Source organism: Euleptes europaea, chromosome 2, assembly GCF_029931775.1.
Source record: "Euleptes europaea isolate rEulEur1 chromosome 2, rEulEur1.hap1, whole genome shotgun sequence".
NCBI lineage: Eukaryota > Metazoa > Chordata > Lepidosauria > Squamata > Sphaerodactylidae > Euleptes > Euleptes europaea.
In genome coordinates this window covers 102,245,021-102,452,041 of record NC_079313.1, presented here as the reverse complement: position 1 = coordinate 102,452,041, position 207,021 = coordinate 102,245,021, and the positions used below count along the sequence as shown (strand labels likewise).

General features: G+C 43.8%; 5 protein-coding genes across 7 annotated transcripts; 2 read left to right on the top strand and 3 right to left on the bottom strand.

Moving 5' to 3' along the window:
- Positions 1-9,686: 9,686 nt before the first annotated feature.
- Positions 9,687-42,276, bottom strand: MYBPH (myosin binding protein H). Its single transcript, XM_056844603.1, has 11 exons — positions 42,156-42,276; positions 38,812-38,946; positions 29,627-29,794; positions 22,599-22,687; positions 20,054-20,252; positions 18,909-19,048; positions 17,681-17,840; positions 16,763-16,899; positions 15,984-16,170; positions 10,777-10,828; positions 9,687-9,706 (listed from the first exon to the last, which is right to left on the bottom strand). Exons 1-10 carry the CDS (start codon positions 42,274-42,276, stop codon positions 10,818-10,820), a joined length of 1,347 nt encoding a protein of 448 aa, XP_056700581.1. The 3' UTR covers positions 9,687-9,706; positions 10,777-10,817.
- A 37,794-nt stretch (positions 42,277-80,070) lies between these two features.
- On the top strand, positions 80,071-125,306 carry DENND2D (DENN domain containing 2D). Its single transcript, XM_056844857.1, has 12 exons — positions 80,071-80,134; positions 91,580-91,758; positions 96,897-97,009; positions 99,996-100,065; positions 108,670-108,747; positions 109,753-109,893; positions 114,041-114,189; positions 115,878-116,055; positions 117,354-117,395; positions 119,280-119,364; positions 121,270-121,509; positions 125,136-125,306. Exons 1-12 carry the CDS (start codon positions 80,071-80,073, stop codon positions 125,195-125,197), a joined length of 1,401 nt encoding a protein of 466 aa, XP_056700835.1. The 3' UTR covers positions 125,198-125,306.
- A 5,220-nt stretch (positions 125,307-130,526) lies between these two features.
- Positions 130,527-162,265, bottom strand: CEPT1 (choline/ethanolamine phosphotransferase 1). 3 transcript variants are annotated; one of them, XM_056844976.1, is made up of 9 exons: positions 162,168-162,265; positions 159,013-159,419; positions 153,580-153,727; positions 151,467-151,608; positions 141,764-141,848; positions 138,555-138,686; positions 137,490-137,648; positions 136,476-136,601; positions 130,527-130,975 (listed from the first exon to the last, which is right to left on the bottom strand). In XM_056844976.1, exons 2-9 carry the CDS (start codon positions 159,349-159,351, stop codon positions 130,856-130,858), a joined length of 1,251 nt encoding a protein of 416 aa, XP_056700954.1. In that variant the 5' UTR covers positions 159,352-159,419; positions 162,168-162,265; the 3' UTR covers positions 130,527-130,855. The 3 variants fall into 3 exon arrangements, with proteins under 3 accessions (XP_056700954.1, XP_056700953.1, XP_056700952.1); XM_056844975.1 differs by lacking the exon at positions 141,764-141,848 and adding an exon at positions 149,369-149,453 and having other exon boundaries at positions 159,013-159,423; positions 162,168-162,262; XM_056844974.1 differs by having other exon boundaries at positions 159,013-159,423; positions 162,168-162,262.
- Positions 162,266-174,906: 12,641 nt separating this feature from the next.
- DRAM2 (DNA damage regulated autophagy modulator 2) lies at positions 174,907-190,320 on the top strand. Its single transcript, XM_056845043.1, has 7 exons — positions 174,907-175,072; positions 181,257-181,324; positions 181,982-182,121; positions 184,599-184,770; positions 185,478-185,560; positions 186,984-187,076; positions 190,212-190,320. Exons 1-7 carry the CDS (start codon positions 174,942-174,944, stop codon positions 190,317-190,319), a joined length of 795 nt encoding a protein of 264 aa, XP_056701021.1. The 5' UTR covers positions 174,907-174,941; the 3' UTR covers position 190,320.
- A 7,392-nt stretch (positions 190,321-197,712) lies between these two features.
- On the bottom strand, positions 197,713-206,482 carry LRIF1 (ligand dependent nuclear receptor interacting factor 1). Its single transcript, XM_056845437.1, has 4 exons — positions 206,394-206,482; positions 202,411-203,809; positions 199,150-199,404; positions 197,713-198,162 (listed from the first exon to the last, which is right to left on the bottom strand). Exons 1-4 carry the CDS (start codon positions 206,480-206,482, stop codon positions 197,713-197,715), a joined length of 2,193 nt encoding a protein of 730 aa, XP_056701415.1.
- Positions 206,483-207,021: the final 539 nt, after the last annotated feature.

Below are 207,021 nucleotides of genomic sequence, written 5' to 3'. Positions count from 1 at the left end.
GGGTATCCTCAGCTCCCACCTGGAGGCTGGCATCCCTAGGGTACAAGTTGTTCCCCCCATCCCACTACTGTATATGTGTGGGTGTAGCCTGCAACAGGGAATAACCATGAAGCTGATGAAATGGTCTCTAGTGTAAGAGCTCCTTCCTCCTATACTGAATCAGCCCCCCCCCAATAAAAACTCCCCTCTGTGCCAAGGGATTTTATTATCACTGTTTGCCCACCCCTGTGGGTCAAAGAAGCCTTTCATGAAATCTCCAGGAAGATACCTCCTACCTTAAACCTCTCAAACCTCTCTTCCCTGCTTAGTATCAGCTTCCAGCCAGAGCATTGTCTTCAGTCCAGAAGGTAGACTTACCAGCTCCAGGTTGGGAAATACATGGAGATTTTGGGTATGGAGCCTGAGGAGGGAGAGGTTTGGAGAGGGGAGGGACTTAAATGCCATAGAGTCCAATTGCCAAAGCGGCCATTTTCTCCAGGGGAACTGATCTTTGTCGCCTGGAGATCAATTGTAATAGTGGGAGATCTCCAGCAACTACCTGGAGGTTGCCAACTCTACCAGGAGTCCATTAGCATTTCTAAAGCCTGGATAGGTGAGGCTTGACTCTACCCCCCACCCCCGGTTCTCTGCTGAGAGAAATAAACTTTTTTAGACTCAAGGTGAAGGTTTTGTACAGTCCAAACCTCCAAAGTAAAACACATTTCTTCACATCATATATAGTCTGGCCCTCACTAGCTGGAAATGTGTCTTTTTGTGATAATGCAGGCAAACCGAATGGTTTAACCACCTCAGGAGAAAATGAAAACAGGAGTGTTGTGGTTCACTGCGATGCTGAGTGTGTTCAACAGAACAGACCTAACAACTTGGAAAGATGCAGAATTTAATTCTATGTTAGTCCATCATCAAGCTCACAAGGGGACAGAAACCTGGAACACTTGGGACAATTGCAGGAATTCAGGCATAGGTGCCACCAGTCAGAAGAAGGCCAGCCACCAGAAGCTCCTGAACACCAATAGGCCACACTTGGTCATGTTACAATAGCTACCCCATCCCATAAGAGGTTCCAGGACAGGCCTGCTTCTTTGGTTTGAATAATTAGGAGAAACTGTCAGAGACACTGTCCTTCAGTGTTACTCCTCTGAAGATGCCTGCCACAGCTGCGGGAGAAAAGTCAGGAAAGAAAATACCAAGACCATGGTTACACAGCCCGGATAACCTACAAGAACCAATTAGGAGAAAGCTTGTTGATGCTCCTTGCCCCAGGCATAGCCTTTATGCACTTTGCTCTGCATGCGGGCTGGACCATTTAGGGTTGCCAACCCCCAGGTGGTAGATCAAACAAAAAGGCACCACTGTGCCTGTGCCGTGTGGGTTTGGAAATCAGCACAGGAAAAAGGGGGGTACAAAATAGCAAAGATCTTATTGGTGACTATAACAGAGTAGACAATTGCAAATACAAAATTGTGCATAACAAACATATGCTGAATGTACTATCCTACTAAATATATACATATATACAAAGCATGTATGATGCAGACTCTATGCAAAGCACATAATAGGTGTTCTTCTGGGTGATAGAAGAGTACAGTTCATGTAGAATATCCAATGAATGGTATAGTCCAAAAGAATGAGATGGGGGACGGCCGTTTCACAGTCTTTTCTTCTGCCCCATATTCAGTCACAATTCAGTTGTAAATCAATTACATGATAAGGTCATCATATATTATTCAATGTAGCATTGCATTAGGATAGTTCATCAGTTCCTCAAGGGATACTAACATGAAACAGCCGTCCCCCATCTCATTCTTTTGGACTATACCATTCATTGGATATTCTACATGAACTGTACTCTTCTATCACCCAGAAGAACACCTATCATGTGCTTTGCATAGAGTCTGCATCATACATGCTTTGTATATATGTATATATTTAGTAGGATAGTACATTCAGCATATGTTTGTTGTTATGCACAATTTTGTATTTGCAATTGTCTACTCTGTTATAGTCACCAATAAGATTTTTGCTATTTTATACCCCCTTTTTCCTGTGCTGATTTCCATCCCCCAGGTGGTGGCTGGAGATCTCCTGCTATTACAACTGATCTCCAGCTGATAGAGATCACTTCGCCTGGAGAAAATGGCTGCTTTGGCAATTGGACTCTATGGCATAGTCCCTCTCAAAACCCTGCCCCCTTAGGCTCCATCCCCAAAATCTCCAGGTATTTCCCAATCCGGACCTGGCAACCCTACATTCCATCTAAATGCGGTCAACTCGGCAAGGGCTAGATCCTTGAATGCTTGGATATAATTTTAAAAGTATCTATTTAAAAAAAAAAAAAAAACATTGGCCTTTCTCGTAACTTAATCCAGCCCAGAACTTTCCTTGTACATTATTCCTTCCAAGTTATTTGTGGCATTAACTTTACCTTAGAAACAATGACAATCAAAGGAGATTAAATTTGAAAGTCAGGTCAGTGTTATATACACCATTAAGACCCATGACATAGTGGGCAAAGCCACTGATACCAGACAGAAATCCTTGTGGCTTGGCACTTGCATTCTTTTCAATGGAGATACTTTGCAGCTGGCTAAACAGACAAACGGAAGAGTTATCTTCATGCAGGGCTTCCTATTTAGAAGTCTGTAAGTCTAGTTCTTTAATAAGATTATGCATGAATGCTGCCTCTTTCTCACTGCTGTGGGAGCGAAGGAAACCTTCTGAATCCAAAATGAGTTCATCCAGTTCACAGGTGTCTGACTTCATTTGCGGAAAGGCAGCTCTGACCTGTGAAGTACCTGAGGCGCTTCAGCAGGGGCTCCCCCTCATGCTGCTGTCCTTGTTTGCAGTGCCAACATTGTTTAAGCGTTTCCCTGTTCATCAAACCAAATAAGGTTTGCACTCTCGCCACAACTGATGGCAGGCCTGTGGTTGCTAGTGAGTTGTGTGATTGAAAGCCATGTGTCCCCCCCACTTCCATGAAATGAAATCAAACAGTTGGGAAAAATTGATGTTGTAATTCAACTCATATACTGAATCAAATCATATGCTAATACCCTTGATAGGGATATTAATCAGCCAGGAACAGCTTCATTTCTGGAGGAAAAAAAAAACCTTTAAACATATTTTCCAATCTTGTGCAACATTTCCCCTGTGCTGTAAAAAGAATGATGAGGTCCAGGGACAATATTATTCCTTTCTTCCAAGCCTGTGTTGACTGGAATAGGTAACTGTTTGTTTCCAGCCTTTTCCTATCAGAAACTGGATTCTCTACTGCCTTTCCACATGTGTAAAACCATTCCTCTGTCTGTCTTTGCAGTCATATTGATATGCTCTCAATTGCACAGGAACAGAGGGTTACCAACCTCCAGGTGGGGCCTGGAGTTCTTCTAGAATCACAAACTGATCTCAAGGGAACGGCAGCTTTTGAGGGTAGACTTTACAGAATCAAATCCCCATTCCCTTCCCTCCCCAAACCCTGCCCTATGCAAGCTCCACTCCCAAATCTCCAGGAATTTCCCAACCCTAATGCACACTGAATATTACACACACCTTGTCTACGTGCACACACCTTCCATTGGTAACACAAAGCTAAAGCTACACTGCAAGGGTTCCTGTTTGCTTTCAAAATTACTGTTCAGCCCTTTGTACAGTGGTTGAATGGAGTCTTGATTACTCCTAGAAGCTATAAGCGGGGATCCGTGAGAAACTCATGGGGAAATTCCCTCACTGGTCTCTGCTTTCCCCTCTGGCTTCTGACACACATCCCTGCCACTTTCCCCTACCCGTTCTTCCCACTGTCACCGCTTCCTCCCACCTTGTTCCTTCCACACCATACTCCTTCTCCCCCTTACCCCAATACTGGTCCCCACCTCCCCTCCTCTTCCCATTCCACTGCCCCCTCTTTCCTCTTCACCCCCATCTCACCACTCGGCCTATGCACTCACTCCTCTCCTCACTGCTCTGCCTGCCCACCCTCCCCATTGCCACTGGCCTAGCCACCCACCCCTCTCTTTGCCACTCTGCCCACTAGGGTTGCCAGGTCCTTCTTTGCCACCGGTGGAAGGTTTTTTTGGGCGGAGCCTGAGGAGGACAGAGTTTGGGGAGGGGAGGGACTGCCATTTTCTCCAGGTGAACTGATCTCTATTGGCTGGAGATCAGTTGCAATAGCAGGAGATCTCCAGCTAGTACTTGGAGTTCGGCAACTCTTCTGCCTACCCACCCTCCGCTTCACTGCTCTTAGCCTGTCATCCACCCCTCTCCTCGCCACAAGCTCCACACAAGGCTTGCCCACTCCACATCATCCTATCCTTTGCCCCATGCCAACCATGGCAGCACGGCCCCCAGACTCTGCGGAGGTGCTCAGCTTTTTAGCTCAATCTGCAGGTTGCTCAGGCACGGGTCCACCAGGGGAGGAGGAGGGACTAGAAGCTGCAAAGCTGCCTCTTCCGTGCCGAACCTAGCAGATGCTTGGCTCTTGGCCTTGTGGTGAGAACCTTTTTTCATCCTCCTCAGAAAACAGAAAGAGGGAAGGCAGTGGCTGTGACTCCAAGGTCCCACAGAGGTGTGTTGTGTGCACACATGCAAATGATCCTGTTTTGGGTGATTTCACACACACACACACACACACAAACACTGTTCCCCTTCTCGCAGCTTTCCAATTTTTCTGCAAACCTGGGGGGAGGGTCCCCCAAGTTTGCAGGAAAATGTCTGTAGTCTGTACATGGCACTGATCTACAGATGTAAGTATTTGCACATTTGGCTATGTTGAGAATTAGATATATTAATGATGATACTATCTGTGTAGCACAAATCCCCCCCAATTTGGACTCACCCCTGGAAGGAAGAAATGTGAAGAGACAGCGTAAAAATATTCTAAATAAATAAATAAATCTGCTGCTGGGAAGAGAGATGAGAGCCTGACCATAGCTGATTTGTTTTTGCTGGGTGGGGCTAACATATTTACAAATGGACCTTGAGAGAAATGAGTTAAAATCAGTGCTTTTCCCGTAACCCACAGAAACATCTACATTCCTTCCTCCAAGCCTATAAGTCTATGTGTATGTTAGAGTTTATGAGCTGTTCTGGCAGGAATAAGTTGAATAAAAACAGTTCTTTATGGAAGCATAATGAATGATTCTGACTTAAGTCAAGTTACCCTTTCCTCCTCCCAAGCCCATATTCGAAGTACCTAAAGGGGAATTTTCCAGGATTGCTTGATGGGGATGAAAGTGATCTTGAAACATCCTCCAGTGGGAATTCAGGGTGGATGGGGAAGGAGCTATCACAGATTTTTTTAATCAGTTATTTTCCCTTTCTAAAAACAACCTCTCCGCCTTGAACAGAAGCTTTCCTATCACACACTGAAAAGTCTTTTTTTTTAAAAGATCATATGTTAGGTGATAACAGTGCCTCAAGTGGGGTGATGGATCTGCCGGCCGTACCTGAGTTAATGCTCTTGAACATTAGTCTTTTATGCAAGGCTGTTTCACTCGCCTTCACCCCTCCAACAACTTCAGGTCTTTGTGTTGATTATGCATGCTGTTTCCAACCGTCATAGGTCACCTCGCTCTCCCCTGCCTTTCCCCATGTTTTGCCCGAGTTTTCAAATTTGAGATAAAACAGGTCCCTGAAAATGCAGGCAAAACGCGGGAAAAGGCAGGGAAGAGCGAGGCGACCTCTGGCGATCGGAAATGGCATGCATAAGCAACAAAAAGACCTGACGTCATCGGAAGGGTGACAGCAAGTGAAACAGCCATGCATAAAAGACCATAGCATGCATCTAGTAGGAGGAAGCAAATATGGCTTTCTTGCCAAAAAGAAGTGCAAGGACATCTGTAGACATGTACCAGCTATGGTCCAGCGGTTTACCAAGCATGAAAAACCCATCCAGTTACCAACACAAACCTTGCTAAAACCCAGCCATTGCTTTCAAGCTTCTGCTACGTCTCACAAAAGCAAATCTCCATTGATCTGACATTTTCTTCTATAATTGGCTGCTGAGGGCCAAACTGCACATTATGTACAAACACATGTCACAGGAGCCTGTTGCCCCCCACTCTATTTTTTCAGGAAAAGCCTGTGTGGTATAGTGGTTAAGAGCAGTGAACTCTAATCTGGAGAACTGGGTTTGATTCCCCACTCCTCCACATGAGCAGCGGACTCTAATCTGGTGATCCGGGTTGGTTTCCCCATTCCTATACATGAAGCCAGCTAGGTGACCTTGGGCTAGTCACAGTTCTCTGAACTCTCTTAGTCCCACCTACCTCACAAGGTGTTTGTTGTGGAAAGAGGGACGGAGATTGTAAACCAGTTTGATTCTCCTTAAAGAGGTAGAGAAAGTCAGCATATACAACCAACTCTTCTTCTTCTGGGGCAACTGGGAGTGGAGAAACAGTGAGAGGCAAAATGATGAAATATTCGTCCCCACACACCCCAGACTCTTCACTCCCATTTGCCCCTGTTAAAAAAACAAGTATTGTTACCAATATGGACAGTACAAGTAGCCCTGAGAAACCTTCCTTTTTCCAGCCTTGCCTTGGAACTACAAGATCTTCCACTAATACTAGTTAGTTGCCTGAAAAACTGTTCTCTTGCAGTTATCAGGCGCAAATGGGAGGAAGGAAATATTGCATTATTATTTTACAATAAATCCCCTTTAATGTAACAAAGTCCAAGTAAATTCACTGATAGGTGCCATCATTGACTCTGCCTTTTAGAGTTGACTTGGAATGGAGACACAGTAAAAGACTCTGTGTGCTTTCTTTTTGTAACTGTACTGATCTAACAATGCCATTTCTGTACAGCCAACATAGATGTAACTGTAGCACTGCATCACCCACTATGTTTGCCTGGGAAAAGCAAAGGGGCAGCCCCTCCCCATCTAGGAGCTACCCTAGAGAATTCGTTTCCTTCCTGGTATTCCAGAAGCTCTTGAGTTTCACTATGAACGAGATTTGTGGAATGCATAGGACTGGCCCATTGGCTGAAAATAAAATACCAGCTGAGATTTGCAAAGGTGTTCACAGACCTCAGGGCTGGGTTGCCCATAAATTAAAGGTTGTTCTCAGCAAAGCTCTTCCAGATTTTCCTGGGCTTTGCCCTCTGAAGGTGACTCTTGAGGGAACGCCACTCTATTTGGGGAAGGAGGTCAGGGCCTTCACCTATGGCTTTAGCCTGCTGCTCGTTTATGTGAAATGAAAGAACGAGTGGTGACCTCACAAGGGTAGGAAAACAAAAAAGACACACAAGATAAATAGCATTAATTTTTAAGCCAGAACCTTTTCCCCCTCATAATTTCTGAACGTTGGCATATTGTACCTAAGGAACATATTTCTCTGTGTGGAGTGGTGACAGCCAGGCGGAACCCTGGCCCCAGATGGAACTTGGTGCTATGGTGCCACCTGCTGACCAAAATGATGCAGAAGCCACACTCTTGTGGAGGTGGTTCCTTTGAGGATGCGATAGGCTGTAGACTCAAAGAAGAGTTGGTTTTTATATGCTGACGTTCTCTACCACTCAAGACTCAAACCGGCTTACAATCACCTTCCCTTCCCCACAACAGACACCCTGTTAGGTGGGGGTGAGAGAGTGTGACTAGCCCAAGGTCACCCAGCTGGCTTCGTGTGTAGGAGGGGGGAAACAAATCTAGTTTACCAGATTAGCCTCCGCCACTCATGTGGATGAGTGGGGAATCAAACCCGGTCCTCCAGATCAGAGTCCACTGTTCCAAACCACCACTCTTAACCACTACACCACGCACCTTCCATACGGAAGCGGCAGACCAGCCTTTTCTCATCACTGTCAGACTCAATGCTGTCCTGCTACTGTCGTGACGCATGTTTGGAAACATTTCATCTCCCCACTCACAAGAAGCCTCATTTGGGCTTCCCAAGAAGGGGTTCAGAAGCCTCTCAAAGACCCCAGAGAAGCTCCTTGGGTGGAAATCAACACAGCACGATGTGACAACATACAGCTGTTTGGGCCAGGAAGCAAAAGCTGGCAACGTATCCAAAGGCCATTTTCACTAATCACTCAAACTATTTTTTTGAATTTTTCCACTGTCTTCAAACACAATGAAAAAGCGATATGAATCAAGTGTATTCCATTTCAAAAAGGCTCCCTCCTGCTTTCTATCTCCCATTGTTCACAAGAGGCACATTCCAGACTGAATAGCATCCATAATGTCACCTGTAAAGAGGCCCAGAAGGCAGCTGAGCCAAAAAATATATTTTTTGTTGAACTGATGGGGCTGCTTTTCTGAACACTGCTTAATATCAAAGCCTCTGCAAGACAAAAAGAACACTTGTGGTGAGGAGCCACAAGCCCTCTTCAGATGTTTGAAGGGGCGGGGATGAATGCACATGCGGGACAGGTGGCAAATGCGACACACACACAGAAAGAGAGCCTTGGATTCACAATTACATAGATAGTTAATGCGCAAGTTTAAATGAACGTGTGTAGGTTGAAGACACAGCTTGCACACTGAGTTTCCCACCTTATCTGGAGAGGGCTACAGTGAAAACTGTTGTGATCATGAGAGAGAGGGCAGGAAGGTTTGCATCAGTGATTGGCTCTCATGGCCCGTTCTTGCATGCCCAGGGTAATGCCAATCACACTTTGGGGCAGGGAAGCAATTTTCCTCCAGGCCAGATTGGCTAGGGATCCTGGAGGTTTTTTTTGCCATCTTCTGGGCATGGAGTAGGGGTCACTGGGATGTGGGGGGGAGGTAGTTGTGAATTTCCTGCATTGTGCAGGGGGTTGGACTAGATGATACTGGTGGTCCCTTCCAACTCTATGATACACATTTAACTCACAACACCCAAGAATTCTTAGACTGCTGAGACCAAGGACAAGAAACACCAGGCACTTCACATTGTCCCAGTTCACACCTCTTCTGTCCCAGATGACAGGCACGAAATCTGATTTCAACCTCATTTTTCAAGCTGAACCTTATTACTTGCTTATTAAAGGCTTATCCACTGGATTTTTTTCTGTGTGTAATTCTCCACCAAACATCCATAACTCTAAATCTCTTTATTTACCTTAGCTGACAACCTGCATCTAGAGACTGATGGGGGAACATGGTCTTGTTTGATAGACCTCTCTGTGGCCTTTGCAAGCATTGGTCCTTAAATATTTCTCACAGTTTGCACTGTTAGTGATGGTCGCTCTCCCTTCCCCACCCCAACCAGAGGGTAATTCTGTGTGACCTGCTCTATCCCTCTGGAGTTAACTTGTGGGGTTGAGTATCTACATGCAGCCGCTCAAGCCCTGGAGGAGTCATTTGTCATCAACAACCAGATGATACTGTGTAGGGAAATGCTCAAACATAGAGTATATCACTGAGAAGCAATAACTTAAAAGGGCCTTCCAAGTTCTCCACATAAAGTATTTTATTGCCATGGCTAATTGCACATCTATTCAGGACTGGTAATGGTTGTACTGCCAGGCCAAAGACCAAAGAGGAGTAAATGACAAACACCATGTCACAGGGGGACATGGTCAGCTCTCTTTGTATTGCCAACCCAAGAGCAGGTTCTGCCCTCTGCAAAGCTTCTGTTTTGAAGACACGTGGCGGCAGCATCCCTTCCAAGCTGCAGACTCCATCTAGGAACCACAAAGTTGAGTGTGCCTATAAGGCAGCAGTTCTCCGTAGTAGGGAGACCAAAAAGGAGTTTTAAGTCTGTCTGGCCTTGAACAGGAAGCACTGGAAGAGAAAGGCAAATGCTGAGTCGGTGGAAGGGATTGATTCTAGCCAGCCAGAACAGATCCCCACCTCACTCGGTTCAGGGTTTGCTCTTATCAGACTGTGACTCACCAACTATGAAGCATTAGGCTTTAACCTTTTTTCTCCCAAGCACCCACTCATTCCCATGTAATAGGATCATTCACATTCGTGCACAGTTCAAAATCTGTGGGGCTCCTTCTTTCTTTCTAGACCTTGACCATGCCTATTCAGGCTGGAACCTGCTACATGGTCTGACTTTTCTCCAGCCCAATCAGCCTTTATGAGGCCCTTTGACATTTCCTGGGACTGCGGAACTGTGAGCCTGTTTCTCAGATCTGCAAGGCTAACCCTCCAGTCCTGGTTTGGGGCTTTCTTAGTCCAGCTACTTTGCTTTTTAATTATGCTTTACAGTTTAGGTTCAGGCAGAGACATTGGGACAAACAGAAGAACATTTGTTCTTGTAGGTTATCCGGGCTGTGTAACCGTGGTCTTGGAATTTTCTTTCCTGACGTTTCGCCAGCAACTGTGGCAGGCATCTTCAGAGTAGTAACACTGAAGGACAGTGTCTCTCAGTGTCAATGGTGTAGAAGAACATTTGGTGGTAGATTAGCCTTCCTCCCTCATCTTCCCAATCTGGAAGGGGATACATCTACCCTGCATCTTGTGCGTATGTGTAAACTGCTGTCAAATTGCAGGCAATTTATGGTGACCCCATAGGGCTTTCAAAGCAAGAGACTAACAGAAGCAGTTTGCCATTGCCTTCCTCTGCGTAGCAACCTTGGACTTCCCTGGTAGTCTCCCATCCACGTACTAACCAGGGCCGACCCTGTTTAGCTTCTGAAACTAGCTTCTGAAACCTGCCTCACACACCCAAATGCACAGGTAGAAACACCACATGTCTCTCATCTTGTAGTAATGTTAAGGTGACTAAGTCTGATATGGACCCTCTGAGCCAAGGTGACTAAGTCTGATATGGACCCTCTGAGCCAAACTCATTCTAAGGGATACTGGAAGCCTGATGTGCTCTGATTGGCTGAGCTGAATCTTACCTCAAGGTCACTTGTTCTTCATAAGCTACTTGGTACCATCTTCATTCCGGGACTGTAAAAGACACAAGAAAGGTTATAGCCAGTATACAAGAGCAGAACTCGTGTATCCCTTCATATGACATGGGGGAAGGGCCGTGTCTTGGGAAGATGCTGTGGCCCAGTGGCAGAACCTCCTTTGCATTCAGAAGGTCCCAGGTCCATTCCCTGGCATCTCAAGCTATAAAAAGACTAGGTAATAGGTGATGTGAAAGACGTTTACCTGAGACCCTGGCAAGACATTGCCATTCTCGGTAGACAGTACTGACCAGTACTGATAGACCAATGGTCTGATTCAATATAAGGAAGTTTCATGTATGTTCATATGTGCACTGAACACTTGGCAACATTAATGGAAGCACAAGTTCTCCCTCTCAGAAAGAGAAAAAAGCTATAATAGCAGCCAATCAGCCGAGACTTCAGCTGGCTCCTTTGCAAAGAGCTTCATGCTTGTAAAACTGTTCCTTTAAATCCTCCACAAGCGTAAAATGTACCAGATAGCTGCTTTCAGGGAGGTGTTTAGAGATGGTGTGCTATATTTAAACCACAGTACACTTTAAAAGCTGTTGTTTCTTAGACACTTTCTACTGGCTATACTCTGTTTCATCTTTTCAGAGTTGAGATTGTTTTACGCACTGGAGATTTCCTCTCCTGGTGCATTTGGTGCTTGAGCAAATATTGAAGAACTTTTGCCAGTTCTAGAATTCCCTTCTGGCTTGCCTCTGTTACTAATGGTCATTCAGAGGCATTTGCAATGGCAAGAAAACATCCACACAAGTCTTCCCAATACTTCCTTTGCTTTAACACTTTCCTTCCTCACTCTACCCCAGTGGGCTTTTTTCAGGCTTTCAGGAAAATGGTAATTGACAGATCATTATAGTGCAACAATCTTATAACAACCTATTGCAACTATTTTAAATTTTAAAATGTTTTGTTGCAGAGTTATTTGGGGAAATTTGCAACCCTCAAGTTTTACCTTATACCTCTCCAAAGAAAAGGGCTAGAGGCTTTTTTTATGATAGCTGGGCAGTTTCACACTGATGCAAAAGACTGTTACAGACTGAGCTACAGCAGTCTGTCTCTTACCATTTTTTTAAAAAAGCCTAATAAAATCTCTCGGGGGAGAGGCAGGGAATAGCAGCTGTGGGACTGAGAGATGGAAAATGGTGCTGATGTGGGTGGGGCTTGCCAATCTGCACACCTTTCCATCCAGATGGTGTGCAAAGGCACTTTGACTGATCTTTCAAAAAATACGGTAACAAACTAGGTTTGGGAAAGATCACAGCAAAGGGGGCAGTGGGGATGATGACACTGAAACAGAACGATCAGAGGATGTCACCATGTAGATACTCCTGAAAACAGCAGTGCTGGAAGAAAGCCAAGATGGGGCAAAACATCCATGTAGAAAAGGCCCATGCTAAATCTAACCACAGACAGAGAAGATCCCTAGCTGATTCTCATGTTGACTGCCATTAGAGTATGACCTAGTTCTCACAAACACAAGAGGAGGGGGAAATACCTATTCCCCATTTCAGGCTGCAGGTAAGAACTCACCTGACTGAATGCTTCTCCATCCAAGAAAATCCCAGCACAGTAAGAAGCTAGATGTCAGGAAGAAGGATTTCAGCCTAGCCTTCTCCTTGACCCACCTGTTCTCTCTGTGAAGGAAGAATTTCTAGGGAAGGCTATTCAATCAGCTGAATCCCTCCACATGAAACTTGAAGTAGTAGAGGAGAAATAGGGTTACTACCTCACCAATGTTTGTAAGAATTAGATATCTGCCTAGTGAAGGAAGCTTTCAGGATACACCAAATTCTGTTGGGGCAGGAAAAGAGTGGCATGTGATTTAAAAGCTTGCTACACTATCTCGTTTATTGAGCTGACTCAATTGACAAGACGTTTTTGAACTATTTGGGTTCTTGCCTTTAAAGCGTAACACAGTTAATCGAATAAAGTTGTGCAAATCTAAAACTGTCCAGGTTCCCCTTCCACCATGCCTTTTCTGGGAATGCTGGCAATCTTACTGGGTGTACACCAAATGTGTTTGATACACAACATGACTCACTCCCCAACAAGATCAGAGTGTTCCCTGTCACAGGGCAGTTTGGAACAAACAGGCTATGGCTGTTTGTATGGGACTAGGAAGCCCCTAATGCCAGCTGCTAATAGCAAAGTGTGAAATACCAGTTGCTCTCTAATCTCATGAACTTTGCCATGCAGGAATCTTACAAGCTTGGGCTCTGCATGGACTCTAGTTTGGGTTAGGTTTTTGCAGCAAGAGCAGCAAAACTTTCTGTGTGTTTCAGTGTTTCGCTTTGCTTAGAAAGCCATGCCTTCACCAGTCTTGGGGAAGCTGCACACCTCTTTGCTGAAGCAAGGAAATGTGAGCAGGAAAGCCCTGTACAACCAATAAATTACGGCCATTCAGCTGAGATCTGACTGCTGCAGAGGCAGAGGGCCAGTCAACCCGCCTTGCAGGAGGCTCTCTGCCATTAATAGAGTTGTGGAGAAATTAATATCTCAGCAGTATCGTTCAGCTAAAGAGGATCCTATTAGTGAAATGCTACAAGGCTGCAGGATTCCAGAGGCTGGAAACATGATCAGGGAGTAACATATGGTGCTTTATCATTTCAATTGCCAGGTCTGCCAGTGGAAAGACATGCTCGCTAGCTCTCTTTCTCAGCTAGTTTCATCTTCTCTCTGTTTTAGCCGCATTGTTGATTTGGGACCTATAGCTAAAGGGAGTCTTGGCACAGAGGCAAATAGAAACTTAAAGCACCATCAACGAATGCTTTGCTTTACAAAGTCCTCTTGAAGCTTCCGAGGAAGAAATTTCACAATCTCTTTTGTAGCTAGCTGCTTACACTGCTGCTACTGCCTATAGGCTGTTTTTTCTAATGTTTAAGCAAAAGCCATTATCCTCTAGTTTCAGACCCCAAGGTCATGCTGGTGTGTAGCACAGAAAGCCATGGATATCTGGATAGCTGACTTGAATCTTGCCTCTGCTAAGTAGTCACCAGGCAGCCTCAGGCAATGCACAAGTTTTCTGTCTTTGTAAAAGAGACAAAATAATAGGGACAAACTTTATAAATCATTACAAAAAAAATAAGATGTGTAAAGTGCTTTGAGCATCCTAAAGCCCTGCTGTAAAGGATTATCATTATTGTGAATTATTTACAAGCTGGAGGCCTCAGAAGTGAGCTGGTTCCTTATCTTTCTTTGTTTCTTTGTTCAACGTCTTTAGCTGTCTCTCAGCTCAAGATTCTGAGGGCAATGATCATGCTCGAACTGAGGTTATCAGTAGGCCAACCTCCAGGTAATCGCTGGAGATCTCTCGCTATTACAACTGATCTCCAGCAGATAGAGATCAATTCACCTGGAGAAAATGGCCGCTTTGGCAATTGGACTTTATGGCATTGAAGTCCCTCCCCTCCCCAAACCAAAGAAGGAGAGTTGGTTTTTATATTGGTTTTTATTCTCCCTCTGTGTTTTCCCCTTTGACTCAATGGCTCCCAACATTCTGTGCTTCCTAGAGCATGCTCAGTCTTCATCAGGCCATTTTACATAGTTCCCTCCTCCTTTTTTTTTTATTGATTTACAAAGTCATTCCACCCCCACAAATACCTGGGGATAGGGCTGCCAGCTGTTGGCTGGCAATCAGCAAAGGATGGGGGGACGACGACAGAGGCAAGCAGCAGTGGCATTGCACATCATTTCCAGCTTTAAAAAAAATGAAAGTGACATCAACACATTGCACAACGCTCTAAGAATCCTCCTGATCTCTATGGTTTTACCATAGGATTCCTACAGTACTGTGTAAAGGGGTGACTTCCATTTCTTTGCCTGGAAATGATGTTGTGGTTGCCAACCTCCAGGTGGAGCCTGGAGATCTCCCAGAGTTACAACTGATCTCCAGACTACAGATATCAGTTCCCCTGGAGGAAGCAGCTGCTTTGGACAGTGGACTCTATGGCACTGTACCCCACTGAGGTCCATCTCCTTTCCAAATCACACCCTCACCTTGCTTCTCCCCCAAAAAATCTCCAGGAATTTCCCAACCTGGAGTTGACAATCCTATACCATGACACTGCACAGTGCCATCCCCATTTCCCCCCCCCCCCCCCCCGCTGCTCCACTGAGTGATGGCAGGGACAGCAGGCAAATGGTAACTCTACCCGGGAGACTCATCAGCATACAGAAACACCCATCTTATCTGCAAAAGGCCTGATTTTTCTGCTTTTGTAATTGGCACAGGCCACGCACATTACTATTTGATACAATAATACAATAATGGTGATTCGCTAGCTTTGGTAAAGGGTTGTTTCTGATCTACACAGCAGTTGACATCCTTGAATAATCTAATCACCATTCTGGATCAAGGAACTTTCTAAACAGATCAAAGTAGAACATGCAGCATATGGCAAGCTCCTGCAGTCATGACTTTCTACCATAAAGGGTTTTCTTGGGGAACAAAAGAGGATGGTTTGCATGAAATGGTTTCACTCCTGGGAAGAAATATTAAACAGATAACGAAAAAGGAATTGAGGGAATTTCTCGGATGGAAAAGACTCTTAGCAATCCAAGTGAATGGAAGACAGAATTACAGATCTGAGCTGCATGGCAAACACACCCCACCTGTCAATCACTGCTCTCCAAGGGACTGAAACTCAAAGTGATTTCATTTCATGATTACGGCTTGGCTACTCAGAGGTAAAAAGCAGCAATTGGTGCAAGGGGAAAAATATTTAATAATTAAGTGGCCCCTATGTGTTTCGCATACGCTTCCTCATGGGGACCTTAACTTAAACATACCAAGCAAGCAATGAAACAGTAGTTTCATGATGGTTTCATTGCTTGCTTGGGACTTTTGAGTTAAGAAAGATCCCCCTGAGGAAGCATATGTGAAACCATAGGGGCAATGTAATTGTTAAATATTTTTCCCTTGCACCAATTGCTGCTTTTTGTCTCCATTTGGTTTGGTGAGGCCCTCTTTTCTTTTGTTTGGCTACTCACAGAGGTACAAGGCACAAAAGATTCCAAATCTGAGTGAAATTCACACAGAACCACCACTTCATTACCGTTGAAAATCTTAGCCATTGCTTTAGAACAGGGCAGTCCACGGTGATCACCTTCTGGACAGACAGGGCAGAGTCCAGATGTTGGCTACGTACCTTTGACATTCAGCCTGCAGTCCACAGAGGCTTCTCCAAAAGGGTTCACAGCTTTGCAGGTGTAGACACCACCATCAAAAGGGCTGGGCTTGCGGATTTCCAGGGAGCAGACACCTTGGTTCATGAGGGCTACGTACTTAGGGTCTTCTCGAATCTCCATTTGATTTTTCATCCAGATCACTTTGGGCTGAAGCACAGTTAAAAGTAGTGGATTAGTGGGACTAAATAGACACCTCCAAAAAACATGGAAGCAGCTAATGGCGCATGGCTACTTTGATTTCTGGACCTCTTGCCTCTCATTGCTTTTCTGGCCTCTTGTCTGTACAACAAAGGCCAAAACTAGATGTTGCTCTGTAACTTCCATCCACGATCAGCATTCCCAAGTGTGTGCATTTATTTTTAAATGGCAGACATACAGAGTTTCATTTCAGATTGGAACTGGGAACGGTGGTGAAATTAACCCGTTCTCCATGAGCCATTTTCCTGACCTGAAGTGGCCCTGTGGATCTATCTACCCCTTTAGGGCAAACGTACTGTATATTGTCTTATGTGTCCAGTGTACATTATGTCTCTGTGAGCAAACACAAACATAAAAGTTCACAGGAGGAAGTGTTTTGGATGACAACCCAGAAGCCTCTCCCTGCAGCAAAACCCAATCTGCACTGCTGGGATAAGGTGCCACACTCACCCACCCCTTCATGATGAGGTCACCAGACCTCTCAGCCTATACCCACTCTGGGTAATGTTGCAGTGACCTTCCAGCCCCCGACAATACTCACTTTAGGGAAGCCCCGGACAGAGCAGACAAGCTGGGTGCTGTAGCCCCGGGTGGTAGTTCTGTCTGACAGAGGCTGGGTGAATTGTGGAGGTTCAGAGAAATCCCGGGTATTGTACTTCTCAGGCATGTATACAATTGCTAAGGAAAAAAAAGGCAGATGTCAGTGTAAATTAAGAGATAAACAAGGACTAAACCTCCTCCATCTTGGCTAAGACACTTATTCTGATCACTCTGGCATTTGGACTTTCTGCAATTATTCAAAAGTGTAACGGCCCCAAACAGCATGAAGGTGAGTGGGCAAGCGCACAGAGTTCCCAAAGACTGATAAGGGCCCCAGACAGAGGTAGCACAACCTTTTTCTCAGACTCCTGGCACTTCATTAACTTCCCCTAAGCTGAAGCCAGAGATGGTGATGGAGGAAGAAGCAAACAAGGACAGCCAAGGCTGATGGGTGTCAATCAGTGTTTGAGTTATTGGTTTGTATAGCTTGCCAATTTAGTTGTGAAGGCAGGCTCACTGCTGAAGGCAGAAATATGAGCTCTTTGGGGGTTTTAGAGCATCCTGCAGCTCAGGAGAACTAAAAATGCTTTGAGAGGGAATTGCCTTAACAGTGCACACTTATTACGTTTGTTTGAAACAATGCCAAAAAAAGAGAGACTTGCATAAAATCCTGAAGTCGAGTTCATGCACCATAAGCACTGGTTACTCTTTCATGCCACATTCTACTCTCTGAAAAAAACCTCTCTATACTTTTAATTGATTCCTTTATGAGAATAAATGTTCCTACACTTCCTTCACCTGTCTCCCTATCCCTTACTCTGTTGGCCCTCATAGTCTCTGCCCAAACTTGTCTGGTTTTAGTTGAGCTGGCTGGAACAGTTTGGAACTCTGATCAGTAGTCTTCCTACTGCGTTTGCACCTGTTTTTTTGATGTGTGCTATATCCTTGGTGACAGCAGCTTTCTCACTGAGGCCACAGGGGTTCTCTGAGAAGACCTGGAAGGAGTAGCTGTTGCCCATGATGAGATCGGACACAGTGCAGCTGGTACGGTTATAGTGTTCCAGGACCGTGAACCATTGCTGAAAAGCAGGAAAGAACAACCATTAATCACGAAAGTGTCCAAGGCAGGAAACTGGGCTGCCTGTAATACTAGCACACTTGTTTGCTAAATATACTGACAGCATAGCCAAAACCTTCACAAGCCAAGAATTATCATGAACAGACAACCAATCTAGTAGCGAGGATGTAATTGGGCGGTGAAAGTCAAGGCCAAACTACATAAGGGGTAGCCATGGTGGTTTTGTAGGGTTATACAGTTGGGGAGGATCTAATTTTTAAACATAGGACACCCAGAATCCTGCAGTCATTTTCCATGGAAGTGTTACTCCCAGCCTACCTCATTTCCAGCAGTGAAGCTAGACTGGGAGAAAAATGCCTGACGTGACTGACTGCAGGAGGAAAATGTAGGGTAGGAGAAGGGAATTTTCAATTCCTCTCACCCATGCACTTTTTTAAAGTTAAAATTAATCACTTGACTTCTCACTTAATACAAGAATCATAGAGATATGTGAATAGCAAACATGCCTGCTCCCATCACATCTAGTTGGACCCCAGACTGCATGGAAACCATACTTCTGTTCAGAGGTTCACCTGCTTTGTTAAAATATGCAGTCTCAGAAGGCTTTGTTTAAAACTTGAACATTAAATGACATATGCAATCATTCCATATCTGTTCAGAAAAGGTCTTACAATGTTTCAAAACTTGAATTTCATAATCTCAGAGCTCCCAAATTGTCAAAAAATTCAGCACTCTAGGGACACCATACACATGCTACATTTTTTTAAAACTACCATGTGAAATGGTCATGAGCATCCAGACACATGCATGCACAATTGTCGCAATTCCCAGTCTCCACCATTTTCTGGGCTGTGTCCCTCTCAGTCCCCAACTGCCTTACATTGAGTCAAAATATTGGTCTATCGAGGTCAGTGTGGTCTAGTCTGACTGGCAGCAGCTCTCCAGAGCCCAAGGCAGAGGCCTTTCACAACAGGAACTACCTGTTCTTTTTAAACAGGAGGTGCAAGAGATAGAATCAGGGACCTTCTGCATGCCATGCAGATGCTCTACCACTGAGCCATAGCCCCACCTTAGTCTTCATATCGGCTTTTTGGATTGTGTAACCTTTGAGATCGGCATTGCCATTATCTTTGGGTGGGCTCCATTCCAGTGCCACATTAAAGCCCCACACATCCACCAGCTTCAGGTTCTCAGGAGGGCCGGGTCTCTCTGAAAAGGAGACCCACAAGGTAGACACATAATTGTCAATTCAGCATAGAAAAGCTATTAGTATACAGGGTAGAGCAATGTAGCAGAAGGCACCAGACACATGTACAGCAGCCACTTAGCCGTGCAGCAGAAGGGGGAAAGCTATACATTGGAATATATTTAGGGTTGCCAACCTCTAAGTACTAGCTGGAGATCTCCTGCTAGTACAACTGATCTCCAGCCGATAGAGATCGGTTCACCTGGAGAAAATGACCGCTTTGGTAATCGGACTCTATGGCATTGAAGTCCCTCCCCTCTTCAAACCCCGCCCTCCTCAGGCTCTGCCTCAAAAACCTCCCGCTAGTGGCGAAGAGGGACCTGGCAACTCTTAATATATTCTTAGCTTGTGATGAGCTGACCCCTCAATCCCATTTGCTGCCACTTTTCTTTGCTGTAGCCTTCACACTGAAAACAAGCCCTTTAATGTCGTTTGCACAAGACCTTCCTCCCACCTAATTATATAATCCCCTAAAAGAGGAGTCATCACTGTTAATAACTTCCTGACATCCTAAGAGTCATGTGATCCAATGCCAAGTCATACCAGATCCAGCTAACTACCAAACGTGAAAGAGTATTCTGGAGACTTTTGCTACTGAGCTCGTCCATCCTTTAGATCGGGGTCCCCAACCTTTTTTGAGCCTGTGGAATTTCGAGAGAGGGTGGTGAGCGCCACCCCAAAATGGCTGCTTCAGGAGACAAGAGTCAAATGGAAAACCTCCCTCCTCACACCTCCTGGGAAGAAGGAAATGCTGAATGGGAAATGAAATCACACAATGGCTAAGGAATCCCAGGTACTTGCCAGTCCTCTTGATCCTCCAGTGAAAAACCCTAACAAACCCGGTCTTACAATGCCCCTTCTACTTTCTGAAAAACTTGGCGGGAAGAACTAGCAGGCACCTTGGCGTCCATATGGGCACCATGCTGGGGAATCATGCTTTAGACAGTTAACACAGCTGCAGTCCTTACCAATCACAAGGAGATCAATGGTGACCTTGTCTTCTAACTCATCTAAGATCCTAACGGTTATTTCATATTTCCCAGAATCACTACGCTGTGCTTGGCGGATGAAGAAGACGGAATCCTTTTCAGAGTTGCGCACGTTCACTCGCTTGGGATCCAGGGGCTGGCCTGCTTTGGTCCAGGTCACCTGTGGCTTTGGCTTTCCCTGAGGAAGGTACATGGGGAGATGATTGGAAAAGTTCAGTACTGTTCTGTTCATTTAGCTACTATTGCTTCGATTGGGTATCTGCTGGTCTTTCATTATGGCCCGGAATAAAACACCAGTGACCAAGATGTCTGGAGCAAGATTTTAGAGGCTGTCTTATATTGTGAGTCTCAAGGCAGAACTACACATTACTTTTAATTGCTTGATCTTTTTTTTAAAAAAAACTTTGGCTTGGATCCAGACTAAATTTTTTCTTTTAATGGAAAACATTCCTATCGGAGGAATGGAATTTTCCTGCTTCTGCCACTCCTGTTGCCACTGATCGCCCCAAAATGCTTCTCCAGGGGGCAAGGGACCATTTTGGAAGAGCTGGTAGGGCAGCAGCACGAGGGGAGAGACAGAAACATCCCATTCCAGCAACAGAAACTGAACTTTGCATCTAACCTTACATGTACTTTTCCAAATGCCCATACTTGGGCTGCTTTCTGGAAGGGGAGAATGTGGGGGGGGGGGAGGGAGGCAAATTATTTTTCCTGTAGTTTTGCTAGAAGTCCCCCCCCTCCAAGTTTAAGTGGCTCAGTGGTGAGTTTTTCCCAGTGGGAAATGGGAGTGGAGGGAAGAGTTTAAAACCTTCCCATCAACCCCTCCCCTCACAGTTATTCTCTCCTCCCAAAAACCAGCTCCAGAGGTTGTCTCTGAAAAATAAAGTCATCTAAAATAACAATAGAACTACATGTAGCATGCAGTTCCACCTTAAACCAGATTGATAAGTGCATAAATACTTTATCCTGTGTGTGTAGTGGTTGAAGTGTTGGACGAGGATCTTGGAAACTCAGGTTTCCCCGTTCTGCCATGGAAGCTAGCTGGGTGACCTTGGGCAAGTCATACTCAGCCTAACCTACCTCACAGGGTTGTTGTGAAGAGAAGAGAATGATACATGCTGCTTTGGGTCGCCATTAGGGAGAAAAGTGAAGTATAAATGAAGTAAACAAATAAAGATAAGACTCCAATTGCCACAATTGTCTGGCAGTGAAAACTTTACCCACTATTGCTCTGAATTTCCCTATATTTTCGGATTCTTGTTCACTAAGGGAGAAAGAACAGTGGCAGATGCTTATTTATTTAAACACTGCCCATATTCTAGATGCCTTGAACTGCAGGCATATTTCCATCTCAGCAACGGGAACTGCATTTTATCAACACCCTTTATTGGACCCTTGTGGATTACCAGCATCAAATGTTCTTCTGGCGGCTGCCTCTTTAAGGAAGGGGGGGGGAATTCATAGGCGCCTCTGGCTACTAATGCAGCTGCCCAAGAACCAAGGAAAGGCATGGGCTGATACCAGTTCCATACCATACTGCAAGCCATATGGCTTGCTATTTTTGACAGGGAGTTATTTTAGGCTCTGGGCCCCAGTCCCAGAGAGCTGGGCTGAAGCATATTGCCTCTGCCTTCCTGACATGCACAACAGGCTTGATTCCACTGTTGAAGCATTTTATTCTGCAAGGGCTGTTTAAATCAGAAGAAGTTGAAAAAAATGTGTCAGAACACAGTGCTGAGGTAATTCAAATATGACTTTTTTTTTTAACAATGTTCTGGGATTAGAACATTTAGAATGTAAAATCTGGTGACAGATTTTACATTACTTGCAGTATAATAATGAAACGCCTTTCTGAAATGTTTGGGTTAGCCACACGCTGCTTGTGATTGGTCACATCGCACACTCCCAGACTCAGTAGCTTTTGTAGAACTATTTACAGCCCTAGGTTTACCAGATATTAATCTCTTCTCAAGCTGCAAAATTTCCTTTTGCGCCTCCCCTGCATGCCTTCTCTCTCTCACTTGACATTTGGGGCCATATTCAAGCCCAGCTGAGTTCTTTCTAGAACTTCAATAAATCCCCATTTTAAGTTCGTCAAACTGATCAGTCATCATGCCTTGGCAGCTGAAATCTTCTACCTGAAGAAACCCATCTAGGACTTTGCTGAGAGAATGCATCTTTTCTGTTGTTGTCCTTTCTCTCTCCCCCCTTCATTAGTTTCTTAACTCATATTGAAAAGCTTTTCTCAAACTGGGTCCAAATTACAACCAGCCATTAACAGGACCTGGATGGCCCAGGCTAGCCTGATCTCGTCAGATCTCAGAAGCTAAGCAGGGTCAGCCCCGGTTAGTATTTGGATGGGAGACCACCAAGGAATACCAGGGTTGCTGTGCAGAGGAAGGCACTGGCAAACCACCTCTGTTAGTCTCTTGCCATGAAAACCCCAAAAAGGCGTCTCCATAAGTCAGCTGTGACTTGACGGCACTTTACACACACACATTAACAGGAAACATTATCCACTTACCCGGAAAGGAATCAGCAGGTTCACTGGCTCTCCCACAGTCCTCATATATAGCTCCCTCAAGTAGCGTGGCAATCGGATCTTGGGATGCTCTGGACAAAGCAGAATTATACCAGGCTGGTCAATGGTATTGTAGACCTCTTACCTTGGAATCAAAGAAGAATCCCCTCAGCCTGGGATCCTCAGGGAAGTGTTAAGAGGGGGCTCCCAAATATACATATTGCCATTTTTCAGCTGGATTCCACAACATTATGAGGGAACAAGAATCCTTTTTTTTTCCTTTTCTTATTTTACAGCAGGGGCCAGCAAACTTTCATTCTTAAAGAGACAGACCATGTCAAGATTCAGAGCGAGACAAAGAGACAGTATCAGAAAGTCCATCTGCATACCTGAAAATATACAACTTTAACATTACTGAAAATTGACATGTTGATTAATAATCCGTAAAGCTTCTACAGCCCAAACACTGTTTGTTTTGAGTACTTTATTTGGAAGGGGCATACTCAAGGTCTCATAAATAAATAGTAAATATACACAGGAGCACTCTAAGCAATTGTTTTAGTGCACTGCTATAGTGTGCTGTTTATTGAAAGGGCATAGTGTGCCCTTGGATTTCTGGCAACCGTTCACTTCTATCATTTCCCTTTCTCTAGAGCATCTCTTAAGAAGCTCTTCAGTCTCATGAAAATCCCTGCCTGCCATCCCCCTCACATACTGGTTATTCTAGCATCCCTCCTACCCCTCCAATATACCTTAAGTTTAATATTTAATTTTCTTTTCTTAAGGAGACATCTTCGGTTCCATACTGAGCCACCTTTGGCTCTAGAGGTTGCAGACTACTATTTTATAGTAAGGCTAACCCATTAGGGTTAAGAGGATTTTTTGGTAGTACTTTTTCCTGTTTGTTAAATGACCATTCCAGTAATTGGAATCAGTAGGCGTAGACTGGAGTAAGTCTGCATCAGATTGCACTGTAACCCTCCCAACTTCACTATACAATCACAGTTCAAGAAGCCTTGGGCTTGGATCCTATGACACCACCTCCTTGGCATAGAACTAGCTCCTCCGACTAAATGGGGTTTTTTTGTTTGCTGAACAAAATACCCCTACTGCTGCAGACTTTTAAACCCACCCCCATTTCTGCTCATCAATTTCCCTCCTTCCACTTTCAAACATCACTGTTCGTGTGCTGTTGCTGAGGATTTGCTGACCCAGAAATATTCCTGGGAGCTCAGTTTGCTGGAGCAGGAGATGGAAAAGTCCCACTCCGCAAGCTGTGCTCCAACTGCATACCTTATAGGATTCAAGCACCATTTCTCAGATACATCACCTTGGAATTCAGTGAGCAAGTACAAACAAGGCTATGAGAAATATTTGGGTGATAACAGGTAGATTTTCAGCATGACACTATGAACTTTATTAAGGCTGCAACAAATGTTTTCTACAATCTTTTGCTGGGAGACATGAGGAAATCGTTTTTGTCTTTGTATATGTGAAGAGGGAGTCTCCGAAAATGTACACATTACTTGCTTAGTTGCCCTCTTTAAAAGTGCAATGAAAATTTATTTATTTCTTGTTTATTATAGGAGCAGTTCCGTTAGGTCTAATTTGCAGAAAAATTGTGTTTGTTTTTAGTGTCAAATGAAAATATGGAGGTGACCCACATGTTACCATTTCAGCTATGGCTAGAACAAAACAACCTTACATGTATTTTGTTTATCTTGCAATCGATTCCCATGCAATCTGGATAAGTGAGTCACCTTTTGTATAATGTAACTTATGCAAATATTGTTGATTTTCAGGTTTTTATTCTGTACCGATACTTTAGTATACTTTTTTATTTTTATAGCTTATGGTATCACTAACTAGCATATTAAATGGAAAGCACCCTACAGCTGTCTCACTCTCAGGGCAAGCCTAAACAGAATTATACCCTGCTAAATCCATTGAAGTGAATGGGCTGAGAAGGGCGTAACTTTGTTTAAGATTGCACTGAATATCTACTAATGATGGGACTACAGCAGCACTAAGTCTGAATACAGACTATTATTTTCCAAGGAAGACAGTACAAATCCCTGAGATTTTATGCCTACTATGGTGAGTTACGACTTGTTAAATGGTTGGTTGTATTCACCTTAAACATAGAGGTGCAAATGTGCTTACATGAACTGCTGTAGCAAAGTGTTTCTAGCAACATTCTTGGGGAATTAATTCAGTACCTAAACATCAAGGACAGCCTGTCCTTCACCCTACAGCACATTCCTGCAATGTCTGAATCCCTAGGCTTAACTCAAAGGCAAGACATTGTGTGTATATGAGCCAAAAGCACATGGTAGAGCTATACATTTATACGTTCCCTTGAGATGCAGAAAATGGTAATGTCTTTTTAATAGCTTGTCATCACCTTCCCTAGAATCCAAATAACAGGGATGCAACTCTAGCTTGTTTCATTTGCAAGCAGTCCCTTGAGTATGAAAGGAATTATATTGGGGTTTAATAAAAGATCCATGTGTGCCTCAAAGGCGTAAACATTCCAAAGCAATCATGTGCAGAAAGGTCCAGGATTAAAAGGAAGGGGAATAATATTTCAGCAACTGTGTACGTAACGCATAGGCAATACAAGAAGGGAGCCTGAAAAACTCAAACGGTGCAGCCAACAACTAAACCAGCATTTTCACTCACCCATGTAACTAGCTCTGGATTCTTTTCCTGACACTTCTCCATATCAGTCTTGAGAAATCCAATATCCCAATTTAAAAGAGCTGATTTATATATAACTTTGCAGACCCCTGCATAGACCACATGCACAATTAAGCCATAGTTAAAGGTGACACACTAGTTCTTTATCTGTGCACCCACCGCCCAAGGATTCTTTCTATGCTAACGTCACTGCATCATGTAGCAGCTAATAGAGGGGACTTGGACCAATAAGATCTGCCTTCCAATCCCAGCTCGGCCATAGGTGGCCTTGGTCCAATCACTTTTGCTCTCAGATTAAACCACGACGCAGAGTTGTTGTGAGAAGGGAATACAATAGGACAACCACTATGCCTATTGCATACCAGGAGTGCCATATTCAATGGCCATTTGAAACTTTCTCTCACACCCCCAGATTCTCCAATCCAATTGCCTAGCTTTATTAAATCTGCATCATATTTTTTAAATTAGTGTGTCTTTTTGTTACCATGGTCATTAGATAGTCAAGATAACAGATGAGAAAGAGCTCCTTTAGAATACTGGTGTGAGGTCACCATGGTGGGCAGAGACTTTATGACAGGGATGTTAAGGCACTTTCATTAGTCTGATCCCAAAGGCAAAACTATATAGTCCAATTTAGTGACACATAAAAGCATTTGCGCTTGCATGTACAATGCATTTATTTATTTATATCCTGCTTGTCTTCCCAGTTGGGACTCAAAATGGCTTTTTTTGTTCTCCCCTTCACCACTTTCTCACAACAGCTCTGTGAGACAGGCCAGGGTGAGAGTTTGTGATGAGCCCAAGGTCAACCAGCAAGCTTCTATGTTAGTGGTGGGGATTCAAACCGGGGTTGCCCAAAGTCCTAGTCCACCACTCTCCCCACTACACCACACTGGCATTAAGCATGTTCTACAAGAAGATGGGTTGCCTGACACCAATGAGTGGGTACAGAGCTGATCTGACATCTGAAGTGGGGACTTCCCAGCTTACATCCTTAGCCAATAGTGGGTACTATATCAACTGGGTAAATAGTCCCGCAGTCTCTGAGGTGCCATAGCACTCTCTGTGGGTACTTGCTCCTACAGAACAACACAGGTGTTCAACCAGAATTTTCTTCCTGGAAGTGAACCTAAAGCAGCCTCATGAACTAAGCACAAGAAGAATGTTTTAAATACCACAATTTTATCTTGATTTTCTAGTTGCAAATCAAGTACATAAAAACTCCTACACCAATCGCAATCGGCTGTATAAGTCAGCCAAACCATGCTTTTCTCAAGCTCAATTTTTACTTTAAATCACTGAAGCGGGGGAGAGAAAGAAACGACTTTTCCAACACATTTACATACTTCAAACACAGGCATTTTGTGAAAAGATACTTCTGCCAACCACATTAGTAGTAGTAGTTACTGGATGTTTTCATGGCTAGTAGATAACCTCAGAGATATCTTCTGATGCCCAAATCTTTGAACCTCCACCACAGAGCAACAGTTTTTTGCAAGTGAACTGAGATCAGTGGGCAAAAACGGGTTGCCCGTATTCTGAGTAAATTCACTAAGATCTGGGCTCCCAACTAATTTAATTTTAAGGAAAACATAGGTAGAACCAACGTCAAAATGCTTCTTGTATTTTATTATGTGGGACAATGCCACAGTTATGATTATTGCAAGAATAGTGTGCAAATATGAGCTCCCCAAGTAAAGTGCTCTATGTTTCTAAAGGATGTACTTAGAACTATATCTACATACAATTGTAAGTCAAATATAGCTATGGCACATGATTTGCTCACATCAAGACATTTTGCTAAAATGGTCCATCTGCTCAGCTTTGCCAGTGACAATGTGACTGACAGGAGAAGTCTAGCCAATATCTTAAAAGTAACCCTGCATTAGACTCAGCCAGGCCAGATTTAAAAAAACTGCCTTTGAATTTCACAAAGAAATGTCTTGGTGCACTTTCTTTGCCTACGGTTAGGGGTGCATAAGTAGTGAAGGCAGTCCGTCTGTAAACCCAGTTTGTGCGTGGTGACATGCTACATTTCAGCCGAATACCCAGCTACACACTGGCTGACAGATAAGGATGTCCATCACCAGCATCCATCGTTTTCCATTAGCAGGTTTGTCTAAAAATAAATTCCTCTCCACAGTGGAAACTGAAATTAGGTTAGTCAGAAGTGCGATCCTGCTATCCAGGTTATACAGGGTCACATGCCACACAAGATACTTTCTCGCCCCATAGCACAGGGACACCAATACCTGGAAAAAGCTGAAGGTGCGTTTAAACATAAAATGTAATAAAGGTCATACAAAGCCTTGGCATAATTCAAATCCAAGGAACCAGGGAGACCAGATGCAGAGGAAGACAGGGCTCTTGTACCCCTGAATCGCTGTGTAAAAAGTGGCAGGTGCAGCTTCCCATGCAGGGGAAGGAAAAACTGTAATTTCCACAATGTCCTGTACTCAGCTCCTTGGTATTTGGTTCCTAGCTGGGGAAGATATGTAAACACAGCTTCCAAAGTACATTACAGCATTCAGAGGAGTTGTTGCTACTGCTCTATTAAGTATGATTTTAAAAATGCAGTACATTTATTCTCATGTTATTGTGCTGACCTCAGCAATGTTGTCACCATTGCTCTGGTGAGAGAGGTAATGTACCAAGACTTTCAGGCCAGGCTGTTCTTGCAATTTTTGTTTGACAGGTTCGAGGACATAACTGCCCAGAATTTATTTTCAGAACTGGATCATGTTTATGAGCACAAATAATCTCTTCTGTTACCAGCACTACTGGTGGTAGATGAAGGAGCCAGGAAGGTTGATTTGAAAGCCTTTTGGGTGGCAAAGGAATTGACTTTTTTCCAGGGATGTGCCCAGCACTTCCAACTGTATGCTAGAAATGCCAAGCTGAGAGTACAGGAATCTACCATAACCCTCGGATAAAACTATCAACTTTCCCTCTTAACATTTTGCTGCTGGAGGTGAGAGTCATAAAAATTGTTTTAAGCTTTAAAAAAAATTCATATGTGCTTTGTGAAGCAAGTAATTCAGACATACAGCTTATTCTCAAAGTCAGTGTTACTAACAGGTCATTTTACTTACGTATTCTGAAGAACAGGTTTATGTTCACTGTAGAGTATAATTCCCAAAGATGCACTTAATTTAGACATGAAAACATGACTAAGACCATGACCAGTAATGCATGTTTTCCATAGTTTGGTGCTCATTCCAATGATATCATATTTATTTATTATTTTATTAAGCTTATACCCTGCCCTCCCCAGAAAAAGCAGGGCTCATATACATGGCTCTGACCATACCACATTAGGCATAAACAGTAGGAAAAATGAACTGAACCTTGGGTGGAGGGGATGGTGGAAGAGGTTGTTTATTTATTAAAGAGGATTCCACACATAACATGTACAGTGAAATCCTAAATAGAGTTACACTCTTCTAAACCCATTAGCCCATGGCGCAGAGTGGTAAGCTGCAGTACTGCAGTCCAAGCTCTGCTCATGACCTGAGTTCGATCCCGACGGAAGTCGATTTCAGGTAGCGGGCTCAAGGTTGACTCAGCCTTCCATCCTTCCGAGGTCGGTAAAATGAGTACCCAGCTTGCCGGGGGTAAAGGGAAGATGACTGGGGAAGGCACTGGCAAACCACCCCGTAAACAAAGTCTGCCTAGAAAACTTCGGGATGTGACGTCACCCCATGGGTCAGGAATGACCCGGTGCTTGCACGGGGGACCTTTATCTTTTTTTTAAGACCATTAATGTCAATGAGTTAGGAATGGACTGTCAGTCTCCCTTTTATCCTACTGCAACTGTTTAAAAATGGGCACATTTTGGAAGGAAAAAAGAAAATGTCAGGTAGGCAAGGGAGAATCTGCTACACAACCACCATTGTATACAACAGTACAATCATCCTACTACAACAGTCCATAAAGCAAGTTCTAGCTGTAGTGACGACATAGACCAAGGATGCCAGGATCACCATTATGTAGGTTCCTGAAGCTTAAGAAAGCCATAAAGGCAATCAGACTGGCCTTGGAGACTCTATTTGGGTGGAAAGGTGGCATATAAATGTTTCTTAAAAACAAATTTAAAAAAAAGGCTGAAATTGAGTAGCATAGTTAACTGGAAGACAGTTGAAATAGCTTGCAATTCATCCTTTCATCGATTCAGAAATCGATGCAAATTTAAAACTGAGCCACTGCTGACCGAAACAAACGTCTCATACAGTCAATGTTAATGAATACGATTAACCAAAGTGTAAATCAAATAGTGACGTTTTCTAATACACTACATGTGTATTACAAATGTCTGCATTGAAGATACATACCAAGAATCTCTCTGATGAGCAGAGGCTGGTCCAGCACAGTGGGTTCACTAATTCCATTATCTTTCACGGCTTTTACACGAATGTGAAGCTTATCACCAGACGTTAGGTTGCGGATTACATAGCGGGTAGAAAGGAAAGGCTTGTCATTGGCAGCCACCCAGTCTGTGGCTACAGCAAAAAAACAAAGACAGGTGAGACAAGTAATTAGAAGCAAGCGGTTCCTTAGCAAAGAACATGTATTAAAGAATGATGAGGAATCTGTTCTAAAACATCATAATGACAGTCAGGAATGTGTAGTGATTAGAGTGTCAAGACTAGGACCAGGAACTAGTACGACAGGTCAAGGCATGTCAAATTAAGTGGATGGAGAATTTCAATGAAAATTTATCTATAGAGGAACGGGAACATCTTTTCAGAAAGGCCTTAAATTCACCCTTTGTCAACATATTCACGAAAACTGGATTAAAATGTTCCACAGATGGTACATAACGCCTAGTGACATCCTTCCAAAATATGAATAAATTATCATCAGAGTTATGTTGGAAATGTCAGAAATCCAGAGGCACCTTTTACCACTGCTGGTGGTCATGTGAAAAGGATCAAAACTTTTGGGGGAAAATTCATAAAAACATCGAACAAATTTTGTTCAACAAATCAAACATATAGATTAAGATCCCAAAAAAAATATTCTAAATAAAGTCCCAGACAATGTGAATAAATATCAACAAGATATGATAAAGTATCTGATAACAACAGCAAGGATGACATTGGCAGCTACCCGTATTTTTCGCTCCATAAGATGCACCTGACCATAAGACGCACCAAGTTTTTAGAGGAGGAAAACAAGAAAAAATATATTCTGAATCAAATGGTGTACTGCCCCTGGAAGCCCGGCGGGGGTCTTTAAACTCCTCCGCGCTGCCATCCCAGGGAGCACAGAGCACTTTCAGGACCCCTCCCCCCACCTGGCTTCTAGGGACTCCCTGGAAGCCCGGCGGGGGGTCTTTAAACTCCTCCGCGCTGCCATCCCAGGTAGCACAGATCACTTTCAAGACACCCCCCCCGCCCGGCTTATAGGGACTCCCTGGAAGCCCGGCGGGGGTCTTTAAACTCCTCCGCGCTGCCATCCCAGCTGAGCCTCGGGACCGGGAAGTGTGGGGGCAGGTTAAATTGCTCCGCGCTGCCTGGGCAGGCAGCGCGGAGCAGTTTAAAGACCCACCGCCCCCATTCCCGGAAGTCCCAGGAAGGGGGGCGGTGGGGGTTTAAACTGCTCCGCACTGCCTGCCCAGACAGCACGGAGCAGTTTAAAGACCGCCCCGCCCAGTTTCCTGGGATTCCAAGGGAACCGGGCGGGGCAGCCTTTAAAGGCGGGAAAAGGCAGGCGGGGGGGTCTTGAAAGTGCTCTGCGCTGCCTGGGATGGCAGCGCGGAGGAGTTTAAAGACCCCCCACCGGGCTTCCAGGGAGTCCCTAGAAGCTGGGTGGGGCGGTCTTGAAAGTGCTCTGCGCTGCCTGGGATGGCAGCGCGGAGGAGTTTAACCTCCCCCCAGAGCTTCCTAGTCCCGAGGCTGCGCTGGGAGGCTGAGAGGGGCCTCCCGCCCCCCAGCTGGCTGGCGGCGTCCCAGGCGGCTCCCAGGGCGGCCCGGCTCCGCGCCCCGCTGCCACTGCGCTGGGCAGCTGGGAGAGGTCTCCCGCCCCCCAGCTGGCTGGTGGCTTTAAAGTCGGCTCCTGGGGCGCGTGGGCTCCGCGCTGGGCTCCCGCTGCGCTGGGTGGCTGCTGGGAGGGGCCTCCCGCCCCCCAGCTGGCTGGCGGCTTCCTAGCCAGCTCCCGGGGCACGCCGGCTCTGCCCTGGGCTGTTGCGGCCGGGGGTTGGCCATGGCTCCCAGGGCCTCTCGCAGCTTTGCCTTTCTCCCCGGGGGCCGGATTCACACATATTTGCTCCATAAGACGCACAGACATTTCCCCTCACTTTTGAGGAGGAAAAAAGTGCGTCTTATGGAGCAAAAAATACGGTATATGGAAAACGAAAAACGTTCCAGATAGCCAAATATGGATTGGAAAATCTTTGCAATATATAACAATGGCCCAACTAACAGAATATTTGAAGGACAAAACATTAGAATACCACCAAGAGAAATGGAAACCCTTCTACAAGTTTATTAACAGAAGTTAAATAATGAGACAGGTTGTGTTACATATATATAGTTACAAACACAAAACAAATAGAATAATTTGGAATATGGTATTAATGTATTAAAAACATACAGATTTAGACATAAACAAACAAATACTTTATTTTAGGAATAATGCAAGTTCAGTTAAGATCAAAAAATGATATTTCATAACTGCTAGAGGGGATAAAAATGTATCAGAATGATATTGTTATATATAACCTTTTTTCCCATTCCCCTTCCCTTTTTCTTTCTGTATCCTAATGTATGAAATACAATAAAAATTATCTTTTTTTAAAAAAAAGACTAGGACCAGGAAAAGCCAGGTTCAAATCTCCTCTAGACCCTGAAAGCTTGCTGGGTGCCCTTGTGCTAGTCACATACTCTTAGCCTAACCTACCTCAGAGGGTTGTTGTGAGGATAAAGTGGAAGAGGGGAGATGTAAGCCCCTATTTGGGAGGAGATGTAAGCCCCTTTGGGTCCCCACTGGGTAGAAAGGTAGGGTATAATGAAGTAAATAAATGAAGTAAATAAAATAATAAAACCTTAAAACATATCCACCTACAGAATTCTTTCCTGGCAATGAGAAGTGAAATCTACAGTCCTATGCCAGTTATACAAGAATAACCCCCACTGCATTCACTGAGATTTGGATCCAAATAAACATGCAAATGATCAGGATTAAAAACAAAAACTCTAACTACATGTCACTAAACAGATCTGTCTTCTTCCCACCAAATCTGATGCAGCAAGATGTCCCAAGAAGCATATGTGGCCGCCTTCTTACCTTCCATCTATCCCTATTGGAGATGGAACATTCTCTTGGCAACATCTGGACATGTTTCTTCCAAGATTATGCCCAGTCCATCTGTTGGGTGAGGGTCTCTGTGTCTCTGCTTTCCATCACCTGCTTTGTTATCTGTGAACTCTTAAAAGCAGTTCACACTTGCTGGTCTCAGGCGCCTGACCTGATTGCCCCAGGTTTCTCCCCCCCGCTGTTCTTCCTGTCAGTACTCCCTCAGGCCGGTGCGGCCTTGGAAGTGTGATAGCTCCAGCAGACTTCCTGGGACTCGTTTGATGTTTTGTATTATGCCAAGCTTGTAACTTCCCATAACAATAAGTGTGAACCCCAGTGCCCCAGTGCCCTGGAGTCAATATATTCTGTAACCCCGATAAGCGCCTCACTTGCAACTTTCTACCTGTGCCTGTCTCATCTCCTGATGTCTTCAATAAATCCTTTGTTTCTGTATCAACGTCTGAACATTTGATTTGGAGAAGTAAACTCAGAGAGAGGGGATCTCTCACATTAAGTTGCAAGTCTTTGCCTCTCGGACTGCAGCTGTACCTTTTGGGACAGAATGTCAGCCGACGAGGACACCACCCCTAACCCCGATGCGCCAGAGAAACCTGAGGTGCCGGAGAAACCGGACCCCAAGGAAGAGGGCGCCAAGCCGAAGGCACCTAGGGCTCCTGTCCCCGACCAAGGCCGGGACGGACGTCCCCGGGACTTCCTCAACAATTGGCTGGACTCTCCCAAGGGTTGGTCTCTCTCCCGGACTGCGGCAAAGGGACGCCGGTTGGCCTTCCCCAGTTTAGGACTCGAGGGGGACCCTGCACGCAGGGAAGTCGTGATGGACGAAGAACGGAGGCAGTGGCAGGAGGACCGCCAAGCTATGCAGGACCAGATTGCGATACTGGGGAAGTCGTCAACCGAGTCAACCAAATCGTTGCGATACTGGGGAAGTCGTGACAGAGCGTCGGCTAGGGCATTTTCTTTGCCAGGAACATGCTTGAGAGTGAACCGGAATTTGGCGAAAAATTGGGCCCACCTAATTTGTTTGGCGTTGAGCTTTCTAGCTCCCTTGAGAGCCTCAAGATTTTTGTGATCGGTACACACCTCAAATGGCAGTTCGGCCCCTTCTAAGAAGTGTCTCCAAATGGTGAGTGCGTGTTTGACTGCTGCCGCCTCCTTCTCCCAAATTGCCCAGTTGATTTCGGACTGGGAAAACTTTTTGGAGAAGTAGGCGCACGGCCGCAACCGCCCCCCCTCATCCCTTTGCAATAGAGCCCCGCCCATCGCCACATCGGAGGCATCCACTTGCACCACAAAAGGCCTAGTGCAATCCGGGTGAGCTAAAACTGGTTCGGACGAAAAAAGTAGCTTTAATCGTTCAAAAGCCTGCTGGCAGTGGGGGGACCATTGCAAGCGGGCCGAGGGAAGAGCGGCGCTAGCCCCCTTGTCTTTGGTACGCAACAGGGCAGTGAGGGGGAGCGCTACCTGGGCAAAGTTGGGAATGAAGTTGCGGTAAAAGTTGGCAAACCCCAAAAACTGCTGAAGTTGGCGGCGAGTAGTGGGGGTTTCCCAATCCCGCACCGCCTGGACCTTTTCGGGGTCCATTTCCAAACCCTGGTGGGAGATCACGTACCCCAGGAACGTAATAGAAGGTTTGTGGAATTCACACTTAGACACCTTAGCATATAATTTGTGCTCCCGCAGCCGCTGGAGCACGTCTCGAACCAAACGCACATGTTCTTCCATAGTTTCAGAGTAAATGAGGATGTCATCGAGAAATACCACTACCCCTCGGAACAGCAAATCATGCAAAACCTCATTAATTAATTGCATAAACACACTCGGAGCCCCCGAAAGTCCGAACGACATGACTAGGTATTAAAACATTCCAAAACAGCTGGAAAAGGCCGTTTTGGGTTCGTCTCCTTCTTTAATGCGAATGCGGTGGTAGGCTTCTACCAAGTCCAGTTTGGTGAAGATTCGGCCCTCCTTTAATTGTGCTAGAAGGTCGGGAATAAGAGGGAGAGGGTAAGCGTTAGACTGGGTGACCGCGTTCAGCCTGCGAAAGTCAATACACAGTCTCAGATCTCCCGTCTTTTTCTTCACAAAGAAGGCTGGGGCCGAATAAGGGGCCTTGGAGGGGCGTATAAAACCTCTAGCCAAGTTGACATCCAGATAGTCCCGTAATACTGCCTTTTCACTGGGGCTCATGGGATAGACCTTCCCTTTAGATAATTTGCCTTCCCCCACAATTTCGATAGCACAGTCCGTCTCTCTGTGGGGAGGTAGTTCGTCACATTCTCTAACATCAAACACATCCGCAAACTGCGAGTATTCGGTAGGCAATTGGGGAGAAACCGAGACTGGGGCGGGGGACCCTACCAGAGCGGCGGCCGGAGTACTGAGCACCCGTTCCTCATCATGTAACCTACAGGGGTTTTCGGGAAACGTGAGCAGCCGCTTAACCCAGTCGATGGAGGGGTTGTGCCCCCGTAGCCAGTTCATCCCTAACACCACCGGGGTTACAATAGGGGCAATAGTAAAATACAAGCGTTCCCAATGCTCCCCCACAGACATAACCACAGCCGCGGTTCTGTGGGTCACCGGGCCCCGTTTAAAATCACTGCTGTCCATTTGGGAAAAGCGGAGGGGTCCCGGAAGCCGCTTGCGCCGGACGCCCAGCTTCTTGGCTGCCTCCTCACTAATCATGGTGCGGGCACATCCCGAGTCAACCAAAGCGGGGAATTCTAAATGGGGACCCCCTTTGGGTAGGGATAGGTGAACCTTTACATACACATTGTCCTCTTGGTCGCTTACCATCGGTGGAGCTCCTTGCACAACGACAGGGACGGTCTGCTGCGGAGCCCCCTCTACAGCAGACCGACGGCGTTTTTTGCCGGTTGTTCCCACTCCTCCTCCTCGCTGGAAGAGGGGGACGGGGTGGTGGCGATCGGAGACTCGTCAGAATCAAAAGTGGTACTTATAATCCGGGACCCCGTTGGGCCCATAGAGGTGGAAGCTCCATCCTGGGGGCGCGCCTGGAGAGCGGAAGGTGCGCCGGCGCGTCGGCTCGGTGGTCCGCTCCTGCGGCGGGACTGGTCTTCGGCGGGAGTCTTCTCCGGTTCGGTCTGAACCTGGCGAGGAGGGGTGGGACGGCCCGAGCGAGAGGGGCATTGCGACGCGAAGTGCCCTTTTCCCCCGCAGGTCAGGCAGACACCGGTCTCGAAGCGTTTGCGGCGTTCAGCGGCCGAGGGGCCCCCGCTCCCTCCCGGTCGGAAGTCCCGGCCACGGTCACTCCGGGGTCTCGGGTCCCGTCCGATGCGCTGCTTGGACAACGTTAGGAGTTGCTTACGGTTCTCAATGTCCGCAGCGTGGCGGACCCAGCCTTCCACGTCTGGGGGGTTCCCTTGCATGAAGGCCCAATGTTGGAGGTCCGGGTTGAGTCCCTCCCTGAAGCACTGTACCAGAGTGGCCTCACTCCAGTCCAGGATACGGCTGGCCAGGGACTGGAACTCGCTTGCATACTGCGCCACCGACTTGGTCCCTTGGCGCAGTTGCATCAGGGAGGCCTTAGCCCGCTCACCCAGAGTCGGGTCCTCGAAACGGTTTCGGAGTGCAACCATAAACTCGTCTAGGCTCCGCAGCACGGGCGAGCGGAGCTCGTACTGCAACACCATCCAAGCGGCCGCCTCCCCTTGCAGTAAAGAAGCCACGTACTGCACCCGGGACTCCTCGGAGGTAAAGGTCCGGCCTTGTTCCCGCATAAAAATGTCCACTTGGACCAAGAAAAAGGTTAATTGGTCTCCTGAACCGTCATACGTGACTTTCAGGTCCCGACGGGTCGGGAGGCTAGGAGGTGCGGGAGGAGCTGCCGGTACCCCTGCCGGGGGATTACCGGTGGGTGGTTGCACTTTAAGCGCATCCAGGGCCGCGGCCATCTCACCCATCACGCGCTGCATGGTCTCAATCTGGTCCTGCATAGCTTGGCGGTCCTCCTGCCACTGCCTCCGTTCTTCGTCCATCACGACTTCCCTGCGTGCAGGGTCCCCCTCGAGTCCTAAACTGGGGGCCAACCGGCGTCCCTTTGCCGCAGTCCGGGAGAGAGACTAACCCTTGGGAGAGTCCAGCCAATTGTTGAGGAAGTCCCGGGGACGTCCGTCCCGGCCTTGGTCGGGGACAGGAGCCCTAGGTGCCTTCGGCTTGGCGCCCTCTTCCTTGGGGTCCGGTTTCTCCGGCACCTCAGGTTTCTCTGGCGCATCGGGGTTAGGGGTGGTGTCCTCGTCGGCTGACATTCTGTCCCAAAAGGTACAGCTGCAGTCCGAGAGGCAAAGACTTGCAACTTAATGTGAGAGATCCCCTCTCTCTGAGTTTACTTCTCCAAATCAAATGTTCAGACGTTGATACAGAAACAAAGGATTTATTGAAGACATCAGGAGATGAGACAGGCACAGGTAGAAAGTTGCAAGTGAGGCGCTTATCGGGGTTACAGAATATATTGACTCCAGGGCACTGGGGCACTGGGGTTCACACTTATTGTTATGGGAAGTTACAAGCTTGGCATAATACAAAACATCAACCGAGTCCCAGGAAGTCTGCTGGAGCTATCACACTTCCAAGGCCGCACCGGCCTGAGGGAGTACTGACAGGAAGAACAGCGGGGGGGAGAAACCTGGGGCAATCAGGTCAGGCGCCTGAGACCAGCAAGTGTGAACTGCTTTTAAGAGTTCACAGATAACAAAGCAGGTGATGGAAAGCAGAGACACAGAGACCCTCACACCATCTTTGTAAACATTTGTGCTCTACTGACAGCAAATATTTTCAGGCTCAAGTTCAACAGATTCTAACCCAACAAAGGTAAGTTTTACAATGGTCTCAATCAAGCAAATGGTTACCAAGACCACGGCTATGGCAAAAGACTATGACAAAGGCCTCTAAGTATGATGCATTTACACAGGTTGAATCTGGTTCAACTACAATATTCAACAAATGCTCTGGAATACAGAAAGCAATCTGCAAGCATGAAAGAATAAAACAAAAAATATTTTATTCATGAGAACTTATTCATTCAGCTGTAGCTCATCAGATACCCCCATCTAGGCAACCTGCTCAAGTCCATCAGATTTTTGGAATGAAAATTTGTTTTCAGAATAAATTGTCCAATTCAAAGAGCAGGGATGATTATTTAAAAATAATGGCACATTCCTTGTGTAAGTCTAAACCTGGGGATGGGGGGGAGCCAGCCATGATAATCCATCATTGGTCTGTAAACCAAACTGCTCACAAATGTAACATCTGAGCTCTTAGTATTATTCAGCTTTTAAACTGTCACAGTTTATATGGAGTCTACACCTTTCACAATATAAAATATAGCTGCATTGTATTTTCTGTGCTTCAGGGAAGAAACACTGATTGGGGGCAAATTCTTGCATTGTACCCTACCACCACTACACAAAGGTTTCTGCCTTCAAAAAAGCTGGAGACAAGGGAGATTGGCCACACTTCTTCCCTCCATTTTGAAAGTCCCTTCCACTGGTATGCCTTGCAAGAGGCAGCACGCTATCACAGCTGTGATGCATATACAGTAGATTCCTGAGCGACAGGCAGCTTTTCTTTTTTTGAATAATTCCACAGTAAGCAGATGTACTAAGTGTGCAACTTTTCCTGCCCCAGCATGCCAGTTCTGATTATCAGCCATTGGAGAGAAGCACTGCAACACTTAAGCAGCAGTCTACTCAGTAATACGTAAGTCCCATTTCATTCAACAGAGCTTACTCCCAGGAAGATGTTTTTAAGATTGGAGCCTTAAAGTGCAGTCCTGAACAGAACTGCACCTGTCTGAACCCCACTGACTTCAATGGACTTGCCCGGGTATATTTCTGCTTAGGATTGTATTGTCAAGAGGAAAAGCTGCCCTGTGTAGTATCTCCTTACCTCAGAAATTTCAGTTCTATGGTTTGCTTCATTTGGCATTCTAAGCTTTCCTCATCTTAAACTCTCAGTATGTCAATTATGCACCAACAATATTATAATCTTTTGCACTCCTCATCAAACAGTTTTCAAGGTTACAGCAAACATCACTCAAAAACTATAATGCGTTTCCCCCCCCCCCCCAGTTATGGTCTCTGGATACATCAACACAGAGTAAAGCAATTACACTCAACATGCAGCGCTGTTACCCACATTAATACATGCAGCTCCATGCTTACAAGGGAGTAAAGCCTACTTCCATCTTTGCAGTATTCCACTACGTATCCATCCAGCCCCTTGGGGCCCACTAGTTCTGGTGCATCCCACGTCAGAGTCACAGAGTTGTCGTTCACATCGTCCACTGTCAGATTCACTGGTTGACCAGGAGATGCTGCCACCACAGACGTAAAGACATTAGACAATTGCCCTCCCCTCCCCTCCAGTCCATCCTTTATAATCCACAGCACTCTCTTCATAGAAATCCCCCTTATGAAAGGGTGCCAGCTCTGGGTTGGGAAATACCTGGAGATTTTGGGGGTGGAGCCTGAGGAGGGTGGGGTTTGGGGAGAGGAGGGACTTCAATGGGGTATAATGCCAAAAGGTCCACCTTCCAAAGCAGTCATTTTCTCCAGCTGAAATTATCTCTGTTGCCTTGAGATCAGTTGTAATAGCAGGAGATCTCCAGCCACCACCTGGAGGTTGACAACCCTGCCTTTATGGCTAATGACTTAGGTCCAGCAACATGTTACACTGGATTCTGAGAGTAGTACTCCAGATGGGGTTGCATGCCCCACTCCAGTTTCCCTGATCATAAATGCCTTTCTCCTTGGATTGCTTTAAGCCTCATTAGAGGAAAAAGACAGGCAACAACATTGCATTTTTTTTTTCCTTTCCAGGGGAATTTCTGATCAGGGAAATGGGGCAGTGAGAAGAGTTGAAGTTTTATTACACCATCATCATGCCCCCCTTCATATTGTGCTCCTACAGTGGCTGCTTGCTGTCAAAAAAACTCCAGGTTCATGCTTCAGACTATGGCTGTTTGTGCATGGGAGGTTTTGCCTTGGATTTGCTGCTCTCTAGACCCACGTTTTCCCCATCCCAATTCTCAAAACTCTGCATGGGGGCTTACTGTTGAGTTTTGAGAATTTGGATGGTGAAAATGTGCATCTAAAGAGCGGCAAACCCAAGGCAAAACCTCCCATGCATAAATGGCCTATCAGTAAGTGGCTGCCCCAACCATTTTTTAGATTTTTCATGATAGTCATGTAAACTTCCCATTTCCCTGTGTACCCAATGATCTCTATAAACATAATCTCAATAATCCTCACAACTCATAAAGTCTTAGAGATAGTGGCTTGCCCTCAGTTCACTGTGATTTGTTCGGCAGACCTCTTAACTTCTTGTGCTCTTAACCATCATGCTATTATGCAAGCCCAGATCCCTCTTCAGAGTCAAGAGCACACAAGCCAGTTCAAACATAATGGATTTGGGAGGGGGCAGGATAAGAAAAACCTTGCTGCTGGCAAGAAAGAAGGAAAACTGTTTGTGATTCTCACAGAAGAGGCAGTTTACCAGTTGCGGCTTCCCTATCTGACAATGCGACAATAGCAGAAGAAACCAGATTAATAAAGTTCTCCCTTCTACGCATTTCTGAGGATATTGTCACAGAGTTGATATGAAGCCTTTTAGGTGGAAATGGATCACTTACCCCCACCCCCACCCCGGAAAAGCTATTTTTAAATCAGGCAGCCCTCTAAAACACATTCTCATCCGTCTCCAGCCCCGTTTGCTTTCCACCCTATTTTGTTAATAAACTGTTTCAGGCATGTGCATAAATATTCCGAGGGCCAACTCTGCCAGATACCACATGAGAAGAAAAATCTGCAACATGGTGACAAGTCCTTTTTCTGAAGAACCATGAGGAATTGTAGGCTTTCTTGTTCAAATGCCTGTCAGTCATTTGTTGGAGAAGATGTGTGCTTGCCAGATTCACAGATTGGTCCAAATATCTAAAGATGTTCTGTATTCGATATCTAAAGATGTTCTGTATTCTGTAACGCTAAAATAGTTTTCCCACCATCAATTGCAAAGTATTGTTTAGTAATCCAAGCAGATTGTTTATCCTTGTTGTGAGCCTCCCTGAGCCTGACTGTAGCCAGGAAAGGGTGGGATATAAAACTGATTTTAAAATGTTGGGAAGGATTTTATGTGCCCCATTCATTAATGATAGCTTTGTACTTTCTGCTGCCTTAAAATAGTTTTGTTGCTATTTATTCTGCCGATTTTGCTGTTGTCTGTTTTGAAAGTTCTCCTGCTCCAGTACAGCTGTTTATCGTTATATATAGCTGCAGCTTTTAAGTGTTTTGAATGAAGGATTTATTTTAATGTTTGATTTTAATGTGCCTTAACATTGCGTTATTGGTGCGTGTGCGTTTCATTCTGTGAAAAGCCCTGAGAACCTTGTGCTTGAGGGGAAGACGCCACATGCGGAGCTGTGACGCTTCTCCAATGAAATGTGGGGAAAGGGCTTTCCTGGCTTGCTTTATTGGGCACCTACAGAACGTGAACACATGAAGCTGCCTTATCAGGCCCTCGGTCCATCCAAGTCAGTCTTGTCTACTCAGACCGGCAGCGGCTCTCCAGGGTCTCAGGCAAGAGGTCTTTCCCATCACCTACTCGCCTAGTCCCTTTAACTGCAGACGCTGGGGATTGAACCCAGGACCTTCTGCATGCCAAGCAGATGCTCTACCACTGAGCCACAGCCCCTCCCAAAGGATTATATATATGTAAGTGAACACGTGAAGCTGCCTTATACTGAATTAGTATTGGTCCATCCAAGTCAGTCTTGTCTACTCAGACCGGCAGCGGCTCTCCAGGGTCTCAGGCAAGAGGTCTTTCCCATCACCTACTCGCCTAGTCCCTTTAACTGGAGACGCCGGGGATTGGACCCGGGACCTTCTGCATGCCAAGGGGATGCTCTACAAATGGAGCCACTGAGCTACAGCAACACCAAATAATATTGCTCCCCTCTCATTCAAGAGCTTAGAGCAGGCGGGAGTCAGTTTTGGCAGGGGCGAAAACGCACGGTCGCTTTATCCTCCTTTAATCCCTGTTTCAGCCAGGATTCAGCCTGGCTCGAGTGCATGCGTTTCGCTTAATGTGCGCTCGACCCTGGCTGAAACAGGGATTCAAGGAGGCTAAAGCGACCCTGCGTGGAAAACAAGGCCGCCCAGAGAAAGAAGGAGCGCCTTCGAGGCCGCCGCCCGAGCGCTCCCGCCTCCCGCGGCTGCTCTTCCCGGGCGAACCGCACGTCGGGGGCTGCCGCCTGGACCCTGGCGCGTCTCAGACCATCGTCTTCCGAAAGCGGGGGAGCGGGTTCCCGAGCCAGGGTCCGCTTGTCACGTGGGAATGAGCATCCCGAACGCGCGCTTGGGAGCCTTTGGGCGGTTCCCACGCGGGTGTCTCGTCGGAAACCCCGGCGGCACGAAAGAGCCCCGCGCCTGCCCCGCTCGTGCGCTCGCCCAGCCGGGCGCGGGGGCGAGAGAGGCGCCCCGGGCCCTTCTCCCCCGCCGGCCCCACCTCCGTTCCCGCTCCACTCACGTCCTTTGGGCTTCTTCGGCTCGGGGGCGGCCGCCGCTTCGGGCGCCGCGACCGGTCCTGCTGGCGGGGCCGGCGGGGCTTGGGACGGGGCGGCCGCCGAGGCCGCCTCTCGGTCGGCCATGGGTGGGAACGGGGCTGGCGCGCTCTGCCGCGGAGTGGCGGGGCTCTGTGGGGCGGGGGGGGGATCGGGGGTGGCGCTGGATTGCGAGGGCCGAGCTGCGCGGCGGCGGGAGCTTAGCCGTCCAGCTCCAGTCGCCGGGGGGTCCCTTTGCGCTCAGCAGGGGCCTGTGGGGGGCTTTTATATCGCGCCCCCCACCCACCCTCCCTCCCTCCCTCCAGTCCTGCCCCTTCTCTCCTCTTCCCACCTGTCTAGGCTAGAGGGGGAGCCAGGAATAGACGCCCAGCAGCTGCGAGCTGCAAATTCAGCACCTCCTCGGGAGGAGCTGCGGCCTGCGGGGCAGGAGCAGCGGGACCAGCCCGCGGGGAATTTCCTCGCCTGGCACCAGACGCGAGGCTGGACCTGAGCTGGGGCTTAGCGCGGATTAAGCGGCGCTTCCACTCGCCACGACTTCGCCCGGCGACCTGCTTTTCTGGTTCCGTGCCCGAGCTTAGCCCCGGAGCAGATAACGGAGAGAAGGTCGCCTCCAAGAATACGCAGAATATCTCTTCTGATTATGTGTCAAATATGAGATCAGGGTTGAACACCCAGGATGACTTCTGTTTGTTTGTTTTTATAAATATTTTTTTATTAATTTTTAATAATAAATGGGATACAGAAGGAAAGAAGGGCAAGGGAATAGATGGATGGATGGATAGATAGATGGATAGATGGATGGATAGATGGATAGATAGATGGATAGATAGATAGATATTATACAGCATTAATATATCTAGTAGCGCCCCCTATAGGGTGTCATAATACATTAACTTATTAATTGGTTGTGTTCGATCTCAAATATGGATCTGCTGAGTCTTATAAGGTTTCGTTGCCATTTTTTGGTTTTAATCTATTCGTAGAAGGATTTCCATTTGTCTCTATTTTGTTTTTGAGTTTCTTTCTGTAATGTTTCAGTTAATTGTGCCATTGTTATGTATTCGTATGCTTTGTCAATCCAGGTCTCGATTTATCAGGATGACTACTTGACTCTTAAAGAGAATAAATCAAGCTGTCCGTTCAAGCATGGGGAGTGGTCAGCAGGAGATCCCCGCAGACTGACGCACCTGGCGGCTCACAGGGACCTTCACAGTCTCTCAGTTCAGCATTTTTGCATAAAGGAGGATTTGTTGGGAGCATTTTCCTCATCCTCTTCAAAGGACTCTTGGGTAGGAGTTTGAGCATCCTTTTCCGCTGTGTACTGAGCCACCTAAGGCAACGCCACAATTACATGGGCTTCCGTGCAAACTCAGTAGTTTGTCAAAGGAGCCAGATTGCAAGCTACTGTACCACTTGTGCCTTGGCCTTCTGTCCATCCTGGTGACTGAAATTTTATAAGTGTCACATCAGTGAGGCCCTGATGTTAATCACAAAGGCTGAAGGGAAGCTTCTTGAGCCTTTGGACTAATTTGAGGTGGGGAAAAGGAATTGTTAGAGCACCTTTTCCCAGTCAATAAAACAGGCAGTAGAAAAGAGCAAGAGTCCAGTAGCACCTTAAAGACTAACAAAATTTCTGGCCGGGTATAAGCTTTCGTGAGCCACAGCTCACTTCTTCAGAAGTGGCTCACAAAAGCTTATACCCTGCCAGAAATTTTTGTTATTCTTTAAGGTGCTACTGGACTCTTGCTCTTTTCTACTGCTGTTGACAGACTAACACGGCTACCCATCATGATCAATAAGGCCTTACAAAACCCTTGCTAGAGGGTAATGATGTGAGCAAGTGTCTCCCAGTCTCTATTTTGCCCTTCCTTGGCAAGACAATAGAAAGAGTGGTGGCAGAACAACTCCAGATCCTCCTGGATTACTCATCTTTTCCAGACCTTTTGTCTGGCTTTGGGCTGGGTTGTGGGACAGAGACAGTACTGGTAGCTTTAGCTGACAGTCCCTTTTGAATGTGGACAAGGGTTATGCCTCTCTTACTGGATATATCAGCAGTCATCTCATTGAGACACGTAGAGACAGAAGCAGGGATTGGGGTTCTGCCTTAGGTTGGTTTAAATAGTTTCTCATGAGCAGGCTTCAGAGGGTTGCTGTTGGAAACCAGCAGTCATCAGTGTGTGTCTTATCTTGGGGGGTTCCTCAGTGCTCATTCTTATCCCCCGTGCTATTCAATTGCCATGTACTGCTGATGACATTCAGCTTTATATTTGTTTATCCAAATTGCCTGATGTTGCTGTAGAGGTCCTAAACCTGTACCTTAATGCTGTGGTTAAATAGGTAAGGGTGAACAAGTTGAAACTCCAAGACGAAAGTAATGAAGTTGAAACTCCAAGACGAAAGTAATGGTAAAGGCTGAGGTCTTGAAGGAAAATGTGTTCCCCAGTTTTCATGGGGTCCAGCTGATGCTTGCTGACTCATGGGGTTCAACTAGACCCAGTACTATAGTGGAAAAGCAACTTAATGCAGCATCAGAAAAGAAATTCTTCCAATTTCATTTACCCTTGACTCAGCTGATCTGGCCACATAGATCCATGCTATGGGTACCTCGAGTCTAGACTGTTTTAATGTACTCTATATGGGCCTGCCCTTAAAGAAAACTTGGAAATTCCAGTTGATGCAGAATGCTGCAGTCCAGTTTCTGTTGAGCACTAGGCAGAACACACATGTCATACCCATTCAGCAGACACTGCACTAAGTTACTGGGCGGTTAATTAGTTCAATTCAAGGTTCTGATTATCACTTTTTTGTGTGCCATCAAGTCACAGCTGACTTATGGTGACCCCGTAGGGCAAGGGTGGGGAATGTCAGGCCCGGGGGCCGTTTAAGGCCCGTGAAATCATTTGGTGGGTCCTGGCAGATCTCTAGCTCAGAAGGATCTAAGACTGGTGATCTGCACCCTCCCGCGGACAGGAATAACCTCTATTCAAGGCAGATGTGAGTTTGTTTTGCTGAGAAAAGGAACCTTTCCCCCCCTTGTAGAAGAGTCATTAGCTATGGAGCTGCTAGGACCGCCCAAGAAACTGTGTTAACCCTTTCCCACCCGGGCCATGGAGAAACATATTAGTCAGCTATTTTTTAAGTTGATAATTTTGTATGGCCTGCGAATGATGTTATAAATATCCAAATGGCCCTTGGCAGAAAAAAGGCTCCCCACCCCTGCCATAGGGTTTTCAAGGCAAGAGACATTCAGAGGCGGTTTGCCACTGCCTGCCTCCACATCACAACCCTGGTGTTCCTTGGAGGCTGCCCATCCAATTACTAACCAGGGTCAACCTGCTGAGCTTCTGAGATGTGATGAGATCTGATGGCATGGGACTATCCAGGTCACCTACAAAGCACTTAATGGCCTTGGACAGTTGGGTTAGATCAGCAACTGCATGTGCGCATTCTCAGTGGTGGTTTCCACCTTGTGGAACAGCCAATCTGGGGAGGTCAGGAAGACTCCCACGCTTCTGTCATTCCACAGAATGTACAAAATGGAAATGTTCAGGAGGGCATTTTTAAAAAGAGATTAGAACTGTAGTAGAATGGAACAGTCCAGAAGGGCACCTTTATGATGTAATAAGAATGTAATCCACTGCAATTATTATTGTAGGTATTACCTGCTTTTACTGTACTGCCCTTTCAAGCCACATTGACCCACAAGGAAAGGTGGGGTATTAATAAATAAATACAAATTGTTTATAGTATACCTTGCCTTAGATAGTTTGTTGTTTGCATTGTTCCCTAGTTCTGCAATCCTAATCCTATTGCATTGTTCACTGGTTGTCTGATGCTATCTCATCACACTGTTTATATCCTATACCCCACCTTGAGACCAAGTGAGAAAAGGCAGACTGTAAATAATCTCTATCGAATGAGCTACTATAGGCAACAGGCAATGAAAATTAAGGGTGACCGAGATATAAACCTTAAAAGAAGGACCTGAAAAACCCTATAAACAATCAAATCATGGAATCCAAAAAGGTACCTGTGTTACAGTACAATCCTTAACAGTGTTACATCCTTCTAATATCACTGATTTCAATGGATTTAGTAACTCTGTTTAGGAGTCCACCACTCATCTGCTACAACAAAAAACAAAAACATAGAAAACTTTAATGACTTAAATTAAAGGCTGAGAGCTCACGGTATATAAATCTTTCAAGCAGATAAATAATTGTAGCATTATCTTCCATGGACTAAAAGTATCACGAAAATGGTTCTCTTTAATCCATAAATAGCAAATAAGAAATAGATGAAAGTGTAATGATGTTACAGTGCATAGAGAGTGATTAGTCTTTGTGCCAATTGGGGGGGGGAGTGCAGAGCAGTCAATGCATAGACTGGATGTCTTTATAGAGCCTGGAATGTTGGAGAGAGCAGAAAGGATCTTAAGCTACATCTTCTAATTGACAGGATATTTGGTGTGTGTAAAGGTTTTAAAGTTTGTGTGAGAGGTAGAGGATCCTTTTGACATACAGTGACACTGGAGTAAGAGGAGGCTAGTTACATCATTAACAAGGTCCTTCTCTTTGAGCTGCTTCTTGCCTGTGATAATGTGGAATAGGGTGTAGCAAAAAGCTCACCATTGTGGCATATCTACATCATTATTTAGTTTTGCCCTGTTATATTTGCACCTCGCTGGTCTCTAGGATCCCATAAAAAGGATCTGTTGTGGTAGACATTCTACAGACTGAATGCCTTGGTAAGTACTTAGCGCTGAGTAGCCTCACATCCTTGGGCTGAACTAGATAGTTCTGATCCAAATACCAAGTATTGTTTTTAAAATAATGATTCTCGAGTTGATTATTAAAGAGAGAAACAAAAGACCACTTCAGCTAAATTTGCTTCTGATTTTCCAACTGCAATCCTAAGCAGTGGGGCTTACTCCCAGGAAAGTATTCTTAGGACGGCACTACAAGCTACAGTGTATAGAAGCCTTCCACCCTCTGATTTCCTGGGCCTCCTGTCTAACTCTGCATTAGCACTTTAACAGGTGTTTGATTTGATATATGTCTGTGTCCAGTGGCTCAGTTAAGAAACAGGCAGCAGTTTTTATGAAGCTTCAGAAAGCACTTGAAGAATGAGCTCTTAAAAGTCAAAAGGTCAAAAACAGCTCTGACAGTTCATACTTTCCCCAAAAAACACTTATTTCAGATCACACTGGGTGTTTACTAATTGACTAAAGTTAATTTGTTTCTTAATATATAATCCCGCTAGCCAAGGTGGCTGTGTTTTGGTACATCATACAGGGGTAAGCATTAAATGTCTGCAGGACTCAGGGCCAAATATCTCATTATGACCAAACCTGAGATCTCACTGAGATCTCAGTGCTTCTGCCTGGGGAGGGGAGGGGGGCGATCCAAAATAGGACAAGATAATTGTGATATGCTGCCAAAATACAGTGGCCAAGACTTCTAGTGCAATATTCTGATCCCCAACACCTAAAATAAATGGGGGGAGGTTGTTATACTTATGGGATTAATCTCTGAAGTTCATTCTATCACAGTGGTTGTCAAACGTTTTATGGTCAGAGAACCTTTTCCACTAAACTAGAGCTTTGTCACCATCAACAGGACTCCATAGTAAAAAGACAGTTTGGGGTAGAACCAGCAGCAAAATAACAGCTCAGGGACTGAAGCCGGTCATCTGCTGAAGCTGGAGGGTGAGAGATTCAAAACAGACTAAGTATTTCTTCACACAACACATAGTTAAATTGTGGAACTCCCTGCCCCAGGATGCGGTGATGGGTGCCAACTTGGAAGGCTTTAAGAGGGGAGTGAACATGTTCATGGAGGATAGGGCTATACATGGCTACTAGTCAAAATGGATACTAGTCATGATGAATACTTGTTTTCTCCAGGATCAGAGGAGCATGCCTATTGTATTAGGTACTGTGGAAACAGGCAAGATAATGCTGCTGCAGTCATCTTGTTTGTGGGCTTCCTCGAAGCACCTGGTTGGCCACTGTGTGAACAGACTGCTGGACTTGATGGGTCTTGGTCTGATTCAGCATGGCTTTTCTTATGTTCATATGACTCTCATTCTCTCTGACACAAACATCCCACTAACCACTGCACTAATTAATTCTCCTGCTACTGATAAGAGATAAACATGGTCAGGCCTATGGGGATCAAGAAAGCAGGCTGACAATTTGGTTTGCTGGCTAGTAGATAGGATGCATGGGAGGGAAAGTGGTATGGTATAGCCCGATCTTGTTGAATCTCAAAAACTAAACAGGGTCAGTACTTGGGAAAACTCTGCAGAGGAAGGCAATGGCAAACCGCCTCTGCTTGCCTTGAAAGCTCCTTGCTGGGGTCGCCATAAGATGGCTGTGTCTTGACAGCACTATGCATACACAGATAGGATGCCTGACCTTATTTAAATATTTATATCCTGCCTTTATGCTTGAAGTGACTTACACATCACAATTAAAACATTAAAATTTAAGACAACTAGAATAAAAATCCTAGATTCCCCCCCTTCAAATGATACCTGCAGTTTATACTGCATTAGAAGCCCTAGCAAATAAAAAGGCCTTGCAGCATCTCCTGCAGATTTCTAATGATGGTGCTTCCCTTACTTTCTCTGGGAGCCTGTTGCTTCTCCTGAGGGAACTTGGACCCAACTCTTTAAAAAAACAAACCATGTCTTATTTTGCCCTAACAAAGGAGAGAGTTGGTGAACCAGATGCAGGTGATAGAAGGCACTCTTGGCCACTATGCAGCCTACTTTTCAAACAACAAGACTGTACTATGATCACCCCAAGATGTTAACCTGCTCTGCAAATGTCAACTATATGACATCCAAGACAAGTGGAGCCAATCCTAAAAAATCAGCCTTCTAGACCAGCATCGCCCCTATCTTGTCTGGACTCAGGTTCAGTTTGTTCTGCCTTAGCCACCTGACCACAGCCTCAAAGCACTGCTTCAGAGCCAAGATGGACACAACTGGAGGTTTGGATAATAACATATAGAGTTTGGTGTCATCCATATTTTGATATCCAACTCTGAAGCTCTAGTTGGTCTCATTCAATAGCCTCATATAGATAGAGAAGAGCACCTATTATCTTAGGTGCTGTGGAACACAGGCAGGATGGTGCTGCTGCAGTCGTCTTGTTTGGGGGCTTCCTAAGGGTACCTGGTTGGCCACTGTGTGAACAGACTGCTGGACTTGATGGGCCTTGGTCTGATCCAGCAGGGCTTTTCTTATGTTCTTACAGGTGAGATCTATATAACTCTCTGGCCCTCCACAGGACAAATCCCACCCAGCTGATTCTGCTTTCTAGTGGAAACACTTTCGGTCTAATGAGACAAAAAGACTGAAACCACCAAAGGACTACTCCCTTAATACCAACTCCATAGTCCAACAAATGGATAAGAATGGAGTGGTCAGCTGCAAAAGGCTATTGGTAGATCTAACAGTATCAACAAGCATGTCTATCTGCTGTTCAGTTTTAAATGAAGATCATCCACCCATGCTACTAAAGCATTTAGATTCTAAACCCAGACCTGAAACTGGACTGAAATGGGTGACGGGCAAGTGTCTCATCCAAGAACCCTGGAGTTGTTCTGCCATCACATGTTTTATCAACATACCTAGAAAAGGTAAACTGGTAACTGGTCTATAACTAACATTCTCATCCTCAGCCAGTGAAGGTTTATAAAGCAAAGGTCTAATAACTGCCTCCATCAACTTCCACCCCTGCTTTTTCCACTCAGCTGAAGATCCCCAGGCACATCTTTGGCTTTGGCTGCATTTCTTCAATGTTAAACACAGTAGCAAATGCTCACATGGCTTGAATAAAACCTTACGATAGACTAATTTAGAACCAAACAGCAGGAAATCTGGGATTTTATGATCCTCCATGGCTGTTTAAGTAGTCTTATTAGGAGAAGAAATAGAGTATTTGGATCAAGCTGCAGATTTTATGTCCCTTTTGACTCCCATTTTGAGCCCTTGCTTGGCTTTAAAAAGGAATTAAACATATTAACAGAGGAGAGGTCCATCAGTGGCTACAAGCCATGGTGACTAAAGGGAACTTCAATACTTAGAGGCAGCAAATCTTTGAATACCACTGGTGGGAACCAAAATCAGGGGAGGACCTTGGCCTTTAAGTCTCTGTGTTGGCCCTTCAGGGCAACTGGTTGACCATTGTGTTGAAATAGGATACAGGACTAGATGGACCACGGATCCGATCTAGCAAGGCTCTTCTTACATACTTGTGCATTTTCTTATCCCCCTGCCTTTCCTCATTAATAGCAAAAAAAAAAAAGTTATTCATGGGGAGATCATGGGGAAAATTCACAAATGCCAAGTCTGCAAGTGCCATTGCAAGAAAGGGCTCCTTAAATGCAAAACCAAATGTTGTTTCATGTGTCTCTGGGCATACAGAACCTGCATTTCTAGCCTTGGTGTCATCACAACATTGAGGACAGGCTTAGTCATATTCTCTGGGATACTCAGACCCATAACCAGAAAGGCTCATTTTGTGTGAGGCACACAGTCAGTTACCTCACTTGTGAACAATGATGGCAGGTGTGAGCCTGGGCAATATGACAGAGCCCGTTGTTCAGGAGCGTGGCACTTGGATTATTTTGGCCTTTTCTCAGTGCTTGTAGTGGGGAATTGACATTTTAAAAATTCATGATCTTATCAACAACAGAATTCATAATGCAGTGCAGCTGGAAGAGTAAGTTTTAAGCCAACAGGTCACCAATGAGTGAATAGGTTCTCCTAAAATCAGACTAAATGGTAGTGAAGTGATAAATAGTATTCTGTGAGCCAAAAAATAAAAAAATCACAGACCCCATTATTACAAAGTTCACTATCCCGATGGTATGTAATAAATACTTGCTGATTTTTTGTCTGTGGTCTTGAAACACAATTATAGATTGCTAGAAAGTAGAGCCTTAGAGAACACAAACACCTGTTCTCGCAGAGTATCCACATAAAGTGATGAACTTGTCTAAGCAGTTTGGGATTCTTTTCTGGTTATAGCAAAATAGTGGCACCTACTATTTTGGATATAGAAACCACTTCCTCCAGCTATTTTCAACCTATGGTACAACAGCAAATCTATCACACTAACTCTGTATTCTTCTTTTCCATTCTGTTGAGTTCTTATGGTCTTGGCTAATGCCTGCATGGCTTAATATCATAGCTTGTTGCAAGGTTTTGCAAGTTCCCTGGGATACATGTGGATTTCCCCAACAGGTCCAATAGTACCCCCATCCTGGACTTTTTCAGGCTGAGGAAATGAAAGCCCCTTCCCTATGTACACCTTCTCCATGTACACCAGTGTGGTGTAGTGGTTAAGAGGGGCAGATGCTAATGTGGAAAACCAGGTTTGATTCCCCACTCCTCCAAATGAGCGGTGGACTCTAACCTGGTGAACCGGATTTGTTTCCCCACTCCTCCACATGAAGCCTGCTGGATGACCTTGGCCTAGTCACAGTTCTCTCGGAACTCTCTCAGCCCCACCTACATCACAAGGTGTCTGTTGTGGGAAGGGGAAGGGAAGGTGATTGTAAGCCATTTTGAGACTCCTTAAAGGTAACGAAAAGCAGGGTATAAAAACCAACTCTTCTTCTGATCCTAATTGGGCACAGGACATGCAGGAACCCACAACTCACATCTGATTGTGTTACTTCCAACACAAGGTGGGAACCCCAGACCCAACCCGTGTACACCATGTTGCGTAAAGAGACATCTTCAGAGCCTCTTGCGGACATAGATCCATTCTGCTTGTCCTCCTTACTTAGACCACCTCAATCCTATGCTGAACCCGAGACAACAGCTGGGAACTGTAATAAGGGTCTGACGCATAGAAGTGCTGCCAAGGAGCTGAACTTTGTTTTTATGGATCCAGCTATATGACCTGAGCAATAGGTCTCAGGTCAAATTATACCCCTGACAGGCAGTGTACGTTGACAGAAGGCTAAACAAGCACTTTCTCTGTAGAAAAGGAGGTAAATGCCAATTCTTACACTATTTCTGATCTCATTTTCCTTGTGTGGATGCTGACATCTGAGGACTGTCAAGGAGGCACTGATGGGGGAGGAGGCCATGCCCTCATTTGCACAAAAATAGTCTTTGATGGGCTGAGGCAGGGACAAACCAGGGCTGCTCTCAGGACCATCCAGGAGGCTCACTGACTCACTGCTCCAGCTCCTTGATATTTATTTATTTTTCTAAATTTATAGCCCGCCCTCATCCCCAGCACGCCAGGCTCAGGACAGGTAACTGGGAACTGTAATAAGGGTCTGACGCATAGAAGTGCTGCCAAGGAACTGAACTTTGTTTTTATGGATCCAGCTATATGACCTGAGCAATTGTCGGTCAGGCTGATGGCGCTTAATTTGCCCCTTACCTTATCTGTACCTGACAAGAATGTGGCAATGTATCACTATTCTCAGTTTTGTTTCAACCGTGTTTCCTAGCTTTTAATATTTAGGACTGGAGAAGTCACAAGGAAATGTCACTTGAATCAATGTTTTATTTTCATTTTTCATTTGTATTCACTTCATTTATACCCTACCTTTCTCTCCAGTGGGGGCCCAAAGCAACTTACATCATTCTCTTCTCTTCCGTTTTATCCTCAAAATAACCCTGTGAGGTAAGTTAGGCTAAGAGTGTGTGGCTGGCCCAAGGTCATGCAGCAATCTTCCATGGAAGAGTAGAGGTTCAAACCTGGCCTCTCCCAATTCCTAACCCACATGAACACATGAAGCTACCTTATACTGAATCAGCCCATTGGTCCATCAAGGTAACTATTGTCTACTCAGATGGGCAGCAGCTCTCCAGGGCCTTAAGTAGAGGTCTTTCACATCACCTACTGCCTGGCCCTTCTTTAACTGGTCCCTCATTAACACAAGCACTACACCACACTGGGCATTTCCTGTGCAAAGCCCATGATTCAGATGCTGTTTCCTGGTGGGTACAACTGCAAGCTCTACTGTACCAATTAGACTATAGGCAGGCACAACAGCACCCTGTACTTGCAGGTTTGGAATATGAATTTTTTAACTGGTTTGTGCAATTTGTTTAAACATATATTTTTACTGAGATCATAGTGCAATTTCAGGCAATGAACAAAAGTGCATTGAGCATGTCAAAGAAAGGGGAGAGTTGAGGCCTGCATTCTTTGAATACACTGCCATCTGGTCTCCATTCATAAGCATTTGAACATGCTCCTGTCTTGATTGCTAAGCCTTAAAACATTAAAATACTCCCAAGCATGAGGTTGACATGGGTGGGTGATAACTGATAGCTGGAATAAGGCTGAGCCATATACAAAAGAAGATGTCAAAGAGCAACACTTCCCCCCCCCCTTACATAAAGCTATTTACAAAAAGTGATTAAGTTCAAACTTTGGATCATGAGACATGAAAAGGAACATTTAAAAATCTCCTTAAAATGGGGGGGGGGAATAAAAAACAGTAAAACGTACTAAAATGCGTTTTTAAAGAAACAACCCTATTCTTTGCCAGCTTAACCATGATCTACAAAATGCCAACAAAACCAGAAAGATTTTGCAAGTTATTAACAATACGTAATTCCCTTCCATTTTGTTTTCCATTCCTACAGCTCTCTCAGTGTGTATGTCTTGAAAACATCTGGAATTACTGCATTACAGCTCTGAAGGGAAGGAGAGCATGCCTAAACTCAGGAATGCTCTACCTACTATATTCCATAACTCTTAACCAATAATGGTCAAGGATTTGTAGGATTTGTTATCCTAGGCTGGAAATTTTCAAGAGATAAGATAATCGCAGCTGAATAACACTAGTGTGGGGAGAACCAGAGAGGGACACATACAGGGCAATCCTATGTGGCGTTACCCATTGACTTTGCATAGGATTGCATTGCTAGTTTTCTAAACAAGAGGCAGCTGTAGCAAAAGAACTACTGAACAGAGCTATGTGTATTTATTTATTTGATTCATAACTTGCTCTGTCTTATGGCCTTGGTGAGAAGTAATTTTTTTTCTAAATGCAAATGTAAGGGTGGGCAACAATCTAAGGTCGATTTTTCACGGAGCTTTGCTGCAATTTGAAATCTGATTTGCGTCAGTGCAAATTTTGGATTATTCATGGCAGCTCCGAATTTTTCTGGATTGAGCAATAAAAGCCGCGTTATAACTGTGGCAAGTCAACCCACTTTTGCGCCATTCTTTCCTGTTGCTGCGCAGTTTTTGGCTCGGAGCTCCATGAAAAACTGTTTGCTTCAGTTCATTTGTCCCTGCCCATGACGTCTCCTTTCCCTTCCCACAAGAACGGCGATTGACGGGGGGGGGGGAGTTTTGTGCTTGGTTGAAAACACAGCTTCTTTTGCTGCAATTTGTGCGGCGGCCAGCAGGTGTTGCTTTCTTGCTCAGTCTTCTGACTGCGCTCCAAGGCATAGGGATTGGTCAGCCTTGAGTTACTATTTTCATTTATTTCCTTTGTTTTAAAAGTCCCGCTTGATTGCTGGTGGATTTGAGCCAATCGCATAAAGCGGCCAGGTCACATGCCCCCAGTTGGCCAATGGCAGATGGGTTTTGCGGCTCGCAGCCATGAATGTGGTTCGTGTTGGAAGAGGCGGACCCATTCATTTTATTACCTCGTAGGCAAGCAGGCTCAGCTTACCTGAATAAATTGTTTTTTAGCGATGGCTGGGAGCCAAAAATCAACAGGTGGAACCCGGCCAGGAAAATGCTGTCAAAGTCATCTGACTGGGACGCCGTTCTGGAGGAGGCATTGCAAATTGGGGGGGGGAGGGCAGTTGCAAATTGCATAGGGGGCATTGCAAATTGCATGGGGAAGTGTCGCAAGTTGCAATGGGGGCATTGCAAATTGCAATGGGGGGAGGTGGGGATGGCGGGCCGCCGGGCGTGATTACTTGGAAGTTAGCCCTACAGGGTGCAATGGGGGCTGGGCTCCGTCGCCCTTGGCTGGCTGGTGCAACCCGGGCTGGCTGGTGCAACCCGGGCTGGCTGGTGCAACCCATCTCCCTTGGCTGGCTGGTGCAACCCGGGCAAGTTCAATGGGGGCCAGGGAAGTGCGTGGGCATGTGGGGCTGGCTGCTTCTGGGCGTGTTTTACTCGTGGGGAAGTCTATGGGGAGGGCGTCTTGGAGCTGGGGTGGGGGGCAGGCCGGGTAGGCAAAGTTGGGAGCCAAGGCCGGACGAGGCCTCATTAGGGCAGCGCGGAAGGAGAAAGGAACTTTTTGCGAAGTGGGTGGGGACTCAGCGGCGGGAAGCCGGAGTGCGGCGGTGGGCGGAGGTGAGCTGGGAGGGCCACGCGGAGCCTCTGCGGATTTCCCCGCTGGGGGGAGGAGAGGTTTTTTGGGGGTTGGGGGGTGCTCCGGGCATGCAATGCTGGGGTGATGGAGGTCAGTGCAAAAGGGGGATGTCTGCAAAGGGGGGATTTGGGGGTGTCTTTTTGTCCAGGGGGGGTATAGAAGGGTCGCCGCAGCTCCGGGGGAGTTGAGGAGGCGTGCAAAGGGAGATCTTCCAGCGCAATCTTGTGCAGTGCCATCCTGAACTCAGTGCAAAAGTGGGGGAGATTTGGCAGTTTGGGGGGGCGACTATTCGGCCAGGGGGTCCAGGAGGGTCGCCGCCCCCCCCCCACGTGGAGTTGAGGAGCCGTGCAAAGGGAGATCTTCCAAGGCAACCCTGTGCAATGCCACCCTGAACTCAGTCCAAATGGGGGGATTTGGGGGGTGCCTTTGATGCTGGGGGGTCCAGTAGGGTCACCGCCACCCCCGGGGAGTTGAGGAGGCACGCAAAAGGGAGTTCTTCTGGTGTAATCCCAAGCAGTGCCATCCTGAGGTAGCTTTCCTGGGGAGTAAGCACTACTGACCAGACTGGAGCAGGATTCCGAGGAGACCTGTGTAGGATCGCATTGCTACTCCTGTCTAAGGCTCAGTGGGCTAAGGATGGGGGTGACTCTACATAGGATTGTGCTATTTGGGTGCAAGGGGAAGGGGTGGGGGGCTTCTGTGTGAGGAAGGTTGGGTGAGGGGTGATTTGAAGTGCCAGAGGGATCCAGGGGTGCTTGGAAGGCAAAACCGCCTCGGATCGCCAGAGCCAGACCCCTCCTCATGAGATGCAAAGGAGGCACTGATCCAGAGAAGAATCTTTTTATACTGAGAAGTTGGAAGCCGTGGCTCAGTTTGTAGAGCATCTGCTTGGCATGCAGAAGGTCCCAGGTTCAATCCCCAGCATCCCCAGTTAAAGGGACCAGGCAAGTAGGTGATGTGAAAGACCTTCTCTGCCTGAGACCCTGGAGGGCTGCTGCCGGTCTGAGTAGACAATACTGACTTTGATGGACCAAGGGTATGACTCAGTATAAGGCAGCTTCATGTGCGGAATGGGGCGGGGGTGGGTGGAGCGGAAAAGGACGGCTTAAGCGGTGTGAAAAGGGGATCGCGGGACAGGAGGCTCGAGGGGCGGCGCGATCTGAGCTGGGCAAAGTTTGGAGGGCTTTGCAAAGAGTTCCCCCCCACCCAGGAAAGGGAAACTGCTCAGGGTCCCACCCACCCGACAGTTGCTTGGCTTTGTGCGCCTTCTGGTAAAAGGATCGTGGGTGCACATTAGCCAAATGGAATGGAAGGGGCCTTGGTGGGGGGTGGGGCAGGTTGGAATCTCCTGTGGACTTGGCCAGGGCTGGCCTAACCCCCCACCCCACCGAACATCTGTGCTCCCAGGCCCGCTCCCTGCTGAGCTCAGACGAAGCTGTTCTCTCCTCCTCCTTTTCTTTGCGTTGCTGCAACTATTTTCTTGAACAACTCGCAGATCTTGAGTGTGTTTTGGCAGCAGAGGCCCTGCGGAGTGGAAGGGGCAAATCGAGATTACCCCCCCCAAAAAAAGCAGGAACCTTGCTGTAATGATGCATGAGAGGGTTTGCCTTCAATTTGCTGCTCTCTAGATGCAAATTCTTCTCTGCCGAATTCTCATAAGTAAAAAAAAATAAGCCCCCAATGCAGAGTTACGAGAATTTGGATGGGGAAAATGTCATCTAGAGAACGGCAAATCCAAGGCAACCCCCCCCTCCATACATGGCCTTGCAGTTTGTGTTAATCGGAAGTAAATCCCATGCTATTCAGGGGAGCATACTTTTCAGCAAGGGTGTCCACAGAAATAATTTTAAGGGAGGGGGTCACTAAGAGATCATCCTGTGGACCTCTTGCTGACTAGTTGGAATGGTGTATATTTCAGGGTACCTTTAAAAATCAATAAATGTAGGATTCCATATGGGGGGGAAAGCAAATTCCCTGACATGTAACAAGGGCACTTGGTGTACAAAGCCGAGGGGTGCAGGAAAAGTCATAACTGAAATAAACCTTGTGTAGTTGTTATTACTCTTTGTATTGACGTTTTTACCAACATAACAACTATGTATAGTAGGGGGGTGCAGTTTTATATTCTTGCATTGAGTGCTAAAGTGGCTAGTTACAGAAGAAGAAGAGTTGGTTTTTATATGCCTGGAGAGATGCATGCCAAATGCAAACTTTTACCTTTCAATAAAAAGTTGCCTGTATCATTGAAAGCTCTGTTGTTGTGTTTTTCTTTTAATGCAAAATATGTGAATGTATGAGTTGTTTTTTCTAAACTAAAACCTCAGTATTCAGGTTAAATTGCCATATTGGCACTTGGCGATAAATAAGTGGGTTTTGGGTTGCAGTTTGGGCACTCGGTCTCTAAAAGGTTCGCCATCACTGCCATAGGAGGTCTATACGAACACTTCCCTCGCTGTTCACAGAAATTATTCCTTCTTGGGTCTGGTCAAACTTAATAAATTTCGGAGTAATTTCGCTGCCTTGGACCAAGCGACCATGGGCACTTGGGTGGGGGTGCAGAATGCCAACTGCAGTCACACATGTATACAGTGGCAATTCACAAGCGGATGCTTATCAGCAGGTTGTAAAGCGCCAGCCATTGGGTCAAGCACCAAGAGGGCCTCCTCAGTGATTGCGGAAGTCAGAACTTGCCGCCCGAGCATTGTGATGTAAATGCCTCATCTTGAATGCCTGGGGAACCTTCCGGACGTAGGAATAGTTGTCATTTAAAAATCACAAATTGGCCCCTGTTCTCTTTGTAACTCGGTCTGTGGCAACAGCACGGATTTCAAAGGACACCAGTAAATAGAGATTAGCTGAGAAGTTGACCCATTCCTTCCCGGGACCCCCCCCCTTAATTTTGGAAGCTCATCCAGAGTTCAAGAGCGAGGGCGAGAGACAGGTAGAGAGTTGGTTGCTCATGCAAACTTGAGCACTGCCCTGCAGGTTCTCCTCATCTCTTTGGTCAACTCCATGGAACTTTTCCAGCAATACTGGTCAGCCATGCAACTGACCATGCATGCAGCTGCCGACCTTCAATACCTGGAAACGGGGATGGAGCCTGAGTAGGGCAGGGTTTGGAGAGGGGAGGGGACCTCAACGCCATAGAGTCCAGTTCCCAAAGCGGCCCTTTCCTCCAGGGGAACTGTCCCCTGTCACCTGGAGATCATTTTTAATAGCAGGGGATCTCCAGCCATCACCTGGAGGTTTGCAACCGTGCCTAGGGCATACAGCAATTCTCCCTTTCATTGTCACAACAAGTCTGTGAGGTAGGCTAGGCTGCAGGCTGGGAAATACCTGGAGATATCGGGGCTGGAGGAGGGCGGGGTTTGGAGTGTAAAGGCACACAGTCCACCTTACAAAGCAACCATTATCACCAGATGGACTGATTTCTGCTGCCTGGAGAGCACTTGTAGTAGCAGGAGATCTACAGCTAGTACATGGAGGTTGGCAACCCCACATAGACTCCACCTTCAAAAGGGGCCATCCTCTGCGCAAGGGATAGGACCTTCGGGGAGCCAGAAAGTAGCCACAGCCAGAAAAAAACAAGAGAGGGAGCGACATCTAGTGTCCAGATGGAGCGAAGCAGCAGCATGGGCAAAGTGGGCGGGGGTGGGCGGAGTTGGGGGCGGTCAGGCATGAGCGGAATGGAAGGGGAAGGACATGGGAGCAGAGGTTACCATCACTGAATACTGAGTGTTTTTCGCCATGAAAAACCAAAACATCTTGGCGATAGAGGGGGGAAATCCGCTGCTATGAAAAACAAACTTACATCGGGGGTTTTTTGCTCCATGGCAAAAGAGAAGCAAAATCTACCGTGAAAAATCCCCTAACTCACTGGTTTCCAACCTGTGGGTCGCAACCCCCAAGGGGGCCACAACGTGTTTTCTGGGGGGTCGCCACCAGAATCAACGGGCGGGCTGATGGAAGGCGCCGGGGCCGTTCCGAAGGGCCGGAGTCAGCCCCGCCCACTTTATTCAATGGACGGGGCGGGGGGGAGAGCGGCGCGCGGCTGGGAGTGTATATAAACCGTACGCGTCAACAGCAGCTCCTGCAGTGCTGAAGTGTGGCTGGCTGGAGGGAGGGCTCTGAAGGGAGGGGGGAAAGGAAGAGAAGCGGCTCGAGCACGCTCTTCGCCGCTGCTGCTGCTATGGGGCGGCGGCCCCAAGTTTGCAGCGGCTCCCGCTGACTCGGCCGAGTGCATGGCGACACACCAGCCTCTTTGGGAGCAGAGAGGCGCTGGCAAGGCGGGAGAGGAGGAGAGCGGTGCCCTGAGTCACCCCGCCGGCTTTATACACGAATAAGAACCAGACAAAAAAAGGAAAATTCCAGAAGGGAGGAGGAGAAACGAGAGAAGCTGATCTGTCAGGGGGGGAGTGACAGGCGGAGAACTGAAGCGGCTGGGTGGCAGTAGAAGGCAGCTTCATGTGTGTTCCTCCCCTCTGAGGTCCCAAACTACGAGTTCTACTGAATCAGACCCTTGGTCCATCAAAGTCAGTATTGCCTACTCAGACTGGCAACGGCTCTCCAGGGTCTCAGGCAGAGGTCTTTTCACATCACCTACTTGCCCAGTCCCCAGGGCCAGTCTTCTTTGCGCCCTAGGCAAGGCTAACTACTTGTGCCCCCCCCAATTGCTAATCAATTTTCAAAAACAGATTTCTTGTAGAAAAAAATACAAGCCTGATGCATTTCTACAAAACTTTTTTATAAGGCGTTATAATTAATTCTATTTCATCACACTGTTGTGGCACTTATCTTAAAATAAAAAAATATATAAGTTGTCAGCTGCATCTTTTCAAGAAACTAATCTGTTGAAAACGGTGCCCCTCAGGTCAGATCTGCGCCCCCTGTGAGGTCTGCACCCTATGCGGTCGCCTAGTTCGCCTGGTAGCACCGGCCCTGCCTGGTCCCTTAAAGTTTAACTGGAGATGCCGGGGACTGAACCTGGGACCTTTGGCATGCCAAGCAGATGCTCCCCCCCATGGCTTTATGCAAATGTGGTGGGGGTCGCAGGTTACTTGGCAATTGTAAAAGGGGGTCGCGACTCGAAAAAGGTTGGGAACCACTGCCCCAACTAAAAGGCTTGGTGGATAAAAGCAACCAAATGCAATAGAAATAACATTCAATAGACATACAATTATTTTGCACAAATGCCAAAATACTCATACCACTCTAAACATAACCATTATGAAGAGCCATCATCGACAGGGCAGTGCTTCCTGCAGGCAAATACCTGCTAAATGGCTGTTTGTTGAAGAGGAGCAGTAGAGTGGTCTGGGCGGGAACCAAAGCTCAGTAGCAGGCATGTAATGACACCCATAGAGCGCTGCCCAGGAAGTAGGTAGGTCTTCAAATCCAGGCCCCAGAGTGCTGGTCCTCTCCAGCAACACCGCCACGTGTTAATTGCATCCACTTGGAAAGATACTACAGTATGGGATTCATACAGTGCGGGATGAATGGGAATCAGAGCTCAATCCACACCTTTTACATTGGAAACTACTGAGGAGATGTGGAGCCCATCATTCCAAAAGATTCCAGTGGGCAGGGGGTGGACTGGGAAGCCTCAACGGCCCTGGGGAAAGGGCCACACCTCCTCCACTGCCACACTACATCCTACTGCCACACCCTCTCCTCTGATGGAGGGCTGCAGAGCCAACTGAAGAGAAAGGCGGCACCACCGTGCTCCTTGCAGGCCACACCATGTGGCGAAAAGTCAGCAGTGTTTAAATAAGCCTATGCTACTTCTCAGTCCAAGGCTAACCTTAAGACAGGGGTGGGGAACCTTTTTTCTGCCAAGGGCCATTTGCACATTTATAACATCATTCGGGGGCCATACCAGGTGTAGATCTCCCGATGGGGGGGAGAGGCTAGGGTTGCCACCACCTGGAGGTTGGCAACCCCAGGGCAGGCCACGCAGAGAAGGCCTGGAGGGTGCCTCCGCTCCCCCGGTCCTCCCCCCCTCCAAGGCGGGAGGGCCTCCAGTGGTGGGCCCAAGCAAACGAGGCACCTGGGGGGCACAGCCCGCGTTCGAGGGAGGAAGGAAAACAGAGAAAGAGGAAAAGGGAGAGAGGGAGAAAGAAATGGAGAGAGGGAGAGAAAGAAAAGGACGGAGGGAGACAGACAAAGAAGGAGACAGGAGAAAGACAGACAAAGAAGGAGAGGGAGAGAGAAAAGCCTTCCCCCCCCCTCCCTCACACCCGCCGGTCCCATGCAACCTGCCCCCAGGCTCCATGCCCTCCCCGCCCCAGAGTCCACAAAAGGCCCCCTGAAGCCCGATCGGCTCCTGCATGCATGCTGTGCCTCCAGGAGCCGCGGGCCTCTTCCCCCCTCCCTCTAACTTCTCAACAGCCGACAGGCAACGAGAGGGGCTCACAGTGTGCCCTGGCGTTCCTGCACGCTGCAGCTATAGGGGGCATCCTTGGGGGAATCATCCCTCCCCCTCCTCTCGCCGACCAACAGCAGTCAGTCGGCGAGAGGAGGTCCAAAGGGCGCCGCAGCGCCCCTGCAAGCCTTGGCCCCAGGAACACCCTCAGGGAGGGCTGCCCTGCACCGCGCCTCTGCAGCAGGGCCCCGGAGCTCCCGAGGGCCACAAAAAATGTCCTCGGGGGCCGCATACGGCCCCCGGGCCCGAGGTTCCCCATCCCTGCCTTAAGAGCACATCCAATATGGCACCTTTCTTTGGTTTTAGTTGGGACCTAGAATGTACAAGCACATGCAAAAGATAAACTTCCTTTTCTACAGGATGATTTATGTGATCAGACCTGAATAACAGTCCTTTTGAAATGTTATAGTAACATGTACTAGTAGCCTACCAAGCATTCCTATATCTTCTCGATACTCGTGGTCACTGAGCATTGTATGTATTCACCATGTGCATATCGCTCTGGGATGTGAACGGACCTCTGGATTTTTCAAGGTACATACTCACAGGTACCAAGGCTGTACATGCATAGTAAATATGCATGTTGCCCTTGTTCATACAATGTGGTGACTGCGCCACGGTGACAACAATAGATACGACAAAAACAGTCATCTGTTGAATTAATTAAAACACATAATGAAAACAAATAATTAAAGCAGATAATGAAAACAGTTAAGCGAGCATTGTATCGGGAAGCATCCAGCTCAGTCCCTTATAAACTGAAGGATGCCTTTTTTGTACTCATTGACAAACCTATTAAGGCTGAAGGGATGCTGGTTTATTGGATCTATAAATGTCCCAGGCCCTTGCCAAAAAAGAGTCTGGGCAGGAATGCCAGAGATGAGTTTCACTTCACAGCCCGTAAAGCCCTTTGGGATCTTGTGTGGTGAGAACTACAGGAACATATTATTACCCAGACTGTAAATCTTTGGGATCCTGGGGGAGTGGGCGAGAAGTGTCATATAATTTAAGTGGCTGATTCATTTTTAAAGTGCTGAAAGCCCTGAGAGATCTGGTGGCAAGAGATGGGGTAGGCGGGCAGGTGCAATAGGACAGGATGTATAAAAAATTCCAAATAAGTAAATAATGAGATTCATTTTAATTTTCACAGCCAGTGAAGTACCCTTCAAAAGTACCCAGCTTTCTTTGCAGATGCACAATGTGACTCATGTGGAAACTGAATGTTAAACTTTTCAGTTGATACTTTTATAGGAGTCACTATTTCAGATTACATTAGTTCTCCTTGGTACATATTATATACATGTTCTCCACCTATTTTCTCACAGAGTGTCCCAGCTGTTGATATGTGCAGTGTGTATTATGCAGATACTGAGAAACACAAAGAAGTAGGTAGAGCAAACTAACCTTTTCACACAAACAAGTGGCCAAGTACATGAGGAAAAACAGAGCTTCGTAAGAATCTTTCCTGCCTCTCTTCCCATCTTTCTCCTCATTATTTTATAATGCCAAGGAAATAATTTCATTTTAAGTATCAGGTGTCAGTATAGAAATAGACTTTGGTCTCTGTAGAATCCAAGTCTACTAATGGGAGATCACCATCTCTCCTGTGAAGATATTACCCAAACTCCAAGACACTCCAACCAATTTGTTTCAGATTAAATGCAGATCTTACTACAAATACCAGTATTTTAAAGGAACTTTCCTGAACTAATTTTGAAAAATTGGAAAATGAAAGTTCATTCCAATCCAAAAATACATTTTTCAAGATTTACATCCATCTGTTGAATCATACATATGGCAATACAGATGGCCTGTGTATCTTTTGGAAATCAAATATGGATACGGTCAGAACTGCGGACATCTCTGTGGTAGAAGCCTCCTCTAAAATTCATTACCGTCAAGATTAAAAAACTGATATAGAAATGGATCACAATGGGTAGCCGTACTAATATATCTGTAGCAGATGAAAAGAGCAAGAGTCCAGTAGCAGCTTAAATACTAACAAAATTTCTGGCAGGGTAGGAGCTTTCGTGAGCCACAGTTCACTTCTTCAGAGCTCTTATCTGGCCCACAAGCCAGCTGAGGCAGCCACCCCCCACCCCCCACTCTCAATCTGGGCTGGAGAGGCAACCCGGCCTGACCAAGTAACATTTATGTCACATTTGGCCCTCGTAACAATTGAGTTTGACATCCCTGGCTTATCCCATAATAAATGTGTTCATCTTTAAGTTGCCAAAACAACCTCTCCATGGTGAGTGATAGGAACATAACATAAGAACATAAGAAAGGCCCTGCTGGATCAGACCAAGGCCCATCAAGTCCAGCAGTCTGTTCACACAGTGGCCAACCAGGTGCCTCTAGGAAGCCACTAACAAGACGAGTGCAGCAGCACCATCCTGCCTGTGTTCCACCGCACCCAAAATAATAACCCCGTCTTCTAGTATTATGGGAGAGGGAGAAAAACTTCTCCCTGTCCACTCTCTCCAAACAATGCACAATTTTATAGACCTCTATCATGTCTCCCCTTAGCTGCCTTCTTTCCAAGCTAAACAGCCCTAAGCATCCTAACCGCTCCCCATAGGACAGTTGCTCTAGTCCAGTGGTTCCCAACCTTTTTCGAGTTGCGACCCCCTTTTACAATTGCCAAGTAACCTGCGACCCCCGCCACATTTGCATAAAGCCATGGGGGGGGGGAGCATCTGCTTGGCATGCAGGAGGTCCCAGGTTCAGTCCCCGGCATCTCCAGTGAAACTTTAAGGGACCAGGCAGAGCCGGTGCTACCAGGCGAACTAGGCGACCGCATAGGGCGCAGACCTCACAGGGTGCGCAGATCTGACCTGAGGGGCACCGTTTTCAACAGATTAGTTTCTTGAAAAGATGCAGCTGACAACTTATATATGACCAGAACTGTACACAGTATTCCAAGTGTGGCCTCACCATAGATTTGTACAAGGGCAGTATGATATCAGCAGTTTTATTCTCTATTCCTCGTCTAATTATGGCCAGCATGGAATTTGCCTTTTTTACAGCAGCCGCACACTGGGTTGACACTACCACCCCAAGATCCCTTTCTTGGTCTGTCGCTGCCAGCACAGATCCCATCAGTGTATATGTGAAGTTGGGAGTTTTTGCCCCAATATGCATCACTTTACACTTGCTCACATTGAATCTCATTTGCCATTTTAATGCCCATTCTTCCAGTATGCAGAGATCCTTCTGGAGCTCTTCAGAGTCCGATTTTGTTTTAACTACCCTAAATAATTTGGTGTCACCTGCAAACTTGGCTACTTCACTGTTTAACCCCAACTCCAGGTCATTGATGAACAGGTTGAAAAGCACCGGTCCCAACACAGATCCCTGAGGCACCCCACTGCTCACATCCCGCCATTGGGAGAACTGACCATTGATTCCTAATCTCTGCTTCCTTTTTGGCCTATAATACTTAGAGCCCTTAGCATGTAAAATCAACTATCATATCATGAATCTTCATGGCAAATGCCTGCCCTTTTTCTCTTCCAAGACCAGAAGTAGCCCATGTTCAGTCTGGGAATGGCCATGCAAGGACAACCTAACAACTCTTTCCTCAGTCCCAGACACCCTCCCCCCAAATTTTAGGACTGACAAGGCCATCCTAAGCAGAGTTACACACCCTTTTAAAGCCACTGGAGTCAATGGGTTTAGAAGGGTGTAACTCTGCTTAAGATTTCATAGAAAGGTGTATCTTTGCATAAGACTGCACAGCAAATAATGCATGAGGGTTGCTTTCACGCATTGTTGGATATTGTGCTATGGCTTCAATACAGCAATAATTTGCAACTGGAATTCATCCATACGTGGACAAGAAAACCCACCTGCAAGTTATTGTTACAGTACAATGATACCACTGTACCCTTGCTTGCATTAAAATGGCATATTATTAGCATCAGCAGAATATTTCTATGTTATAATATCCCTTCCAACATTTTAAATAAAGTTCTAAAAACTATGAAATATTAGGATTTCCAGCTTCCTAAAGGAAAAGGTAAAGGTCCCCTGTCAAGCACCGGGTCTTTCCTGACCCATGGGGTGACGTCACATCCCCATGTTTTCTAGGCAGACTTTATTTACTGGGTGGTTTGCCAGTGCCTTCCTCAGTCATCTTCCCTTTACCCCCAGCAAGCTGAGTACTCATTTTACCGACCTCGGAAGGATGGAAGGCTGAGTCAACCTTGAGCCGGCTACCTGAAACCAACTTCCATTGGGATCCAACTCAGGTCCAGCTTCCTAGACACACTAATATAATGAATGGTCAGTGTTTTCTTATGGATTAAAATTTGATTAGATGACTGAAAGCAGAGAGAGGAATAAATGGACAGTTCTTACAATGGAGGAGAACAAGCAGTGAGCTCCCACAACGATCCATATGAGGACTCGTGCTATTTTATTTGTTGATTATTTGGAATTGGGGGTGAGCTATGTAGTGGCCAAGTATTCAGGATGATAAAATCTAGGCCAACTGTGAATAGTTCCAATTGGGTAAGTGGGCAACAAAGTAATAAATGAAGCTTTTCAGTGTAGGCAAGTGTAAGATGAGGCATATCAGAAGAAAAAATCGTATCTTTAAATATATGTTGATGGGATCTGAACTGGCTGAAACCAAGAGGCAGAGTGATCTTGGGGTTATAGAGGATATCTCAATGAAAACATTATCCCAGTGTGCAGCAGCAGGGAAAAAGGCAAACTCCATGGCAGGAAGTATTCAGAAAGCAACTGGAAATAAAACAGTCAATACTGTAATGACCTAGTATACTGCTGTACTTTATTTATACCTTGCCTTTCTCTCCGCTGGGAACCCAGGGCAGCTTACAGTGTTCTCCTCTCCTCCTTTTTATCCTCAGAACAACCCTATGAAGTAGGTTAGGCTGAGTGTGTGTGGCTGGCTGGAGGTCACTCAGCAGGTTTCCAGCTGGATCAGACGTGAGGGTTCATACCTGGGTCTCTCAGATCCAAGACCTATGCTCTAACCACTACACAACACTTGTGATGCCTCATTCGGAGTACTTCCTGCAGTTCTGGTCACCTTATCTCTGAAAACATATTACAGAGCTGGAAAAAGAACAGAAGAGAGCGATCAAGATGATTAAAGGACTGGAGCACCTTTCCTATAAGGAAAGGCTAAAGCATCTGGGACTTTTCAGTCTGGAAAAAAAGACAAGATAGGGGTTTTTTAAATTATACATGGAGTATGAAAAGTGGATAGAGAGCTTTTCCCTCCACCATAATAGGTTCATGGAGCGTAGGCTCATCAGTGTTTACTAGCCATCGTTTCTAAAGGGAACCTCCGTAAGCAGCAGCAGCAGCAGAAGAGTTGGTTTTTATATGCCGACTTTCTCTACCTCTGAAGGGAGACTCAAACCGGCTTACAATCACCTTCCCTTCCCCTCCCCACAACAGACACCCTATGAGGTAGGTGGGGCTCAGAGAGCTCTTAATAGAACTGTGACTAGCCCGAGGTCACCCAGCTGACTTCGTGTGTAGGAGTGGGGAAACAAATCCAGCTGGCCAGATTAACCTCCCCCGCTCATGTGGAGGAGTGGGGAATCAAACCCAGTTCTCCAGGTCAGAGTCTACTGCTCCAAACCACCGCTCTTAACCACTACACCATGCTGGCAGCAAACCTCTGAAATCTGGTGCTAGTATTCAACATCAGGGGAAGGTAGGGCTGCCAACCTCCAGGTGGTGGCTGGAGATCTCCTGCTATTACAACTGATCTCCAGGAGGCAGAGATCAGTTTCCCTGGAGAAAAGGACCACTTTGGCAGTTGGACTATATGGCATTGAAGTCCCTCCCTTCTCCAAATCCATCCTCCTCAGGCTCCACCCCCAAAATCTCCAGGTATTTCCCAACCTGGAGCTGGCAACCCTAGGAGAAGGCCTTGACTTCTGTGCCCTGTTTGTTGGCCGTCCAGGGTAACTGGTTGGCTGCTGAGTGAAACAGGGTGACCGATTAGATGGAATAATGGTCTGATCCAGCTGGGCTCTTCTTATGTAAGGGAAAAAAATCTCTTGCAGGGTTTCTGCTTGCCCAGGCAGTTATTAAGGGCATAGGAAACCTGCAGACACAACCCTAGCCATAAAAATAGTTGAACCCATGAAGCTGTGTCAGATCATTGGTCTATCGAGGGCAGTGACTGGCAGTGAGTCTTCAGGTGCCGGGCACATATCTTTCACATCGTCTATGACATAATCCTTCTCACTGGAGATAAAAGGTATTAAACCTGGGACCTTCTGCAAGCAAAGCAGACGCTCTGCCACTGAGTCACAATCCCTCCCTCCCTCCCTGGAAGCATTATGGGGGACGGACCCACATACTTCCTTTATGGTTACCTCTGCAACTCCTGTAAATTGCTATCCTTGGTTTAATTTAAAATATTTGGTGTTACACATGCAGCCTCTGAGATCAAGAGATGAGTTTTACATTGGAGCTCCCCTGTCTGTCATGTCTCTTCCTATAGGGAATTTCACAGCATCATTTTCTCTAGCAGAACTTTGTAGGCAGCTTAGTTTGCTGTTCATGCTGCTACTGTGTCAAGACAAGGAGAAAGCAGGCGAGGAGAAAGCAGCACCACGATACCTGATCCCATCGGCTCCAGAGTAAAGTTAGCATGGCCTTTCCGAAAGCACTCCATGTGGTGAGGGGCACAGTAAATTACTGCTTCAAATGCCAACAAATACTTAGGGATTATCAGAACTTATTAAATGGCTCAGACTAGAGTTCCAAACTGATTGGCCCAGGAGGCTTCCAGCACGAGCAATTATCTCCTGGCAAACTGAGGCAGAAGGACCAGGCAGCCTCCCACGCCTCCCTCCACTCCACAGGGAACTCTAGGAAATCACTGGCAGGCAGAGATGGTTTCTTATATGTGCCCTTGCTGCATCTCACTTGAAGAGAATAATGTTAATGGGAGTTTCAGAAAGCCATTGAGATGGCAGAGGGATGCCAACCTCCAGGTGGGATCTGGAGATCACCCAGAATTAAAACTGATCTCCAGACTATGGAGGTTATTTCCCCTTGGAAAAAATGGCTGCTTTGGAGGGTGAACTCTATGGCATTATATCCTGCTGAGGCCCATCCCCTCCACCAATCTCCACCATCCCCAGGCTCCCCCCCCCAAATCTCCAGGAATTTCCTAACTTACCGTTAGTAACCCTACATATGGTTTTGCTAACTGCCTCCCACCAATGAGCCATACATAGTAGCCACTCACAACATGTTGTGCAACAAATAGCTAATTTGATTACGGTTACTAAATGAGTGAGTAGGTACTTCACATTTACCCACCAACAAAACATACAGAGGGCCATAGAACTTAGATTGTGGTAGCATGTGTCATCTGGAAAAATCTGCATATTAAATGAAAGTATAGGATCCACTTATCTGTAGAAAGGACCTCGAGTCTGTGAAAGATTGTACTGGAATAAACTCTTGGCTACTTCCAAACAAAACTTTAGCTCCATGTTGTGTTCCCCCCTCCACCAAAAAACCCAAAAACAACCTGCAATGTTTTTTAAACTTTGCACATCATCCCGCCTCACAGTGGTTTTTCACAAACCTACTTTATACTCTTTCCTGAAAGATTATATTTAATCAGGTTTCATCATACTCAATCTCTCCCTATCCCTAACTCACCCATCGGCAAATGGGAGGGGGAGTTGAGAATGCCCCCTAGCACGTGGACCACTAGACAAAAGTACATACAGTACAAATGACACTGTTTGACCTCTGAATAGTCACCAACTGGTTGCACTACAAGGAATCAATTTATTTTATATTCCTGTCACCCTCTTACTTATATACCATCTTAATTAAACTGAAGGCAAAGCTGTCAACTAAACTGCTAACAGTTTAGTAGTTCAAACCAACCGGTTTAGAATGGAATAAAGATGCATAGGATTGCACTGTAAGACTGCTGCCATCTGGTGGTGAGGAAATATACTGCAGAGCTGCATTTTGGGGGGGGCATCAAGTCACAGCTGACTTATGACGACCCCCTAGGGTTTTCAAGGCAAGGGACATTCGGAGGTGGTCTGCCATTGCCTGCCTCCATGTCAACGACCCTGGTATTCCTTGGAGGTCTTCCATCTAAATACTAGTCAGGGTCAGGACTGAGAGTGTGTGACTGGCCCAAGGTCTATTGTATTTAAACATCTTAGACTGCACGCTTTGAGTGATTAGAGACAATCATGTACCACTAGTGCATGTCACTACTTGGCACACTAGTTGCCCAGATCTATCATACTTCTCACTAGCAATGTGGGAACCACTTTCCATGTCATGTATTTGCACGAATCCGTTACATTTTGCATGAGTTCACCACAGGGACTTGCAGACACACTGCAGCAGTGGCCGTCACGCACCCCCATGTCCCACCAGGGCTTTTCCAGGTTTTTTTAAAAATGGGCAATTGAATATTGCTATATTGTTATAATGTTATCTGAATTCTGAGTTTTCATTTTTTTTAAAGTCTCCAACCCCTTTCCTTGTGGAGATATGCCTTTCCCTTCATATCTTACAATGAAAAGGGCTAGAGACCTACTCTTTTAAAAATGATAACTGGGAATTCAGAGAATCTGATACACACAATTTTTCTATTACAATAATACGACGACGACTACTACTACTTTATTTATATTCCGTCCCCTCCCCGCCAAAGCAGGGCTCAAGGTAGTTTACAACAGGATACAACAAATCATCAATAGGAACAAATAACACAAGGAAGATACAACTTCTAAAATACAATTTTTACAATACAGCCTCTAAAATAATGACACTTTAACATCTGTCAACATACATATTTCTATTAAAAATATACACATTTCCAGGAATTGCTCTCCTCCTTTTCCTTTGATATCATCTCCATTGAGTTGCATTCTTTACATTTTTTCCAACATTTTCAGGCCCCAAACTCTTCTTTGCTGATATGCCAACATCTCCCATCTCTGACAGTCCTGATTCTGTGCCCAGATTACCTTCTTTCTTCATCAAATCTCTTCCTGTTTCCCTTCTGTCAGGTCATGGGAAGGGAACTCCAAGGGTACTCCAAGTCCTCTGCCTCCCATGTTTTTTTTCCTCCTAGGTCATTGTGGAAAGCACTTCTTGGTTGCTTGGGTAACTGATGCCTGGCTCTGACTGTCTCACTTTAAAAAAAATATGAAAACCCAGAATTCAGAGAACCTAATAACAATATAGCAATATTCAATTGCCCATTTTTTAAAAAACTGGAAAAGCCCTGGTGGCACATGGGGGTGCGTGACGGCCACTGCTGCAGTAGTCCCTGTGGTGAACTCATGCGAAATGTAACGGATTCATGCAAATACATGACATAGAAAGTGGTTCCCACTATTACAATAATTATAGTCATTTGCTGATTTAAAACAAGCAAATGAAACAAACCAGCTCAGTGGTGGGCTGGTAGGAAGAGCCACTGAGGAACAAGGGCAGGGGAAATGGCCACTGTGTGGGGCAGGACAGGGCAAATCCAAACTTTCCCACCCACATGGCAGCCACCCAGATTTTGCTGTGATCTTTCCCAAAAGTTTGTAGCAGGGCGGGTTTGGAAAAGATCAGAGAAAAGCTGGGAAACCCTGGGAGGTGTGTGAATGCACCATGACGCTGTGAGGCAGCAGGGGGGAAACTTGCTACCCACTGCATCAAACCTGCGGCAAATAACCTGTGCAGAAATGGCCCCTGTTAAGAGCTTGGGAGTCCTTTTGGATACTGGTCTCCCTTAGGTGATGGTGCTGCTGCAGTCGTCTTGTTTGGGGGCTTCCTAGAGGCACCTGGTTGGCCATTGTGTGAACAGACTGCTGGACTTGATGGGCCTTGGTCTGATCCAGCAGGGCTTTTCTTCTAAGGAGAAAGGTGTCCTCTAAAAAAACACTGTGTATACTTAGTTAGGATCCTGGTTCCCGATTTTCAGAGACCTGATCTGACCATGCTGATCCACGCTTCAGTTACCTCGAGTCTCCTTTACTGCAACATGCTCAGCATGGGGCTGCTCTTGAAGATAATCCAAAAACGGCAGCTGGCAGAAACCCATCTGTTATTGGGGGTTCACTAGCAGGATCATGGTATTCCCATTCTGAGGTTCTTTTGATGGCTGCAGATTAGTTTCTGGGTCCTGTTCAAGGTGCTGATGCTCATCTTTAAAGCCCATCATTGCCTGGGGCCCACATGTCTGAAAGAACAATTCTCCCTGAATGTTATGCGGCAGCAACATTCTTCCCAGCAAGGCGTATTGTCAGTACCCCCATCCAACCAAAAGTATGTCCCACTGAAAGTGTGAAGGACTCTCCAATTGACATCAGTGTGACTTTAAAACGTTTATGGTTGAATTTTGGTTGAATATTCAGTATTTCTTATTTGCAATATACGTCTAGCATTTTTCAGTAAAAACAGAAACTCCAAGTGAGTCCACTTTCACTTCACCTAGCTTCTTTTGGTGACCTAGCCTAGATATGCACCTTCCTCCATTCAAACCTAAGCAGAAATAAAGTTGCAGTGAGTGCCATGAGGCTTCCTCCCATGACACTATGCACAAGATTGCAGCTTTACTTATTTATTTAAAATACCCACACCCCATGTTGTGGAACGGCCCCACTGACCTACGAGCCCTCGACTGTTTGGGCCCCCTGAGGCATCTAGGTGCTCAGCAGTCAATCTGAGTCTCTAGCCAGTGATGTGCTGCTCTCCGGAGTCTGTCCAGCTTTTGGAGGGGGTTTCCTCACACTGCTTTGATATACTGCCACCAGCTGGTCAGTTTCAGAAATTCCCACCAAGACGGCCAACACTCCAAGCTCTGCTTCAGCGTTGCCACGTAAATATTCCACCTAGTGCCCACGTCTCTCACTATTTGCCTTGGTGGCCCTTATGAAGGCAGAAAGGCAAGGTATAAATTTTGTAAACTAAAATAAATAATAAATACCCAAAATAAATAATAAATACCCAGGTATATCTTGTGCACTCCTGAGCCAATAGCAATCAAGTAAAGAACCACTTCCCTTCCCCTGGCTCCCTTTTTAGACAGCATGTTCAAACTGTGGAGATCTAGGTAGTACAGAGAACAACTGTGTGTGTGTGTGTAAAGTGCCATCAAGTTGCAGCCGACTTATGGCGACCTCTTTTTTTGGGTATTCATGGCAAGACCTATCAGAGGTGGTTTGGTAGTGCCTTCCTCTGCACAGTAACCCTGGTATTCCTTGGTGATCCCCCATCCAAATACTAACCAGGGCTGACCCTGTTTAGCTTCCGAGATCTGACGAGATCAGGCTAGCCTGGGCCATCCAGGTCAGGACACAGAGAACAACTACCAGGATATAAAACAGAAAATGATTTGTTGAAAATGAACACACAATTCTATGACACTCAGCCCTATGTATGTTCTAGCTGGTCTTATTACAAGGCAGGTTTAAACTTAAAAGTTACAGCATTCTAAAAGCGTCTCATTGCCTTGAAGTCTTTGCCCAGGCTGCCAGCTCTTTGTTGGCTCCATGCAGCAGTGGCAGTCAGCTGGAGTTCAGGAGTAAGAGCTCCTCTCTCCAGATGAAACCAGCCACAATGGACTCACAACACTGACCTCATTCCCCTTGTGCTCAGGGAATTTATTTGAATCCCCACTTTGCCACAGAAACTTACTGGGTAACCTTGGGCCAGTCGAACTCTCTCAGCCTAACGTACCTCACAGGGTTGTTGTTGTGAGGATAAAACAGAGGAGAGTAAGAGACTCTTTGGGTCCCCACTGGAGAGAAAGGTGGGGTATAAATGAAGGAAATATAAAAAAGCTTTGATGGCTGGGTACTTGACACAGCAGTGGACAGGATAAACAATGCTTGGGAGCCATCTGCTTCCCCCTTCCTGCCTTGTCTTCTGATAACAGGAAAGAAAAACTTTTAAAACCATTTCAATTTCAAATACCTTTATTGGCATAGTACAATTTGCAGTATATACTTTTAAAAGCAAGTGTGAGTGGTTGTAAACCCCAAACCTCAAAACACTGAGATCCACAAGTAAAGGCCATTCCTCCACACTGTCTTCTCCATCAAGTGATGTATATGAGGGTTTGCACAAGATAAAAGCAAATGACAAGAAATCCAGCTGCAATAACACTATCACAGCATAGGACTCATAACCACAGGACATTTGGTAAAACAAATAATAATTTAAAAAAATATGGACCAGATGCATGATCACTGTTTTATATCCCAGCCGTGTTACTCAAGTGCTACATACCCCCTGCATCTTCAGCAGAAAAATTGAAGAGGAGTAAGGGGGGATGATTTCTATCTGGAAAATGGCAGGGGAGAAGGGTTAGCTCTCCCTTCCCAAGTCCTTTGACCTTTTCCCAATTCCCCTGCTGCAACTGCCTTTAGATAAAGAGGTCAGGAGGAGACCAAATCACAGATCTTTACTGTTCAATCCCTTGGCCACTCAAAGAGGCAGTTATCTGTCCCCGAGTTTAAAAACCATCCGTACACAAAAACAATGTGGCCAGTCTCTAATCTGCCCTTTCTAGGCAAAGTGATCGAGAGAGGAGTAGCAGACCACATCCAGGTCTTCTTGGATAACTCATGTGCTCTGGACCCTTTTTGGTCTAGTTGCTGGCCAGGCTATTCAACAGAGACAGCTCTGGTGGCTTTAACTGATGACCTCCATCTGAAGGCAGACAAAGGCCATGCCTCTCTGATGCTCCTACTGAATCTGTCTGCAGCCTTTGATACAGTGGATCACGCTATCTTGTTGAGAATTTTACAGGCAGAAGTTGGTATGAGGGGGCGTGCCTTGGACCGGTTTAAATTGCTTCTTGTGGTTCGGACTCAAAGGGTTGTCACTGGAGCCCAGCTATCTTCAGTGTAGGAGTTGTCTTGTGGGTCCCATAGGGTGCAATCTTACCCCCTCCCCCTATGTTATTCAACCTCTACGTAAAGTCTTTTGGAGAAATCATTCATAGCTTTGGAATTGGCTGTCATCAATATGTGGATGCCACCCAGCTTGTTTGTATCAAAATCCCCTGGTGATGCTACAGAGGTCTTGAGCCTCTGCCTGACAGCTGTGGTTAAATGTGAATAAACTGAAAGTGAACAAACTGAAACTGACCACAGACAAGACAGAAGTCATGCTGGTTGAAAAGTGGAAGTCTTGAAGGACGTGGTATTTGCCACTTTCAATGGGGTTCGGCTTACGTTTGCTGGCTCGGTTAAGAAGCTGGATCCACCGTTGCGGCTGGAAAAGCAAGTTAATGCAGCTGCAAAAAATGCTTTCTTTCAACTCTGTCTAGCCTGCAAGATGGACTCCTACCTTGACATGCCTGATATGACCACCTGGATCCACACCACAGTAACATTGAGACTACTATAACGCACACTACTTAGGTCTTCCCTCAAAGTCAACTTGGAGACTCCAGTTGGTGCAGAAGGCCATAGCTCAGTTATAATCAGGAGCTAGATGGAGCACTGACCTGGATGGCCCAGGCTAGCCCAATCTTGTTGGATCTCAGAAACTAAGCAGGGTTGGCCCTGGTTAGTGTTTGGTTGGGTGACCACCAAGGAATTCCAGGGTCGGTATGCAGAGGAAGACAATGGCAATCCACCTCTGAACATCTGTTGCTTTGAAAATCCTACGGGGTTGCCATACGTCAGCTGCAACTTGATGGCACTTTACATACACACAGGTGGAACGTGCGTATTAGTCCCATTCTGCAGTCACTCCATTGGCTGCCCTTCAGTTGCCAGGCTCAGTTCAAGATACAGAGACCTTCATGGTCTTGGTACATCATCTGCAGGACTGCCTCTCTCCTGTGTGTCCTGTTTAAATGCTTATGCTTGGTTTCAGCTCTGTTTCAGATTTCTGCTTGATTTCAGATTTCTGCAATCCAAACCCCACTGCATTGTTTATTGGCTGTCCCATCCTGTTGATCAGATTTGACTTGCACTCTGAAATCCACCTTGAGTCTCAGTGAGAAAGGCTGACTACAAGGAATGTAAGTAAATTAATAAGAAAGTCTGGTCAATGGGGCTTACTCTCAGGACAGTATTCTAAGGATTGTACGTCTGATCTTGTTGTATCCCAAGAGAGAAAGGAGTTTCCTTAGGACAGTACAGCGTTTGCAGAAAATATTCACTGTCTGTCAATTAGTTCTACAGAAATATCTCCCTTCCTGTGTGTATCAGTGGAGAAAGTGATTTTGCTGAACGTTCGGCTGCTTTGGCTGCCAGCCCGGTGGGACACAAGGCATGTCCTGTGAGGGGACCATTCTTCTTTCACACTGTGGGTGGCTGTTATCGCCCCAGAAAGGGCTTTCAGGACAGTTCTTCAAACTGTAAACTTCAGCTCTTTTAGTACTTTGAATTTTGCTCAGCTGTACGGCCTACACAAAGGGGACTCTTTTCCCACAGTAGCAGAGTACGAAACATTGGTCTATTCTTTAACAACCAGAGGCAGCCTTAAAAATGAATGTTCAATTTGAAGGAAATTTGGAGTATTTTCACATAAGGGGCTTCTACGCCCCCTTAGCAGTGAATTGCTGCAATTCATTCACTGAGTTTCAACAGAGAATCCAGATGACGTCATTGGCAACCTGCTACATTCCAGTTTTCCCCTTTTGTCCTCTCATCTTTTTCCAGGTCTGGTTTGTGGCAATTTTGAAAACATAAAGTGTGAGATTGTCTAGTATGAAAGTCAAAGCACTAGTGAGATTTCTCATCATCAATATATCTAATTCTTAACATGGCAAAATCTGATGATACTTAAATCCAGAGATAAGAGAAAACAGATCTTTTTACAAACCTGAGAGAAGCCCCTGGTTTGCAGAAAAACCTGTAATCTAAAACAGAACAAAAAAACTGGGGTGGTGGTGGTTAAAACCCCTCAAAATAATAGAGGAAGCACCTGTAGTTGTAAGAAAAAAGGCCCTCTGTGGCCATTGCTAGACAACCACAACAGTACTGCCAGTTCTGTTCTTGGTTTCTATCAGCAAAAGGCAGGGGGAGGGGGCAGGGCTGTTTTGGCTTTTGAGGGAGGATGCATCAGGCTGGCAGCAACCACCAGGCAAATTGATAACATGCGAGTCCCATTGCTCACCCAGCCTTGCTACTGTTCAACAGCAGCCAACACACGAAAGCCAGTGTGGACAGAGGTTGGGGTGTGGGACGAGGATCTCCCAGGCCCAGGTTTGATTCCCAACTCTACCATGGAAGCTTGCTGGGTGACCTTGGGCCAGTCACACACTCTCAGCCTAATCTACATCACAGGGTTATTGGGAAGATAAAATGGAAGGGAATTATGTAAGCGGCTTTGGGTCCACAGGGTGGAAAAAGGTGGGGTACAAATATAGTAAATAAACAATAAATATAGCTGAGGATGGAGGGCAGATAAAATGTAGGTTGATTGGTGAGTGGGATGTAGAAAGGAAAGCAGGGGAAAATGAGGATATGGAGGCTGCCAGGAGGAGGAAAAAGTATAAATAGTGTGGGGAGGGGGATACAGGGGAAACGGAGGAGTCTGTTGCAGGTCCGTGTGAGTTCCCCACCATGCATCTGGGCCTGGCAGCCAGCACTGCAAAACTTGGTCAGATTTTTCCTAGTGAGAGGCTGCCAGTGGTAGAAAAGGAGGGGAAACTGAAGTGGGTGGAGAGATAAATGTAGGTTGGTGGGGGAAAGAAGGAAGCAGGAAAGGGGGAGAGGATATGGGGTCTCTCAGGGACGTGAAAGAAGCTACCACAGAGGAGGATAAATGACCTCATCCCACAAGTTTTTGTGGGTCTCCTACTTGTAACTACTATTCTTTAAATTTTCAGCATCCAGTTTAAGTAATTACTTCCTGTTATTTCCCACGATTGGCTATTGACATTCATGAATCAATTGTTAATTGCCTGTTGTTTTGTAGGAGGGGAGGTCATTAAGTATTGCTTTACTCTTTGCAGGCAAAGCGACTCATTTCTTTAAAAAAAACATTTTGGTTATACTTACCATCATGAAATTAAGATAATACAAGTAAATAAAATCTATCAGCGTTTGGAATGCAAAGTGAAAAGGTATCAATTACATACTCTTTTTCACTTTGTAGGCCAAACACAATGCTTTGGCCATTGGTGGAGAGAACAGGAATAAACGAACAATGCTGTCCTGAATACATCTTCTTTAACAAGTTGGCATTCTTTAGCAACCTGCTCTGGTATCATTCCAGAATGGCAGCTGTGCTTGTTCGCTGCAGCAAAATTAAACTGAAGGACTTAATGACTAATACACAGGGATAACTGTTGTTAGTTATGGGCAACCCATTCCTGAAGGGGAGGTTGGATGAAGAAGAAGAGTTGTTTTTTTATATGCCGACTTTCTCTACCACTTAAGAGAGACTTAAACCGGCTTACCTTGAGCCGGCTACTTGAAACCAACTTCCATTGGAATCAAACTCAGGTCGTGAGCAGAGCTTGGACTACAATACCGCAGCTTACCACTCTGCGCCACGGGGCTCTTATTTCTTTTTTAGATTTAATAATATTAAATTTGTATAATCATTTTTTAAAGATATTATAGTTGATGATACAGTAATTGTTATAAGCACAAGGCAATAACTATTAAGTTTCGCATGTTTGTTAATTTTGCTGGAGGGGGAAGGATAATTGTATATAGCCCCCACTTGGTTTAAAAGATTTATTTACTTGTAAGATTGATGCTAGATAATTTATATTTTATTTATTATTTCCATTTATTATCCCACTCTCCCTGGCCAAATACAGATTGATGTATCTCCGCTCATAGATAGGGTTGCCAGGTCCCTCTTCGCCACTGGCGGGAGGTTTTTGGGGCGGAGCCTGAGGAGGGTAGGGTTTGGGGAGGGACTTCAATGCCATAGAGTCCAATTGCCAGAGGCCATTTTCTCCAGGTGAATGGATCTCTATCGGCAAGAGATCCATTGTAATAGCAGATCTCCAGCTAGTACCTGGTGGTTGGCAACCCTACTCATAGATGAAGACCTTTTGTTTAGGCGTGGAGTACTGACTATATATATGGAGTGTGTGTTGTATGTGTCGCTTTTATGTTTGAAATTTTTAAAAACAGTTTTTAAAAAGAAACTTACATGTACTCTTTTATTCCCAGTAATGGTAGAACACACAACAGAAAATTTCTGCAATTGTTGCATGTAGCACATCCACCCCCCCCTTTTTAAAAAGGTTTTTATTGTATTTTTGGGATACAGGAAAGGAAGAAAAGGGGAGGGGATAAAACAATCCGTCTGCAATAGACAAACATTGTTTTTGGTCATTCATATACATTCCAAATGCATTTCAGATTTTCATATAACTGATTATATTATCTACTTTCTGACATTGAGATTACTAGGAAGCTATTACTAAAAAAGAAAAGGGGAGGGGATAAAACAATCCGTCTGCAATAGACAAATATGGTTTTTGGTCATTAATATACATTCCAAATACATTTCAGATTTTCATATAACTGATTATATTATCTACTTTCTGACATTGCGATTACTAGGAAGCTATTACTAAAAATGAAAAGCTCGGTCTATGTGTTGGATATGTAGGTGTAAAAACAGCCAACCCTTTCCCCCGAAAAACAAAACAAAAACAACTCCAGAAAACTTCCTATCCTTAACAAAACAAAACAAACCATTGTACAAACGAAAAGTGCAATTCCCAGTGGGTCGCCGTGTGAGTCTGTCTGCAGTCGTAGAAAAGGGCAAGAGTCCAGGAGCACCTTCAAGACTAGCAGAAATATTTTCTGGCAGGGTAGGAGCTTTCGGGAGCCACAGCTCACTGCTACAGCTAGAATGCGAAAAGTGTCATGCAATTAAAATAAATAAATAAATAAGCGGGACCAAGCCCGGCCGTAGGTGGGGCGGCACGCCCGTGAGCCTCACCCTGGCTCCACCCCGGAGGTGGTGCCGGGCGTGCGGGAGGCGCCTCTGGCCGCCAGGTGTCCTTGCTGTCTGCCTCCTGCAGGGGCTGCTCCCGCCGTCCCTCCCAGGTGTGATCCCCGCCGCGCCGAAAGTGAAAGCGCGGCAGGCGGGCCGGAGGCGAGCGCGGGGGGAGGAGGCAGCAGCCGCCGCAGCCCGGGACCCGGGAGCTGAGCGGAGGCGCTGATGGCGGTGGAGGGGATCGCCCGCTTTTTCCGGAACAGCCTCCGGCGGAGATCGACCCGCAGAGGTGAGCAAGAGGGCGCTGGAGCCCGGGCCCCAGGCACGCACCCGCGCCGGACAGCCCGGCGCCCCGATCTGATCCCCCCCTGCCCTCCTCTCCAGGTAGCCCTGCGGCCGTGACAGGTCTCCCAGGGGAAAGGACGCACACACACACACACACACACACACACACACACACACACACACACACACATCGGGTCCTTGCCCGCTGCAAGCGTGAGCGCCTGGAAAACTTCCAGGAAGTTCCTGGAGAAGCGAGGCACGCCTCGGGGTCAGGCCAGCCAGCCCCAGTCCCGTCCGGCTGCTGGACGGTCGCCTTCTCTCCAACCCCCCCCCCCACCTCCGTCGCGTCCACTTCGGGGAATCCAGCCGAATTCGGACACTGGAAAGTCCCGCGTCCTCCCGCCCCTCCCCTTGTGGAAATTGCAATGGTCACTTCGGGAATGGCCCCCGGAGCAGTGCCAGGAGAATGAATGAAAATAGCCCAGGACGGTTGTTTTTTTGTTTTTTTTTCTTTCAAGAAAAGGATGCAGACTGAAGATCATTGAGGGCAGGGTGCATGATCCAGATCAATTAACCTGGATTAGCTACCCCTTACCCCCCACACCCCATACTCACAGGGTATAACATTCTTGTTCTCCTTCCAATGCATTTCTTTCCCGTCAAGGTTAATAGTCTTCCCTATAAGTACCCAAACAAGTGATATTTGTTGTGGGTTAAGGCACAGTACAATGGTGTGATCGTGTGTTTATATTACAGTATACAAGTTATTTTTAAAAGTTGGCTTTTCCTCCCTTTCAATGCATGCTGCTGGATGCAGTGTGGATTCCTATTCAGGTTAGTGCTTACCGTGCAACATGAAGGAATGGAACAGTTTTTACTGGAAAGGAAGCTGATTGTGATGATAGCATGATTCCCCCTTTAAAAAATGTTTTAACAATTTAGGCTTTTACTACTGTACACAACAGTATGGTGTAGTGGTTAAGGTGCTGGACTAGGACCTGCGAAATCAAGGTTCAAATCGCACTCCTTCCATGGAAGGTTGCTGAATCAGTCACACGCTCTCAGCCCTGACCCACATGATCTGAGGCAGGTAATGGCAAACCACCTTCAAACGTTTCTTGTCTTGAAAGCCTGTGGGAACGGCAAATCCCCATAGTTATAAACTGGGTAACATCGCATATTATACGGGTTTAGGTGAGTGCCTTAATAATTCAGCTGACAGCTGAGCATGAGGAAATGCCCCTTTGTATCCAGCTGTACCCAGGATGTCTCTGGTGTTTGGTTCTGTTTGGGGGCCTGGGGTGGGGTCTCCTTGTAGCTTCTGATCAAAATCTGGAGCCGAAACTAGCCCTATACCTGGTAAGAAAACAAATAAAACAAAGCAAATTCTTAAGACAGGAGGAATATGTAATTTGGTACTCTGTTTAGGGTGTTCGATTCTTTTGCCTAGAGCTACTGGCTTTTTGTCCCTTTTGACAAAAGTCATTGCATTGAGAACAGTTGCCCTTTGCAGCCTCGTATAATTGTTACAAACTAGACTTACACCCTGATCTAAGAGTGCAATCGGGCCTCTTTATGCACTGTATTTTAGGCATGTGCCTAAGATAATTTTGTGTACAACTAAAAATATACAGTGTGAAGGTGACTAACTTGTACCTTACAAGGTCACTCATTGGGGAGATCAGAAGCAGGTCTGGTTTTACCTGAAGCAGGGAGCTTAATAACCCCTTTACAACCTGCTCTTCTGCTGCCAAAGAAAAGGCTGCCCGTTCAGTCCCTCTTACTCACACGTTCCAAGATTTGAATCAATGTGTTCTAGGCTTGTTTTCACAGGGATATAAATGTCAGCTTGGAAATGGGCTCAGTTAACTCCACTGGTAGTTAGGCTGCTGTACAGCTGTTTCTTCTACACCCACACAGTGATATCAAGGCCCCACACATGATCTGGAATAAGCATTCATACTCTAAAGCTCTTGTTATTTGCCGCCACCTCCCTAAGGCAAATAAGCGAGGGGTTTCCCTTGGATATCTTGTGCCTGGAAGACTCCACCTTTTCTGCTCAAGCTGCTGACTGTAACTATCCGTGCAACTAGTTTATATCTCTTAAGGGCCTCTTTGCAAGGTAAAATGGATCTGTTTCTACATGCATATTGGTTGTTCTCACTTTGGCCCGTAGGCACAGATTTTCCCCTCCTTTCTGTTCCAGAGACAGAGTAGGCCATTGCTAGACAAGGCTAAAACATTGGATGCAGCTGCATTAAAATGTTTGGTGAGCCAGGAGCCAGCACACCACAGGTAAGCCAGCAATGATGCTCGGTGGAACAACAGATGCCTAAAAGCTTCCATTGGTGGCAAGCCTTTACAGGCTCAGTGGAAAAGTTCAAGGAATCTGTATGAAAAAGTAGCCATGCTTTGCAGGGCTGCATTCAAGTTTCAGTTTGGATTCCAGTATCTAAACTAGACATAATCTAAACTCATTGCCCAGGCACAGAAGAGGTGCAGGAAACATCAGCAAAGATAATGAGATGGTGAGCAATTGGTTACAAGTTCTGTAGCTTTCATTGACTTCCTTGTTGAAGTATATGCAGGAAATGTGTGCATTTGCGTTCCAGGAATCATTTTGTTGTGCCCTGTGGCATCCTAGATCCTCTTGGGCCTTGCCAAAGTTTGGGTGTACTGAAGCTGGTTATCAGTGGTGGTATGGAGGAGGAGGTGTGCCAATGTGGAACAATTTTTGAATCACTCCCAACTATTTGACTACTCTTAAATCTTGGATGGTTAACAAGGGAGATAATTTGGGGATTAGACTGATTTCCAGTAAATTGGTTATGGACATCATGGAGCAATGTATGTAACATTCAGTTGAATTCACAAGAAATGCTCAGTAAAGATGCACTATCAGCCTAATAGCCCAGCCTAGTTCAATGCAAGCTAAGCAGGGTTGGCCACAGCTAGTACTTGGGTGGGAGATAACAAAGGAAGACCGTGGTTGTTATGTAGAGAAAAACAATGATACACTAACAGTGCATTCCTAAGGAGACTTACTCCAGTCTAAACCTATTCATTTCAATGGATTTAGACTGGAGTAACTCTCCTTAGGAATGCACTGTAAACTACCTCTGCTCATCTCTTGCCTTGAAAACCCCATGGTCCTAGAATCGCCTTGAGTCAGTTGCAACTTGACTGCACGTGATTATTAAACATGCAGTTCAGACTAGTCTTAAAATTAGTGTAAAGACATTAAGAATGCAATGATACTCATTTTAACAAAATGTTTACTGTTCAACTTCTAAGCAGAGAGAATGTCCAAGGTTGAGCTACAAACTATATACTATAACAAAATAATTACATTTATTGTAAGGTGTACACTATAAAATTGTTAAACACAGGTCCTGGAATACAGGCTACATATAAAAATATAAGTTATAAAATTCTTATACACAGTTGATATACAATCAGTGTAAAGGACCAGTGTTAGACCAGATGCATTTCGGCCTGAATAGGCCTTCCTAAGCGGGCATAAATGCAGAAAGTTATAACACTTCTAAGCAGCCAGCATCACAGGCAAGTCCATATACGTGGCTGACTAAGCAAGCCCCGCAGGACAAACTTCTCCCTCAAAATTGCAAATAATTTGTCTGGACCTGAGCGAAAGATAATTTAGTTTTTAAAACTACCTGAAGAAATTACATTTTTAAAAACCTGCTCATTTCCCCTCCCCCCAAAGGAAAGTTATCAAAGGCAGCTGACTTCCATTTTTGTAATGTAAAGAAAAACAACACAAGCACTGAAAGAATCAGTGGAAAAATCAAAGTCCTGCGTATTTATTTTAGCTACATACCTAGATGGTGTATGCATCAGAACACTTTTGCTTCCGTGAACGTTAAACTCTGAACACCTCCTTACTTTCATAGGGCAACAGTCATGTAACAATTTGATACCAGTGGCCTCAAGGGTTAATAGGAAGGCTGTATCTCTAGCAGGGGCCTGGCGCAACTGTGGTCATTCTGTGGAAATACAGATCTCTAGGGTGGAAAAGGATCCTGCTTCTCCTCTTCTTCTGCAGTTTGCTCATGATGTGCTGCTGGAACTTACTGCTCTGGAGGGACTTCCTTTAGGCAAGTGGAGAAAACTACAGCCGCAGCCCAAAATCTAGACCTGAAATCCATCCCTGGCTGCAAAGTTGTCTCCAGAACTGCTGTAACAAATGCTGCACTTGTTGCTGCTAGCTCTGTTTCCTTTCTGGGTGCGCTGAAGCTAATTTACTTCCTGAGTGTTGTTAATCCTTCATTCCTGCACCCAACCTGTCTGACGCAACTGTGGTTATTCTTTTATGTTGTGCTGGAGATTGGACTCTGCGAACTCTGACAACTTTGCTGCCGTGATACAATCAACCTCTCATTGCAGCAGGGCAAACTGCTGCACAGACGACTGTAAAGCTTCAAAGATGTCAGTGTCGAAGATTTTTATCACAAATGTGCAGTTCATTTGACTATCTGATACAGCGTCTTCTATTAACTCTGAGCATTCCCATACTACATGATTATTTCTGAGGAAAGAAACTTCCTTTTTCATGGAGGTTAGAGAGGAACTTGAAAGTTTGAGAGCCAGCGTAGTGTAGTAGTTAAGAACGGTGGTTTGGGGCGGTGGACTCTAATCTGGAGAACGAGGTTTGGTTTATTGCCCACTCTTCCACATGAGCTGCGGAGGCTAATCTGGTGAACTGGGCTGGTTTCCCCACTCCTACACATGAAGCCAGCTGAGTGACCTTGGGCTAGTCACAGCTCTCTCAGCCCCACCTACCTCAGAGGGTGTCTGTTGCAGGGAGGGGAAGGGAAGGTGATTGTAAGCCGGTTTGATTCTCCCTTAAGTGGTAGAGAAAGTCGGCATATAAAAACCAACTCTCCTCCTCCTCCTGAACACTTGGCTATTTTCTTCTCTCAAACACAAATCCAACAGACTTCAAATTTATTTGCCTAATTTGTACCCCACTTTTCTCTCCAATGAGGACCCAAAGTGGCTTTCAACATTCTCCCCTTCTCCATTATATCTTCACCACAACTGTATGAGGTAAGTTTAGCTGAGAGTGTGACTCGCCTAGCAAGCTTCCATGGCAGAGTGGGGAATTGAACTTGGGAGTCCCAGAATCTGTTCTGCCATTCTAACCCCAGTGCCACGCTGGTTCTCAAAAGATCGAGAACAACCAAATGTTCAAGAGGTTAGAGAACTTTCCCTACTAAGGCCAAGGCAAACTTGGGTTTTTTAGTTTAGAAAAATGACAGCTGAGAGACTGATTTCTCTAATTATTCTTCTGTGCATTGAAGGAATGAGGACGTACCTGCCTTATCTCTGAACTTCCACACTGGGCGTAATGAGCAGATGTTCACACAGATAATTTTGTAATAAAATCCAGGAATTGACCACGCAATGTATACATATGTATGCCTAATTCAGCCATTTAGCCGCAGAACAGATATTTAGAGGTGTGCCAGATGGCAGACATGCCCTCACAGGCATAGGGGAATAATCCAATCCAGCTGAAAGGGTTTATAAAATTATGCATAGTGTAGGGAAAGCAGGTAGAACTTTTTCTTCTTCCTAGTACACCACAGTTGCAATGAAATTGATCAGCAGTAGATTGAAGACAGGCAAAGTGTTTCTTCACAGCATCCATAATTTATGGATTTTGCTGTCACAAGGTGATCCTCACCCTAGAAGGGTATTAAAAAGGCACTATACAAATTTGTGGTGGGTAAATCTAATGATGGCTATTAGCCACGGTAGCTAAATGAAGCCTCTCGGTTCAGAGGTTGCAGGCCACTGAATACCCCTTGCTGGAATGCAATAGTGGAGAGGACCAGTCTTCTTGTTGCCTTGCTTGTGGGTGTCCCAGAGGCATCTGGTAAGCCAGTGTGGGGCACAGGATGTTGGAAGAAATGGTTTCATCCCACAGAACTCTATTAGATTTTTATCCAGTCTTTCCTCCAAGGAACTTAGGGCAGTATACCTAATTCTTTTCCCCACAACAACTTTGTGAGGTAAGTTAGGTTGAGAGTGTGTGACAGGCCCAAGGTCACCCTTGGTGAGCTTCGTGGTTGAGCAAGGATTTAAACCTGAAATTCTAATCTGAAACCCTTGCCATTCTAACATACTAAATCTTAAACCCATGCCATGGGGGGCGGGGGTACTATACCAAATGTTAAATAATAGGATTGTAGAGAGCTGCCCGGAACTCTCTTTATACAAAGTGCCCCAATATTATCCAAGTAACATTAGACAAAGCTGGTCCAAGTGGAAAGCGTATGAAAGATCCCAGGGACTTAATGCTAACTAAAAGTAGTTTTTTTTATTATAGGAGAGCCAGCATGGTGTAGTGGTTACAGTGTTGGATTAGAATCTGGGAGATCCAGATTCAAATGTCTGCTCCTCCATGGAAGCTTTCTGAGTCACCTCGGGGCAGTCACACACTCTCAGCTTAACCTACCTCATGGGTTGTTGTTAGGATAAAATTGAGGAGAGAACAATGTAAGCCACTTTGGGTCCCCATTAGGGAGAAAAAAGCGGGGTATAAATGAAGTAAATAAATAAATCCCCAAAGCTATCGTATGAGCAAATAAATGAATGAATTAGAATGGAACTTGGAATTCCCTGTAGGGCACTGAAGTGTATACCGTAAAGAATGTAAATAGGATGATCTCATCAAAGGTTATCAGTTCTGTTGATTTCAACTGGAAAGATATTCAGCCCATTCCCAAATATGTTTATTCAGAAGCCCAATGAGGTTCCATGGGACTTGATTCCTAGTAAGTGTGCTTAGGCCAGGGGTTTCCAACCTTGTTGAACCTGTGGGCACTTTGGGGATTTTGAGAACAGGTAGTGGGCACCATTACAAAATGGCTATTATGGGGGGAAACAGTCATAAAATGGCTACATACAATCACAAAACTTGGGAGGTTCCACAAAAACGCTAGAAGGTCCCAAGCCCAGTAACCGCCTATGATGGAAGCAGCTTTTTCCAAAAATGGGTGCTCCCTGTGAATGCAAAGGTGATACCTCCTGGGCTGATCTAAAAAACTTTTGTCCTCCAATGAAGTGAAAGAAACAATTGGCTGCTTGCTTTGGGGAAGAAGCAACCAAATACCAAGAAATGCAATGATGGCCACTTCCATATTAGGGACTCCAGGTTTAGGCATTAAGCTCATGGGTTGGGTGGATCATGCGCAAAATATATAGAAGTACACATGAAGCTGCCTTCTACTGAATCAGACCCTTGGTCCATCAAAGTCAGTATTGTCTACTCAGACAGGCAGCAGCTCTCCAGGGTCTCAGGCAGAGGTCTTTTGCATCACCTACTTGCCTAGCCCCTTTAACTGGAGACGCCGGGGATTGAACCTGGGTCTTTCTGCATGCCATGCAGATGCTCTACCACTGAGCCACGGCCCCTCCCCATTGAGACAGTAAGCAGCAGAAAGGAGATGGAAACATTGTGCAACCCAGTCTCTGGATTTTAAATGGATTCTGATATCCAGTTCTGTTTGTATAAAGCTCAGCATTTCAGATGGTTGCTTTGCATAACTTCTCGTTCCGCTGACTTTTGCTACATGATACGAACAGTGTCCTGGGATGTGGTCATCTTATTCCTTGCCCTGCAGGCACTTCAGGGATGGTGCAACTTTTCTTCCCTGTTCTCTTCTTGCAGCACACACTTCAGCTGGGAAGGCATGAGATAATGGGTGGTTAAGTAGTATAGAATATAGCTCCTTAATTAGAACAGATTGCCTCCAGGCTGTTCTAATCTACAACGGTGTGTTTCTAAACCGATTCCCAGCATGTGTTCCTTTCAGGGGATACTAGTGTGAATCTTAAGAGAACTGCTGGTGTTGGCCCAAAGTACTTATCCACACAGAGGCTGCCTCCTATATCTCTGCATGAATAACTGTTCTGGCTTTGCCTGTTTCGAATCAGCTTCTTTACGTGTTCTCTGAGGATGTTTCCAGTTGTTCTTCTGCCTTGGTCACTGCTCTAGGCCTGTCTCCTTCCAATCAGGAGACATTTTTAGATCAGTGACTTAGTGGCTTCTCTTTTGCACCCTAAAGTATACTTCCAGGGGATGAAAAATGAAATGTGACTCCAAGTTGAATTCAGAAAACGGGCTTCTCAGCTATCAAACAGTTGTACGCAAATTAAGTGTGATGGATACAGACAAGCTTTGTGGGAGGAATAATAATAACTATAATAATGATATCCAGTATTTATCTAGCACTTTGCTTTAGAAATCTGATGCCTGGAGAAGGACAGCCTAGGGCCGAGTCGCACATTAGCAGCTGACTGGGCACTACAGATACAGGCACGAGGAATTGATATTACCCTGTCAGAATGCCTGCCGTAAAAATGCCTTAAGTGGACAGGCACATAGAGATGCAGTGTACCTTCTGCCCAGGAAGCGCAAACATTTTGTTAGACCCAGGAAAGGCCACCACCCCCCTGAGCCCCGGTAAAATCTTTTCCCCCAAGCAGAAAGGATTGTGCTTCTGTTGGGTTGCCAGCTCCGGGTTAGGAAATACCTGGAGACTTTGGGGTTGGAGCCTGAGGAGGGCGGGGTTGGGGAGAGGAGGGATTTCAATGGGGTATAATGCCATAGAGTCCACCTTCCAAAGCGGCCGTTTTCTCCAGGTGAACTGATCACTGTTGCCTGGAGATCCGTTGTAATCCCAGATCTCCAGCCACCACCTGGAGGTTGGCAAGCCTAGGCATCCTCTTTCCCAACCCTAACTTTAAACTGCCTAATTTAAATTTTCTAGAACATCTTGGTGTATTAGTGGTCTTTGAATAGGGAAGCCTGGTTTCATATTCTCAATCAGCTCTTGGGCTGACTATCCAGTCTCTAGTGTTATACATCTTGATCCTATTTCCCCAGATAGTGGGGTACATTTTCTTATAAAACAATCAGTGTAGATCCAAATACCGGCTGCTAATATTGCATCAGAATTACATTAGAACGGAATCAGCACAATTTTCTGGGAAACAAACGCTAAACATTTGGCATGGTAATTATTGAGCAATAAGTCTTCTTTGGTATCATAGTAAGTTTATGTAAGATTGAAGGAAATCTGTAGCCAAAAGATGGGGTGAGGGGGTTCCACATAGGGCATGCTCTCAATGCTTCTACTTAAGAAAGGGTAAGCGGGGGTGGGGGGCACTAGTTTATATTGCACCCATGGTCCACCTGTGCCTTAATTTGGCCAGGGTTAGAACAGAAGAACTACCAGACAAGATCAAAAATTCTGATGCTGCAATGTTTAGTTGGCTACTTGGTTAGATTAATCAGTTTTAAAAGGTGCCCTGATTTTAAAAAACAACAACAATAATTTTACATCTGAGAAGTACACATATAAGTGCACATGGTAAGCGTAGTCATAAAACAGATATTGCAGATGATGCTTGCTATAACATTGCATTTGAGATATACAAGAAAGGGATCTGCAGATTTTGACAGTGGAGAGGGAATCCCAATTTGCCACCTGTGGCTCTGACTTCCTCCCTTCCTCGCTGCCTGTTCAAGTTTGCCTCTCCCCTGCTCACTTCAGCTCACCTCTCCCTCCTCATCTTGTTATCCAGCTGGCTGCCGGTACCACTGGCTCCTCCTTTTCCTAGCTAATGGCCACCAGCTAGCTGTTCGTATGTCATTGCCACTCAAATTAATTGTTCGTATGTCATTGCCGCTCAAATTCTGCTGGGTTGGATTTTGTGGTAGCTTTGAATTTACAGATGTCACAATTAATTTTCAGGAGGATTTATCCCCAAATTACTTTTTTTTTAAACTAAGAAATTTGGCAAGGATGAAGGGGTCCCCCTGGGTTTTGCAGAAACCAAAATGGTATTGGTGATCTGCACAGGATCCAACCCTTGGCTATTGGCCACCATAATTCTTGTCATCATCAACTCAAATATGCCCTGGGAAGTTTGAAAGCAGTAAAATAACCTGCACAGTTCCCTCATTAGGCCATCTTCTGAATGTGATGTGTTCACAACTATTGTGACTGAAAGATTATTTTATGAACAAGAAGGCTGACATTGGGGGAACATTGTTGGACCTTATAAGCCCAAAGTGGAAGGTTGGCTTGGATGCAGATCTTTCCCATTGCCCTCTCCCAGCGTTCCCTGAAAAGTTGATACTGTGGGTGAGCAGAGCCCTGTGAACAAAATGGCATGGGATGGGAGCCAACAGCTACAGGGAGAAGAGAGAACTGAGAAAAATCTGCTGATGGAAGAGGAAGGAGAGGCAGTTACAATGGACTCCCCTTCCTCACTGTAGCTCTTTGTCTACAGCTTTTGGGGGATTGCAAATGCAATTAGTGCTGAATGCCGCAGCTCGGTTATTCTCGAGAAACTAGGCAATGCGTGCATACGACACTCTCTCTGCAGTCACTCCAGTCCATTGGCTACCCATTAGTTACCAAGTTCAGTTCAAGGCACTGGCCATCACATGCAGAGCCCTTCCTGGCCTTGGACTCTCATGTCTGCAGGGTTGCCTCTCCTCCTATGCCCCGCCACAACAACTTTGCTCATCTGAACAGGAACTTCTACAGGTGCCACCCTGCAAATGGGCAAGATCAACAACTGCCTGTACATGTACCTTCTTTGTAGCACCATCCACCCTATGGAATTGCCTGCCTGAGGTCAGGAAGGCTCCCACACTTCTGGCTTTCTGAAAACAGAACTGTTCAGAATGTACAGTTGCCAACTTCCAGGTGAGACCTGGGGATCCTCCAGAATTACAACTAATTTCCATATTACAGAGATCCATTCCCCTGGAGAAAATGGCAACTTTGGAAGATAGACTGTGTGGTATTCTATCCCTCCCAAGGTACTCCCCACCCAAAACCCCACCCTTTTCAGGTTGCACCCCAAATCTCCAGGAATTTTCCAACCCAGTGTTGGCAACACTATCAGGAGCTTGTTTTTATAAAGGAATAGGGCTGCGTTATAACAGAATGATTCATGAAGACATTTTGGTAGATAGAATGGGACTGGTCACTGTGGACTGTAATGTACTATCTGTTGCTATATATTTTTCTCTTGCTCTCACTACATTATCTTTCTATTTACATAATACCATTTCTTGCATTGTTTAAAATGTCATGTTTAATATTTATTTATTTATTATTTCCATTTGTTACCCCGCTCTTTCTGCAATCCTAGTCCTACTACATTGTTTATTAGATGTCGCCTCATCCTGTTTATTATACTGACACACTGTGTAATCTGCCTTGGGTATCAGAGAGAAAAATGGACTATAAATAACATAAATTAAAAAATAGGACCTAACACACAGTGTCACTTAAACACACATCAGTAGATCATTGTGATTTCAGAAGTGAGGTTCTTTGTGCCTCAAATACTGCAATAAGGCCTAATTTTTGTTTGTGTGATTAATTTTGCTTTACAGACGAAGCCCAGGATGTTCTTCCTACAGAAAGCAGAATTGACGCTTGTAGGAGGCCAGGAGATAGATCCAGCTTCCCTTATTCGGCAGGACAGCTGTTTTTTGAGTATTTAGTTGTGGTGTCGCTTAAAAAGAACTCTGGGGGAAATTATGAGCCCAAGATTACTTACCAGTTTCCCAAGGTAAGAAAACCTTGCATGGCTGTCTGTTTAGTGATTGGTTCCTAATAGTGTGACTTACTTCAAAACAGGGAGTAGTCTGACTGAATGTTTGATTGCTTTTGCTGTAGTCTGGTGGTAGGGTTGTCACCCTGCAGGTGAAGCCTGGAGATCCCTCAGAATGACAACTGCTCTCCAAATGACCGAGATCAGTTCCCTTGGAGAAAATGGCAGCTTCATAGGGCAGATTCTATGGCATTAATCTCTGCTGAAGTCCCTCCCATTCCCTAACCCCCCCAGGCTCCACCCCCCCAAAAAAAATCTCCAGGAATTTCCTGAACCAGAGCTGGCAACCTATCTGGTAGCCACAACTACCTGCAGAAAATGAAAGCTCCCCCCCCCACACACAACTCTTTCAAAACCTGAGAAGTATGCTTCTCTGAGCCCACAGCTCTCAAGCTCTCCTTTTCTGCCTTCTTCTCTCGTTCCAGAGAATTTCCCTTGAGTTATGATATGATTTGTGAAACTACAGTGGAATTGATTTATCTTTGGGGAGGCAGAAAATCTTGCTTACAAGCGCCAATATCCGTTGCATCGTTGTCTTTGACGTTTCCTTCATTGCTTCGCTTTGCTCCTTCTCTGTAGCTCTTAAAGCTGTGGCAGAGAAAAGGTTCCCTTGGTGGTGAAGAAAATAGGAGCCATTCTTTTGATGGGGCAAGAAGAGAATGTCAGGCCCAGGTTGCCACATGAGAAATAAGAGGGTCTCAGTGACTACAGGTCCAGTGTGCAAACTTCACACATTAGCACAACCTGCCCTCTTCATTGGAAGCTACCCATCCATTCCCTGCTCTGTTCTTTGATTCTAAATAGGTGAACTTCTTGATAAGCCTGCCATGAGACTTTAACCAATTTTAACCAATTTTGTAGTAATACTGCTTTTATCATTACTGCTACTGAAAGTGTGTTTCCATCAAATCTGGTGAACCGAGTTTGTTTCCCCACTCCTACGCATGAAGCCTGCTGGGTGACCTTGGGCTAGTCACAGCTCTCTCCAAACTCTCTCAGCCCTATCTACCTCAGAAGAGGTGTCTATTGTGGGGAGAGGAAGGGAAGGTGATCATAAGCCGGTTTGAGATTCCTTAAAGGTAGAGGAAATTGGGGTAAAACCAGCTCTTCTCTTGAATAGCTGTGCATATCCTTCAAAAGCAAAGAAAAATCTCTGGGGGGGTTTTCTGAATAAAGATAGTTCATTGCGCTACTTTGTTGTAGGATATTCAGGATCTCCATTGAGCCTTGGGGGCATAGAAGGGTTCTGCCAGCAGTTTGTAAAGCAGTGAGGGACTGTGGTTCGGTGGTGGGACACCTGCTTTGTATGCAAAAGATCCCAGTTTCAATCCCCAGCACCTCCAGTTAAAAGGATCAGGTCGGGTATTATAAAGCACCTTCTTCTGAGACCCTGGAGGGCCCATTGCTGCAAGAGTAGACAATACTGACCTTGATAGACCAATGGTCTGGCTCATTATAAGACTGTTGCATGTGTTCATGCTTTGCACTGGAGCTTGTTTTCTGGACACTGTCTCAGTACTCTGGAAACCATGCATCCTGTGTATGTATTTTCTTCTCATCCAGCACCTCTAAACCCTTGCCCACTCACATGGTTGAAAAAAAATACCTCTATTAAGGATGTCAGGGAGAAAACTCCTTGCGATTGTTGTCCAAATGGGCTCATGGCCAATTTACACAACCAGTTAGACTGCAAAAATAGAAGAAGAAGGAGTTGGTTTTTATATGCCGACTTTCTCTGCCACTTAAGGAAGACTCAAACCCGCTTACAATCCCCTTCCCTTCCCCTCCCCACAACAGACACCCTGTGAGGTGGGTGGGGCTGAGAGAGTGTGAGTAGCCCAAGGTCACCCAGCTGGCTTCGTGTGTAGGAGTGGGGAAACAAATCCAGTTCACCAGATTAGCCTCCGCCGCTCATGTGGAGGAGGGGGGAATCAAACCCGGTTCTCCAGATCAGACTCCACCGCTCCAAACCACCGCTCTTAACTACTACACCACGCTTAGAGAAAATAAGATTTATTGCATTATTCAATACATGTGAAGTCAGAGTTTAAACACCTGAATTCCAATCCACACCCACCCTCTCGGGTCCTTTATACGACGTTCACCTTCTTTTAGCCTTATTTGGTTATTTCATTATAAGCACACACACGCATCCTTATATCCGTATTTGGGCAGTGATCACGCGTTGTCCAGATGATTTTGGTCTAACAATAAGCTGTTGTAAATTATAACTTCTTCCATATACTGTGTGTTAATACCCTGCTCAGCCAACTCCTTCCTAGCACACTATGTGCTTATCTCTAAACTTGCTAAATTTTGGATAAGCATGCCATCCAGCACATTTTCCCAGCGACCAAGGAACAAAGAAAGTGCTGAGGTTGTGCTAATTTAACCTTTAACCCAAGATGGCTGTGCTCTGGCCTCTTTACTACACCATGTTAATTTTCAGTGCGCTTAGATTTTCTTTAAATAGGGAGGAGCTTTCAGTCATGTGTGCTTCCGTATTCAGTCTGAAATGGTATGCCCCAGGCACAGGTGTATCACCTCAGTGTTACACTGAGGTGTATCATCTCAGAAGTAGCCAAACTGGAACTGAAGGGAGACTGCCTGGGCAGAGGCAGGATCACCTAGGAGCAGTGAAAAAGGGCACTCAGTAGCTGTCTGTGTGCCAGGAAAACAGGTACCAGGCTTTTGGGCAAGCCATCCCTGCTGGCCGAGGCATCTTAGCTGAAGATTTTCTAATTTACATCTTCTAAAAATGTTCTTATTCCTTGTGTATTCGTTTCCTTCCATATCTTAACGCCTCAGAGCTGAGACTCAGTGGCTCATTAAGGGCGAAAATGCATGGTCGCTTTATCCTCCTTTAATCCCTGTTTTGGCCAGGATCGAACGCACATTAGGCGAAATGCATGTGTTCAATCCTGGCTGAATCCTGGCTGAAACAGGGATTAAAGGAGGATAAAGCGACCATGCATTTTGGCCCCATGTCTAGTTGTTGTTCCTGGTCTAGCAGGGAATGCTGGGTTAGATCCAGGAGCAGATTGGCTCTAATGAAGCCGGGGATGGGGAGGGAAGGATGAATTGCACCAATTCTCCCCTTCCACTGCAGACCTCTGGCTCACCCTTTGTGCCATTATTGGCAGTCCCCTACCCCCCAGAAGCAGGATTTCAGGCTGCAGAAGGAGGGGAGAGGCGAGAAAGTGCCATTCCACTGACAGGAAATCCCTTCCATCAGCAGAAATTGCTGCTGGATCCAACCCATTCACTGAATCCAGTGTTGTCCTGACCTAATATTGTGTTCACCAAACTAATTCTCCCTGATTCGAAGTACATGGAGCACTGGAATCTGTGCCTCTGGGAGATGGTAAGCAAAGTTTAAATGCAGGTGCAAAAGTCTGCACTTCAGCAGGGTTTTGAAAACAAAACAATATCCTGTGTGGGTTTGCTTTGCATAGCTTTGTTGTACGCTTCAGCAAGTGTCATTTTGAGACCTTTATTTCGGTATAGCTGACGTTCTTCAGCTCCCCTAACCACTTACCACAAATCTGTACTATGAGAAAAATTACAGAATTGCTTCACAGTAAAAGAAAGGTTTCTCTTGCATCTGTGCTGCAGGCATTGTAGAGACACCAGCCACCATTCGGTACAGAATGAATCAGCTACGCCTCATACCACCTGCAGTTCTAGCTCAAGGCTGACCTCTGCATAGGAGACTCTGCCGATATCCTTAAAGCCCACGGCCAACCTTGTGCACGAGACATTCAGTGAGATCTTCAAAAGAGGTCTCAGCTTCATGTTCACGACTGAGTTAGGCCTCTGCAGCCCAGTGGGAAGAGGAGGAGGGTTCCAGCGCTTATGGCCTGGGGGGTTCATTCTCACCTGCTCCCGTTTCATAAATGTGGTGTGAAAGTAGGGTTACCAAATGGTGAGCGAACTCCTAGTAATTGTTGCCAGTGCTAATCGACACTCATCTGGTCGGCAGATGGAAGAAGGTCAGTAAAATGGGGGACGACCACAATCTTTGGGAAGGGAAGGAGATTGTAACCTGGTTTGATTCTTCCTTAAGGGGTAGAGAAAATCAGCATATAAAAACCAACTCTTTTTCTTTTGTTGCCACACGATGATGTCCCTTCCAGTATGACCTGGAAGCGCTGGCATCACACTGGGGCGATGCTCTAGCATTCGCCTAGGAACTCCATAGAGTTTTGGGGCAAATGCTAGAGTGTTAGACAGACTTCCGCAGTGCAGTAAGTACCCACCTCCCCCCATCTCTTACCAGATGCCAAGACATGTCTGGCAACCCTATGTGGGAGCATAGCTCAATAGCCAACGTTGTGCTCCTGCTAATCAGTAATTGGATATTTTAATTGGGCTGGTGTGTTTTCTTTAACTTTGCATTTATTTATTTATTTATTTATTTAATATGTTTCAATTTTATTTATAATAAATGTTTCCAGTGTGGTTCACAAAAATAAAACAAAACCCCTGCAGTTTATGTAACCCAATTAAGAATCAATCCATCCTTTACAAGAACCAAGGGAAAACAGATTTACTACATGAGCCACACTCCCAGAGACCTTCCAGGACAGGCATGTTTTCACTTACCTCCAAAAGGAGGCTGGAAATTTATGCCCTCCAGGTGTATCTACTCAGAAGGCCCCTCCTGCGAGTTGATGTCAACCTTGGATAGATCTACATATAACAGTACCATGATGATGTTACCTGCCCTGAGCCTGGCCTTGGCTGGGGAGGGCGGGCGATAAGTTGCAAGAATGAATGAATGAATGAGCAGGACCTCTTTGGTCTTGAGCAGCAGAAAGGCACATATGGGGGGGAAGCACATTTGCTTTGACCACCTACATCTAGGCGAAAGCCGTAAGTGCAGCTTCAGTGTGCATCTTGATGGATTTTCCTTTGAGTAATGTTTATGATGCTGACAAGCTTCGCTTGAAAATGGTGATGAACACATGTGTTTCTTCACTCGTGTTTGGAAAAAAAACCCAACAACCTGGAAGTTAGTGGGTCACTCTCTAATAATAATACTTGGCATTTCTTTTAGCATTTCTGCTTGCTTGATAGTGTTCCTCTTTTTACAGCGTGAAAACTTGCTGAGGGGACAGCGTGAAGAGGAAGAGAGACTGCTGCAGGCCATCCCTCTGTTCTGCTTCCCTGATGGTAATGAATGGGCACCACTCACGGTGTATACCAGGTAAGTTTCCTGTGACCCAGGGCCAGCAAGGAGCCGGTGTTGTGGGATGGCACACTTGCACACTCGTCAACACACAGGGAAGCAAAAAGACACCCCCGTACTTTGCTTGGCTTAACAGAACTCTCCAGTGCCATTTTTGGACACAGCCTCCCTTTAGGAGTTCTGCAAAACCACTAGCTCTGGATATAAGATTGTTGGGCCTTAATTTTAGTCAGTGGTGAAAATTTGCAATCCTGGCCCTGGTTTAGCCAGTTTCTGTTAGTGTTGAGGGAGTGTGTTTGTATTGCTGTTTTACAAAGGGCTGAACTCATTGTAGTTTCTCTGTGAAGATTGTTAGTGATATTCCGTTGCTTTGTACCATCTGGTATAGTTAAGGTTGCTGCATGTACCATTTAATATTCTGCTGTTAGTTTCTTGAGAGCCAGCATGGTGTAGTGGTTAAGGTGTCGGTCTAGGATCTAGGAAACCCTAGGTTCAAATCCCCACTCTGCCAGGGAAGCTTGCTGGGTTACCTTGGGCCAGTCATACAGCCTCAACCCTGGCAAGTATTTGGATGGGAGACCTCCAAGGAATACCAGTGGCATGACGCAAAGGCAGGCAATAACAAATCCCCTCTGAACATCTCGCCTTGAAAACGCTACGGGGTTGCCATAAATGTGCTGTGACTTGATGGCAAAAAAAAAGTTAGTTTCTTACAGTATCACAGTGCGTTCCTTAGTTTGAAAGCCTTGAGATGGCAACACTACTGAAAGGCCTTAGTAACTGGTTAGAATCAGCATAAAACTCTGAGAGCTTTTACAGAGACCTTTTCCCAGTGAATTCCACTCACTGGCCTCTGAAGTTTACAGTTAAATGTAATCAATGGGAGCTTTGGACCAGTAGTACTTCTCTTTGCAAAAGGAGATGACTCTGTTTACCTGTCATGGTTTAACTTGCCACAGCTCAATGGTAAATCATCTGCTTTGAATGTAAAAGGCCCCAGGCTTAATCCTGGTATTTCCAGTTAAAAGATCCGTGAAAGAAAGTGTCGGGAAAGACCTCTACCTGAGACCCTGGACAGCCAGTCAGAGTAGACAAAACTGACCTTGGTAGACCAAAGCAGGTTCATGTGTGTTGAAGCAAGCCAGTATTACAGTTGGTTGTGACAGATTTCCTTTCCGGCTTATTAACTGCAGATATTTGGGTCCGGCGTAGGCATCTCTCTTAAACGTAATTATGTTTTCATGTCCTCACTTGGAGTTGCCAGGTCCTTGCTGCCTATTCTTCCACTTAATCCTTTGCCCACCTCCTCTTACACCTGCTGTAGGGCTCAAGGGCTTCATATTCAGATGGCAGTCTGAACTGTTGTTCAACTAAAGGGTGCACAAACCCAGTTGGTTTTGTGGCTCTTGCCTCCATTTTACTCTCCCCTTTTTTCTTGCACAGAATGTGATGAAGGATCCCAGTTAGAAATGACCTTGGAGTGGTGGACTCTGATCTGGAGAACCGGGTTTGATTCCCCACTCCTCCACAGAGCGGCGGAGGCTAATCTGGTGAACTGGATTTGTTTCCCCACTCCTGCACATGAAGCCAGCTGGGTGACCTTGGGCAAGTCATTCTCTCTCAGCCCCACCTTCCTCACAGGGTGTCTGTTGTGGGGAAGGGAAGGGGATTGTAAGCCGGTTTGAGTCTCCCTTAAGTGGCAGAGAAAGTCTGCATATAAAAACCAACTCTTCTTCTTCTTCTTACTTGTGACGTACAAATGCAAACTCACAGGTTAACCAGTATCAATTTTTGCCCCAGCATGGTATAACTTGATTTTGTTAGCTAAGCAGGGTTGGTACTTGGAAGGGAGACCACCAAGGAAGACACTGCAGAGGAAGGCAATGGCAGACCACCTCTGCTTCACGCTTGCCTTTAAAGCCCCTCGCTGGGGTCGTCATAAGTCTGTTGTCACTTGATGGCACTTTACACGCACAATCCAGAGTTTAATCCAGATTTAGAATGCCGTTTGGTAGAGAGGAAACTACTCTGCATTAACCTGCGCGCCTACATTAGTTTACCATGGGTAAACAGAGTTGGTTTCTTAGTGGGATTCTTTCATCGCGGTCCATTCAAGATGGGGGGAAGCGACGCCTGCCAACAGGCCAAGTTCATTCATAGTTTTGTGTGCTCTCTGAATTCAGCCTAAGAGTTGGAACAGCAGGTGAGCAGATCAGTGGAGGAGGGGCCAACAGCATCCACTATGCTTGGTGACTCAGGGCCAAACTACACTTACGGGCCACACAGCAGGTTCAGGGAAAGACTTTTTAAGGTCCATGGGGCACAATTTGGCTCAAAACTATTCTGTGGGGAGAGGATGGGGCCTTGCCTTCCTTCCCATACCATGGTCTTAAGATGAATAAGCCCCCTGCAGACTTTAAAAAATGCCTTTTTCACACAGCTGCTGAGTGGGAAGTGAACCCAGACTCAGCTCATCAGAAAATGTAATGTGTAGTTGGGCCCTGAGTCACTAAGCAAGGTGAATGCTGCTGCATCTTTTCTCTCCCCCCCCCCCAACTCATCTTCTCACCTGCTGTTACATCTCTTAGGCTGAATTCAGATAGCACACAACTGCAGAAAATGTAACCTGTGGTTTGGCTCTCAGAGCGCTGAGTCGCTGTCTCGGGGAGAAGATCTGCCAACTGTAGGTATGCTCCATCTCTCCTGCTAATACCACTGTCCTATTCAACAGCAATACATGGTTAGTTTCTTTTACATTATAATTGCCAAGAATATGTGTTGGCAAAAGAATGATTGTGACTAGAACGTTATTGCAAGCAGATGCAGCAACTGCATGGCTGGCAAAGGCATGTTGGGAAGTTAGGAGGTTGTATCATGATGCTGTGCCATGAAACATGGGCTTCCCAAACAACAATTTCATTTCAATGGCCCTGGTTTGATTCTTTCTGCTTTTCCCATGTAAAACTCAGCAGGCTGTTAACTTCCACATCTTTTATCTTTGCAGTGAAACATTCTCTTTTGTCCTCACCAATGTGGATGGGAGTAGAAAGATTGGCTACTGCAGGCGACTATTGGTGAATATTCCTTTTTTTTTTTACTTTGCTCTGTGTGTGTGTTTCATGCCATCAAGTCGCTTCCCACATATAGTGACCCTATGAATTAATGTCCTCCAAAATGTCCTATCATTAACAGGTCTTGCAAACTGAAGGCCATGACTTCCTATGTAGAGTCAATCCATCTCCTGTTTGGTTTTCCTCTTTTCCTGCTGCCTTCAACTTTTCCTAGCATTATTGTATTTTCCAGTGACTCTTTTCTTCTCATAATGTGACCAAAGTAGCCTCAGTTTAGTTATTTTAGCTTCCAGGGAGAGTTCAGGCTTGATTTGATCTACAACCCTTAGTCTTTTTGGTGGTCCACGGTATCCCAACACCACATTTCAAAGGAATCTACTTTCTTCCTGTCAGCTTTCTTCATTGTCCAATGACATGAATTAACTTGATCTTGGGTGCCAGCTACACATCTTTACACTTAAAAATCTTTTCTAGCTCCTTCATGGCTCCCCTTACCAGTCTCCTTCTGATTTCTTGGCTGCAGTCTCCCTTTTGGTTAATGATGGAGCCAAGGAACAGAAGCTCTTGAACAATTTCAATTTCTTCATTGTCAGCCTTAAAGTTGTGTAATTCCCTAGAAGTCATTACTTTTGTCTTCTTGATGTTCAGCTGTAATCCTGCTTTGGCACTTTCTATTTTAACCTTCGTCAGTAGTCGTTTCACGTCCTTGCTATTTTCTGCCAGTAATGTGGTATCATCTGCTTATCTCAAACAGAAGAAGAAGAGTTGGTTTTTAATACCCCAATTTTCTCTACCTTTTTAAGGAGCCTCAAACCAGCTTACAATCACCTTCCCTTCCTCTCCCCACAACAGACACCTTGTGAGGTTGGTGGGGCTGAGGGAGTTCGGAGAGAACTGTGACTAGTGTAAGGTCACCCAACAGGCTTCATGTGTAGGAGTGGGAAAACCAACCCGGTTCACCAGATTAGAGTCCACTGCTCCTGTGGAGGAGTAGGAAATCAAACCCAGTTCTTCAGATTAGAGTCCATCACTCTACACCGTACTGGCTCTTAATAGTTAATATTCTTTCCACCAATTTGCACTTCATCTAAAGCTAATTCTTCTTTCCTCATATATTCTGCATAGAGATTTAACAGATAGAGATAGGGATACTGTTAGGTTATTTGTTAGGTTCAGAGGCTGATCATTTGTTAGGTCTAAAGGGGATGTTTTTTAATGTACCAGCACCTCAGGGCCAATAGTTAGTGTTACAGAAGAAGAAAATGGCTAATGCATGTTTGATTCAAAGGCCTCATTCTCACCACCAGTGTTTGTTCTGTAGCACTTCAGCTTGCTAGGGCAGGTTCACATGGCTGAATCCCTTCTTATGGAAATCTGGCAGCGATTCATCCTTGTATCTGTCTCTTGTCCAGAATCAATATGGTGCCAACTTCTCTACACAGACTTGCATTCTTGTTCTCCAGCTTTCTTCCTTGTTAGACCATTTTGTTGCAGCTGAAGTTTATTCTCCAAAGATGTATGTGTTACATATCTCTCTTTTCCCTATTGGGGTTTAAAGCAACCAAGAGGACACTATTTCTGATTGGACTCCACAGTTTTCAGCCTGATTGCCAGGTAGGAGAGGGACCATCGTAGCTATGCCCCAGACTGAGCTGCTGTCAGGATCCAAGCACAAATCCTAACTAGTGGACACAAGCCAATTGGTTACGTAAGCAAATTTCTCGCCTTCACTTTTATCAAGCTCATAGATCTTTTGTTTCCATTGGGAACTGGCCTTATGCCTAGAACAGTGATCATGCAGTGTACAGTGTATTATGCAGGAGAAGACTATCTGGAAGTAGATACAAAACAAAGAGAAAAATAAATACCATGGGGAACCAGAACTGATGGTGTTTCTTTTTGAGATCAGTCACAGTCACTCTTAATTGTTTTTTTTAAATAATTTTGAATTTTGGCTGACACCTTTTAAATCTGGGTCCATTTCAAACTTGATTCTAGTCAGAGTTTGGGAGGGAAGCTGCTTTGGTCACACTGATAGATGACCTTCTGTAATAAGAGAGATGGTGGGGACATGATCCTGTAGATTTTCTGGGATGTCTTTTAATACTATCAAACATGGCTTCCTTTTAGTCAGCATGTATGGATGAAAATCAACATGTAAGGCTAGCTCCCTATTCCAGAAATCTGTGGGGCTTGGACAGAACAGCTGACAGAGTCTGCTAACTGTTCTGCTAAGGACATCTGGAAACTATCCAGTTCCATTAGCCTTTGGGGTTGTAACTGGTCCTCCATTCTCACAGAGGTTAATTGCACTGCATGTTCAGTCTTAATTAATAGTGATCCGTTGAAGGCAAAGGGATAAACAGCAGCTCCCACTCACAGGTCACTCCTATCTTGCTTATCCAAAAGAAGATCTAAAAGATCAGTTGGTTTTTAGACAGCAACAGAATAAAAAAAAATACCTTCAATTTAGCAGAAAAAGACAGAAGGGAAATCAAGTTGAATCAAGTAGGTAAAAATTCAGATTAGAAAACTGACACAAAATAGTGATTATAGTAAGGATGTAGACCAGGCTGCCAAGAATTAGCCAGCTTTCACTGATACTCTTCAAATGAACACACTTAGTGCAATAAGTTTCATAAAGTGTTTCTTACAGGGATTGTCTGCTGTTGCACAGTAAATTCCCCACTAGATTACAGCCCCAGTGAGTACTTGAATAATATACAGTCTATTTTGGTCTTTGACTAAGTTATCTCAGTGTTGCCTTTGGCATAAAAAATCTGTAGCTATGTAAGCATCCATGGTATTTGCATGACACAGCCACAGATCTTTAAAGCTTTTGAACTTCTGTTTTTTCAGAGCATTCAGTAGCCTCTTCTAAATAGAATGGGAAAGAAATGAGCAAGTACGCACATTTAGAGTTAGGCCTTAGCTGGCTCCAAGTTTTGAGTTGGGGGGGGGGGAGCAAGGGGTCCAGAGGATACAAGACAGAGAATGAGAGTATTCCTTCTGGGTGAGTGGCTTGGATCCTGTCCAGTTCTGCAGAAAGTCGAAAATGATCAGCCTAGTGCTGTATGTTGCAAAGGGCACTTGGATTGTGTCCAAAGCCCTTTACTACTGGGAAGGCGCTGGGCCTTCATTCTGAGGCACTCCTGGGCAGTTTCAGATAAACTAAACAAAGGTGGTTTTGATCGCAACAAAAACAGGACAGTAGCTGTTGAGTTACTCATAATAACATAAGAAAGGCCCTGCTGAATCAGACCAAGGCCCACCAAGTCCAGCAGTCTGTTCACACAGTGGCCAACCAGGTGCCTCTAGGAAGCCACAAACAAGACGACTGCAGCAGCACCATCCTGCCTGAGTTCCACCGCACCCAAAATAATAGGCATGCTCCTCTGATAACTAGAGAGAATAGGTATGCAGCATGACTAATATCCATTCTAACTAATAGCCATGAATACCCTTCTCCTCCATGAATATGTCCACTACCCTCTTAAAGCCCTCCAAGCTGGCAGCCATCACCACATCCTGGGGCAGGGCGTTCCACAATTTAACTCTGCGTTGTGTGAAAAAATACTTCCTTTTATCTGTTTTGAATCTCTCGCTCTCCAGCTTCAGCAGATGACCCCGTGTTCTAGTATTATGGGAGATGGAGAAAAACATCTCCGTGTCCACTCTCTCCAAACCATGCATAATTTTATAGACCTCTATCACGTCTCCCCTCAGCCGCCTTCTTTCCAAGCTAAACAGCCCTAAGCGTCCTAACCGTTCCCCATAGGACAGTTGCTCTAGTCCCCTAATCATTTTGCTTGCACTTTTCTGCACCTTCTCAAGCTCTATAATATCCTTTTTTAGGTGTGGGGACCAGAACTGTACACAGTATTCCAAGTGTGGTCTCACCATAGATTTGTACAAGGGTTTGTTGGTTTATTAATTATGTTTATTCATTCAAGGGACCAATCAAGAATGCAGCTCTTGTTGTGCAACGAGTTGATCAAACACTGAGGGAAAAGGAGCTGGAAGAATGTCCTGTCTGAATGGGCGAGACAGGCATAGAGAGGAAAAGAGCACTGGCTGAGCCAGCTGATATTCTCCCTGGGGAAGATGTGGGGCTCGAATGGTTTCTTTCTCAAAATGCAGGGACTGGTTGGGATTTTTCTTTAGGAGCAGATAAAGTGAAAAGGAAAAAAAGAGAGAGAGAAGGGGAGACGATTGAGCAAGAACTGGGGAGAGCAGAAATGAGCAGAGGCTGGAGAAACAGCCGGTCAGGACAAAAAAAAGGCAGAATGTGAAGTATAAAAACAGATAAAGCACATTTTGTATCTGTTTGAAGCCCTTAACCTCTAGAAGGCACTCTGTTCTGAGGCACTCTGGGGCAGTTTTCGAGATCAACAAAACAAAGGCGGTTTTTATTGCAACAAAAACAAGACAGTAGCTGTTGAGTTACTTGTGGTTTGTTGACTTATTAATTATTGTCACACCAGTCATTAATCCTTTTATTAAGCCAAGATATCGTCTAGAAGGCCATGAGTATGCATTTGGTTCTGAAGGGTAGAGGCCATTTGCTGTGCAGTTTGCGGCATGGCTTTTAGATCCACTTCCTGTGTTGACTAGCTGTTGAATCCAGTGCCTACCCCTACTTTTTTCCCTCAGAGCTGCCTCGCACATGATAGCCTTTTTTCACAGTGAACTCTGTAATGTGTGAGGCAGTGGCAAGCATTCATAATATCATATACCCATCATGAAACCGCGCTGCGGAAACCTGGGGCCTGTTGTGGCTTCCTGTAGCTGAGAACAAATAGTGTAATAAGCACATTGCCTCTAATGTTGTGGAGTTCACTGGTGAAATGGACCATAATAATGCAGCTAAGTTGCTGTTTCAGCCTTGTTTGGTATCTTTTCTCTTTACTGACCTCTTTCCCATCTATCCTGACTGATAATTCATTCTAGCAGCTCTTCAAGCTTCCTGGCTTCCTCTCCCTGCACCTTTTTGTGCCTAACCTTCAGACCTCTCTGTCTCTCAAAGATGACTTGCTTCCTCAGAGGCTGGTTTTGCTCCTTTATCATGCCTCCTGAACTCCCATTAAAGTTCACAGTAAAATGGCCTCCACAAATAAAACAGAAGACTCTTGTCAACTGCCTGTATGCACGGGTTGGTTTGCTGCCTGTGCCATGACCTCACGGAAAGCACGGAAAAACAAGGTTTCAGCTGCCCCCTGGTTTTGTGAATTGCAGTCATGCATATTCAAGTTTGCCATTTCAGGGTGTTCCCAAATACATTTTTATGCATCTCACAGTAGTGATCAGGCAACTTTTTTGCTCACTCCAGTATTAAGATTTGAACACCCTGACTATCATAAACAGGGATGGCAGGCAGTGACTGAAGATTTTTTTTTTTTTTTTACACATCACACTAAGATTATGACCTCTGATAATGTGAGAAAGTACACTTTCTCACATCTTTGGGGATGCTAAATTAGAAAAAATGTTTCTCTGCCTCCTTTTTTCTCATTATATACTCTGCACTGCCACTCTTTCTTTGTATTTTGCATGTATTTTGAATATTCCCACTGTCCACCTCCACTTTGAAGATACTTACTCTGTAGATGCTTGAAGTTTTGTCTTAGTTTTTTGTTTGTTTGCATTATTCGGAGAATAAGACAATTGTCTTGTGAGGTGACCTGCAGCCATCTAGCTCTGAGCTGGTTTTGTTTGTCCTCAGCGATGTGCATGCTGGCGTTCTGTTTGCTAGCCAAGCCAACTGAATACGCTAACTCTTGACTGTTCCTTTGATCTGGGAATAGCAACGTATACAATATACACCATTTGCAATTGGCCATTGTTGTCTCCTCTCTTTTTTTCAGTGGAGGCGTTCTGGTAAAGGTGGCATCAAAAGCTAATTCTTTTCTGGGTGTCAAGTCATAGTAGCCCAGTTATTTGCTGAAGGTATTCCTTGTGCATAAAGAATATAGGCCAGATTGGGGCCACCTTATTTCATTTAGGTGACTCTCCTTGGCCTTGTCTATTCCTACGCTGGTGTGCAACGTCACACCGTTCCATTCTAACTTGAGTGCATTGCCATTGCCAACTGAAGCATTTTCTGAATATGAATGTGGGAACCTATCACAGATCAGATTGGAATCAGTTTTTGTGATGCGATGTGTAGGCCTCTGTCTTAAAACTGACAATGCCTCGAATGCACTAAGGCAGTCAAGGAGCAGCCATAAACTGTTCCTTATCGTGATGAACTGACATTTGCCTGTTTTGTTGCTGTGATCCAAGAGCTCATTGTAGCCCAATCAGTGGAAATCTGATGCAAGGTCTTTCTACTGCTGGCTTTCAGTCAAGGACCTTTCACCTCTATATTGTGATAAAGGAAATGATTGCATGTGATGTACAAATATATCAAACAGAACCTCAACACTTTCTTTATTTTTAGGGCAGTTCGGGGCAAGGAAAGATTTTGAGAACAGAAAAGGGGGGTGGCGAGGGTGTGCTTAACACGTTCCTTGCCCATATTTTCTCTGCTCCAAATTCTCCGCATATTCACATGACTTCTTCCCCTCTGGGTTTTAAAAGACTTCTTTTGAACTCTGGGTAGAGAAAATCCACCAGAAGGAATAGGCCAGGGAAATTTTGGAGGTGAGAAATTCTGTTTCTCTGCCCGAAGTCCCATACCCTGAAGATGCCTCTTATTTTTTAAAAGGTGGTGTTGGGACTCCACAAACATGTAAATCACATCATGTGTAATTAATCTCGACAATTGATCTTTCTTGTGAGGTTTTCATGTAGCGTCTGGTCTTATGTCTCCTTTAAGTGTGAACCTCCTTGGGAAGTACTTCCCTAGCCTGAAGCTCGGGGGAAAGTGCTTATATACTCAAAAGGGGGTATAGTGACCCTTTAAATTATAGCCAGGAACACTTTGAGCCAAGGAGCCCCTGCTGTGTTGGCAGTGCCTCAGGGTGCACTTAGCTCAGCCTGAGGCAATGACGGTGATGGGAACAGATGTAGGCTTGCCCACCGATTGCCATCATTATCACAGCCCGAGCTGAGAGGGCCCTGAGGCACTGCCAACACAGCAGGGACCCTTGGTTCAGCTGGCTCCAGGGCTGTGTTAAAATCCCAGTACATTCCTGGAAGGAGTGATGTGATGAGGCCCTGGGCTTAGGGTTGCCAGGTCCCCCCTCTCCTCCGGCGGGAGGTTTTTGGGGCAGAAGTGAGGCAAAGTTCGCGCACGCAGCCACGCCGACGCGATCACATCACTTCCAGTTTACATCCAAAAGTGCCGCATCGCTAGGGGCCTTTACCACTCAAAGTGGAAGTCCCATACCCGGAAGTGCCTTTACCACTCAAACTGGAAGTTCCATACCCGGAAATGCCGCATCGCAAGGGGCCTTTTACCAAAGTGGTAAAAGGCCCCTTGCGATGAGGCACTTCCAGGTGTAAATGCATCGCAAGGGGCTGTCCATTTGAGTGATAAAAGGCCCCTTGCGATGCATTTACACCTGGAAGTGCCGCATTGCATGGGGCCCCTGGGACAGAGAACAATGTGGGGCTTCCGGGTGTAAACGGGACGGGACGTGACTTGGCAGGCAGGCACGCATGCACACATTGCCCGCCGACCCTCAGCTGGTCGACGGGCAGCTAGGTGGATTGGCGGGGGTTTGCCCACCACCACCTGGCACTTGGCAACCCTAGGAACTTCCCAAATTGATATTCCCTGATTAGTAATGTGGCCTGCCAGGGAGCCATGGGAATAGTGTGGTGCTGTGTGGTGCACAACGATAGGATGCTCTCAAGTAAAAGCTCCAGTAATGCTCCCAGGCATGCTTTCTCCTGACCTCCCATGCTTGCTCATAAGGCTTGTTGAATTAGGCTTAGTTACTTTCCTTAGGGACAGAGAACATCTAAGCCCCCTGTCCACTGTCTGATTATCATGTTTGCTCCGTGTCTCCTGAATTCTCACAGTTCCAAAATAGATTGTGAATTGGTTCACTTGAGGCTTGTTTTTTGAAGCGAGGGTGCTACTTGGAAGAGATGGGTTCTGCAACCTACTAAGGATTCAACTATATTTAGAAATAAACTCTGCTGGACTTAACTAGCTTATGAAAAAACGGAACTTTTTGGGCTCACTCTGTAGGTGTGTTGAGAATGCTTTCTCCCTGCTGTTAAATCCAATTTGCACAATCTGCAGGAGATTTTTGCGAGACAGGGCCATCCAGAATTTCCCCTACTCACCTAGCTCTGTTGCTGTTGATCTGGGGAAAAAGAGGGAGAGAGGGGGTCCAGAGAGACCGTGGCACTGACGTTGGGATTCGAGCTCTATTTTTGTCTTTCCCTGTAAGTTCTGGCTGACCAAATGTGTGGCTACAGAGATCCAGTTGCTATAGAGATAAGAAATGTACCCATCATTCCAAATAGCCCTTCATTTTTTGTTGTCCACTGTAGCCAAAGTCAATTTAGGGGGCTTAACCTTGTGTGCAACTTCAAGCATCTATGCTTGCTGCCTTATGGGGACATTTTGGGCATTTGAATAATAAAGCCAGATAGCCAGAAAACTAAAATTGGGTTATGATTAGCCTTTTTACATGCAGAATTGTTTTTCAGCCAGCTGGACGAGGCGCTCGTCTCCCAGAAGTTTACTGTATTATAAGCTGCCTGGGTTGCTTCGGCCTGTTCGCAAAGGTAGGAGTTCTGGACTGCATGTGTGTGTGTTTCTCTGTCACATTCCCCTCTCACCTCTTTTCTTGTCCAGTTATACAACAATTAAATTGGCCCAGAGTTGTTTATCTTGTTGTTCCATGATAAAACTCTGATATATTTATTTCTCTGGTACTTAATTTCTTTTAGGATAGAAAAGTCAAGGCTCAATACTACCTAGAAGCTTTGGCGATAAGTGTCAGATGTTAGGTAGTTTGTTGCTCTTTGCTTTTTCTCTGTGATGCAGGAAAATGCTCTTTGCACATGCACAGCAGCATGTGATTATTAGAATTAAGAGCATGGTTATTCAGTACCTTGGGTATTTATTTACCCTGACCTCTCCCCAGTAGTGACCCAAAGTGGCTTACATTGTTCACTTCTCCTTTATGTTATCCTCACAGCAACCCTCTGAGGTAGGTTAGGTTGAGAGTGTGTGACTGGCCCAAGGTGACCCAGCAAGCTTCCATGGCAGAGGGGATTTGAATCTGGGTCTCCCAGATCCTAGTCCAACACTCTAACCACTACACCACAGTGGCAAACAATATGGCAAACATTTTCCACAAACGCTCCAAACCAAATGGCCAGCTCATGGAACGCTCATATCTCTTGGATTTTCCGGCCTTGCAGTGTGGAAAGATGAAGTGCCCCTGAAAGAAAAGCAGGATACAAGAGTCACCAAAATACTGACGAAAGAGAAGCAATCACAAGCTGTGGCTTCCTCACTTAAACTTCTTTCTTTGTTAGGTCAGTCCCTGTAGTGGTGGCAGTCACTGGGGTAGATCCAAACAGCTTTCCCAATGATGAAAAAGGGACCACCCAAAAAAGGTTATTCTGAGGATCATGGGACTTCTATGGATAAAAGCCATGTGGGACAGCAGCTGTAGCAAGGAGGGGAAGACTGAGTGAAAAAGTTGGTTGGATGCACCCCGTTGCCCGAAACAGATTCAGAGTGGTGGCAGATAGGCTGACATGTTCCTCTTCTTCCCTTAGATTTTGGATGAGGTCGAGAAGAGGCGGCAGATCTCTACAGCCGTCGTCTATCCCTTTATGCAGGGCCTGCGGGAATCCCCCTTTCCAGCACCTGGGAAAACAGTCACCATTAAGAGCTTCATCCCTGACTCGGGGACAGAGGTTGGTGCCTCCTTGATGATCTGGGCCTGGTTCTGTCACAGCGAGTAAACGACAGTAGCTGAGCTGCAAGTGCAGCGAGGTGAAAGCCGGTGCTCTCCAAACGCTGTCTGTGTGGCCTGCCTCGCTTTGTCTGTCTGGGTTTCAACATCCTCTTGGTGGATGAATTGTCGGTCATGAGCACGAACCACAATTATTTTTTACATCAGGGAGGGGTACAGAATTGCAGGTTGTCCTTCTGGGAAATGACTCGAAGGACCTGATGGGCTGTGAGCACAATGCTGTCAGAATGGAGGGGAATAGCAGTGCTGCCTTAAAAAGAGTCACACCCTTTTAAGTCTATTGAAGTTAGTTGGCTTAGAAGGGTGTAACTCCGTTTAGGATTGCGTGGCATCGCATCTGGCCCTGGGCAGGTTATTCAGCGTCTGCTTTGAATGGAGCAAATGTTCACTGTGCATTTGCCTAGGCTATGTGTACATTTACCCCAGGGACAGACATGGATGCCCACACTATCAAGTTAGGGGGGGCAGATGCAAAAGGACAGTGCTTCTGGGCAACTTGTAGCTTTCTGCAGATTTCCTTCCCTTTGCATGGCAGGTAGGTTGCCAACCTCAAGGTGTGGCCTGGAGTTCTCCTGGAATCACATCTGATCTCCAGATTACAGCGATCAGTTCCCCTGGAGGAAATGGCAGCTTTCGAGGGCAGACTGTATGGCATCTCGTCCCTCCCTCCCCTAACTCTGCTCTCCCCCGGCACATCTAAATTCCAGGGATTTCTCAAGCTGGAGTGGGCAGCCCTTATGGCACATGCCACATATTCCATAAGGCTATTAAAGGTACTGGAGCCCTCTCCTGTTTTGCATGTGATTGTCCTTCTGGCATTGCTTGTCTGGGCATGGCAACTAGGTGTTGGCACTGGCTTTGTGTTTTGGATCACAGTGCAAACAAGTCCTTGCAATGAGTCACATGTCTTTTGCCTTTACAGAGTTGCATAGAAGAGGGAATTCGGGCAGATGCAGCTTTTCTATTAAGACATGACAATCTGTATCTGCCCTAATTTCTTCTTCTGTGCAACTGTTAAAGGTCTTTCAGGGCCCGGTCTTGCAGGGCTACTTTAGTGGCTTGCAGCAGCTGACTTTTTCCCTGGGGAGATGCCCCTGTTACTTAACAATATTGCATATGTGGTAAGCCACAGGGCAGAACTTGACTTGCTCTGCTGGTCTTTCTTCTGTGCTGACTTACCAGTGAGTTTGACTTCCTATTCATGTGTCAGAAGTGTTTCTGTTTTAGTTGCAGAGAATGTAAACTTTGTATGATTTCCTGGCTTGCATAATGCTCTAGGCAGCTGGGGGAATGAGATAGTGGGTGCTGAGTGCATATTCCTCAAGCGTCAGAAACGAGTGTCTTCGCAGTACCCTTAAATGGACATAGCATTATCTGCTTTCCACCAGACAATTTTGGACTTTGCTGGGAAAGGAAGAGCTTTGGACAGAAAACAGATCATTTCAGCAACCGAGCTGCTGTGGACATGCAGTGCAACCACCATATTTTCTCTACAGAATTAAGCTCCAGGAAATCAGTTCTGTGTATTCCTAGTAGAAGATGCCTGTGCCCAGTGCCCATTGGCTGGAAAGCCAGCAACATCATTAAATCACTTCCCCTCTCCTCCCAGATCAGTTTTCCAGGGTTTTAAAAACTCCTCCTTTCAAACATGCATAAATACAAGGGTGTGCATGTGTGAGAGAATGTGAATGTACATTTAAGTTAATAAATGTGCATGCACTGCTTTAAAAATAAAAAGGCAGACAGCCTGAAGGGCTGGGGAGAGGAGTCATGATAGACCACTGACCCTGAATGCACTTGATTAGCTAGTTAGTATACACTGCAAAAGCTTGGGGGAAATCAGGCTTGAGATTGGGGGTGGGGGTAACAACTGCATTTAAGTAGTGATTGGAAGGTATGTGTCTATAAACACAAAGAGATTTGGGGTTTGCAGCTCTGCAGAAAAAAATGAATTGTTTGGCCTTTTTTCTGGCCCAGGATAAATTTGGGCTGCATCGGACTGGCGTGGTGTTTCGTAAGTCCTTAGTGGGCACCTGGAATGAAACTTGACAAGATGAACCAAAGAAGTCAGCTCATTCTGGAGGCAAGCATTTGCTTCTGTGACTTAACAGCAGCTATTTCTGTGAGGTGTGGCAAATAATCCCAAGCTATTTTGTCTGTAGCCATTTGAAATAAAGACTCATTTTGTCCCATAACGGCAGCCTAAGATCTGTGGACTGCATACAGGTAAAAAGGAGCAACTAAAGAGGTGGAGAGAAGTCGGTAAATGTACAGTCCAGCACTAGGCTTGGTTTCCTGGAAGCCCACTGGGTTTAATGGGGCTTCCAAATGGTTACATAGGCTCGCAACCTGAGTTTGTGTGTTCCACCCTACATTTTTCTCCCTCTCCTTGCTCGCTGACCACTGAGGGCAGCAAATAGTGAAGGACATCCCCACACAAAGCGTGCCTTCTCTGCACCCCCTCCCCACTGGCAGGATACCCTGATTCTGAACTTCCATTCCTCTGGATACTAGTCATGATGCATACCTATTCTCTCCAGGATTAGAGGAGCATGCCTATTATCTTAGGTGCTGTGGAACACAGGCAGGATGGTGCTGCTGCAGTTGTCTTGTTTGGGGGCTTCCTAGAGGCACCTGGTTGGCCACTGTGTGAACAGACTGCTGGACTTGATGGGCCTTGGTCTGATCCAGCAGGGCTTTTCTTATGTTCTTATATTCTTATGTTCTCTTTAGGAGACAGCAAATATAGTAGCCAAAGCCTTCCTGGTCACACAATTTATTCTTGTTCCTAGCAGATGTATTCTGTGTACACACAGGGGCTGGGTTGTTGGATGCCACAGGCAGAAGGGGGAGTAGAAGGCCTAGGATTAGGTTTTGATGTTGGGTTTCTCTGTGGCGGGAGTCTCTTCATGCTTATGTACATGTGCCCTTAAATAAGAAACTTGGTTATTGTGGTGGGTTGCCTAATAACAGGTTCTGTAAAGTAGCATTAAAAATCCTAACTTGGAAAGTTGATTTCCAAAATCTAATTAGAACTAAGGTGCTAACTATGACAAGGATAAGGAATATATGTAACAGTTTAATAGAAAGTCGAGCCCCATGGCGCAAAGTGGTAAACTGCAGTACTGCAGTCAAAAGCTCTGCTCATGACCTGAGTTCGATCTCGACAGAAGTTGGTTTCAGGTAGCTGGCTCAAGGTTGACTCAGCCTTCCATCGTTCCGAGGTCGGTCAAATGAGTACCCAGCTTGCTGGGGGTAAAGGAAAGATGACCGGGGAAGGCACTGGCAAACCATCCCGTAAAACAAAGTCTGCCTAGTAAACGTCAGGATGTGACGTCACCCCATGGGTCAGGAATGACCCGGTGCTTGCACAGGGGACTACCTTTACCTTTTACCTTTTTAATAGAGAGTTAGGTAGGTTCTTGATCTCTTCTTGGTGTTTCTTTATGAAGCATTTAACATCAAAGATTGGCGTCATCTGCAAACATCTAGGTTACCTAAACACATGAAGCTGCCTTCTACTGAATCAGACCCTTGGTCCATCAAAGTCAGTATTGTCTACGCAGACTGGCAGCGGCCAGGGTCTCAGGCAGAGGTCTTTCATATCACCTACCTGCCTAGTCCCTTTCGCTGGAGATGCCGGGGATTGAACCTGGGACCTTCTGCATGCCAAGCAGATGCTCTACCACTGAGTTGCAGCCCCTCCCTTTTAGGGAAGTCATCCTAGTTGAGCACAATGGTTCCTAAACACTATGGTTTGGAATCCTAATCCTTGTTTTCACTAGTGCCATGCTCTTTCCCACTGGGGAGACAGTCTTCCACTAGCATTTTTGCTGACACAAAATCGAAGTCTTTCAATAAGCCTGAAAGTACCTAGCATCAGAGGAATGTGCTCTGCAGTGCGGGGCCACCGCCACAAAAGATGAAAAAGGGCTGAAGTGGAAACATGGATTAGGATCCAAGCCTATGGTTTCTAATTCCCAGGAGCAGTTTTCGGGGGGGAAACTATCTCTGTGAAACATAACATTTTCACTCTCTTGTGTCTACATATGATAACATCAGGCTATGTCTTGGTTTCTTCCCTACAGCTCCTTGAACTAACCCGGCCCCTGGATTCTCGACTGGAACATGTGGAATTTCAGGCACTTCTGCAGTGCCTCAGTCCTGAGAAGATCCTCCAGATATTTGCTTCTGCAGCTCTGGAGCGACGGATAGTCTTCCTGGCAGAAGACCTCAGGTAGAAACACCCTGTCTGTTCTGAGTGAAGGTGCATTACCCCCACACCCCTAAGCAGATTTGCAGCTTGAGGATGCTACTAGATTCATGCCTACAGAATGCATAGCACACATAGCCAACTATAGTTAGTACGCCAGTTACAACACTTTGAGAGGCATGATCTGCCCGTGGTTGACCCTGCTCTGATCACATCCATGTTAGAGTGCTGCAACAAGCTTTACATGGAGCTACCTTTGAAGACTTTGGATGCTTTAATTGGTGCAGGAGAGCCAGTTTTGAGATCTACACTGTCTGCCATTTTGCTTCTGGGAACAGTTTAGGATAAAACCCTAAATAGTTTGGAACCAGGGTGTTTAATCACCTGCTGCCATACAAGCTTGCCCATCATTTGCTTCAAAGGCCCTACTTTGGACTCCACTATCTGATATGAAGTGGCTGGACACCAGAGACAGGGCCTTCTCTGCAGTTGCCCCATTGTAGAATGAGCGCTCTACACAGAGATTTGTGTAGCATCAGGTTAACTTGGTTTGGGGTGCAAGTTGAAAACTTTCCTGCTCTTCGAGGCCTTTTGTAGTTCTTTTGGCCTTGTTTATTTTGCTTTTGCTTCCAGTTTCTCTTTTTCACTTACCTTTTAATGGTTGATGCAGGGGTGGTAGGTTTTTGCTGCTGTCTGACAATGGTTTCATTGCTGCCCAAGTTTTATGATGTGTGCTTTCTTTGTTGTGTATTGTTGTATGGTTTTAAATGTATTTTTCTTTCTTTTTTAATAGGAAATTCACATCCAATGGGGAATTCCCCACTAGCCAGTGTATCTACAAAATAAATATAATGTTATTGCTCAAAATTGTGGACCTTTTCAGGCTGTTTAGGAAAACAGATAATAAGGTTGCGCAGGGAGGCATTATCTATGGCTGCTGTACAGTTATAGAACTTCCTTTGGGTTGCAGCTTGGGGAACTGGCCTGTCTCGTGAACTGCCTCACAGCAACAAATGAGTCTGCAATCAGGGTTTCTCAATATTCTGTTCTTTCCTGTTATTGACTCTCCACGCCTGCCTGCTGGATCAATCAACAAATGGGGGTGGGGTGATAGGGCCCAGGGAAGATGAACAGAAGAAGCTGTGACTGCAGCCCCTTTGTGGCTGTTGGGAAATTAGACACCGGTTGTAAACCACAAACCTAATCTTTTGCAAGGCAGACTTGAGTCTGGAACCATTTCTGATTTTCTTTTTTAAATTTGATTCTGGCTTTAGGAACCAGTTTAATAAAAAAATGTCTGAGAGGGGGACCCCAGCAATTTACAACATTGTTCTCCTCATTTCCTTTCTAGGCTCACGACAGCCATGTGAGGTGGGTTAAGCTGAGACAGGGGCTGGCCTAAAGTCACTCAGCAAGCTTCTATGGCAGAGTAGAAATTTGAAGCTGGGTCTCCCAGATCCTTATCTGACACTCTAACCACTACACCACGCTGGCTTTCAATAGGATATTTTATGTTTTTTAAATTGATAATGAGATTATAACCTTTCCTTAAGACTGAGCAAGCAATATATTTAAATAACAAGATACAATAAGAATCCACAGGGCATTATGTGGATGCACCACATACTGCTGATTTTTCAGATATGCACCTTACCTTTTTGTATCTTCCTATATTCTGTTCTCTTCTATTCAGTATTGTATTTCCCTTTCAGTTCCCTCTCCAAGGGCATCCACGCAGCAGCTGCTCTTCTTTATCCCTTTACCTGGGCCCATACATACATCCCAGTGGTTCCAGAGCAGCTCCTGTGCACCGTCTGCTGCCCCACACCCTTCATGGTTGGCGTCCAAAAGCGCTATCTGGAAGAGATTCTGGATCAACCCATGGAAGAGGTACTGTCTTCATCTTGCGTTTCTTTTGAATGGACAAGAGAGCAAAATGATAAGGTGTCCTCAGAGGCAGCATCTAGGATTAGCGTTTGTGATTATACCTGCAGCAGTTGTTCCCTACCTTGTTGAACCTGTGGGCACTTCTGCAGTGTGAGTGCAGATTGTGGATGCCAAGTCAAAATGGCTTCCATGTGGGACACCTGATCACAAAATGGCTGCCTGTCAGGCTGTTATCTCGGTTTAGATGTTTCCTTTCGTTTCTCTGCTGAACCGTCCAGACTCAAGGACGGCTACACATACCAAAGCCTGGGAACGCCACTCCTGGGAAATAATGCTCTGTTTATGCTTTGTAATCTCCCGCTGTTTCTCTGCCTTATATTTACAAATAATGGGCAAGACAAGCCATAGCTGTCATCTTGCCTTCCATGCACTGTATTGCCTATTTGACCAGTAAAGCCATCTGCTTGGAATCTGATTGTCTCTGTGGTGATTTCTGGTTCGATGGGTCAAGAGCTCACACTGCCATGTGGTTGAGAGGTCCCATGCCAAGTGTCTTCTTGTGATTGAGGCAGTTGTTGGGTGCACCATGCATACATGAAGGTGATTCCTCTTAAGATCTTCTGAGGCACCTCCTCTTTCAGTGAGATGTGGGGGGGAAGCTGTGTAGTATGAAGAAGAGATGTTTGGGGGGGAATGAAATGGGCACGTGGAAATGCTTGAGGCACAGTGGCATCCATGGGTACCACACTGGGGATTACTGCCATAGGTGGTCTTTCCATTGGCTAAGGAATGATCATTAACTTCGTAGTCAGCTTCATTAATTTCTGAAGGTTTGGCATAAACATTTGCCTCTTATTAAACCACTTTAGATTGCGTCAGCCAAACCCAACTTCAGTGGTACCAATAGATACTCTCAGTATATACACTACAAATCAGCTGATGTGTAAATATTTATTTAATCAGCCAATCAGTTTATAGTCTAACATGCAGCTTGCTTGATCTTTTAAGGCAGCTTACATTGTAAAACAGCCTTAAAAGGTGACATCTAATGTAAAAAACCCCCACCCAAACCTTAAATCTACTTCAAGTGTATATGACCTCAGAATATGGACAAACACTTTGCCCACTCTAGGATGGAATCAAGTGTCTTCTGACATGGTGAGATGTTCCAGAGTTCTTTGCCCTCTTTGATTCCTCCCTTTCCTTGTCCAGTTTTGAGCATGCTGTTCCCTTCTCTGGTTAATTTGCTAGTCCTTAGAGCAGTGCTGAATGGATAAAGATGAATGTTTTTGCCCTTTTAGGTGCTACTTGTTGATCTATGTGAAGGCAAGTTCTTGAAATTGGTAAGTACAATTCCATCTTATTACCAGCTGCAGGACTGTGGTGGGCATTTTCAGACAACACTGCTGTACTAAAGCCTGCCCCTTTACCTCCCAGTGTGTGTGTGTGTGTGTGTGTGTGTAAAGTGCCTTCAAGTCGCAGCTGACTTATGGTGACCCCTTTTGGGGTTTTCATGGCAAGAGACTAACAGAGGTGGTTTGCAACCCTGGTATTCCTTGGTGGTCTCGCATCCAAATACTAACTAGGGCTGACTCTGCTTAGCTTCTGAGATCTGACGAGATCAGACTAGCCTGGGCCATCCAGGTCAGGGCTTACCTCCCTATAGGACTCACTTTTTCTGACTAGTGCTTTAGTGATAAGCTCAGCTTTATCCATTGCAATCTTGCTGTTTCTATCCCTCTTTCCCACGTTCACTGTTCTTGTGCCGCTTTTCCGTGTCTCCAAAGGCATGTCTAGAAATAAGCACAGTTATGCTTGAAATGGAGCCAGTGCCACGTATGCCCCAGACATCCATCTATAAATGGAAGACACTTACAGGTTCTAGAGAGCCTGAGGCTCCCTATATGATTTGGCTCCCTATGTGTAATCCGCCTAGAGTCCCTGTAAGAAAGGCGGAGTATAAATAACATTAAAAAATGATAATAAACCTGCTCTTCATAGGCAATATAACCATTCACCTTGTTGCTGGGGTACACAGTCTTTGGGTCTTCTATTTCATTTGTTCCCACATTCAGTTTTTGGCCATTCATGTTGCTTCACCCTGTTCAGCATCACAAAAATCGCCCATTCTTTCCATTGCCCTAGCTGAAATTCTAGTTCACGCATGTGATCATTTCTGGCTTCCACAGTCACACCTCAGCCCTCTCTTCTCTATCCAAAACTCTGCTGCCAAAATCATTCACCACTCCTATCACTCAGATTATGGGATGCCCCTCCTTCACTGGCTTCCCTTCAGCACAAACTCCCTTGTCCTTACTGCTAAAACTCTAGTCCGGCCTCACTGTTTTTCAGCACTTCCCATTGTATACCTGCCATTTGGTCCTTTGACTCTGCTGCCCTCAGTCTCATAAAGACGTCTTCCTTTCTAAAATGGCTGTCCATTCTCCCTTGTACATCAAAAAAATGTCCCCATTTCAAAACTTTGAGGAAGTTGCTTTTTTTAGACTCCTGAACTAAAAGGACACTTTGCTGCCATTTCTTTCCTTCAGCCCTGTCCAGTTTTGTATGCATATCAGAAGGAAAAGCCACTTTTAAAATTTCTTAGTCATGAAATTGATTACAGTGAGGGTGGGAGTCAGCGCTGCTAGGTGTCTTACACAGTGGCTGCCCCTTAATCCCAGAATCCTCTCCTGGTAGTTGGTTGGACAAAGGCATGGATTTTAATCTGTGAGCACAGTTTAACTGATCAGTCACTTTGGTTAATCAACTAAAGCTTGCAGCCCTAGTTTTCACTATTATACCTTTTGAAAGTTATTTAGTTAGGCCATACTTTGCTAGGATTTAATTGCAAACTCATCTTTCAGATTGTTGTATGTATCAACTGTAGCTTGATCTCTTCATGTAAGGCCATCTTCCCTTCCTCTTTAGAGTAACTGCCATCTTAGTGCTCCTTGTTGTAGCAGGGGATGGTTAATGGCTCCACGTGATGGCTAATGAGCTCCAGAGGTATCAGTTATCCAGATGGCAGATTTGTCTGAAAGCTCTACAGAATGTGTCTTGGGAGAGCTGGTAGTGAGCCATGCTTCTTCCCATTAGACCAGATGGTGCAGTCAGAAATTGGGTTTTTAAGCATGATCCCCCTCTTATTTACACTCCATATCCAGCATGCCTTCTTGCTCCAAAAGCTGTTTTTTCCCTACCTTACCTCCCCATTAATAATTCTATAGGTTGGTGATGAAGACGAAATTTTGCCTGGCAAGCTGCAGAGTGAGATGCTGGCCTCTCTGCCAACAATTAACAACAACATAAAGAGTAAGCACAACCTTCTGATTGCTCCGCTTTCTCTATACACAGAAAATATGATTCTTTTTACAAGTTATACATGCAATGAAGATAAGGATTCAGACTGGTGTTCCTTGGGCAGATGAGCTAAGAAAGGAGATTCTTGTTCTAAGGGTGGTGCAGATGGAGGAAATGGTGGGTCTGTGTGTCAGGCTTAGTCCATTGGACTACACCAATTATGTTGATATGGGGCTTACCTTCTGTCACGTCATTCCTGCTCAGGGGCATGTTTCTCTGCACCCCTGTTGCACGTAAGAGGCAAATCAAGAATACAAAAAACTGGCATGGTCTTCAACCACCTGCAGTCAACTTGCCTGCAGCATGTTTTAAAAACATGTCAGCCAACCCTGGGCTAGGTGACCTTGACCCCAGTGAGCTAATTGTATGGAATTCCTCACAGGACATCTGCGGGTAGAACACTGGGGAAGTGAAAGGTTGTGTAAAAGGCAGATGAATGGATTTTCCCCTGATATTTCCCATTTAGATCTTAAAAACATAAGAACATAAGAAGAGCCATGCTGGATTATACCAAAGGCCCATCTAGTCCAGCATTCTGTTCACACAGTGACCAACCAGTTGCCTCTAGGAAGCCCACGAACAGGAAGACTGTAACAGCATCTTAAAGCAACTGGAAGTGCAACACAGGACTGTAAGGGTTGCATTTAATGATGCAGAGAATCCCAAAAATATGAGTGATGGGTGGCTCTAAACACTGGATTTTTGGAGTCCATAAACACACCCAATCCTTTTCAGATTGCGTCCCATTTTCGTTTCTGGTCCCGTCCAGTTGGGATCCATTTCAGTCTGAAACTTTGTTATGTTGTCTTATGGAAGCCAGCAGTGGTGGAACACCTGCCCAGAAGACTCCATCTGTGTGACATTTTGGGGGTGGTAAAATAGGAAGCCTCTGAATTTGGGTGTTTTGTTTTTTTTACATCTAGGACTGTAGATCTATGCAAGCTAGCAAAATAGGCAGTCTTCCTTCTGGAGCCATACGCTTGCGTATTTTATAGCCTCTTAACATTTAATCTCAGGAAATTGGGTTTTATATCTCAAGGACATCAGTTACCTGAATAGTTAATACTCCACACTGCCTGTATGAATATAAGCTGTAAACATTTCTCATTAATGAATGCATAGGCAGAGTTTTTAAAGCTCTTTGATTAAAGATGCTGATGAGTTTTTTTCACATTAATTCCCCACAATCCCCATGAAAGATTAGTGTCTGAGAACTCTGGGGGAAAAATCCAGTCAAGATGAGTCAGTTACGTTTGCTCACAAACGCTTATATGTATATGGAATGATCACCACTTGGAAGATGAATGAAATCACACCACATGGGTTGCTTTTCCCAAGCAAAGACCCATTTAAGTGCAAGGGTTCTCTGGATTGATTGGCTGACTTTCTGCATGCAATTACCATGAAAATGGCTCCAAGCATGTTCAGAAAAACCACTCAATCTACCAAAATCATCTCTACACAAACAGTTCACTGGCTGCTATCAGGTGGGGTCAATCTAACCTAAAATGGAGAATGTTATTTTAATCTGAGGTTTTTAACTAATTTGTTTATCTATTTAAGAATGATATATCCTATAGTTTTAGATACTGTATATTTTAATTCTACCTTGTAATCAATATGAATATTTTTGTGGCTTTGCCGTATTAATAAATAAAATCTGAATCTGCTATCAGGTGGGGTGATTTTAAATCTGACTTCATGGGCACTGTCCCCAAGCAAATATGAGTTAGAGAATTCTTCATCAGTGAGCTGGAGAAGAGTTAATGTTGTTAAAATACGGAGATTTGAGACTTTGGAAGGGACTAAATTTCTCCTGTAATTGAATGTTAAACTTGCCTCTTTTCTTCTTTCCAGCATCTGAGGAGCTCAATGCACATGTTTCAGATGCTTTTGTACAGTTCTTTGTCAAAACTATTGGCCATTACCCAGCACACATCAAATGGAACAGAAGTGGTCAAGGCTGCTTCCAGGAGCGGACGTTCTGCAAGGCCCCTACCTCCAAGACCTGCCGCAGGTTTCTGAAAAGATTTGTGAAGACTCAGATGTTCTCATTATTTATTCAAGAAGCAGAAAGGAGCAGAAAGTGTGTAGAAGGTAAACTCTGGCCCTGCTCTGACAACAGTGTGCCGTTATTCCTCCTTTTGCCGATCCAGGCCTATCAACAGCTCACGTAGCAGAAAATTTCTACAGGGGTTGCACTAGGTGTTAAAAAAATGTATTTATTGGAAAAATATATATGTGTATGGGAACGATGAGTTAGATCCAACCAGCTTTTTAGATGGTAAACAAGGGAGGAGGACTACCCAAAAGGAGAGCTATAGTAAGGTGGAGAACTAGGCAAAACTGTTAGTTGCCTGTCCCATGTGCTTATTTCAGATGCATCTTTTTCACTGGACTTCTGCAGGCATGTACTAGTGACTGTGGCCAGCTGCAGCTTCCAAGTATGTGCACACGCAGAGAGAGAAGTGCATATGTGATTATCATCAAATGTGATCCACATGCTGATTTCATGCCTCTTCCTACATGGAAGTGCTTTTTGTGTAGAAAAATCAGAATTCTGCAGTCACCACCCGTTGTGTGGAGCAACTCTGCATTTTGAGGGAGTAAAGAGGCACTTATGTATGTTCTTACCTGCATATAAATGAGATGTTCTCATTTGTGGGGAACAGAGCCAGGATGAGAGGGTCAGTAGTGATGAGCAGCCTGTTAATGCTTTAAGTACACTATAGAGATTAAAACAAGCAGCTTTTTAGTCCTTGAGAGAAGTTTAACGATTTATGAATGATGCCTGCTCAGAAGGCTCAGAAGCAAGCCCCAGATCTTTTGAACAATCATGATCCTTGGCCTTTCCTCTTCCAAATATACTTTGCTTTGGGGGTGAAGTGCTGATGAACAGAACATAGAAGTCTCACAGTGCATCTTTTATGAGCCCTCTGTATGGATTTCCTTTTCCATAGAATCTCAGCTGGCAATTAGTTCTGGCCATGGGGCACTTAGAAAGGGTGGTAGATGACCTCTTCCACCTTGGGGAAATGGTCCATGTGAGTCACAAGCTTGCTGGGAGAGGGAAGGGATATACAAAATTGGAGTGACCTTCATTCTCCCTTGCTGGGTTGTAGAGGACTCCAAGGCACATCACATAGGACTGTTGGCTAGATTGGAAGCGTGGGGTGATTCTGTCACATGTAGCTTTTCAGCTGCTTGCTACCACTGCCCTTCCTGAAATTAATGTGCTCCACAGTCTTCAATTCACTCTCAGATTACTCCAGCTTCACTCAGAGCAATGATAGCAAGGTCAGAATTGGTGTACCTTTTATTGCTTCCCAGTGCTTCCTATGGATCACTTCCATAGCCTCATAGTGCCATGAGGAAAGTAGGGTTACCTACTCCAGTTTGGGAAGTTCCTGGGGCAAACAGAGTTTGAGGGGGAGAGGGACATCAGCGGGGTATAGTACCATAGACAGCACCCTCCAAACAGCCAGTTTCTCCAGAGGAACTGATCCCTGTTATCTGTAGAGTTGTAATTTCAGAAGATCTCCAGAACCCACCAGGAGGTTGGCAACCGTAGGAAAGGTGTAAATAGTGGTAGGTACTGGAGGCACCTAGGGGCCATTTTGACACCCCCCTGGGCTGTGTCAATGGCTGAATGCTTTGCTCCAAGGCTCTTCAGGGCCTGCCTTGTGCTCTCAATCTTTTGCAACATAAGGACCCCCCCACACCTTTTGATTCACATTTTTTCATGGACCTCCTGCCTTCCCCTCCTCCCTCACTGTTGCCGAACATCCCCCAAAGCGTGTGGCAAGCCACACATGACAAATGGAGGTCTTCATTCTCAATATACCATTAGAACCACATTGCCTATATTTTAAAAGGAAGTTTAAGTAAAAAGTTTGTATTGTTTGTTTATGGGCTACACAGTCAGTTCTGGGAGGTCACGTGTTTCCATAGGCTACATCTCAAAAGGCCCTGACTTAAGTCCTAATCAAACTCATCCCTTGAATGGAAGGGACTGCGTGCTAAAAACAGACAGAAATGTCCTAATTGGTTCTATATTTCTAACCAGGAGATGACTGAACAGGGATAGAGAAGGGCTTGGAAAATATTTAAAGTTGACAATAGAAAAGATCATCAGAACATTAACTTTTGTTCTTAAACTGGAAACCACCATTGGCTATTATTGTCTACATATGCAGAATTATGTCTGTCTCTATGATGAAATCCTTTGCACTGGAAAATAGAGCTCCGTTTTATACCCGAAGTAACTATGATTCCCATATTAGAAACATATCTCCTTAGTGCCACTCAGCCAGTTAAGAGTTCACAGGGCTAAGCTCTTGGATCCTGGCAACTGATCAGCACATTATCTGGCTAGAACTCTTGGAAGCAAAGCAATTGCAAGTGGTAGCATCTTTACAAATTCCCATCCTTCCTCTGAGACAGAGTCCCTGTCCCTAGTCCTAGAAAACCGAGAGGACTCCATTTTCCCACTAGCTGGATAGGTGTGAGAGGGCTCAAACATAGGGTTTCCAAGCATAGCATGGCCAATAGTGGGAGATGGGGAAATGCAGGAACTTACGATGGGGGAGGCAATTTAGCAGCCCAAAACTCTGTATTTTGGCTGAGTGCTGAAGCGCCACCTCTGGCTCGCCACCGTGGCTTCCATGTCACGCCAGAAGTTGCATCATCACACAGAGATGGTGATGGAGTCCCATTTCGCCAGTCAGTTTCCACTGGCTGATCAGCTGAGCGTCAGCAGGCAACTGCCACAATTGCCTGGAGGTCTCCTGCCATCAGCTGGGAAGTGGGAACCCTACACACACGGTGTCCTCCCAAAGGCCTCTCAGACCTCAGGCTCCTGACTCTACTGGATGGTATTGGCCTTATTGCATAGGGACAGCTGCAGTTGCTTGCTTTGTTAAAAATTAAAATCAGGAGAGATGAATGCACTGGCACATACCACCTTAAAAAAAAACCCTGAACAAAAGGCTCTTATTTTTTAAAAAGAGAAAAAGCACCATATCAATGCTAAGGGCTGAAGTAACTATCTGTATTTATTGCAGCAGTCTTCATAACAGCGTTTCCATTTGACAGCGCAGGGTGTGAGGTAGTTGCTTGTCTAAAAAAAAGCCTAGTGAGTTCACAGATGAGCAAAGATATGATCCCTGCTGTTCCAGTCCCTGCACTTAACCCCTCTGTGGCGGGGAAGGAGGTTGCAAAGACATACTTTTCGTGAGCTTCCTTGCTTGAATGGATCAACAGGAGCATGCTCAGCCTCTGAAACAGCGCAAAACACAACCAACCTCTTTAAAAGCTCACATAAAAGCTCACATAAAAAACAGCCATGAGGAGTTGTGGTGAGTCCCCTTTGGCTACCCAAAAGCCCATGGTTTTGCATGGACAAAAGCTGCTTGGGAAAGACTGAGTTAATTTGTTGACTAGATCTAACCCATTGCTTGCAACATCTGAATCTCCTGCAACACATGGTGTAAAAGCCACACCATCCTGTTTGGCTCTACAGCTCCCTGCCCTTTGAACTTCTAGATCCTGCTAGCTCCCATGCCTCTTTTATGTGGTGGCATTTTACTTGAGTTTACTGCACTGCTAACTCACTGCTTTGCCACCCAGAAAAAGCACGTTTACTTTCAATTAGCCAGCAACACACTCTGCCAGAAAATATAAATGCAGGGTATAGTGACAAGTTCTTCTTTTCTCATCCACAGGGTATTTTCAACAGAAATTAAATGAATATCAAGAACAAAAGAAGCTAAGACGACTCTCCTGAATCCATGTTCTACATATGAGGTACGCGGGCCACCAGATAGGCAAGCCTGTACCTACAGCCATCATCTGTTCAGATCAAGACAACAGCTGCCTAAGGGCAGGAGCACCTTGGCTTCACTGGATGGGATCATGGTAGTATCTTCATCTGTAGGCCATGGAAGGCCAGGGTGGCTTCAGATTCCAGTTCCTCCGTTTTCTTTTTTTCTTATGACTTGCACTACAAGCTGCTTTTATGTAGTTGAAGTTTGGCTGTGATTTGTAGCCCAACTGACAAAGCTGCAGCTCTTTAACAAAATGGCAGCATAACATTAATGAGCCAATTCACAGTGGGTAGCCGAGTTAGTCTGTTTGCAGTAATCAAAAAGGGCAAGAGTCCAGTAGCACCTTAAAGACTAACAAAAATATTTTTTGGTGGGGTATGATAAGAAAGATAAGAAACTCTCCAACCTTTTACAAGACACTTCTGGACACAACAACTCCACCAACAATATTGTCAACCTTTCCCAACATACCCTCAGCTTGGCAGAGGAATCTGTCCTTTCAAGAGGGCTGTCCTTCTGCCCCACCAAGTCCACAGAAACAGTACAACTCTGTGGAGACCTGGAAGCATTTTTTCGCCGTTTACGTTTGAAGGAATATTTCTACCACAATACAGAACAGAATACACAGGAACAGACCTCACAGCTTCAACAATCTACTCCTGAACAACCTCCTCACATTCCCATCACTGAACCATATAAGGATGATCAATTGGCTCCCACCCAACACCATAAAAAGAAGAACTCCATGTGGACTCAACCTGAAGGCCGCAACACTACACTGGACATGTATATTGAATGTTTTCGCCGCCGAGCCCAAACTGAAATAATCAACAGAAAACACCACTCAAGATCCAATCTCAGCTGTACAGAGAAGAATGCCATAAGCAGCCTGAGAAACAATCCAACTATTATAATAAAACAAGCTGACAAGGGAGGAGCCATTGTCATAATGGACAAAACTAAATATATACAAGAAGCTGAACGACAGCTCTCAAACACCAGTTTCTACAGGCTGCTATCCACAGACCCCACTCAGGAATACCAGCGAGAACTCAACAAAATCATGAAGAAATTACCAAAACATATACAGGAACGAATTGATATGGATTCACCTCAGGAACCTCGAGCAGGCACTTTCTACCTCCTGCCTAAGATACATAAACCTGGCAACCCTGGACGCCCCATTGTTTCGAGCATTGGAACCATCACCGCAGGAGTATCAGGATATATGGACTCCCTTCTGAGACCATATGTCATTAATACCCCCAGCTATGTCCGAGACACCACAGACTTCCTAAGGAAACTGCAGTCCATCAACTGTCTCCCAGAAAACAGCATTCTAGTCACCATGGATGTGGAGTCTCTATACACCAACATCCCCCATGACGACGGGCTACAAGCCATTAGAAATACCATCCCTGACAACAACACTGCAGATCTGGCTACACAACTCTGCAGATTTGTTCTCACTCACAACTACTTCCGGTTTGGTAAGGACTTATACCTTCAAATCAATGGCACTGCCATGGGCACTCGCATGGCTCCACAATATGCCAACATTTTCATGGCAGATCTAGAACAACGTTTTCTGAACTCATACCCACTGGCACCTCTCCTTTACTTGAGATTCATTGATGACATTTTCTTTGTCTGGACTCATGGCAAAGAAGCCCTTGAAAGATTTCACCAGGCTTTCAACGACTTCCACCCCACCATCAATCTAACTATGAATTATTCCGAACAAGAAATCAACTTCCTAGACACCACAGTACGGATCCATGGGGGACACACAAGCACCACATTGTACCGGAAACCGACAGATCGGCAAACGTATCTACATGCGTCCAGCCACCACCCCAACCATATCAGACAATCCATTGTCTATAGCCAAGCCCTACGCTATAGTCGCATCTGCTCCAATCCTTCAGACAGAGATACACACTTGAGAGACCTACAGCAAACATTTTTGCAACTACAATATCCTGCAGATATGGTGCGAAAGATGATTGAGAAGGCCAGAATGATACCCAGGCATAACTTCAAGATAAGCCCAGAGAGAATGACAACAGAACACCTCTGGTTGTCACTTATAGCTCCCAACTAAAACCAGTCCAACGTATTAAGGACCTACAACCAATGCTGGATTGTGACACTTCCCTCGCTGAAGCACTGGGGCGGGGGCGTCCCTTTCTTGCTTACAGACAGCCGGCTAACCTAAAACAACTTCTCACCCATGATGAAAAACTACTTAACAAGAACATGGACTCTGGCACCAAGGCCTGCAACAAACCAAGGTGCCAACTTTGCCCTCATATAGATTCTAGGAACACCATCTCTGGATCCACCAATGTCAGCCATACTATCTCAGGTTCATATTCCTGCTCATCTTCTAATGTGATTTATGCCATCACATGCCAGCAATGCCCTTCCACAATCTACATTGGACAAACAGGTCAGTCTCTTAGACAAAGATTAAATGGACATAAGTCTGACATCAGAAACCACAATATTCAAAAACCAGTGGGTGAACATTTCAACCCTCCAGGACATTCTGTTGCAGATTTAAGAGTAGCAGTTCTCTTACAAAGGAATTTTAAAGGGAGATTGGAAAGAGAAACTGCTGAATTACAGTTGATATTCAAACTAAAGTCAATGCATTTACCTGGGCTGAATAAAGACCTTGCATTCATGGCCCATTACCAATGCTGATTTCTCCACACCCATCTCTCCCCTGGACATCACAGACTCTTCTGCATATCACACCTAATCCCATCAAGCCTGCTATTCACATTTACATACTGTTCCTCTACTTAAAGACCGATGGATTCACATTCTAGCTGTATCTGAAGAAGTGAGCTGTGACTCACGAAAGCTCATATCCTACCAGAAAATATTTTTGTTAGTCTTTAAGGTGCTACTGGACTCTTGCCCTTTTTGATTAATGAGCCAAGTGATCATCCTGATCAAAATAGGACTCTAGATAGTTCTAGAAATAAAATGACGTGGTGGAAATGTGGGGTAGTCAACAACGATAAAGAATGTAGAGAAATTGGTGAGACTGATTATGTTTCTAGGAAACAATTTTATTAGCATTAAAATGGTTTCCATTTCCAAAGGCTTCCTATTGAATGTTTGTTTTTGATGGGTTCTACATTGCGGAGACATTATGTTGCTCTTATTTATGCTTTGTAAAGATGCAGTTCTACACCCAGCCAAGTAATAATGGCTCCGCTAATTTCTTAAAAATTTCTCTGAAGGAAATGAGCAGTCCAAAGAGAGGCCAAACAACAGAATACAGTGGAATGAAAAGATTGAAGTGGTTTGTGAAAATGGAGGAAGGGGGAAGGCAAGCAAAATGCCTTACCTCCATCCTATATCTGTGCAACGAAGGAAGTTAATACAGCCTAACCCTATTGAATCACAATAGTTGCAGCCTGCTCTTCCTGATAAGGGAAGAGTTCAAACAAGTGCATAGAATGAACTGTGATATTGGCACATGGGGGAGGGGGCACTAGAAGCTGTATTTCCAATGGGAACAGGTCTATATTTCCCATTTTGGGGGGCGGTTATAGTCCTCCACCCTCTAACATGTATTCCTTTACGCAACACTGCAGCCTAACTATGAAGGCCGGGGCAACCACTATTGCCAGAAGAGGTTTTTGCCTGACCACAATGTAACACTCAACCACTTTAGTGGAAAGAGGAAGTATTTTCCAACACAGGTATCATACATAATCCATTTAATAAGAAACTCCAAACTAAATCCTTAATCTTTGACATGTGAATTCTGAGATCTGTTAAATAATCTCAGAGGAAGTAGTTATTCTTACAGAATATATGTTGTGTACAAAACTAGGCATTTGGCCACTGAAGAACTGATCTTTTATCTACAGAAGAAATTGGAAGAGCTATTGCAGCTGCTCTTGGGCAAGTTCTACAGTGTCCAGTCTGTTTGACTGTGATTGATATGAATCTGTGCACACTGTACAACTGAACTATTCACAATTGCAGTGAAAGCTACATTATCTCAGCTATGCAGTGTGCTCCTTGCTGCCAGCCATCGGGGTTGCCTAAAAACCTACGTTTTCATCTCAGGTGTCATAATGAAGCAAGAAAAAAATAGATGACAATCACATCCGCCAAGAAGAAATGTAAGGCTGTTTGCCACTCACACATCTGGCCCTCATCTGCAGCACAAAGGCAGCTAACCAACACTTATGCCCTTGGAAGTGCTGCACTGGTAGTGGCAGCTTTTCTTTCCTAGTCCCAGTCTGTCTCTTGAGCTGGCAAAGAGCTCTGCAGAAGTCCTCTTGGTCCCTAATCCTCCCAAATAATCACTCCAGCATATACCTCCCTTTGCTCAAAAGCCTACGCGTGGGCTGAATCACAAGAACAACTAGTTTATCCCAGAAGAGTCCTAAAGAGCTGCTTCTGAAGTTTACCATTGGCCTTTCTGGTGTGCCCTACCTTCTAATGATTATAGCAGACTTGTTCCAGCTGCTTCTCAAGTTTCCCCGATGAGAAATGTGACTTCCTACCTTTATAAAATCTGCAAAACAGCAGGAATATATTTCAGTAGTTTGAATTAACGTTTCTGCAGAATGGCTCAAAACAGCACATGAACACAAAGATGGTCATAGCTAAGATAATTTTCTTATTTATTAAAGAGCAGAAATAATTTTTTTGCATAAATTTTATACAAAAAAAGTAAATTTTGTATATCCTTCCCACTGAAGAAACTGAGAAATAAATTCTTTAAATGTTTATTTTAAAAAAAATCAAATAAACTGACAGAGATACCACACTATACCGCATGCTGACAATCACCCAACTCTCCTCTCCCACCTCACAGGGCACTGGGAGAGGTAGATGTTCAAGACAAAAGGTGCAGTTCATCAAGCACAGTGGCTGAGCAATTTGCATCGAGCAGATCCATACTGCTCCTACTGAAATGAACAGAGCCCGTCCAGCCATGGTGGATTGCTTCCAAAGATGGCACTTGTGTACACCCAACTTCCAGAGACAATGGGAGTAACGTGCCTATGTGTCATTTTGCGCTTTTATAAATCGACCTCAGTCATCGGCAACAGGTGAATGGCAAGATCACAGTCTAGACTCAAAAATCCAAGATGTTCCAGCCCAACGCGCTAGTGGGATATCTGTGTTACAAGCTCAACCCTTTAGTAAATAAATTTTGGGTGGGTACTAAATGAGCGTCTTACTAAGAGATGATTAAAATTAGAAAGCAAATTGTCTTATAGCTTGTAATTACACTGTATTAGAAATCTCTGTTGGGAATCCATTTGCCTCAAGACTTCATTCTGTAGTTGTCGTAATTACAAAGACAAAGCTTCACTCTCTGCATGCTTTCCAGGGCACACAACCAGCAGAGTGGAAAATGTGCGTTTTTGATTGGAGAGTGCTTGGGATTCCCCTTTCATTGGAGGAGGCTAGCTAAGGAGTGTTGTCAGTAACCAAGAGTAGAAGTTATACAACATTATTATAAATTAGACTTGTTCCTATCTGCTCCCGTTTTCATAGTCTCCTCAGTACACTTGAATCCTCTCCAGTAGAAAATAGCTGTCAGTTATTTCTTGTTTGTGGTGATGACCAAGTAACTAGTGATGATTAGAATATGTAGAAGGGGTCTTGATCCTGAAGACATGGATGTGAAGGTGGGAAGCGATCTGATTGCACACACTGACACAGTACCGGAGCAAATCAAAAAGAGAGAAGATCTGAAAGGAGAACACAGCAACATGCAAGATAAAAACCTTGAAATTGTTTCATAACCATTCTCTGAAGCACTGGGATTTTAAGTATTAGCATTTATGTTATTGTCTTGCAGTAGTTGCTATGATCATTGCAAGCACCAGCCTCACCTTTGTCTTTTTTGAAGGGAAAGCTGACAGGAGCTGAGAAGCATCTGGTTCGGGCATACTCAATGCAAATGGACAAAGGGAAAATTGCTTCTGATTGCCCACACGGGAATGGTGTAGTCATGAAAGGGGATAGTAAAGTAAAGTGGGATAGCCACTGAGGATGCCCAAGGGCACATGCTAGGCAAGTTGAAAGAGAGAGACAGTGTGTAGGTGTTTCTATGCTAATGCTAGAATGGATGTGAGGGCGATCTGGCTGAGACATCTGTCACCCCATTGATCGCCAGGGTTGATTCGGCTAATGCTAGAAGCCTCCAAGTGAAAATGAGGCAGAGTGCATGGTTTTAAGGGAAAATGTAGATCTAGTAAGCATTACAGAAACCTGGTGGAGGGGAGAGAACCAGTGGGATACAGTCATCCCTAGTTACAAACTCTCTAGAAATGACAGGGAAGGGCATATTGGAGGGGGTGTTGCTATGTATTTCAAGGAAGGCATAGTATCCAATAAACTAGAGACCAATAAAAAGGGCACTCATCTACAGAATCCTTGTGGGTGATGATTCCGGGCCCCAAAGGTAATTTAGTACTGGGGACGTTCTATTAGCCCCCTGACCAAAAGGCACAGGGTGATCTAGAGATGGAGAATGAAATCAGGGAAGCATCCAAAGGTGATGAAGTCGTAATAATGGGAGACTTTAACTACCTTCATACTGACTGGATTAATACATGCTCCAGTCAAGCCAAAGAGATAAAATTTCTAGACATCCTCAATGACTGTGCCCTCAAACAGTTGGTCACAGACCCAACCAGAGGGGAGGAGATCCTGGACTTAATACTCTGTGGTGCTGCCAGCGACTTAGTGCTGGATATGGATGTAGTTGAGCCAGCTGGCAATAGTAACCACAATGGCATCAAATTTAATTTATATGTATGTGGGAAAGTGCTTGGGAAATCTCACACAATTACCTTTGACTTTAAAAGAGGGAACTTCTCTAAAATGAGAAACCTGGTAAAAAGGAAGTTGAAAAGAACAGTTGGGGGTTTAAACCTCTGGAAATGGCTTGGGGGTTACTCAAGTCCACAATACTAGAGGCTCAGGTAGATTGTATACCACAGGTCAGGAAAGGTGGTAATAAATCCAAGAGTATTGGAATTATTCATAAATCCATGGCTAACAGGTAAGGTGGAGGAAGCTATTAGAGAAAAGGCTTCCTTCAGAGATTGGGAAGATTGCCCAAACGAGGCAAACTAAAGCAAACACAAACTTGCACAAAGGAAATGCAAGCAAACAATAAGAGATGCAAAAAAAAAAGATTTTGAAGGACATATCGCTAAACACATCAAGATCAACAATAAGAAATTATTTACGTACATTAGGAGTAGGAAACCAACTAGGGAAGAGGTTGGACTACTGGATAACAGTAGGAATAAAGGAACACTAAGGGAGGATAAAGCGATTGCTGAGAAACTAAATGAATTCTTCTCATCTGTCTTTACTGTTGACATAGGGCAGACACCTTCTGAACAGAGGTTTTGGGAAGGGGAGAATGAGGAACTGGGGCAAAAGTGGTAACAAGGCAGGAAGTCCTAGAACATCTTGACAAACTGCAGACTAACAAGTCACAGGGACCAGACTGTATTCATCCCAGAGTTCTTCAAGAACTCAAATGAGAAATTGCTGAACTCCTAACAATGATATGTAACATGTCCCTTCGATCAGCCTCTGTACCAGAGCACTAAAAAATGGCCCATGTAACACCCATTAATAAAAAAAAAGTTCCGGGGGGACCCAAAAAATTACAGGCCACTTAGCTTAATGTCTGTTCCAGGTAAACTGATGGAAAGCATTATTAAAGATAGAATTTTCAAGCATATAGAAGGGAAAGCCCTGCTGAGCAAAATCCAACATGGCTTCTGTAAAGGTAGGTCCTGTCTCACTAACCTTTTGGAGTTTTTTTGAAAGTGTCAATAAGCATGTGGACAGTGTGTATTTGGATTTCCAAAAGGCTTTTGACAAAGTCCCCCACCAAAGACTGCTTAGCAAACTTCATAGTCATGGGATAAGAGGACAGGTCCTCTTATGGATTGAGAGCTGGTTGAAAAATAGGAAGCAGGGAGCAGGAATCAATGGTCAGTTCTCACAATGAGGGATGTGAGGAGTAGGGTCCCTCAGGGATCTGTGTTGGGACCGGTGCTTTTCAACCTGTTCATCAATGACCTGTAGTTAGGGGTGAACAGTGAGGTGGCCAAGTTTGCAGATGACACCAAATTATTTAGGGTGGTTAAAACTAAATTGGACTGTGATGAGCTCCAAAAGGACTCCTCAATTCCTACTTTTCCTCAGTCTTTTCTCATGAGGGAAGTGGTGCTCAACATGGCATAAACAGAACATGTGATGAGGGAAGGGATTTGCAGCCTAGAATTGGCATTGGGATAGTGCACAAACACCTGGTTCCTTTAAATGAAACAAAATTCTCTGGGCCAGATGAATTGCACCCAAGGGTACTCAAAGAACTTGCAGATGTAATTTCTGAACCTCTGTCCATTATTTTTGAAAAGTCTTGGCAAACAGGTGAGGTACAAGAAGATTGGAGGCGGGCAAATGTTGTCCCCATCTTCAAGAAGGGGAAAAAGGAGGATCCGGGTAACTACCGACCCATCAGCTTGACTTCTATACCAGGAAAAGTGTTCGAACAAATCATCAGTCAGTCAGTCCTTGAGCATTTAGAAAGGATGGATCTGATCATTAAGAGCCAGCACGGGTTTCTCAAGAACAAGTCATGTCAGACTAATCTTATCTCCTTTTTTGAGAAAGTTACTACCTGGCTGGATCAGGGGAATGCTGTAGACATAGTTCATCTAGATTTCAGTAAGGCTTTTGATAAGGTTCTACATAGTATTCTAGTTGACAAATTGGGAAAATGTGGTTTAGATCCTATTATTGTTAGGTGGATCTGCAACTAGTTGACAGATTGTACCCAAAGAGTGTACTTAATGGTTCCTCATCCACTTGGAGAGAAGTGACTAGTGGAGTTCCTCAGGGATCTGTGCTGGGCCCTGTGTTGTTCAACATCTTTATAAATGATTTGGTTGAAGGAATAGAGGGGATGCTTATTAAATTTGCAGATGATACTAAGTTGGGAGGGGTAGCAAATACGGTAGAAGACAGAGCCAAGATGCAGGATGATCTTGACAGGCTGGAGAAGTGGGCTAGAACTAATAAAATGCACTTCAACAAAGACATGTAAAGTTCTGCATTTAGGTAGGAAAAATCAAATGCATAATTATAGGATGGGGGAGACTTGTCTGAGTAGTAGTGTGTGTGAAAAGGATCTTGGGGTCTTAGTAGACCAAACACTGAACATGAGTCAGCAGTGTGATGCGGTAGCTAAAAAGGCAAATGCAGTCTTGGGCTGCATCAACAGAAGTATAGTGTCCAGATCACGCGAAGTGATGGTATCGCTTTACTCTGCTCTGGTTAGACCTCAACTAGAGTACTGTGTTCAGTTTTGGGCACCACAATTTAAAACAGATGTAGACAAGCTGGAACGTGTCCAGAGGAGGGCAACAAAGATGGTGACGGGTCTGGAGACCAAGTCCTATGAGGAAAGGTTGAGAAGCTGGGTATGTTTAGCCTGAAGAGGAGAAGACTGAGAGGGGATACGATAACCATGTTCAAGTACTTGAAGGGCTGTCATATTGAGGATGGTGCCGAGTTGTTTTCTGTTGCCCAAGGTCGGACCAGAACCAACGGGTTGAAATTAAATCAAAAGAGTTTCCGTCGAGACATTAGGAAGAATTTTCTAACAGAGCGGTTCCTCAGTGGAACAAGCTTCCTCGGGAGGTGGTAAGCTCTCCTTTCCTGGAGGTTTTTAAGAAGAGGTTAGATGGCCATCTGTCAGCAATGCTGATTCTGTGACCTTAGGCAGATGATGAGAGGGAGGGCATCTTGGCCATCTTCTGGTCACTAGGTGTGGGGGGAAGGTAGTTGTGAATTTCCTGCATTGTGCAGGGAGTTGGACTTGATGACCCTGGTGGTCCCTTCCAACTCTATGATCTCTGCAAACTGGAAGAATGGGCATTAAAATGGCAAATGAGATTCAATGTGAGCAAATGTAAAGTGATGCACATTGGGGCAAAAAAATCCCAATTTCACATAAACACTGATGGGATCTGTGCTGGCAGCAACAGACCAAGAAAGGGATCTTGGGGTGGTAGTAGATCCCTTGATAAACCCAGCGTGCGGCTGCTGTGAAAAAGACAAATCCCATGCTGGCCATAATTAGACAAGGAATAGAGAATAAAACTGCTGCTATCATACTGCCCTTGTACAAATCTATGGTCAGACCATTCTTGGAATACTGTGTGCAGATCTGGTCACCACACCTAAACAAGGATATTGCAGAGCTTGAGAGGGTGCAGAAAAGAGCAAGGAAAATGATCAGGGGACTAGAGCAACTGCCCTATGAAGCGCAGTTAAAACGCTTAGGGCTGTTTAGCTTGGAAAGAAGGCAGTTAAGGGGAGACATGATAGAGGTCTATAAAATTATGCATGGTATGGAGAGATTGGACAGGGAGAGGCTTTCCCCCCTCTCATAATACTAGAATGCAGGGTCATCTGCTGAAGCTGGAGGGCGACAGATTCAAAACAGATAAAAGGAAGTATTTCTTCACACAACGCATAGTTAAATTGTGGAACTCCGTGCCCCAGGATATGGTGACAGCTGCCAACTTGGAAGGCTTTAAGAGGGGAGTGGACATGTTCTAGTCAAAATCAATACTAGTCATGATGCATACCTATTCTCTCTAGTATCAGAGGAGCATGCCTACTATATTAGGAACACAGGTAGGACAATGCTGCTGCAGTCATCTTGCTTGTGGGCTTCCTAGAGGCACCTGGCTGCCCACTATGTGAACAGACTGTTGGACCTGATGGGCCTTGGTCTGATCCAGCATAGTTTTTCTTATGTTCTTATTATTTCAGTGTGACTTAACACAGCTGTCATAATCCAAATGACGATATATTTGACTGAATATATTCTGTATATTCAGGGACTAGGAGGCATTGCAGTCCTTTTATGAGCTCTGTGGGCTCTTCTTTATGGAGTCATAGGGTATATGGAATGGGATTGCATGGGCAAAGCACTACTCAACTCATCCAATGATACTTCTACATGCTTAAGAATATGTATGCATGCCCTAGCATACCTTACCAAATATGGAGCAACTAGCCAAGGTTTTCTCTGCAGTTCACTCTGGCTGACTTGAGACTTGTAGCACAACTTAAGATTGTATATATGTATGGGAAAGAATGAACAAAGATTTTTTTTCATGGCCAGAAAAATAAGAAAATACTTACCAGAGCAATCCAGAGTACAATATACTCATCAATAAAGCTGTTAAAATATTGGTCCAGAAACAAGAGTGCTGGGCCAATGAATGCTGTATCATGCAGATGCATTTCACTTTTGGTCATATGTGCAACCTGTAGGAACAAATGAGGTAATATTTAGGGCTGTGTACCATTTTTTTTGGTATTTTGGGGTTCTGGTTTAATAGAGCTGGAAATTTTCAAAAAAGCCAAATTACAATATTGGCTGTTTCTAAATATTTGAAAAAAAATGTGGGTTTATTAAACCTGAACTCAAAAAATTCCCGCCGCCTCTCTCCCTCCTTTACCTGCTGGCCAGATGTGCACCGCCGCCTCTGAAGTCTACATGGGCTTGGAAGCGGTGGTGGCAGCACTGACCAAGCCAGCAGGTAAGTGAGGGGAAGAGGGGATTCTTCCCAAGTTGTTTTTTTAAAATGGTGGCAGGGCCAAAGCAGCTCCTAATAATGCTGAAAAAATTGGCATTATTCAGGATCTGCTTTTCGGCTCCCTTAAATTGCTGCCATTATTTTGGTATAAAAACACCTGAAAAATATCAATAAGGTATTTTTCAGGGTTTTTTCAAGTTCAGCTTCAGCCGAATGCACACTCCCAGTAATATTCTGTGAGATGAATGTTCTATTTCAGTACTTCTAGTGAACAATAGGCTTTGCCAGGGAGAGCAGAATAGAATAATAAAATAAAATAAATAAATAGGTAATTTATTTAGCTTTATGGTGCAAGCGAATGAATTTTGATTATAATGTCAGTACCATTTCTTTTCATAGACTGGGCTATGGCCAAGCTTCCAGGACAGTAATTGGGGGAGGCAAGTGAGAAATACCATTGTGCATCAGTAACTAAGAAAAGAGAAAAGCTGCTTTGGGAATTCTAACATTTGAGACAGTGTGGTTAATCAGTGCGTAAAGTGGAAGAAAATAAGTAAATGTTTAATGGCAAAATTAGATATACACAATGATGAGAAAAGGATGATGAAGCACTTACCACTAGTTTGTTAGTTATCTTAGCAGATACAAAACCAAAAGTTAGTATGTAGAGACAAGGGTGTTTTTCAAAGAGCTCCACAGCAGATTTCTTGTAGATCATGGCAGCTAACGCAATGACTGATCCAATGTGAAGAAATGGTGAAAGGACACTTGTTCCCTATGCAAAGAAGGCACTTATTACTTTATCAAGAAGGGCACATTGCATAAATACAAATGCCAACATGACATGCCCAGATGATGTGAGGGTTGACAATCTTTTATGATACACTGTAATAAAAACATTAAAACATCTGGCACCTGAAAAGCATACGGAACGGTTTCGAGTCTCTGAGAGAGAAGCAAACATCACAAACTAAATGCTGCATTTACAACCCATGTATAATTTCAGGCTTAAAGCAATTTGGGAAATAAATCACTAGAACGGAACTACAGTTATGACACAGATGTAATTTTAAAAGCACAGGAGATCCAAATCTGTTCATTTACATCACAAGCTGTTTTTGCTTGGTTTCAATGGCATGTCTTAGCTACATATAGTCTGAAATTTAAAAAGCACAAGATCCATCCAAAAAGAACTCTGAAAAAGACTAGCTTTGCCTTTGACAATTTCTGGAAGAATGTCAGGAATGACACACTTCTCAATTGGACAAAAAGTGTAGCGAATCAAATAAATTGATGGTCTTCTCACTAAGAACTGGGACATACATGAAACTGTATTCCATCAGTCAATTTTGAACTCCAAGTCCTATTGCACTGTTCATTCAACGTTGTATATGGTATGATTCCCCCCTCCCCTTTCCGTACGCTAATCTGCCTTGAGTCTTAGCGAGAGAGGCGTGCTATAAATAAGATAAATAAATTTAAGAAGTCAGAAAATCACAGATCTATATTTTGCAACTTGCATTCAAAAGAATTGTATTTTCTTTGGGCTGGGAATCAGTGTACAAGATCACACTGATAAAATGGAACCATGTGCGAACATATGTCAACACTCTGAAGGCTAGAAGAACAAAACCCTGACTTGCTGAAAAGAGAAGAAAACGCAACAATAATAAATACTCACTGCTATCGTTGATCCATTTTTGCCAACACCACCTGTGAATATCACACCAAAGTAGTTTGTACATGAGAATATAGTTCCTGCTACTGTACAAAGAGCTGGAAGTATTTTCACTGGGATGTCCAGCACTGGAATCTTAACAGGAGAGGGGGAAATGAACACAGTTACGGTCAACCTTAAATATTTTTTCTAGCTGCCATGTAAACTCAGTGCCAAAACAGACAAGAAACTGGGATATCTGTTGCTAGATCTTCCCGACATTTTAAAAGTTATGCTGCAGCTGTGTGTCACCCCAATTTAGATTGGGGCTAAACAGGGAGGAAGAGAAACCGCTGCATAGTTTTTCCCCCCTGCCAAAAAGAAGCCTTCCCTGTGCTGCCATTAGTCCAAATTAGGGAACAAAGATGGGCCCTTGTCTTTTGCCCTTCTTTCCCCCCTTTAATGGTTAATAGTAGCACGGGGAGGGCATAGCCACTCTGAGCCTGACTTTGGTTGGGAAAGAGCGGTATAAAAGTTGAATAAATAAATTTTCAATAGTTGAAACCACGCAGAAGTGAAGAAATAAGCCCTTTGCATGGTCCCAATCATAATTAGGACTACTTGTGGCTGCTATTTAGCTTTAGAAAAATGCTGGTAAGGTCTAATAATTGATCTCCAGCATCTAGATTAACCCTCAAACATTCCACTTTTCTGGAAGTTACCTGGAGACAACAGGGGAGAAGAGTTTTTTCTTCACATTACCTTTCAGAAAGGTAGAGAGTTGTATCCAAGGTGACATACACGAGAAATACCAGCATTGGAGTTCTTCCTGGAGAGAGTACAAAGCACTGAATGGAAGACAGGTGCCTCATATTAAGCCCTCCCTCTTTTTTGAGAAACTTTGCTCAGAATCCATAACGTTAAACTGGATGTCACATTTGAGGTCAGACCTGATAAAATGAAAAGTCTAGCCCAGGGGTGTCAAACTCAATTGTTACGAGGGCCAGATATGACATAAATGTCACTTGGTTGGGACAGGCCATGCCTTGCCAGCCCAGACTGAGAGTGTGGGAGGTGGCCATCTTGGCTGGCCAGATAAGAGCTCTCAAGGGGCCGGATCCAGCCCTCGGGCCTTATGTTTGACACCCCTGTTCTAGACAGAATATGGTCAGAGGAAGACAAACTGAAGGATCTGAGTTAATACAAAGAGCACGATGTTTGGTTATATTCCACAAATTCCAAACTTATAAATGAAGTAAAGCAAATGGAAGAACAATAACGTAAGACTGCAGTGCCAGATGAAAAAGTGATCCATTTCCCATGTCGGGGGCTCACAAGCAAAATTGTGCAGTTGTACACACATCTCTCGCTGTTTGGTGTCCCCAGCATCTTGTAATTAGAGGTATACTGTTTTCTGAAACATGGCAGTTACGTTATCATAAGTAACAGTCATTATTTGAACAGTCTTCCATGAAGATAGCCACTTAAGCTTGTGGCTATCATTATATCTCGTTGCAGTTAATTCAGTCAAAGCATTATTTGAAGTAATTGCTTTTGTCAGTCTTGAATCACCATGCCTATCTGCATAATTTGCCTGTCACTTTCAAACTCCTAATAGTCCAAAATACCACAGGCAAAGATAGAACATTTATTCTACAGATTTCTTGTTCTAAAATTTATCCATTCAAATGTGAAAACTGATTCGGTTTGTTTAAAAGCTTGGATATTAAGGGACATGAAGCATTGTAAATTTGGATTTCTACCTTAATTTTCAAGTTTAGAAATTTGTCAACAAGCTTTTCAACCTTAGCTACAATCATAAGAGCTACATACAGTTAGGAGGAAAAAATGGAAATTGAGGCTATACGCTACATATATTATATGGATATTAAGACAAAAGAACACAGTCATTCCAATTTATACAACATATGATATCCATCAGTGGACCCCCTCACATATTAAGGCTTCCATGCAATCACCACCCCCAACTACCTTCCAAAAGTCCTACCTGTAGCTAGAATTCATTTTCAATAGTAATTTAATACAATGATGATTTTAAAAATCTTTGCATGGGAAAACACCACACCACACAATTAATTTAGTGTGCTCCAAAGGTTGTAACACCAACAACATGCCTCTGGACACCACAACCTATTATAATTATCCTTCTTTTTATTGTGCAGTAAATGGTAAATGTACTTTTGTTTCTTGATTATTATGCAAATGCTAAAGCATGGAAATACCTGAGAGACAGAAAAGTGGAATGTTTGAGTAAATATTATCTTAATTAACTTAAGTTCCAGCAGCATATTTTTCTCTATACAAGGTGAGTCATAAGGTTTTTCCAGTGTAAGAAACAACCTATTACTGAATCAAGATACAGCAGTCAGGACATGCCACAAAATAAATGGTGTAAAAATAGCACATATTGCTCACAATACTTGAGCATTTTTTACTTGTGCATTTTCCACTTCAAAAAAATCTTAAGTTTCCTTTAAATCCATAGAATAGCTTTTTCTAAAGTAACATTTCCTTCTCACATTAAAGAGTATTTTGCAAGCCTATCAATTATTTATTTTTTGTAATAATTACGTTGCAACAAAGATAGTGGATGTAGCTGATTAGCTTTTGCTTCTAATGGTAATTGATACACAAGACACACAGCTGTTGTGTTATAACATCAAAATGTTATGTTTTAGTAGACACGCGTACCATGCTCAAGCATCTGTGGCTGCCAAAGCATCCTGGGTAAGTGCTTCTGGCCAAACAATTTCATAAAATGTTAACACTACCATTTGAACAGCATTCTGTTAAATTGCTTATGGCTCAAGCCAGGCAACTGGGACCAATGGCCTTTACAACCTAAGCAGCTACATTTTGCAGATTTGAGACGAAATATATAGTACCACCAAGTTGTGAATATTTTGTTAAATTGGCACAGAAAATAATACTTTCCGTATAAAAGGAATGGTTGAGGTTCTTCTGGATGAATGACAGCAAAAGAATGAACCTCTCTAAACATCGCTGGGAATGTACCAGGGTTCTATATTTCGTATATACTTCAATATAATACTTTGGTATTTATGTCGCTGGAAAACGATGAAATTTTCCAATAAAATTAAAGTGGTACTCTTCTAAGTGAATAACAAAATGTTTAAAATGGCAGTTTAAATATATATATGTATATATATATATATATATTTACATGTGATATACAAGATGAACAGATTTACCATAGTGTGCCAAAAAGTTGGTCCTCCGATCACTGCCAGTAAATGCATGATTATTATGAAGATTTGCACTTCAGTCACATCAATTCTGATTAGGTACAAAAAAGCCAAAAAAGCAGAATTACTCAAAGCAAGTTTAATCACATTTGCAAGCTCGGCAGCCCTCCTCTATCATGCACAAGGTAAAACGGAAAAAAAATGGAGAAAACTTTGAAAATTAAGGAGAAAATGTTTCTTGACATATCCTTGCTGTACTTTAGGTCTAACTTCACAGCAGAGAAAAACAGAGCTATGGTTAAAGGCATCAATCCGAGACAACCACAGAACAGGCAGGAGACAAGCACAACTTCAGCTAGAGGGTTTCAAAAGTTTCCACTGGAATACTGGCTGCATGGACAATCTGATTTTAAATGGACAACTGGCTTGCACAGTCCGCTGTGTGACTGTCTACAGTACAAACTTCCAATACACCTCTGGCTGTGCGAATACTTCTCTCCTATCCACACTGTGGCTGTCTAGAACTGTGGCCAAAAGAAGTTGGAACTTGTTCTTTTAACCAGCCACAAACAGCTGAAGAAACATAAACCTTAACCTTGCCCACCAACAAAAAGAATTTAGAGTTAACTCTGCAGAATCCCTGACCACAGTTTTATCTCCTCTGATTCCACAGTGCAGTTGACGTAAGGCCTGCAAGTAGATGCAATGCTGCTAATATCTCACATATGGCCAAGAAATCTGGAGGGGGCCACAGGCTAACACCCCCTCCTTCCTCTTCTCAGGCATGAAATTCTACCTTCCTTGCCCTGTCTGCTTTATCTGTCACCATCTGTACTGGCACTAACCATAGTTCTTGTAATCAGAGTCTGAAATCAAAGTGTAAAGAGAATATGCAAACTATGATTAAGCATTAGGCATGGTTACATAAGAACATAAGAAAGGCCCTGCTGGATCAGACCAAGGCCCATCAAGTCCAGCAATCTGTTCACACAGTGGCCCACCAGGTTAATGCCAGTGTAGATACAAAACTAAGCCACAGTTAACTAGACAAAGAGGGAGTTGCACCAGAGAGAGGACGAGGGGTACTATCTGTGAGCCACAACCTTTTTTGTAATCTCTTAGAGAATGGCAGCATCACACCACACTAAACCTCAGCTACCACACTAGCTATCTCTATGCTACTGTTGTTTTTTTGAGCAGAAGAATTTGGACTCAACGGCATTACTGAAGTATCTAAGTTTATCTCTCATGATCACTGGGTGCTTTACATTTTTAACAGACACTTACAATGTAATGGCTACATGCAACAAACATGTGTTCACCATCACATGTATCATGCAGGTGGATATGACAGGGGGTCATGAGTAGCTGTGGGGCGCAGAGCTGTAGTCAAAAACATGAACACGCTGGGGTCTGGGAGCATCAATTCCAAACCACCCTCCCCTCCTCTGTACCCAAAGTTGACCAACCACTGGTTAGTTGCATGAATAATATTCCAAGTGCCAAACAAAACTATTTGAAAGAATTCTGCTATACATATTTGTTTACAGGAAGGGTTTCTGCTAGATTCCAAAAGAGATTGAGAAGAAAATTTAGAAAACTTTGTGTTCTTGTTCTGTTTGTGTGACAATTAAATCTATACTTAATATTAAGAACAATGTCATGCGCTCATAATTTAGCATACCTCTTTTTATGCTCTCTTATGTATAAAGGTAAAGGTCCCCTGTGCAAGCACTGGGTCATTCCTGACCCATGGGGTGATGTCACATCCCAATGTTTACTAGGCAGACTTTGTTTCCGGGGTGGTTTGCCAGTGCCTTCCCCAGTCATCTTCCCTTTACCCCCAGCAAGCTGGGTACTCATTTCACCGCTCTTGGAAGGATGGAAGGCTGAGTCAACCTTGAGCCGGCTACCTGAAACCAATTTCTGTTGGTATCGAACTCAGGTCGTGAGCAGAGCTTGGACTGCAGTACTGCAGCTTACCACTCTGCGCCACGGGGCTCCTTACGTAGACCGTTATGGCATATGGTCTCTTATGTAGACCATGATAAAATAATAGTAAAACATTTCAACCTCTTTGTCAGTGATCTCCAGAATGGCACCTGTGGGCACAATGGTGTCCATCACTGTGTTTTCTGGCGCCCACTGCTTCTTCCCCCAAATGCCTTTTTCTTTAACCCTAGACATAATTTTTTCTCAAAATTCCAAATATGCCCACCCACTCGCAGCAAGGCTGAGGACCCCTGTTCTACATTCTTTATTTCTGCTTGCAATATTACTATCTATGTAGCTTGTTCTTTCCGTAAAGACCCAAGTCCCCAAAACAACGTGCCGACATTTGCCTTGATCCAAATGCTAACCATGGAGGAAATTATTTTGCACACACTCTCAGTTCAACCTTACAACGGTAGTTTGTATCTTCCACTTCTTAAGGAGTAACACTGTTAAGAGATGTGAAAACAACTGCAAGATTTGAGCCCAGCAGCACCATGAAGACACACAAAATTTCCAGGGTATAAGCCAGGGGTCCCCAATCTTCTGAGTATGTAGGCGCCTTTGAAATTCTGACACAGGGTAGGGGGCACAACCACAAAATGACTGACAGAGGAGGCACAGCTAATGACAAAATGGCTGCCACAAGAGGCAGAGACAACCAGAAAATGCCAGGGAGTGAGGGCAGGCATAACTCTAATAGCAACTCTTCAATATTTCAGGCAGAAGCTCGGTTTAACAGGATGCCTTTAAAAATGAACAAACCATTTAGAAATATTTCCCTGTATACACACAGCTTCACTGCACGGGGGAAGATCCTTGTGCTGCAGTGGCAGTTGCTGCTAACGCAATTTTTTAAAAAAATCTACACAGCCCATCAATTTTCCAACAGCCAATCAGAAGCCCTACTGGACAAAAGCCCCACTTGGCCCTGCCCATTTTCTAAAAACACTTGGTGGGTGCCAGGAAAGGTGTTAGCAGGCAGCATGGTGCCCGTAGACACCACAATGGGACTCCAGTATAAGCTTTTGAAAGTCAAAGCTAATCATGTTTGATAAATACATGGAACTCAAACAGTACTCATTTGTGGAAGATGCCAACAGTTGCCTACAAGTTATCCTCTAATGTAATGTTCAATTAAATAGAATTTATTATTAGGGTTGCCAGCTCTGGGTTGGGAGACACCTGGAGATTTTGGGGGTGGAACCTGAGGAGGGCGGGATTTGGGGAAGGGAGGGACTTAAATGGGGCATGCCATAAAGTCCGCCTTCCAAAGCGGCCATTTTCTCTAGGTGAACTGCTCTGTCACCTGGAGATTAGTTGTAATTCCAGGAGATCTCCAGCCACCACCTAGAGGTTGGCAACCCTAATTTATGATGGCAGAAAAATACGTGCACCCAAGAGCAGAGAAGAAATCAAGTGATCTTGAACAGATCACACCATTAGCGAAACAGAAAAATTAAAGTAGTAGAAATGCTAGATAGGACAGTTTGGAGGACATTGATTCATAGGGTCGCCATGAGTCAGAAGCGACTTGACGGCACTTAACCCACATAACACAGAAATGCTAGTTTACAAGAATGATACCAGAGTAAGAACAGGGCAGGGTTTGTAAGAGAATATGATGGATTATCGTGATGCCACATAAAGAGACACTATGATATCTGTTTGTTTTTTTAATTTAAATATTAACAATGTATGTTATGGTATAAAATCAGCCTTTGAGAAACAGAAAGGTATTATTGGTTGCCACGTTTATCTGTATCTTATATAGAACTGGGGAGAAGAAAATGACCACTCCTACATCACACTTTATTATATTCTATCTTCCAATATATCACATAAGAAAATAGGGACATATTCATAACACTGCTATTGTCATGGCAATGCTCAATGTCCTAACCTTTCGCCTTCCAAATTATAAACTGCTGAATTCTGAACGCTGCCTTCTCTATGATTTATTCATTTACTCTGCAATAGAGCTGCCCTCCAGTGATTTAAATGCCAAAATGGTGTTTGCGCTTTCGGTTAATGCCACATTAGAAACACATAACTGTCTGAAAGTATGGTTATCACAATTCAAAATTTACCCTCAGTATCTGCTGTGTACAAAATGGTTGTCTGTGCTCTGTAGGGTGGCTGAACATTCAGGCACATTCTTTTATCTATGTGTGCACTAGAGAAAAGGTGCATCCCTCAATACCCCACTCAGAAATGTAGTTTCTAGAGATCCTGTGGAGGGAAGCAAACACTGAGGAATGACAACTTCAGCAATTCATACTAATACAATCATTAAAAAGCACTCAAAAAGCAAAAACAGGAACGGTGATTTAGGAGGGACAAATAACAAAAATCAGAGACTGTCCCTGGAACACAGTGAAGTTGGAGCCTATGCCATATTTCATTTTACTGCACTTTTCACTTTATTTTAATTAACTCCTCACCTTGCTCACAAAAAGAATAGTTACAGAGAGATCTTCTTTTCCTGGGCTGCTACTGGTGTCATACTTGAACCATACAACCGCTGCAGAGATTGGTTCAATGTTGCAAAATTAATTTTTAAGTTAAAGAGAAACAATTACTTGATTAAACGGGAAGTGTGCTGTTTCCTGAGTGTCATACTTTTTATTTAAAACAAAGCTGCATTCAACTTAACATCAGACACATCATATAAGTAACTGGGCCCCTACTACTAACAACAACTTCTGATTAATTACCCATTTCACCATGAAGTAGTAGTACTGGATGTCTGAAGAGATTAAAAGCCTTTGGAATTTGATGAGTGTTAATTCTTTTCTATATACCCAGAAAAAAATAAGTTATTTTTTAACCATTATCATCTCCTAACTGTTCTTTGGAGCTAAAAAATAAAATAAAATTGCTTACCCTATGCTTTATCTATCTTTATTTTAAGTGCTGCCAAAAATTAAATAAAAGTTTTTTAAAGTTTATTTTTCCTAAAAAGCCCTCATCCTTATCAAATGGTCAATAATGTATTTTTTGAGAGACCTGACAAAGCGCTCTTAGTGGCAAACAGTGTCTCCAAGTGGGCTCACAGCACCATTACAACAATACAAAACACCACCTCCCCCCCCCCCCCGGGCTTCATGACAGAATTCTACATAGGGATTTCTTTTAAGCGAAGTAAATGAATTCAGCTAGAGCAGCAGAAATCTGATCTGGTTTACTAAAACTAGCTTGTTTCCAAACTATCTTTACACAGATGTGCATAATGATTCCTGAATTTTGTTTCTTGACAAACTGATGCACGTAACATCAATAGTAATGCCAAATCCTAGCACAGAGGCTTAGGTGAAATATACACTAACTTCCACTGTCACATTAGAACAGGCTGCCCTCGTCTATTACACAGAAGGTAAATGCAGTAGGGATTTGCAATTGATTATACCTCCCCACAGTGAAGTACACTTGAAACATGTAGCCACTTCAAATCTCAAAGTGCACAGTCTGTAACATACGAAACATCTCGAACCAGCTTTGACATTGTTCTATTGCTATATATTAGACGTTTTATTTTGTTACCTGCTAGTTATCAGCTTGTATCCTACGACTAATTTCTGATGATGGAAGGGCACATGCGTCATCAGGAGTCTGGGGTATTTTATTTATTTTATTAGTCTTATATCCCCAGCAAAGTCAATTCTCCTTCTCACTTCAGATACCCTCTTTGCCCCATGCTGTTCCTGAGGGTCTGCTGAGTACCAGGAATAAAACTGGGAGATCCAGTGGGCTGCAGCAGGAGGGGGAAGGGGGAAAGGGCTGATCCATGAGCTAGTCACATTGGACAGTAACCATTACTCTGCAGTACTCCTCCCCCAGCTATGATTATACAGTGCAATGCCAGAATTATATGCATTTAGTTCATCTCACTTCCAGCCATTAATTCAGTAGATGCCTTTAGGCCGCGGGTCCTCCAACCTTTTTGATCCTGCAGGCACATCTGAAATTCTGACTGCATGGTGGGCACAGCAACAAAATGGCTGCTGCAGGAGGCGGAGCCAGCCACAAAATGATTTCCATGGTTTAACATCCATAATACAGTGTAGAGCCTTGTGCTGTGGTAGCAGCTGCTACCAAAACAACATTTAAAAAAAAATCTGCACAGCCAATCAAATCTCCAATAGTCAATCAGAAGCCTTGCTGGGCAAAAGTCCTACCTGGCCCCACCTACTTCCTAAAAACACTTGGCAGGCGCCAGAAAAGGTTTTGGCGGGCACCATGGCACCCACAGGCACCACTTTGGGGACCCTTGCTTTAGGCAACCCACCATTTTTCAGTCTCTGTCCTCCCCTACCACCCAACAGCAATACCCACATATCTTACAGATATTATGGAGATTGTGTATGTGAATCACTCAGAACATCATAAACACTGTATTAATACTGTATCATTAACTCTCTGAATTAGACTTGTCAGTTATGATAGCCTGATTTACACATTTTGCTTGGTGCCCCAGTCCCTTTTCTCTCACCATCATCCTGACTCATAGCTCTTAGGCTGCACTATGCATGTCAATCATGTCTGCCATATATACCCCAGTGTTGCCCACAGCAAACACAGAGTATGACTAATATTCACATATCCTTAAACACCTAAGAACATGTGTCTAAGAGTGCTGATCATGCACAGCTCCTTGCCATTCATCGGTTTGTTGTGGGTCCACTAGTATTCCTGTAACAAATGTGATTGCCATGTAAAATATGAAGCATTTCCTAATTCCTATGGCAGCAACAACACTATACTCAAATTTGATTGAGAAAGCCTCAATGTGAAATTTCCTCCATCTTCAAATGTAATATCAAAAGAGATGGATTCAAAGAGAGGACAGTAGTTACGCAAGATCTTGAAAGAATCAGAAGACCAAGTTGATTAACCTTTAATAAAATGGCATTTAAATAAGAAAACACCATTTGCAAGCATCTTAAAGAAATATTTATGCCGGTTCTACTAAGCAACAGAAAGATAAAAAAAAACCTCCATTAGCACATAATTTTCCTAAGATTTAAATAAGGGGTTGACTGATGAAACTTTGGCTTCATTAGGAGACTACATCACTGTTACACAGCATCTTAGGAAAGAGCCCTGTAAGATCTTTCCTAAGTTTGAGGGCAGGGAACTAGGAGATCACTAAGAACATTTTTCTAACAATAACATCTCACAATAACTAGCTAGCTAAACAATTCTTTTTCCTGGTGGAAAGGTTTCTAGTTAAAGAGGAAGGAACTATTCCAAAGGTGGTTCCAACAAAAGTAATCCAGACCTTTATGTAAAGAGTTGCTTCCACACTCTGGCATTCTTCTCTCCAAAGAGGTGAAGTCAGTTCTGCACGTTTTACAATAGCCAATGGGGGAAAAAACAACACCGTAGTTTCAAAACAAAGCTATTTTATGTTTTAGAGCAAACATGGGTGGGTGGGGAGCTTCACAATCAGAGTGAATTTTTATTTCCCATGTAGGCATTACTGGTTGCCTTTTATTGAAACAAACATGAAAGAACAATTGTCATTTTTCTAGTTACACTGGTGCATGACAAAAGGTGCTGTCTCCACAGAATTCATGCCATTATTCATTGCAGATAACATTGCCTGGTATCGGTTACCGTGTCATTCCAGAACTCAGGTCCCAGAATTCCTGTGAGAAGGTGCATTATTACAATACAGAGCTCAGACTCTGTAACATCAAATCTATGCATGAGGGAAAGAAACACTTAAAATCATTGCACTAAAAGATCTTTAGCTTCACAGTTCCATGGAAGAGATTTTTCACTGACAATAATACAGACTTGAAATCAAACAGATAGCTCTTTTTAAATGTTGCAAACGGTTAGTACAGATGCCATTAGGTGGCCTAAAAAGCAGTGAACACAATCCACATCAAACTGAAGTCAGTGGTAAAACTCCCAACGTGTTCAATGGTCCTGGACTGTACTCCTGAAAAGGAGTTTGAAAATATACCAAAAACAATAATAAAACAAACTCCACCCAAAGCCAAAGGATAGGTCTACATTTTCAACACTAGCACTTTCATTTAAAACTAATCCTATGCATCATGTATAGCAGTAGTGCTGAAATAATTTACATACACCACTAAAACACACATCAACACATGCAAGCTGCAATTACATTAAGTTATGCTAAATGAGTGAAGTGATAAATGATTTTGAATTCCTTGTAAAGTATGCTGTACAGCCTGAAGAGTTCTCCTTTATGATTGAATAACTGGCTGTGATGAACTTGCAGCATAGCAAGGACTGATCCATGCAATTATATGAAACCAGTGACCAGGAAATCCTTTAGGCTCTGCAGTGCTCTTTGGATGAGTTGGATCCTATGACCCACAAACAGAATGAATTCACGGAAGAGATCTCTCCCCCTTCCCTCTGTAACCCCCACCTGCCCCAAAAGCAGTTTGAGAGGGTCAGAAGACTCTTGGGAACAGAGTAGGATGTGGCAGGGAGGCTGCAGCAAAAAGAGTGACTCGCTCTATGCACAGAAGAGTTCATGCAAGAGAAGGTGCTTCTGATTTCTGCTGACTTCCCGTCAAGCTGCAGCACTACATACCGTGTTATACTCTATTCCCAAGAATCCCTGACCCACGGGGGCATCTTTTTCGGTGGAAGGGAGAAAGGGGAGAGGCCTTTCCATTAACTCATTCTGTTCACAGTTCATAGGCTCCAATCCAATATTTTGAATGCAACATTTTAATTGCATTATTTTGGTACTTTATCATCAGCCAAGACCACAGATTTGCAACTACATGGCTTGAACATGTGCATAACTTTGTTTAAGAAAGAAGAAAGTTTTATCAACAACAGATTGTGCAAGAATTTACTGTGCTCCATGTTACCTATTTGTAGGACAAACCATAAACTGACCCTGCAAAGGCTTTGTATCTAAAACGAAGATCAAGTTTAATACAAATAGCACCAGGCCATAATCATGTTCCTGACCTTTGATGCTTCCACACTCTAGCAGCTCTCCTAATGCAGTGCGTGAGCATCTTTCACTCTTCCTTTTTGAACTTCATTTATAACCTAGATTATTTTCTAGCATACAATTTCCACATGCTGCTTACATCAGTCTTACTTTGCTTTAAAAAAAACCTTTGTTTTGAAGGAACTTCATAATTAATAGTTTGTCCTTTAAAAAAAAAATCACTCCTCACAGCAGACAACACGCATTACTGCTTTGGACAGTTCTAAGCATCAGAAGGCTGTGAGCTAGCATCATATTACACTAGCTCAGGTTTCAGGACAGGCACTAACTCATCAAGTGTTCACCCTGTCCCTGGCCTGAAGTTCAGTAAGCACACCAAGGTCCAGATATGTGGGCCAAAGACCACTGCACAGCACAAGGACATCATTTATCCTGAGCCAAGCTAGATAAACTCTAGTAGAAGTAGAAAGTTTGGAGGTGGAAGTTGAAGCAAGCCTACGTGCACTTACCTGGAAGTAAGCCCAACTGAATTCATCTATGGAGCTAACTGTGAACCTAGCCACAGAGTATAGATAAAAAATCTATACAGTGAGGCTAACTATAGAACGGGGAGATGCTTCTACAAATCTGATATACCCCCAAGTTTGTAAAAAAATCTTAAATTGAAAAAAAGGAGGTGATAGAACAATGAATGCATACTCTTGACTTAACTCAGAAATATGTGTGACAGTATTCAGTTTATCTCTTAGCTGGTTTACTTACATTCCAAAGCGCAGTGTTCCAGAGACATATGTCTGCCAATGTGCACAGTAAAACATAAACGTCCCAGCAAAACAGCAAAAGAACATCCAGTCAGGATTTGTCCCCAGCTGCACAGCAATACACGTTCCCAAGACCACAAAAACTGCAGAGAAAATCAGTTACAATGAGCAAAGACTACAGCTTTTAAAACAAAAGTCTTGAGAAATAAATGTGTTCATCAAAATGCTATTCAATATCCTGCAATATGAAACAGATTCTTATTTACTGCTTGGTGGATTTGTTGAAGCGCAGCATTGGTATGTCAAAATTCTAAGATCAATCAACTTCCTAAGAGATACATAAAATGTACAGCTGAAAAAAACATCAGCATACAAACCAAATTAACCAGAAGAAAGGGCAGGTGTGTTCTCAGTTTCATCAGAGTTTACATTGATTTGGGTTATGTCTCAGAGAGTTATACTATTTTAAAAGGGAACATAAAATGTATATTTAACTATATTTAATTAAAAACTACTAAAATACTACTATAAATACTAACAATAGTATTACTAATAGTAAGAACTAATGGGCAACTTGATCCTATATCTCAACATAGATTTGCAACAGGCTATCAACAGGTTATTATTTGACAGAACAAGAGTGACCCGCTCCTTAGGACTAATCCTGAACAAACTTCAATAGCTTGTTCATTCTACAAATATACCAGGAGAAACAAAACTGTAAGGGGCAAAACTTACATGTTCCATTTTCCTATCTCCCAGTTCCAACTACTTTCTACAGAAATCAACTGATTTTAGAAAACAGTTTCTATAGCTGAGTTTAACAGAAATTAATGTAAGACTGGTATGTGGAAATATTATTTGTCAGTATTTCATGTTATAAATTTCAATATTTGTTGTTTGAAAATAAAATTAAAAAATGAATCAATAGAGTGCTGAAACTGACTACAATTAGCCTCTTGTCTAAACAGTTTCATTAAGAAAAACTCTGTTAAAAGAAAGTTACTTTGAAGACACACCATTCATGGAATTTAAGAAAGCAGTCCTGAAACAGCAGGGCAATGAGCATTGGGAGTGCACAAGAGCCATGCGCTCCTTTTAATGGCTGCAGGAATGCTCAAGTCAATAAATGTTTTGTTCCATTATGCAAAGCCTACCCAGGCATGGTGTAGCCTAATCACAACACACTCTAATGGGGCTGGCTGGTTCAAGCAGAGAGAATCCAAGTTACAGCTCTTTATTGTAAATGCACTTATTATGTGAATTTGCTGTCGGTGTGACCAGAACCTCGTTTCAGCTTTTTCTAAGTACTACTGAAGCTAGCATCACCAGATACAAATTGTATATTAAAAGGATTTAGACAAATCTTTAGCCCAATTGCCCTGCAAGGAAAAAAAAAATCAGGGAGCTAGCTTTAAAACCAGCATTTGAGAGCTTTTACACACTTAATTCTAATCAATAGGACTTGCATAAGAAACAGGCAAAGGTTCAAAGAGGCAGTTGAAAGCACACTGAAATTAAGTGGTTTTCAACAATGACAGTGAAAACTAAAAAATTGCTTCAGTTCAGCTGTACTGGGGAGGATTGCCTATTTAAATACCTATATATATATTAAAGTTTTTAAGTGATGATATCATTTTGTTAATAAGGATTTCACAATGCAATCTTTTACAAAGTTACTCATGTTTAACATCACTTATTTTGATGGACTTGGACCGTGTTTAAGATTGCACTGTACATTACTGAACATGTTAGTTAACCAAATTTAGATACTGTGCTAAGCATACAACCCAAATCTCTAAAATGTGGCAACAATATAATCACAATTCTAGAGGGAAAGCATGTTAACCTGAAGCAAAAACAAAATAGGAGCGAAGTTGTACCTTAAAGACTAACAACATTTATTCTGGCATAAATTTTTGTGAATCATGAAAACTTATGTCGTAATACATCTGGTAAGCCGTTAAGGTTGCATGGGACTCCAATATAATCACAGTGCATTATTCTCAGTTTGCAAAAGCATCCAAGGATTTTTCTGTTTCACTGTTTTGTATACTACATTCCCTCTAGAGTGTAAATAATTTTATAGACAAGTATATTTTAGTAGTAAATACCTGTGGACAGTGAGTCACAGCCATGGTCAAAAAGTTCTCCCAAAGGACTACTAGTATTTGTTCTTCTTGCTTGCTTTCCATCTATGGCATCCAAAGACTGGTATATGAAAAGACCACAAGCACATGCAATATATGCCCAAGCAGGTGCCTGAGAGAAATACATATGCGAACAGCAGTGAAATGTAAATTAGCCATATTTCTCACATACTGCAAAACCATCCTTAATTGTCTGTAGCAGAGTACAAATACTGACACTTGTATGATACAGTGGTGTGCTGCATGAATAAAGGAAATTACATCAAAACATATTAAATGAAAAAAGTGGCAACATATTAAATGAAAAAAGTGGCAACAGCCTGTCAATTCAGTAAAATGCTTTGATAAACAATTAACGACTGCCTGGGTTGAACTTAAGGGATGAGTGACTTTTATTTATATTGATTGCAATTATGTACCATATTTTAAAATCATGTTCTTAATGGCTCCTCCATGAGTGAGTGACTATTTTTATCAAATATTTACTGGTGTATAGTCGTTATTCTGTTACTATGGATATATTTTTTATCTGCTGGTCTTGGACCGTATTAAAGTTATTATTACAATTAACGGCTGCATCTTAATGCTGCCTATGGAAAATGAGACTAAATGCTGTTCTGCTTTCTAAAGATTAATTTTAACAATCCGGGTATGTTAAATCTGCTGATCTTTCCTCTGTCTGCCAACAAGGCAGACAATTTTGTAGCTTTCAGAATAGACATGGAAATTTGCACAAGGTCTGTTTCTTGAAGTGTTAAAGCACTCACTTAAACAGCTGACTGCGGCTCACCATAATCTGGATAGGAACTATTCACCTCCACTGATTTTTAATATATGAAGTAATCAATTGTCCAGCTGTAACAGGTTATATATCTGAACCTTCCAAATCCCCGAGATTTTTTTTTTTTAAATCATTGCTAAATGACATGATCCTCAATGAGCACTTGTTCTCCCAAACTGTCTGGGCAAACATTTGATCAGTTCTACTATGGGGTATCCACATTTTGATTTGCTGGAACCTTATGAGTACTAGAAACATTTCAGAAATATGAGGTCACAGGGGATCAGCGTTTATATAGTGATCTCATAACACTTTCCTCCTTGCTTTGCTCAACTGTGGCAGTACGTGAATAAACCATTTGTAATCAAGCTAAAGATACAGGGATTTTCAAATCTAAAGGCCTTTAGTTAAGCCTCAAGCAGTCTACATCTTTATTTCATAACATTTTCAAAACTGCTAAGTAAATGTCAAGTGCCCTGTAGTCAAGTGGACATGTTTGATTCCTGTAATTTATTACTGTGGTATTCTTTGTAACAGTCAAAGTACTATTAAACACCTGTTTTCCTTCCTATTTTTCCTTGAATATGCTAATATTTAACTGTAAATATGTATTGAAATGAATTACAATAAGGATGTTTTTCAGGAAATCTAAATATAAGAGAAGTCCAATATTCCACAGAGAAAATTTCCAATTTATGACAAAACAAGTTATAGTTAACCCTTGTTATTTCACTGGAAAAATACACATTTTTTTTAAAAAGATGACGCTAATCCCCAAATTTATCCTAATACTTAACATGTACTGAATTATTATTGTCTGAAGCTGGCACCTGATTGTCCATTTCATGAACGTATTTTACAGTGTCTATAGATATGTATTAAGTGCCGTCTAGTCACTTCCTACTCAAGGAGACCCTATGAATCAATGTCCTCCTCCAAAACATCCTGTCATTAACAGCCTTGCTCAGGTCTTGGAAACTGAGGGTCATGGCTTCTTTGATAGAATCTCGTATTGGGTCTTCTTCTTTTCCTGCTGCCTTCAACTTTTCTAAGCATTATTGTCTACAGACATGAGATTACAAAAATATAAGACAGAGACCAACATAATGGGGCAAAATAATAACAATCACAGACTAGGGAAAACTTAAGAAAACTTTTCCTTTCTCTGCATTTTCCTTGAGTGGCTAGTTAGAAAGAATACAATATATAGGATAGCTGCATTGGTTTGTAAGAATAACTAATTCAAAAACCTCTTACGTAGAAGGCATAATACAGAAAAACATGGTGATCCATCAAAAAGTAAGCCAGCCAGGATAGTGATTGGCAGCAGACCAAACTTACCGGTATGTGTCCTTACTACCAGAATGATTAAAATTTGCATTTTCATCTACCTAAACATAACCATATAAACAAATGCCTTCAACTTTATTACAGGAAGGTGGGCATTCCTCCTTTGAACTTCTCTAGCTTTCCCCTTAACTTGTCATATCTAAGTAAAAGCGTATATGTGGTGAAGTTAGTAAGAACTGCTTTTAAAATTATGTCCTGGTGGGCAACTAGTCTGACAGGAAAGATGAAGAATACACAGTACATTCCAGATCTGCATTTAATGCTTTTCTTCCTCACTGTATATATTTCTTCAATGACATCCTTCCCTAAAATGTCCTCTTCTAACTGCAACCATGGCATGTACCCAGTTAATCTCCTCATGCTCTATGCAAGCCTCATAAAAACCCAAGTGTATCCTCTGTCATGAACATACATACACAGTACTTTGCGCAAGTGTGACTGTGAGTACAGACAGCTTACTCAGAGTTCAAGAAGCATTTTAACTGTAACCCAATATATGGCAACTTGCACTTCTCATGGTTACTGCTCATATGGATGTTTGCTAAATACCATGTTACACACTTGTACTCGCTTGTAAAGCAATCTTCTTCCCATTATTTTAACAGTAGAATAAAATTATGCTTGCAAACAGAAAATGTGCAAGACTGACATTAGCAAACAAAATTCTGATGCTTTCCTGAGCAACTACCCCATAGATGAGTTTCCGTGAAGTAGCTTACATATGTAGGACAAGCAGTGCAAGATAAAGGGTTTAGCTTCCTAGGCTTTGAAGCTGTATTTATGAGAGTAATGTCACTCATCATAGATTACTCCTTAAAGAAAAATGCCAGTGTTGCTAATGCTAACTGCAGTAATGAACGACAACATGAAAGAGACTCTTATAAAATGTCAGAATTTTAATCTATGGTTCAGTTGCAGAGGGTAGGTCTAGAACCATTGGTTATTAGCACTCTAACCTATACAGAATCACATCAGTCTAAGCCCACTGATTTCAGTGGGCTTACACTGGAGTAACTCTGCATAGGATTGCACAGCAAATGTTACTGGCAAAGGCAAGCTACAATTGGAACTGCCTACTACAGATATGCGGGTAACTGAAAAGTAGCATTAGTAGAATTAAAAAGTAATATCTAGTGGAGTTAGGCACGAGGCCACTACTATTCCATAGTTTAATAATTACTTATGTGGAGTTGTCAGTACATTTATCTAAGACATAAAAGGAATAAGAATCAAAAGGATTGCCAACACTGCTATAGAGTAGATTAAAATGCAAACTGGAGAGCTGAGTAGAAAGCAATAGTGAATGGGGGCAGTACACTAAAGAAACATACATACAAGATACAAGTAATATCGGGGCCAGGCAGCAGCATAGTTAGCGTTTACTGTTAAATAACCACATTTTTACCTGGCAGTATAAACAGCAAATAAAACATTTATTTTTATTGATGAAATCACTTTCTCTGGGACTAAAGTTATAATTCAACATATTAAAGCCATATTTATAGACAAATTGGAAAAGATTCAATGGAGAACTATAAGGTTTGGAAGGTTTGGAAGAGCATAAAAAACCAAGTACATTTAGTTTAGAAAAAACAAGCTTTTCAAAGAAGATGTTTTAAAGGGCAGTGAAAAGAAATAAGGAAAACAATTATCCCTTTTATCTGCTGATAAGGTGCAAAGAACAAAAAGATATCCAAATTATTCAGCCTATCAGCTCAACCACCAAACCATCTGCTTAGAGGGCCAAATTAGAAGAGATGCTGGACATTTATATCTCCAACATCTCCAGTTTATATCTGGACATTTATATCTCCAACATCTTCCCCATCCTGCTAGATAGCTGTAAATACACACCATATTTATTTATTTATTTTACACCCCCCACCTTTCTTCCCAATGGGGACACAAAGCAGCTTACATTGTTCCTCCAGTTTATTCTTATAACAACCCTGTGAGATAGGTTAGGCTGAAATGACTGGCCCAGCAAGTTTCCATGATAGTTTGAGGATTAGAATTTGGGTCTCCCAGATCATACTCTGACACTCTAACCACTACACAGGTTCTCATCAGCCATGGAATTTACATTGGGAAAATAGCAGGGGTGGGGGGAGAAACAGGGAGGCAGAGTTAAATACCCCTCCCTTCCTATCTCCCCCCCCCCCAGCTGCTTTAAAAGATAGAAAGAGACAAATATGAGATCTGATTGTGGATCTTTAATGTCAGATCTTGTTTGGAAAGTCTAAGGATCAGTATCTGTCTGGGAAATTTGAGATATACTTTATTAACCTTCTCCAGGGCAACAAATATGAGTTAAATAGCACCCAGTGTCCCTTTCAAATTTTAAGATTCTATATTTTTTTAAACACTACACACATGATCACATATGAAGCTGCCTTATACTGAATCAGACCATTGGTCCGTCAAGGTCAGCATTGTCTACTTCGACAGGCAGTGGCTCTCTGGGGTCTCAGGCAGAAGTCTTTCACAACACCTGGTACTTATAAATGGACATGTTGGGAGTAATTCTTTCATAGCCCCACAATCTTAACCACACACGCTCAACTTCATAATCCTTTACAAACCAGTAGTAATTCCTTTGTCACAAGTGAGTCTGCAACCACCAATCCTTCTTAACAGCTGCTAAGCGCTATGTTATCTGCTAAGGCAGATAAACAGGTATCTCAACATGAACAAGTTTTGCTAGTGTAGCGCTGAATAGCTTAGGGCTTATTTTGTAGAAATTTCATAACAATACAAATAATTGAGATCATGTGCTATGGAAAACTTCTCAGATTAAAGGAGTCTCCTGAAATGATATTCTAAATTTAGTCTCTTTAGCAATTCCCCATATTTTAGCACTGCTTTCCAGCATTTTTGGTCTGATCTTGGAGAAGGGAGGAATGTTGGCATTAAAAAACAACATGTATTTTCCAATTGTATGCTTGATTAGGACTCTTTCAGATTCTGTGACCGCAGTTCTACATTTTCTCCAGATCCTACCTTCTATCACAGACATTTGTCAGCAGATATTTCAATGGTACTAATGTTACAAAAAACTTGTGCAAACTATAACAAATTTTGAAATCATTGAGGTTTGATTTAAAGTTCCATACATACTGATGTTTCTGAAATTTCTAATTCATCAGATGTTATAAAGGCATAAACTACAACAATACCTGATATCAAAGCAAAAATATAATGATGCATCATTTAAGAAAAGCACAACCCCTTCTCTCAAAAGAAACTGTCAGAGACTTTTTGCTTACCTGCTCTGTAGCTGTTGGACAATAACACACTAATATTATGGTTGTACAGATGTTTATGATCAGTCCAACTATTGTAATTAGATTAGGAGCAATCCAAGCTGGTACTCTTCTGACTAACCATTCCCAATAACCTTGCATTAATGGTTCAAGCAGAGACCGTCCAGCACTTTGATACTTGTGTTCTTCTAACCGTTTTAACTGGTGCTTTGACAAAGGTGGTGTAGGCAACTGAATCAATTTGCTTAATGCACATCCTGCAGAAGGAACATGACCATAACGCACAGGGGATTCCGAATGCAATTCCCCACATCGTTTCTTCAGGGATCGATTCCCACTCATGGATTTGTTAGCTTTGAAGTTTATATCTGACAGATTTCAATTGCTGTCAAGTCTTGTAAGATCCTGGTCTACCTGAAACATAAAATATTTAGATTAATGTAAGAGGCAGAAACTTTTCTGTATCAGGTTACCCTTAGAAACATAGAAAAATAGTGTTGGAAGGGACCTCCAGGGTCATCTAGTCCAACTCCCTGCACAGGATCTGAAGAAGTGAGCTGTGGCTCACAAAAGCTTATAACCGGCCAGAAATTTTGTTAGTCTTTAAGGTGCTACTGGACTCTTGCTCTTTTCTACTGCTAGTGACAGACTAACACGACTACCCATTGTGAGTAACCCCCTGCACAATGCAGAAAAATCACAACTACCTTTCCCCTCATTTCCCCAGTGACTCCTGCTCTATGCCCATAGGAAGGCAAAAAACCTCCAGGATCCCTGGCCAACCTGGCCTGGAAGAAAATTCCTTCCTGACCCCAAAGTAGCAATTGGCATTTATTTATTTATTCAATTTCTAACCCACTCTTTCCCCACAAAGGTCATTACCCTGGGCATATAAGAAAGGGCCACAAGAACCAAGCACTGACTAATCCCTTTCCGCCCTCTCTCTCATGATCTAAGTTCATAGACTCAGCACTGCTGTCAGAACTAGCCTCTGCTTAAAAACTTCCAAAGAAGAGCCCACCACTTCCCATGGAAGCTTATTCCACTGAGGAACCGCTCTGTCAGGAAGTTCTTCCTAATGTTTAGCCGAAACCTCTTTTGATTTAATTTCAACCCACTGGTTCTGGTCTGACCTTCTGGGGCAACAGAAAACAACTCCGCACATCCTCTATAGGACAGTCCTTCAAGTATTTGAAGAGGCTATCATTTCAACATGCCTCTCATGTTGGTTTGACAGTCATTGAAATGGTTCCTTTATCCACTAAAAAGGTAAAGGTCCCCTGTGAAAGCACCGGGTCATTCCTGACCCATGGGGTGACATCACATCCCGACGTTTCCTAGGCAGACTTTGTTTACGGGGTGGTTTGCCAGTGCCTTCCCCAGTCATCTTCCCTTTACCCCCAGCAAGCTGGCACAGCTATAAACAAATTCAGGAGAATATTAGAAGAATCAGGCATTTTCCAAAATAAAATACAAGACAGAGAAATAATAATAACAAAACAAAAGAAGTTTCCATTCCATTAGGAATATAACAAGAGTAAAGAAGTGGTAACTGCTCCTCAGTCTTCCATTAGAAAAAAACATTCTAATATAGAACACTAATTGATTAGTTCCTTCCTATTAGTGCAGGACCAAGGCATCTGACTACACATTACAAAAAAAATCATTTTATAAAGAGTAACTACATACATAAGAAAAGGGAAGGGGTGGGGGTTTACCAAAATAAATAGATAAAATAAAAGAAACTAATATAAACTTTTTTGGATTATACAAAACATATATTGCAAACTCTTTAAATTCACAGCTTTAAGTATTTTGCAGTTTTATAATACCTTCTGGAAGGTTTCAGTCACAGAATGTTTACATAGAAGGCTATCAACACATTGCAGTTTACAACAACTGCAGTTAGAAGCCAGTATATGGAATAGTGTTGGTTCAAGTATCTGGGAGACCCAGGTTCAAATCCCCATTGTGCTACGTAAGTTTGCTGGGTCACCTTGGGCCAATGATTTAAGCTGCTTTATGTCCCCATTGGGGAGGATGCAGAATCTAGATTACGTAAATAAAAAAATACTACAGTTGAGTGTGTGTGGAATCCAAAGCATTAAAAAATATAAGGAAAGTACAGTGTCCAGTCCAAGGCCAGCTGCAACTACTGGTCACCACCCCACTTAATCAGGACATAGAAAATATATCTCAAAAGAGCAATGAGGTAATCCTGCAATCGATCTTGAAAAAGGGAAAGTACAGACTAGATGACCCTGGTGGTTCCTTCCAACTCTGATTCTATGATCACGCTCTTGCTGCCCAAGGCACACAATGCAAAGGACTTGAACACATGAAGCTGCCATATACTGAATCAGACCCTTGGTCCATCAAAGTCAGTATTGTCTACTCAGACCAGCAGCAGCTCTCCAGGATCTCAGACAGGGGTCTTTCCCATCACCTACTTGCCTAGTCCCTTTAACTGGAGATGCTGGGGATTGAACCTGGGGCCTTCTTGCATGCCAAGCAGATGCTCTACCTGAGCAAAATCCGCTCCCTTGAGAAGAGCCATAAACAAAAGACACAAACACATGCTCTATATGGTCTCTGATAAGAGAAAAGATCTTTCTGCCCGAGACACTGAAGGGCTCTGCCAGGCAGGGTAAATGGCCCTGCGCTAGCCAGCCCGGCGGGTCTGACACAGAGTTAACTCCAGGCACTGGGCGAGTTGAGCGAGTCATACCTGTACCTGACAGAAACCCGGTGCATGCATTGGAGGAGGGGGGGGCGTGCTTGTTGTGTGACTTTTCCTGGCGCTCGAAGACGGTCTGCTTTGACTGCAGGGGTCCCAGAGCTGACCGGCAGGGCACGAACTGCGGCGCCACCGCCGGAGAAGGGGGAAAAGCAAGGGCGAAGCACCCACCCTCCGAGACCCGGCCCAGCGCAAGCCGCCCTCATCCCTACGCGAGAGTCCGCGGGCTCGGAGAGGAGCGAGCGAGCAAGCACACCCACCGACGCCGGTCCCTCTTCGCGCGGAGACCCCGAGCGACCCAGGCGGGCACTCGTACCGGCCTCTGCCCAGCCTGAAGGGCACTCAGCGCCGGCGGAAACCGAGCCCCCCTCCCACCATCACCCCGCCCGCCCCAAGACTATAAAGAACACCCGGCATCTACCTCAACCAGCCTCCTCGCCCAGGCGGCGCTTTTACGTCGCTTTTGCGGCGGCCGTAAACAAGGGGCAGGCGGTGGTTGCTTAGGGAGGGAGCGCGACAACCAACGGCAGCGGGGGCGCGCCGGGACTGGCGGGAGGCTGAGTCGAGGAACGCGCATGGGCGGTGGGGAGGCGCCGGCGGGGCACGCGCGCCGGCCTTTCAACCGCCTCGGCCAGTGCCGCCGGCCCCGCCCTGCGAGAGGGAGGCGGCCATGGCCGGAGGCGCTGCGAGGGGATGAGGCAGCCGCGGGAGAGCGAGCGAGCGGGGACGGTAAATAACGCGCCTCCTTCACCTCGCCTGGGAGGGTCGAGTTTCAGCGTGGAGGGGGTGGGGAAGAGGCGGCGGAGGAGGACAGGGTCATCTCAGGCGCCGTCAGCGGGGGGGAAGGGCAGAGCCCCCTTTCCCTCTCTCGGGCCGTCCCACGGAGCGCAGGCGGGTCACTCGTGTAATGCTGGATGTCGCCTGTACGGAGACTCTTTGCCTTGAGCAGTGGCGCGGCGGGGAAACCTTCCACAAGTGAGGTTTCCACTGTCGTCACATCTTCAGGCAGGGAAAAGTTCCTGTGTTGGTTCTCGTAGGTTATCCGGGCTGTGTGACCGTGGTCTTGGCATTTTCTTTCCTGACGTTTCGCCAGCAGCTGTGGCAGGCATCTTCAGAGGAGTAACCCTGAAGTGTCTCTCAGTGTCAAGGGTGTAGGAAGAGTAATCTATAGTCAGAAAGGGGTTGGGTTTGAACTGTGAACATGACAGTTTTTCAGAATCCAGCACAAAGCATGAGGCCCTTGTCAGTTTGCCATGCAGAAAGACTTGACACTGTTTGGTTCCGACACATTCAGCAGTTTGGAAGCTGGAAGACCCCCTATGTTGATGATTATGAATTGCAAAATATCTTCAGTGCACAAAGCCAAGTCCAATCTTCCTAAGCTCTCAACGAACTAATGGAATTTTACATTGCCAGTTGCATGTCATTGTTTACAACTGCTTTCTGGCATTCCCATCATGGGGGCTTTCTTTGATTAAGGAACATTGTCACAGTTCTGCCAAAGAATGCCTTCTGGTGCCTCTCGTGATGCTGACATCAAGGTGAGCCTCCTCTGAGCAGAGAAATTGTGAGTTCCCTCCCCCCTTTCTGACTATATATTACTCTTCCTACACACTTGACACTGAGAGAAACTGTCCTTCAGTGTTACTCCTCTGAAGATGCCTGCCACAGCTGCTGGCGAAACGTCAGGAAAGGAAATACCAAGACCACGGTCACACAGCCCGGATAACCTACAAGAACCAATGGACTCTGACCGTGAAAGCCTTTGACAAAAGTTCCTGTGTTGGTTTTCTGACTGTTGTGTAGCTGTTAGAAGGAGTGGGGAAAGAAGAGCTGTAGTTGTGTCTCTGCCTGTCACAACAACGCCAAGAGGAGACAGCTGTTTCAACCTAGTAACCGAGGGCCTCATGTCTACCCTAGGGTCAAACACAAGAAGTTTCATTTTGTGTCACAGTGAATGGTTTTGCATCTCTTCAGCCTCTGGTTTGTAATCAGATGACTGCTCATGGGAAGAATCCACTGCTATTCTCTAATAGGCTAATCTGGTGCCTCTGTTACGCTGCTCTGTCCAGCTTGAAGCTGCCTTTGTACTCCAGCACATGTTCAGGGGGAGTAGCTGAGTTTGTCTTTTTCAGCCAAAATTACAACAACAAATAAGTCCTGTGAAGGCAGCTTAAAGATGAACATGTGTATAAGCATTTGTAAGCTACAGCCAAGTTTGTCGAAAGAATGAAGCATTACATTCAGTTAGCAGAGAAATCTATACCCAAACAGACAGAAGGGCACAAGAGTTATTAGAAAGAGAGGTCAGGAGGTATGAAAGTTGCAGAGCACAGTTGAAAACAAGATCCAGTCAAAAGAGTTAATGACCCAGGATAAGTATGGACCACTCCATTTGTTGGTAACTTTTAGTAGTGTATTAAAGCCTATAAGAACAGACAGTTACTCTTTGCAGTGAATTAATAATCTCTAGTCCCTATTGAGCCCAATAGTATACAATCTGTATGAATTTAAATATAATTTTTAATGAAGCACTGCAGCCTCTTAAATCTGTTATTGAACATTAGGGACATTGAAATGCTCCTCACTGTTTTCTGAGTGTCTCTGTTTTTAATGTTAAATGTCTCCTCACTTATTCTGATGTGCAGAGACTATCCAGTATAGCCAATGTAAATTTCAGAGGGGCATTGCTGGGCAACCAACATATCACATTACAGCAGCAATCCCCGTGTGGTGCCTGTAATATGGTGCCCACTGCCAGTTTTCTGGGTGCCCGTTTATTTCTTCCCTAAAAGTTCTGGCTCTCCTCCACTTCACAGGAGCAGGTGATGCTTCAAGAGAACCCAAGAGGCATCACCTTCGTGTCTTGCAGGGAGCACCTATTCAGAAACAGCTGCCTTCATGATGCCAGCATGGCTAACCTCTGAAGCTATCTTTATTATAGGGGGATGTTTTACTTGCAGCCTCCCAACATTTTCTGGTTGTACCTACTCTCTATTCTCAAAACTCCAATAGTGCCCACAGGTTCAAGATCTTGGACCTGCAGAAACAAAGAGGCTTAAGCTGCAATGCTAAAAACACTTCCTTGGGAACAGGTCCTATTGGGGGGAAAAAGGGACTTACTTAGACCTGCTTAGGCTTGCTGCCTTGGAGTTCCAAGATGCATGCACAGGCCAGAACAGGGATCCAAGTAAAAGTCCACTTAAAAGCTTAGGAACAGGTTCAGGGGAAGAGGCAGGTGGAATCTGCCAAGCAAGGCGGGACTGAGTATGGCAAGGGAGCTAACACTCAGAATACACAGGAAAGTGGAAAGCAACAGAGAACAAGTTGGCAGGATGATTGCATTGTAAAATATAGAAGCAGGGGAATAATAGACAACACATTTCGTGTTCCTGAAGGGGAGGGGGAATGGCAGTGAATAGACTCTTGATTATATGTGTTGTGGAGGGAGTTTCCAGCCCTTGGGAATACATTCAAATATCTTCAAATAAGGACAGGTGGAAGTCATGGGGTAGAGAGGAGGCATGTAAGAGATGGCCTTAGTTATTTTATCACCATGCGGGATGTCATGTGAGAGGAGAAAACCTTGTTAATTAGAGGCTAGTGTCACTGGGATCTCCTTTCTTAGAAAGGAATGCAACGAAAGCATCAGAGTATTGTGTAAAAAAGAACACCTAGACTGGGCCTGGATTGTATAGAATACATAGGTTCCTTGAGAGCATATATCATGATCCCTCTCTGTCATCTTCAGTGTATAGTTTGTAATGGATTTTTCATTTTGAACCCATTTACCGTAGTATGATGTCTAGCTGTTTGCACTTGGGTAAAAAAATAATGGCCACCTGTATCTTTTTCAGGTTTCCTATTCTAAATACCTATTTTGGGAAAGAAAGCAGTGAACTTGAGGCACTGATCTATCTTCCTTCTGATATGTATCTTGGTTCAGTACTTGAGGCAATAAATAAATGCTCAATCAACATCTTAATGTGGAAATGGGGAGGGATAGAAGCAACAAGCTACACATTTTTAAACATTTCGGAAAACATAAGCCCAGAATGAGATAATGCTCTGTACTAAGAACAAAAAGATCTGGGATTAATGGTAAGCCAATTTTATCAGAAATTACTAGAAAATGTACTCTGCCCATTCCACCACTTAACATTCAGGAAGTAAGCACAAAGAGGGCAATTATTAGTGCTTATGATTATATGGAATGATCCACAGTCTCCCACAACCCCCTGTACTCCTCCATGAGGAAAAGGCAGAAAATACACAGAACCCATACTTTAGTTAAGTGCTTAAAATTATTAGGGGTGGGTGGATATGCTTCAGCTTTGCTTTTCACAAGTGGCTGATACCAGAATTATGGCAAAATGATTGTAAAATTTAGTAGCTAAAGTGACAAGCAGCTTAAAATGGCAATAAGACACAGTGGCCTAATTCAGAGTTACATTTTATCAGTGCACAGCTCCAGAGAGTAGCAGGAAATCAGTCTTTGTAGTCACCTTCCCTTAAGGGATAAGCTGTCCCCAGAATTCCTGAAACCTAGGGAGGTTCAGCCCCTATTGTGGCTGTTTCTTTGACAAGGGGCACGCACATGAAATAATCATCTCCATTATTTGACTTTGAATCAATAGCGTTTGGGCTTAGCAGCAGCCAGCTACACCCAGTGCAGCTGTGCTTGTTGCTTCTTGTATGAGAAATAGCAGACAGGACACCTCCTTTCCACTTGGAGGTTTTTCCGTTCCAGCACCCTGAGTTGTGTGCTTTTTGTTGTTCCACATGATGTTGTCTTCCACATGTGCTTAAATCACACACTGCCCAGAAAGAAAAATCTTTTCTGGCATGGTGTTGCCAAGCCACTGTTTTTCATGGGTCTGGAAGGTAAGGTATGCCTTGCGCTTCAGTGAAAGGAAACAACCTTTCCTGTGTATTTTCACAACAAACCCACCTTCTGCAACTTATTTGTGTCAGGCCTTTGCTGTCAGCAGGAGTGAAGGCTCTTGACATGAGTAGGCCAGTTTCTGGCTGCACGTCAAGTCCTTGGTTCTCATGCCTGTAAACCCTGTGTACAGTTTGGCTCGTCCTGTTTTCCACAGTTGCGCTCTAATGTTTAGTCTTCCTTCCTGGGAATCCTTATCTCAGGGTTGCTTAGCCATGTTTACCTTCACAGCCTGTAGTGCTTTTAAACATGTCACCTACCTATGTTTCGCCATTACCAGCCTCACCTGCCTGTAGGCAGTCAGTCCTTTAATCTGTCTTTTTGCTCCTAATAAAGTATTACTGCTTCAGAGCTACCTGTCTGGATGAGTTTGCTTATGGGATGCTAGGGACAGACGCCTGTTCCTGACAATTCGTTAATGTTGTTGACACCAACACAATAGAGGTGTTTTTTGTCAGAGTAATATTGTAACACTGTTCTTCAATTATGCCCATACTAAACAACACATTCCACTTTTCTGGTGCAGGTTGACACGTAGCGACTGAGTGCTGCACTCCATGGGTATGTGAGGGTGTGCATGGCACCAGTTCTTAATGTCTATTTGGCACTAATTTACAATTTTTTCCTCTTGTTTATTATAAAACAGTGTGATGATGCTATTCTGGGCACATCATATTGCAGTGTAATATCGGGATTTTTTCCTTTTGCACACAGTAGTAACTCTTGAGGGAAAGGAGATGGCTTACAATACAAGGGGAGGGGCCTTATTTGCAAAGTTGGGGTAATACCCAAGAATATTAAAAACTATCTGCTTTTATTTATGTATTTATTTTTATTTGGGTGGTTTATTTTACATGTTTTCAATCTGTGATGCATTAACTATTACCTGTAAGCTGCCTTGAACCAAGAGGAAAGGCAGGGTACAAATATTTTAATTAATAAATAAATCGAAACCAGATGCTTAAAATCCAAGACAATGCACATAAGAAGGAGGCATGATCAGGGCTTAATTACATGTTACTTGCGAATGAAGGGGGGAGGAAATGGCTTTGGAGTGGTTTGGGGTGGAGAAGATTTGGAGTGATGTGGGGTGAAGAAAAGGTGAGCAGAATAAGGGCGTAGCTCTGTATCCCTCTCAAAGCTTCTTTTTCCCTAGGAAAAACAGTCACTGGCCTTGTTTGTTAAGCATAAGCACACTTACATGCAGTGTACAGTTCTTCCCCTAGAAGAGCAAGTTTTACCACAGTCAGCTGTAATCAGAGGTCAGTCAGCCATGCCAGGACAGGAAGTAGAATACCAAAAGCCAGGGCTGTGAAGGAAGGGCAAGACATCCAAACACAAGGCACTGACTGACTCCTAGTGGTGAGCAGGCTGGCCACTCACTCAGATGTTAGTGGAAGGTAAGTTATGCACTAGCGGTAGTTGAACTGCCTGTTCTGAAGTGAACACAAGCATAATTTGAGCACTCTGGGATCCTCCTCCATTGGTCTTGTGCAAACAGCAGCGCTAGCACAAGAGGAAGTGCGCTCTACAGCAGAGACTAGCATGCATGGAACTTGTTTATAGGATTCAAACCAAAATAGCTGACAAGGAATAAGCAGGCTTTCAAATGGGAAAGAGCACATAGGGTTTTTTGGGGGTTATTAATTCATAGGGTCCCCATAGGCACTTAATACACATACCATAGATCAAGCAGTCATTGTTTGCTGTGTAATTTTTTAAAAACTTGCAAAAAGGCAACCAGCTTGTATTGTTTGTAGACTTAAAGGCAGCGTTTGACCTGGAAGATTGGCTGTGGAAAGTCTCACAAATATTGACAAAAGGCTCCTGAAGCAGGTGAAAGTACTATATACGAGCACTGATAAGAGAGAATAGGGCTTAGAGGACTTTGTAACCTAAATGCAGATAGGGATGAATCACTTGCTTAGAAAGGTATGCAAGAACATATAACAATAAATCACAAGACCAAGGTTATGGTTTTTGGAACAAGACAAGGTTAAAGACTGATTGATCATATTCAGTAGAAGTGCCTTTAGGAGCACTGGAGGAGGAGGAGGTTCAGTGCCAGTGACTACAGCGTATGTTAGCATTTGATCCACTCATATGCTACAGTAACATATAAGTTAAAACAAAGCTCCAAGCACATTCACAGCATCATCAGACATCTTTTAATGAATATATGTACCCACTTGTGTTTCTAGACAATGCTACCAGTATGTCTAAATAACAAATATAAGAATAAAAACAAAGTACACAAGTACAAGAAGGTATATAAAAAACGGGTCTACTGGAAACTACAAAATGAAAACAGGATCTCACAATATGAAAAATGAGACAAGCATATAATTGTAAACAATAGTCAATATACCATCAACAAATGTGTAAATATACAGAAAAATAAAGGGTGTAATTGTAGAAACATAAGAAAAACAAATAAGGAGTAATACACATGACAAACTATGGTTTGCAGCCAAACTCCATTTCAAGTACACATACCATAGATGTACATTTCAAGTAGTTCTTCATCAGACTATTTCTATTTATTCAGTTTTAAAACAGCCACCTAAGGTCAATACCAACACTGAAGAAAGGCTAAAGCTCTCTTTATTTTCAAGGACATGTTTAAAAACTTAACAGAACTTATTTGCTTAAGAAGCTCTCTCCCCACCAATATACCATAAGTTCAAGCCAAATAAAATATACAAAAAGACAGCTGACCAAGTCAACACAAGAAGCTAGAAAGGCTCTCCCCCGCCCTGCTGTGGGTGTCCATGATGCCCTCTGACCAGCCCAGTGATTCAGACTTGGAGTCATCAGGGAAAGAACCCGAGGAGCCGAGCCTGGTGGCTGAGGGGAACCGGGGGGGGGGCAGCACCAGGGAGAGCCCAGCACCACAGAGGTGCCTCTGGCAATGTTCCAGCAGCACCAGAGCCCACTCTACCAGAGCCAGCAAGGGACTTCTGAAGTATGCCGCTTTGGATCCCCATGAAGAGAAAGATGGTATAAATGAGTTGGTAGATTTTCTGTAAAATTAATTTTGGTAAAAACATAAAAGACCATTCAGGTAGTGTTGTAAAAATAATCATACTCTGATCAATTCAGTTTCAGACTATGGTTGCAATCCTGGGGGTGGGTAGGAAATGTCTATAGGAGCCGGCATGACCCCGTGCCAGCGTAGGTGCCACTTTATCACGGAATAAAGTGGCAAGCCAGCGCAGGGGCAAACACACCGGCATCCAGGAGCAACAGAGCTCCGCCAGCCAGCGCAGCCAGTCCGGGAACTAAATCCCAGAAGAGAACAGCTGCGCCAGTGTGGGGGAGGCGTTCTCAGGGGCAGAGCTGCCCTTGGGCAGCTTCCTAACCTTGTTCGCCCTGGGAATGCCCCCTTGAGCAGCGGCAAGGCTGCACCATTTTTCTTGGTGGCCCAGCCTCGCTGTTTTCAATGGGGAATTTCCCCCCTCTTTTTCCTTTTTACATTTTGAAATAACCTTTTTTCTCTCTCTGCAGTGGCCAGGAGAGGAAACTTGGGGTGAAAACGCATGGTCACATTAGCCTCCTTTATTCCCTGTTTCAGCCAGGATTCAGCCAGGATCAAATGCCCGTTCGGCGAAACGCATGTGTTCGATCCTGGCTGAAACAGAATAAAGGAGGCTAAAGCAACCATGCATTTTCGCCCTTGGAGTCAGAGGAGCATCTACCCCCCCACACTTTAGGAAGTTGGGTTGCCTGGGTTAAACTCAAACATGTATTAAGAGCAGAAGTATAAATCATTATGAGCAAAGAGTAGTTTCAGCTGCACAGGTGCTGAGATTACAGGAATGTGGGGGCTAACGGACATTTACAAGACAAAATTAGTGGAAGGGCGAGTTCTTAATTCCTCCCAAACCCTCCGATATTCCCTTCAAATGTGTGTTTCCCCAGCTAGGGTCACTTCCAGATTCAGAATCTGGCTGGGAAGAAGACAAACAAGACAGACAAAGTCAATAACTGTGTACGAAATGTGAAAAGGTCTTGTTCTCAGTTCAACCTTGTGATGCGTGTAATTTTTAAAATTCTATTTCTGCAAATGTTGCCACTAATGAGTCAAATACATTATTTTCCCATGAAAATCTGTGCATTCCTCATTGTTTTCAGTTGAACTAGTACAAATAGTAATGTGCTTGCTCCCGAGGCATGGAGGTAAAATGAGGAACACACAATGTGTAATTGTTAGTGCTATTGTTGACAGACAAACAGATGTCAGTGTTATTTCGAAAACGTCATTTCAGTGTTTCAGACTAAGATCTGAGAGATCCAGATTTGAATCCCCACTCTGCCATGGATGCACACTGGGCCAGTCCCACATTCCCAGCCTAATTTACCTCACAGGGTTGTTGTGAGGATCAAACAGAGGACAAGAGAATGTTGTAAACTCCTTTGGGTCCCCATTGGAAAGAAAGGTGGGGTATAAATGAAGTAAATAATAACTATAGCTGAAGATTGGGAGGAATAAAGGTAGGTTGGCTGGTGGATGGGAAGGATAGGAGGAAGCAGGTAAAGGAGACCGGATATGGGGGCAGCCAGGAGGACAGAAGGAAGGAATAGTGGGGTAGAGATACAGGGGAAAATGAGGTGTCCCCCACAAGTCCTTTAGAGCAGTGGTTCCCAACCTTTTTTTGACCAGGGACCACTAGGACTTTTTTGTTCGGTGCAGGGACCCCAAAAATCAAAATTAAAATTCGGAGAATTTGAAAATAAACTTTAATCATAACTGTTAGCTAAACATTAAACTTAGAATAATATTTGAATATATATATTTTATAATAGAGAACTTTTAATTGAAAATATTAATTTATTACGGGGTTTATAACTTTGTTTCGCGGACCTTAATTTAGTTCTCGCGGACCCCTGGGGGTCCACGGACCCCTGGTTGGGAACCAGTGCTTTAGAGTCTCCCGTTAGTATTAACCAATTTATAGAAATATTTAAATTTCTCTTAGATTGAAGAAATAAACACAGTTACAGTTTTCCATATTTTTGTTTGGGTTTTGGAATGAATATAATTTGTTGTTAGTAATGCTTTGGCATCCAGCCATTAAGAGCCAAGTAGTCTATTGAACAGAAGATAGATAGATAGATAGATAGATAGATAGATAGATAGATAGATAGATAGATAGATAGATAGTTTTTGTTTTTTGTCAGAGGCTCCTTTCCTTCAGTGATTGGAAGAATCAGTTTTGGTTTTTTTGGTTTTTTGCTGCTGCTGCTGCTGCTAGACAAAATAACCTTCCCTGGATAAGGATGGCCAGTTTTAGACCAGTGTCCTAAGTGTTGTACTTGGGCAGCACGAGTGAGCCTGCGGTGGCAGAGCAACTCCAGGCATTGCTGAATGATGCATTGTTCCTTGATCCTTTTCAATCTGGCTTCATGCCTGGGTAGCCATGGTGGATGATCTGCATCTGAAGACTGACAAAGATCATTCTTGTCTCCTGATTCCACTGGACTTATTTTGTTCTTCTTTTTGCTATAAAATCACAGATGACTTATGGCAACCCCACAGGGTTTTCAAGGCAAGAGATGTTCAGAGGTGGTTTGCTCTTGCCTGCCTCTGCGTGGGTTGAGAGAGTTCTGAAAGAACTGTGACTGGCCCAAGGCCACCCAGCAGGCTTCATGCGGAGGAGTGGGGAATTGAAGCTGGTTCTCCTGGTTGGAGTCCACCACTTTTAACCATGACACCACGCTGGCTCACTGGAATTATTGGCAGCTTTTATTTTTAAAAAAATATTTATTTAGAAAAAAAATTATGGCACCTCACCAGGAACCTGCCCGACAGTCAATCACTACATCCTTTTGAACAATTTAAAATACTTGGCTGGGATCTTAGAGTTGGCTTTCTGGTGATTTCAGGGTGTGTTTTTATAATCCTGTCAAACACAGGTAGTCACCCTTGGAGATTCTGAATAATCTCCCTAGAATCTATTGCATTGAATATAGCAGGATTCAGTACCGTTGTCAGTGCTATTCAGTATCTGTTTGAAGCCAAGGAACAAGATAATGGTAGCTTTGAAGTTGGGGGTCATTAATTTGCATGACATCCAACAGGGAGGCAGTGTATTGGATTGGCTAGAATGCTAGATTAGTAGGGTTGCCGACCTCCAGGTAGTCAAACCCAAATGTACACAGAAAGGCAAGTGGCTGGAGATCTCCCTCTATTACAATTGATCTCCAGTCAATAGAAATCAGTTCCCCTGGAGAAAATGGCTGCTTTGGTAATTGGACTCTATGACATTGAAGGCCCTCCCCTCTCTAAACCCCACCCTCCTCAGACTCCACCCCCAAAATCTCCCAACCTGGAGCTGGCAACCCTATGGATTAGGATCTGGGAGACCTGACCTCAGGTGTTCTCTGTCATGAATGTTTGCTGAGTGACCTTGGGCCCGTCACTGTCTCTCAGCCTAACCTATCTCACAGGGTTTTTGCAAGTATAAAATGGGGAATGAAGAACAACGTATGCCACCCAGACCTCCTTGGAAGAGGCAGGGCCAGTTCCAGGGTTTTGTAGGCCCTGGGCAAGAGAGTACAACCAGGCCCCTTCCCTCGTTTTGAGTCTCTGTTGGGAAGAAAGACAGGGTACAAATGAAGTAAATATACAAATATCCCCAAAGAGCCCTGAGAGGTAAATTAGAAAAAACTATAGTGACTTGGTCAAGATTACACAGTGAGCCTAGATTAAGGCTGAGCGATGAATTTTTAAAACTTGACCTGAAAGGTCCATGTCTCTAACTATATCATCAAGTGGTTTTACTTTTCAGTTCCAATATAACACACGCAGTAGATAAATCAGTGCAAAGGCTGGTAATTACTGGACAGTGTTTTGTTATGACACGGTGTTTTGTTCACACTTAGAATGTAAAAATTAAATCTCATGGGCCATGCTAGCTCATTAAAAAAAATTAAACATAAGCAATAGAAAAATGTCCAATCTATTAGAACTAAAAGTCATGGCTAGATTTCGCATTGTATTTTAAAATTTAATTTCCTCCGGATTTGATCCAAAATTTAAAATTACCTCAGAATGTAATTTCACGTTTTGGTATCTCTAAGAAGTACTGTGTGTCAGAAAATCTCAGTCTTTTTCATGTACAAATCTTGGAGCTTTACCTCTGTGTCAGCTTTTCACTATCAAGGTATAGGCAGAGGTAACTGCATTCCTGGTCTTTACCAGCACAGACTGAACATGCCAGGTGGGAGAAGCAGAAGTGTTCTGCTACTGGAATGACAGGTCCCAGAGTGGAATGATGGTCCCTGGGAATAGGAAAAGCTCTGGTATAATTGCCCCCGTGCCGGCATCCGTGCCACTTTATCACGGCGCAACATGGCACGGATGCCGCCAAATGGCTAAGATTGTCAATCCACGTGCATTTTTAGTGGTGGTGAGGTCATGAAGGCTCCCACACTTCTGCAGAATGTACAGGACTGTAATGTTTAAGGGCGCATTAAAAAAAAAAATTAGAACTACAGTAGAATGGAACAGCCAGGAGAGTATCTTTATAATGGAATAGGATTGTGGTCCATTGCAATGATTACTGTAGGTATCACCTGCTTCTTCTTTGTTATTGTTATCCATTGTAATCCACTGTATGTATTGTTTAAAGTATACCTTGCTTAGTTTGTTGTTCGCATTGTTCTGTAATCCTACACCTATTGCATTATCCATTGGTTATTGTGTGCTGTTTTATGATTATTGGTTGTTTTATGCTGAATGTACTGTTATGTATCCTGTAATCCGCCATGGGCCTCAGCATGAAAGTCAGACAAAAAAAAACTAAGCAAATAACTAAAAATTGTTTTAATAGGCTACATGGAGAACTTGATTGGTGAAATAGTGACACTTTTGGCATCTCATGATGAATGTGCTGGGAAAGAAAACAGAGCCGACATTGTTGGTTACCTCCGTTTGCTAGTTTATGAAAAGATTTGTAGCAAATTATGGTTGAATGTATCCAAAATAGGTTTCTGCTTTCTAACTGGGCTTCTATACTGCAGCTTCTTTCTGTTTCTTCGTTCAAGCCAGCATTGCAACACAGCCCAAAATCGAAACTGAATCTAGTCGAGCTACACAGCAGGGTTAAGAGGATGGGTGGGTTTTCCTGAATGCAGGAAACAAAAAGAGTGCGTTCTAAAAGAACCATTTGTTCTCAAGAGGGGGAAAAGAGGGAGGAAAAGAAAAGATAACTTAATTTGTATTCATTCCTTACAGGTTTAGGATTTGACATGTGGTGGTTTCAGCAAGGGCTGAGTATCTTGCCTTCGGCCCTCGTAGTGTGGTCATCTGCTTCATTTATATTTTCATACATTACTGCGGTCCTCCTTCGTCACGTTGACCCTTTGGTGCCTTACATCAGGTCAGTAACTCTTCTATTATTGGGCAGTTATCTGTACCCCACTATTACTATCCAGGAGCGTTTTCTCATTTTTTTAAAAAGTAATGTAAATGTAAATGAAAAGCTGTGGGATCAAACTGCTCTCCATTTTTATAAAGTGAAATATCAGATTGAATGTAAACAATTTAATGAACAAATTATATTTGGTCTTAATGTTGAAAGGGTTTCCCTGTATATTTAAAAAATATCACGGAATAGGGAAAAAAGTAAAAGCCAGATCTACATGGATCCTCTTGTTTTTGTTAACAGAACTCCCCCAAATCCAGTATCCTGTCAAATGTCAAACCCAGAACCATGGATTGAACCATAAAAAACACAGATCCAATACTTGGCAGTGCAGCAGTGGCACAAAAACATGGGTCCAAGGCATGGATCACCATGGATCCTCAGGATTTTTACCTTCAGTCACCCTGAATTTATCATCCAATCACTTATCATGCCCATGGCCACAGACTGCACCACAAAATGCACAGATTCCCCATAGCACAAAAACATGAATCTAAAGCAAGGCATCCATGTTTCATGCCATGGGCTAGCACCATGATGGCTCTTTTTATTTTTTGGTGGTGCACTCCATTAATGTTGATGTTATCTGTGACTTTATGGTCTATATTGGAATATTCCATGAAGAAATCATGAGTGTGCAAGAGGATCTGCTTCTTGGATCCATGTTATTACACTATTGTGATGCCACAGAGCAGAAAGTCCATGTGTTTTGTGGGGAAGGCACTGGCAAACCACCCCGTAAACAAAGTCTGCCTAGTAAACGTCGGGCTGTGACATCACACCATGGGTCAGGAATGATCCGGTGCTTGCACAGGGGACCTTTACGTTGTTGTTTTTTACCATGGACATGATATCTGATTTGAAGGTGAGCTTGGGGTGACCCAATGCAAAAATCCTGAGAATCCATGAGGATCTGTGCTTTGGAACCATGTTTTTGCACCATCACGGCTCCACAAAGCGATGGATGCATGTTTTTTGTGGTACTGCCTATTGACTGAGACAAGACCTACACTATGATGATGATTTTATTTTGTTTCTTGGTAAAAATCATATGAATTCATGAGGATAAATTTAAAATCATTTGGATCAGACTTTTACCCAGTCCCCACAAGGTATAATGTAGGGATAATCATTGACGTGGGCTTTCCAGGAAAATATGAATCAGAAAACTTTCCAAACTTTCCCACTCCTACACATGAAGCCAGCTGGGTGACCTTGGGCTAGTCACAGCTTTCTCAGCCCCACCTACCTCAGAGGGTGTCTGTTGTGGGGAGGGACGGGAAGGTGATTGTAAGCCGGTTTGATTCTCCCTTAAGTAGTAGAGAAAGTCGCCATATAAAAACCAACTCTTCTTCTTCCTCTATACACTTTTAGCTATTATTGGATAATTATAGAATGTGGGTGAAAAACACTGCAAAGCAACCAACATTTCAGCACATAAAATCCCATATCAGCCTTCCAAATAAATGCATATGTATCTGTGCAGAATATAGATAATTTTCTTTGCTTAGAAAGATTTTTTAAAAATCATGTCACTATTTGTTCATATGAATGTATATAGAGGGAACCCAAGATAAAGCTCGAGAGCATGCTGTTTGCAGAGTAATTCTGACATTCACTGTATAATGCTACAGATCAAAGAATTTCAGCATGCTCTAAACAAAGATATGAGACAGCTCGCCAAAGTGTTCAGCTGGTGATTTGCAAGGTAACGAGAGGGAGGTAGGGCCTGTCTTTCTGAATGCACGTTCAGTGATAATTTGCAGGCAACGTGGTTTTAACAACATGCTGAATCCTAATTTGTTTGTATTGCTTGAAGCTGAACACACAGGACTGTAAACATTGCCTTTTAGAAACCTGATAATTATTTACAAAATCCGATTTTGAATGTCTCAGCTTGCTTGTGTCAGATGTGTCTGGATTTTGCCTAGGTGCAGTATAGCAGCCCTGTCATCATATTCTTGGTGGTTTTCACTTGGGGAACAATAAGCAGTAATGGGGGAGTCCTTATACTACTGATTCTGGAATAGTGTCTTTGCCTTCAGATGCAGAATAAGGAGAGTCGACACCTCAGTTGGGAAATAAAATAGGCCAAATTTATTCAATTATTTATTGACATTGATCAAAAGTTTAAGTTTTTTCAATGAATCCGGGGACACTTTTCAACTTCAGTCGGAATGATAGGAAGTTTGCCTTTATTACTAAGATAATACATTAAAACAACTACATTAATGAAATTGAAGAGTTCCCTTTGTTTTGAACTAGTTGTATTTTTCCGAAGAGTGCACCTTGTTGAGAAGACTCCAGTTTTGTTGCAAATTCTTGGCAAGTCATGGGAAAGTTACTTAGGACAGCTAACATAGCTTTGATAGTGTCAATACCAAGTCTTGATCTCTGAGATGTCCACATCATGTTCATGGAAGAAAACACTCTCTCCACTGCAGCATTGCTTCCTGGTAGACAGAGACAGAGTTGAACCAACTTTTGTAGCTGTGGATAGGGGATCATCTTCTGAGAGAAGAATGAGAAAACGTCACTCCATCTTGTACACACATCAGCACCATCTTCATTCCATTTACTTATCTTTTCTTTTGATACATATTCTTTCAAAGAAGAAATTTCATCAAATAGATGATCTTCATTAAGATCAACTCCTCATACTCTTGATGAAAAATATTGGAGACACTCTTCAAAGTTTTCTCTCTGTGGAGAAGTCCTAAGCAAAATGCACTCCATACACCTTATATCTTCAGAGTGGGAGCTCCAAGCAGTTAGATATTCAATAGCAGTAGTGTAGAAATTGCTTGATATGGTGAGAAATTCTTCCTTCGTGCAGGAACTTTCTTCAAGAGATGTCAAAAGTTTCTTCACTGAGATGGGAATAAACTTGTCATAATTCCTAGCCTGAAGTTTCTCAATCAAACTGTTGAGAATCATGCAAGATTCCACTGCTGTTACTGCCTCTCCTTCGGCTTGGAGTATGGAATCATGGAAATGTGGCAGAGTTGAGGCAACAAAATTCATCCATAAATAGGTGCAAGGATCATTGAACCACTTTTTCAGCATGGCTGGACATTTCTCCTCAGCCAGAAAGAAGGATTTCAAGGCAGCATATATTTCACAGATCCTTCTGATGGCTGGTAGCAGTGAAAGCCATCTGACATTACTGTAGCTAAGAATATTCTTGTGTTCCTGTCCTACAAACTCGCAGAACTCTTTTAGACGTTATACTCTCACTATAAATATGTGAAAATAGCCAAAATTCTTTACTAAAAGTCCTTCAACATCAACAGGGATTGAATTTATTGCAGAATGTGCACTGTTATGTATCATATGAGCATTACATCCCAAGCCGAGAATATTCTTTCCCAAACCTTCCTTCATTTTGGTGAGGACATTGTTTGAACCTTTTCTCTTCAGACCACCAAAGTTAGTGTTCGTTTTGTCTGCTGAAACCGCTACCACTTTATGCTCCAAACCTAGATCCCTGATTGTTTGAAATGAAGCCGTGTATATTATTTCAGCTGTTTCCCCTGTAATTTGAACAGTCCACAAGTTTATTAAGGATGGATATGGCTTTCTCAGCATTCACATGTACTTAGCAAACAATAATTGGTAGTAATTTAGTATTACAATGATTTGAAGCATCTAGAAGTATAGTTATAAAAGAAGCACTATTAATTTCTTCTACAGCTTCAGCAATTGCCCAGGGAGCAATCACGTGTTTGACAATGGCTTCAACTTTTGTTCTGGAACACGTGAATTTCGGTTCATTGAATTTCTTAATCAAGCCGGAAGTTCAGTCCATAGACTTGAAACTGTGGTAATGCTTCACGGTATGAAATGCGAAAGTTCCTTCTTGAAGGGCAATGTTTATTTCACTTTGATCTGGCACAATTTCTTAAAGTATGCTGATACCTTTGTGTTGCTACTTTCCTGAATCACGGAGCTTTTATGTCTTTTAGTTGCAACATGTTCAACGACTGAGGTTCGCCCGCCACTTCCAACGGTAAAAGTTACTTCACATAATGAACAAAATGCAGAATATTCCTTCAATCCTCTTCTGATAAATGGAAAATCCTTTAATATCAAATCACTAACCACACATTTTCGTTTCTTTGACATCGTAGCTTCAGTAACTACAATATAAATCACAGAAAGTACACGTGGATGTGCTAAAAGACTGCCGAAACTGCTAAAAACAACCACTCAACACTGGAAAAAGCAACAGAATAAAAGAGGAAAATGGAAGTGAGATGTGAAAACAAGTGCACGTTGGCAGGGAGCCAATCACATTTCGAGAGAGAAAAACATGCGATAGCAGCTAGCCAATCATACTTCGATATACATATCGATGTGTCTTGTACAGTTGAACCAATCACACAACATTCATTCCCTACTGTGACGGATAAGGGGTTAATCTGCACCAGGAGCTGAGAGACCAAGAGTGGGTGGAGCCAGAGAACTGACACTCTGAGCTCTGAGGGAGAGAAAAGCATTCGAAGCTATATCTCTGAAGTAATCTTATGTAGACAAATCTGACTTTGAGTTTTCCCTCCAAATTTCTGCCTTTTCTTATCTGAATCAATCTCTGTGACTTCTGCTTAATAAACTTTCCTGTTTTGTCTGTTTAAGTCAAAAAGCCTCTTGTCATATTGTAGACAAAACTGACTTTGAGTTTTCCCTCACAATCCATTCGGAAAAGCACCACAATCCATTCTGGGTCCTCACCCACAGGATGAAAGGCACAGACGAGAAAGTCTCTCACTGTAGGAATTGTGTCAGTGTGTGTGTGTGGGGGGGTATGAACACAGGGCACAGACATGTTTTGGGAATGGGAAGGGATCAGGGAGAGCTTTGTTATCAAATATGAACACGTGGATCTTGGGCTCTGGAAAATTCTGCCATCTCATTCTGAAAGAGCCATTTCACACTTTATCTGGCAGTTGTGTGTGTTTATTCTAGGGACTCTCATGTTACTCTGGTGTTTCTCACAGCAATCACATTGTAGGAGTAATTTACAGTTGTCTAATAAATCTACAACACTTATGTCCCGGGTCGGCGCACTTATCCTCCGCCGCCCCTGGACGAAGCAGCCCAGGCGGTCTCACCCTGACTTCGGAGAAGCCGCCGGGGACCAGGGCAGCTGGAGAGACAGGCACAGTGTCAGCGGGGCGGCTAGGCGTGAGCCGCCAAACTGGGAGGCCGGCCCCGCCCTTGCCGCAACAGGGGAAACGGGGAGGTCCGGAGCCAGCTGCATTGCCACAGCACGGCCCCCGACTGCCCCCGACTCTCGGAACAGTCAAGAGGCAGGGAGAGAGACCTCTCCCCGTAACCAGCCCAGTCCCGCCCAACAGCTGAGAGGCGGGCGGGCTAGGCAAACAGCCGGGAGGATCTCACGGCCAGCACCGACAGGGAGGAGGGACGGAAGGGAGGGGCCTGAGAGGCATCAAGGCCCCAATAAAGCCTCGGAGGGGGAGGAAAAGGGGTGGAGCACGATTGGGGGGGAAGGGAAGGTCGGCGGGGCTACCTAAAATCAGGTAGTTGATTTTAGGCACCATTAAAAGGTGGAGATTGTAACAGGTTTTTTTTTTTTTTTAATTAATACCTTTTCCTCAATGGCAAGATACCATACAGATATTCCACTGCATGGGGCAAATTTTTTTGTATTGGTCCTGTAATGAAATATTTTAGATCCTCCATATTAATTGCATTCACATAATCATTAAGGTTGCTGTTTGTATCTTTTAAGCATATTGAAGTCCCACTGAAGGCAGTGAAATTTAGCCATACACAACTTCCAGTGCTTAAAAAAAAGGAGCTATATTTGGCAAGCAATAATTTCCTGTTTTTAAAGAACGTGACATTCTTCAGAAGAGGTGATTGTGCTGGATTTTCCTGCACTAAAAACCTGCTCATTATGTTTTGAAATAATAGGAAAACAAATGACTGACGTTTCACATGTGACATGGGCATGTTCCCTTCTTCTCTTGCTTCTCTTTCAGTGGCCATATTTGTTTCCAGCCAGTGCTTGTTATGGAAATCAGCATATGTATTTGCTAATTCATTCTTAATTTTGGATTTGCTGAGTGGAAGAAACTAACTTACATCAAAGTACTCTACATTGCTTTTCTTTCAGTGACACAGGGACAGTACCTCCTGAAAGATGCTTGTTCGGGATAATGTTAAACATTTCTGCTCTTTTGGGTAAGTACAGAAAAAAATGAGCTTCTAAAGGATGCCTATTAATTGGGCTTTGGTGAGGCTCCAAGGAGAAGATATTTCATAGGTATAGAATAGCCACTGAGAACTAGGGTTGCCAACTTCCAGGTTGTAGCTGGAGGTCTCCTGCTATTACAACGGATCTCCAGCCAATATAGCTCAGTTCCCCTGGAGAAAATGGCCACTTTGGCAATTGGACTCTAAGGCATTGAAGTCCCTCCCCTCCCCAAACCCTGCCCTCCTTGGGCTCTGCCCCAAAAACTTCCCGCCGATGGCAAAGAGGAACCTGGCAATCCTACTGAGAACCCTACTCTGACTGTTGGTAGAGCTTGAGGATGGTACTGGGAAACTCAGATAACAGTATGTGCTTGATTATTAACCTCTCCGTGAATAATCCTGTTGAGTCTTGGTTTATGGGAAAATATTACAATAGTATATGTATTAAAATAGTACAGTCAAAAATACATAATCTCAGGTTTGCTTACAGTCTTCATTTTTGCGTTCTTTTCATTGAGTTCTGAGTATTTGATGGGCTGCTTTTATATGGTAGTAATACTCTGTTTGTTAGCTTCTGCCATCTTTGGAGCCTAAAGGCATATGCTCATATTCCATCTTCACTGCATTTGGATTGTTTGTTTACAGGCATTGCTACCATGTATGTCCGATACAAGCAAGTCTTTTATTTGAATCCTGAAGAAGCTACAATCCTCAAGTTAAATAAAGTTGGCTTGGTGTTAGGAATGGTCAGTTGCTTTGGGCTTTGCATCATTGCAAACTTCCAGGTTTGTCTTTTCATCTATAGTAATATTCTGGGAGTTACAGGGGTACATATGCTAATCATAAGCATGTCTTCCAGTGAGAAGTTGAACATTGGTTGGTTTCCACCATAGATGAGAGTAGTGAGCACTTCTGTTTCCTTACACTCTATCAAAAAATTTTTTAATTACCATTGAACCAACATCCTTCCTCCCTTATCTCTCAATAGGTTTCAATTTGTTGCAGGACTCTGCTCTCCACACAGCAATTGTAAGGGTGTGGTGCATGAAGTAACTCTCTTGGTAGCAATTGGTACTGTGCTGCTTTGGCTACAAGCCATAATTAAAGCATAACTCAAGCAAAATATTAAGAAAATGAATTAGATCCAAAGCTGTTTCATGAGTGGAAGGTGCTTCTGATTCACAAAAAGGAGATGAAGGAAAGTTCTGTCAATTTTCCTTTCCCATCTCAGCCTGCCAAGTTGCATCAACTCTATTCTTAAGAGTCCCTCAAACCTTAGGAATGCCTTTTGGGAGGCCACAGTATGACAAAGGAGGCAGCAAAGACCTTTCCCACAAGCAGAGTTTCCCTTGTGGTTATTTGGATCCGACCTAATGTGAAGTTGAAAAAACAGATTGCAAACATAGCTACACGCAAATGCACTCATAATCGATTCAAAGAAAGCATGTCAACAAATACAATATGAAGTTGTACTTCTGCATCTCCAAAAGAACAGTTTAGAGTAATAAATCAAGCCCAGCGGCAATCAATGACATGCATATTGAAAACATACTTTTATGATCTGGCTAGAGCAAAAGTTGCTACTTTCTGTGTTACCGGCGCAAATATTATTAATGAGGGGGTACAAATCAGGCAATTTGCAGGCAGTATCCTCAGTTATGCATTTCATTCTTTGACATTTCCAGCCAGTGCATGAGCATGTAGTACCATGTATATTTTGCATGAAGAGCACAGGGTGGCAGTATAGCATTTAAGATTTGAACATCTCACTTCTACAGTGAGGAGATAAATGTTATTTCTTGAATAAAACCTGCATCAGTTGAATAGAACAGCTATTCAGGCAATAACTGGCTGTGCCATCTGGCTCTTTGATTTCTTCTGAGGGTCTTGACAATGGGTTACTTATTTTTGTTCTGAGGAAAATAGTTGGTATCCTATCCCAAATGCCACCTGTGTGTTTTGCCAAATGTATACAAAAGTACATTTTGTGGATTAGTGGTTCTTTCTCTTTTTTCACATGCAGTCTACAGATTATTTGTGCAAGGTATGTGAGTTAGTTCCAAGCTGAGCATTCCATGCAGCTCTGAGTCAGTTATATTCAGTTCACATTTTAAAAATTCTTATTGAAAAATGACATTTTGCTCTCTGATATATCAGCAACACAAATACTTGCTACTCAATGGCCTTTTGCATAATTGATCTTAAAGCCCTGGTACCTGAATATCTTGGCTACTACTCCATTATTATTCTTACTGAAGAGCAAATGTCCTACTTGAGCGCTTGAAACTAGATGCCTTTTGGCAGTTAGTACTGTTTTTTTGCTGTAGCGACCATCTTTGCTGTATTTTCATTCAGGCTGTAGGAAGGTTTACTACAGCAAAACTTATAATGGCAAGCCAGTGCAGTGTTTTGGATTTGTATATGGGAAACCAAGGTTCAAATAGTTGCGCAGCCATAACACTCGCTTGGGCTAATTGCCCATCCTGACTTATTTCATGTGTTTATTGTGAGGCTCAAAAGCCATACAGAGCTCTTGTCTGAAGATACGAGATGCGGCAACCTTCTTAAAGCTAAGCTGCCTTGGGTCTGATCAGTGCCTGATTTCAGAGACTTACCCTGAAAACCTCTATAGATTTCCAGAAAAAAAGGAAGGATATAAATGTAATAAATAAACTTTTGAAGGATGAATGGGATAAAAATGTAAGATGTCATCAGATCTTCCTGTATCCTCAGCTAGCACCTTAGGGTCTGTTCAGAATAATTTTTTTCTACATAAGCAGCCCCCCCCCCAAACAGCCCAGAAAGGGAACAACTCGTTCAAAAGAGTGCTTGTTAATGGTTCCTCATCCTCTTGGAGAGGAGTGACAAGTGGAGTGCTACAGGGATCTGACCTGGGCCCTGTGTTGTTCAACATCTTTATAAATAACTTGGATGAAGAAATAGAGGGGATGCTCATTAAATTTGCTGATGGTACTAAATTGGGAGGGGTAGCAAATACAGTAGAAGACAGAGCTTGGTGACAGCTGGTGCATAGATTCGCAACAGAAAAGTGTGGGTCAAGTGACCTTTGAGCCCCAGGTAAAACTCCCATGCATAAACAACCATAGAGAAAGCTGTCTACCCTCAGATGAAATTTTTGACCAATGTGAACTCTTCTTGGGGAGTCTCCTATTCAGATGTTCAATTTGTAATTGGTGACCTTATGGTTGTCAGATATCCCTGTCTAACCTGCTCTGAAGTCCGCTGTTGTCTTTCCCTCTAGAAAAGCACTCTGATTGCCATGCATGTTGTTGGAGCTTGCCTCACATTTGGAGTAGGAACCTTTTACATGCTGGTTCAGACCATCCTTTCCTATAAGATGCAACCCTCAAACAACAGTGTTTTCAGGATCAGACTGATGGTTCTGTTGTGGTGCGCAGCGAGCATAGTGAGTAGTATCCTTTGTTGTGAAACAAAACTGAAACAATGAACATGACCTATGCCCTTTCATTAAAGCATCATCTATATTAAAAGAAACAATCACTAAGAAATGTCATTTATCAAGTGCTACAAAATACCACAGAATGTGTATACTTCAGTAGCTATTAAATATACAGCTGTGCACTATGTTCATATTATGTACGTGATGTCCCATCAGAAAGAAACAAATCTTTGAGTTCAGAGGGATTTTTGCACAGGACTGCAGTCCAGTCCTATCTGCATTTACTTAGAAGTAAGTCCGATTTCATTGGGCGATTCCCAAAGTAAGGATTGCAGCTATGCTGCCTGATCCTGTGAAGAATTGGGCTTGCCTAAGCCTTTTGATTAAAAATTTATTAAACAGAGGTTACAGCCATTCAGGCCATTCCTATGCATGCTTACTTGGAAGAAAGCCACAGTGGGATTTACTCTGAATGAAGCCTACAAAGACTTGTAACCTTATGGCCTAATATGCAATTATACTGAGTTAAAAGAAATCTCCATAAACTGGGTGATGAAAAAAGATGGGAGGACAACAAGGAATGCAGCAGGATGGCACTGATGTCATTTGAATCTCCATCAAATGGAGTGTACAAATGATATCCCAATGCACTAGTGTGGAAGCAATATAAGGTGAGGGAACTCCCCATATAACACAGATATTCCTTAACTTTAAAAAAAGTGTTTATTTCTTCAGTCATTTTATATAGTGGCCGGTGTGGAGTGGATTTAGTACAGAAGCTGCACTGGGACCCCAACGAGAAAGTAAGTTGGATTGTTATGAACACACATAAATTAAGAGAAAACAGAGAATAAATTTGTTATCTACATAGTAAAATATTATTTGAGTAATTGAATCAAGTGTTTTATTGCATCCCCAAAAGTTATTGGCAGCAATTTCCTAAGACACTGAAAAGGAAGGCAAGGTATCAGAACAGGGATGAAGTCCACAGTAGTGGATTGTATGATCTTTAATCCAATATGCAGTATTGTGGCATTTGCCCTGCATGAGCCTCTGCCAGCCTACTAGCATCATTGGTCTTCTTTACTGCTTCTGAGCAGGCCTTGTATATTTCACCTAACCCCCTCAAAAACTCTTTCAGTGGAACTGACCTGCTATCAGGATCATGGTGTGTTGGACCCTTGGTCCACTGTCCCATGAGGGCAAATCAGATCTCATTCACCAAGTTTCCTGTAAAACCTCCAGACAACTCTGGCAAAAACAACCTGAATGTAGTTAGATGTATCTCATTTGTAGAGACTCCTGTTCCTCAGGCAGGTAAGTATATCATTGGATAACATTTGTGCTGTGGGGGAAACAGGACACTATACTAAATGGTCATTTGGCCTTATCCAGCGGGGATTTTCTTCCATTTCATTTGGTAATAGATGCTTGCTCAAAATCTGTTTTTAGGCATCTTTTATCCTGACAGAGAGATTTGGTGTCTTGAAAAGGCAGAAATTCAACAGGGAAAGCATTTTTCATCACTTTTATTTAATGCTGGGAACAACTTCACCAACTGTCTCCATCAGGTAGCAAGATGCTATCCTGAACTGAGATGCAGCTCAGCTTGTGCAGAATGAGTTGTGAACTAGATATGCGATGAAATGGGCCCTTTCAGCAAGACTGTGCAGGACTCTGCAGGTTTGCTCAGTATGCCTGCTCAAGGCTTTTTAATAAAAGGAGGAATGTCACAATATCAGCAAGGGAATAATTACGTTGGGCCAATTTATATATATCAAAAGTACCTCTATTATATCAAAAGTACTTCTATTTGAAACACTGGGTTATCTGTAAAAAAAACAACAACAACCCTTAATAGCATGCAAAAGGGCTTAATAACATGAAAAGATCATTCAGAACCAAGCCCTAAATTGCTCCATTTAATACAGTCATTATGATTAGCTGTGAACCAAAGTGGCAGAAAATGAGCAGGAGAGAAAAAGAATCCTGCCCTTGTTAGCTCATTATTCAGTGCTAGCTATACTGATTGTTCCCTTCAGTGATATTAATGATCTTTTCTGAGGTATCTTATAGGAATTCAAAACTTCCTTCATGTTTTTTGTTTTTAGAGATTTGTCCCCAATGAGGTTGTCAACTGAGCAACAAGTCCTGTTTTGAAATATAGAACAAAAAGTTCCACCACTGAAAAAACCCTCTTTACACTCTTTACTTTGTTCTTTACAGGGCTACAGTATTCACATTGCGAGCACAGTCTCTGAATGGTCTTTGGCTTTCTCTTTCCTCAGCTTTTTTCTTACTTATATCCGTGACTTCCAGGTAAATTAGTGCTTCTTTGTTAAATATATTTTAATTTAAGAGATTTTGGGGCTACTGAGACCCTCTAGTTGATGGGGAGGTCAGAGGGTGAACTCATGTGGCAATACCAGAAGATGCCCCAGGGTTTGTTTGAATTCTGAACTTGTGGGAAATCTTGACAGGCCTCAGTTTCCCCAGTCTAACATATCATGGTTTTTGAATGTGCTGTTTGTGGCAAGAATAGGAATGTCTTAAATCCCAATATGTCTTAAATCCCACCTGCTTTGGGGAGGGACTGTGGCTCAGTGGTAGAGCATTTGCTTGGCATGCAGAAGGTCCCAGGTTCAATCCCCAGCATCTCGAGTTAAAGGGACTAGGCAGGTAGGTGATATGGAAGACCTCTGCCTGAGACCCTGGAGAGCCGCTGCTAATCTGAGTAGACAATACTGACTTTGATGGACCAAGGGTCTGATTCAGTAGAAGGCAGCTTCATGTGTTCATGTGCTTGCTATTGCACACTTCCCCTTTAGTGTCTGTGGGTCAAACTCGATGTGATGGCATCCATGGGTCGGACCCATGAACACCAATGCCATTTTAAAGAGATTTAAAAATGCTGTTGAGGCCTGTGGCACAGTGGGCTAAGGCTTTCTTTTCCCCTCCTAGCACCTTTTCAAGTGTCAAAATAGCTGTAAGTAGGTACAGCTATTTCAGCACTTGAAAAGGTATGGGGTGTTTGTGTGGCCAGAGCACCTCGACCGGCAGCACTGTGGGCCTCATCAGGATCGAGCCCTCACAACCTTTTAAAAACTCTTAAATGGTGGAGGTGTCCTTTGGCCAGATCTGTGAGCACAGTCACATTTAGTTAGGACCTGTGAGTGGCCACTTTTAGGGAATAATTGTAACCAGGTCTATTCAGAAGTAAGTTCCATTTTTATTCAATGGTAATAACAACAAGATGAGTTGGCTTTTATATGCCGACTTTCTCTACCACTTAAGGAAGAATCAAACTGGCTTACAATCACCTTCCCTTCCCCGCAACAGACACCTTGTGAAGTAGATGGGCTGAGAGAGTTGAGAGAACTGTGACTAGCCCAAGGTCACCCAGCTGGCTTCATGTGGAGGAGTGGGGAATCAAACCCGGTTCTTCAGATTAGAGTCCACCGCGCCAAACCACCGCTCTTAACCATTACACCAGTTCTTAGGATTGTAACCCTTAGAGACAGACGTCTGAACTACAGGGGCCACTGAATTCAAAATGGTTGCTATCCCATGTTTACTGTTTTCTCTATGCTTTTCTGATCTACAAAATGGAAAGAAAATAGCACTTTGGCATATGTGTATTTCATTTTTTAAATTGGGTCTCCCAGATACTAGTCAGACACTCTTAACCACTGCACCACACTGGCTCTTTACTGGGTTCTCTAGACAGCTGCCTTTAGTAATGGAAACCCTTTTAAAATAAATTGCTGCTGATCATTGCAGAACTTCTTAGTAATATTCCACGCTTTTTGTTTTGTGGGGAACCCCTACATTGCATAGTATTTTTGTTTGCTCTTTCTAAATTTCCCCTTTTGTACACTTTTAAATGTTTTAGTAAAATTCCCGATATATATGTCACAGTTACTGGATTTAAAAAAAATCAGCAGTAAACCACAGCGGTGGGGGATAGGTCTGTGATTCTTCATTTTTTCTTTGCAAGCACACTTATGAGTTCTGCATCTAAGCAGACTATGGTTGCCAGTCTCCAGGTGGGATCTGGAGTTTGACAGAAATTACAACTGATCTCCACCCTACAAAGATAATTTTCTCTGGAGAAAATGGCAGCTTTGGAGGGTAAACTCAATGGCATCAAATCCCCAAACTCCACCCTCCCCAGGTTCCACCCTTAAATCTCCAGGAATCTCCCAACCCAGAGCTGGCAACCCTACTGCACAGCATCTGTCAGCTTCTAGAGCCAAGTTAAAGAAATGTTTGGCACGGGCTCCCACCCACCTTAAGGAGTACCTCACATGCCTATAGGGGTGGAGCTGTGCCTTCCTGCTCAGTTCTTTTCAACTGCTGCAATAGCAGCATCCTTCCTCCTCTAGTGACTGAGACTGTGAGCTAAATCTATCTTTTGCTTCTTCCTTTTCCCCATCAGCATGGTGTAGTGGTTAAGAGCGGTGGTTTAGTGGTGGACTCTGATCTGGAGAACCATGTTTGATTCCACACTCCTCCACATGAGCGGCGGACGCTAATCTGGTGAACTGGATTTGTTTCCCCGCTCCTACACATGAAGCCAGCTGGGTGACCTTGGGCTAGTCACTCTGTCTCAGCCTCACCTACCTCACAGGGTATCTGTTGTGGAAGCCAGCTAGGTGACCTTGGGCTAGTCACTCTCTCTCAGCCTCACCTACCTCACAGGGTATCTGTTGTGGAGGGGGAGGTGATTGTAAACCTGTTTGATTCTCCCTTAAGTGGTGGAGAAAGTCAGCATATAAAAACCAACTTCATCATCATTCAGTTTCCTCCTGTTTCTCTCTAGCAGGTGCATTCCCCCCCATGCAAATCTACACATCAGTGGTAGATAACACCTGTGAAGGGTAGATCCCTGGAGTTGTCCTTTTTTCTTGTTTCACAAGTTCTTCACATCTAGTATAGGTTTGCTAGCCATTTTTCCCCCCTTAAAACAGAATGTGTACATCATTTGTATGTAATGCTACTGGTTAGGTTATCTCCACAACGTAATGTTTTTCTCGATGGCCATGAATTCTGGGTAGAAAGTGTACATACCCTGCATGTGCCTCCGAGCGCATGGATATGTTTCATCACATGCACATGCTCTAAGAAGCCTCAGTTTGATAGCATCCCCCCACATGTTCACCAGGTAAAAGATGTTTGCATGTTCATGATCGCATGTCATTCTGTATACAAGCAAGATGTACATGATTTCCTATGGCAAAGTGATTCCACTATTGGAAATACACCTTTTGTATAGAGAGGTCTCAAGTTTGCTTCACTGGCAAGGAACTGTACATGAAGTCCATGTCATAGCTTTGACATGACTATGAATTTATCTGTTGCTCTGTAGAGTCCAAATGGAGAATCTCATGGGTTCTGACAAAACTAATTTTTCCTTTCTCCATTTTTTTCCTTTCCTTGTTTTTTTAACTGCAGAAAATCACCTTGTATGTAGTAGTGCAGCTGGATGGATACAGTCTTAACTATATAAACCCACAGTTTACAGCAGATGAACCACGACTGCCGATCTCAGGAAACTTATGAGAAATAATTAAACAGCATGTGTTTTCACTCTCAGTAACTCAGGAAAACTGCCCTACTAGCAAGTCCTAACCAGGAGATGCCTGAAAGTGCTGTTTTCACTAGCCTGGTGACTGTAAATGTTTTTAGTATTGGGCCTTCAATGCAAGCAGTACAAATGTGACATGTTATATATTTTATATGAAAATACTCTGATTAATGAAAGAATGTGACTGAAAACTGTCAGTCATTTATGTGAAAGAAGCTTTTAATTAACTCACAAAACAATGCAATTCTCAACATGACTATTGTCAGCAGCTAGCTGAAGCACATTTTAGATTTTTGTAAAAAGAATAATAAATGTACAGAGTACAGTTTATTGACTTGGGTCCTTGAATTCTGTATGCACATGTTGGGAAGAGAGGGGAGGGGCCATGGCTGGCAAACCATTTGCTTTGAATGCAAGAGGTCCTATGTTCAATCCTCAGTGATTCCATTTAAAAGGACCAGGAAGCAGGTAATGTAAAAAACCTCTACCCAAGAGCTGCTGCCAGCCATAGTAGGTGCTACTGACCTTGATAGACCCATGGTATGCTTTAGTTGTTCTTGGGTTCAAATGATACCAATGTATAGGCTAACATATAGCACCCAAAAGAACAAATAATAAAAGTCCTATTGATTTCCACAGAGCACATGCCCCATGTTTGGAAGCAGGCAAAGTTAATTCTGTGTCATCTGCATTATTATAGTTTATAGAGGTACCTTTCCTAAGAACATAAAACTCTTTGGTGTAGATATATTTAGTGGCTGGAGTGGTAGGTGTGGAATTGTTGGGAAGCGCTCATATTACAGAGGAAAAATTGCAAAGGTACACCTCATCCAACATCCCATTTCCTACACTGGAAGCCTAGAAACAGGGTGTGACAGCAACAGATCTCCCCTCTTTTGCCCTTCTTTGACTGGCATTGAGAGGGGCATTGAGAGGGGAACTGTTCTAAACTGAACTATCCTGGTTAATATCTGTTGGCAGAGCATGCATTTGCATAACCCACTTTTACAGCTGTTTCAGCTAACGGTCATCACCGTATCTTTATTATTGTTGTTATTTAATTATTTATAGTCCACCTTTCTCCCTGAGACTCAAGGCATATTACATAGCGTAAGTCAAGTGCAATCAACAGGATGGGGCATCCAATGAACTACAACATATATATAGAAATCTGAAAACAAATAGAAACTATAGAAATCTGAAAACAAATAGAAATCTCAGTTGAAGCATAGCATAAGCATTTAAACATGCAACATTAAATGGTGTACAAACTAACTACCTACTATGGAGGATTCTTCCTTGATAAGCAGCAATACAGTACTGTAGGCAACAGTCCCTATCCCTTTAACCAATGCAATTTTGTGAACCTTTTTATTACAGTACAGCCCTATTTACATGTGCAAAAAAGCCCTCTTGAATAATTCCATTTTGCAGTGTTTGCAGAAAGCCAGGAAAGTAGGAGCCTTCTTAATCTCGTTTGAGAGACCGCTTTGTAAGGTGGGAGCCGCAACAGAGAATGCATGAATACAGGTGGTTATTGATTTTGTCCATTTGCAGAATGGTACCTGCAGAAGGCCCTGCTGAGATGAGCAAAGTTGCCATGGTGGAGCATAGGGAGAGAGGTGGTCCTGCAGATATGAGGAACCAAGGCCATGAAGGGCATTGTATGTGATAGTCAATACCTTGAATTGAGCCTGGTAATTGATGGGAAGCCAATGGAGTGACTGCACAATGGGAGTGATATGCACCTTCCACCTAACTCCCGATAATAACCTAGCTGTGGCATTTTGAACTAGAATCTCTGAATTGACTTTGAGGGGAGACCTATGTAGAATGCATTAGGATAGGATAGTCCCTATGTTACCATGGTATGAATCAAGGTCGGCTGAGTCAAGGTAGGGGGTCATCTTGCGGACTAGACTGAGTTGGAAGAAAGCTTTTTTTTTTTTTGCAGCTGCATTAACTTGCTTCTCCATCAACCGTGCTGGATCCAGTATAACCTCAATCTCTTAACTGAGTCAGTGAAGTGTTAGCTGTCTGGATTCAGTTTCAATTTATTTGCTTCCAGCCATTAGACAATTACTCCATCACTGGGGAATTTGGACAGAGATGTCAAGCTGGGTGTCATCCACATGACATCCAATTCCCAAAGCTCCTAATGATTTCTCCTAAAGGCTGTATGTACTGGTTGAATAACATGGCAGATAAGATTGTACCCTTTAGAACTCCACAAGACAACTCCCAAACAGAAGGTAGCTGGTCTCCAACAGCAATCCTTTGAGCCTGATCCATGAGGAATGATTTAAATAACTCCAAGGCACATCCTCTGATACCCATTGGGCCTCCAAATGCTTCACTAAAATTGCATGATCTACTGTATCAAAGGCTGCAGGTAGAGCCAGGAGCAGCAAAGAAGCTTGACCTTTATCTACATAATGGCTGAGGTTATCATCTACAGCCACCAGAACCATCTGTTATCTAGGAAGACCTGGAGTTGATTTGCTACTTCTGTCTTAGTCACTTTGCCTAGAAAGGGTAGACTAGAAAATGGATGATAATAAGCAACACCATTTTTGTCTAGGGATAGCTTTTAAAGTAGTGGATGGATAATCACCTGTTTGGTTGCCTGAGGGAAGGTGCCCTGAGTTAGTGACTGATTAATAATAACAACAATCAAGGGCTTATTTATGTGGTTCTTACATGATTTTAGAAGCCAGGGTGGGTAAGGGTCCAGTGTACACGTGGTGGCCTTCACAGATCTCAGGACTCTGCCAATATCCATCACAGGAACTGGGACAAAATGGTCTATAAGCAGACAAGATGATGTATTAAGCATTTCTTCTGCCAGGCCTGTCTTACATGCAGCTCCCAGGTCAGAGTGTCTTCATGTTACTGTATCAGCAAAGAACCTTGCAAAGGTGTCACAGCTAATTGTCAGTTCCTGAGATAGTAAAGGTTCAGATTTAGGAGTCAGCAGGTGACAAGATACCCCAAACAGTTGGGAGGGTAGCTGATGGGATGGATACAGAGAAGTAACATTTCTTTGCTGCTATCACTGCCACTTCATAGGTTTTCTAGTGGGCTCTGTAGGACACACTGTTGGATTCAGTGCAAGTTTTCCACCAGCGTCTTTCCAAACATCTTCCTGCCCTTTTAGGTCACTCAGCTCCTCAGTACATAACGGGGCTGGCTTTCTCCCCAAGGGCAGGAGAAGTTGATGAGGAGCAATCTTGCCCATAATATTGTCGAAGGCTTTCACGGTCAGAGTTCATTGGTTCTTGTAGGTTATCCGGGCTGTGTGACCGTGGTCTTGGTATTTTCTTTCCTGACAGTGTCTCTCCTACCAGGACAGTGTCTCTCCTACCAGGACAGTGTCTCTCCTTCAGTGTTAATCCTCTGAAGATGCCTGCCACAGCTGCTGGCGAAACGTCAGGAAAGAAAATACCAAGACCACGGTCACACAGCCCAGATAACCTACAAGAACCAATCTTGCCCATGGTTTCAAGGACATTCACATTCCAAGATCTTACTGCAGCCTCGACAGGGCAAGTGTTTGGAATCCCAAAATCCCCCAGAGCATTTAGGAATCCAGAAGGATCCATTAGACTCTGCAGGTGGGCCATTTTAACTGGGGGGGCCTTTTTGTGGGCTGTTGATACCATATACATCCTTGCCTTCTGTAGGTAATGGTCAGACCATGGTTCCGGCATAATCTGTAATCCTGAAGCAAAGGAGGTTCAGTGCAAAATGTTAAGAGGACAGTATGGCTTTTTTCATGTGTTGGGCCCGTTGCGATTTCAGAGAGGTCCTGGGCAGGCAGAGAGGCTATAAAACCTTGGGCCTGCCCCAAAGAGGAGCAGTCAGCATAAATGTTGAAATCACCCAGAACAATCAGTCCGGGTGTTTTCCTCGCCACATCTGAGAGATCCTCTGCCAACTCAGATAGTGTGCCCACTGGGGAACTAGGTGATTGGTAAACAAGCAGAAAGCCTAATTTTTCCTTAGTCTCTAATGTAAGTAGTATATAATCAATGCCTGCTATAGAAGCCTGCAGAAGGTCTCAGAGAGGATGATAGCAACCCCTTCTCCCTAATCATCTGGAGAATTGTGTAACCAGGTGCAGTTAGTTGGGTCAGACACACCATGCCTCGTGACCATTCTTATATCTCTTTACCGATGTCAGTTAATTCATGCTTTAACTACCTCTTCCTTAATTTACCTACTTCATTGTACTTTTATATTAACTGCCTGAAAATGTCTAGAAATCTCTCTCATCATCCATAATGTATAACTAATTATACCAGGCCTCTGCTCAACTCCTCCCCCTTTTCTCCTACCCCTCTGAAACATTCTTAAAATGAGGCAAACAATTTTCTCTTTCCATTGTATCTGAGTGGAATACATATTGTTAGTCTTTTAAGATGCCACTGGACTTCTGTTTTGTTTTCTTCAAGGCACCCAACAAGAGGCCATGGCTAGGGTCAAAAGCATCACAGCTTTTGACATATTGCTTAACATTCCTGTCAAAAGCAAAACCTCAAAATTATACATTTCAATTGTATATTCAAAATTGTACATTTCAATTTATTACAAGCGAGTTCACATAGAAACAAATAATTTTGAACAATACTTTCAGACAAAACTAGTTTTGTACATCTGTGTATAAGAGAGACTGGATCAGCAAGTGCCACAACAAGGGATCCACATTTAAGTTTGTACTGTTTGGACATCAGGAGATAGCTCACCAGGGCTTCCCAGCATTTTTAATAAGAAAGTCTGACCTCAAACCCTGGTTCGGTTTAGGTGGTGGGAAGGGGTTTAATACTTTGTACCTCTTGTGTGTGTATTGCCATAAAAAAAACAACTGCCACCACTCATACTGTTATTAGCCCTGGAAGGGAAAAAGAGACAGGTAGTGCAATCCTAAGAACACTTTCCTGGGAGTAAGCCCTATTGAATAGCTTCAGTAGGATTCTGAGTGGACCTGCTTAGGATCACACCGAGAATTTCTTTCCTTCCAAGGTTTATTGCAATACAAATATCTCTGTGTTCTATTTTGACTGGCAAACATCACACAGGGGAAGGGTAAAGCCCCCCCCCCCACACTTCTGATCCAAATCAGGCTCTCTACACAGCCATTTCTCTTTGAATAATTCTGAGACGATCCATTCACAGCTCTCCCAGCAGCTCAGGTTTGACCTCTGAAACTGGAACTAAAAAGGGAGGCCCAGAAAATGTAAACTTAATCCACATAAGACAGAAACATTATGGATCAGAAGAAAAACCAATTCAGAAACATTTCTACAAGTTGTCCTGGTCACGGGTTGCAGTTTCCCTAACAGACTGTTAGCAGTTCAAGATCGCTTCTGGATTTCCTCCTGGAAAAACTTGTTATGGAGGTGTTCTGAGGGGGCCTTTGATGGGGACAAATTTTTATCTTGTGCCGGTATATTAATAACTGTTTGAGATTTTACCTGGTTCTTTTATTGCTGATGCTTTACTGATTCTTAATAAACATAAGCTGCTATGGCTGTTTTTCTGAAGCGGCATGGGGGGATACAAAATTCCCTACAGAAAAAATAACACTGAAAGTAATGGTACTTGTCACAGTTGTTATTCACCTGCCGCTGCCAAGCTTAGCACTTGTGCTAATTTTGATTCATAGGGAAAACTTTATCCAATTTGGCTCCTTTCATCCAAACTGGATAACCAGAGAGGCCACCACTCAAAAAGCTCCTGCTATTAGAATTCTCAGTGTAATACTGAAAGGGATATCATTGCACGCAGTGCAGTTTCCAGTTGTGCTACAGCTCTTGTATAATCAACAACAACAAAAGACCGCATACTGTCAAACCTATTATATTCCCACTTGCATTTCTGCTTGTGCAAGATCTTGTGAAACCAATTCCTGGCCACTGTAATACACAGGGAAGAAAGTGCCAAGTGTTACACAAGAACTAAATCCATTTATGATAGTTTCAGAGGATAGCCATGCTAATCTGCAGTAGAACTAGGGATCATTGACTCTCGAAAGTTTATACCCCAAATATCTTGTTGGTCTCTAAGGCGCTACTAAACTTGATACTAGCTGAGTCCATTTTTGTTTCTGCTTGTGTATCACTAAATCCAAGCCAGTCTTTGGTGATCAGCATTACCTTGGGCAAGAAAGGGCCACGAAAGCCAAGCACTGACACAATCCTTCCTGCCCACCCTCTCATGATCTGCCCAAGTTCACGGAATCAGCATTGCTGTCAGATGGCCATTAGCCTCTGCTTACAAACCTCCAGAGCCCACCACCTCCCAAGGAAGCCTGTTCCACTGAGAAACTGCTCTAACTGTTAGGAAGTTCTTCCTAATATTTAGCCAAAAACTTTTGATTTAATTTCAACTCACTGGTTCTGGTTCGACCTTCTGGGGCAACAGAAAACAAGTCTGCACCATCCTCTATAAAAGAATTTTAATGTATTTAAAGAACTTTAATACATATTAAGTAATGCAATAATTATAGCATTGCCAGTGTCAAGGGAACCTGAACTAAGTGGTCGAATACAGGGATTGCTTCCTCTTCTGGAATACTCCAAGACATGTTTTGCAGAAAAATTCCTGCAGATCAACGGTTTTCATTTCCTGTGCATCTAAAGCACCTACCTGTTTTTAACATCTCTATCCCAAAGCTTTTCGTCTGGTGCGGTCTCCTGCATAAGGAAGAATCAGAGTAGTCTACCTTAATACTACTCCAGGACTACTTCTCTGGAATTATCAAACTCTATTGAAAATATAGAGTTCAAGAAATAGATGAATACTGTATAGTAAAAATATGCATAAAACATCCGTTTTGAATTGAACTAAGATATTGAACACTAATCAGGCGAACAATTACACTGGATTAACATGCTACTGTCTTAAGAAATATCTGAGTGTCATTCTATACTGAACAGTTAAAAATAGCTTCATATAAAGCAACAGGATCCCACAGATCCCTTCCACTAATACACACCTGTGTATTTATTTTCATCATCAAATATATTCCAGCATGATGATAAAATATACCATCCTAGATGAACAGGAATCAGATTTACAGGGACATACATATTTTAAAAGAAGCTGGCTTTAAGGTGGAAAGAGTGAGATTTCTTGGTTCATTCTACTGGATTAAGAAAAAGTAGAAATACTATTGCTACTTAGAAAAATAAATAATTTTTCCATGTGAAACATTTCAAGTTGTATATTAGTTATTCAACAGGTTTGAGGTCTATCATCAACTGGTTTTAAAAGGAATTATAGGCACACAATTTGTGTAACTTTGTATTCCACTTCTCCATTACTCTATTCAAATGATAATTTTATTTCTGTACTATGTGCATTTTCTCAAGTCTCCTGCAGTTTTTTGCGCATCTCCTCCAGTGCTGCCTCTCGTTCCTTTAGAAGGAGTTTAAGTCTTTCTATTTTTTCAACTTTTATTGTTTCTTCTAAGTCTGGTGGACTAGACAGAAAGTTGTCTTCTCCAAGAGAACCTGCACTAAAAGAGGTTTCATTTTTAATGTCATGGAAAGCAGGACACAAAACTTCACTCTCCTCATTATTTTGCACACAAGGATTTGGGTCAGAACCCCCACTCGAAGAGAACTGTAGTGAGCTTGTAGGATTTTCTTGCTGTGCTATAACTAGACTGCAAGAACTACTTGGGTTATCCGTCACTGAAGAAGAGTCATCATGAGCTAAACTTGGACCCAAGGTTTTCTTCCTCTTTGCACTGTCTAGCTCTGGTTCAGGTAGTTCGGCTTTCCTCCTTATGCTTGATTCCTGTTTCCCGAGTATCTGTGTGTCAAGAAGAAAAAGAATTATATGGCACTGGACTATGAAAGCATTATAAATTAATCCTAAAGTTCACACACACACATCCATTCGTTAAATTGATGCATCGGTGGGTTGGATCCAGCCAGGTTTTCTGCCAGTGAATTTGGGAGGACGAGTCCCTTTTGACCACCCAAAGTGTTGGGGGGTCTGCATGAACAAAGGCCATTCAGCATGACGGCTGCAGTAAGGAGGGGAATAGGACAAGCCTTAGCGAAAAAAACTGGCTGGACCAACCCTTTGTTTAGAAACACTGATTTAATCAACTGTCATGTTCAGAGTTGTAGCTACTCTAATTACTTCACTTGCCATCAGTGTGTTCTTTGCCTTGGGATCACACATATTTCTATAGCCTGTCAACAACTATGAGAAAAGACAGGTCTGGAATTCAGTTTGAAAATATCCGCATAATTTCAGAAAACAGGCCTTACCAAACTACATTTTTATAAACAGATGATCATGGACATCCACACACTTCCAAAACCTACTAAACTTCCACATTCTTTACCTCCAACTTTAAAGCCAGAATATATCCAAAGATGAAATCTTCCTGTGCGTCTGGCAACGTCTCAAGTGTCCACCTTCTTGTCTGTCTCATTAGCTCTTCCCAGTGTATTTATTTATCAGCCCTCTATTTACTCTACCTATTCCCCTACCAGGTTCCTGCTTCTTATATTATTTACCCTGTGCTTCCTTCTTTCAGTGACCTTGCCTTATGAGCTCTTTCCTCCTCACTCCACTTTCAGTCACCTCTTCCGGTTTTTTAGTCCTCGGCCTTTCTATTTGCTCTGTTCCCCCAACACCTACCCTCTCCTGGAGGCTTTCCAAAGCCAGAGTGTTCTCATGCTATCCTCACAGAATCTGGTGACTGTGGCTTTATGGCCCTTTCTACATTACAATACAGGTGAAGACTACCAATATAGCACAAATATATGTAAACGTTTCAGTTACCATTTCCTCTTCTTCAAGACCAGGTTTCACAGTTATTGCCTGCAGCATTTTGCAAGAGTCATTCATAGGTTCATTACTGGACCACTCAGTTTCTTTTGTTTTTATAACAGAATTTAGTAATGGTATTCTCCTGAGGTATACTCTCTCCTCTTTTAACAGGCGAAATTTCTTTCTGATCTCAGCATACTGCTTTCTGTGTTGCACTTTCATTTGTTTGCTCTGAACACCCATTCCTGTTGAGTTTATCTTTTCAATCTGAAATAATAAGCATTCAACATATTAGCAATCATTTGCCAGGATATCAGAATATTTAGACTATTGCCTCAGGAGGTTTCTGGTTCCCCCTCTCTTACTGGAAGCAGAACCAACATTCTGATATGCTGCCGTTTCCTAATAAAAGTATTCAAGTTGGAAGCCCACAAGGAAACGGGGTTAATAAGCAATTGTGAATACACACACCCCTCAATAACTCAAGACTGCTAAGGTCTAGAGACTGCTCCTTTGCAGATCTATGTATACAGAATCAACCCCTTACCTCTTAACTGCTAAGTTTCAAGAAGTTCAATGAATAAAGACTGATTGGAGTGGAATAGATCTACACAAGGAGCTAGGTGTGAGGGGCAAGCAGTAAAAATGATACTGAAACCTTTTGAGCAGAATTCTCCACGTCTTGGGATCTTTGTGCGTACAGCCTGAGGTTTATCATTTTATTCTCTCTCTAGAGGAGAAAACCTATAATGGCAGCTGGCTGTAAAACAGACCCAGTTTGGGAATATTTTAATGAAGTTCCTCTACCTGTGGGTAAGGCAGGCATGCATGCAAAATGCAAACACTGCAACAAAGAAATGCAAGGCCTGGTGGCCCGAATTAAATGACATCACAAGAAGTGCTGTTTATGTAGAAAACCATGATTTAAATCTAGCCTGACTAGTGATTTAAATCAATTTCATTTAAATCAAATCCACCCTGTACTGAATGGCTGAAACTGAGAGACATCTTTGGGTGGAAAGCTCAATGTCAACCCAGTGGGGGGCAGTGGTGAAAAAGGTAAACTATGCTGGGTATTGTTAGGAAAGGGACTGAACATAAAAGAGACTATATTGTAATGCCTGTGTATATTGTAGGACTGTGTACACCATGTATAAAGCTATAGCACAGCCTCATCTGGAACATGGTGTGCAGTTCTGGTAGCTGTATCTCAAAAAGGATATTGCAGAGCTGGAAAACGTACAAAGGAAGGCAACCAAAATGATTAGGGGGTTGAAACACCTTTCCTATTAGGGAAGGCTAAAGGATCTGGGGCTTTTCAATCTAGAAAAAGGACAGCTAAGAGGAGACACAACAGAAGTTTATAAAAGCATACATGAGTGGAAAACCTGAATGGCAGCGCCATATGGCAGCGGCAAGGAAGGGCTTCGGCCTCCTTGCCCTGTGTGTTTGACCCTCCAGAGCAACTGGTTGGGCACTGGTGAAACAACATACTAGACAAAATGGGCCCCTGGTCTGACCCAGCAGGCTCTACCTGTGTTCACTTGTGGGCTTCTCTGTTCACTCCTCCTTCCCTACAGACATCTCAGCATACTGAAGCAAATCTCAGATGGCAAGGAAAAGGAGCGCACGTGGACTGTCCTGCACAGAGCCTGAAAATACTTCTCAAACAATGGGGAAGTAGACATGTAGAACAAAATACAGTCCATTCCATGTATGACAGGCATGAAAGCAGCCACTTGTTGAACAGTCTGCAACACATTGTTTTTATGTGACCAGAGAAGCTCTGTTATAATGGAAGCTGATTTTTGCTGACCAACTCAGAACTGCCAACTCATTCATTTGATCACAAAGACCAAAATATCTATCTCCATGCTATGGTTCTGGCATCAGTAAGAGCAGAAGCAGCAGTCCATGATGTGGCTGCCACTGGACACAGACTGTGTCTCGTTACATGGAAGACAGCCCTGTTACTCAGTTGCTTTGGACCTCACTAAACAAATATGAAGGCTGCTGACTGAAGCAGCATAGCGTAGCCTTAAAAAATGCCAAGGAAAACAGGGCTGTAAACCACTCACTACCACATCCAAACTTTGGAACCTACCCAAATGTTGTCCACTGGGCCCAAGAGAACAAAGTTTTATTTTGCCTGGGCAGCCACATTACGTAGTACGTTACCTGTAGCCCTATTTGTTCACTGCTTCCATTTCTGATGCTTGTGTACATGTTAATAAAGTATTGTATTCTCACTGAATCATCTCCTTTTTGTGAAATATACAAGCTTACAGGAGCTAGGAAAGCATAGAATAACAGACCACAACATTTCAACTTACTAGTCAATTAACAAGAAGTGTTCCTTGGCCAAAAGATTAAATTTCAAATGGATGGTTAGGACTGTATTAATTTACTGTATGTGTGCATAACTTTTTAGCTAGAAAAGGATCACAAAGTAGTTTTTTAAAGACACCACTTCCAACTGCACTGGTTTCTTTTGTGACTCTCACTAGCTCTAATAATGAGGGTTAAAAAAAATTCTTTAGTAGCCAGCTAGGAACCCAAATGGTTAGTGATTTTTGACTGTAGCAATCTTTATATATATATAGCCTCGCTAGCGAGACCAGGGCCCTGCGGGACCTCAAAGAGTTCCGCAGGGCCTGTAAAACAGTTATTCCACCAGGCTTATGGTTGAGGCCAGCTACAATACCTATATATAAAGACTGGCCTCCCTAAACTTCCCATTGTGGTTAACACCTTTTATTCCATCTGGTGCCTTCCATCTGCTTGCCTAGCTGGGTTGTTGTATTGTGACTCGTATTTTAGCGGCGCCTAGGTAAATTAGTTTAATGATTATGATTTTATAGGGCTATTTTAAAATGTTTTAATGCTTTTGATTAATATGACTTTTATATTCTGTAAGCCGCTCTGAGTCTGGCTTTGGCTGGGAAGAGCGGGGTAACAAATGGAAATAATAAATAAATATTGGCAGCATACTGACTACATACTTGAAGTTTTTAGTCTGACACACTGGGGCTGGTTCCAAAGCTGCGTTGAGCAAACAGGAGGGTATTTCTACTCATGCAAGAACAGGGGCTAGCTATTCCTGTCCATTTCCTGTTCTCCTGAAGCCCTTGTACCACACTCCACGCTGTTTCCACAGGTCTCCTGGTCCTCAGGAGCAGCTTTAAGGGTATAGCAGGCTATAGTATGAAAGGGGAGGTATAAAGACCTGGTCTTCCACCCAAAGTACCATTTTCCTCCAGCAAATAAAATTACCTTTTGTTCTTCCTCTTTGGAAACACCATGATTTGCAGACAATTGTAAAGCAGCAGTTTGAGAAAGTTTTCTTTGTATGATGTTGACGTTAAGATTTTCTTCTGTCACTGTTTTATCAACAACTTTTTTTCTAATGGGAATATTTTCTGATGCTGATACAGCCCCCTGTTGGATAACAGAGCCTACCTGCAGATTCCCTTGAGGTGATGTTAAAAGAATAGGTGCACCTTTTAAGTTCTTGTTCAGTTCAGACCACAGAGCAGGTTTAACATTCTCACATAACTTTGAATTCTTTGCACTAAGCGCAATCCCTTTATTTTTTGACAATACTAGATTGACAACTTGATTAGTTATTGTGTTAGCTGCAACTGAACTAGTTAACTGTGATCCGTGTGTACTGAAGTTTGTATCAGCAGTGGCTGATGCTTGTTTGTCATCCTGGGCTGACTCAGTACTGGATTCTTTTCTTCTCAGCAGATAGACTTTCCCATTATACATCACCAGGGCATTATCTTTAACAGAATTTACCTTTTCTTGGCTTTCACTCAAGCTATTAGAACACGCAGGCAGAATGCCAGCAGGATTGTTTTTTACATTTTTCCTATCGACCAACGTTTTTAACATTTTTGATATCATGTCATTTGATGACCTTACAGGAACCAGGCAAGATGCTGATGACTGTGGGTTTTCTTGGACAACCCATTTCATAGGAGTTTCCTGGGTTTTTGGGCTATCATATGATACCACATCTGGCACAGAATTGTTGACTGCTGTTTGTGCAGATGTCAGTACTAAAGGTTTTGTCAATTCTGCAGCAGGTGTTGGATTTATATTTTGCAAGCGTGTTTTCACTGTTTTTACTGGCGACACATAAATAACATTTGGCGGTTTTGCAGCTTCAGGTGTCACAGAGGCATTTGTAGCTGCCACTGTGAGTATCTTCTGTTGGATAGCTGGGGGCAAGCAAGACGCTGGAACAGATTTCACTTCTGCATAAGCTGGTATTTGGAGGTGAAGCCCAAAAGGCAGTATGGAAGAGTTAACAGTCACTGGAAGATTTTTGGTATTCGCTGAAACATTGCTCTTGACTGATGAAACAACAGAGGTTACTTTCACTAGTTCCACTTTATCCAACGGTTTTTGAAGAATTAATTTTCCAGGAGCTGCTGTCAGAAGGGCAGGTAACTTAACAAGTGGTGACGTCGTAGTATTTGAGAACACAGTCTTCGAAGAAACAAGACCAGGAATAGAGGCATTTACCTTTGCATTATCAGACCCAACTGGAGAATGTACAGAGGGCCCAGCATTTCTCAAAATTTTAGAAACTGGAAGTAGCTTCAGAAGTTGTTCTCCATCCAGCCCATGTGTCTCAACTATTCGGTATACATTACCTACAACCCTGAAAGGGGAAAAGAGTCACATAAACAATGGGCACTAATATGTGCGCTATGAATATTTCAGATGCACTGAACAGGTCAAAGTCAAGCTAGCAATTAAAAAGTCTTTGGAGTGGGGGGGGGGAGACTAATGTTGACCTAGTTTGTCTGCCTTCAGTGCAGAGCCTATGAGGATTTTAAAAAAGCACCCTAGCTGAATCATTCATAACATTTACATGGTTAAAACAGAGATAAAGCAGCCATCCCCTTCCTACAAGTTAAGAATCACACTAATTTCTAAACCATGGTAACGGAGGAAGGAACTCCTACTCCTATACTATATAACCCACCAGTTAAGATCCTCATCCCAAACCCTGACCTGTATGTTCCCACTGGCAGAAGAGAGGCAGGTGGAAACCAAGGAGAGCTTTGTGAAAGATGGCACCTCACCTTTCCCACACACTCCCCCTTGAGGTTTCTCTGGTGTCAACTTTAATGTATTTTAGGCTTTTAATTGAAGAGTACCTTCTTTTTCAGCTATTTTTATGGTTTGCTTTTAATGGAACTGTTCATTTATGGCTGCTGAACACTTTAATGCTGTTTTTATGGATCTGTGCTACAGTGACCTCAAGGCTAGACTTCTGCAATGCACTCTACATGGGTCTATCCTTGAAGTCAATTCAGAAAATCCTGTTGGTGCAGAGCACCACAGATTTAGTCCTATCAAGAACTAGGCTACACTTGCATATGACACCTGTTCTTCAGTCACTCCATTGTTTACCAATTAGTTTCTGAAACAGTTCAAGGCATAAAGTATCACCTACAAAGTCTTTCATGACTTAGGACCCACATTAGAAACTATCCATACTTAGAACTCCCTATTGCAGGCCCCCACCTTATGGAATGGCTTGTCTGAGGAGGTCAGGAAGGTACACAGTTCAAATGTGTAAAACGAAACCGTTAGGCATTTTTATGAAGAGAACAGGAAAGTGGTATAATGGAAATGGAATTGGTCAGAAGGGAAAAGGCTTGTAGTCTATAGGATACATTATTTTGCTCCTACTATATTGTACTCAACTTTTTGTAATTCCATTCTCTGCACTCTTTATTGACTGTTTTTTATGTTCCATACTTTTTGGCATTGGTTTCTAATATTTATAACCCTATTCCTGTTGCATTGTCCATTGGATGTCTCATACTGTTCTTACTGCACTAATTTTAAATTTCAAGTTTAAATTAATTGCATTAATTTTAAACTCCTTGAACTTCAGCATGAGAGGCAGGCTACAGATAGTTAATTCATACACTGGTTTTTGTAATGTTATTGTTTTGTTTTTACTTTGTGACCTGCTTTGAGTCAGTCTTGCGCTTCCAGTTAAGCTTCCAAAGATGATGCCAAACTATCCCAGTGAGCACACCCTTATTTTGGGAACTGCCTGTGTTGCTATAGAGGTTAGTGTTGGATTAGGATTTGGGAGGCCCATCTTTAAATCCCTATTCTGCCATGGAAGCCTTGCTGGATGACCTTGGGCCAGTCACACACTCTTAGGCTGACTTAACTCACTGAGCTGTTGTTCTCCTCTCCGTTTTATTGTCACAAGCAGGCCATTTTGGCTCCCCATTGGGAAGAAAGGCAAGGTATAAATAGGAAATAATCAAATGCTTTTTATTATACTAATCCACTTATTATTAGTGAGATTTACTATTTCTTTTCTTTTTTCTTATTTCCTTTTTTTCTCCTTTATATGATATTAACTATTATTATTTTTTCTCCTTGAAAAATATAAGTGCTAAAGATATTAATAAATATTAACAATGGTATTAGGATTTTGTGCAAAAGAGATTACTTATTCATCACAAGATGAAGGGAGGTGTAGGGGAAGTCAACAATTCTTTATTATATATAATTTTTTTAACAATGTTACCTATTTGTTTTTATTTTTTACTGTTCATGTCATTGTTAAACCATGTGATTAATAATTTTGGAAAAAATAATAAAAAAAATTTTATTAAAAAATAAATAAATTAAGTAACCAACTAAACAAAAATGCCTAAGGCATCAAAGTAAGAAAGCAATCCCTATTATAACTTCAATGAGGCAGCTTACCTCAGACCAGAGATTCTGGGACACCATTAAAAGGAAACCCAGATCTCAATGGTTTGGACTATGAGGATTAGATCCGCTGGAGGAGCTGCTCTATGGATTGCCACAGAGACCAAAATGCTTTGGGGTCGCCTCTGAATGGTCTCTTCTCGCCTTCACTCTCTCCACCCTTGCGCTACGTGCCTCGGAACAAGAGCCCTCCCCCTCCCCCTCCCCGAGGACAACCAACCGTCGTCGCCAGGCGCGCGCGCCCCAAAGACTTCCGCTTCCGCCAGCTCGTCTGCGCAAAGAAGCCGCTAGAGGGAGCCCTGCGCAGCCGACTGGCGAGAAGCCGCCACTACGAGGCGCTGCGAAAGATCCGCCGCGAGGGCCCGGCGACAAAGGCGGCGTTGCGTGGCAACCCCCCCCCCCCAACCCAACCCAACCCAACCCAACCCAACCGTCGAGTCGCCCCGGCCAGAATGCGAGCGAGTCCTGAAGAGAAGCTGAACCACGCTACTCACGAGTTCGAGGCAGCGGCCTCTCCGGGGACCTCCATCCCTGCCATCTTCCCGTCCGCTCGCTGAGCTCCATCCGGCATCCTTCCGGCCATCGCGATCCAAAAAAGCTCCGAGCCCTCCCAGGCTCAATCAAACCGGCCACCCCCTCCCTTCTGAATAGACTGCCTCAACGCAAAGCATGGCGACGTACTTCCGGCCTTAGAAACGGATTTCCCGGATACTCTAAACTCCCCCTGGCGCCGGTAAGAAGTGGCTTCCTGTCTAGCCACTTCCGGCGAGGCGGATAGGTTGAGGTTGATTTTTTTTCCCTTCCCGCAATTAAAAGTTTTTGTGTCGTCTCTCTGCCCATGCGCTTGAATGATAGCTTCCGAGGTTTCTCAACAGGAACTTCCGGGGTGTTCCTAGCACTTCCTGTCTGGAGATTTTTTTTTTAATTTCTAAAGTTAGCACTATTGTCCTTTTGTCGTTATTGTTAAACAAACAATTTTGTGTTCTCTTAGCATCTTTGTCTCCAGGTAGGAACCAAATTACAGTTTGGGATGAGCTGGGAGCCTGCTCCATGGAAATTGGAAAAATGTAAAATTTTGAATTTCTAAAAGATTCTTAACATTTATTGAAGTTTGAATGTTTC

Bases quoted from the DNA above. Each gene is read 5' to 3' on its own strand.
- CEPT1 (XM_056844976.1), bottom strand. From the start codon at position 159,351: ATGAGTGGGAATCGATCCCTGAAGAAACGATGTGGGGAATTGCATTCG. The intron at 151,609-153,579 runs GTATTTACTACT...TTTTCTCTGCAG, and splicing joins CTGTGACTCACTGTCCACAG to TTTTTGTGGTCTTGGGAACG. The intron at 137,649-138,554 runs GTGAGTATTTAT...TTCTTTGCATAG, and splicing joins AAAATGGATCAACGATAGCA to GGAACAAGTGTCCTTTCACC.
- DENND2D (XM_056844857.1), top strand. From the start codon at position 80,071: ATGGCGGTGGAGGGGATCGCCCGCTTTTTCCGGAACAGCCTCCGGCGG. The intron at 97,010-99,995 runs GTAAGTTTCCTG...TTATCTTTGCAG, and splicing joins CCACTCACGGTGTATACCAG to TGAAACATTCTCTTTTGTCC. The intron at 114,190-115,877 runs GTAGAAACACCC...TTTCCCTTTCAG, and splicing joins TTCCTGGCAGAAGACCTCAG to TTCCCTCTCCAAGGGCATCC.
- MYBPH (XM_056844603.1), bottom strand. From the start codon at position 42,276: ATGGCCGACCGAGAGGCGGCCTCGGCGGCCGCCCCGTCCCAAGCCCCG. The intron at 29,795-38,811 runs GTAGGCTTTACT...TTTTTGCTGTAG, and splicing joins GGAATACTGCAAAGATGGAA to CCACAGACTGGGTGGCTGCC. The intron at 16,900-17,680 runs GTGCAAACGCAG...TTTTTTCCTTAG, and splicing joins AGCACACATCAAAAAAACAG to CAATTGTATACATGCCTGAG.
- DRAM2 (XM_056845043.1), top strand. From the start codon at position 174,942: ATGTGGTGGTTTCAGCAAGGGCTGAGTATCTTGCCTTCGGCCCTCGTA. The intron at 182,122-184,598 runs GTTTGTCTTTTC...CTTTCCCTCTAG, and splicing joins GCATCATTGCAAACTTCCAG to AAAAGCACTCTGATTGCCAT. The intron at 185,561-186,983 runs GTAAGTTGGATT...TGTTCTTTACAG, and splicing joins ACTGGGACCCCAACGAGAAA to GGCTACAGTATTCACATTGC.
- LRIF1 (XM_056845437.1), bottom strand. From the start codon at position 206,482: ATGGCCGGAAGGATGCCGGATGGAGCTCAGCGAGCGGACGGGAAGATG. The intron at 199,405-202,410 runs GTAATTTTATTT...TTATTATTTCAG, and splicing joins CCAAAGAGGAAGAACAAAAG to ATTGAAAAGATAAACTCAAC. The intron at 198,163-199,149 runs GTAACTGAAACG...CTTGACACACAG, and splicing joins GTCTTGAAGAAGAGGAAATG to ATACTCGGGAAACAGGAATC.